The following is a 259383-nucleotide window of genomic DNA, read 5'->3' on the forward strand; positions in this document are numbered from 1 at the left end:
GACAGTGTTGGGATGGATACGGCGCAGTCCAGGAATTTTCTGGGACGTCGTTACTGCCGTTTGGAACCTGTGTCGGAGATGTGTAACTCGAATCCATCTGTCCTGTCTTGGCGTCGTTACTCAGGGACGTCCTGAACATGGGTGGTCGGCAACGTCATTTGTGTTCTGATAACGCCTCACCAATGCCGATATCGTCTTACGATGGCATTGGAAATGTGTTGCCACCTGTTGTTGCCTCATTCCCACTCGGATCATTCAAATGGCTTCATGACGCTGTGCAGCTGTCAATCTTGGCATGATTTGCTTGTGATATGCTTGTGTCTGCGCCTGAGAAGTTTTGAATGACCACAGATCATGCTATCAAAGTGACAGCGAATTTTGAGTTGCACTTGCTGTGTACATTGGTGTACAGCTGCACAGGATGCACGTGCAGTAACACATTGCACGTCTATAGGCCCCCATCAATGACATCATATCGCATGGCACGTGCATGAGCGTTTGAATGTCTCCAATAATTGCTGTGTTCAAACCTATCTTTCATATATGGACGGTGTGCCCTTATATCTATATTTTCTCCGTGCAGTTTCTTTATGTGGCTAGTATAGATCTATGTCATTTTTGTGACAGGCAATTTTTTTTTTCACCAGTCTAAACTTTTTTTTGTCAAAACATTTCCGCTACAATTTATTTTATGATAAAATTCCAGGCCCCGACCCTCCCCAAAATATCAAATTGTCAAGCCCTTACCATATCTGCCATTCTTATTTTGTTTCCTTCAGTAGAAGCCTAAAGGATAATGGTGTCTGACTATTTGTTATAGTCATATGTATCTAGTCAACAGCTCAGTTGTGTTTTAACGTTATGAACACGACATAACTGTTATGTTAACTGGGCTATAAGTGGAAGTCCACAGAATATCGTTATATGGACGTAATATCCCTAACATTACCACAATGTTGCAACAATGTGAAATTGTTAGCTGGGTTATGTGTGATCATGAGTAAGGGATCGTGTGGTGTAAGTTATTGTGTATTCGTATCGGATCTCACAGTTGGTGTATCGTCCCAGCCCTAATTAAGACATCACCATAAATACTCATAGCATAGATGCATCAAACATTGAATTGTTACAATCTCAATGATGTAAGCATGACTAATGCGAAGCATCAATTCAGCAAACATTCTTTTGGTCAAGAATGCTTAGGTTATAACACAACTCATATATCATCTGATGATAGGTTTTTGGATGACATACGTTTTCGGACGACCATGTTTATCGCGATTACTCGCGCTATAACGGGTGATGTCCCATCACACAGACATTGAATATACTCAAATGATGGTTTGTTTTTAAGAGAAAATTGTCTTTTATAAGTGAATGAGATGTTTTACAGTTGTTTAAAGAGAAAACTACGAACGATTCTTAAGCGTCACAAAACCCATAACACGGATATATATATAAGAGGTCAGATCTACAGAAAAAGATATAGATCTATATATCCCATATAACATAAGGAAAACTTATTTGCTGGCAGTATGAGACCATTGTCTTGTGAAATAGGCCTATCTGAAAGTTATGTGAGCACTTCAGTAATCCCCCCTCTCTCCCACCCCCACCCCCCAAAAAAAGAACACCAACGAAACTAATTCAAGACCACAAGCAGTCATTCAACAGATAAACAGACAGACAGGGTCTGAAAATGTTTTGTTGAACCAATTCTGCTTCGTAGTTGCTGGTCAGAAAGATTTAAAATTCTGTTGCTTGGGCATGACTTGTGGACTATGTCGCCTTCGTTTCATAAAAAAAAAAGATTTCTGAAACAAATCTCCTACAAACAAACATAACAATGGTAAATAATCCAAGCAGACTGCATAGCAATAATCATAGCCCTAAATCTCAGAGAACTAACACTGAAAAGGAAAACATTGATGATGGAAAGCGATAACGCAGGTGCCCGTTTGGAGAATCAAATTCTTCCACGTATCTACAGTAATGATGACAATTAATCACATAAAATGAAATACATATAGACATGAATATTCAGCAAATCATATAATTCGTTTACGAATTTTGTAGAATTGAAAAACAGCAAGAAAAAAGTTAGATAGTAAACACTTGCTGTCTCCTCGTCCAATGTCAGAGTGACCTTGACCGCACTGCGGCGCTCAATGGGAGTCACATGACTATAATTTTTCTAATTTAGAAAGCTATTTTAATCTAAGATAAACTAGAGGCTATCTATTACCTAGGAAAGCCAAACCGTGTTGAAATTATAAAATTTATTGTCTTCGATAATAATTTAGTGTCAAAAATGTTGAATGTCCCGGATGTAATATGGCGTCAAATGGGTCGAATGCAGACGCGTAGGGTGCCCCAAAAACTCACGAAAACAGCGAGTTTACGTTTCTTTGCATTGCAAAACATTATTTTTTAAGTAGCATTAATGGTAATGCATGCAAGGAAACAACCAAGACTCAATGATGGGTAATGATCTTTCCCTTCAATGTCCACTTGTCAAAATCCCCAGGAGCAGTCCGCCATCTTTGTTGTCAAATTTTCTCAGGAAACCGTTAAAATTCCTCAGTTATCGGTTTATATGCAATTATTACAAGATAATAATGACGATTTTATTCTTTTGCAGGTTTGCTGACAGAAAGGACACCCATCTGCATCAGGTAAAGGTCGATAGATTCAAAGAAGCAAATAATGAATGGGAGGGGTCAGACAAAGCAATGTGTCAATAAAAATATGCCCATGTTTTGCAAATTATATAAACTTCAAAGTAGTTTTCACATTATAGATGATAATCAACCATTCCCAAAGATATATCAATCGTATTTTGTGCTCCAAGTCGTTTGAAAACTGACGAAAATGAATGACATATTTTGGGTTCAAATAAGTGAAGTGTGAACTCAATTAAGGTGTAAGATCTCCTAATTGACGTCCATATCCAAATAAATATGCAAACATATATTTATAGTGTTGGAGGTGATCACGTATTTGTTATTAAATGACCCAAAAATTGAAGTTTCTAGTATAGATGATAGTGACATGTCTAGATCAGCGCATGGGTAGTATAGTGCTGTTAGACTGCATGTACAGGAATGCACGTTAGAAGTTCTTGTATGACTAGAGCTAAACATCTGATCATTCTTATACTTCAGGTTCAGAAGAGCCATGTAGGTTTTAAGGGTCTACTAAAAAGATGATGGAAACTATTGGTTATGTTACTAGTAGACATGGTTTGAAGGATAATCAATATAACATAATTGTGAACTGCCAAAGAGGTTTGTTTTGAGGCTGTGCTGAGGTATATTCATGACTTTTTTTTAACTGATTTTGAACAACAATAACATCCAAAGTTCAGATCCTGAACTGTACAATGATCATGTTGATCATGCTCGCAGATATGGTAGTGGATCCCTCTTTCTTTACTGAGCCTGAAAGCCTTTGAAAATTGACCTGTTATTGGTGTCCAAAACTGCAACTTAGGCCCAGCTGAAATATGATAAGTGTCCAATATCATGGTTCAAATTCTAGGTCATTGACTGATTGATACATAATGTCCTACAAATGCTTTTCAAAATTTGTGATGAATGTTTTATCATGTTTATGAAAAATGATAAAATCAGGAAAATGTCATGTTGCCATTCTCTTTTCTCTGAGTTATATTCTTTGGCAAGATATCAGTGTTGCTGCTGAGAAAACCTTCTCAATACTATGTATGTAATACAGTCATCTTAAATGTTCCTGCTGTGGGGATTCAAGGGTAGGCTAGACTGCTTGTGTGAAGCCTGTTTATGGTGTCCCCTGACGCGATATTGCTGGAATATTGCTAAAAGCGTCATAAAACTATATTTGCTCACTACAAACTGCAGTAATCAAACTAGTCGTGCTAACTACGGTGTCATAACTGCCTACAGTGTCAAACAACACACCCTTTAGTAACTAAAATCTGAAAACTATACAACAGTTTTAAGTTTGCAAATTACTAAACATTATCTAAAAAGCTGTAACTCACAAATTGTGCGAAGTTTCTGTGGAGGACACTTTGGTTTGAATATTAATAATACTTCAGGAATTAAAGGAATTAATTTTCAAAGCACTCAGACCACTAGGTTCTTTAAAATTGCTCTTTAGTAACATTATGATCGAGTAATGAAAAGTCCTCAGTTGTTTATTTCTAACCAAGTTGGACTCCTGTTCTTTGTTTGAATGATCTATTTGAGTTTTCTTCATGTTCATAGATTTAGCAGTTCCCCTAGCATTAGTCGTTATCATTCTCTTCCATACATGTACCCAGATGTCATCTGGGTAGACTGACGTTTTTGTAGGTTAGCTGAATCACTGTTCCCACACCAGTGGTGATTCCAGACCACAGTATAGGTCCCCTGCAATGATTATGTGTGGATAAATGTGGACCCCTTATGGACCCCTACATCGTGATACATGTTATTGAATTCACGATAGTTGGTAGATCCAATGTTCATATCTTCCTACTCCATGTGCACAAGGGTATGGACACATTTCATTTTCCTTCTGTTTTTGGTTCCTGTAGTTAAACCATAGATAGGTGTATTACTTATTTCTACATTACCACTTAGGGATTCTAGGTCTGGTCTTAACGATATTGTGGCTCAGGTGAACATGATATGTGAACGGGTTGAAAGACGCATATCTCAACCATGTCAACACCTTGAATAGTTGCTCATGCTATCAGCCGCAGGCATCCTTGGCCCAGGCTTGATTTACTGATTGCTGTGAAACAACAGCAATATTATTATTCCTGGCTGCAGCATGAGTCCATTTTCATGGCCATACCATTTCTCATAGAACCAGTTGCAAGTTCACTAGTTTGTCACATGTTTCACCTTTGATAATGAAGTAGTTGTATGATATCAGCATGATCTGAGAAAATATGATCCACTCATCTGAAGCAATCTGTTATTGATGGAGTATATTTTGACAACTGCAGAATTCATACATTCTAATTCTTCGAGTGTGTGTTGTGCAGAGAAATGTATTTGTTGTATTCATAAGTGTCATCAAAAGGACAGCTAAAGTCAAATAGCTTGTTTTAATCTGAATGGTAATGTGTAGTCTATCACAGAGAGCATATTATATGCTAATGTCCTGCAAGTAGGTGTTCCCATTAAGGAATTTTATTTGGGGCTTTCTGTTTTTTGGACAGAATAGCACAAACATTATGCAGGTCTTGCTTTTCAAATGGAAAGGGTTACTGTCGCAATCGCAAAAATTAAAAACGCAAAAATAAGTATAAATAATACATACATACTTTATTCATTGCAACCTGTCATCATATGTTGAAATCATCAACCAGAACCACAAGTTACTCAATAAGTTAAAAACATAAATGAATGCAGAATGGTCACACAATACATCACAAATGACAGTGTAAACAGACCAATTAGTGTCACTGTTACCTCACAGTAATCCTGCCTTCTTCCAACCTCGCTTGATTGCGTCAGTGTCTTTTACGGGACTGAGTTGAGTCAATTATCGTATTTGATAATTCCGGTCAACTTTCCGGCCAACTCAGGTTAACTAGCTTCGGAGAGAAGCTGTCTGTTGTTTGGTAATTGAGGGGTCATCTCAACACGGCAACTCGCAAAAATATCTCGTCGCAGTATTGTCTTTGCTGTGGTATTCGCAATATTTTAACAGCGCAGAAATAAAGCTGTTTACAGTATTCATGTTGACTGTTGTGAAAAGCCTAGCAGACTATCGCTGTTTGTTATAGTAGTTGGGTAATATAGACATGGGACACCTAAATTGAAAATGGCACCCCTAAAAACAGGTCCAGTGCCATTGGGTACTTCTGAGTTGTTTCTATTTTCAAGCACTGGTTTCCATGTTCTTGAAAAATATTTGTCCCATGGCCATCAAAATATTGTGATGGACTTATTGCAATTTATGATGGTACTTGGCCTCTTGGCTTCACTTGTTATAGATCATAGAGATTGATAATAATCACTAACTAAATATTGATCAATAAATGTCGGAGAAGTAACTTTAAGCAAATATGCAAGAAAATCCTGAAATATGTCAACATTTTTCAAAACACTGGTGAGCAGTGATATATTTGTGCATGGATTACTTTGTGAACATTTGGATTATGACAAAAACAGTTGCTTTTCGACTTTGGCAATTGGCATGACTGACAATAACAAGTCTGTTTCAGTAAAATCTAAAATCTATTTCATCACAATAGTTTATGTAAGTTAATATAATGTTAATATTTCTTCTTGTCGCCGTTAATTCCAATTGTCGATCCTTTTAGCCAGCCCTACCTGTTGTCATCCACAATCTTCATAATACACGCTGCTTCGGGCATGTTTAGATGAAGTTCAGAAAAGGTAACAGATGGCGAGTTGACAGGCATTGCAGGGAAGATATGACAGTGATTTTTCAAGATATAAGACCTTCAGACATTCGAGAAAATGTTTGAGTTAAAATTTTTATGGCACATTGCTCTGTATCACTTGCTGTGAAGAGCTGCAAGATTGCTGATGCAGCGTTAGGCAATAACTCCTCCCTCACTCCTTGATTATGACAGCCGATTTTGAAAAGAATCCTTCAGACAAAATTTAGTGTCCTAGAATATGAACTAATCTGAAACCCTGGATTATAAAAACTACTGTGAAATTAATTCAGTGAAAACCCCTGAACATGCAGAATTGGATATGATGTACTGTAAGCGGTTCTAAGCTTGGTAAAGTCTAGGGTTATCATGATACTCCTCCCTCTCATATTGATAAAATAATGAGGTATCTCAGTCATGATACTATATGTACAGCAATAACTACTTTCTGCTGTTTTTATATCCCCGAATAGCTGCAAGATTGCTGATGTGGCGTTGAGCAAAAATTACTCACACATACTGCTGTTTGTGTGACATTCCATGTTTCATGTTACTAATCAAGAGCTTAGTTGTTGCTTTCAACCAGTTTGTGCTGAACTTGCACGACTGTTTACCATTATCAGATATTTGTGATAGTATTATCATGATTATGCTCTTTTTATGGAAAGGTGATAATCCTTAGTCTCAGTAATCAGGCTGGGTAATTACAGAAGTTAGGACACAAGACTTTTTGAAAATCAATACAATAAAATCACAAATTGACACTTGGGCAGTCATTTCCTCACATGCACCATATTGTCATGTTTAAATTCCCAGTGCATTGTGATGGCTGCATCACCTTCCTGTTTCAATGAGTGATAATTTATTTCCAACTTCCCTGTGTCATTATCAGTGTGAGGTATCAGTATAAATTTTCAGCAAATACACTGCTTTACATTATAATGGTACATTAATGTCTTGTCTTCAGCAACCCATGTTTGTCGTAAAAGGCGACTATGCTTGTCGTAAAAGGCGAATAACGGGATCGGGTGGTCAGGCTCGCTGACTTGGTTCATGCATGTCATCGATCCCAATTGCGTGGATCGATGTTCATGTATCAATCACTGGATTGGCTGGTCCAGACTCAATTATTTGCAGACCGCTGTCATATAGCTGGAATATTGCTGAGTGCGGCGTAAAACAACAAACCAACCAACTTGTTGAAATCAGAATGCATTGCAAAATGAGCCTAAATTTAAGAATTTATAAAAGAATTCCCAATTTAAGACAATATGCTAGTTACTCAACAATTCTTACCACAAGCACTTAGTTTGAAAGCGTAGTAGTTCCGTGATATTGATACAGTATGGATGTGGATACAGCAATGCAGATTTTAATTATTAAGCATGTTGATTGCTGCGGAGACACCTTATTCTGGTTAAGTCAGCACTTTTGCTCAACCAAAAGCTTCAATAAGAAAATCAAATAATATTAGTTTGAATATGTTTTTATATGCCCAACTGCAATCTTTCATTGTTGTTTAAAGTTTGTTTAACATGCTAAGCCACTCAAACCAAAGAACATTAGTATGAAATGTAAGCTATTGAGCTACTGTAGATCAGTTTAGTTATTTTGATCTCCCAAAGCTAATTTGTCAGAAAAACAATCTTTCAACCATAAAACAAACATTGTGATCTTATACTTCCTTCATTGTTCATGCTAATGGCCTGGTTACTCTTCCCAGAAGGACAGTATGTTTTGCCTGTTTGTGGCTTTCACCATTTTGGTAAACAACCTGTATCAATTTGGGCTTTCTTCCACATCGGAAGTTCTGTTCCAAATGGAGTTAAGCTAAACTCACCACACTCACTCTTTCCAGAACATGCAGTACCAGTCCAAAGGTCTTGGGGGATTGTTCAGCGACAGGTATGAGCGAAGTGGACGGGACTCTCATGATGACCGAGCCAGAGAAGATGTCCCTGGCAGCCATCCGAGTCCCCGATATCAGAACAAGTCTTCTTATATTGAGAGGAATAAAGAGAAAAGAGGTAGGCCTGCAAGCTATCATGTTTATCAAATGTTATTCTTTTCAACTGTGAATGCCAAAATGTTTGGAGGAACATTCATCTAGCTTGATAATGGTGTTTCATTCTGCTGTTATGTTTGAATGTTTTGTAGTGAGAGCTGTGTGACAGATTGCGATCCAGTACACTTTTGTTGAAATTATTACACCTTTTAGCTTAAAGGTACGTCATTGACATTTTCTTCACGAAAACATTATTTTCATGTGGAAAATATCAGAAGGCAAATTGTTAGTGCAGCCGTGACGTGAAGCATTCTTCACGGGACTAATTGCATGTACACAAATATTTCTTTGGAACTTGTAAACAATCACCACATTGTCTTTCCACATTGTGATAAAAGTTAATAAGGTATTGTTACATGATGAATTTTATGGATGTGTGGAGCTTTCACCACGTTTCGGAAAGAATGCAGTGTTACTGATGCCATTTTTTTTTTTTTATGTTTATGGATTGCTTTGAATCTTTGATATTTAATTTCGAGAAAAAATCACAATAAATCGTTCAAATGCAAGCAGAGTAATTTTTTCTGCTAAATTTGAGCATTATCCCCATTTTTCAAAATAGTGCTGCCCTCGTGTGCACTTACATTACTAGCATCAGTGCATGTGTACCCATGTTTCATGTATGTCTTGGCCTAATGAAAATGTCTAAGGGTAAAAACCTGCATAGCATGATACACTTAACATTACTCTTTTTCACATGAAATTACACTTTTTTACCCCACTGATTACACCAAAGCTTCAATTAGGGTTGGCATCTCTGTTATTATTATATAAGCTGGTCTTAAGTATTAAATCCAACAATCAGGTGATCATACTTGGTCACTTGGTTGATTGCATGTCAACGTACCCCTATGGTGTGGATCATTGCTTATTATGAATCACAGGTTTGTCTTGTCTTGACTATATTATTTACAAGCTGCCAGCACCACAATACAAAACAACACAACACCCATAACATTTCAAAATGACACTGGACTAGGTAGGGTCAGACTGCCGTCACTGGTCAGCTAGTCTCGAGACTAGTTCAAATCAGGACAAATTCTTTTTTATATAAACCTCTCCAAATTAAGCTGGGGACGAGCTGTAATCACCTTGCAGTTACAAGCATCTTGTACCAAACAAAAAAAATTCAATATATTTCAGTGTTGCTTTTGCAATATATGATTCTAAAACACTGGTTACTGAGTTGATGAAGAGATTGATGGTTATTGAGTTGGTGTAGAGATTGGTGGTTATTAAGTTGATGGGAGAGATTGGTTACTGAGTTGATGAAGATATTCATGGTTATTGAGTTGGTGAAGAGATTGATGGTTAATAAGTTGGTGAAGAGATCAATGGTTACTGAGTTGAAGAGATTATTTGAAAAGTTTTCAATTTTTTTATTTGTTCTCCTCAATGTCAGGTGGACCCAGTGGTCAGTGGGAGAAGAGCAACCACCAAATGTCATCGTCCACAAGCACCAGTAGCAGCCGAGGAGGGGGAGGGGGGAATGGACAAGGCTACAGTGGAGCAGGGAGCAGCAGTCAAAACAATCATGACAGACCCTTCAAGAATGTCTCCAAGGATCAGAAGGACACCAAGGACAGAGCGGAGGTCAGTTCATGCCAAACTTTCCCAGCAAAAGCTGAATGGATAATGCTGATTATGAGTTACGGGTGTTATGGGTTAGCTCTTTCATAAGTAGTTTGAAATATTTTGCGGTCAGAAATGCATGATGTCAGAAATGCATGATGTGTTATCTCCTTGTAGGTTCAGAAGTCGGCAGTACGAGTGTTTGGAGACTGGTCTGAACACATCAGTTCCTCCAAGAAACGATACTACTACAACTGTAGAACTGAAGTCTCTCAGTGGGAAAAACCAAAGGAATGGATTGATAGGTAAGATGCCCTCTTATTCGGTGAGAGCAGGGCAGTATTCCACAAGCTAACATGACTTGATTCAATTCCTACTGTTAATCAAACCACAAGAAATATAGGTGTTTGAAACTTAAGAAAAGCCTGAAAGGTTACATGTACAAGAATTGAGTTTTGTGTGTTTCTTGACAGAGGTAAACATGGTGTGATCACTGCCATCAGTTTGATGATGGAGAGATCTTCTTTTCAAGTGGAAATGGTCATGTCTTTATTTCAAGATGGAAAATGAGTTTTTTGCTGATGCATGTCATTGTTCTGGTGCCAGTACATAGCAATTGATTTTGTTACCTGTCGTACTGGAAATGATTCATAAATACTTACTCCTTGTATTTATTGTCTAAAGTACATGACAGACCAAAAACCTGTCCTTCAGTAAAGTTATTATCATCTACTTTTGATATAATATTCCATTGGCATTTTCCCTTTATTTTGTTAACTGATTTGTTGACACAATTAAAAATTGTGCTTCAGATATTTCCTGGTAGCAAAATACAAAGTGATAAGATCTAGTTCCATACAGGAGACAGACTTTTATGACAGTTACAGCTGTTTAATTGTCCCCCGCCGCGCGAAAGCGCGAAGCGGGGGATATAGTATTCACGACCGTCCGTACGTCCGTCCGTACGTCCCACCTGTTTGTTGCCGCGATATATCAAGAACTAAACACTGGATTGTCTTCATATTTGGAACTATGGTGTATATACAGACTCCGCAGACACCAGTCGGTTTTGGTGACCTTGAGCCCATTTTCAAGGTCACAGCAGGTAAATCTGCTTTTGGAGTTGGAAAACGGTGTTGCCGCGATATCTCAAGAACTAATCGCAGGATTGTCTTCATGTTTGGAACTATGGTGTATATACAGACACCGCAGACACCAGTCGGTTTTGGTGACCTTGACCCCATTTTCAAGGTCACAGCAGGCAAATCTGCTTTTGGAGTTGGAAAACGGTGTTGCCGCGATATCTCAAGAAGTAATCGCAGGATTGTCTTAATATTTGGAACTATGGTGTATATACAGACACCGCAGACACCAGTCGGTTTTGGTGACCTTGACCCTATTTTCAAGGTCACAGCAGGCAAATCTGCTTTTGGAGTTGGAAAACGGTGTTGCCGCGATATCTCAAGAACTAATCGCTGGATTGTCTTCATATTTGGTATTTTGGTGTATATACAGGCGGGGGACATTTCGTCACTTCTGTGACAAATACTTGTTAGATCTGTATTCACAGTCATTCTGTTTTCAGCCCTCGAACCCCAGACAACAGCAGATCAAAGGATGGACGGATTCCTGGCAAGCCGTATACATCCTCTTCTACAACCTCCTCAAGTAGAGGTAAGTGTTTGCATTACTCTTTTACATGCAAATATATGAAAAATAAGTGGACAACAAATATGTCATTGTGGGGATGCATTGTTTCATTGGTCACCTTTCAGGATTTCTTACCATTTGGATTTTGTTCTGCAAAAAAATCAATTATACTTACAATTATACTGCTAATAATAATGATAAATTTATTACACCTGATTTTTTTCATATGACTACAGTTAATGTCACATGAAAAAGTGGGATGTTCTTTTACTTATTTTGAGTGGTATATATGGGCTCTTTTGATGTTGGCTGTGATTAGAATGTGGTTTACATTCAATGACTTCATTGATTAAAAGGTGTTAAGACTGGCAGGCAATACAACCTTTCAACACTGACAGTTATCAAAGTTCAGTTCATAGTCAATCTGGAAGTTTTGGGAATCAACCTCCATTATGGTTTTATTGATAATCGATGCAGATCAACTTGTCACGTTTTGACAATGAATGTTGACAAGGTCTCAGAAGTTCATGATCATCTTGTAGATTTTTGTGTTTTCATTTCAGGTGAGCATGAATTGCTTAAGCACACTGTATGTTAAACTTGTGTTTCATCATAACAGCAAATGCTGTTAGTTTACCAGCCAATCATTTATAAACAAACATACTTTTAATCAAAATGTGTGTTAAAACCAAATATTTGTTATATGACTATGATTTGGTTTTTCAAGTCATAATCCACAACATGTGTTAGTAGGGACATTTTCAAAATCTGACTTCCTCTCTCTGACCTGCAAGCGACCTCTTACAACTAAACCTTGAAACCCACTGAACTGGGTTTGTTTCTTGTTTACAGGCTTCACACAGCTAGCCATCAGGGGTTTGCAATCATATGTATATATTATGAGACATATATTCTGTCAAAGTATGTAAGCCAGTATTTAATATAGATTTTTAAGGTTAGGGTGACAAATAATTGAATTTAGTCATCCAAGCGAATCGTAACCAGTGATTATTGTTTCCTGCACCACTAGAATTTGGTTTTCTAACACTGTTGCTTTTCCATTTCAGCCAATGACGGGGCAAAACATTCCTCAAGTGGGGAACGTGAGAGACCAGACAAATACCCCCGAAGTAATTCAGACTCTTCTGTCAAACACTCTGAAAAGTTCTCCCCAACAGACAGACCCAAAATTGTGTACTCTAAAGACGTGTCGAACACAGCTTCCCTTAGGACTAGTAACTTATTACAGAGGGCAAACTCCACCTCTGATAGCTCAGCATACAAGGAGGGCTATACGGATCATAGAAAAAACAATTATCCTTACTCTTCTGTGGACCCTATGCGTCGGCGTCAGAGACATGAGAGTGAGAGTAGTCGGTCCTCAATAGGACACACAACACCACAGAAAAATGATGGTGAGTACAATTTTTTCTTCCTATATCTGCTGGTTGTCCAGTGTATCTATATTTGCCCTAAACATCTCAATTTATGTTTTTGGTACTATCATATGAAATCTTCCTGTATTTCCGAAATTATTGTTCAAACGTTGAGTGAGGAATGTGGATGGTTTTACGACGAATACGAATACGTAACATGAAATCCTAATTAGCATTTTGATGGCCTTTCATTCCCAGGGAGCTTGCCCCTCTTACCATATGATAATCACTTTTGAGTCTGACACATAAATGCTCTCTTAACTTAGTGTTGGTGAATGGGTTATTTGTTGCATTCTGATTAAAGGAGTATCAGTGTTTCTTGTCTTTTTGAGACTTATTTAAGTAGTTTGTACCTCGTTGTTTGTTCCCAAGGCTGATTCCACAAGTTTATTCGACATGTTAAATTTGCTTTGTTCTTGCTTGATGAATTTCAATTGACTTATAATATTTTAAGCCCATCTGTGTGCATTTATGAGTATAAGGTACCACCTTAACTTGATATTTGATAATATTTCATTATCTTACCATACTCTGTCTAAGAAGAGACGGCAGAGCAGTAGCTAAATAGATATGACATTCTATGACTCAAGATACCCTACCAGTTTTACATTTGGTAAATATTAAATGTTGAATTTCAGTCTGTTTCAAAAATTATCCTGAACTGATCCTTTGGTATGATTTTTCAGCATGTTTTAGTGTTATTGCTTCTTGACAAGATATAAAGACATTATACTTGACTCCAGGCTTTGGAATAGTGCCCGAAGTCAAACTGTTATTTACATCAAACAGGAACAAGTCTTGAAACAGTAAATGATATCTGTGACAGCTCTGATTGTTCGATGTGTGAAGTTTTATTCATTCTGTGCCCAAACCTTTTGAGTCTGCTCACCCCAAAATGTATTTTGGCAATTACTTTCAGTGTATTTTAGTCTTTGTTTATGGATTTGTATTGTGTGATCAGACTGGACCAGAAGAATTTTTACTAGACTCTGGCTTTGGATGAGTGGCTGAAGATGCCGACTGTTTCTGTGGAATAACTTCAGTTACGTGAAGCAGCAAACTATGAGCACCTTTACAGGGTGCAAATAGTGATACTTTTTTAACATTGCATTACATATGACGAAGGCACACTTCATGCCACAGATTGTAATAATATTGTTTAACTTGTAATGACAGGTATGATGTATCAAAAGCATCTGTCATTCAGTTACAGCACATGTCAGTTCACGAATGTGTCTGAGATTCCAAACTAAGTGCCATTGGCTGGCATTTTTGGGGAAAATGTTTTTTAATTAGGATTTTGAAAAAGTTCTTAATTTCAGAGATAATTTTACTTTGAATTCATGCCAAAATGTAAGAGACCCTTCCTCTTTATTGATCCTGTTGTCTGTGATACACAAGTCAACTCAGCAAAGCCATCACATTAGTTAATGTATTAACATGAATTAGTAATCTTTTATATTCACATTTAGGACGTTTTACTGACATACTGCACACTTCATGCACTTAGGGACAAATATCGGCCTCTAATAACCATTAAGTTATTGATGTTAACTTGTGGTCTGATGACAAGTGATAATTAGCAGTCTTAACATTAACAGGAAGACAATGGATTAATAAGCCAGTGTTTTTCCTTGTTGCAAGTGAAACTCGGTGTGCACAGGAAGCCTAATACTATATTCATTGTTCAAAATTAATGAAGGTAGGTTTGTTTGTTTGTTGTTCAATGCCGCACCCAGCAATATTCCGGCTATATGACGGCAATTAATGGAGGTGATGAACTGCTGCTGTGGTGTTTGAATCTAGAGACCCCCTAATTCTTTAATAGTGAACTTTTGGGTTATGCCAAGGATCCCTTGAGTGGAACTTGATACTTGATTTCAAACACTGGTGATGTTTATGTTTTTAACAGTGAATTATCTCAAGAAAGATTTTAATGATTCAGGGATAGAAACTAACATATTTAGTCCACTAGTCCTTATAATGATAACATATAGGAAAATCCTTAAAAATGGCAATTTTCTACTAGTCCTTATGATACTTTAACTATTGGGCAGTTTGGCAAGGACTTCAGGACTAGTGCCAAATTCTAACGCTGTGATTGTGTTTTTATTTGGTGGCAAGTAGTTTGTGTGATGTAGTATTGGAAGCTATTTGTCGATCCAAGTGTATATGGTTAAAATGATGCTTACTTAATTTCCAAAGTAGATTATATTGTCAAGGAAGAATGTTGTTTCGAGGGTTTGGGTGTTGAAATGTGTATTAAGTCAACATTATGTATGATCCTGCATTGATTTGGCTCAAGATTAATGGCATTAAGACAATTACACAATTTTTATAAACATTTGATTGGACATTCTTCTATCAGAGTATATCTTCACCATAATATCTTGTTTGAATAAAATCTTTAGGATATTTGGAATGTAATCATTATCCTAGAAAATGAAGTGATCTGAAGCTCTACCCTGCTCTACTGTTGCCAGGTTTTCTGCTGTAAATCTACAGTTAGTCATGTGAACTTCAGAAACACCAAAATCATTTATGACTTTTACGAAAAGTAAAACATGAAATTATTTCAGAGCTTTGATGTTTTGTGGGTTTTTTTCAATTCTGAAGAAAGCATATCAACAGATGAGTCAATGAAACGGTATTATTATCTGGAAGATAATGTAGTCTTATCTGTTAAAGATGGCCTTAATCAGTGACACATTAGGCCTTCTTCACACATTAAGCTGACACTATGTGACATCTAACATACAGTTGAAAGCAGGGTTAGAAACTAACAGTTTTCGTCCACTAGTCCTTATAATGATAACATGTAGCAAAACCTTTAAAAAAGGCAAATTTCTACTAGTCCTTATGATACCGTATATCGCTGTGTATAAGGCGAGTTTTTCGTACCTAAAATGAGGTGGTTAAGAAGGGGGGGTCGTCTTATACACGGAGTCGAAGATCTCACATTTTTTTCCACTGGCGATGTCAACCGGCGTCCGATAGCCAGGCCAGCATTTGACAATAAAACTTCGCATTTCGTCCTAAATAACTGTTCCAATAACTATTTACATACATAAACATGATTTGTATCTCTTTTCCTTGAATAAAGTTTAATAATTTCTGCAAATAAAGTTGAAATGACCCTCGCCTCGATGCAGATTGTCAAACCAGCTGACACAGTAAAACAATCAACATCCGTGAGTTGAGAGCCGGAAGTACCGGTAAGCATTCGCATATTGCACATGTGACCTAACATGTGATAACCGGTGAAGCTGAAATCAATTCCCGCTGTTTTTACAGTTGTATTAACAACTGTTGGAGACGCTGTGTATAAGTGATTGTGGAATAAACACGCTGAATGTGAAGCAAACATGAGCCTAGATAGTTACAACATAGTTAATTGGCGATTAAATTACTCACTATTGTCTCTTATATGTTATTACTTCATAAATGAATTTTATTTTACGGCCACCAATTTGGTGTCATACCGTGTAAACACAAAATGGCAACATGTGCTGGAGTTACACGCGCGACCAATCATCGTTGAAAAAACAACACAAGATAAACATATTTTTATTGCATATATAAGGTTTGTGTGCGCACTTGTGATGTGCTTCATTCCAGGTCGCCTTATATACGGAGTATAGGATTTTGGGTTGATTTTGAAGGCGTGTGCAGGGGGGTCGTCTTATACGTGGGGTTCTTTATACACAGCGATATACGGTACCTTTACCATTGGGCAGTTTGGCAAGGACTATAGGACTAGTGCCAATTTCTTACGCTGGAAAGTGGTGCTGAACATACTTGTTTCACTCTGTGCTATTTGCATCTTCATTTTTGGAAGTGGTAATTTGCCAACTAGCTTAGACTTCATGGACCAGGACCTCCTTTTTTCAAACACTGTATGAACTATCTGATAGTAGCCTGTGCTAAAAACATTTGAGACTGCAAGTCGAACATGGCTCTTAGCATCACTTGCTGTAGAATTTAGTGTTATGTGGACTATTTCTAGCTGAGCTTACTAGCCTGAACAAATTTGTACTGGACTCAGACTGATAACATGTATTGACAACATTTCTCAACATTTTGATTAGTAATAACATACAGTATCAACCCCTCAGATGATGGCCCTTAGATACCTTTAACATTAGTGAAAATGGCATGGGCTAGTGCTAATGATGCTCATGATTTCCAAGAATGTCTAATCATTGCACATTCTCAGAAGCCTGCAGCATGTTTAGCCAATTTTTGATTAGGATTGCAATTATGGAAGAAAATCAACCATTGACACTGTGGAATTTCAGTGTTTTATATAACATGGAATTTTGTTTTGATTAGTTCTATTTAATTCACACTGTTGAACCTTTTTGCATTTCCAAGAGTTCGCAATGTATAGTATTTGTGTCCATTCATAATTTGTATGTGTGGACAAAAAGATTTGCATCCAAAAAACTGTATAATCGTGATAATTACTTATTCAAATTAATTCGATGAGATATTGAAGCATACTTTCTGACATGTATCCACTGTAGATCACTGGTTTATTTTAAACCTAATTCAATGAGGACAAGTATTACCAGTATTTGGATATTGAATATTTGTGATGATTTAGTCTCTTTTCTTTTTATCCCCCGCCCCAACGAAGTTGGCGGGGGATATAGAAATGGGTTCCGTGCGTGCGTGCGTCCGTCCGTCCGTCCGTCCGTCCGTCCGTCCGTCCTGAAATCGTTTCCGGAGCATAACTCAGAAACCGTTAAATATTTCTCTATGAAACTTTGTATGTCTATCAGACTCATGCTGAACTGGTGCCTTTTGCTATTTAGGAATTTTATAAAAAAAAAATATTTTTTACGTTTCCATGGCAACAAGTTGGACTTAGGTTCTATAAGGGTGGTGTTCGTTTCCAGAGCGTAACTCAAAAACCATTAAATACTTTCTTACAAAACTTTCCATGTCTACTAGGCACATACTGAACTGGTGCCTTTTGCTATTTAGGAATTTTATAAATTTTTATTGTTTATGTTTCCATTGCAACAAGTTGGACTTAGGTTCTATAGGGTAGAGTTTGTTTCCGGAGCATAACTCAAAACCCATTCAATACTTTCCAACAAAAACTGTGCATGTTTATCAGACACATACTGGACTGGTGCCTCTTGCTATTTAGGAATTTTAGAATTATTTTTGTTCACGTTTCCATGGCAATAAGTTGGACTTAGGTTCTACAGGGGTGGTGTTCGTTTCCAGAGTGTAACTCAAAAACCGTTGAATACTTTCTTACAAAACTTTGCATGTCTACCAGGCACATACTGAACTGGTGCCTTTTGATAATTAGCACTTTTAGAATTTTTTATTGTTTGTTTCCATGACAACAAGTTGGATTTAAGTTTTAATATAGGATTGGTTTACTTAAGTAGTATAACAAATAAACTGTTAAATATTTCCTTGCCAAACATTGCATGTCTATATATAAACCGCATATTGAACTAGTGCCATTTTATATTAAGGAGTTTTAGAAATGTTTATTTTAGAATTTCCATTGCAGCTATTTTGAAATGGGCTAAGAGAAATGTTGGGTCAGTTACCTGGTTTGGGACCATAACATGTTAAAATGGGCGGGGGATATAGATGACTTTGTCAACTATACGCTTGTTACTGAATTGGCATGATGCATACATTGCAATTAACCCAACTCACTCATTATACATGCAGTTTTCCTTTTGGCTTTGGCTTTTGACAGTGGACTTGCAACTCTAAAAATTACCAGACCTTAAACAAATTTTTGTCAGTCCCATCTTTGAACAAATGAAACAACATATGAAAATTACGTGGCTTTAATTCTTTTAACATCATGTTCAATGCTGTGTATGTTCATGGCTGACAAATTCATTGAAGTTATCTCTCATAGATCTACAAGTCTTTCACATAAAGTTCAGTCACTATTTTCTCTCTTTTTTGGAATATTTCACTTTGGTTCGAGATCAAATAGATATTTAACCTCAAAGCAAAGCAAAATGTTATTTTCTTGCACCAAGAATAAACAATGGGAAACCCTCATGATAAAAGACAAGCTGACTTCGTTCGAAAAATATTCTTTATTTGATTATCACCGATATTTTGTTCAACTACAATGTATTCAGTAATTTGTTTGCTGGTCCACAGGGACGGACAGTCACAAATAATGGTCCAAAGCACAGATTTACCTCCAAACGGGTACACTGACATCATTTCTATATTTTGAAGATGTGTCCCATATTAAATTTCCAATGAAAACATCTGAAACAAATGATAAATTTGAAGCCTGCAAAATTCAAATCCAAAATTCTACTTGTACATTGCAAGCTTGCCTTCATTGAGAGAACTGAAACCTTTCTTGTGTGCATTGAGCTTACATTGTGTATTGTCTATATAAGTGGACTATTATTATCATTATCATCATCATTATCATCATTATTATTATGTTGTTGTTGTTGTTGTTTATGTTTATGTTATGTTCACTCTAAGAATTTTCTGACATGGGCCCTTCATGTTATAATTTCAAATGTTCCAGAAGTACACCCATACAGGACAATGTTAAAATGCCCCATTGTATTTGAAAATGAAGATCCGGGGTAGAATAGGTCTTCAGCAACCCGTGCTTGCCGTAAAAGGCGACTATGCTTGTTGTAAGAGGCGACTAACATGATCGGGTGGTTCGTTGACTTGGTTGACGCATGTCATCAGATCCCAACCGGAAGACCAATGCTCATGATGTCAATAACTGGATTGGCCCGTCCTGACTCGATTATTTACACACTGCCTTCATATACCTGGAATATGATGAGTGCGGCGTTAAACAACAAACTAACAAACAAATTTGAAAATGTGGGCCTTTTTTTCAGATTTAGGGGCTCCCCCTAGAATTATCCCTGATGTTACATTAGGCAATTTGTCATGGTGGCAATGATGATGGTGTATAAGCTGTTATCATGGTTTCTAGGGCTGTTAAGATTCACTCGCGTATTCGATGAATCGAACTGTATCCATTCATGAATTGAATTCGTTATTCGTGGCCACTGGAATCAAATATTTATGAATATGCAATCATGTGCATTAACATAAAAATATCCATAAGAACATATTATATGCATAGATTTTTCAAAAGACAACACTCTTATACTTGACAGTATTGTGGTCACTGGTCATTGTCGCATTTGAGCAGATACTAGTACCTGGATAAGTGCAGTATAGAAATTTATAATATTTTAATAATTAACAAACCATGTCAAATATTTTGTTGTTATTGCTTCACTGAACATACCAAACAATACATCAACTGCTGACTTGTTACTGTATTCGTGAATTAATATTCTTATTTGTTTCCCAATATTCATGATACGAATTGTATTCGCCTCATAGTGTATTCGTTGCAGCCCTAATGGTTTCTACAAAACAGTAAACTAGCCGGTAATTGTTCAGTTTTCCTGGCACTTTACCATTGCCTTGACATAAGCATGTGTCCTGATGAAACTGCCTCATCAAACAAACCCACCAATAACATCAATTAAATGAATATTGTGCATCACCCATGTTCAGATTTGTAACAGATATGCTGTGATTTGATAATTATACTTTTATATTGTGGTGGCCTTTAATCTTGAACCAGTGTGAGGTAATATATGAACTTAAAACTGTGATGTTACAAGTTGTCTGTATCTAATATATTGTGTAGATTCTGTTTTGGGGAAAAGGCAGTATGAAACTAAGATGCTCCTTGTTAGCCTTTTCAGGGCTTAAAAAATACCAATAAATAAGGTTTAGACGCCAAGCGAGTGATATAGTTTTTCTAGCATGCCCATGGACAAGTAGAGCACACAAAATTAACTGGGTTTCATGTGATCATGTTACGGTATTTCATTGGCTAATATTTTGCTAGTGTCCCACACTGGCAATCTTATTTGCATACAGTTACACAAGTCAACCAGTGGGATTAATACACCTCGATGTCAGGCAGGTCAACAATGATAACCAGGCTTGTGTCATTGATAAATCATAGTAACGCTTCCATATATGACGCATGCTTCTTGGAAATTGAATGACGGACAGTTGACTACATTTCTTACAATTTATAACGCGAGGTAGGTCTAGTGCTGACTGTTGAAGCTTCGTTAGGCCTAGTTTTGATGAAATATATTATTTGAATACATCAGTAACACATGCACTCAATCGCAAAAACTTTGTTGACACATAGTCAAACTACAACAAAGATGACTTTTAACGAGTCCGAGTATGACATTTATGATATATGTATCCATTCCCTGTCGACTAAAGTTCGTGGAACATCCACTACAGTGATCCCTCGCTAAAATGCTACCTTTGGGTATCTGATTCTCATTTCTGTAATTGTAACATTTTGCTAATAACATAATAACTGGATTTTGGGCAAATGCATTTTAAGACATGCAAGTAAAAATGTTGGTCATACTTGCCCTTGGTCAAGTAGACCCGTGAAGATTCCGGGGTAGAATAGGTCTTCAGCAACCCATGCTTGCCGTAAAAGGTGACTATGCTTGTCGTAAAAGGCGCCCCGTGAAGATTCTGGGGTAGAACAGGTCTTCAGCAACCCATGCTTGCTGTAAAAGGTGACTCTCCTTGTCGTAAAAGGCGACTAATGGGATCAGGTGGTCAGGCTCGCTGATTTGGTTGATGCATGTCATCGATCCCAATTGCGTGGATCGATGCTCATGATATCAATCACTGGATTGTCTGGTCCAGACTCGATTATTTACAGACCACCGTCATACAGCTGGAATTTACAGACCACCGTCATACAGCTGGAATATTGCTGAGTGCGGTGTTAAACAACGAACCAACCAACCAACGTAAAAGGCGACTAACGGGATCGGGTGGTCAGGCTCGCTGACTTGGTTGATGCATGTCATCGATCCCAATTGTGTGGATCGATGCTCATGATATCAATCACTGGATTGTCTGGTCCGGACTCGATTATTTACAGACCACCGTCATATAGCTGGAATATTGCTGAGTGCGGCGTTAAACAACAAACCAACCAACCAACCTTGGTCAAGTAACATTTTTAATAAATTATCAACCCCTGCTTTTGAGCACGCAGGGTTTCATTTTGCAAACTGCCAGTCAGTTGAAATATTGTGTTCATTTATGTATTCTGATCGCCTACCTGGAGCGTATGTAAATAGTTCCTGGTCCATGTCATGAATATCTCGGTGGAATAGGACTTGTTTTGGTGTTTGTAGCTCACCTGACTGAAAGTCAAAGTCAAAATAGTTATTTTGAATCATTTTATCGAACAATGGTGCATACATTGATGGATGGACTGGAGGCTTTTGCTGCGCAGATTAGAATTCAAGACTGAACCTGATAGGGATCCTTGGTTAGGCAGCCATACCTTTGCTTGTTGATTTCACAAGGTGATATAAACATGTACAACCTGCATACTTTAAGGGCTTCTTCTCATGTTAAGACACTGTGATGTACGTGTGAAGCAGCACCACACTTGTGCTCGTGGGTTTCACCAAAGTGGTAAACATCTAAGACCTGCATCACTTTGGGCTTTCCTCCCACATTAACTGAGCTGACAAGCCATGATATAACTGGAAAACTGTTCAAGGCAGGATTAAGTCCAACTCACTCACTCACTCACTCTGGCCTGGTTCAAATAAAACAAGTTCTATTCTGTGAATGTTTCTTAATGGAACAAATGAATCATATAAGATTCATAGAAGAGACCCGTGAAGATCTGGGTTAGAATTGCCCTTCAGAAACACATGCTTGTCATAAGAGGCGACTATACTTGTCAGAAGAGGCGACTAACAGGATCAGGTGGTCAGGCTCGTTGACTTGATTGATGCGTGTCATCATATCCCAATTTCATAGATCCATGCTGATGATGTCAATCACTGGATTGTCTGGTCCAGACTTATTTACAGACTGCCATCATGTAGCTTCAGTATTGCAGAGTGGGGCAGTAAACAGCAACCAAACAAAATAGAAGAATCAAGTCAAGATGTCATCTCCTATTTGTATGAGATGAAGTTAGAAGAAACTGAAACAAAGTATTCAGTGTTTCACGATGCATTTAAGAGATGATTCTTCTCAGTAGACACATTTGTTGAAGGATTGCATTGCTTCTGCTTCCAGATTCTAATCATGCAGACGACATGGAGATCTCTCCAGGTAGCACTCCCACCAGTACACGTGGAGTCAAGGCATCATCATGTACAGGTAGGACACTCTAACCTTGGTCGGACAGCTTTGAAGAGCTAGGAGGCCTCCTCAGTTTTCTGGTGTACTTTATGCTCATTACATCATGATAAATACGCTGGACCCATTTGCCACCATTGCTTCATTTTGTGTCTGGTTTAAATAACCTGTGCTAAAAACAGCTGGCCAATGAGTTTACACTGTTCTATCACAGTTGAAACAAATGGCGATGTCATCGGAACACTCAACTCGGCTTGTGGAATATCGTCTCAAATACAATGGAGAATGTCTTGTTTGTTAAAAACTTCGCTCCCTGTGTTAATATACTCATAAATATAAAGACAACTTTTTGACAAAAAAATCAGTTATGTTTACCTGGGCTTGTTCCCACGAGACCATGATGTTGAATGTGGATCTGTTCTGAACTTGCATTCATAAGAAGCAATTTTATTGGTTGTTGATTTCAAGCTGATGAGAGAGAAATTCAGTGCTAAGTTAGTAATATGTGAGATATGGATGATGATGTCACTTCCATAATGAAGCTATGTCGAGGAATGGGTCCTAGATATCTCTAACATAGAATGGAGATAAGATACACTGGATAATTGAGGATGAGTAGGGTAGTTCTTGTACCAATTACAGAACAATTTCTATACAGTTGGTGCCAAAAGTCTGGTAGCCTGAAGCTGTCCTTTGACATCACTCTCAGGAGTTTTTGGTGTTATACTGTTAATATATCAACCCTTTTTTTTGGTCAATATCAACGATTGAAGTGAATATTTGTACTCCACTAGTCCTTATGATGACATATAGCAAAACCCTTCAATGTGGCAAATTTCTGCTCATCCTTGGTCCTATTTAATTACCTTTGGTGTCAGTTTGGTCGTCTCTGATGTACAAGATATTAGGCTCAGATGAAATTTTAGCTGTCATGACACGTGAATATGATGCTAAAATTGAATGCATTCATCACAATACTTGTAAAATCAAGCAGTGTTCTAAATTTAACATCGAAGAAAAGGCATTCTTGTCATAACCCTCATGTTAAGAATTAAAGATTTATAAGGTTATTAAACCTGTAGATTCAAATACAAGAGCAACAAATTCAAGGACCAAGGACCCCTGCACCTGAAAATGGAACTTGCTAAGTTTTGGCATGATGTTCCTTATTTTCTTGGGTATGGAATGAACATGGGTGTTATGTGCTATTGCTTCTTCATGTAAAACTACATCGTATTGCTTCTGGTGAGATTACAAAAATTTGAAGTTGTCAATAAAACGTCACTAGACATCATGATTTAAAATTTCAGCTGTATTTCTTGTTATGGTAGGCATTGTTTTATATGCAAAGATTGTGATTACCATATGTAATTTTCTTGTAAACTAAGCGAGATCGGCTGTACACACATTTTGTCTCTGATCAACTGGTGATGCAGTTAAAAAAAATGCCCAATATTATGACTTAATTTGATGCAAAGATCAGAAAAAATGTATCTGTAACTTATTTCACCAGGAATGGAATATTTTGATATTGTTAATTTTGCTGCAGCTTTTACCATACATATTTGAATTGATAATAACCATAAGCATAGCACTTTGTTATAATGCAGAGTATTCTTTTCACATGGATCACTTTGAGGGGTCAATGTTTGAGGCTGTATGCAGTCTTCTTATTTTGATTACAAAAACAATATGTTGACTTATTGACAATAAAAGTCAAACTACAAATCCATTCTCTGAAAGCACCGTCAACATTCCGGGGTAGAATAGGTCTTCAGCAACCTATGCTTGCCGTAAAATGTGACTCTGCTTGTCGTAAAAGATGACTCACGGGATCCGGTGGTCAGGCTCGCTGACTTGGTTGATGCATGTCATCGATCCCAATTGCTTGGATCGATGCTAATAATATTAATCACTGGATTGTCTGGTCCAGACTCGGATTATTTATACAGACCGCCAGCATATAGCTGGAATATTGCTGAGTGCGGTGTTCAACAACAAACCAACCAAACATCCTCTGAAAACTATGGTTTGTTTCAAGGCATCAATAGTGGTAATCTGATAGATTACAAACTTAGGTCCAGTTTTACAATGAACACTTTTTATTCCTAGATAGTGTTTTGACAGGATTAACTTGCATACTTCAGTACGGATATGTTGACATGCTCATGGTAGTGTATTTGATTTGGGAGAAAAAACTCATTGAATGCATGTATTATGAGCAACCCCTGTGTTTGGGGGGTGGGTTGGTGGGTTCTTAAAGTGTGCACCATACTCGATATCACACAAGTGCAAAGTTGTTTTTCAAGTTGTATATGATGGAATATCACATGCGTATAAGATATGTCTCACTGTCCCTATGAGTATGATAATATATGATACATATTTAGTCAACACCAGTGTATAGTGAGACAGATTGTATAGCAACCAACTGCCTGAAAAATGTTAGGTATTCACCATGAACACATAAGTTACAATACACTGACATCAATCTGGGTGCTGTTCCCCATCATATTGTCTGTGCCAAACGCTTCAGAGTTGATTAGCCCAAACTTGGCACCTAAGATCATTTTCAGTAGATCTTACTGTTTATTAGGGGTGAAACGACACAAGGTCACAAAACGATATGTATCAGGGTTCAGATATTTATGTCAAATCGGGTCGAATCTTCATGACTATAAATATTCGAGCAGGTTCTAAAGGAAAAGCTGGCTGTAGACTCCTGTTCGTAGCGGCTATTTTTAGTAGTGATTTTGAACACTAATTGAAACAATTTTCGCAATATTTAACTAACAAATCAACTGGGCTCGTTCAATGAGTAGTATGTTATTTATTTATAAATATATGAATGTAATATGTATCGTCTTGTATCAATGCAGAAAAAAAGTATTCTGTATCTTAACGTCACATGAAAGCTCACAATGCATGGTTGTATCATTTTCCCCCAAGTTTTAATGGACTAATATTTGCATAGCTTTTATATTTGCATAGCTTGCTAGACCGAAAGAAATTTTACTGGACTCTGTGACTTTAGCAATTTGTCCTAAGCTAGACTGTTGATAGTACATGAAAGGACAGTCCATGGTGATGTTTTGGTATCTCAGTGAATTGTTGGTAGTACTGGATGACAGTCCGGAAAATCCGGAACATATAAAATCCCAATCGGACATTTGCATTTAGGCCACGCCCCCTTCAAATAGCGTATTTTAGTACAACCTTTCACACACATTACAAGTTGTTACGTATTCATAATAAAACCAATTATGAATTGTTTTAATTTAAATTGTTAATTCACCGGACAATTAATAACAAAAAATATCATTTTAGATATACATTTTAGATGTACATGGAAAACATACCTTTGTTTCTGTTATAATAACGATCTGTTAACGTAGTGAATGGTCTAATTAATATTCATGAGTCTGCTCAAGTGTACGCGTTGTAACATTTGGATCGAGACTATTATCCCATATTTGGTTATCACGTGACCTCACAGAATAAAAGTTTTTTCAAATAACTAAAGATTATTTAAAAACAAGATAGATAATATAATCACAAATACTAAAATATCTTTGATAGCAATAATTATTTGAATACTTTTTTCATCTGTTCTTAATTATTGACCATAAAAAAATTTGACTATCGATCGTCACAGAAAGCAAAATGGCGGTCAATCAAGATTCAATATACGACTAGCTACTGAAAACAATAAAATCTGCAAATCCTCATTGTATGTCAACCAAGTGAAAGACGTTAGCCACGACTTACAAAATGATCGTCCAGACTTTAAGGGTTTGGCAGATCCGCTCGACTGATCTGCATCGGTCGACTGGCTGTCGTCACGCTTTCGCTTCTTGTCTGAGGTTACGTATCATAGCATTGTGAGGATAATGAGGTACATCGATGATGCAAGGTATTTATGTACAGTTGTAAACACCTTTCACTCAAATTAACAAGATGTTCTCAGTAGTTAATAGTCGATTAATCTGTGTCAACTCAGTTTATTGCCTATTACAGTGATTGACCGATTGGACTAGCATGTAGGTACGATGTATTTTTACAGCAATCAAAACAAAAAAAGCTTGTCAGTGTAGATTAACTTCATTGTGTTACAACTGCAGACAGAAACTGCTCAGTCCTAATTGTTGATCATGTCCTTTCAAAATTTAAGAATGTCCGGACAATACTTTTTAAAATGTCCGGACAAAAAAATTTAAAAGTCTGGTAAGCAATATTTTAAACCGGACATTTGAGATTCCCAATCGGACATGTCCGGCGCATATGACGATTTCCGGACCCCTGCTGTCATCCATTAAAGTCATGCAGCGACTATTCACTGATTCAGCACTTTACTTACCACTGTCAACTGTATTATGATTGCCTCAATACAAAACAACATTGCTGGGTCTTTAAATTTCTGTATGTTCTCTTTAAAGTAATAAATTGTGTATAATATCCCAGCCTTACTATCAAGATTGATATGGTATTTCAAAAATGTGTAAAAATAGACTTTACAGGCTGTCTTGACAACTGTGACATGCAGCGGAATTATTACTCAAAGCAATCTAAAAGAACTGTGTGGTAGTAGAATGCATGTTATGTAGTCAACAGAATATTTTATACCAGGAATTTAACCGGACCTGCTCAGAGGTCAATAGTTGGCAACAAGTCTGCAGCAAATATCAGTTAAATTCCCAAATTGAGAAAAAGTATTCCCAATTCATGTTACTATATTTATAACTAATGTTATGGCTTTGAAGGGGTGACTTATGTTTCACTAATTTCATTGCCATTAAAAGTGAAGGCACTTAATCCTTAGTTTTTTACATTATTCAGTGTTAAAATTTAAAATATTTCAAATGCAAATTTAAATAAAATAGCATTTTTCCCAATTTGTCTGTCAAAGTCACTTTATTTGGAATCCACAATATATCCCTGTCTCCGATGTGAAAGGTTTTAAGTAGTAGGCTAGTTGACAAGGGTGTAAGACAGAGGTTACCCTGTACATCTGTGTCTTCCAGCTGCCCTGCAGACTTTACAGAAGTTACAGGAGGCTCTCAACATGCACATAGCTCGCACCCAACAGAATTGTAAGTTGTCATCTAGTGTAGTGTATACTTCTGTAGTCTAGCTAGTCAAGATCTTATATTTATCCTTCGGTTCTCTTTCTGCCTGAGTTTGTCATAGAAATTGTTTTTTGTTTTTTTGTTTTTTCAGAAAAGTTCATTACTGTGGATCAAAATCTTACTTTTCTTGATATCAAATGTGATAATTATATTCTTTGTTGAGTTTTGCTACTTTTATCTATCAGTGATGATATAAGTGATTACAAATGGATGACATTTTGGTTTTTTATGCTTTTCTGTTCTTAATAACAAAATTTATTTAATTTTGCAAATCTAGTTGATGTTGAGCTTGTCTTTGAATTTTTAGGTAACAGGAAATATTGTTTCCCATTTCTCTAATTTGACTTAATGTTTGCGGAGTAACCATTTCTTTGTATGCAGTCACTACCTGTTTTTGCCTCCTATTGTGGTCATAAAACCTAATCACCCAAATAGAAAAAGGTTTGTTCCTTTTTTTACCCAAGGGGGTAGTCTAATGGTTAAAGCTTTTGCTCATCACGTCCAAACCGGGCTCAATTCCCCAGATGGGAAAGTTTGTGAAGCCCATTTCTGGTGTTCCCCGCCGTTATGTTGCTGGAATATTGCTAAGAGCGGCGTAAAACCATACTCACACATGTACACAAATGAAAAGTTATCAGTTTCGTTTAAGAATTTCTGACACTCTATAGACCTTACTATCTCCAAGAGTTTTGTATTTGGATGCTTGTTTTGTAAGTGTTTGAATAACAAAATGTGTTACATATAATAGGTGGTGTAAAATGTACTTGGACTCATAACATTACACCATTTAACAAATATGTGATAGGAAATTATTATTTTTTCAAAGATATGACTTGATCTTAATTATGAGCAATTTGGAGCAAATATAGGAAAACAAGAGTTATGCATGTACAATGTGTAACAGGACATTTAATTTGATTAATCTTTGGTTCAGTGTTGACACTTGTTCAGTTCCCTGTTCTTTGAAGTATTCTGTTAGATCCATAATATGCAAAGACTTCTTCTTTTTTGTGCTTATGAGTTCTCATGTTCTGCTGCAGGGGCACAAAACAATCTCCCCCAACAACACTCCAGTCCTCAACAACATCCACAACAACAATCACATCAACTGCAGAAACATAACCAAGGTAACCAGCAACATCCGCAACATTCGGCTACATCCTCGTCCTCCCACTACCCCAACCCAGAGAACGGAGGTGGAGGGGGACACGATAGCCCTATTTCGGATGTCAGTCCATGGTATGTAATCTCAGCTCTTCTGTAGTTCTTTTCATGCTTGAAGTGGTCATCTTTGAAAAAGTCTTTTACATTTGTACCCTTTCTACTGAAAGGAAAAAATACTTTCATTGCAAGATTTACAGTATGTTTTGCAAGATTTCTAATGTATTGATATATGGGCGAAGTGGTTTGCATTATAAAATTAGCTCAAAACATGTATCTGAAAATGACAGTATGGCAAAGACAGAGACCGATCTCAACTTTTCAGTCAAACTGTACTCAAACTGAGATGTTCAAGTTAGGAAAGTTGTTTTTGTTTTGTTTGGTTGAATTAAAATGCTTTAGTGTAATTTATCATAAAATTTAAAATTGCAACTGTTTGTGATGATTTCAGTCACAGCCCCACTACAAGTACCACCAGTTCTCAGAACCTCCCTGTTGCCACGAGTGCACTCTCTGGAGCATCCATCAAGAAAGATAACTCTGTTGAGTTGACACCGTCACTCAGCAACTACTACAATGAGAAACTTATTGGTCACGTCCTGGGATGGCAGGCTGATCATGCTGAACGTCAGGTAAGATAAGCTCTACATTAGTTGTGGCCACATTCATTTCACTGCAGTCATTTTTTGGGCAACAAGTGGCACCTGAGCAGTTGTATGATATTGGTTTAAAAAAGTTATAATAATGCCACTTGTAAGCCCTGTAACTCCACGCCTCATGCATACAAACACAGTAAAAAAATGTCAGTCTTCAGTCGGGATGTGAAGGTGGTTAATGAAAGGGCTCATAACACCACAGCACCACAGTACCACAGCACCACAGCAGAGTGCTGAAAAGATGTGGCACCAAAGGTCTTTTACTGATAGGGATGTAGTGTAAGGAGGAGCTTGTCAGGTGAACAAATATTTCTGGAAGGTTGATATTTGTAGTGACAGTTAAATGGGGTTTAACATTACGTCCAAGATTATGTCACTTATGTTGTGATGTGCATGCACATGTGTATGGCTGCTTGTATCAGTCCAGACTTGTGCAGGTTTTATGTTGCTAGCCCACTGAAATACCATGCCACAGTTTACCAACGCCAGAGAAGGCCAGTCCTTGTTTTATAGGGCTGCAACGATACACCTAAGTCACGATACGATACGTATCTCGATACTTACATCACGATTCGATACGTATGTCGATACGCTACGAAACATATTGTGACAAGAGAAGACAAGAGATAAATGAATATAACTTAGTTTATTAAAATGAAAAATTAAATGAAAGTGAATGAATGTTCATGAGTCATAAAATATATACTGTAATGAGTAATTTAACTTAATAAATCATCTGTGATTTCCATGTAATGGCTAGCAAACACAAAAGTAACAGTCCTACATATTTGTGAGTTGTGACTAGATGGTAGGAGTAAATACTAAATGTACCAGTGTCCAGTAACTAATGATTTGCCATTTTCATGTATAAAGGCAAAAGACAATTAAAAACAATTATAGCAACAGCCATGTTATACAACATTTGAAAGGTCTAATCCTGGTGTTTATAAATATGAAAGTTATGTTTATCACATTATTTAAATAATGCATTGACAACTTAATTAAGTTCGTTGTAAATTATAAAAAATGTAAGCTAACACATTCATAACGTCCAAATTAAGGACCAAAGAAGCGAAAATTTGACGATTTGGGGCAAATATAAGATTTCAAAAGATCTACTTATCATTTCTTTTTTATTTTCATTATTTATTTATTTATTTATTTTAAAATATTTTTAAAAGAATTATGAATAGTATCTGTTTTCACCCATTTCCGGATAACAGCGGCTGTCCGCTCAGTAACATGAAGAGATACCTCCGTTTTTGAAAGCTTCGTATGAATAACACGTTCGTCGAAGAAAGCTTGTTTGTTCATCTACACGCTCGTGACATTGCCTGGAGTCTTTTCGTTGCTATAACATCAGATTTCATTGGATAACAAATTGTTTCTAACGACGCTTTCTTGTCGAAATCTGCTACAAGGTTCATGATTGGTCAAATTGAGCACGTGACTTGAGGCAGGCAATCAAATTACAAATCCTCGTGTACGATGAATTTCAGATTTTTACGAAATATTTTGGTTAAATCGTGTTATTCTGAACGTTTTAAGCAGGAAATCGCGATCTATATTAAAAATATGGAGCTTCGTGGATGTATCATTTTAGGTTACAAGCTGTGACAAAGATTTTTCATGCATATATTTTGGCATTGAACATCGTGTCCGAGCCGAGAAATCGAGGCGACGAAAGCCGAGATGTCATTTGACTAACATTACACGCGATCGCATGAAAAGATGGAAATAATAACTTAGCTGTAAGTTTGACCACTTTTAGATATATTTTTATTGCATTTATTTATCACTTTGTATAACATATTTAAAGATTTGCTTGAAACGTCTTTGTTTTGCTCTTTGACATGTTCGATGTGCACCCGTTGTCGAAGTGTGAGTCCGAGAATTATATTTTCAATGACATTGCGGGAAATAGTGAATAACTTTTTAATCTATCGATAAAAAATGATAAATTGAAATAGAATACGTATTTCAGACATTGTGAGATGTGATAGATTTAATAAATGAATGGTATGACAGGTAGGTTCTTAAAACTATATACTATTTTGACGTGACTATGGCTTGGCCGGTTAACCGGCCTACGGACCCTAGGGACTCGATGCTTCTTGGCCGGTTTAGCGGCCTACGGCATTGAAAGAGTTAAAACACATTTAAAACGTATCCGTGATAAAAGTTTATTACAAAATACAAGACGTACATATATACGTCTTTGAAAAAAACGTATCGTGAAAAATCGAGATTCAGCACCTCACAAATCGCACACCGTATCGTATGGAGTGAATCGCGATGCATCGGTGTCCCGGGATATCGTTTCAGCCCTATTGTTTTATCCCCTTTATACAGAGTGGCAGGGTAACAAAAAGTGCAATCTTTAAGAGTCTTTTCGTATGAAGTGGCCAGGGATAGAAACACAGATCTTCCAGGCAGATGCTCTATGCAATACACCATGAAGATTGTGGACTTTTAATGACATTTTAGAAAACAATCAGTTTGTGCTTAAGAATATGAAACCCTTTATATTTCAAGTCATATTGATGTTGTAGCTTTTTTTGTAACTGTATAACCTCTAAGATTTTAAGCCCTTCTTGACATCCATATTTTTCTGTTTCAGGCCAATCGTTACATGGAGGAAGCACTTAATGTGGGAAGTCTTCACTGTAGTCAGGTGTCGGTGGAACTGAAGAAAGCTCGCTCCCTTGTGCGGGTGGCTGAGATACAGTCCACACTACATGAACAAAGGTTGGAATATTTTGCAAATACAGTAAAATTGTCAGAGTCTGGATATATTACATCAGTTGAACACATTTTGGTTGCAACTACAGGAAATGGCCATTTCCATTATTGAAAATCAAATTGTTTGGCAAATGTTCACATCTACATGGCTGCTGATGCAACTTCTTAGAAGATTTAGAAGATTCTGGATCTTTTGACTCTGTGTAGTGTTGCAATTTGGCTTTACAAGAGGTTTTGATCAATACTTTTTATAGAAGTGCATGAATTGTCCTCAAGAGTACATCAAATTCAGATGTTTATGCAAATAAATTTGAGATGACACCTTAGGCCACCAACTTGGTTCTCAACTCAAAGATATTGTTTGTTTATGCCATATTGGTCTTCAGTAAGACCTGAGCTTGATAGGACTTTGTCGTCGACTGATATTGGAAGGGGAGGTAATTCAGGTTACCTCCCTAAGAACTGAGGCGGATGATGGATTGTTGAAACTACTTGAGTTGATGTTTATGATCATTAAAACTTGTTGTATTGTCATGAGTAATTATTTGTTCTGGTCACAATGACATGCTGATTTGGAACAGGCCTCTCTAAGGAAATGTCAGCTTCTGTGTTGTATCAGTTTTATTTGACAAATGATCTTAAGTTAATAAGTTACAGAAAAATTCAGATATGAACATCTTGTGTTTCAGGATACTGTTTTTGGATAAACAAATAAGTGAAATTGACAACTTGAAGCCGGGTACAACATTCTTACCATCCTGACACTGAGCTGAGGACTGAGGGAAGGGGTCAGAGGTCAAGCATGTCCAGCATGTCCAGACGAGCGCTGTTCTGAAGCTCCTGACTGCTTCTATCAACCCTAGAGTTGAGAAAAGTAGCAGTCGTATGTTGTGGGTCGGGAGTCGACAGTCATATGTGTCGAAGTGCAACTGGGAACACTGTTAGACTGGAAGGGCTTCTTGTAGAAGAGGTCTGTGGGTAATAGGTCAGAGGTGAAGGCTGCAGCATAGCGTCCAAGATATATGTTAAGGTTATGCTTTGATTAATGTTTGTTGATTTATTAAGAATTGTTCGTCTTATGTTGTGCACTGAGAAACTTGAACCAAAGATGTTAATAAGCAAGGAGATGTCAGTGTACAATAAGCTCAACATTTGCCTACCAACCAGTTGCTCATGGTGCAAATAGCTGCAAAATTGCTGACCAGGCATTAAGCACTCACTTAGTTGCAATTGAAGCATATTTTGTATGTTTTTTCCTCTTTCCTCGCCTCATTAAGAATGTTTTGCACCAAGTTTCATCCGTTAAAGTCATTGTACTAATCACAAATGTTAAATGCCCAATCTGATATGGGCTGTTTGTGTAGTTGTGCCATCATTGACGCCTTCCAGCAGTAACACGTAGAACAATAAAACTGGATGCAGCCTCACCCACATGACCACCCACCAAACAGGAACCTATATCTACACAGCCCAGTTGTTTTAGATTTTTAATTTAATTCTTGTTGCGTTGTTCTTCAGCAGTGAAACAAACCAGCATCTTTTACATAATTTCTGGACTTGCAGACCAACAGTGGACTCACCAGACTTTGTTATTTGATTACATTTCTTGTGCTAGTGATATGTTTATTTCGATGGCTGCTGCTGCTATTTATGGGTGTGACTCAGCACGGGTCTGTACAAGACACCTAGCTAAGCGTGGCAGAAAGTAACTTTTAACCTTTCTGGTCTGTTTGTGCTATCTGTGCTGGCTAGCGGCTGGAGCATCCCTTCCCCAGTGCTGATCCTGGCTGGCATCGCAACATGTAATTTATTTATACAGGTTAATCTCTAACTGACAAGTTTGAGTGGATTGCCATTTTCCAAAGAGTTCTACCAGTTAACAGTTATATCCATTATACTTGTCCGTGTTTCAAGTTTGGCAGATTTTTGGGATTATTTTTTCACTACCCCCTCCTCCCCATATTTTCAAAGGGAATTGAATTATTTCAATCTTTTTAGAATTTTTTTATTTCAAAATCATTTGATATAACTTTGATTTGTTTGAAAATCCTGTAGAAATGTTCTTAATGTGAGTAATTATATATCCAGATACTTTATGAAGAATATTGTGGATGGGATTTAGACAAGACACCTTTGACTACATTTTGTTAACTCAAGAGAACCTGTTTCACCTGACATTGGTTATGATTCACTTTCAACTCCTTCAACGTTTTGTTCCAACTCTAAGTGATCTGGTTGCATAAGCGGTTATCTTCAAAAATAGATATTGCATCAAGTTTCCTCTTGAAGCAATGTCTTGTACATTAACATGTATTAGTGATTAGTGGTCAAAACTAGAATTAAAGATCTATTTAATTGAATTCTGTTTAGACTTTGTTCTTTTTGGTACACTAGACTCTGAAATAACCAAAGGTGGAAATACAGATGTCTGTTTTCACATTAATTAAGTGTGCTTATTTGTGTGACAGCTGAACAATATCCGATTGTCACATCTTTTTTTCTGCATCCTTTTGTTCATGGGAACAAACAGAAGTAAAATGATTGCTGTGGGAGGATTGTGATGGCTGTATGGTAGGAGAATGTATTTGGATCATTTGTAATCTTTCCATTGTGCCAAATGTGGATTTGAGGGCAATGTCTTAAGCACATGATTCTTCAAAACAAAACTGATACACAACTAAATTTTCTGTAGCATCCAATTGTCGTCAGGACTTCTGTTATCACTCGAGGTCATCTGAATTATTGTTATTATTATTAGTGACATGGTATTGATATACACAGGATGCTTTTCACAATACAGATTATTAGATCAGGTTTATACATCACTGGAACTCATTTCTTCAATATTGAAGCATGTTTGTATTTTAAATGATATGGTAGTTTTGGTGCATCCTCACAGCTTCAAGATGACTTGAAATGGCACTATTGTTCTTCCAGTATTTCATATTTCTATGTAGTGACTTTGTCCATAATTTATTTTCGACAATATTGCCATATAATCCTGCACTATAGAAGCAGAAATGTCTCAAAAGTTAGTGGTTTTTGTAAGGGGTTCAACTTCATGCTAGCCTGGTAGCCCATCAGTTTTTTATTTTGTGGGTAGCCTTTAAGCTAGTTGAAATTCTTTCTGCTTGGTCAACTATGAAGTGAAGTTTGACAGATTATTCTTGATCGTGATGCTTGGTTTGTCAGCATCAGTGTCCATGCTAATGTTATGTAGATGGGTTTCAAGGATGTCCTCCCACATGCTGATCAACTGAAATACTGTTAAAAGAAGCATTGAACTTCAACTCACTTTCCTTCTTACCCCTTTTTGGCACAGTATATCTGGAACATATCTCATGAGTCATGTATGAAAGTTGTTTTCCTTCTTTTTAAATAACCAAGAATGATCAGTTGAAAAGCATAATTTAGCCAACTTAATTTCCAGTAAGAATTTCTGCCAAATGGTGGTCAGTTTGGTCATGTACTTGGTTGCATGCCAGTGTTTGAAATTTAGTATGATAGCCAAGGGGCCCTCATGACCCTGATGTTAAAATTAGGGTCTCCTGGATTCAAATACAAAAGGAGCCTGCTCTCAAGGACCATCCCCCCTTCTGGCTTAATTATGATCAGTCCATGAAACGAGTGGGGTATGAGTAAATTACACAATTGTTCGCTCCTATGGATTGTGATGGGCTTTGACCTTGGTATTATCTGCTGTAACGGGTCCCTGCGTTTGTCGCTGATAATTTTTTTATGTTTCCAATTGTTTAGTAGTTCAACCTTTTGAGACTTTTCTGCTTCCTCACCTCCTTTGGATCACTGAATTGATATATTGAAAATAAAACCACCAAGTTGTTGCTTTTGACTAATATTGACTATTATACATGTGTATTTCATAACCATTTGAAGTAAACTACATAGTGACTAATATACTTTTCCTCTTCAAAATTAATACTGAGTTTGTCAGTTCGGTACTTTCATATCATTTCCATTCCGACTGAGCCACCCATATATTGTAATTCCTAAGCCATCATGTTAAATTACATTTTGTCAATGTTGCCATTTTCAATATCATTGTACACAAAAAACATTAATCGTTGATAAGTGCAAATGTGTAATATAGCCCATGGTATGTTTCCCCAGTGCAAGGTCATTATGTCAGCTCCCAGTATGGAGAAGTCGATGTGACTCAAGCTACTCTGATGTTCAGTGTTGTTTGATTTGGTTGAGATACTGCTCCACAACCAATGCAATGTGCAACCTATGAAGCTACTATTGTACATAGTGTAAATGGAAGCCTTTGTAAGCTCTTGCTGGTTCTAGCAACTTTTGTAAAAAGTAAGATTATAAGATGAAGATCTCTGTACAGTTTGTGTATACTTCTCCTGGCTTACGCTTGTGATTTTAGTGAGGTGGGCGAGAGTGGAAGACTGACTGGTAACAGTTGGGCGATGTATGGATGTAGCTAGGTGTCTGTTTCTAAACTATATGTTAGCAATGGTTGAAATAAAACCAGTAACTAAATAATATGTGTTTTGTGGTGTTTTTTGGTAGGAGTCGGATTATTTTTTTTAGAAGCTGTGTTGATGCTCAACGACAAGATTGGATTTGGGAACTTCATGCATTCGTGACCAAGTCGTGGCCATTTTTGCGACCGGGTTCCGTCTTAGCGCAAACGGGCATACCTAAAACAATTGTCAATTCGTTGCGTAATGGTTCACATATATTTCCCGATATATTATATATATTTCAGATGCAATTTAAAGCACATCGGGACGTGCAGAATTATACAGTATGATTGAACACATTTAACTGTGTCTTGGGTATATTTTTAGATGCATGACATATGTAAAATCAAAAATTATTTCTGAGGGATACTTTGACGAAGCCCTTGAAATCATACGCACATTCTGATTGGTTTGTCATATTTTCGCACATGACATTCATCGATAGGGGGACAAGTCTTCTTGCAGGTTACGGAAAGGGGCGAGTGGTGACGAATGAACTTCATGGTGTGCCTGATAGTGAAGCACACAGAAAACTAACTGATCAGCAAGGTCTCATCACTTGAAACATTTAGACAATAAACACCTGGAATCCTGAACTACACATACGTCTCTATATAGATCTACGTATGACTGTTACCTCATTTTGATAAAGAAATCTCCCATACATTTATTAAAGAACAGTTTAAGAGGTCAGATGTTCAACTTTGTTTTAAGCGTTTCAATAGACGTTTGTAAACCAGAAAAAATGCATTCAGTTGTAAAATTGATACAGGATAGCTACAAAAAGCTGAAAATGTATAGTAAACAGTGTTTAACGTTTGTAATACTATATATTCATAAACAAGAACATTAACACCACACCTGACTTGGATCCCTGCCTTTGCACACATGGTGGAACATAATCTCCAACGATGTGGTCCCAAGTAGGCCATTCAAATTGCAATTAACAATGATGCCAATCCCATACCATTACTCTTCAATCCCCAAATTGAGGAAATGCAAGTTTGATTGAATCCATACCATTTCACTTCAATCAATTGAATCCCCAAATTGATGAACTCCATGGTTTAGTGGTGAATCGTCCACCTGGAGGTCCGGGTTTTGATCCTGGTCCTCGTCATACCAAAAGACGTTAAAAGATGGTTCTTGTAACCCTGACTGGCGCTCAGCATTAAAGGGATAAAACAAGGACTGGTCGGCTCGGAGTCTTAGCGGGCTGTTCATGTTTAACTACATCTTCCCGAGGCAAGGGAGTTAACTGACTTTAAAAGTCCAGTTTCCATCCTTGTCGAACTAGGCTGGAATTCCTGGACTGGATCGTAGCGCCACCAGTGGCTATTACGAGTAATGGCCCTTCTATGCCTCTCCTACGGACCAATCAGATTCCACCTCTCGTATCACTTGCATTTGCTTCAAACAAAATGTCGGCGCCCAGTCAAGACAATCTGATCGATAATCAAGATCTATATTGTGATAAAACGAGTCTTACATCGCGAAGTGCATCAAATCACGTGAGCACCTTGATTCAGAACATGAAAATATTTGGAAAATATTTGGAAAATATCTGTTGACAGCGAGTTGGCGGTGCAAATGATTAGCAAATCCTGCAATCGATCGAAATCTGCATGACAGTTTACAAACCGGATTTCGATTTCGTTGCGCGATTGTGATTGGACTATGCATAGACTCGTTAGTCTAGCCAAAACGTAACTCCATAATACCAACATAGTTCGGCAAGGGTGGAAACTGGACTTTAATAGTCGGTTAACTCACTTGCCTCGGGAAGATGGTTTAACTACGTTATGCTATCTCAGTGGGCTTACACGATAAAATCGACATTAGTCCGGACCAGTACAAGCAGCCACACACACATACACAGTGCATGCACGTCGCCATATAAGTGTAATAATCCTAGACGTGACGTTAAACCCCATTTCACCTCGACAAATTGGCGAGGTTGTGTGACTCTTTCCTCGCCGTTTGTAGAGCCGTGGACGACCACCAGAGCTGTCCAGATGATACCTAGAATCATCTGTGAACAGTGTACTGTTCCAGTCTGGTCTTCTTAACCTCTGATGCTGTCTTCACCAAGCCTGGCATGCCAGACGGTGACGTGGAAGCAAAATTGGTATCGCTGGACGTCGGGGCCGGATGTTGTGCTACTTCAATCGGTAGCATGGTCCGAATCAATCTCCAAATGACAATTTGAGGAAGCCTTGTCTTCCCATTTCGGCTAACGTCCGACCTTTGACGATGGCATTCAAGTCTTCCGATTAATACCCAGGGGTACACTTTGGGGAAAAGGTCAGGACTGGTTGCTGGCCTTTGCATTCTGGCGATGCTTTGTTGCTGAAGGTTGTCAGTTGCGATACATGCACGGTGGGCACGAGCCTTATCGCCTTGAAAGAAAACACCTGGACCAGCATGGTTTGCAATCGTCACAACTATTGGCGTTTGAATGGTGACTCGGTGCTACTGTCCAGTGACCCTTCCATAGACAATTTGCAGTGGCGTTCTGGCAGTCATAGTGATCCCGCCCCATTTCATTCCAAACAGGGGCGGTCGGGTAGCCTAGTGGTTAAAGCGTTCGCTCGTCACGCCGATGACCCGGGTTCGATTTCCGACATGGGTACAATGTGTGAAGCCCATTTGTGGTGTCCCCGCCGTGATATTGCTGGAATATTGCTAAAAGCGGCGTAAAACCATACTCACTCACACTCATTCCAGACACGAACACAAATCTGTCATGTTGCCTGACGTTGATATTTGCGTGACGTTCGCCAGGACGCCTTCGGACACGTCGACACCTGTCCAGAACGTCCAGGGCCCCGTTGCACAAAGCGATCTTAGCACTACGACTATCGTAAGCCTACGTTAAAGTATGTGAGTAACGACCATCTTAGCGCTAAGATAGCGATGTGGAACGGGACTCATGGTTCCATGGACTCATCTGAACACATTCCCCAAGACCATCAGCGATTCTCCGGTTTCTACCCTCTGAACACAATTGGCGCCAGGCTAGAACGTGTCGCTTTGTTAACGGTGGTACAACACGTGGTCGCCGTGCATGCAGATTAGCTGCACGCAGACAATTTCTGATCTAGACGATTTTCTTGAGTATGTGTATGGCGAAATGCGGAAGGAAATTAATCGGCAACGCACAAAACACGCTATGCAGAGATGCTAAGAGAAGCGTTCTTAAAATACCCACTTTTTGCCAAACACTCCACCACCTTCTGATAAATCCACAGCTTTATCTGAAAATTGGGCTCAAGGTTATAGTATGATGGTGTAGGATTTAATGTGGATGTGACGTGTAAATGCCCTTTAGAGCACATTCAACAAATTTATAATAACAATTCAAAAACGTAACGTATAATTATAGATATTGCTAGACAATTAATTATGGTCATATTGCAACGGTACATATTCTGCAGGTGCATGGTGTGCGCTCCCCACCCCTCTTTTTACGGTATTATGTGCATCCCCCCTTTTCTCAAAATTCTGGATCCACCTCTGGAGCTATTATTTGTTTCTGTCCCGGGAAGATTCCGGGTTAGAATAGGTCTTCAGCAACCCATGCTTGTCGTAAAAGGCGACTAACGGGATCGGGTGGTCAGGCTTACTGACTTAGTTGATGCTATCATCGTGTCACAGTTGCGTAGATCGATACTCATGATATCAATAACTGGATTGTCTTGTCCAGACTCGATTAATTACAGACCGCCGTCATACACCTGGAATATTACTGAGTGCGGCGTAAACAACAAACAAACAAAACAAATATTATTTGTATATCGTTTGTATAACTGATATTGTGTTTTCATTGTGCTGCGATATAAGTATACGTTCAGTAGCCATGCCAGATTATAACATCCGGTTTGCTACAATGCTTCAAACTGATATTGAATTAATCAGCTGTATTGCTTTTAAGTTTTAATAAATCCCTATTTCAGATGTTATCCAATCAGTACACATAAGATCGTTTGAAAACTTTGTTCGTGATTATATAAATTACACACAGTATCGGTTGTTTATCTCGGGTCCACTGTTTGTGTATTTTCACTCGGTATATACCAATGACACGCGATGATGGACCCTGTTTCTGTCTAGCTCAACAAGGAAATGTCCCATGACTTGGTTCAATTTCCTGCTAGCGTATGAACGCATCCGCGGTCAAGTGGTAGAGCGTCTGCCCGGTGAGTGGAAGGTCGAGGGTTCGATCCCCGGCCGCGTCTGCCATAGGACGTTTATGGATGTACTTACCCTGCAAGGACTGGTCGGCTCGGTGGCAGGGTATTCATGTTAAAACTTCGTCATGGTATCTCCGTGGTATATAGCTGTATAAAACAGTATATTTCGAACTAGTGCAAACACACACACACACACACACACACACACACACACACTCACACACACACACACACACACACACACGTCGCTGTATAAATGTAATCATATTGAACTCGACGTTGAACCCCATTTCACATCACCCCACCTATTGTGCTATTGTGTTATATAACCAACTATATATATATATATATAGTTGGTTATATAACACAATATATAATTGTGCGCGTAGAAGAAATGACAAGCTGGGCGTTGTGTTTGTAATAACTTGACTTTTTGCAACACTTATAACACTTATATTAAAACAGCAATGTCGACAGATGGACAACTATTATCAACATACACAGCCATGAAATACAGTTCGGGGTGAACGACATTACACAAAAGGGCAGTTTAGGAGAGTAGTCGACCGTGCTGTTACGTAAAACGTTGCTTATTCTCACTTGTTACAGTATAAAGCTCCCTGTAATAACAGCTTGTATAACATGACTAATGTATGTTAATCTGCCCACCTTTACGACATACTAATGGGTTTGTTACACAAGAGGTCACAATGAAATTTACCGGATCCTGTCTATACCAAAAAGCGCTAAGCTTGCCGCGCGAGCCAACAGTGAAAACCGTTTAACTTGGACATTCCAAACGGCTTATGAGTCAATGAGCTCCGAGTGTTGGTAAGTAAGATCCAGAAACGCCTTTCACCACGGCTTCTGGGTCTTTGTTTAAGCCAGTGTAGCAAAAACATTACGTTTCTTCTCGCAGCAGTTGGTAACAATTAGGCTTATTATTAATGGTGACCAACATGTTCCAGATGTCATTGGTATGCTGGGGGCGCGGTTAGCCCAGTCGTCTGAGGCGCCGCGATTCGCTGTGCAGCGTTGCGTCCCTTAGGCACGCCAGAAACCTATGATTGTGGGTTCAAACCCCGGTTCTCCCCGATTATGTTTCTAGGTTTTTCAGCACCATACCCGTGCTCGTGGGTTTCACCGAAGTGGTAAACGTCTGAGACCTGCATCACTTTGGGCTTTGCTCCCACATTAAGCTGACACGCCGTGATATAACCGGAATACTGTTAAAAACGGCGTTAACCCTAACTCACTCACTCATTGTTCTGCTGAGCGTGTGTCGAATCTGGGGAGGAGAAAGCCTCTGGTTCCTCACACCTGTCGCAAGATATGGAGGAGATAACGTGCAAAGTATGGTGGGAGTGTTCAAATGATAATATTGCATTTGCATATTGCTATTCAGTAAACTACGTTTATAACGAACACGCTTATAACGAATTGACCGATATAACGAACTTACATTTTAGTCCAGACAATTTGTTGTATAAATGCTGTATATATGCTTATAACGAACTACGGTTATTACGAACTCAAATTAGTGGTCCCTTCGTGTTCGTTATAACCGTAGTTTACTGTGTAGAGAAAAAACCCGTTGAAAATCCAAGATGGCTGCCAGTAATGACGGTCATTATCATGTGACAGACATTAATGGAATTGTCCCAATTGGGCGATCTGATGTTTTCATTGCCTGTTTGTTGCTAAAGCCGCACTCAGCAATATGCCTCGTACCATAAGTCTGGACCAGAAAATCCAGTGATCGATTACATCCACGCCGTCGGGGTATGAGGACAGGTTATCAGCCCATTTGTCACCACTCGCATCTTTCCCGCTTGTCCCGGAATGACACGAGTTGATCACGAATGGTTATCAACCAAATCAGCGAGCCTGACCACCCATCGCCTCTTATGTCCAGCATAGATGGTTGGGGACCAATATTCTTACCAGGAGGACAGTGCCATCTATCATGCAGTGACTGACTAAAACACCCATGCAGATCCGGGGTAGAATAGGTCTTCAGCAAACCATGCTTGCTGTAAAAGGTGACTATGCTATGCGACTAACGGGATCGGGTGGTCAGGCTTGCTGACTTGGTTTGATGAATGTCATCGTATCCCAATTGCATGGATCGGTGCTCATGATATCAATCACTGGATTGTATTTTCCAGATCGTTCTTTCCATCATTTCAGAAGGCTCACAATAAACCAAACACCGCCAAGGCCTTGTATCAGAGACTCGCAATAATGACTATTGACAGTGATCTTGTAATATTTCCACATTTCTTGGGAAAATGTCGGCCATGGATAGTCGGTTTGTGTCATCATTTGAATAGAAAAACCTGTTATCTGATCCACTAAAGGGACGATTGAAATCAAGAATGTGTGTATAAGAAAGAGATGAGGTGAAATGGGGTTTAACGTCGCCTTCAAGACTATCGCACTTCCGGTGCACGCGCGCGGCTGCTAGTAATAATCCGGACATTACAGTTTTTGAGTGAGTGAGTGAGTTGGGTTTAACGCCGCTTTTAACAGTATTACAGTTATATCACGGCGTGTCAGATAAATGTGGGAGGAAAGCTCGAAGGGATGCAGGTCTCAGACGTTTACCACTTCGGTGAAACCCACGAGCACGGGTATGGTGCTGACAAACATTGATACATAATCGGGGCGAACAGGGATTCGAACCCACAATCATAGGTTTCTGGTGTGCCTAAGGGACGCAGCTCTGCACAGTGAATCACGGCGCCTTAGACGACTGGGCCACCCGTGGCCCCTACAGTTTTTGAGGTGATGTGTCGCGGTCAAGATTATGTCACTCATATAACAGGTGCATGCATATGTGTGTCTGTTTGTAGTCTAGATTTATGCCGGTTGTATAGTGCCCTCCCACTTCGATACCATGCCGCAGTTTAACATGGATACCCCACTCCTGCATAGTATACTGATTCCGAGACAACCAGGCCTTGTTTTAACCCTTTAATGCCGCAGGGTAATAAAGGTTGGTTTGTTTGTTGCTTAACGCTTCACTCAGATATATTCCAGCCTGTAAACCAAGTCTTGATCGGACAATCCAGTGATTGACATCATAAGAATCGATCTATGCAATTGGGATACGATGACATGCATCAACCAAGTCAGCGAGCCTGACCACCCGATCCAGTGAGTCGCCTCTTACGACAAGCATAGTCGCCTTTTATGGTAAGCATGGGTTGCTGAAGACCTATTCTCTACCCGGATCGTCAAGGGTCATGCATTTATTACCCAACATACATGTTAATGATGCGTATTGCTTGACCCTGTTTCTCTCCAGTGTAGCGCAACCGCCTCAGTGGTCTGGTGGATGGTAACTGGTACTTGTTGTTACCCTGCCTTGCGCTTGGCATTCAGGGGTTAGAAACAAGGACTGGCCTTCCCGGCATGGGTATAATGTGTCTGAGTGGTGTATCTATGTGTAACTGTGGACGGTATCTCCGTGGGCTAGAACAACAACGCCGTAATATGTCCGGACAAGTACGCGCGCACGCACGCACGCACGCACGCACACACACACACACACACACACGTACGTAGGTCGGTATGTCAGTGAAAAGAAACTGGGCGCGACGTTAAGCCAGATTAAGTCACTGTTTAAATGTCATGTGGTTCCTCTTCAAGACTCACTTGCACAAAGCGATCTTAGCGTTAAGACTACTGAACTGATATTTTGATATATCATTACAATAGTAACTATATATTATGAACAGGGCTTTGATCTCTTAGTTCAAACGGGCCCCGGAATTATTGCAATTACGATGTATTTCCATATTTGAAGTCTAAATGTCATTCCTTTGGGATAGAAAATGTCAGTGCCACAAAAGCGGTCGCTATTTATATATGTAGTAGCATTGACAGGACGGCAGAAAAAGTTACAACGAATTAACCTACATGTTACGAACTCGCGACTCCGTACACCATTACACGGTCTTGTTCCGCCTAAAGGTCATATTACTAAAATACACTCGGGTATAAAACACATTTTGGCAAGGAAAGATTCCTATTAAATACATTAGCGCTGAAGGTGCAGCAGAACAGCCCTACATCAATAAGATGCGGCTTTGAAGATGAAGATCGACCAGGGCAGGTTTTGTGATGGTGTTGGAACAGATTGATCAGATACATGTTGTTTGTCACCTGGTCACTAGCGAGACCCCTTTATTTGTATGTCTCCAACTTTCATCTGCCCAGAATTCGTCGAGAGCTTGTGAGACGCAGATTACTCATGGCTAATGCTCCGAGGACACGATATATCTATCGTACCGAGGTCGCAGTCTGTCTCTCCGACTTAACTCTGTAAGGCGCATGCACATTCCGAGAATTTCTTGAAATCTATTTTTTAACCCTAACAACTTGTGACCAATGCTCTATGTGTCCACGCCATATCGTATCGGAGGCACACAATATAATTATGTCACACCGAGGACACATTATGTCAATCCATGGACACAGTTTATCACTCCGTGGACACACAACATCACATTATGGACACAGTATATCACACAGAAGGCACAATATATCACACAGTAGTGAGTGAGTGAGTTCGGTTTTACGCCGCTTTTAGCAATATTCCAGCAATATCACGGCGGGGGACACCAGAAATTGGCTTCACACATTGTACCCATGTCGGGAATCGAACCCGGGTCTTCGGCGTGACGAGCTAACGGCCTTAACCACTAGGCTACCCGACGCCCCCTATCACACAGTAGACACATTATATCACACGGAGACACTTTATGACATAGTAGACACAATATATCACACAGTAGACACAATATATCACAATATGGACACAATATATCACACTGTGGACACAATATATCACCCTGTGGACACGCTATATCACACACTAGACACAATATATCACACAGAAGACACAATATATCACACTGTGGACACACTATATCACACACTAGACACACTATATCACACTGTGGACACAATATATCACACAGAAGACACAATATATCACCATGTGGAACCAATATATCACACTGTGGACACTATATATCACACAGTAGACACAATATTTCACATTATAGACACAATATATTACACTGAGAACACAATATATCACACTGTGGACATACTATATCACACACTAGACACAATACATCACACTGTGGACATAATATATCACCATGTGGACACAATATATCACACTGTGGACACAATACATCACGCTGTGGACACAATATATCACGAGGAGACACTATATCACACAGAAGACACAAAAATCACACAGTAGACACAATATATCACACAGTAGACACAATATATCACACTATAGACACAATATATCACACTGTGGACACAATACATCATGCTGTGGACACAATATATCACGAGGAGACACTATATCACACAGAAGACACAAAAATCACACAGTAGACACAATATATCACACAGTAGACACAATATATCACACTATAGACACAATATATTACACTGAGAACACAATATATCACACTGTGGACTTACTATATCACACACTAGACACAATACATCACAATGTGGACACATTAGATGACTCTGTGGACATACTATATCACACCGTGGACATAATATATCACCATGTGGACACAATATATCACACTGTGGACACAATACATCACACTGTAGACACAATATATAACACCGTGGACACAATATATCACGAGGAGACACTATATCACACAGAAGACACAAAAATCCCACAGTAGACACAATATATCACACAGTGGACACTATATATCACACAGTAGAAAAAATATTACACAGTAGACACAATATATCACACTATAGACACAATATATTACACTGAGAACACAATATATCACACTGTGGACATACTATATCACAAACTAGACACAATACATCACACTGTGGACATAATATATCAGCATGTGGACACAATATATCACACTGTGGACACAATACATCATGCTGTGGACACAATATATCACGAGGAGACACTATATCACACAGAAGACACAAAAATCACACAGTAGACACAATATATCACACAGTTGACACAATATATCACACTATAGACACAATATATTACACTGAGAACACAATATATCACACTGTGGACTTACTATATCACACACTAGACACAATACATCACAATGTGGACACATTAGATGACACTGTGGACATACTATATCACACCGTGGACATAATATATCACAATGTGGACATACTATATCACACCGTGGACATAATATATCACCATGTGGACACAATATATCACACTGTGGACACAATACATCACACTGTAGACACAATATATAACACCGTGGACACAATATATCACGAGGAGACACTATATCACACAGAAGACACAAAAATCCCACAGTAGACACAATATATCACACAGTGGACACTCTATATCACACAGTAGAAAATATATCACACAGTAGACACAATATATCACACTATAGACACAATATATTACACTGAGAACACAATATATCACACTGTGGACATAATATATCACACACTAGACACAATACATCACACTGTGGACATAATATATCAGCATGTGGACACAATATATCACACTGTGGACACAATATATCACACAGTAGACACAATTTATCACACTATAGACACAATATGTCACACAGTGGACACACTAGATGACACTGTGGACATACTATATCACACCGAAGACTTAATATATCACACCAAGGACATAATATATCATACCGTGGACACAATATATCACACTGTAGACACATTATATCGCACTGAGGACACAATATATGACAATGTGGACACAATATATGACATTGTGGACACAATATATCACACAGTGGACACAATATATGACACTGTGGATACCATAAATGACACCGTGGACACAATATATCACATGTGGACATAATATATCAGAAAGAAGACACAATATATTACACTGAGAAAACAATATATCACACTCTGGACACAATATATCACACTATGGACATACTATATCACACACAAGACACAATATATCACACTGTGGACACAATATATCACACAGTAGACATAATATATCACACTGTAGACACAATATGTCACACTGTGGACACAATATAACACATAGTAGACACAATATATCACACTCTGGACACACTAGATGACACGGTGGACATACTATATCATACCGTGGACACAATATATCACACTGTGGACACAATCGATCACACAGTAGACATAATATATCGCACTGTAGACACAATATATCACACAGTGGACACAATATATGACATTGTGTACACACTATATCACACAGTGGACACAATATATGACACAGGACACACTAAATGACACCGTGGACACAACATATCACACTGTGGACACACTATATGACACTGTGGACACAATATATCACACAGTGGACACAATGTATCACACTGTGGTCACAATATATCACACTGGACACAATGTATCACACAGTGGACACAATGTATCACACTGTGGTCACAATATATCACACTGGACACAATATATCACACAGTGGACACAATGTATCACACTGTGGTCACAATATATCACACAGTGCACACAACAGATCACACTGTGGACACACTACATTTCAGTAATGTTACACAATACCACACTGAGCTCACAGTATTTCGGGTGAATAACGTTGTGTCAGCTTCAGTTCGGAGGAAAGCTGGAAGTTACACAGGTCTTTTGGGAGCAGTTGAAAAGTTCGACGTTGGATTAAAAAACCCTTAATTCCTGAATCTTGAGTTTTTAAATGTTTACACCAAATTCTTTCAGAAAGCGCAAGACATTTTCACTGAATATACGATCGTAAAATCTTAATATTCTCTCTAAAATGTGCTCACACAATCCTCTTCCAATTTCAAAGATGGTCGCAACGGAAGCCATTTTGAAAAAGGGGCCCTTAACCTGTTATATGGCAGTGTATTTTCTTGTGACTTTACTATTTTGTTGCTGGTGGGATTCGGCAGAAGCTCATTGCATTGTATTTGGTCAGTGATTAGTTGTTAGAAATGTAGAACTGTTTAATGTAAGCAGTTTTGAGGAAGTTACAATATTTAGATGCTAGTGTCATGTGTAAACTTCCGCAATACCGCAGATTACGACAGAGTGTAATAGAATCACGTGGTCTATTCCTTATTGCGAGGGCACTGTGTGGAAATTTCCAGTAGCTAGTTAGAATGTGTATAAAGGGACAAGAACGTGTCCCTCGTATCTCTCTCACACATTTCATTACAAGTCATCAAGACCAACTTTCGCGTGAAGATCACTCATCACCGAGGATTCCCTGCCTATGCCTTTATCGGAAGTTTGACCGCTATCGCCGCTGGGTGAATATCTTATTATCACTGACTTTTGCGATCACCACTGTATTTTGGTATTTGATACTGACCACTGCCATCATGTTTTATTACTTGCCCGTGAAGAGATCACCCGTTTAATAAACATACAGCTTTATTACACATTGTGTAATACCAAAACGCGTGCTTATGTACTCTCGGAACACGTTTCACGAACAAATATTGAAAGCTCTCAACACCCCTTGGCTTATTCAACGACATTGCGTGTAGAGTTGATAGATCACTGAGAGGAGCTTATGCACACTCGATGACCCCAGCAACCTTGTTGCTAGGCTGACGTCACATGGCATTGTTTCGCCGATGGATCTTGCAACAAAATTCCACAAATTACGTCATCGGGTATTGTGACGTTATTGAAAACTTTGAGGCGCAAGGCCCGTTCCACAAGGCGATCGTATTGTAGCCCAACGGCAGTCGTTGGTCTAAGTTAAAGTATGTGAGATGCGAAAGTCTTAGCCCTACGATAATGTTGTGAATTCTAAAGGTAGACCCGTTGTATGGTATGAAATTCATACGTTTCAACTTTTGACGTGTTTGAAGTATTATTCTGTTAAACTCAATTGGACTATATCGTGGATCATGTAGGTGTCAGCCTATTCATACTCAACAGTATAATTCAAAAAACGTTATAAATTGCAAGTAATAAATAAAATACTAAACTCGCTCCCGTGTAAAACCAATTTTATGAAACTCGTGAATAGTTGTGGTATCTGACTCGCTTTCGCTCGTCAGATACCACAACTATTCACTCGTTTCATAAAATTGGTATTACACGGGAGCTCGTTTAGTATTCTATATATATCCTACCACTGAATATTGTACGACCTCTCTATCATGTACTGTCATTGTAACTGCTGAGCAGTAATTTGTGTTAAATGTAAGCCTAGTTAATTTTCTAATGCAGTCGATAATTGCATACCATTTGTTGTTTGTGTAGTTGGATTCATACTAAGTTCTTTTACTTACAGATTCTGGATTAGCATATTGTTTCAATTTGGGAACAGAAGTTAGGGGGTTGTCCGAGAATGAAATCTAATGTATCAAAAATTATTTGTCAAATTATTGAATACACATCTTATTATCTAATATTGTGTTAAGCCAACAATCACTGTGGTGTTTAGTGTAAAGGAATTTGTTAGCCAACCTTCAACGAAACAAATCTCTGTAGTCAGAAAGTCTGAACTGGTCGAACATTACAAAATTGACATCAAATCGGGTATGCTTAAGGCTGATGTCAAAGAAAATATTGATAACTTAAATGGTTGAAGAGGAAATTTGAATGGTGATGCTATGGGTTTGATTGAAGAGAAAAATTATGTTTTGACTTTGAAGAAATGAGAATTTGAAAGAGAAAAAATTACTATGGAAATGGCTTAGAGAAATAGAAGCAGAAAAATTGAGAATTGAAGCTGAACTGAAAAATTGGGAATTGAAGCTGAGAATGAACAATTGATATTGGAAGCTGATAAAGAAATGAAGCTAAAAAATAGAATTACGGAAAGATATCTTTCACCACGCCTCAACAGGTGATGGATCGTTTGATCTTTCAAAGCAGTTAATCTTGTTCCGCCCTTCACTGACATTGATGTGGAGAGGTTTTTCTTACACTTTGGAAAGGTGGCTAACAGTTTGAAATGGCCTCAATCTCAGTGGACCATGTTGTTGCAAAGTGTGTTTATGGGAAAAGTTCAGGAAGTTTATTCTGCCTTACCTAGGAGTTTCCAGGACAGGATTTCTGATTATCAGGTTGTTGAGGCTGAAGTTTTGAAGGCTGATGAATTGGTTCCTGAAGCTTACAAGCAAAAGGTTTTTAGGTCTGATAAGAAAAAGGGATGGTTCTACTTTTGTTTGCAAGGAAGAAGGAAACTGTTTGATAGGTGGTGTACTTCAAAGGAGTTCAATGGTTATGTTGATAGTTTGAGGCAGTTGGTTTTGCTGGAGGAATTTAAGCAGCGTGTGTCAACGGACATTTGGACATATCTTGAAGAGTAGAAAGTGGATCAGTTACATAAGGCTGGTACTTTGGCTGATGATTATTCGCTGACTCACAGAGTTAGTTTAGTTTAGTTAGCAGTCAGGATTTACAGGCGGGAAGTTGAAGAGTTACAACTCAGGATAGTTCATTCCCTCCTAGATCCAGTTTTAACAAGTCTGGTTCTGAAGGTCAAGTTCTGCTGCAGTTGGTTCTTTTAAAAATACTTCTGGATTTTTGTCAGAGCCTACTTGTAGATACTGCCGCTAGCCAGGGCATATAATTTCAGAGTGTAGATAGCTCGCTCTTCCCCGAATGATTTTGAGAATGTCAAGTCACAGCCTTTTTGTTGTTCGGCTGATGAGGAGTCAACTATTGTTGGCCAGTCATCAAAGTCTGTTGTTGTGAGGGAGGAGTACTCACCATTTATAAGTTAAGATTTTGTGACAGTTCCAATGTTAAACCCGTTACCGTTTTGAGGGATACTGGTGCTCTTCAAACTCTGTTTTTGGATGGTATTTTGCCACTTTTTGAGGGTCCAAATTCATATCTAAAGCATGCTTTGAGTTTGACAAATTGATTGGCAAACCTTATCAGAACATCCCAGCCGCACCTTTGAAACCTTTTGAAGAACCCTTCAGCAGGGTCATCATTGACAGCGTTAGTCCTTTGCCTAAAATTAAGTCAGGAAATCAGTACATGCTTACTATCATGTGTGCTTCTTCAAGGTTTCCAGTGGCTATTTACGGAAAAATTACAGCTCAGGTTATTTGGTAAAGTTCTTCACCATGATTAGTTTGCCATGGACTATTCAGACAGATCAGGGCTCTAACTTCATGTCAGGTGTTTTCCAACAGGCTATGCACCAGCCAGGCATAACTCAGATTAAGTCCAGTGCACATCACCCTGAATCTCAAGGAGCTTTAGAGAGGTTTCATCAAACTCTTAAGAATATGATAAGGACTGAGAAGAATTGGGAAGAAGGCATTCATTTGTTATTGTTTGCTGTGAGGGAGTCATATAAGGAATCTCTAGGTTTTACTCGTTTTGGTCTTGTCTTTGGCCATATAAAGCACTTAAGGAGCGTTGGCTTAATGATTGGTCTGAAATGAATTTGTTGGAGTATGTCTTATCATTTCAGGCCAGGCTTTCAAATGCTTGTGAGGTTCCTAGGGATAACAAGGAGTTCTTTCACGTACAGATTTCTGGATTAACATATTTTGTCATCCAAAACTGGCTCCCACAGGAGATATCGCTTGGGTGAGATATAGAGAATACTACACTCATTCTCGTTAGATACCATTTTTACGAAACGAGTCGACTTTCTATGGTATCTGACCGAGTGAAAGCGAGGGATAACATAGAAAGTTCACGAGTTACGTAAAAATGGTATGATCTAACGAGAATGAGTGTGGTATTTTATTTATTACCCACGTTAAATATGTATGTAAGTGTAAATACATACAAACTTTTGTTCGTTGACAGACCAAACTGAAACCGGTTGCAAAATCTGGTTGCGCATGAATATTGATTTATGCCCAAATATGGGCATTGTTTACATTCCTATGCATACGCATTAACAACAAACATGCGTCTGCAGTTGTGTTTGCAAACATAACAGCACCGACGCTCAAGATCCTTTTGGAAGAATTTCTTCAACTTCAAGCGCCATGTTGTTAGTAGGCAGGACACCTATAAGAAAATTTGAAAAGTCACATTAGCGCCGCGCTTTGAATATCAGACCAACAGTCGGTCACTCGCACTGCCGGGGTCTGTGCATTCAAGATGGTTCGGTTTCCTTGATCTATCATTTGAATTTATATCATGTCCGTACCATTTTGGAAGAGGGAAATCAGAGCGTTCCCCAAAGACATTCATGTTTACTGTACCATCCTTTACTGAAGACGTGAAAATCAACACGCTAAGTCTGCTTGCATTCAGTGACAGCTTCGAACGAAGGGCGAGGTCACTGCCGGAATAAGAAAAGACAACCGTGATCTACTCAGCGTTTTAAGCTAGAGATAGGGAATGTTATTGTTCACCTTTGGGATATTTTGGGCCACATAATCAGAAATCAGGCACACTTCTACAGAGCTTTCGAATGATTTGTATCGGAAATGTTCACTTTGAGTGATCTGGTTGTGCAGTCGTGAACAAACACCTCCTGAAACAGTGCCACAAAATACCCTTCGAAGAGGACACTGATGGCACAACCGGATTAACCCAAGTAAGTCTAGATATCTGTCCAGGTAGATTAAACTGACTTCATTTCACCACGCTTATCCCTTTACGTTAAATCAAATTGGAAGTTGCGAAAGTAGTCGGGTGCGTCAAGCTCATGTGGACCCTCGATCTATTGAACGGTAGTCAAACATTGTAAATGGATATAGCTCGATTATATAATGTCCGTGGAAGCTCAATGCATAACTTATATAGGATGCAAACAGAATTTGATGCTTGTGACTATCTTGTTTGGTTTAATAAAGTGTTTGTTAATATCCCTCGCTCACATGAGATTGCTTCAGTTCTGCCTTGTAGTTGCAAAATGAATGACGTCTCGCGATTTTTTTATGAATGAAAAAAGTAGTCCCGGTGTGACAGAGGTCACGGTTATCCAATCAAAACGAATAAAACAAGGTGAACCTTGTACGACACACGTGTGACGTACGGATTTAGTATCTTACCACCTGTATCTTCACCACGTGGGTAATAACAAGCGATATCTAGGGCGCGTTGCAAGCCACGAATCGCTTAGAGAAAGCAAATTCATCGCTCAACCCGGGGTCTGCAACAGTTCGAAGCGCTTGCGCACTCTTCCAAAATGGCGGTACAACTATACCGCTTGGTTGCCTTGACGTTTGTGTGTTTGTTGTTTAACGCCGCACTCAGCAATCTTCCAGCTATATGACGGCGGTTTGTAAATAATCGAGTATGGACCAGACAATCCAGTGGTTGACATCATGAGCATCTATCCACGTAATTGGGATACGATGACATGCATCAACCATGTCAGCGAGCCTGACCATCTGCGTAAAGAAGAACGTAATAGAAGAGGCTCGATGACGAGCTGATGAAATTTATGACTACTTTGAAGATGTGGAGCAGACTGAGGATGATGGGGTGTTAGCTACCTTTGCTCATTTTCTAGTTGATCCAGTCAAGAATTCCTTGTTCCGCTGTCAAAGTAAGCCGCCATTTTGGTTTGAGAACGAAGCGACCTCAGTCAGCGATTGTTTCGCTTGCAAGCGGCTGAAAGTTAGCGCACTGTTGTAAGGCGAATCGCTGTACATCGCTTACAAGCGATTGGCGCTTTGCAACGCGCCCCTACATTTTAGATATCGCTTCAATGAAATTGCATCACAATGCTTTGCAGACCATTGTGACGTCATTGGTTACCATGACGCCACAATCAAATGACATCTCAAATGGCTCTGCTACTGAAGCTGTTAGCCGTACTTTTTACACTGAAGACACTGCTTATTACTGTCTACAAACTGAAAAAGTTGGAAGAATGATGTTGGAAGATAAATAAAATCTCACCCTCTAGTCTTTTGATATCAAATATATCAACACTCCTAGATGTCGTGTTGATATTTTTGATATCAAAAGACACTTGGGTGAGATTCTCTATGGGAATCGACACCAACAAACCGCATCACCAACAAATACTTCTGCATGTAGCATTATGCGTATATTGTGTGCAAGTAGCATATACACATTTTCTGTGAATTTTGAGCTTGGAGTATGTATTATTATAAATATCACATTCCACAGTAAACAGAACCGCTTGAAACTGCTACCGCGGTATTTCATCCTAGGTCAGAATCGGGGACGTCTTTCCGAAACGCTCCAAATTAACAATGTATCTGTGTCATTAATTCTCTCACGTGCTTGCCTTTATAAATGGTTATGTAAGATGTATGGTGTCTACACGCCCCAGTTACGTCCAGTTAAGATGGATAATATACAAAACAACCGGCCATGTATATCTCGTATAGCACAAACGTAGAGTTATACTCGGAGTCCGCTTTTAGCATTGTTCCACGCACGTTAGCCTGCGTGTGGACACCAAGAATCGCTTACAAGTTGTTCCCGTGGAAGAATGGAACCTTGGACATAATGATATCTACGTAAATATTGATACGATGAAAGACAAATAAAAATAAAGTAACAAATCGTTTGAGTAACTTGTTTTATCGTTTCGTTTGACAGAAATAAATGACATTTTTCACCATTATATAACAGCTTATATAAGCAAATATGTCGTGGCAGTCACCCTTTATATCATCAATTTACTTGCACACGTTGGTACGAAGTAAACGCCCCGTGAAGATCCGGGCTAGAATAGGTCTTTATCCCCCCATGCTTGCCGTAAAAGGTAACTGTGCTTGTCGTAAGAGGCGAAATATACAAGGGTTTTGAAATATACACTGGGTATGTAATATGCAATGGTTTCGAATATGCAATGGGTATGAAATATATAAGTGTCTTGAAAAGTGGTTTTCAAATATACACTAGGTATGTAACATACAACTGGTTTGGAATATACAATGGGTGTGAAATATACAAGTGTTTTAAAATGTGCAATGGGTATGAAATATGGTTTGGTATTGTATGTACATTGCGTGGATCTTAAATGTACATGAATGTTCAATATACAATGGTTCTGAAAAATAAAATAGGTTTGAAATATACAAGGGTTTTAAAATATACATTTGATGTGAAATGTATAAACTTTTGTGTGAAATATGCAAGAATTCTAAACTATACAATATATAAGATAAATATACAGTAAACTACGGTTATAACGAACACGCTTATAACGAACTTACGGACATAACGAACTTACTTTTTTGGTCCCGACTATTTGCTGTTATGCTGGATATATGCTTATAACGAACTACGGTTATAACGAACTAAAATTAGCAGTCCCTTTAAGTTCGTTATAACCGTAGTTTACTGTATAAGGGTTCAAGGAAGCTCTGTACGATTCGGGCTGTTTGAGGTCTGGCGTTGTCATGCTGATATAGGACACCACTTGACAGTTGTTGTAGAAATGGTAGAACAATCGGACGAAGAATGTCATCCATGTAACGCTCGGCTGCCCAAGGGCACGTGTTTTCATCTTTCCCCGCATTTTCTACGAAAAAACGTGCCGTTGACGTGTATCTTCTACGAGGAGCATTGTTGTCTTTGGACGATGTGTTTTGCATTGATTTACTTTGAACACGTGTTTTTTAAATTTTTACAATTTCTTTTGTGCAGTGGTGAAGTGTATTTCGGCAGTCAGTTTATAAGAGTTGTGTGTGAAATATTCATCTGATGTGAAATACATACAAGGATTGACAAATATGCAAGGGTTCTGAAATATACAAGGTTCCTGTGAGTGTCGTGATATGGACTGCATGGCGCTGACAGTCATTAATGAAAATAGCCATGGGGAATCATTATTTCTTTCCGATTCGCGAAACCGATTCCTCGTTAGGAAAATAATGAGTACTTTTAAGCAAAAGAATTTCCACATGTCTGCTGAATGAGAAACTGAAACGAGTAAGAAAACGTGTCAAGGTTTGCCTCTTGACCAATATGAACAGTTATTATCACAACTGCATGGCAAATATAATGGCTCCATATTGTATTGGTCCCATCATTATCATAGTTAATGAGGATTTCCTGGCACGAAAGAGACGAAAACATGTCGGGGGTGGAAAAATAACTTTGTTTGTTTTTAACGCCTCACTCCACAAAATTCAAGCTATATGACGACGGTCTGTAAAGAATCGAGTCTGGACCAGGCAACCCAGTGATTATCATCATCAGCATCGATCCACGGGATACGATGACATGCATCAACCAAGTCAGCGAGCCTGACCGCCCGATCCCCTTAGTCGCCTCTTACGACATGCATAGTCGCCTTTTACGGCAAGCATGGGTTGCTAAAGACCTATTCTAACCCGGATCTTCATGAGTTCGATGAATAACTTAATGGCGAATTATAACATTGAAAATGCGAATATATACTATTCAGCGAATTTGATTATCAAACATGTAAAATTTGTATATTAGAACAAAATGATTGGTTTACTGGGTATTCTTGCAAAATATACTCACCGCCAAAAGAAACGCGAATACGATACATGTTGGTTAATGTATGAAGAATTACTCATATTGAAGATTGGTTCGATGCACAAACTAACATACGCATCACATGTGACGTCATAGATCCATGACTCTAGATGAACCATCTGTTTCGTGCAGGATTAACGTGTAAAGTTTGGAAATCACGTGCAGCACATAGTTATTAGAATAAAGACACTTGACAGATTGTTGGCTGTGTCATTAAGTGGTACACATGGGAAACATCTCTTCTTGACGTACATACTTCTCTATATGTTTCTATGGTTCGCGTTTCTTTTGGCGGTGAGTATGTATTATGATACAATTGTACAGGTGAAAGTCGGACTGTAAGCCTCTATGAAAAGGACGAAAGAGCAAGATTTGAATTGATTGAATAACATTACAAATGGCGATGAAATTCAAAACGTCTATTATTATTATTTCATGATTTCGCCTCACGTAAAGATGATTAATCTGGTCGCACAGTCAAATATATTTTATATTAAATGAAACCCTCCACCGATACCAAAAGGCTCGAAGACCTAAAGTAACACGTGATCTAATACGTGACAGTGAAATTCCGTTTTAGCACACAACACCGGCGTTAGAACTACCACTACCAGATCTCGCAATACAAGGACTTATGGGAAGAAAATACCTAGACTTTAAACAGAGTCCATAAAATAAAGCCCTTTGTTTATGGCCTCTACTCTTAAATAAATAATACAATAATTTACGCCCTGTTTTGGCATTAAGCAGCGCTTAAAATGGGCGATTGGTGTCTACCTTTAAGAGCGATCAGTGGTGAAAGCGTGTCATCTAACGAGAATGTACAGCATGGGAAGAGTGGCGGGGTCACATTCAAGGTTATTTCTCTCATATAACGGCGACCATGCAGTGTGTGCGACTGTGTAGTCCAGACAAATGCCGGTTTTATAGTGCCATCCCACTATGCCTCAGTTTTAACATGGATACCCCACTCAGACACAGGATACTGACTCCTAGCCAGTTGACCAGGCCTTGCTTTATCTCCTCAATGCCGAGCGCCATGTAGGCAGGGTAACAACAAGTACCATTTTCTCACGTCATTTGGTGTGACGCGGCCAGGGGATCGAACCACAGACCTTCCGCTCTCCACTATATCCACGGCACGGCACGGCACGGCACGACAATGCACTAAACCACACCACACCACACCACACCACACCAAGGCGGTCAGGTTGAAAAAGAATTGTGACGCAAGTCAAAAAGAACATATCTACAGGCGCAGTTCCAGAAACACATGATTGATTCGATTATGAGGTTTCCACGTTTTTCGCTTTAATTTGATATGATGACCTGATTTCTTTTAAATACGGGAAGAATTTAATTTCTCTTGGCAGCTGTAGTTGACTGGAATTTGACACTTCTGTGTGTTAGGGGCCATCAGGAGACGTTAATTGTTTTACAGATCCGGGCAGTTTTTTCACCCATTTTCCTCGAAGGGATTTTGAAAGTAGCGCTCTCTTGTTAATCTTAACAACCGTGATATCAATTATGTGTGTATAAACGAGAGAGTCGGGGAACCAGCTCCTTAACAGAGGTACCACTGTACACTACCAACCCACAGAACAACACAAGACTCTAGTGAATAAACAGTCAGTTTATAAAAAAAAGTATTAACGCCTTAAATTTATTTGCGTAACTCGATCTGACCAGCACAATGAGAGATGGGCCCACTTGCACAAAGCGATCTTAGCGCTAAGATGATCTTAACTCCCATACTTTAACATAGGCTACAATAGTCTTAGCGCTAAGATCGTTTTGTGCAAGTAGGCCCTGGGTCCACTTGCACAAAGCGATCTTAGCGCTACAATTATTGTAAATCCTTAAGATCGCGATCTTAGGCTTACGCTACAATTGTCATCCACTTGCACAAAGCGATTGTAGGTTAAGATCATTGTAAGCTACAATCGAAACTTACAATTGGTCCAGACCAATCTTAAGTAGCTAAGATCGTTGTAGTCCCTGACAAAATGGCGTGCAAGACAGGGCCAGTTTCACATTAATAATCTGCTTTACGATCAAACACTGCCTATTTATTTTGTTTGATTTTATGATTCGAATCGACACTTCAACAACACGAAGACCGCACCACAGATTTAACGTCAAAAATATCGTTAATTGCGATAGTGAACCACATAACTATCGAGTCGATAGTTAAAAGTACTATTCCCACCCGTGTCAATGCTGAAAGAAGTCTAAAACAACATACCTTATCAAGGGAAGGATAAAACCTAAGTCGTCTGCAAGCGATTTGTAACGTCCGTGACCTTTAAGATAAATCAAGGGCAGCTAATCATAGTTTATATTCTAGATGGGAGTGGTTTCCCTTTGTATAAGTATCGTAGAATCTTCCTTGCCCAGTTAGTGTATTAATGTTGTAGAACCGCCTAGCTCCCCTTGTATATCTTTTGGGTCACATTCGTGTCAGTTATTTTGTCTTTAGTTTATCATTAAATAATCTACAAGAAAACACAAGTTGAAGTGCAAAATCATACGTTTATATCCAAAATCGAGTGGGACAGTCACGAGCGGTTGTAATATCTGAATTTATAAGAAACTAATACAAATATTCATCAAACAAGCAAATACACATGATGAGACATTTGAAATTTGTGTAAAATATCCCATAAATAGCAAAAGTAAAATTCACACTTTTTAAAAAATATAATTAATACCAAATGAATATATATTAAACAACTTCTTTCTTGAAACATTATTCTTATTTCCCGTACATGCATTCTTAAAATCTCCCGTCTTACTGTGTTTTGAAAAGGTTGTCATAACATCCTTTGTAATAGCGGCAAAACTAAAACATGAAGGATATACATGTATTTAGGATTTTACGGAAAGCTCCCCCAAATAGATGACGATCATACATTTACCTGTTATGTTATTTGGACATAGAGATCTATTATTATTTTCTTTTTTTACTTTCATAATAAGAATGTCACTAAATCTATATGCCAACATTCTAATTATAGTTTCCTTCAAATAGTTGAGACCTTTCAACTGTGCAAGGTGCGTGGAGGGAGGTACGTGTTGTATGTCGTAACCGGTTCTACACGTTGTATGCGCAGCAAGATTTGCGCGTTTGCAAACAACCATAGACAGGAGTCTAGTTTAAGATATTTGTACCTCCACCATTGAAGATTTCAATCTTAGTTAAGATCGCGATCTTAAATCCAAGCCGTCTTACAATCGCGTTAAGATCGGTTTGTGCAAGTGGAATAGGACAATTGTAGGGTGATTGTAAAGTTGATTGTAGCCGCCTAAGATCGATTGTAACTAAGATTGTTCTGTGCAAGTGGGCCCAGGGTCCACTTGCACAAAGCGATCTTAGCGCTACAATTATTGTAAATCCTTAAGATCGCGATCTTAGGCTTACGCTACAATTGTCATCCACTTGCACAAAGCGATTGTAGGTTAAGATCATTGTAAGCTACAATCGAAACTTACAATTGGTCCAGACCAATCTTAAGTAGCTAAGATCGTTGTTGTCCCTGACAAAATGGCGTGCAAGACAGGGCCAGTTTCACATTAATAATCTGCTTTACGATCAAACACTGCCTATTTATTTCGTTAGATTTTATGATTCGAATCGACACTTCAACAACACGAAGACCGCACCACAGATTTAACGTCAAAAATATCGTTAATTGCGATAGTGAACCACATAACTATCGAGTCGATAGTTAAAAGTACTATTCCCACCCGTGTCAATGCTGAAAGAAGTCTAAAACAACATACCTTATCAAGGGAAGGATAAAACCTAAGTCGTCTGCAAGCGATTTGTAACGTCCGTGACCTTTAAGATAAATCAAGGGCAGCTAATCATAGTTTACATTCTAGATGGGAGTGGTTTCCCTTTGTATAAGTATCGTAGAATCTTCCTTGCCCAGTTAGTGTATTAATGTTGTAGAACCGCCGAGCTCCCCTTGTATATCTTTTGGGTCACATTCGTGTCAGTTATTTTGTCTTTAGTTTATCATTAAATAATCTACAAGTAAACACAAGTTGAAGTGCAAAATCATACGTTTATATCCAAAATCGAGTGGGACAGTCACGAGCGGTTGTAATATCTGAATTTATAAGAAACTAATACAAATATTCATCAAACAAGCAAATACACATGATGAGACATTTGAAATTTGTGTAAAATATCCCATAAATAGCAAAAGTAAAATTCACACTTTTTAAAAAATATAATTAATACCAAATGAATATATATTAAACAACTTCTTTCTTGAAACATTATTCTTATTTCCCGTACATGCATTCTTGAAATCTCCCGTCTTACTGTGTTTTGAAAAGGTTGTCATAACATCCTTTGTAATAGCGGCAAAACTAAAACATGAAGGATATACATGTATTTAGGATTTTACGGAAAGCTCCCCCAAATAGATGACGATCATACATTTACCTGTTATGTTATTTGGACATAGAGATCTATTATTATTTTCTTTTTTTACTTTCATAATAAGAATGTCACTAAATCTATATGCCAACATTCTAATTATAGTTTCCTTCAAATAGTTGAGACCTTTCAACTGTGCAAGGTGCGTGGAGGGAGGTACGTGTTGTATGTCGTAACCGGTTCTACACGTTGTATGCGCAGCAAGATTTGCGCGTTTGCAGACAACCATAGACAGGAGTCTAGTTTAAGATATTTGTACCTCCACCATTGAAGATTTCAATCTTAGTTAAGATCGCGATCTTAAATCCAAGCCGTCTTACAATCGCGTTAAGATCGGTTTGTGCAAGTGGAATAGGACAATTGTAGGGTGATTATAAAGTTGATTGTAGCCGCCTAAGATCGATTGTAACTAAGATTGTTCTGTGCAAGTGGGCCCTGGTCCTGGGTCCACTTGCACAAAGCGATGTTAGCGCTACAATTATTGTAAATCCTTAAGATCGCGATCTTAAAGGCTTAGGCTACAATCGCCATCCACAAAGCGATTGTAGGCTAGGATCATTGTAAGCTACAATCTTAGCTGAGATCGCGATCTTAAATCCATGCCGCCTTACAATCGCAATTGTATGGTGATTGTAAAGTTGTTTGTAGCCGCCTAAGATCGATTGTAACTAAGATTGTTCTGTGCAAGTGGAATAGGACAATTGTATGGTGATTGTAAAGTTGTTTGTAGCCGCCTAAGATCGATTGTAACTAAGATTGTTCTGTGCAAGTGGAATAGGACAATTGTATGGTGATTGTAAAGTTGTTTGTAGCCGCCTAAGATCGATTGTAACTAAGATTGTTCTGTGCAAGTGGAATAGGACAATTGTATGGTGATTGTAAAGTTGTTTGTAGCCGCCTAAGATCGATTGTAACTAAGATTGTTCTGTGCGTTATCGGTTTTATCCTTGGCATGTTTAAAATACTGGAACATGGTCCGTTTGTTGTAATATTCCCTTTTTTCACAATTTCCAACGTGCATCTAGCATCTAGCGTGATGAAATATTAGCCCATTTTCTATCTGACCATCACTTTGTCCATTTTCCCCATGTTAACATGTGTTATGAATGCTTAGTTCACCTGAGTGAGTCTTCGTGGTGTCACTTTTTTCCGTCCGTCGTAAACATTTTCAGCATCACCTCAAGGCAAGAATTCCCATTCAATTTGGAACATGGGTGCCTTCGCATTCATTTTGTTTGTTTGTTTGTTGTTTACGCCACACTCAGCAATATTCCAGCTATATGACGCCGGTCTGTAATCGAGTCTGGACCAAACAATCCAGTGATTGACATCATGAGCATCGATCCACGCAATTGGGATACGATGACATGCATCAATCAAGTCAGCGAGCCGACTACCCGATCCTGTTGGTCGCCTCTTACGACAAGCATAGTCGCCTTTTACGGCAAGCATGGGTTGCTGAAGACCTATTCTACCCCGGATCTTCATTTTGAAGTACACTTGAAACGTATGTGCAATAAATAAGTTGTTTACCACAATACTCCTTGTCATATTGATATCTAACTTCTAAATACTTATAAAGAACTCAAAAATATTAGGGGTACATTTTTACTCAATCTCATTAAAATCAGATCTTAGTTCTCGCTACCGCTAAACAAAGATCTGAGGACATCCGATTACGGGTCACGTCAGAACGACCTTTCATCCAACCAATCAGAGCGTCGCTTACCAGATCATGAAATATTTAACACGGGGTATTCCGAACGACAGTTACGGGTTTTATGATTATATCCATACAATCTAGGCCATCTATAAGCCATTCCAGAATGTTCTTCTTGTCAGTTTTCATTTTTTTAATCGAGAATACGTCAAAATATGTTTCGAAGCGTAGTTGCCATTTTGAACCTAGTGTCGTAAAGCCCGAGAAAGCTGACTTCTGATTGGCTAATGTCGATTTCTTGTCAGTCATTTCAATCGTCGGTCAAAATTCGCGAAAGGTCGTTCTGACGTGACCCGTAATTGGATGTCCTCAGATCTTTGTTTAGCGGTAGCGAGAACTAAGATCGGATTTTAATGAGATTGATTTTTACTGCCCCGTTCGAGTTATTTGACACACAAAGGTCATCGGTATGTCCTATACTTGGAAGTGGTCAATGAGAATCGTGTGGTCACGGTGGCTGCAGGGGTCCAGTAATACTTGGACGGGTGACCTCTCGTGGAGGTTGTTCATGGGTACCTGAATGGATGTCACTGAATCCCGACGGCATGCATGGATTGTTATTGGCTGTAGGGGTCCACTAATCCTTGGTCGGGTGACCTGTCGGGAACGTTCTTTCTGGGTACCTGAATAGATGTAATTGAATATCGACGGCATGCATGGGTAGCCATTGGTCACTGCATGGGTTGTCTCTCTATCCATACACGGTTAAGTAAGTATATCGCGTAAGTCAGCATGAAACCTTTTTTCATAGGAAATCAACCGTGCAGATCTTGGTTAGAATTGACCTTGGGCAACCAATACTTGTCCTAAGAGGCGACTATGCTTGTCGTAAGAGGCGACTAACGGGATCGGGTGGTCAGGCTTGCTGACGTGGTTAGTATATGTTATCGTATCCAAATTGCGTTGATCGATGCTCATAATATCAATCACTGGATTGTCTGATCCAGACTCGATTATTTACAGTCCGCTGTCACATTGGAATATTGCTGAGTGCAGCGTTAAACAACATACAAACAAACAACGGAACACGTCATAGGAAATCATACAGATAAACCAAGTTAAGATGCCGAGGACAACGTTGTTGCTTTTATAAACTAAACATTTTCTTTTGGAACATAATATTATTTCATGCAGCATAATACATTGCCAGGCAAGGGAAGGTATACACCAATGTTCCATGGTGGTTGAAAAAAAATCCGACAAGAATGGTTATTCGATTGTGATGTATTTGATACGGGTATCATTGTTGTGTTTTGGACCTTTTGTTTGCAGTATTTCGGCGACTGTTTTCTTCTTAGTAACGTTTTATAGCGTTTGTGATTTTATGGTTAAATAAAATTTTCAAATGGATTCTATCTATTGCCCTGTACTTTACTACGACAAGCAATGGGGTGCAAGGACCTATTCTAACCCTGGTGCCCGTGGGGTATTATGATTAGAAATTCATCACACAAATAATAAACTACGGTTATAATGAACTCAAAGGGACCATCAATTTTAGTTCGTTATATGTCTTCAGGCAATATTGTCTTTGCCTCGTGTTACCTTTTAAAATGCTGATCCTTTGCCAACTTTGAGTTGCATAGTTGTTCATAAGGCTTACTTATGTCAACATTCGTAATAATAAATAAAACATAAACACTGTTTGTGAATATTTCGGATGATGATTTGTGATACGATCTGTGGATCGCGTTATAAAAGTACATTTTCAGAAGGGCCCCAGCTGGTAACTGTCTGGTGGCGCAGCGGAGATCAATGACGAGTCAGACCGAAAGACCTCAGTCTGGTCTCTTCAATCGAAACACACTGCTTCAGGCATGGTTAATATATTAAGGATTAATTGAATGCAATGAGTTATGTCGCCTTGGTTCTGTTGCTAATAAATGGCAAAAAAAAGAAGGTTTCCATGATTCTACTTCTTTAGTCAAAACCAACTTTATTTCTTGTTCAACGATTATCTTCGGAAATAAGAAACCAAATCTCCGGACAAGACAGCCTCCGTGGTCTAGTGGTAGAGTGTCCGCCCGACCGCGTCATACCAAAAGACGTTAAAAGATGGTACTTGTTGTTACCCTACCTCGCGCTCGGCATTAAGGGGCCAAATACAAGGACTGTTCGCCTCTGAATCCGTATACCGTGTCTGAATGGGGTGTTCATGTTAAACTGCGACATGGTATCTCTCTCTCACCAGAGAGTGTAGTACTTTACTACGACCAAGCTATGTTTGCAATGATATCCATTAAAATTGTAATCAAACCCAGCTTATTCATATAATTAGAGGCAGACTCACCTGTTCACGAACACAATTATTCTGGCTTTACAATGTTTTGATTTTGTTTCGTAACCCTATTGGATGACTGCTTGGGCGGTAGGGGAGCCAAGGGGTTAAAGCGTACCAGAACATTATGGTTAAAATTTAAAGGTCTGAAAATGCTGTTTCTTGAATCCTTAATACTTACCATTGATAAACCGCTCTATCCCTTATTAAAAAACCCCAACATGACTGGTCTCAAATGTAACCTTCCAAGATGGCCATTATTTACCCCCCCCCCCCCTCCCACCCCCCCATCCCCCCCCCCCCCCCCCCCCCCATCCCCCCCACGACCCGAAATATCTGATGTACAGTAAAGTACGGTTATAACGAACTCAAAGGGACCATTCATTTCAGTTCGTTATAACCGTAGTTCGTTTTAAGCATAAACATATTTACAGCAAATGGTCGGGACAAATAAAATAAGACTGTTACATCCGTCAGTTCGTTATAAGCGTGTTCGTTATAAACGTAGTTTACTGCATTAAAAAACACTAACACACGCACTCGTGCAGTGACGCAAGCAAACCCTCACTCTGGCACGCACTCACTCACAGAGTCTTACCTAATACCGATGCTTTAACACACCTAACCTGAATTAAGCAAACGATTAAACCCAACACCTTGGCCCAAAGTAAACATGTGTTCCTAATCCAAACCGATACCAAGATCAGATTGCGATATTGTAACCATAACCTGTTTCGTCTTAATCAGGATAATCTTTCTTCCGACTACTGGATCGAACACCATCAGTTCGACGAGCCAAAATGCGTAAGTATGCTATTACAGCCCAAGGCTAAGGTGTTCAGATGGGAGTGTACTGTGGACAATGTGTATTTTAAATAGTACGACCAAGATATTTAAACATGCGTTTGTCATTACTGTTGAATCACGCATCGTTGATCAGGGCTCATTATTGTGAAGAGATAGATAACGAGCGTTTCTATATACAATACGTCAACTGTATGTGTTTTGTATAAATGGGTTTGCCTGTACTGAGGGGTAACATGGGGGTGTCGAATGTACGGTTGTTTGAAATTTGTCAAAAAGACATTAAAGTACACGAATATTTATATGCAACCCCAGTTATATGACAGTGGTCTGTAAGTAATCTAATCTGGACCAGGCAAACCACTGATTGATTTTTTAATCGAGCCTGACCACCCGATACATCTAGTCGCCTCTTACGGCAGGCGTGGGGTGATGGGGGCCTATTCTAACCCCGAATATAAGCAGGCCATGTGAGTTCATATGTTTGTTTTGTTTGTTGTTTAACGTCACACTCAGCTGTATGGTGGCGGTCTGTAAATAATCGAGTCTGGACCAGATAATCCAGTGATTGACATCATGAGCATCGATCCACGCCATTGGGATACAATGACATGCATCAACAGTCAGCGAGCCTGACCACTAGATCCCGTTAGTCGCTTCTTACGACAAGCATAGTCGCTTTCATGGCAAGCATGGTTTGCTGAAGACTTAATCTACCCCGGATCATAACTTCCTTTGCATTGACATTGTGGTCAAGTCGGACAAATTTCACGTGTTAATTTCTAGCTCGGTAAGAATTCATTACCTGGCATATATGCCAATGATACGCATTGCTTGACCCAGTTGCTCACTAAAGTTTAGCATAACAACCTCCATAGTGTTGTGGATAGAGCGTCTGCCCGGATATGGGGGAGTGAGTGAGTGAGTTGGGTTTAACGCCGCTTTTAACAATATTCCAGTTATATCGCGGCGTGTCAGCTTAATGTGGGAGGAAAGCCCGAAGTGATGCAGGTCTCAGACGTTTACCACTTCGGTGAAACCCACGAGCACGGGTATGGTGCTGACAAACCTAGAAACATAATTGGGGCGAACCGGGATTCGAACCCACAATCATAGGTTTCTGGCGTGCCCAAGGGACGCAACTCTGCACAGCGAATCGCGGCGCCTTAGACGACTGGGCCACCCGTGCCCCCGCCCGGATATGGAAGGTCTGTGGTTCGATCCCCTGGCAGCGTCATACCAAAACACGTTCAAGATGGTACTTGTTACCTTGTTGGCGCTCGGCATTAAGGGGCTAAAACAAGTACCGGTCGGCTTGGGGTAAGTATACTCAGTCTGTGTCTGAGTGGGGTATAGTATCTCATTAGGCTAGCTCTATAAACCTGCATTATTCCGGACGAGTACAAGCAGCCACACACACATTCATGCACGTCGCTTTTTAGTGCAAAAATCTTCGACGCGACGTTGAACTCCATTTCGCCTCACCTCGGAAATCGAACTCATTATTGAAAACCAAGGTTACCCGCGGTGCCCGTGCTTATCATCTATGTCAGTTCAAATGGCAATCAGATCATAACGAGGAAGAAAACAATTTCTCTGGTCATCTGCTCAAGACCGTGCCAACAGGACGTAAAACGGTGATAAACCTATCGCCTTTTTCGCTTGGTTACTTCCGATTCCAGAATACGTCTCAGGCAATACAGATCGCCTTGACATAATTGAACGGTTGCCGAGCGAGAGCCCAGTCAAAGTCGTGGCGTTCAAACTTACAAGTGCATCCACACTGTGGTGTGAAATTGGAACACTGTATACAGCTTCGTCACGTCGGGGTTATTAATATCTTTTATATTCGATAGACATTTGTCACAGGATAGTGTGATGAGAAACATGATAAGAAATAAGAGAACTATGTTTTGTTAATATCATCAATGAGGATCGTGAAGAAATAGAATAATCATAAACAATTTGAGGAGACTGTCTAGAGCGGACACATACATGATTTAAGAAAGTGAAAATATTTGTCTGAAATCCCTATTTTGAGTGGTCGTGGAAAGGGGAGCAGCATAGTAATTACATTTAGTTGAGCCGGTAAGTTATTCTTGTATCCTGTGGTTTGTTTGTTGTTTAACGCCGCACTCAGCAAAATTCCAGCTATATGCCGGCGGTCTGTAAATAATCGAGCCTGGACCAGACAATCCAGGGATTGACATCGTGAGCATCGATCTACGCAGTTGTATAATATGGATCACACCCAACCAATCTTTTCTTTGACTACTCTAAACGCGCATTTGGTCAAGTCGTCAAGGGCATTGCCTATAATCGTGGGTTCGAATTCTAGATAATCCCTCATTTATTGTCCTTGGGTTTTAAGCACCATACCCGTTTCACAAAACAGATAAACATCTTAGAGTGACGTAAGACCTGCATCCCTGCAGCTTTTCTACTGAAATACTGGTAATTCAAAGCGACCTTAATTAACCCAGCTCCCTCCATGTCGTCCAATAATAGTGCGCACGGGTGGCCAAGTCGTCTAAGGCGCCGCGATTCGCTGTGCAGAGTTGCGTCCCTTGGACACGACAGAAACCTATGATTGTGGGTTCGAATCCCGGTTCTCCCCGATTATGTTTCTACGTTTGTCAGCACCATACCCGTGCTCGTGGGTTTCACCGAAGTGGTAAAAATCTGAGGCCTGTATTACTTCGGGCTTTCCTCCCACATTAAGCTGACGCGCCGTGATATAACTGGAATACTGTTAAAAGCGGCGTTAAACCCAACTCACTCGTCAAATAATACGAGTTGACAACCTCCACACAAAGCACATGTGTAGTCATAATAATACAGGCTCTCAACATCATCAAATAACACTGTTGACGTAATGCAGATAGAACTGTTAACGTCACGGGAAACACGTCAGAATAGTGTGCGTGCGTGTGTGCGTTGATTAACGCCTAACTCCATTAATTCGTCACAACGCCCTTTTCCGTAACCTGCAAGAAGACTCGTCCCCCTATCGATGAATGTTTTGTGCGAAAATACGACAAACCAATCAGAATGCGCTTATGATTTCAAGTTCTTCGTCAAAGAATCCCTCAGAAATAATTTTTGATTTTATATATGTCTTGCATCTTTAAATATACCCAAGACACAGTTAAATGTGTTCAATCATACTGTATAATTCCGCATGTTCCGATGTGTTGCATCTGAAATATATATAATATATGGGGAAATATATGTGAACCATTGTTTTAGGTATGCCGTTTGCGCTAAGACGGAACCCGGTCGCAAAAATGGCCATGAGAAGGGCACGAGTCGCTATTCGGCTTGTCCCGGAATAACACGAGTTGGTCACGAATGGCCTAACTCAGCAATATTCCAGCTGTGTGACGGCGGTTTGTAAATATACGAATCTGGACCAGACAATCCACTGATTGACATCATGGGCATCATTCCACACTATTGGGATACGCTGACATGCATCAACCAAGTCAACGTATGGGCGGCCATTCGGTCAAAAAATACAATGTTGAAAAAAAAGTACGCAATTAAAGTCAAATATTACGAATAAAGAACTAAATGTTACTACTAAAAGTCAAAATACAATATTAATAGTCAAATGTTACGAAAAGACGTCATAAGAAAAGAAAAAACAATGTATACGAAAGAACGTCAGTGAGCACGAAAGGACGTTTTCAATAAAGAACGTCAGTGAGCACGAAAGGACGTTTTTCAATAAAGAACGTCAGTGAGCACGAAAGGACGTTGACAATAAAGAACGTCAGTGAGCACGAAAGGACGTTTTTCAATAAAGAACGTCAGTGAGCACGAAAGGACGTTGACAATAAAGAACGCCAGATGGCGCTGCAATTTGTAAAACATTCCGAGTTTCATCGGCTTGTTCCGCTGTATATGATAACTGCATGCCGAGGTGCACAATGTATTACGTCATTCCTCGTGCACTCACCGTCTGACGTCACACACATATATACATGTATTTATAATATCACCGAGTCTGACCACCCAATCCATAAGGTCGCCTCTTTAAAATACGACCTGCACAGGTTGCCGGGAACCTATTCTAACCCGGACCTCTGACACAAGTTTCGGTAAAACTAGTCACACGCATCAGATAATAATTTCTATGTATCCTATCCTAAACCTCTAAATGTTAAAATCAGTTAATCATCTATACCCAACCCTCCTCAAATATAGACCCTCACACACAATACACTCAAGGACTCGCCCGTTGACATATTTTGCCGGTCACGGGTGACTTATTGAACAGTGAAGCAAGCCTAATTTCACCACACGCATATCATGTGTCACTGGACGACACATTAAGATGTGTATTCGCACTTAAATGAAAAAACTTTGTGATTCCCGCTGTGCCAACAATAATGCTATCCTATCCCAGAAACGTCAAGACAAATTGCCTGGAATTCCATATAAAAGCGATATAACACTTTGCTGAGCCAAGCTCCAACGCATGCGCATGTGGTTGACAGAGCCAAACGTACACAGAAGGCGCTTTGGTGAGTTGACACATCTCGAAGTTAACCCAGCAAGACGCAGGATTTACCAGTGGGTGTGAGGACGAAAGGTAGGTCTGTCAGGAGTTAATATGTTTGTTTTCTTATCAAGCGTTGTTTGCACAGTGCACACACAGATACTGGGATTCTCGAGGCGAGATGCAGCGTGATGAACCAAGTTGAATTGTCAGCTGGATAACGACTGTCGTAGAACTGTCACTCGCAAGCGTGTGGTTTATAGGGTTATATTTGTTGTTTTACAAATTGTTAAAGGATTACACAGAGAGGATTTAAGTGTGTGTGTACGTGCGCCTTTACGTGTGTGTGTGTGAGAGAGAGATGCGTGTGTAGGGGGCGTGGGGGGGGGGGGAGGGAGGGAGGGGACGTGAGAGTTTTTTTTTGGAGGGGTTGCTGAAATTTGCTGTCCAGGAGCTGCATCCCTAAAACATTCTAGAAAATATATAATCTTGGTTTCGAATCCCTGATGGTTTGTCACAACCATACCCATGTTCATTGGGTTCAATAAGGTGGTGGGGGCACAGGTGACCCAGTCATCTAAGGCACTGCAATTTGCTGTGCAGAGTTATGTCCCTTGGGAGCGCCAGAAACTGATGATTGTAGGTTCGAATCCCGGTTTGCCCTGATTGTTTCAAGGTTTGTCAGAACCATACCCGTGCTCGTAGGTTTCACCAAAGTGGTAAATGTCGGACGCCAGAATCACATCGGCCTTTTCTCCCACATTGAGCTGACACACCGTGATATAACTGGAATACTGTTCAAAGCACTAAACAAAACACACTCATTCACTGTCAGTGACTTTACTTTTGGCAGCAGCTGATATCTAATAACTCTCAACATCTCAGCTGGCAGTTGACCTCTGCTGTACAAGGGGGCACGGGTGGCACAGTCGTCTAAGGCGCCATGATTCACTGTTCAGAGTTGAGTCCCTTGGACATGCCAGGAAACCTATGATTGTGGGTTTGAATCCCGGTTCGCCCCATTATGTTTCTAGATTTGTCAGCACTATACCCATGCTCGTGGGTTTCACCGAAGTAGTAGGAGTCTGGGACCTGCATCACTTCAAGCTTTCCTCACACATTTAGTTGACATGCTGTGATATAACTGGAATAATGTTAAAAGCAGCGTTAAACCCACCTCACTCACTCACTCTGCTGTACTTATTAATGTTTTGTGTCAGTCCTTACCAATCACCCACTGTCATATTTGGTACTCACAACATATGTCCTATAAAACAATTACGGCCCTCCCACACACTCAGAAAGGTTGATAAATCAACAGCTGATGCATATATATGTTAATCCATAAATTTGGGTTACAAAATGTTAGACAGGTCTCATGTATTATTGATAATTTTAAAGGTGAAACTTGAAAAGTATCTTCTAGCCTCCCACACGTGTGTTCTATGAAAAGTACTCTGATGTGGTGCTAAAAATTGAAGTTGAATGTCAGTTATGAATATTTATAATTCGACATTTTATCCAGAAGAGAAATATGTATCACTGCCATATTCAACAAAGTGATCTTGGGCATGGGTGGCACAGTCGTCTAAGGGTCACAACCCTCTGTGCAGAGTTGCATCCCTTGGTTATGCCTGAAACCTATGATTGTGGGTTCAAATCCTGGTTCGCCCCAATTATGTTTCTAGGTTTGTCAGCACCATACCCATGCTTGTGGCTTTCACCAGTGTAGTAAACATCTGTGACCTTCATCACTTCGGCCTTTCCTCCCACATTAAGCTGACAAATGTAGGTCTTGAGTACTGTTAAAAGAGATGTTAAACCCTACTCACTCACTCTCAAAGTGATCTCTGTGCAATGTGTTGCATATGTAAGATTTTATGTAATCTCAACACAAATGATCGCTTCAAGGAATGGTGACCAGAGTTTATTGTACATATTTATTTGATACACATAAGTATTTCCCTGAAAAGTTTCTTTTACTCAGAGACTGACCATTTCATATTGTGGGGGACTTTTATTTGATCGAAAAAAATAAATTGCCCCCGAAAATAAATAATTATGCTTGAGGCTGTTGAAAAAACAAAATTGCCTGCCACAAAAATGATGTTGATGCAAGGTGTTTTTCTTAAAAATGATTCAGGCTGTATCGGTGTCAGGATGGGGTTGAGATTTCAATAACGATCTCTTGTTATAAACAATTTGTTACAACTATTTCCTCATTTATAATTATCAGGGTCTTCATTGTGTATCTTTGGAAGAAACTTACAGGATTTAACATGAAAAAACATGCCTCTTAAAAGGTATGTAAGCATTCAATGTATGTTTGTTTTATTAACTCCGGTTTTTATAGAGGTTGATAGTCGACCTAAGAATAATTTATATTGAATATGTTTTTACAAACAATCACAAATAAATTTTTATGATCTGTTACTCCAATATTACACTGTGGACCCTCATTACTCCGGATATCACTGTCCTGGAAACCACACAATACAGATCAGAGACAATCAGAGACAATCAAGCACAATCAATATCATTCTTGTAGTTAAAATACCTCTGACGTGTAGAGAGTAAATCCTAATTTAGAACAACATGATGTTTTTCCTCCATTTGCCTGCTAAGGGTGTTTAGAATCCAAGGTAAATCCTTGGAAACTGGCTTGAGAAGTGGCTTTCCATGACAGATGCTGGTTCATGGTAAGTACCTTGAGAAGTGGGTTTCCACTGACAGATGCTGGTTCATGGTAAGTACCTTGAGAAGTGGGTTTCCATGACAGATGCTGGTTCATGGTAAGTACCTAGAGAAGTGGCTTTCCACTGACAGATGCTGGTTCATGGTAAGTACCTTGAGAAGTGGGTTTCCATGACAGATGATGGTTCATGGTAAGTACCTAGAGAAGTGGCTTTCCATTGACAGATGCTGGTTCATGGTAAGTACCTAGAGAAGTAGCTTTCCATTGACAGATGCTGGTTCATGGTAAGTACCTAGAGAAGTGGCTTTCCATTGACAGATGCTGGTTCATGGTAAGTACCTAGAGAAGTGGCTTTCCACTGACAGATGCTGGTTCATGGTAAGTACCTAGAGAAGTGGCTTTCCATTGACAGATGCTGGTTCATGGTAAGTACCTAGAGAAGTGGCTTTCCACTGACAGATGCTGGTTCATTATAAGTACCTTGAGAAGTGGCTTTCCATTGACAGATGCTGGTTCATGGTAAGTACCTAGAGAAGTAGCTTTCCACTGACAGATGCTGGTTCATGGTAAGTACCTAGAGAAGTGGCTTTCCATTGACAGATGCTGGTTCATGGTAAGTACCTTGAGAAGAAGCTTTCCATTGACAGATGCTGGTTCATGGTAAGTACCTAGAGAAGTGGCTTTCCATTGACAGATGCTGGTTCATGGTAAGTACCTTGAGAAGTAGCTTTCCATTGACAGATGCTGGTTCATGGTAAGTACCTTGAAGTGACTTCCCATTGACAGATGCTGGTTCATGGTAAGTCTTTTGCACATCTGAAATATATTTGATGTGTTTATTTCACATAAACATATATTTGAAGTGTTTACTGCAAACGTGAAGTATACAAGTTACTGAGGTGCTACTTGATCTGCCCACAGCTGTCGCCACCCAGGTGTGTAGTCCCTGTGTTATAGCATACGCAACACCTGTCACTCATGTAGATATCAGGCAATATGCTGTGTGTCACTAGATCAACATGTTACATAGTTCATATGAGATTACAACAGTTGGAATGGGATACAATACACAAACTAAAATCAGTTTGTTCGGATCATTGTTTAGTGACTAAATAGAATACATCTCTGAACCTGCGTGATGTGAGTTGTTAAGATCTGCTTTGATTTTCGACCGAGATTAAACACAAGAGTTTGTAGTTGTATCTGATACTTGAACGATAAGAATTACAAATGGACTTCTGTATGTAAACTTTGTAAGACTAAGTGTACTACATCCCAAATTGTTCAGGATAATGTGTGGCCATTTCTTTGTGTACTTGATTCAGCAATATCAGCCACTAGGACTATGACAGGTACTGGAGTACCAGATAAAGGTCGGGTTCAGGTGGACCAAAGTCTGTTTTCAAGGACTTGACAGCCTGGGGAATGGAGATAACTCTAAATGAAACTTGTTGACAAGGACAGATAACTCTTCTCTCTTTCGTAGTACACATGGCTGTGGTAGGCTGACCAAATGGAAGAAACACATTGTAGCACTGCACACGTTTGCCTTGATAAAGCTGAATGGACACTGCTAGAAACACAAGAAGTTCATCCAACTCAATGCATAAACAGCTTAGTATGAAATACAAATCAATCTCAAGTTCTTCCAATCAATGTTAGGTGTACAGTGTTTGGTGTTTGGAGCTCTGTAGGAAAAGGTGCCACAATCTGTGTGCACGGTCATGCAGTGTGCCAGGACCTTAAAAATCCTTTAAGAATGGTTCAAATCCCCAAATCAACAGGGCATGGAGAGCAACTGTTCCCCACATTGGTACACTGTGTGAAGCCCTGTTATTTTGCTGGAACTTTGCTGGAATTTTGCTAAAAGTGGGGTAATACTGTACTCACTCTCTCATTACTCACTCATTTGTAGAGCTAATAGCAACTCATTAAACACCAAGACATTCTACAAAACTGTTCTAAACAGCAAGTAAATTCATTAAGCATCAAGATTGCATCTCAGAAGTTCCTTGCAGAACAAGTAACATCGGCTGTCTGGCAGAACTTGGACTATATCCCCTTAACATTTCAATATTCATATCAATGTACAACTATTACTTTGAGCTATTAGATGTTAAGAATGATGGATTACTCACTGCCACCTTCTATGAAGATAAAACATTGAACTCATGGCCCTCTTCAATAAATACTCTACTCAACTACCTTTTCCCTGATCTGGCTCACAATAACATCTCTTCTGGAAAATTTATGGAAACTGTGCATGAAAAGTTCATGTACATATACCTCAGTGAAACTGACAAAGCCCCATCCACTAAACCACAAAAGCTCAGACACCTCGGGAAAATAGGAGACAAATTTGGAATTAAACCAAACTGAAAGTAACCACTGCATTAGAACACCGCAAAGCAGTTGAGCGAGGAAGATAATTTAACACTCCAACAGAAGAAAGAATATGTACCTTCTGTGATATTGATGATATAGAATAAGAGGAAAACTTCCTGTTGCAATTCCCTCTCTACAAAGATCTGAGACTGGAACTAAATTCATCACCCGCCTTAGCTATATGCACCCAATGTCACTGAAAATACTACTACATCCACCAGAGCCTTTTGCAAAAATTATCTCCCATATCATTTACAAAATATTCATGCAAAGAAAATTGGCATCTCCCCTCTGGACCTTAATCATAGCAATACTTGTATTCCATTGTGTATGTCAATGTTTATAACTTTTCATTATAACTAGTCATGTTCATGTTCTGTACTCTGCCCCCTGTGGTTGTTTATGTATAATAAATCTTCTTCTTCTTCTTCCCCTCAAATTGTCTGCAAAGTTGTGATAACATAATGAACCTGTTCACTTAGTACAGATACACAAAATATATCCTTGCATCAGGCAAACATGGAGATTCTGATAGCCAGTTGTTCACTGCTGTGGGGTAGCCAAGTGGTTAAAACAAGGACTGGTCGGCTTGGAGTCAGTATACTGTGTCTGAGTGAGGTATTCATGTTAAACTGCGACATTATGTCTCAGTGGGCTAGCACTATAAATCTGGCTTAAGTATGGACTAGCACAAGCTGCATTCACACATGCACTAACACATGCACACATGCATGCACATGTCTATACATACATGTGCAATAATCTTGAATGCGATATCAAATTCCATTTCACCTTTTTCATTTGGAAAATAAAATATTATCAGAGTGTTTTGAGAGAACCAATAATTTATTCTATTGCCTGTATTTAATGTTATGAATAACTACAAATTAATGCAAGTGGTCATCCAATCACAGCAGCAAAGACACCTTATGTTGGTACATAGTTTTGCATGTCTGGCTCACAGATGAAGTGAAATGTTAATAGTTGCCCTTTCGGCAACTGTACCGATACCATGCTTGAAGCTGCTGAGGGAGACACCTAATGAAGACCTGCCAGCCCATGCTCTAATTAATTGCCTATTTGACCTCACCCTGCAAAAGTCACTTCCTGGGCAGTATGACATTGGTGGCAGAAGAATCATTGTCAGAGATAATGTACAAATGGTCAGGAAGGGAATGTATGTTATGCTGATTATTTTTAAATTACAAATAGGATACATAGATAACATACATTTGTCAATGTTATATTCTTTTTCTGTTTCTGCTGCTCAGTGGCAGTTTGATGATTTTTAAAATCGAAATATGATATAATAGAAACAGTTTTTTTCAAAATGGACCTGTTTGTCTTGGGTTAGTGTGCATGTGAGTTTGCATCATGGTTTTATTTTGTTGGTCCATGTGGTTTCTGACTGACACACTAGAGGTGATATTTCCCCACCTGTATCCAGTGTAGGGAACCAAGTCCTATCTATTTAGCTTATACCCGTGAAGATCCGGGGTAGAATAGGTCTTCAGCAACCCATGCTTGACGCAAAAGGCGGCTTTGATTGTCGTAAGAGGCGACTCACGGGATCGGGTGGTCAGGCTTGCTGACCTGGTTGATGCATGTCATCATATCAAAATTGGGTGGATTGATGCTCATGATGTCAATCACTGGATTGTCTGGTCAAGACTCGATACATAGCTGGAAAATTGCTGAGTGCAGCGTTAAACAACAAACAAACAAACAAATACAATCTTTTCAGAACAGTTGCATTTTTTATATTACAAGCCAAATATAATTTGAATTGTTGAAATACAAAATGGCTGTCTGTGGCCATATTTGAATTGGGATATTGGAAAATAGAAAATAAAGCATTTTCAATTCCAATTAGAATGTGACTGTAGCGTTCTTATATCAAAATAAAAAAACAAAAAACAATGCATGATGTTATTTTGTTTATGGATTATGTACTGCAATTTACAAGAACAATTTACTGTTGTTCAAAACAAGTTTTGGGTGTTCAGATATTATCCCAAACTTTTACTGTTATTCACTGAGGAGCACTCTCTCTCACATTCCCTGATATAACAGTACATCTCAGATGTCCTTGGTGGCACACAGAAGTATTTATTAGTATAATGTATGTATTTTCTGCTTGGCTGGCCAGCTGGAAGTGTGGGTTGGTGAAAGTGATTGAATAACGTTGAGTATTAACAAGACATGAAAATAAATAGGGTCCACTTTAAGAAATCCTATGTCAACATGCGCAATGAATGGCATTATTGACATGTATGACAGAAATGTAGGCTGTCGTCAGAGACATGACCACATGGGGATTCTTTGTGTTGTCTCGCATGTTATTCATAATGGCTGTTTGATGGCTGCTGGGGCTGGGGTTCACAAAGTGATGTCAGCACAAGGACTAACATACATATACTACTCAAAATAAGTCAAGCACCACCTGATTCGTTTTGATATTACTTTTTTCATCTTTCATGCCATGACAGATTAACTTTAGTAATGTGAAAGAATTTGGTAGTTCTTAACTTTTTTGCTAGTAGTATATCTATGATTGTTGATGTAAAAAAGACATCTTAGTATTTCAACAATTAATAAATATCATACATTACTACAAAATATTTTTTTCTCTCTCTTCAAAGTAATGAGGAAATATGTGATGAAAAATGGTCTAAAGTATTTGACAACTGAATTCACTTATGTATGTAACTATCTGAAGCCATTCCATGTAATATTAATGCTGACAGCAAGGTATTGAAGTGGCAGTTACTGTTGACATTTGAAACTGTTGACTAAATATCCAGGTGAGCTACAGTGCAATATGATGATGATGATGATGATGATGATGATGATGATGATAGTCCTCTTGTAAAGTCTGTATGCAATGTATGCTCGAAGCGCTAAATGATTATTAGCCTATTCAGTGGATCAGTGTGCACTCAGTATTTTCATTTCCATCTCCCTGGGGAGTATACAACTCAAACCTGTATGGCGCCAGAAGGTTAACAGTCACATGTTCCCGGATCCCCATTTCCTGCTGGGTGAACAGAGGCATGTTTCGAAACAAAGTTACTTGCCCAAGGAGATATCCCATGTGCTTCAGTGTGAGGCAAGAACGAAGGACTAAAAACTCTCAGGAGTCACGTTGCCGAACACGGTCACCAATCCAAGCACACTCCACGACCATGTTGCTAAATTTTAATTTGTGACCTGTGCGCTGTACACAGGACCACATTGCACTGTATGAGTATTTTCACGATAGTTACGGTAGCTGATTCCTAAGTGAAATCACTTACTCCCTCTGTGAAGGTCGACCCAGGGCTCAGACAAATGTCAGGAAACTGAAATGGACGTTTATTGAACAAGGCTGTGAGCCTTCCCCTCGACTTACGTTTCTTAGATGTTGATATTAAAATTTCATGCAGAATCTTTCCAAAAGGAAATAAGAAAGACAGCCTTCAACCAAGTAGCATATTGATTGCAAAGAGCCGCAGAAGTCTATGCTCCTGGGTTCACATTCGGGTTGGTTCAATTTTCCATCACCTTCTCAGACTGTTTCCCAGAGGACAGAAGCAGGAACATCGGTCATAGAGATCTCCCTTTGGATTCTTTCATTTTCCAAAGGATTTCTGCAAAAGCAATTTCAGTTAAGAAGAAAAAATTTGCATCAATGCATGCATAAAAATAGAAATAACAGGTATTTTTAATATTAGCATCAAGTGAAATCTACCAAATTATCCAAGTCACGACATTACTGAAATTTATAAATATGTAATTGTTTGTAATATTTCATATGCACTCTTTGGCTGCAAATGATCGGCTTACTGTGCATGACAATCCCATGTCTACAAAATGTAATAATTATTTATGCATCATGATCATGTTCATTGGCGTGTGTCATTGTCATATAATAACAAGGATTGTTTCTATTTCACATTTTGGATGTGTAATGATGTGATCATATGACATGTTTGGGAGGGGAAGGATGGAGTCACTTGAGTTCGAGAAGTGAATTTCAGATCAAGTAGAAACCTATGCCTCAGTCATCTTGGCTGCTACTTACCATCAGTCAACCCTCTTTGTAATGATTATTAACTTCTGGGAATAAGCTGTTTAGAGACTACAGTAAACTATGGTTATAATGAACACGCTTATAATGAACTGACGGATATAACGAACTTACGTTTTGGTCCCGACTAGTTGCTGTAGTTATGCTGTATATATACTTATAATGAACTATGGTTAAAACGTACTAAAATTAGTAGTCCCTTTGAGTTCGTTAAAACCGTAGTTTACTGTAGTTAAAATAATCGGGAACCAAATGCAGTATATATAGGTTGGAGCAAGAGGCCCCGTTCCACAAAGCGATCGTTGCGCTAAGGTGATTGTAACTCCCATACTTTAACATTAGCTTACGACAGTCGTAGTGCTACGTTTGCTTTGTGGAAAGGGACCCTGGAGTCTAATAGGTTGAAATGGTTTGTTTCAATTGCTTGAGTGCTCTAACCTATTTAAACCATGGCCAACATTCAAAGAAGTAGTACCTAACATCTTTAAGCGACAGTGTTTTGATAACCGAATTTTAAAAGATTTTCAGAACTCTATTCTTAACTGTGAGAACACTGATCGAGTTGCCCTTGCGTGGAATGTGTTCTCTGAATCTGTCAAGCGTGAATCTTCTCTGTTTGACAATTCAGGTTATGAAATGCTTGTTCCGCAAGTATACAATTCATAAAAGTCCTACTCGAGCACATTTGTCAAGCACCTTACTTGCACCTGTGAAGTTCTGGATTAGAATAGGTCTTCAGCCACCCATTATTGCAGTAACAGGCAACTATGCTTGTCGTAAGAGGCGACTAACAGTCAGGTGGTCAGGCTCGCTGTCTTGGTAGATATGTGTCATCGTATACCAATTGCGTAGATCAATACTCGTGATATTAATCACTGGATTGTATTGTCCAGACTCGATTATTTACAGACCGTCATAAAGCAGGAATATTGCTGAGTGTGGCATTCAACAACAAACAAACAAATAATATTACAATCCTATGTTGATGGGCCTATAATAAGCAAACTTAGCACTGATCAAGATAATTTGATTTCAATCTGTTAATTTCTTTGAACGAAAAACTAATCAAATCTATTGTACATACAATGCATAGAATAACACACCAAAAATGCTTAAAACATATTTCATTGTTCATTAACAGATAAACTATAAGTAACTTATTCTTAGTTGTTAATTTCTTAAATAATATCATCGTGGCTGAAGACTACATTCATTAGTCTTCGATGTGGCCGCTGCAGGTTTGAATCCTGCTGGTGACACAAATTTTTCTTGAAATTGTTCTATTATGAAGGGAAATGATAAGAAAAAAAAAGAAGTTTGTCGTTGCCAACAGGGTGTTAAACACTTCAGTTAGTTTTAGTAAGATCAAAGACAAAGAACCAATGGTGAAGGTAACATGGGTAAGTATGTATTTGCTTCCATAATTGTTCTGGAACCCAAGGGATGTTGAAGGAGTGTAACTGAAAGATTCCTCCAGCAATAAGCAAGTCACTGGCTCCATGCCATGATTAGGCCAAAAACTAAAGGTATGGATCCAATTAGTGGTTGTTTTCTGTGTGCCTGTCACTGACGGCTTCTAGAAAGCTGAGTCAGCACTATACTTTCAGGAAAAATGATGGCTTGAAGCCAACAGAATGATTTGGTGCTTCTGCCAGATTGAAAAAATGGGCAAAACATTCACTTTACCAGCAGTTGCGCTATGCAACCGTCCTAGACAGTCCAGAGAAAGAACGATGTGTAAAATGGTTGTTGTGTTGATTAGGTTAACTGACTTCCCCCTGGTTTAAATTTAGGCCACGTTTCATTAGTTAACCACAAGGCTAACAACCCCTGTTGTTACGTGTAAATGTTCGGTTGAACTATATTATAGCTAAAATGGATAGAATTATCATTAAACCGCCCGCACATTATCAGAAATGAGCGGGCCACTGTAACTTGATAATGCCCTCATATTGCTTGACGACGGGCCATTATCAAGCCCGTTGTTAGGTGACGTCATAGGGTAGAAAAAGTGACGTCACGTATTAACGTTTCCATGTTTGTAAAATGGGGTCAGTGACATTCGTGTTGATTGCAGTAAATGTTTCAAAACTGATGTTGTTGTTTCTTTTTATTTGATAACAAATTCCATCCATTTTAGCTATAATAACGGTAACGCTCTTTTTCAGGGCATTATCATATGCAGAAGCCCTCGGTCTTTTCAACTGCCCTCCTTCGTCGGGCAGTTAATGGAAAACCTCAGGCTTCTGCAAATGATAATGCCCTGAAAAATAGCGTTATCCTTATATGAACAGTGTATTTCTTCAAAGAAAGAAAGAAGGTAACACAAGCAGCCTGTTTGTCTGTAAATAACTTAGGGATATGAAATGATGTGAGGGGTGTGTGATCGGTGAAAACCTAACAATTAATTTATTACTGCCTCAAGAGGATGCAGATAAGTCACAATTCAAAAAGCATCTGAGTTAGGTTCTCTCCATGTTTAAATTTTGCAGAAATTCTGTCAAATTAAAGTATTAAACTATCTTTCATCCATATAAATGTGTCAGTGAGTGGTATGAAGCTTATCTGAACATACATTTAACTATGTTTGTAACAAACACTCTTTTAACAAACTGACAGATATGGTTGTTTGGCTCCGGCCATTTGCTGTATATATGCCTATAACAAACTATGGTTGTAATGAACTAAAATTAGTGATCCCTTTGAGTTTGTATTTGAGTTGAGTATTGGTGCTGACAGATCAAGGATAATAATTGGGGGACTTTGAGGTTTAAACCCTCGATCAGCGATCCTGGAACAGCAAGGGAAACAACACTTCATAGCAAATTGCAGAGCCTTGAACCACTGAGGAACATGCTGTGAATTTACTGGTGTACAATCTCCTGAAAGATATAATTTTCAGGTCTTTTATCAGTACCGGCTTTGGGAGGTAGCAGAAATAACAATCACCTTTATGCTCATTAGGAGTAATGAGGTTATTCCATACAAACCTGCAGAGTGAAACAGTGTGTCCTTAGTACACTGCTTGTCAGGAAACAGCATAGGAACATAGTCTGTATCCTTGGCAACGGAAATCTTTGTTGGCATGGCCATACAACCTGCAGAGTGAAACAGTGTGTCCTCAGTACACTGCTTGTCAGGAAACAGCATAGGAACATAGTCTATATACTTGGCAACAGAAACCTGCATCTCATTCTGAGTTAGAATAGGTCCAGCAACATAAGCTGGTTGTAACTGGCAACTATATGGATCAGGTGGTCAAAATTGGTGACTCGGCTGATAGTGTGTCACTGTACCCCGACTGAGTTGATCGTTGATCACAATACCAATCACTGTATCATCTGGTCCAGACAATATTATTACAAGCCAATGTCATATTGCTGAGTGTTCAAACAAACAAACAAACAAACAAACAAATGAGCATCATGTCCATAATAGGTATTTACATTTACTTTACTTTGGTCATGGATCAGCCAGTCCTAAAAATCAGGAATGCGGCAAAAAATAAGGTTTCAGTTAATGTTGAAATTTATTTATATTTTGTTTCGACTACCGACTTAATATAACCGGGAGAATAAACTATAAACAGCCAACTACTACAAAAAGTCCTTAGATGGATTTGTTTTGTGTTGGTTGACCGATATTTGCAAATTAAATTTCGTCAGCCTAAATAGAATGTGCTAAAGAGAAAATATCCAGTGCAACTCTGACCTTTAAAGGGATGCTTTAGTTTCTGTTGAGATTCATATATTCAGTGCATTGCATTCCACATAATATCGCACATTCATGCATATTGCCTTTGATGGTGATAATTGTTGCAAATGTACCTGATTATGCAAGATTAGCCCCGGAAATATGTGACATACATTTCCAGCAGCTGATTTGTGTAAATTCCTACATTATGTAGATTTCAATATAGACATCCTGAGTAATCTGTCAATTGCATTCATCCCTTGTCCCACTTCATGTCCTGGTTGATATCACTGTTATTACATGGTAATTGGCCTTGTGATTGACAGGTAGTGATATTGACCATGATCAGAAGGGGATTCTGCTCCCTGTACTTCTATGTGTTAGGGAGAGGTAATTGACAGGTATTGTGTGGTCAATGACACGGTGGTTGAAGATGGGTCTCTTAAGCTTTGTCATTTTATGTTAACCTATATAGTTATGACTAAAGATGCAGCAATCATGAATAGGAGACTTTACACATAAATAATATGTCATGTTTTACATTTCTACACTATACTCAGGAAAGTAGGGGGCACTGGTGGCCCAGTCGTCCCTTGGGAATGCCAGAAACCTATGATTGTGGGTTCGAATCCCGGTTCGCCTCAATTATGTTTCTAGGTTTGTCAGCACCATACCCGTGCTCGTGGGTTTCACCGAAGTGGTAAACATCTGTGACCTTCATCACTTCGGGCTTTCCTCCCACATTAAGCTGACACGCCGCGATATAACTGAAATACTGTTAAAAGCGGCGTTAATATTTGTCAATTATTTGGATGATTGCACTTTTTAGGGAGATACTTGATAATTTTTTGGGAGCCAAAGTGGTACCCTGTGCTGTATCCAAGGAGAGTTGTGTCGAGGGTTCACTGAAGGTATAAGTTTTTTCCCTGAGTGTGATACTGTCCCTCCGGCTAAGAAGAACTGTTCATATTGTCTGCAGCAGAAAATAAGCGAAAATTATTTTTAGCTCACCTTACCAGAAAGTTCAAGAGAGCTAATGTTGTTACATGTTCCTGTTCTTACGTGCCTTGTAAACGTTTATGTTTTCAACATTTCCCTTGAAACCAAAGAGCCTATGAACCTGAAATGAATGTGACCTGCATCGATGATCCTGAAATATAGATGATATATATATACAAGGAAAACGATAGCCGAAAGTTTCAAGTCTATGGTTGTCAGGTCGTGTTCTGAAATATAAATGATACTTACAAGGAAATGCAAGAGCAGAAAGTGACAAGCCTCTGGTTGTCAGTTGTGTTCTGAAATATACATGATACATACGAGGAAATGCAAGAGCAGAAAGTGCCAAGTCTCTGGTTGTCAGGTTGTGTTCTGAAATATACATGATACATACGAGGAAATGCAAGAGCAGAAAGTGACAAGTCTCTGGTTGTCAGATGTGTTCTGAAATCAATAAAGGATATTGTGATGGGATGTGACTGTTGTTGCTGGGGAATACAGCACAGGGATTAACAGCTGGACCGAGCATCTCTGATAGTGACACAAGGGTGATAAACATTTCACAATACCTATTTATATATATTTGTTTGTTGATTTTGTTCGGAGAACATATTTATTCGATCAAAGTATTTATCACCTGTGCATATATTGATATTGAATTTCTAAATTGTGTGCAGGTAAATTAAAAGAAATCTACTCAGTTTATTATTGGATGACATATGAGTATACTAGTATTGACAAAATGGCATAGATCCATATAATAAAATGTACTGCGAGGTGGTCGGTTGTATTGATAAGGAAATAATGAACAGATTCAGTTCTCAAAGCTAGTAAAGTCATTCGCTTTTGTTTGTCATGTTATTATTATGTTACCCGACCCGTGAAGATCTGGGGTAGAAGAGGTCTTCAGCAACCCATGCTTGCAGTAAAAAGCAACTTTGCTTGTCATAAGAGGCGACTAATGGGATCAGGTGGTCAAGCTCGCTGACTTTGTTGATGCATATCATTGTATCCCAATTGTGTGGTTCGATGCTCATGATGTCAATCACTTGATTGTCTGGTCCAGACCGCCATCATATAGCTGGAATATTGCTGAGTGCAGCATTAAACAACAAACAATCAAACAATATTATTATATTACTCAGTTTTATGAAGTGGAGAAAAGTAATATTTTTATTGCGGTGTACATAACACTTGATATTTAACTGCAGTGAATATAACACTTTTGACGAAATTTTTGTCATACAAGAGTTACCTCCCCACAATTGTCTCACTTTTTTGTAAGTGTCTGGCCCGTACACAAACTGTTAACTTCCTTTTCGGATTAGTCCCACATTGACAAGGCAAAACAATGACAGATGGTCATTTATGGACTTAATATTGCTTCTTGCCGTTTGTTATTCTCTTAAAAATGTGTTGTTATAAACTGTAAATTTCTCATTTAACTTGTCAGTCGAAAAAGTCAGTGATAAAGAATTTCACCATGATCCTTATTATCTTTTCACTTTTGTTTATTATTTACTTTTCGAAAGTTAACTTCATCAGATGAATGTTTGAGTTTGAATGTTAGACTACTCTATTTCTTGGAGTGTTTATTCTCCAGCTTCGTTGGGTGAAAAGTGGAAGACCAGTAATGGAAAACCCACTTGAAACTGTTGATTCTGGAGGCCGAATAGAGAAGGGTCCTTCTACTTCTGGGAGGGGGCACGGGTGGCCCAGTCGTCTAAGGCGCCGCGATTCGCTCTGCAGAGTTGCACGCCAGAAACCTATGATTGTGGGTTCGAATCCCGGTTCGCCCCAATTATGTTTCTAGGTTTGTCAGCACCATACCCGTGCTTGTGGGTTTCACCGAAGTGGTAAATGTCTGAGACCAGCATCACTTCGGGCTTTCCTCCCACATTAAGCTGACACGCCACGATATAACTGGAATAATGTTAAAAGCGGCGTTAAACCCAACTCACTCGCTCACTCACTCTACTTCTGGGATCAACTGATCAAGTGATTTCTCCCACTTAAACCATGTTATGGTTGATGTATAATTTCTCTATAATTTGGGATAATGATCTATAAGTTGTGTCAGTTTTACTTTTTTGAAAAGCATGGTCAGAAGGGCAGTGAATTGCTGGCCCAGAAGCAACTGCAACAACAGCGTGTAATGATTAAAATGAATTTGTGATTGCTGAAACCGATTTTGCTCTGGATTCGATCAATCCATCTCCAATTTTTATGACTTTGCGTATAAAGTTTTATGGCTTGATAATGGAATTTATGATTTTGTGCAGAATTTGGGTTTCATTAACCGTTATAGAATGATCAATTTACTGAAAACAAAATTTTTACGACATAGTTGAATTTTATTACATAGAAAATCAAATCCACAGGTTCTGAAACCACATCATGAATAAGTTTCATTATTTGACTTGCCACAGGCCCAGCCGAGGTCAAGCAGTTTCAGAAAGTGAAAACTCAAATCAATTCTACAGTTATACATCCGTCACATTATCTCAAGGTGGAACTTTAATGAACACAACTGTTATCTCCTATCCAACAATTGGAGGTTGTGTTGTTAGTTGGAAAAAATATTAAATGGGATTGGATCTGGGAATTTTTTTTAATTTAGTCAATCCCATGTTGGAAAAAATCCTGCTGTTTTGCTTGTGGTAATAGATACCATATTAATTAAATATTAAAACTTTGATTTTATTTGGACATTCTACTCACTTGGCTTGTTTTATTATCACAGAAGTTTATGTATCATATAATTTCATAGAATTCTAGAGAGACTTCATATCTTTTTAAAACTGTAGGCGTTCATGTAGAGAGAGTGCAATGGAAAATTTCTGATAACACTTGTATTTTTTAATGTCAGTCAACATAATGTGTTTTCTGATTTGTGGGTGGCTTTGATTGTTCCATGCCAATGATAACATTTGAAATGTGAAACTAATGTTATTTTCGAGCATTGAATACTTAATGACAACAAAATCCTAACTACAGTAAACTAGGTTTATAACGAACACGCTTATAACGAACTGTCGGATATAGCACACTGTTTTTTTTATGCCCGGCCATTTGCTGTATATATATATGCTTATGCAGGGTTCACTCCCTAGAATCACTGCTAATAACGAATTACTGTTATAATGAACTAAAATTTGTGGTCCCTTTGAGTTTGTTTGTTTGTTGTTTAACATTGCACTCAGCAATATTCCAGTTATATGATGGCGATCTGTAAATAATCGAGTCTGGACCAGACATTACAGTGATTGACATCATGAGCATCGATCCATGTAATTGGGACACGATGACTGCATAAACCAAATCAGAGAGCCTGACCAGCCGATCCTGTAAGTCGCTTCTTACGACAAGCATAGCCGCCTTTTACGGCAAGCATGGGTTGCTGAAGAGCTATTCTAATGCAGATCTTCACGGTTCGAGACCATATGAACTTGTGGTCAAGTCGGACAAATTACACGTGTTAATTTCAAGTTCGGTACAAATTCATTACCCGACATATATGCCAATGATACCCATTGCTTGACCCAGTTTCTCACAAAAGCGTAGCAAAGTATGGGTTGCTGAAGACGTATTCTACCCCAGATCTTCACGGGTCTCCCTTTCAGTTTGTTACTGTGTGCTGTAGTTTACTGTATATCAGTGAAGCTGGGGGATGCTTGTTTGCAACCATGGCCTGCTACATGACTGTTCGTGGCACGACAACAGAGGGAATTATGTATGCAGTGTTGCTGCATGAATTATCACGCTGTATGCTTGACTAAAGCTAATTATTTCTGAATGTCAGGATGTTCATGAAACAATCAGTCAGTCAGGTATACCTGATAAAATGAAAAGTTATCTGACAATAGTGGAGACGAATCAATATATGGATGTAACATCTGTGGAAGGTGTGGCGAGACAGGTACCTGACATATAGGTGAATTAGAGGCAGTCTGAGGGTTGCAGGTGTGTGTGACTGTGTGTGTGAGTGGATTGTGTGGTGGGCGTGGGCGTGGGCATGGGCGTGGTAGAAGTGTGGTGTGGTAGGTCTGTACGGAAAGCAGAAGGTCAGGGGTTTTATCTCGACCACGTCATACCAAAAGACGTTAAAAGATGGTACTTGTTGTTATCCTGCCTGGCGCTCTGCATTTAGGGGATGAAAGATAGTCAGTATGGGCCTGGGCCAGACAAACCAGTGATTGATATTATGTCTCACACCATGATGGAATGATGACATGCAATCAACCAATGTCGAGTCTGACCACCCGATCCTATTGGCCCTGCTCATGACCAGGGCCCCGTTCCACAAAGCGATCTTAGCGCTACGATTGTCGTAAGTCAGTGTTAAAGAATGGGAGTTACGATCGACTTAGCGCTAAGATCACTTTGTGGAAAGGGGCCCAGTACAGGTTGCTGGGGGACCCATTTTAACCCAGAATCCCCACGGCACTACTTCAAATAAGATTATTTATGAATAAAACTTGATATCATTTGATACTGCAATTTAACCCGGCAAGTCATCATTTGTGGAATTCCCTGTAAACAGTGGAGTAGTATACTTAAGGTGGAATGTACTCACAACTGATTTTTTTTTGCTTGTTATAATCTTGACCTTGGAGGGCAGGGGTATAACCTTATACCAAGGAATTCCGTCCGTCCTTCTGAGTACATTTATTTGTGCAAACTATAACTTGAAAATTTCTGATGTAGAGGAGAGGTGCAGTGCGAAAGTGATTTCAGTGTTTGGATATTTGAAAACATACAGCTATTTTTCTTCTTTTACTTAGAATTGTTTCACTTAAATATTTGTGCAACCTATAACTTGAAAACTACTGCATGGATTCTCTTCCAATTGGGGTTAGAGTATCCACACCAATAGTTGAGGTGCAGTGCAAAGTTTGATTGTGATAAGTGGATTTTCTGAAAAAATAATTCATTTTTCATGTCAAGTGTACCAAATCCTGCAAAGCTTGCCAAAGAAATACCGGTTCAAATGTTAAGGCATCAGTATATCTCCTATATCACAATTGTTCTTCAGCTGATGTAGGAGTCGTGGTCGGTGTATTAGTGAGCCCTGCTCACCTGCTTTTTGCCTTGTTTTGCCTTGTTTCCCCAAATCCAATATGGGGCAACATTCACTAAGTATCCTACAGTTGATAATCAAACACTTGTCAAATGAGATTATAACATTAATGAATGTGTCATGAAATTTGAATGCAATGCTTAATGGAAAACTGTAATAAACACCTCAATCACTTGTCATTATTTCGATACCTCTATACTGTTCCTCACTTGTCGTACATCTCGTGTGTCGTACATCTCACTTGTCGTACATCACGAGAGTGTTCGTGTCAATACAGTCAAAAGGGATCAAACTCATAAATGATGGACTACCATTGTCCGTCTCCGTCCCTGATATTGCAGTGACATGGCACTGGCAAGTCTCAGGTGGCACTCATTTCACAGTTGTAGATTTCGCCTTGATGAAATGTCACTGGTTGTGACTTGAGTAATCAATAGCAAAGATAGGATGTACATGTCCTGGTGTTGTGTTAGAGGCAGGAGACACCCTGGGGATGGACTTATGTCTATGGCTCTTTCGTCTTGTTTGTCGGGCGTATATTTCACATGACCTTGTGACAAGGGGAACCCATGGAGGATGAGTAAGTCAAATTTACTTTCATATATTTCATTTTAGGATGTCCGCTGTTCTTTATTGGCAGCACTTACCGTATACGACGTAATAAGCGCCCCGCTCTAATAAGCGCCCGCGGCGATATTTTCTAATACTGACTGACTGACTGAGTATGGTTTTATGGTATTTGCAAGTGAACAATCCCAAAAGCGTCCCCATCCAATTGATAAAATATAAATGTACACAAGACTATTTACTCGTGCATAATACGTTTGTTATATGTCACCCTTAATTATGAGCAATTAAATTCTGGAAAAATATATCTGTCGTATATAAACATTTCAGGCTGTCAGCATAAACCACGAAATTTACGATCTTTCATCTTTGTTGTTTTTCACCAAAATAATATTCTAATAAGAGCCCCCTATTTCTAATTTTGAGAGCGCCCTGAGCGCTTATTATGTCGAATACGGTAACTATTTTTTAAAGATATGTATTTCCAATACCTTGTTATTCAATCATACTGGCTTATAATTGCTCATGATATCAATCACTGGATTGTCTGGATCAGACTCCATTATTTACAGACTGCTGTCATATAGCTGAAATATTGCTGAGTGCTGCATTAAACAACAAACGAATAAACAAACAAACATAATAAAGAAAGAATGTTTTTAGTGTATGTTTTATTGCACAAGGTGCACTTGTAAACAACCGTGCCAAATTCACACTTTACAACAGATGCATATATGGCAAACACTTGCTGTGCTAACGGTTGTGCACTATATTAATATTAGTAGTATTTAACATTTTATGACTTTTTAATAACATTTGGATAAAATGTCCAGCTATAGGAAAAAATCATATTTTCTGTATGTGAGTGAACACAATTTTTAGCAAGTTGCTAAGAACATGGACATTTATATATTTTCCCCAAATGACATTCCATTGATGATGTCATACATAGAGATTATTATACAAGTATATGGGTCCTACTGGGTTTACGAAACAAGTGTCAGAACTCTTGTATTTTCCGAATCAGAGCAAGGGTAAGACATAAATTCTTACACACGTTTCGGGAGATCAGTTTAACACACATGTGAGTGTAATACTTTCTTTATTTTTCATTATTACCCCCCCCTTTAGAAAAATGCACTGATCACCACTGCCATATTAGAAAATCACTATTGTCGAATGATGTCAGCAATCTTTAGCTATGACATTGTTTCTAGTGTGACGTCATTTCGACTTTACGGCACAATAAGATTCCAATGCCATCAACAATGGCGCCTGATGACGTAAATAATACACTGGTGCAGGTGAAGTGATATTTGCACTAGTGCACATACAATTTTTACGAACTTGGTTAGTTCTAATGCAAGACCTGTCGTAAAATGGGACCTCACTTTGTGAATGGTATATTATGCTGTTTATTTGACGATCTGACATTTAGCCTGTGACTCTTGACTTTTTCACTTCATGTTGATGACAGACTGACTTAACACCTCATAACAGACTCCAGATACACGACAGTTCAAATTGCTCAATGACCACAAAACCATACAAGCAGGCATTCTTAAGTCTAATGCTTTTTAAAAATAATGATTTGTTATGGCTACGTGCATTGAAGTAATAAAAAACCCATTTGATTCTGATATATGTTCGATGAAATTGGTCACAAGTTGAATCAATCTTTGTGCAGTTCTTTAAAGTTCTGCAGCACAATGACAGCTAGGAACCAGTCAGAATGAAAAAGACTTTATGTACCTTCAGATTACCCACTCTCTTGGCCAGGACTCCCATGGATCATCTGTGTACTACACAATGGGTGTGGACAAAAACAAAATCTTATCAGAAAGGGAAAAAGTGTATATGAAAAAATAGTTCCTTCCCTGTGTACATCTGATATTTCTCCTTTACGAAGACTCTCATTGGACATGTATGATCTATGGACGAAGAACTGACAGTAAAGTGACATTGTACACCTTGTTCAGATGTCCACAACTTGTCATGCCACTTGTACATTGCTCAGGCTGTCGATGAAATGTATGTCAATATTTGCAAAAATGCCCTTGTACATTTTAACAGGTAAAAAATTGAACTTTACATTATTGAGAAACTAGGGCACAAATAGTGTTTTTTATTCATCAAAGACCCCTCACTGAGACTCACTATACATGTATATGTAGGTGCATTAGATCAATGTCAGCTAAATTTGTTTTTTCGTATTTATTTAATTAGCATTGTATGTTATTTAAAAAGATGTTGGCAATGCTTTATGACAACCGAAGTGAATCATGTTAAAATGTTGAAATTAGTTTCTGCGCCATGAAGCATTTTTTTTCGATGTAAAAGGATCCAAAATTAGTTTTGTAACAGCTGTATGGTATGGTATTTAGATTGTCAATATATTTGTATAAGACGACCATTAACTCCCTAATAAGTTGTAAGCAACATGGCCCTTGACTCAAGCATTTGTCAAGTGTATTTTTTGGCATTCCTATTCCTTTTAATGACAATGAAATGTATCTAAAACACAGCAGCATTTTTATACTTTAATGTCAGATGTTTTTTTTTTTTATAGAAAGCTTTTGAGCTTGTTCTAATGTCAGAGTTTAATGTGGAGCCCTCTTGATCCTTGTTTCAGCAGCACGATACCAGCACTTGTAGGTTTCACCAAAGTGGCGAATGTAGACAAGCACCAGTTGTTTAGTGCTGGTAACCTCAAATCTAACATCCCTGGCTGCATGGTTATTAGGTTGCAAAAGAAACTCTTTAAGTATTTGCAGTGATGCCGAAGCGACTTAAACGTTAAAGAATAAGGTCAAAATGAGACTTTCCAGATATTGTATTCTCAAGAGCCTTATTTTCAGTGACATCTTCTAGAACAAAGCGTCTTCTTAATGTAATTTTGGAGCATATGTAAAACTGCCAATTTAAGAAACTGTGGTGGTAGTTCGTTTTCAGGAAATGACATTTTAAAATTGTTCCTAAAAGGATGAAAAGCAATGCCTCAGTTGAAGCTATGTATTTTTCTAGCTGCTACAGTAGGAGTCCTGATACAATCAACATAATTTATGCATTTACTTTTGAAAGTGACAATATATTAATCATTATATTTATTTTTCAAATTCGTTAAAAATGTTAGGAGGGAGGCAGTACATTTTTAATATTTTTTATTCTATATCTTCCTTTCTTTTCAACGTTTTCAAGACACCTATATATATTGACTGTTGATGGCTGTGATTAAAACAGGAATGTTTGTAACAATTATGAGTGAGTGAGTGAGTATAGTTTTACGCTGCTTTTAGCAATATTCCAGCAATATCACAGCGGGGAACACCAGAAATGGGCTTCACATATTGTACCCATGTCAGGAATCGAACCCGGGTCTTAGTCGCCACGAGCGAACGCTTTAACCACAAAGCTACCCAACTGCCCGTAACAATTATGGATATGATGCATTTCATTGAGTAAAGAAAGAAAGGAACAGACATAGAGATTATCATCACCTGTAGGTGCTTGAGGACAGTACATGATGTAAGGCACTGAGGGTGGGCAGGGATGCAAATTAAATTATTAATATATCATCTCTTACTAAGGTTTGTCATGAATTAGAAACAACAGAATTAATTGGAAATAAACAGTAACACACTGTCAGTATAAAGCCAGTATTTTCCTTGTCAATTTTCCTGACTCAATTTAAAAAGGAATCTAAAAAGTGTTAAAGAGGATATGACGACCTCCAACTCCAAGCTAAGCTGTTTTCAAAACAATGACCATTATTAGGTCAAGTGCTTTGTACCATATGGCGAATCAGCTTTATATGACCTTTATTATGGGGTAATTGTTGTATTTATGGCAATGTCTGGTTGCCGTGGATATTGGTAATTCAAGTCTCTCCCTCGAGATAAGCCAAGACCTGAGTTTAGTGATCAGATATCTGTGGTGAATATGCCATATGGACAGCAATGAAAGTGATTGCCAACATGCAAATATTTGTGATACATTGTGCTCTGTTTTATGACTGAAGCCCCCACTCCAGGGGAGGTTTAAGTAATGGTGTTGTATTACATTGTTAATAAATCTATATGTGGAGAAGAAACAGAATTCATTGATTACTTGCCTGGAGTGTCAAAATGATTACACATGGCCATATTATACAGCTATGATCGGATAGAATGGAGATGTTTATTGTGTAATATATCAGATTAGTTTTAATGAAACATTTGGAGCTCTGTGTGAGTTTGAGTCTGAGCAGATGGAATGTGAGTTGAGGTGAAATGGGGTTTAATGTCGCGCCAAAGAATATTGCACTTATATAGTGACGCGCTCACGCGCATGTGTGTGTGTGTGTGTGTGTGTGTGTGTGTGTGTGTGTGTCTCTGTGTGTGTATTTGTGTCTGTGTCTGTGTCTGTGTCTGTGTCTGTGTCTGCTAATACTAGCCGGACTGATGCCGATTTTATAGTGCTAGCCCACTGAGATACCATGCCACAGTTTAACATGAATACCCCAATCAGACAGTATACTGACCATGAGCTGATTAGTCTTGTTTTAGCCGAGCCCCAGGCATGGTAACAACAGGTACCAGCTTTTAACATCTTTTGTTATGAGATGGTGCGGGATCGAACCCCAAACCTTCCTCTCTACTGGCAGATGGTCTACCACTAGACCACAGAGGCGGTCAGCAGAGGACACATAATGGTTTCATTGCATCATTTTGGGGCGGTCGGGTAGCCTAGTGGTTAAAGCGTTCGCTCGTCACGCTGAAGACCCGGGTTCGATTCCCGACGGGTACAATGTGTGAAGCCCATTTCTGGTGTCCCCCCGCCGTGATATTGCTGGAATATTGCTAAAAGCGGCGTAAAACCATACTCACTCACTCACTCACTCATTGCATCATTTGTTTCATAAATAAGAGTGAGTCCACTGACGATATGTGGTTACTTGAGAATCGTTTCCCTTGGTTTCAGAGTTATCTCCCTTGGTAATAACTGCCTGGTAGACTACCTTGTAATAAGTCGGGGATCAGGTGTCAACAATGGCTGAATTTGTTGTACAAGATTAACTTCCCACCTGTTAATCAGGTGGCCATAAGGTGTGCCAGAAACCTGTGATGCCAACCCTATTTTGGTATGGGGATTTGGAGTCTTTTTAGGTGTTTTTCAGGACTTAGCAGTGTGGTATGCAGGACACAAATATAATCAAATTTGGTATGCAGAATCAACATTTAAAAAAAAGTAATGGTGTACATAAAAAAAATGGTCATATATTACATTTTTTCAGAAATTTAATTTCAAATCAAAACTTTTTTCAATGCTTTTGATATTTGTTGTAAGTAGTTTTGGAGATTCAAGGGTGAACATTGAGACTCAAAGTGAAATTTAGATGGTATTTGGGATTCAGGGGATGGCGGGGTTGGCACTCTCACATGAAGCTGTCATGTCATGATACTCGTACTCACTCACTCACACTCACTCACTCACTCACTCACTCACTCACTCACTCACTCATGATTATGCTGCTGATATACCTTTGTTAAGATTATTGCGCTTATATAGCAATATGTGTGTATTTCTATGTGTCTGTTGATATGTCTGTGTGTCTGTCACTAATGTCGGTTTCATAGTGCCACCTGTCTGCGGTACAGTGTCACAATTTTAACAATGTCCTTAGTTTATCCGCTTAATGTTGAGGCAGGGAAACAACAAATACCATCTTTTAATGTTTTTAGGGGAGGGTGGGGGTGCAGGGGAACAAAGCTGGCCAGTGGATTGAAACATCAACATTTTGCTCTCCTGGCAGACACTGTCTACAAGACCATGATGGAGGCAGTCACTTGCATTTGAACTCAAATCCATTATGAGTGGAAAGTATTTATATTCCAAATTCCACCAGAATTTCTGGCATTAAGAAAAAAAAACACAGTCAAGTTTTATGTTGTAAAGTGACAATGTTATGATTTAATTTTGTAGTTAAAAACTAATTATTTTTTCACCATGTCTCAGATTCAAACTTCAAGAGCCTCTTTTGTTGAGTTAATCTTTAAAGCAGTGGGTAGGCAATTTGAAAGTGCTGAGTAAATTGGAATTAGCTGTAGGGTTACCCTAATCGCTGCTTCACAGACATGGTTATTTAATCTTTTATCATGTGTTTCCATGTTTTTTCTGGACAGATACTTTTACTGGAACAGAGAATAAAATTGGTCTGATCAATTATGTCTGCTCTTGGTGACATTGCCTCGTGTATCTTCCTGTCTGTTGGAGGTCATACCGACCTTCCAAATGCCATGGAAACAGTATCAATCAATTGCATTTCAATATCGAGCGATGTACAGACTATTGAATGGGTTTTTAAGTTATTTAAAGGAATAAGTGACATTATGATGATTATTAATACTGTAGTCCTTGTGTGAGTGTAAGTGAATTTGTGTATCTATGATGGTCAGGGTAAATGATCATTTTTTTGTTGGTTTCATTTTCTTGATGATGATAGTATGAATAAGACTTCGATTTTCCAGTTTCAAGTCCTTGATTAAGTTTAGAAATTAAAGCTAGCCCCAATTTACAATCTGATGAGAAAGTAACAGACAGCTATGTTTCCTGTTCTCAGTGGCAAGAATTACCTGGTTTCATTTTCTTCAAAATGTTACATTTTGTTATGTGATGGGCAGAAAGTTCAGCACTAGTTTGACTAGTTGTCAGGCCTGGTTTTTGCAAAATGAGTAATTACTACTTTTGGAAAACTGATACAGAATTCAAGCATGAATCAATACATAGGTAGGTGTTACCTGTCAGGAGAAACTCTGCAATGCATCAGTGAATTGTGATACCCCTAATACACATCTAAAGGCAGTTCATCACTTTGCCAATCCCACCAGGCAAGTCCCGGGTTAGAATAGGTCTTTAGCAACCCATGCTTGCTATATATGGCGATAATGCTTGTCATAAGAGGCGACTAACAGGTTTGGTTGATACATGTCATCATATCCCAATTGCGTAGGTCTATGCTCATGTTGTCAATCAGTGGATTGTCTGGTCCTGACTTAATATTTACAGACAACTGTCATATGGCTGGAATATTACTGACTCCGGCGTAATCAACAAACAAACAAAACAAATATTATTTGTATATCGTTTGTAACTGATATTGTGTTTTCATTGTGCTGCGATATAATAAGTATACATCCGGTTTGCTACAATGCTTCAAACTCGATCAGATGTATTGCTTTTAATAAATCCCTATTTCAGATGTTATCCAATAAGTACACATAAAATCGTTTGAAAAGTTTGTTTGTGATTTTATAAATTACACATTTTAATGTTTCGGTTGTTTATCTCGGGTCCAGTGTTATTGTATTTTCATATAGCTGGAATATTGCTAAGTGCAGCTTTAAACAACAAACAAACAAACAAACAAACAAACAAAGTCATTCCACATTCTAATGGTCTTGTGCACAAATCCTGTATTCACCATGAGGATGATCCTTGGTCTGTCCGCACCATATTCAAGCTCAAGGCTCACAAAAGTTGTAAATGTTTACGACCCGCCTCATTTTGTGGTTTCCTCAAACATTAAACCGACATGATATCACTGAAATGATGTTCAAAGAGACACTTTCAGCACAACTTACTTGCTCGCTCTGAGCTCCAATTAACAAAACTTTAACAAATGTTGAAGGAATGTGGTTTATGGACAGTGTATGCAAGACCTGTGTATTGATGATGGGGGTTATGGGGTCAGACGTTACTGAGGGCACCATGGTAGACATAAGAGCTAACTGAACTGTGAATCAAGTATGGTTACAATTAATTGCTGCTGTCGACATGCCAATATGTTCTGAATGTACAAAAGATGCGTTTGTTGTCCGATACCTCTTTAAGCGATGCTCCAGCAAAATGTTTTGTGTACATGTGCATGCATGGACACACAGAGACAGACAGACAGACAGACACAGAGACATGAAATGATTTAAAAACCCAACAAGACAGTCAGACAGGTGACCCATAAGTGTTGCCTGCCCATCTTCAAAGTTAGCTGCCCACATTCAGACATTATAAATCTTGAAAAATCGCAAAAACTATGAAACAAATCATGTCTTGATTCAGTTGAAAAAATGCAAACAATTACTTGAGAATCTACTAGGCGTTATGATAAAACTGAGTATGTAAGCAGTCTTAAAATTATTTGCCAGACAATTGGGCAGGTGGAGGAAAATTTCATGCAGCCAGACAGAAAAGTTACCAGCCACGGACAGGCAGGCAGGCAGGCAGTTTTTCGGACACTGCAGACAGACAGACAGACAGACAGACAGACAGACAGACAGATTCCTATAGAAGTGTTATAATGTTAAATGTGAAGTTAAACCTCATTTCACCTCACGTCAAATACAAGAACATATGGCACTGAATTATGCCTTAATCTTGTTAATTTTGAATAAAGAAAATAAAGAATATCAGCAGTACAGTCATGAGTGAATGAGTTTGTTGTTGTTTAATGCTGCTTTTAACAGTATTTTAGTGGTGTTGTGATTTGATAGCGTCATGTGGGAGGAAAGCTGAAGCGACCTTGATCACAGGTTTCTGGCTTACCTTTTGGCATACCTGGTCAACAGGGGGTAGATATTCTTGAACAACACATTCATCCATTGTTGATACCCAATCCCAAATTCCAAATTATTATAAGGTCTACCTGCAGTTATTACTAAGGGACATAACTCTGAAGCCAAGGGAAACAACTCTCAAATAACCACATTTAGTCACAGACAGACAGACAGCTTGCTCTTCTCAGATGACTCCCTGATTGCCATGGCAAATGCTTCATCTTCTTTTCACAGTTGCTCACTTGCAGCATCCAGTGATTTTGTAATATCAAAGCAACGTTACAATCACCTGTGTCTACTTTATACTTCATGAGGGGGGAACCAGTTAATAAAAAGGAATTCCTGAATCACAGGAGTGCATTGTAATCTCTGTGGATGTTTAGAATAGGACATAAAAATGGTTATCGGTTTGAATGACAAAATACAAGAAATCGATGTTACTGTATGACGTTTTTTCTTGTACTCCATTACAGAGAATGCAAATTAAGGCTCCCTTGTTCTGAAGATACATGTTGGCTGGTCATGCCATGGAAATGGTTTTAGAGTTATTCGCCCTTGATTATGTTCATCCTGAATAGGCCACACGAAAAGCTAAAAAACATGTTCTTTTTTGACTCGGTGAGCATTGTTATACTCATCAGGGAGCTGGCTTCTTCCAATGCAGTGTTGTTCATGCATGCCATCTTGTTCTGGGTCAAAAGGACCTTCATCTTGATGTAACTGTCATTTGCATGAGTTTGAGTTACAAGCGTTATCGTGCCGCTGATTACTATTCTCATCAACTGGCACCGGAACTGTAATGTGTTCCTCTTTGAAATACAGGTAATGAATATTCATGGATTTTTTTATCTCGAGACAATTTGCATCCTTTTCAATCTGGCATTGCCAAGCCTTTGTGTTTGAGATCTGATTACAATTAAAAGTAATCCTTGGTTGGTGCGCATGAAATATGACCAGGATAACATGCTTTGAAGCATATTTCATGATTACAAAAGTTAGGTCTGTTCTGAAGTCTTTATTAAGATTTAAAGGAGGTAGTCATGAATTTGATGCTTTCAATTCGCTTGACTCTTTCCTTTTCTTTTTCCGACAGAGGTACAAATAGATTACCTCTAAGGACTTGAGACTTTAATTTTTCACATCTGTAAATGATATTGTACATCGTAAGGGTGTCTCCTGGTCTGTAATTTAACTTTTTCTAAAATTGGTGTTTTTAAAATCTAGATTGAAAAGAGAAGGAATTAATGTGCATTCTGTTGGACTGGGCGCCATTGTTAACATGAAACATCCACTGCAGAGAATAGCCAGTCTTGATTATGTGCCGAGACAGATTCCATTGGGCGTTAAACATGTTAAAGGCAAAACAGGAGAGAAAAATTATATAGATGGATGGATCACTGAAAATCGATGGAAATTATTCAAAATTTTGCATTAAAGTATTATTAATTGTGTTTAACTTTTTAGGTATTTTCACCATATGTTGGTATATTGAAAAAATGCCATTTATAAGAAAACATGAACATTTCTACATTTTGCGGGGGGATATAGTGATCAGCCAGTCTGTCTGTCTGTCCGTCTGTAATCATTTCCTTTTCCGGGGCAGAATTCCAAAACCATTCAGTGTATTTGATCGAAACTTGGCAAAGCTATCAGGCACAAACTGAAGTGGTGCCTTTTGATATTTTGGGATTTTTCTAATTTTTATTTTTTTAAATTTTTATGGAATGAAGTTGGACATAGACTCAATTAGGGATGGGGTTCGTTTCCAGGGCAGAATTCGAAAAACATTCAGTGTATTTGATCAAAACTTGGCAAATCTATCAGGCACATACTAAAGTGGTGCCTTTTGATATTTTGGGATTTTTCTAATTTTTATTTTTTTAAATTTTTATGGAATGAAGTTGGACCTAGACTCAATTGGTGATTGGGTTCGTTTCCGGGGCAGAATTCAAAAACCATTCAGTGTATTTGATCGAAACTTGGCAAATCTATCAGTCTCATACTGAAGTGGTGCCTTTTGCTATTTATTTTACAATTTTTTATTTTGTGTCAGGTTTGTAGTTGCAAATTTGTGTTGGTCCTTATGGTCTGTAGTAAATTAGCATCTCGACTTATTGTCTCAATAAAATGCAGTTGGTTTTTTTAAATGGGGGCCTGAAGAGTTTAGACAGGGCCTGCAGCTTCTAAAGTATGTGGGTCCTGATGGCAGCCTGGAAACTTTTTTCATTTCGAACACTGGTTGCACCACTTCATATAAGAGATAGATTGACTTAGATGCTTTGTTCAAACACCCAGATACACCACACAGTAAGGGTTACACAGTAAACACAACACTATGCTGTCAGATAGATGATGTTAAACAACTTACCCAGAGAAATGATTTAAATACTCTCCAAGTCACTCCACATGCAACCCCCCTCCTCCATTGTACCTACAAAAATGTTTAAACCACTAGATTAAATGAAAATCTCATTTTACAACTCCATTATCAACTTAAACCAGAGTTGGTTTGATCGGAGTAAGATAAACATGGTTATTGTCGTCGTTTTTTCAAGTAAATGGCTTTGATAGACAAAAGCCTTAAAACCCCATATCCTTCCACATGTTTCACCATTAAAGCTGGCTTCTGAATTATTGAGCAATTTCCATGATAGGCTTCCTTTTACATGACAAATGGAAGAGAAAGCTATTAGTTGATTTGGATTTGAAGTCAGAATACTTTCAGTTTCGCCTAGATTTATTCATGACAGGTTTGGTGATTGTTCTTCAAAGGCAAAACTGTTTGGCTTTATTCTGATGATGGTCTTGTAATGATGCTGTGATTTCACTGACATTTGATTATACAGCTGAATTCCCGACAACATCCTAAATCTGTTTGTTTTTCTTGTGATTGTGGACAAGAAAGTGCTGTTCTGTGATAATCCAAGTGTTTGATTTAATTGTGTTTTGTGTTAATCATGCTGTTCCGTCTGTTTCATCTTTGTGGTGTTTTGGGAGCTTCTATGAATTTTCTCTATCTGTTTTTCACTGCCGACCCTTTTGTGCTTGTTCCTGAGGCTTTCTCCGTATCAAGTTGTTTTTGTTTGTTGTTTAATGCCGCACTCATCAATATTCCACCTGTATGAGGGCAGTCTGTGAATAATCTAGCCTGGACCAGACAATCCAGTGATTGATATCATGGGCATTGATCCACACAACTGATGACATGCATAAACCAAGTCGGTAAGCCTGACCACCCGATCCTGTTAGTTGCCTCTTTCAACAAGCATGGGTTGCTGAAGACCAATTTGCGATTTTTTTCATCTGACTATTTTTAATCTTTTTGTACTGTTTGTAGATGTCCTGATGTTGTGATTGTTGCCACAGGTGAAACAGTGACATTGTATCTGTTTAGTTATAGCAATCATTAACTGTAAAATTGATATTTTGTTTTACAAAGAAAGTTGTGTTTGAACAACTTTAAAAAAAAATCTTGTTATTCAGTTCATTTGAACAACTTTATTTTAACTTGTTGGACTGTCAATTAGCCTGATCTTAATGTCCCTTTAACAATAAATGATATTTAATTAACCTCAAAAGAAAGGTCCATATGTATTAAGTAATTTTAAATTTTGTTAAACCAATGGTTGTAAAAGAATACTGACTGAGTTTTAAAGATAGAATAGAATGTAGGATTAAGTCTACTCCAGAACACTGCCAACACGTCAAAGTTAATTTAAGAAAGAGATGACACATCAAGTTGCCTCGACTGGGATTCCATACAGCTTAATTCAACTGCAGTTCACTTGAGTGTTTGATGCCAGTCAGGAAGTGGTCGGAAAGTGCCATTTACCATTCCATGTCACAGCAGATCACATAGATAACTACTGGATATTGACAGCCAAATAGCTGGCGGCAGATTGGTTTGTTTGCTCTGCAATTGGTGAGCCTGAGTATTGGCTAATGCAGGGGTGAGATTGAACAAGTTCAGCAAGAACGGTCTGCCATTTTGTTATTGGGTAATCTTTGAAATGTCATGGTGACAATTGCAGATGGTTTGGGGATTTATTGATAATTTGGAGATTGAAATGGTGAGATTGTTAAAAGTTTGCATGTTTTGTGATAAGGGTTGGTTGTTTCGGTGGATATATTTTGTTATGAATACCGTATTCGACGTAATAAGCGCCCAGGGCGCTCTCAAAATTAGAAATAGGGGGCTCTTCTTAGAATATTTTTTTGGTGAAAAAGACAGAGCTGAAAGATAAATTTGGTGGTTTATGCTGACAGCCTGAAATGTTTATATACGTGAGAAACATTTTTCCAGAATTTAAATGCCCATAATTAAGGGTGCATATAACACACAAGTACGTAATATACGCGAATAAATAAGTGTTGTGTACATTGATCAATCGGAAGGGGTAGCAGTCATATGGCTGGAATATTGCTGAGTGTGGCGTTAAACAACAAACAAACAAACAAAGTATGTGTCCAAAAAATCGGCAATCTTATTTCCATACAATAGTGCTAGCCAACCAATGAGATAAGTACACATCGAGGTAAGAAAGGTCAACAATGACGAGGCGTATTTTGTTCTTGAATCATAGTTAATAGCACTTCCACATATGGCATACATTTCTTGGAAATGGAATAACTCGAACAATTCTAGGAAGTTTTATGAAGCAAGTAGTTTACGGACAAACACAGAATGAAAAAACACTATATTTTAATGAAATTAGGGGCGATCATGTTGCATCAGGATAAACACACTTGATATTTCTGTGACGTTTTTTGTAATCAAAATCACCTCAAATACAAACCATCTGACGATACAGACTGGGGTTGAATGACCTGTTTAGAGAGCATTTAATTGGTAGACAGAACTTGAATTAGAAATTTTGAATTTGTTCATATATTGATTAAAAAATATTTATCAGAAACTCCAAATCCCAGTCTTCAGTGCAATAAAACACCAGAACATCTTGAAACAGGACAGTGGTAATATTTGGGGCCTTAGGTCACTATCAATATTTTTTATGATGTGAATATTGGACAAGCTGTCGATGAACTTAAATCTAAAAAGCAAAAACCGTCTGTTTGTGAATGCGAAGTGTCTGTCTGCATGGAAGTTTGGGGACCGCTAGTTCTGCTGACGTTTCATTGCTGCAATTCGACTTTCGCAAATACCAAATTTATTTTGTTGTGACATTACATCTACCGGTAGCTATATAAGACATTTACAGGATTTTAGCATGATTATGATGTACAGTAAAGTTTTAATTTATTCTGAGCAGACTTTTGTGGACATTTTATGTTAATCTTTCACAAAAAATGTTTTTACCCCTCTTATGTTTATGCTATTTTTTTCGTTATTTTCGCCAAACATACCCCATCAGGACTCTCATGTCAATGTTTATACTTCTGTGAAAACTTTCTCTCTTTTTAAGATGATTGCAGAGGCCAGAGAATTCATTAAATGCATTTGATCAAATATTATTCAGACAGTTAGTAGTTACTTTAGTTTTGTAGATTTTTTGTAGTGGTATTGTAGTATTTTCACTGAACCTTCAAAGGTGAAGCAGTTGGGCAAATAAAATTAAATTTGAACTATTTTAGTTTTATTTTATGATTGGAACATGCAGCCCAAGACAATTGAATAGTCCATAAACAGATAAAATAGGGGAATTTGTTGCCCTAGTATTACTTTGAATACCGTATTCGACATAATAAGCGTCCCGCTCTAATAAGCGCCCAGGGCGATATTTGCTCATATAATGGCTAGTGAACAATCCCAATTAGCACCCTTTCCGATTCATCAATGTACACAAGACTTTTTTATTCGTGTATAATACACACTTGTGTGTTATATGCACCCTAAATTATGGGCAATTAAATTCTCGAAAATATATCCGTTGTGTATAAAACGCACAGATTCTTCTTTTGTATCATTTAAGGCTGTCAGCATAAACCACCAAATTTACAATCTTTCAACTCTGTTTTTTATCTCACCAAAATTATATTCTAATAAGAGCCCCCTATTTCTAATTTTGAGAGCGCCCTGGGCGCTTATTACTTCGAATACAGTATATATACTACGAAGAAGAAAAAGATGTTAACATGGTTAAGGACAGCTGATTTTTTCATATTACTTTTGACAGATTAACTATAGTAATATGAAAGAATTGGGTGGTCCTCTACTTTTTTTGAGCAGTATTTATGTACATTGGAAGCGAGGGATACAACTATATATTCTGCCACTGTTGGGATATCGTATCCTGCAAGTTATCAATCAAATTTTCTACATCATCACTTGAAACTTGAAAATTGAATGCAATACTAAAAATGCGATTATATTCTATTGTATAACGATACATATATCAGAGCTATTAACAACATAAGTATGAACACGACATAGCATGCCATTTCCGCCAAGCTGGGTCCCCACGCCAGTCACGTGTGACCATCTAAATAAAGTCAGTCGTCACACTGTCAATGGCTTTATGAAGGCGGCATGAGGTTATAACAATATAGTTCAGTTTATTACCTTATTTCATATTGATTATTGTGAACACTGGGCAAATTGATGCTGCATGCAGACATATTGAATGTCGGTGTCGCCATTTGAGTATATGATATGCATGCAGTTGACAGTTTGTTTGGTAAGTAATGAGTTTGTTAATAGTTTTACAATAATGGCGTAATTATTGAAGCTGTTTGTTAGTGGACCTGGATAATTTTGTTGATTAGATTTGATTAATTTGGTTTTGTTATCATTGTATATGGAGCACAGACTTGTTTGTTTGAGGATGAGAGCTGTTTCAATGGAATCTGTTTGGGTGGATAATTAGGACTGGTTTTTCTGTGTTGAAAGAGGACCATGTGTGCGAGATATTTGAATTGGGATCAGTTGAATGTGCAGATGGTTTCACTGACCCATGCTTATTGAACGTTTTTTTGACCTTGTGGAATTGATGAGTTTTATGGTAGGTTATAAAATGTCAGTATGTTTAATGTGTAAAATTGATGTGCATGTTTAATGCTAATGTGGATGTCACCAAATAATTTGTTTTTAATTGAATTGGAATTGGAAATGACAGTTGATTGTGGCCGTTTTATTTTGCTACGATTTCTTCAATGTCACCATAAAATAATCAGTAGGTTTCATGAAAATATTGAAATAATTGTTTGCTAGGGTCATTTATGTTTTTATTTTTTGTTGAAACAAACTATACTTTCTTTCAAATTATGTGATTCCCAAGAAGCATGTTTTAAATTGTGTTACATATTAAATTTTTATGTTACTTAATTTACATCTTCAGACATTAAGGGGCACCTCTGGCCCTTTTATCGAAGGCACCGCCAGGGAGTTGCGTCCCTTGGGTGCGCCAGAAACCTATGATCCTGGGTTTGAATCCTGGTTTGCCCTGATCATGTTTTAAGTTTGTCAACACCATACATGTGCTCGTGGGTTTCACCAAAGTAGTAAACATCTAAGACCTGCATCACTTCGGGCTTTCCTCCCACATGAAGCTGACACACTGTGATATAACTGGAATACTGTTAAAAGCAGCGTTATAAACCCAACTCACTCACTCACTCTTAAGACATTAAACATCAGCATTGAAAATGTTATTTTGTAGGGTATTATGCCCAAGAAATACGGTGACATGATTCATATTTAAAGATAATAACATTACATGTTGGTTGGTATGTATTGGGGTGAAATGATGGAGCAAGGTCACGATACGATATGCATCACGACACGATACCTAGCACGACACATTGGTTACGATATGATATGTATCGCGATACACATATTTATGTCAAATCGTGAAAACTTCTCGACTTTAAATATTTGAGAACAGGTTCAAAAGGAAAAGCTAGCTAAAGACACAGTGTTCGTAGCGGCTAATGTGAGGTGAGCTCATTACAACACTTTTTGCGATATTCGACCGACGAACAGATGGGGGGTAATTAAGTGAGTACAGTGAACTAGGGTTATAACGAACTCAAAGGGACCATTAATTTGAGTTCGTAATAACTGTAGTTCGTTAAATGCATATGTACAGCATATATACAACAAATGGCTAGGACTAAAATATAAGTTTGTTATATCGGTCAGTTTGTTATAAGTGTGTTCGTTATAAAGGTAGTTTACTGAAGTTATTTATTTTAGCAAGTGTACCATCTTAGTAGTGATACAGAAAAAAGTTTATCGTATCGTTGCATGGAAACTCACAATGCACCAGTGCACAGATGTATTGTTTCAACCCCAGTATATATATAATATACAGTTAGAGGATCTATTTTCTACTTCCCATGGTACTTTTTCGACATAATTATTGCCCTACCTATTGAACTCCTTGTATCACAGTTCTGAAGTATGAACAATCCCTACCCTAATACTCTTATTCTTTCTGTCTTGGCATGAAACCTTGAACAAAATTTGGGGCAATCGGGTAGCCTAGTGGTGAAAGCATTCGCTCGTCACGCTGAAGACCCGGGTTCGATTCCCGACGGGTACAATGTGTGAAGCCCATTTCTGGTGTCCTCCGCCAAGATATTGCTGGAATATTGCTAAAAGTGGTGTAAAACCAAACTCACTCACTCATTTAACAAAATTAATATATACAAAATATACTCATGGCAAAAAGTGAACACGTACCCGGTAATAATTTTGTAGAAGGAAGTTTACGCTTCAGGAAAGATGAATTCCTTGTTTTATAAAAAATAAGGGAGTGATTTGTCAGTTTCTTGATGGGATTAAATTGTCAAACATTCTCAGCGTATTTTCAAAGTACATCATTGATCTTAAACAAATTCTTCAATTTATATTTCCTTATTTACTACCATCAGTATAGCAGTTCTATGCAATATCGGAATTACTATAAATATCACTGATGTTTTAATGGTTGGTAAGTAGGAAGTAATCTTTATAAGAATTAGGTTAAATGCCCCGCTAATCTGGCATGACCGAAAGGTGTAACAAGAACTGTAAAGTGTATCCTCCTAGACTCTATCCTGTTAAGCATCACTTTGGTTCCTGTCTCTGGTAAATGCCCCAAGTGTAACTGTAATTACTGTTCTGTCACTTCCTTTGACCCATAATGAAAAAACTCAGAGATTTTACAAGTTTGTCAACATCAGCAAGGAAAGTCCTCTAAAAGCGTTTGATGGGAGGCAACTTTCGGCATGTAAATCATAGTTGGCAACACGCTGATGAAAAGCGAAGTGTTTTCTCCGGTTCTATCAGCATGAGAACCAGTTAACAGGAAAGGTTACTCTAACTGTATGCAAGTAATGAATGGTTTTTGATTACGGTGGAAGCAGTTATTGATGACCAACATCACACTAACATTTTGACTCTGTAATTATGTGACGCCAATGGGTTTTGCTCTGACAGCATGAAAATGTTGTTTTGTTATTATCATGATTTTCACAAGCAGTCTGTGGTTCACGCCGACACCTGCTGAGAAATTGTTCCTGATGGAAATTCACATGAGCTGTGTGTTGTCATCATTCATTTTAGAGTTTTACATTTTGACATGTATTTATTGCTTGGTCAAGAAAGTTGAGACATTGAATGGATGAAGCTGCAATGCATGGTGACATTAATAATGCTCATTGAATTTCATTTTCGGTTTGGATATGGTAGCCATGACACCTCCATTTCCCATGTTTTGAGCTTTCATTGTTCATTTGTCAGTCAGATCCGATTTTAAAACATGGCTGTCATGGCTGCCATATTGAAAATGTCAATTTACGACAGTGCCATTTCTATATTTGTAAATATGAAATATTAATGCTATTTTGTTGTATTAAAACTTATAAAATGACAATTCACAAAAGCGTTGGTGTTCCCATCCCATTCTGAGCCATAACTTGAAAACTGTTCAGTGTTTTTCAAGGACACTTGGCGTATGCCTTGCTCATCAGGTTAACTGGTGCCTTTTGATATTTGGAAATATTTCTAAATTATATTTTGTTTCGTGGGAACAGATTGGACTTGTCATCTCGAAAATTCATCTCTGCACCATAACTCTCAACTTGTGAATATTTTTGCATGAAACTCAAATTTTTCAATTATTTTTTTTAATTTCTGTTTTTTCCAAGGAATGAATTTGGAAATTTGGAAGTCTTTCAACTTAGCATAACACTAGTTCTTGTTCATTATGGGTAGATCTACTAGCACAATACACATCCAAACTGCTGGTACAGTTCAATAGTCTTCTCTGCCATTAAAGTCAAAATGGCATCAACTGTAATGCTGCTTCATTGAATTAATGAGCATCTGTACTTGTATTTTTTTGCTTTTATTGTTTTTTGGATTTGCAAACAAGTTTGTAGTAACAGCTTGAACTAATGTATCAAAAGATGTGGGGAGGCTTGTTTTTATGAATAAAAAACACATTCTAGTATGTACTATGAAATAACCTTCATGATTGGATGCAAATATTCCAGAATAATTCAGGGGAGCTACAGGCTTGGGTTGTCAGGCTCTCTGACTTGGTTGATGCATGTCATCGTATCCCAATTGTGTGGATTGATGCTCATTATGTCAATCACTGGATTGTCTGGTCCAGACTCGATCATTTACATACCACCGTCATATAGCTGGAATATTGCTGAGTGCGGCGTTAAACAACAAACAAACTATTTGTAACCAGTACTATGATATTTGTTTTTGACTTGCTTTTGCTGAAACAGACGAAGGTCTTGTTAAAATGTTTCATCCAGCATGAAGGACCACAGACACCTACACCCATACATGGGACAATTCAATTATCAGCAAATAAGAGTTCTTATAGCAATTTAAAAAGATGCTATTCTGTTTTTGTAAGGTGTTCAGTTAAAGGAATTGGCAAGGCAATTATTCCACAAGACCTGTGTTGCAATTACATTGTTGCAGCATGCCTGGATGGAATCCAGTGATATCTGGCATCAGGGTTGTCCATGGAGATGTAATATGTTGGAAGGTGTCTGGCGCCAACAATGTTTGGCAGAGAAGTTAATGCATGAGGGGGCAGACTGATTGCTGAAATGAGAACATATTGCTTTCTTCAGGAAGCAAGTCTATGGAGCTGTTACTATTTCATTATGATACTCTGGCAATTGGTACATGGAAGGATGATTCAGATATTATAGTTGGTTGGTTGGTTTGTTGTGTAACGCCGCACTCAGCAATACTCCAGCTATATGAAGGCGGTCTGTAAATAATCGAGTCTGGACCAGACAATTCAGTGATTAATATCATGAGCATCGATCCATGCAATGCACCCGATGCTGTAAGTTGCCTCTTACAGCAAGCATGGGTTGCTGAAGACCTATTTCAACCTGGATCTTCACGAGTCCACTTTGTTGTGCAGAGGTAGTGGTTTTGAATCCTAGATTTGCCCTGATTATGATCGCTGCTTTATCAGCACCATATTGGTGTTTGTCCTGGGCCTTCACCATAATAGTTACCATCACTGTGGGTTTTCCCACCACATCAAGATGACTTGCAGTGACAACTGAAATACTGTTCCAGTGGACGTTCAACTAAATTCACTCACTCACTCATGATAAAGTTGTCATCCATGTACAAACACTGTGATAAGATTCTGGGTTGGAATTCACAGCAACCTCTGTTTGTTGGGCGAGGTTACTTCATGAATTGGGTGGTCTGTTTCAGTGACATGGTTGATGGCATTTCATCGTACACTGGTGTGATGTTGTTCAAATTAGCAATCACTGGTTTATCTTGCCTTGTCTTCAATGTTTAAAGGTTGCTGTCATATAGTTAAATATTGCAGGCTTCAACAAACAAACAAACAAACAAACAGACAGACTGTTTGGACAAATAAATGGTGATATACTTTGTCTTCTTTTAGAAACATAATAACTGGAGGCATTGCAACCGGCTCCCATAACCAACCAGAAATCCCTAATTAGTGCTTGATCTGATAATGGACTCTGGTTTGTCAACATCATGCCCCTGGGTTTTACCAAAGTAGTTAAATGCCTACAAACTACAACACTCAGTGCTTCCTCCCGACACCATGATATGACCGAATACTGTTCGAAACAGGCGTTGATCCCAACTCATTCGTACACTCATGGAAGTGCTGATTTCAACACGTGTTAACTTGAGTCAGTCACGACATAATGTGTTCACATGGTATTATATGAGACTAGGCACCATGTTACATGAACTTGCAAAAGCTCAAAGAAGTTGTAACGACACCATGAAGCCTCCAGCCATTCTTGTAGACATGTACATTACAGAAGTTAGGGGAGTTAGATACAAGCCGTGGGACTGAAGGAGCGATTTCCTTCAGAGAATGCATTATGTAAGAGATGCAAGAGGCCCATACCCATTTCACTGTATGTATTCAGTCACTGACCATAATTGCTCACTAATCCCTTTTTGTTTTTGTCTTCAGGGCTCGTTCATTGCACAGTGTCTTCAGGCAATTGACACCAGCTGACTTGCTGAGCGAGTGAAACATACAAGCTTCACATACAGCTGAGAGAGTGGCAATCTTGCTATTGTGTTGGACAACGATTATTGTAACCACAGCGTTCAGCTTGAGAGCAGAGCTAGACCGTGTCCATCCTCTCGTGAGCCAAATGTATATGATGTGTGGGAGAGGAGATAACATTTACCCTCGTCGATTTCATGTGTGGAGTCCTTGGGGACTATCACCCCTCTAGGAGCGTCGATTTCGGTGGAATTTTAATGGAGGAGTGAGATGTGGAGTATCTTATTCGAATATTTACTCATCTCATCCATGATCTGTTGAATATGTGTCAATTTCGACTTTCGATTGAAATGTACGTAAATGGATTGCACTTCTCTATTTACACGGCATGAGGAGATATTGATGTCCGTTGCAAGTGTATGGAATACTGGTCTTTTTATTGATGGTTTTCATTTTGAGTCTGCTGAAGTAAAAGAAGAAGCGTGTATTGAAGTAAACACAGATAGCCAGTGACAGTTGGAGTGGCATGTCTTGACAGCAGTGAAATTGACAAGCTGTGACGTCGTGACTTGTTAGATCATAGTATTTACAAGGCCTGTGTCAGACACTTGACGTCTACAAAATGTACGTTGAATTAACTATTTCTCCATACTCGCTTATTGGAGCATATTTCAACAGTGTTTCTACTGGAGCATAACTTTAACAGTGTTTCCACAGAACATATTTCAACTTTGTTTCCACAGAACATATTTCAATAGTGTTTTTGCCAGAACATATTTCAACAGCATTCAGACTGTTGTTTTGTTTCATTGATGTTAGAAAAAAAATTAACTGGATAAACATTTTTTATTTGGATAAATTCAGCGGGCTGAAATCCATGACCTGATGTCAGTATTGCATTTCACTGTGGATGAAATATAAGTCGTCAATCACATCATCCAGTCTCAAGGACCACCCCACAAATTGAATTTACAGTCTTAAGATCTGAGGATCTAAAGAATAATTGCTTCTTTCGTTTGTGTCATTGCAGTGTAGCAACACACAATGGGACGGAAAGTGAATTTAACACATCTTTCCCAGGAAGAATGTGAACAAGTGTTGCAAGTGATCCAGAAGGATTTTGAATTACGACAAAAGGAGAAGGAAAGATTAAGGTAAGGGGCCGTATTGTCAGGGGTGTAATCAACAGTTGGGGGAAACATTTAATGTTTAACTTACAAGGAACATTGTTTCACTTGATAATGACAGGATTCTATGTGGTTGTACGTGGTTGTAACATGTATGTGGGTGTATGTGGTTGAATGTGGTTGCACATGGATGTATGTGGGTGTACATTGATGTATGTGGGTGTATGTGGTTGAATGTGATTGTACATGGTTGAATGTGGTTGTACATTGATGTATGTGGGTGTATGTGTTGAATGTGATTGTATGTGGGTGTATGGGGTTGAATATGATTGTACATGGTTGAATGTGGTTGTACATGGATGTATGTGGGTGTATGTGTTGAATGTGATTGTATGTGGGTGTATGTGGTTGAATGTGGTTGCACATTGATGTATGTGGGTGTATGTGTTGAATGTGATTGTATGTGGGTATATGTGGTTGAATGTGGTTGTACATGGATGTATGTGGTTGTATGTGATCGATTGTAGTTGTACGAGGATTTATATATTGTTGTACCTTGGAGATACAACTCTCTGATGGGCGTCTTTGAGACATTTTCCTTGTCTTGAGGGCAGTGTTGTCAGCAGATGCAAGATGCTTTTGTCAGGGTCATTAAAAGCAAAATGATTACAGTATCCAGCCAGGCGTCACCGTATACAGTCTGTAGAGCGTGATCTGTATACAATCTCAGAGCATATCTACAAAAGATCTGTTGATGGCCTGTCACCTGTCTCAAAGTACATGTATGTTATATCTTTGGCCATCAACTCTTTATACAATCTTCAGTGTCTGTTTCCTGTCTTGTGTTTGGTCCCTAGATTGCATAAATTCTATCAGGCTTCCTTCCACCTCACCATGACCGAATGACCAGGTGAGGTTATCACGTGGTGCTTTGCCCATTGTGTTCATCATCTGACTATGAACAGACCACTTCCGTGGTCTAATGGTAGAACATCCTCCTGGAGAGCAGGAAGTCCGGGGTTCGATCCCCGACCATGTCATACCAAAAGACGTTAAAAGATGGCATTTGTTGTTACCCTGTCTGGTGCTATTTGTTGTTACCCTGTCTGGTGCTTTGGCATAAAGGGGCTAAAACAAGGACTGGTAGGCTTGTGGTCAGTACAATGTGTCTGAGTGGGGTATCCATGTTAAACTGTGGCATGGTACCTCAGGGGGCTAGCACAGTAAAATCGGCATTAGTTCTCGACCCCTGACTGATTACATTTAACGTCTTCTCTGAATTGACTAAAGGGATGAACCTGATATCTTGTCTAGAGCATGACAGGACTGATTTATTCTTACTATCAAAAAAAGAATGAGTGAGTGGATGAGTTTAGGTTAACACCGCTTTGTGGAGTATTTCATTTCAACACTGTATGTCAACCTGAAGTGATTGCAGTCTTAGATATTTACCATTAGCATGAAAAAAGTAATTCAGATTGTGGAAAATCGTTAAGAATCTTCTTGGAAACCTTCAGGAAACCCTGCTTGGTGTGATGCGAAGCAACACATTCGGACTGAGACTGGTTGATGTCAGTAATAGTCTTTTTCTTTCTGTAAATAGGTAAAATATAAATTACTTAAAGAAACGAAAATGTTTGGTTTATGTTTGGTAGTATATTTATAGCACAGAAATGGAATAAAGACTTGATCATGTCATTAAGATAAGAATTTGACAGTTTTTTTTAAGACCCCAAAATGACAAAATATGGTCACGATATTGCACTTATTGAGTTGAAACTTGGTTTCATTGATAATGATTAAAAGATCACATGATGAGAGTATCCTGGTGCATCATAATATGCCTTCAACTTTAATCATTGCTGATCATGTGAAGATAAGGTATGTTACAATACAATGTTATGAAACCAATGTGTTAAAACATTAACTGATGTTTGTTAACAAAACAGTTTTCTTAAAAGTTTGGAGAACATTAAATTGATGTCTCACACAGAGCTCCAGATAAGCTGCGTATCTGCGTAAAATATACATCAGAAATGCAGAAATTAGTGACGCAGTAAAATAAAATCCAAGTGTATCAAATACGCAACAAACATTACAGATACGCTACAAAAATATAACTTGTGCGTATGATCAAAATATTGTGAAGTCACCCTGCGTATTCGATTAGCAAATCAGCAACTTATTTTGAAATTATAAACGGGCATTCCGTCAACCTTGCCAAACTCCACGATGACAGTTACATCATGATCATTTGCCATCACACTTTCTTGTGGAAGTATCGTGATATTTTTTAGTCCTATAAAACTCTCGAACCCACACGACACCAGTTTGAAGGGACTAAATGAATAGTGTTTTTAAATATTTAACTTAAAGACCCACATGTGTAAAAACTAGTGGGTAACAGAAATTTGAATACCCAGATAGAATTACTGATACCCAATGATTTTAAAATGCATGGGTAAAATACCCACAACACCAAAAGCTTATCTGGAGCTCTGCTCACATCAACCAGACCACATTACAACATGATACATTTAAAACCCTGATAACTGCCAACCTTTTACTACTTCAAAAAATAGATACATTGATAAGCAGTACAAACTATGATACACTGCAGAATATGCTCATCCCTATTTATTATGCAATGTTACATTGAAACATATTACACTTCAATAAATGTATAACTTTTATTATTATATTTGTAATCTACTATCGGCCTGTAGCCTCTTGAGTACTGAAATAAAAGAATGCATAAAAAACATGCCTCACTTACTGTAATATGCCTGGGCTCTGTTTTACAAAGCGATAGTAGCACTACGGCTGTCGTAAGTCTGCGTTAAACTGTGGGAGTTACGATCACTTTAGCGCAACAATCGCTTTGCGGAACGGGGCCATGTTGAGCTACAGTACCAGGTCATTAGATTAGAGTAACTTCCCTTGTTTTACATTCGTAAGACAGTAAAGTATGTACAGTAAAGTTGTGTTAATCCAACACAGTTGGTTGCATATGATTATGTCAGATTATTGAGTATGATAAATGAAATCATATGTATGAACGTTCATGGACGAAAATCGGAAACTACATGAAAATATAAAGAAAAATTAAATATTTATATTGTTATGTTATATTGTTAATGGAATATGTTTTCTAATCATGCAACCTCTAAAGCTTAACACAGGGCATTCCGAACTACTGTTACGTGCTGTATGACTGATTCAGCTTTTAAAAGCGTTGTCTGGAATGAAAGTTGCAAGTTTGAAACTTGTGCCGCACAGCTCAAGAAACCTGCTTTCTGAATATCAGGATTTTTCACAAATATAGTATGTAAACACCAAGAAATGACATCTGGTCCAAGTTGATATTTTAAGTTTGATCTTTGGTCAACATGAATCGAGACGAAAGTGTTGTCCCAACAAGGTCTGTCTCCTGAACTTCCACTAAACATTCAATCCAGTTCATGCTGAACTTACCATTCAGCTTATCCTTCAAAGCCCCGAAGACATAAACTAAATGTTAGCGTAATATCTTGTATCCAACTGGGAACAATAAATTAAGGATTGTATGCGCTGATGTGGAACAGCTATTGGTGTTAAGCAGGTATTGTGGTCAGGAGAGGTGTCGCATGATGGCTTGTCCATTGAATCGTCACTGGTTTCCACAGATTTGGGGACTTCTTTGTGTGGTCAGTGGTCAGCCTCTGTCATGGTCATAGAGACACTGGATGCTTGAGGCTTTGGTGACAGCCACAGTAAGGGAACTACTTAATGTTCAAATCTTTTGATCTGTTTTCTTTTGTCTTCAAAGGAAGTGGTTACATCAATTTTGAATTTGAAGAAATTGTTTTTGACAATATAGATCAGCTGTTAATTCTTGCATTGTATTTTGTTTGAATGACACTATTGGTGTATGATGGATAGGATATGAAATAAAACATGAAGATTTATTTTTTTGGCAGCTTGTATTGTAATACATTGTTTCCTTTACATTAACCTTCAGGCCAGATGAAATGTTTTCTTGTTTTACACATGTTTCTGATATAAATATTGTAGAAGTGAAACAAATTATTATTCATTGCTATGTTTGATTGAAAGCATGCCTTTTTTAGATATCCTCTTTGCTTGAATTCATTGTAGTGTTGTTTTTTCCCAAAATATTATTGGCACCCTGATCAACCCTGACGGTTAGATTGCCTTATAAAATGTAACGTAATCATGATGTTAGCTGTTATAAGTTAACTGATGTCTGTTGATAACATTAAGAATATACAGGCTGGAAAATATGTGTGTAACGATATTTTGAACTATTGTTATTTCAATTATTTGCCCTACAATAGAATATCAATTGGAATATAACAATGCCAATAGTTTTGTCGATGGTATGCCTTACAGTTATTAGTTTCAGTAGTTGCAATTAGTTATAAAATAATAAAACATCAATTATATGTATTTCAAACCTGCCTGTGTTGGGATTTCGATAATTTCAGATTAAGTCCTTATCCTTACTTAGTACTCCAACTCCAATAAACACCTCTTCCAAACAATGTCATGGTCACATTCATTATGTAGCCATAACAACATTGCATATCTAAAAATATATAACAACTACTATTGAAACTAAATTGCTTTAATTTAAAAACTCATTTTATGTGTTCTCTACAAAGCAGGTATTATTATTTTTTTCTTCTCTGCATCTGTGTCCTGGGAAAATAGGTGAGCATCATTGTCAGGAGTTGGCACAGATAGTACATAGCGTGTTAATGTCACATTGCATTGTACAGTAGTGTCCTCGCTTGACAAACAGATTGGTGTCATTATCATGTATATGTCATGAGTAATAGGTGCTCAATGATAAACGTGTGCTCTTTCTATTTTATGTTTGAAGTTCGTTGATCTTTAATCCTTACAATTGCTTGACACCCAATCTTAGAAAGCAAAGGAAAGGAGACTGATGATGTGATGAGGTTAAGAAAGAGGAGGGTGATGTTGTTGATGATGATCATCATCATGAGGATCACAGGTGCTGCTGCTGATGATGATGATGAGGAGGAGGGTGGTGATGATGATGGCAAGGATGATGATGTTATGATGATGGGGATAATGACTATGTTGGAGATAATGATGTGATGATGGTGAAGTGGTGATGATGATGAAGACGAAGGTGGTGATAATGGTGATGATGATGATGATGTCAATGATGATGATGATGTAGGTGGTGATGATGATGGCAATGATGATGTTATGATGATGGGGATAATGACTATGATGGAGATGATGATGGTGAAGTGATGATGATGATGATGAAGGTGGTGATAATGGTGATGATGATGATGATGTAGGTGGTGATAATGGTGATGATGTAGGTGGTGATGTAGGTGGTGATTGGTGATGATGATGATGATGATGATGATGATGAAGGTGGTGATAATGGTGGTGATGTAGGTGGTGATGTAGGTAGTGATGTAGGTGGTGATTGGTGATAATGGGTGATGATGGTGATGGTGTCGATGATGATGATGATGATTATGATGATGACGGTGGTGATAATGGTGATGATGTAGGTAGTGATGTAGGTGGTGATTGGTGATGATGATGGTGATGATGTAGATGATGATGTCGATGATGATGATGATTATGATTATGATGAAGGTGGTGATAATGGTGATGATGTAGATGGTGATTGGTGATGATGTAGGTGGTGATTGGTGATGATTGGTGATGATGATGATGATGATGATGATGATTATGATGTAGGTGGTGATTGGTGATGATGTAGGTGGTGATTGGTGATGATGATGATGATGATGATGATGATTATGATGTAGGTGGTGATTGGTGATGATGTAGGTGGTGATTGGTGATGATGTAGGTGGTGATGATAGAACTATTAGATAAATAAATGTTAACAAATATTCCACATCCTTCAATATTCTACTCAATTAATATTAAATACACATTCTTGTCAATGGATATCACAAAACATATGTCATCTAGCAAAAGGTAAAATAGTACTAATATATTGCCTGACCTACATGACCTTCAGCCAGGAAGTTAAAATGAATGTGAGTCAACCATATGTTGGTTCAAACTATCACAATATTATGCATGAATACTGTTCACTGAGGTGTGAAATTCCAAAGTGATGAGCTGCAAGTCAATACAATATACATGATATATAGACCTTTCTGCGGGACATGACTATATAATCAAATAACAGGTGTTGGGATTTACATTGTTACCCAATTGGATATTGTCCATGGTTTGGGATGAAACATATATTCCACAAGCCCTTATGTAGGATATTTACATGGATATGCATGTGTCCTTTATACACGCTGTATGGACTTAATGTCATGATATGAAAGTCACTTTTGTACATGTTCGGGGCCTCCCCTGATAATATGCATGCCCTAAATAAGGCATATAAAGAAGCTGATATGGAACAATTGAAATGAAAATATATTGACAAAACTTGTATCCCAGTAACTGGAATTCTGTGAATAAATAAAAAGAAAAAAACATTAAAACTTTGAAACTGTAACTACTTGTACAATTTTAAAAACATGACAGAATCCTTATTGGCCCTCTGGTCTACTATTGGCAGATCTCATATTGGCACCAAGGTCTAATATTGGCAGATCTCATACTTGCACCAAGGTCTAATATTGGCACTGTGATCTCATATTGGCACAATGGCCTGCTATTGGCACTATAATCCCATACTGGCACCAAGGTCTAATATTGGCACTATGATCTCATACTGGCACCAAGGTCTAATATTGGCACTATGATCTCATACTGGCACCAAGGTCTAATATTGGCACTATGATCTAATACTGGCACCAAGGTCTAATATTGGCACTATGATCTCATATTGGCACCATGGCCTGCTACTGGCACTATGATCTCATACTGGCCCAAAGGTCTAATATTGGCACTTTGATCTCATACTGGCACTATGATATCATATTGGCACCATGGCCTGCTATTGGCACTATGATCTCATACTGGCACCATGGCCTACTATTGGCACTATGATCTCATTCTGTGATCTAATATTCAGGTGCCATGGTCTAACATTGGCACCATTATCTATTATTGGTCTAATATTAGCACTAAATAATGGTCTAATATTGGCACTATGTTTTTTGTCAATTTGTTTTTGCCTCCAATAAATGAAACAGGATATGTATGTTTTCGAGAATAATCACTGCCAATCATTCCACTGGCAATGTTACACAACTTTTCCTTATCAGACCTGTGAGATGTTAATAAATGATGTCTGTCATTCCTGAGTGTAAATCATGGGTTAATGGCATGTTCGTGCAGGGCCTGAGAGACAAGGATGCAGTTGTATTGATATTGGTTGAGGTATGACCATCAATAAAGGAATGTTTGTGGAAGATAACATTGTTATTTGTTTCCATGGTGATCACATTGGCAAACTCGCAGAATAAACAAACAAAAGCATGCAGTATGGCATTGTTTGGAAAGAAATTTTTGGAAAGTTTATGCCTTATTGAATAACTTTTATATGACACAGCTTCTGATTGATTTCTGCTTGATGTTTAAAGATTTTTGGTAAAAAGTTTCTTGTGTCTTCCCTGGCTCAATAATAAAATGCTTTTTGTGAGTTTTGGATGGATGCCTGTATTTTCAGACTATTATGATGTTGAGTTTCTCTTAATTGGTGACATTCCACAAAGGTGTTAAACATTTCTGAGATTGATGCTGTAAAATCAGTGAATCAGTGATGTAAACATAAAAAAACATAACAGCAATCCCTTTCTAGATAACCAGTGCGTGATGTATAGATGGGTATTGATGGTTAAATCAATTTCATGTAGCGTAACCACCAAGGCTAGCTTTACATTTTACTCAAAACAGATGGATATGCTCAAACCAGTGGTATGACTCCTCCATACATTGATATATGCACGAGCAGGCAGTGGGGTGGCCTTGTGGTTAAAGTGTTCGCTTGTTACACCGAAAGCCTCAGGTTTGATTCCCCACATGTGTACATTGTATAAGCTGATTTCTGGTGTCTCCGTGTTATTGCTGGAATATTGCTAAAAGTCATCTTCCTGAGGCAAGGGAGTAAACTGACTATTAAAGTCCAGTTTCAACCCTTGCTGAACTAGGAAGGAATTTCCAGGCTCGACCGTAGCACCACCAGTGGCTGTTACGAGTTATGTCCCTTCTATATCGCTCCAGGTTGACCTTTCATATATATCACTTGCAGTGGCTTCAAACAAAATGGTGATGCCCAGTCAAGATGTCGTAATTGATATTCAAGATCTATGTTGTAATACAACAGGTCTTACCCCCACAAAGTGCATCAAATCACTTAAACAACTTGATTACAAACATTAAAAAATTTGCAAGGTATATGTTGATGCCCAGTTGATGGTGCACATGCGTTCCAAAGCTCCAGTCGACCGAAATCTGCACGTTGAAATCCAAGTAGTGATCCATGTTTGTGTCTTTCACCGAGGTGGTCAATGATGTCCATCACCTTGGCCTTTTTCCAATGGAACGGTACAAATGTGGATCCAATGGCCATAATATCTGAAACGTTTGATGAACCGTACTTGTTAGGGCTGCAACGATACAGGAAGGTCACGATATGATACGTATCTCGATATTCTGGTCACGATACGATACGTATCGCTATACGCAATGATAAAAAAACAACAAGACTTTAAGCATGTCAAGATTGATTTCATGATTTTGGAACAGTCAAAATTATTTTATAATAACAAGACTACTGATGTTGTTCAGCTTCAAAGTGGAACTTTCTCTAACTTTTCTTCAAAACAATTCAAAGTTCAAACACCAGAAAATAATTAATGTACTCCAACAGTGATACAACTTCAAAGAATTTTGATGCAATGGCTGAAGAAATTGTATCTTAAATAATTGTTTTATCAGGAATAATATATTCCAATATCGTGTTACCTTAATTGCAGCTTTTACTATATATATATTTCAAATTATAAGAACCACAAGTGTAGCATTTTGGTACTGGTGATTGCTGTTGCAGGATATTTTTACGTATGGAACAATTTGACCAACTTTCTGCTGTCACCTGGCTGATTCTGCTTCCTCATTTTTTGACCGTTTGAATGTTACTGACCACAACTGTCCATTTGTTGGTCTGGTGCAGGGCCTGTTCTTGCCGGCCATTGTTGCACCAAGCCTGTGCAATTGTTTCAATTACAATAAAAACAAAATAGTTAGATATACTTAAAACTGAATCATGGATCGAGATGACATAAATTGAAAAAACAACAACAACATATTAGATTGTTAATTTACCTGGGAATCTGGTTTCAGGATCTCTATCATATTTGTTACCAAAATAGTTAAATATATTAAAACACTGTATCATTACCAGATGATTGTAATAACAAAAGATACTACCGGTATATAATTTACTATTTTATCCAGGAATCTGGTTTACGGATCTTGATCATATGTTGTGATCAAAATAGTCCAATAGACATAAAACTGGATCGTTTGTTGATGCCAGCGCACAATGATCTGCTGGCATGAATGAAATTTGAAGACCCAAGATTATTACCCTGATTGCTTTCATTCCAATATATTTTTACGTTAAAGTAATCACGTTGAATGTCAGTCTCATATGAGATATTGTGTTTTCTTAATAAATATGCTGAAACAACCAATGAATCACCAATTGTGTACAATACATGGAAACAGTGTCCCTTGTTTTTGTACACGTGAGATGAATCTAGTCCGATTCAGACTTCCGGAGACCCGTCCGTGAAGATTCCGGGGTAGAATAGGTCTTCAGCAACCCATGCTTGCCGTAAAAGGTGACTATGCTTGTCGCAAAAGGCGATTAACGGGCTCTGGTTGTCAGATTGCATGGATCGATGCTCATGATATTGATCACTGGTTGTCTGGTCCAGACTCGATTATTTACAGACCGCCGTCATATAGCTGCAATATTGCTGAGTGCGGTGGTAAACAACAAACCAACCAACCAAAAGACTTCTGGATGTTCAGTTTTTTTAATAATTGAGGTGTGTAGGAAAGTGATGTTCCACCATGCTTCATAGTGTAGTTCAAGAAGTATGTTAATAACATGTTTAATATGGAAAGAATAAAAGCTTTGACATTCAACACATTAGAAACTAAACACTTTTCAACAATAATGGTTATGCAGATATGTTGTACATTGTAGAAGGTTAAAAGAAATGTCATATGTCTTAATTTCTATTCTTCTCCAATGGCCAGAAGCATAATAATTCCCCCCCTCCTCCCGAATATTTGTTTAGAATGGTTAGTTACAAAATCTTAGGAAAATAATTTTTGTATGTCTATGGCTATGAACATGAACATGAACACTTGTGGAGGACCCCCTTATTATGAAGGACCACTCCCCACACAAGAATTCTGTAGCATGACCCCATTTGAGAGAAGGGGCTGAAAGACCCTTTGATTTCTGGACCTTCTTGCTACCTGCCTTTTTCATGACAATGGTGATTTCCACAAATGGGTACAATGAATCTGCTAAACTATCACAAATAAGATAAATCTTCCAATAAACCAGAGGCCATATGCCGACACGGTCTCTGAATACCAAGCGAAATTAAACATTTACAAATAGACACTAATCAACCAAGACCTTTTGAGCTCCCTGACCTCTTCAGTTCAGATGGTCAAGTCTGAAAACTTCACACCTGACTGTTTCAAAAGCACAGGTATTCAGACATTAACCATAACAGTTCCTCGATAAACTGGTTCTACCAGCTTTCCATAGCTGTGAGGCCAAGAACCTTCTTGAAAGTTAATCCTAGCCATTCACCTGTGAATCCCACTCAGGGCACACAAATCTCTTCTCAATGAGTTTTCAATAACCTAGATTACTCAATACCTGTTGACGACAATTACTCGTCAGGGTACTCGTGCCACAGTTCACTGACCACAACTGTGCATTAGCCGTGGTACAAGGCTTGATGTAAATAGCATGCCAGTTACACAATGCTTAAGTCAATCTTTGTTAAAACCTGTTGTGTGACAGGGTGCAGTTTTGGGTCTATTACATTTGGCAAGGCTATGTCCATGTGTGGTTATCTGCAAGACTCAGTTACATATACTTCTGAGAATGTTTATTATGCCCCACCCAAAATTTATATTTTGGGAGCAATGGTAAGATATAGAAATAATAATGGGATAAGTTGTAAAAATATTACTAATCTGACAAAGTTATCATTTTAGAAATGAAAAGTTATGAGATGAATTTTTCTATCAGAGGACTGTGTCTTTTTCAAGGAATTGATTTGTGCTTAGTGCATTAACTTCTATCAAAAGCCCTTGACAAAACTTGACTTTTTTTTATGTTGCAAAGGTTGATAATGTATTTTATATTTGTATGTGTTTTAAGACCATTTATTCTGTTGAAACCTTTCTTGTTAAGGATAATTTCTTTGTTTGCAGTTTCTAGGCTCAGTTGGTGCCCTCAGTTTTAACACTTTATTCAAAAGTCACAAATTTAACTTAGATATGTAAAAATGATCAGTGCCATTGATAGATATTAGTACATCTTTCCTGAAGTTTGCAAAATTCAGTCCTGACTTAAAATCAATACCAGTGATATTTCACTCATTAGATGTATAGATCACCTAGCATTAAATACATTGTTTCTTTCATGTCCATTTGAAGTAAATTAAACTTATGTTCTATTGGCCTCAATGTGTGCTGAGTTATAAATGTGGTATTCCTCTAGGCTTTACATGAGAGAAGTGTTGTATTAACTCAGAACAAATATATCTTTTTTTCAGCAAAATCGAAGAAGTTGTTCGTAAGGAGGAAGACAAGACATCCATTCTCACTCAGCAAGATGAATTCAACAAAAACTGCTGCATTCGCTGTTGTCGTACTTTCGGATACATCTTCAACCGAAAACAGGAGTGCAAAATGTGCGGGTATTTCGTGTGCAAGTCCTGCAGCCTGTATGAGGACAAGCTTAAAGGATACTCATGTGAACAGTGCATCAAGGAGAGGTCTGTGGAGTTATCTCTCTTTGGTCATATTCAATTAGAGTAGTGTCCCTTGTGGAAATTAGTTGGGTAACATTTTTGCAAAGGATTTTTGAAGATACCCCTAAGTGAGGTAGGGATGCTTGTATACCTCCTTATAGAACTCAGACAAGGATGTTGGAGTCTTGAGTTTGTCTTTGGTTAGATTCCCTGTGTGTTGATCTTAATATCAAAGCAGGCATTTCAGAAAAAAATGGCTCCAAATGCCTCATGCTTATCTTAAAGAGGGTAGTCAAGGTTAGGCTTGGGCATATTTCCAGTGACTCAGGCAGACATTGGTTATAAATAATGAAATAATAAAGTATAAATTCTTTCCTTAGCTCTGACCCATTATAACTGATGAACGGATCTGCATCAGGACTGAAGGTTGAATGCTTTCACTTGTTCAATGTACTCATCAACAAAAAACCCCGACTTTTGCTCATCTGAAAAGAGATATTATGATTTTGGGTAATTGAGAAATAAAGAGTTCTCCTGACTGACATTGAATGAAAGACAACATATCCTTCACTTCATTGGATGAGGGAATGAAAAGAGGTCGAGATGCAGCCCCTGGGCACTTGAACACATTAATGGGCAGGGTCAAAATGTTTCTTCTGAAACTGGTTTTTCTGGTTCAGGTTTTCTCCACTTTGGGTTTGCAAGACAGAAAAAGTTTCTTGCACCTATTGTCTTGAGATGGATTAGAAACAGGCAGGCAGTATTGACATGAGTTTAAGGTTCTTTTTTTCCAATCCCTTCTCTTTAGTGATAAGAGAGGACAATGTAGACACATTTTATGGATAACAATTTTTTAAATTATTTTACTGTAAAAGAAATTATCAAAAATGAAAAATATGAAGTTGTTATCCGCAACCGACAATAAATTGAAATGTCAGTCTAAGGTTGTGCCAGTTGTGCAAGTGGCATGACACAAACATTCATGTATTGATTCCATTCATAGTTTACAGTCTGTGACCTTTGGGTATCTGGATAGGAAATGTTCTCTTGGGATTGCAGAATATGTATTCATCAGGTGACCTGAGAAATGAGAAAAACAAACACACACACACACACACACACACACACGCACATGCACACGCACACACACACAGACAGCAATGCACAGAGCCACACACACACACAATGTAATTAAAATCATCTCTTAGTTCTTGCTATGGCTAAACAAAGATCTGGAGACATCCCATTCTGGATCACGTCAGACTGACCTTTCGTGAACTTTGACCAACCAGTGGAATGACTGACAAGAAGTCAACATTAGCCAATCAAAAGGCAGCTTTCTTGTGCTTTATGGCACTAGTTTCAAACTGGCGACTACATTTCGAACCATATTTTGACAAATTCTCAATTCAAAATTTGAAAACTGAACAAAAGAAATTATGGAAAAGCCAAAAGATGGGCTAGATTGTATGGATTCAGTCCTAAAGCCCATAACTGTCATTTGGAATACACTGCGCTAGAACTTATGAGGTGGCACGATTAGAAAACACATTCAGATTGTCACTTTCCTGATCTTGAAAGCTACACTCTGATTGGTCGGATTAAAGGTCGTTCAGACGTGACCTGTAATGGGATGTCCTCAGATCTTTGTTTAGTAGTAGCGAGAATTAAGCTCTGATTTTACTGAAATTGAAATTGTGACAGAGCCTCGTGGACATCTGTTCTACACAATGTTTCAATATAAAGCAACGGTATGGTTCACACAAAAATCAAGCACAGTGTATGGTTCATTTGATTTCCATGCCTCATTTCATTACTTGTCCAAGACACGCTCCCTATGTATTGGCCGCGTGACTCCATAGGTGGTTAAAGAATGTAGTGTACATGCATCCCCATGAAGTATTGACAATGGAAGGTCTGGTGATTCAGTTTTTGAAATATCAGGTTGTTCCCCTCATGGGGGTTCACCCATCATATTTGGTTTCAAAATAATCAATTTGAAAAGTTTGGTAAAGTTCATCATCAAGTGTCAGCCCTCTTGGGAGAATCACATTGTAAAGTGTGTGTGGTTAATATTGCAGTCAAATCAAGCATGGTATTGAGCCACAATAGTGCACTACTATAAGGATGGCCTTGTGGTCTAAGGTTACAAAACTCACTGTGCATCCCTTTGTGGTGCCAGGATCTTCTGATTAGGGGTTAAAAGTGCCCCAGTTAAGATCCTTGGTCATGTTCAAGGGTTAATTTCACTGAAGGGACAATCATCAACGACTTCCATCATTCTTTGTTAAAATGTTGTTTAAACTGTGAAAAACCCCAAATCATTCACTCAATACCTCTAATTTTGTTTTTGTTTTGTTTATCAGTTTTCCAGCTCTATGACTGCAGGCAGTAAATAATCACGTCTAAACGAGACAAACCAGTGATTAATATTATGAGCAACATACCTCTCCATGGGGTACAATGATTCACAATCCACCAAGTAACAAAGCCTGACCACCCAATCCATAAACCACCTCATACAACAAGCATAGACTACTTGGGACCAATTCTAACCCCGAATCCTCACTGGGGTCAAGATTGCTGACATATGTTTCATTATTTGCAGGGAACTGAAGCTACAGTCATGTGAATGGTTCTACTGCCATGTGAGCCAGCGCTTCAAGCGTTTCGGCAGCGCCAAGGTGGTGAGGTCCCTGTACAAGAGGAAGGGAGGAAGCCAGTGTAAGTCGATGCTGCAGCCAACAGAGTTAGAAACAATCCCAGCTAGTGGATGTAAGTTTGGCCAACATTTTATTCCCTCCTGCATCCTCTGGTTCTATGCATGATGCAAACTGCATGGGGCATCTTTTTAGTTGGAGACATTTTTTTCTTCTTCTGATTTTAGTTTTCAGGTGAGTCTCTTTTGTTTCCTTATTTTGTTGCTGTCTGTTTTGTTGCATTTGTTTCAAATGTCAAGGTTCCAAATCTTGTGTGTTAGAGTGGCATTGGGATAGATAAATTCATAAAGGTACCGGTATTGTCACAATATGTTCGTGGACCCCGTTTTCACAAAATGATCTTAGCACTAAGGTGATCGTAACTCCCATGGTTTAATACAGACCTACAACAAGTGTAGCGCAAAAGTGACATACTGTGACATAGATTTACGACGATCGTAGTGCTAAGGTGATTGTAACTATCACTTTGTGGAACCAGACTCTAGTGCCTAAAGTGCACATTTACAAATAATAATTTATTTGTAAACCACACAAAGTGAATGATTAATTTTCTTTCACAAAAGTAATCTAGACAGATATGTAAACTGAACGTAGGTAATTCACAGTATGGTTCCTTAAACAAAGGGAGGGATTCAGAATTTAAATTGGATGTAATCGAGTTCAAAGATAAAGATGGAGGCACTTTCTTGATTACATATGTTTATGGCATTTGACTTTGTTGTTGGTTTACTTTTAGAAAAATCAATCAAACTGAGCCCCACCCATGTTGATGTCAATTTCGAAACATTAAAGAAATATTTTTTTAAAAAGGCTCTGTACAACCCACACATCCTGAACCAAACTCTTTCTCCTTTTATTAGTGTGATATCTACGTAGGAGTTGCAATACACAAACATGTCAAAGCAATCGACATGGATAATAGTCGTTCTTTTCCCACTGACCTTGTTAGACATTTGTCATTATTCTGAAATGTGTCTGTCTTTCAAGGAATATTGACTTAAATAAAAGTCATTGTGACCACATTGGATCAGGAGGATCAATATCTTTATTGGCCGATCAGCTGTGTGTATCTATCAGTGGAATTATTTATGTCAGTGTTAAGACACTTCAGATGACAGCTGCAGTATTGTACATTTCAGAAACCCAGTCGTACATTTCATAAGCGGCGTTGTACATTTCATAAGCGTAGTTGTACATTTCACTGAGCTATTGAAGCAGGCTTTCTTCAGTCACTAAATCATACCAGTATCGAGTCTTAGCGTGAGTCACTCCCGGACCAGTAGGTGATATGGAGAAATGTTTAATCAAGATTTATTGATGACCACCTTATTAATAAAATGGTATTGATGGTAGGTTTAGGAGTTGCATCTTTATTGAGTTGAAGTGTATCACTTTATGTTTGCGTTCTGGTAAAATGAGTTGACATTCAAGGAGAATCCTGCCTGATGTTCTGTCAGATAAACTTAAGTTAGCTGTAGTTGAATGTGTATTCTTTGCATGATGTAATAATTGTGTGGGTGTTGAATGTAATCTTTGCATGGTGTAATCGTTGGGTGGGTGGGTGTTGGATGTACTCTTTGCATGGTGTAATAGTAGGGTAGGTGTTGAATGTACTATTTGCATGATGCAATAGTAGTGTAGGTGTTGAATGTACTATTTGCATGGTGTAATAGTAGGGTAGGTGTTGTATGTACTTGATACATTGTGTAATAGTAGGGTAGGTGTTGTATGTACTTGATACATTGTGTAATAGTAGGGTAGGTGTTGTATGTACTTGATACATTGTGTAATAGTAGGGTAGTGTTGTATGTACTTGATACATTGTGTAATAGTAGGGTAGGTGTTGTATGTACTCGATACATTGTGTAATAGTAGGGTAGGTGTTGTATGTACTTGATACATTGTGTAATAGTAGGGTAGTGTTGTATGTACTTGATACATTGTGTAATAGTAGGGTAGTGTTGTATGTACTTGATACATTGTGTAATAGTAGGGTAGGTCTTGTATGTACTTGATACATTGTGTAATAGTAGGGTAGTGTTGTATGTACTTGATACATTGTGTAATAGTAGGGTAGGTGTTGTATGTACTCGATACATTGTGTAATAGTAGGGTAGGTGTTGTATGTACTTGATACATTGTGTAATAGTAGGGTAGGTCTTGTATGTACTTGATACATTGTGTAATAGTAGGGTAGGTGTTGTATGTACTTGATACATTGTGTAATAGTAGGGTAGTGTTGTATGTACTTGATACATTGTGTAATAGTAGGGTAGGTGTTGAATGTACTTGATACATTGTGTAATAGTAGGGTAGGTCTTGTATGGACTTGATACATTGTGTAATAGTAGGGTAGGTGTTGTATGTACTCGATACATTGTGTAATAGTAGGGTAGGTGTTGTATGTACTTGATACATTGTGTAATAGTAGGGTAGTGTTGTATGTACTCGATACATTGTGTAATAGTAGGGTAGGTGTTGAATGTACTTGATACATTGTGTAATAGTAGGGTAGGTGTTGTATGTACTTGATACATTGTGTAATAGTAGGGTAGTGTTGTATGTACTCGATACATTGTGTAATAGTAGGGTAGGTGTTGAATGTACTTGATACATGGTGTAATAGTAGGGTAGGTCTTGTACGTACTCGATACATTGTGTAATAGTAGGGTAGGTGTTGTATGTACTCGATACATTGTGTAATAGTAGGGTAGGTCTTGTACGTACTCGATACATTGTGTAATAGTAGGGTAGGTCTTGTACGTACTCGATACATTGTGTAATAGTTATAATACAGTTTTGCTTGATGCATCACAAGAGCATGAACATAATCCAGAGTTTTATTTTACCTAACTGAGTTATCAGAAAGATTACAGGGTCATTTAATACCTTGTTATTTTATTATTGATAGTCATTGACAGCAACTCTTCCGGAAGCCTTTCTGTTTTTGTTTTTTTACAAATCAATATCGTTGCATGCTTAGCAACATGAAATATGCATTGTAAACGAGGCTTGGAAAGTGGCAAAAATTCACCTTTGTGCATTAACTTGTGTGGGATCTGTGTGGTAATTGTATGAAATATTCACTACAAACACATAATACTGCACACGCTCAACGTATGTGTGTGGGCAAAATCAGAGTGAAAGTAATGAATTTATATTTTTCACTGCGGGATACAATTGTATCCATGTTTTTGTCTTGGACTTATGATATCTAACACAGAAAATATCGGTATGGTTAGAGATAGTGATTCTGTTCAGATTCATGTGCTGCTTATTGTGTACAGGGTGGGGTGGGGTGGGTTTGGGGTGGGGAGGTCTGTCAGGTAGACCCGGGGTCGATTCCCGAAATGGATACAATGTGTGAAGCCCATTTAAAGTGTCCCCCACCGTGATATTGCTGGTATATTGCTAAAACCTCGCTCACTATAGTGTATGGTTGATAGGGGATCTACCAACAAACATAATGAGCTCTGTATATGTGTGTGTGTTACCTCCCTTGATTTGTTGATTTGGGTTGGGGGGGGGTGTACTTTTAGAATACATGTACTGTCCACATTTTTTCTTGACTTATTTTTCTAAAACATGTTAAAATGTTTCTTCTTTTCTATTCTTTACGGCTTTGATTTCTGACCACTCCAATAAAGGAATATAGATATATTTCAGTCATGTAGTTTCTTCTGATTTTAAGATTAATTGAGTCATTTTTAGTAATGTTTACAGTAAGCTAAGAATTTATTTTCTTTTTAGTCCCTCTTAGGTTGTATTTTAGGAAAACATTCTGTCTTTGTAGGAAGGGTATGTGGGTGTGTTCTACAAAATACTTGAACAGCCACATCAATGATTGTTTTAAGCCAACAATGAAAAGGAGCAAATTGCCATCAGGCTATCACAAAAAAGAATATTCTGTCTTTAATTAAAAACAAATTCTTGAAACTACCAAAACATGTTATTTCAAATCTTTTCAGTGTCAATATATTGTGAGTGATAGTATTTTTTTAATAATCACAGTTATCCAGATATTGTAAATAAATACATTTTTAGATTTATTGCAAAATAATAATTCGAAAGTATTCATTAAAATTTTTGTCAAGTACAGTGGTCCCTCGCTACAGTGCTACCAATGGGGTCCAAATAATTGGTGGGCGTTATAGACAATGAGCCGTTTAACTGAGGCCGAGGCGGGGGAGCGCACTCGGCCAATCTCACGATCTTCGCCTTGTCTCGCACATTGCAATGATACAAGTTGTTAACCGTTCATAGTGTAAAAATATATATCCATTATGTTTTCGCTGTTTGTTATTATTTACAAGCCTTAACTGTCACATTCAATGTGAATGTAGTCTACTTACATGAAAATATCGATCGATAATGGTAGTAACAGACGCTATGAGTGAAGAGCCAATCACAATTCATGACACAAGTACAGAGTGATTCAGTGGCATTGATTGGTCATGTTGCTTAAAATACGGAAAACGAGAGTTTTGACTAGCACTACGCACATTCATACACATTCATGCAAATATAGATACACATTCAAGCCAGATTAATTGGTTTGATACAGTTACTTGATCCGAATCAAAAGGAATGACCGCCGTGTTGTGACAGCAACTACATGTGAGTTGACAGTGTCGCCTCAAATTGGATTGCCCACTAATTAAGAAAATAAACTTCGCTTGTGGTTCTCTTTTATTGCATGAATGCGCTTCTAAGATCAAAGGATGTATAGTGTGAAAAGTTAACTAGTAGAACAATCATATTTCCGGGACTTGCCGCAGATGTTTTCAAAAAGATTATTAGAACTCCATTCAGCGATAAACGGTTGATTATGCAATGAGAAGCGTAATGTGCAAATGAACAACGAACAACAATACAATCATGTCTGTGTAAAACTCTCAGTATTAAAAGTGTACATAAATTTTGGGAGTCATGCGATACCGCGCGTAGTAACCGAGGTAGCGCTTTATCGAAGAGCCAAATAGCGAGGGATCACTGTACTTATATGTATGGTATGCATACCAAATCAACCATAGTATTCATATTATCTAGCAAACTTAATTTTCACTTACAATTTGCAAAGTTACATTTTTGTAATAATTTTCATGAAGGTTTACAAATGTATTGGGTATTGTCACAATTGACCCATTTCAACTTTTATTACAGCCGACAGTGAGCTGGACAGTGGTTATGACCCCTCCCAGTTCAACTCACTCCAACAGTCCCCTGTCAGGAAGCGCCCCCCTCTCAAGGGTGTCTTCGATGCATTTGATGATGAAGGTATGTGTGCTCCATCTTACAGTGATTAGTTTCCCTTCAGTCCTTTACCTTGTTCACTTAAAACTTGTGGGTGATGGGTGAGTCTTGTGGTTAAAGCGTTTGCTCGTCACACTGAAGGCCTGGGTTTGATTCCCCAAATGGGTACAGTGTGTGAGGCCTATTTCTGGTGTGCCTCCTGTGATATTGCTGGAATATTGCAAAAAGGGGGATAAAACCAACACACTCACTCACTCAAATCTTGTGGAATTGTCTGCTGCTGAGACGCCTGGTGAAGACCTCAGAGATGCAGGTAAGAATTGTTGGTAGATGTAGAATGAGTGCCAAGAAGTCCAAATCCTGCATCCTTGTAAGGATTCCTGGTTAGAACGTGTCCTCAGCAAGCAATGCTGGTTGGATGAGGCTGCTTAATGAGGCCATTTAATGAGGCTATTTAATGAGGCTATTTAATGGATCGGCTGGTCACACTCGATGAGTTGAATCGTGATAAGGTGACGCCAACTTCAAGTCACGCATGAGCTGAACGATGTAACATTTGAGGAGACAAAATGTTACAGTTGACTCACCCTGTAGGGATTCCGGGTTAGAATCGATGCCCAGCAACCTATGCTTGTCATTTGAGGACACAAAATGTTACAGTTGACTCACCCTGTAGGGATTCCGGGTTAGAATCGATGCCCAGCAACCTATGCTTGTCATTTGAGGACACAAAATGTTACAGTTGACTCACCCTGTAGGGATTCCGGGTTAGAATCGATGCCCAGCAACCTGTGCTTGTCATTTGAGGACACAAAATGTTACAGTTGACTCACCCTGTAGGGATTCCGGGTTAGAATCGATGCCCAGCAACCTATGCTTGTCATTTGAGGAGACAAAATGTTACAGTTGACAGGCCTGGTGACTGTGTGACATACATGCTCATAATATTAACTGGTTTGTCTGGTCCAGATTGGATTATTTTCAGGCTGGAATATTGCTATCTGTGGAGTTAAACACAAGACAAGACAAACCATTATTATACATTTTAGGCAATATTTGGTGGAAAGGATTGTTTAATCCAAAAACATGTTTCTCCACCTGAACACATTTGGAATCTCATAATGCTAAAACAATTGAATCCTTTTATCTAGCAATCAGAACCATTAACTAACTTTCCATGCATTATTAAGCCCAGTGAACATCTATTTCATTATTGTCAATCAGCGTATCCTGGTAAGGCATTTCTATTTGATTTGTTGACACTGTAAGTTGATAATTATCATCTGTCTACTGTCATCACACTTCAGTTTGATGAAGAAACAAGAACTCAACTCTCTTCCAATTGGGGCGGTCGGGTAGCCTAGTGGTTAAAGCGTTTGCTCGTTACACCAAAGACCCGGGTTCGATTCCCAACATGGGTACAATGTGTGAAGCCCATTTCTGGTGTACCCCGCCGTGATATTGCTGGAATATTGCTAAAAGCGACGTAAAACCATACTCACTCACTCACTCACTCACTCTCCTAATATATGTGACCTGTCAAGATCCAGGTAGAGAATAGGTCTTCAGCAACCCATTCTTGCCGTAACAGGCGACTATGCTTGTTGTAAGGGATGACTAACAGGATCGGGTGGTCAGGCTGCATGTCATCGTATCCAAATTGCATAGATCGATGATCATGATACTATTATCAGTGACCACATAGCTGTGACAAAAAAAATCAAAACGCAAAATGAAATTTTAAGTGTCATAACCTATCTAACTTATAATCAGAGACTATGCTTGTCGTATGAGGCGACTAACGGGATTGGGTGGTCAGGCTCGCTGACTTGGTTGATGCATGTCATTGTTTCCCAATTGCGTGGATCGATGCTCATGATATCAATCACTGGCTTGTCTGGTCCAGACCTGATTATTTACAGACCGCCATCATATAGCTGGAATATTGCTGAGTGCAGCATTAAACAACAAACAACCTAATGTACGTCGCTATATAAGTGCAATAATCTTGAATGCGGTGTTTAACCCCATTTCACCTCACCTTTCCTCTTCTAATGTATTGATTACTAGTCTTGAAATGTCCTAAATGTGAATGATTGGCCCAGAATGGAGGTGTCTTGATTTACAAGGTTTTATTGTTTGAAAACCTAAACTGAGTGACCTGATGATTCCAACAGAAATTGATCCAGAACATTTCTTATGATATTGTTACTGTTTACATTATTATGACTATCATGATCATGAACTGTTAATACTGGATTTGAAACTGATTTTGAAATAGAGACAAAGACTACAACCTTTTTGAAATCTGGTTACATTTATTTCCTTGTCTCATAAGGAAAATATTTCTCCTCTGAATCATAACATACTGTAATGCAATATAATCAGAAACATGCACTAGTTGAGTATATTAGAATTGGTGAGATACGACAAGGACCTATTTTAGCCTGCTAGATACGCTAGAAATGAACAAAACTTTTGACAGTTTACAGATGTTTCATTTGAATGAGTATGAGACTCTATTTTTTCACATTGGGTTAAAATTTGTCAAAACTGCTGAGTTTGGACGTTTTCAAATATTCAAATATTCAAACATTTTGGGCAATCTGATTGGAAATGAAGACTATAAACACATGGGCGGATACAAAGGGGGGGGGGGGGGGGGGGTGCACACACACCCTTTTTATTTCGAAAAAAATCTTTATTTCTGTATAAATTACCACCAAAGACAATAAATAGATCTTAATTGTGCACCCCCCCTTTTCAAAAAAACTTAATCTGCCCATGAAACATATTGTGAACATTCATCTGGCCTCATGGATGTACTGGTAGCCAGAGTTACATTTTGTTCTGAACTCCAACCATTTTCATAACTTCAGCACATTGGTCTGTGTTTTCTGACAACTGTCTTTGCTGTTGAACAGGAGTGCTACAAGAGTTATTTCCCTTGATCTGTTTTGTTGTCATGAGTTAATTGGTGGAGGCAGTGTAAAATGTTTGACTTATGACTGTTGTGTTTGACAAGATAGTGTCATAAATGGTTTCTATGTTTTGGGGAAATATTATTCAGTGTTAATAGCTGACAGCAAACAGTATATGCTCCAAAAGAGATTTAATGGGAATTTTTGTTTCAACTGTCTAATAATGATTGGTGTTGCATGCTTGTGTAAGGGAGATAACTCTTCCTGTCTTCAGAAAGAAAAATCAATTCCCATAAGCTTGAAAAATAACTTTATTCTTCTGTGCTTATGTGAATATCAAACTAACTGGAAAAGCTGTGTTAATTAACCAAATTCTAATTCTATTTTAAACCAGTGGACAGATATAATTTTGTATGTTATCATGGATTTGCGTCAGGCACTTTTTGTGTTTTTTACTATTTTTTTTACAGATAAAGTCACATTTTTTATGTTTAAGGTGTGAAAGCAGAATTCTTAGGCAAATGTGCCCATGGATTCTGAAAATCTTTGAAAGTTGAACCAATTTAGTTCAACCTCTCCCGGTGAACAAATATTTATTTGTTATGTTTTCCCTCTCATTTGTTTTGTTAAATCTAAAAGTCGGGAAATTATCAACACTGTTTGAATATAATCGAGTTTGTTTTACCAGTCTCCTAAACCAACTTTACAGATTTTTTATGCTGTCTCACCGCCATAAGCACAAATGTATAAAAAAAAATACCGAAAAAGTTTAAGAATTATTAAAAACATTTGAAACAAAACATCCTAGACTGCAGTTTTTGAAGCAGAGACAAAATATTGACCCTTGATTGTGATGTGTGCAATCAAAGCCTGATGTACAATGGCTGTAAAGTTGCAGACACTAGTTCCCTAATATCAACATTTACAAGTACCCAGAACTGAATTTAAATCTCTGACATCATTTACTCCATGTAGTTTACACTCATAGTGACAAAACTGTATTTAAAATAGAAATTGTGGCATTTAGGCTTGAAATGTTCAACATTGTTAATACCGCAGCTTGAGGTGGAAACAATTTGCATTTAAATTCAAGATCTATTCTTGTGCGTGAAGGAATTTCTGTTCTCTAGTTCATTTAAAATGTCAATGACAAGGCTATTTTTTTGCCGAGAGACTTGCATTTTTTTACCGTTTTTGCTGCCTTCGACGAGTGTCATTTGGAAATTCTATTTAAACGCCTCTGCACGAAGTGTGGGGATTGTTAATTGTTTGTATAATGTTGTTTTGACGAGTTTTTTCGGGCTGAACGCATAGTGTAGATGTAATTTGTTAATCTGGTGCAGACTACGTGACAGGCTCGGTAAACTGACAACATTCTGAGGGAAACGAACCCTGCTGCTGCTGATTGACTTTTTGTACGATTCTGGCTTCCTGATGTTGATGTATATTGTGTGAAAAAACATGGTTGTCTTATGTCACCTGGTATCAAAATTATTATATGTCATGAGTAGGAACAGGATTTGATCTCAGTTGGCTTACGCACTTCATTGACTCAATTAGCTACTAGATTGAATCAATTGGTTGATTTACTTAATAAATTGACTTAATTAATTCATTGAATTGACCAGTTGATTGACATAATTGATCAGCTTAACCAGTAGATTGACTCATTTAGTTGATGAACTGAACAAGTAGATTGACTGAATTAGTTGATTGGCGGAACAAGTAGATTGACTGAATTAGTTGATTGGCGGAACAAGTAGATTGACTGAATTAGTTGATTGGCGGAACAAGTAGATTCACTGAATTAGTTGATTGGCGGAACAAGTAGATTCACTCATTTAGTTGATTGACAACTAGTTTTAACTGGCTTAATTAGTTGATTTGTGTAACTAGTTGATTGTCACTTTGTAATCCCTCTGAAACCTCTTTGTTTGTCAGCTTGCTCAACTTTAACATATGTCAAAATATTATCATGTAATGGATGCTTCCCATCTTCATGTTTGGAAGAGACTGTCTTGCATCAAGCAGGAAACACACGACCCAGCCCAGTGGAAGGCGGTACATGACCCAGAGTCGTGTAACATTATGTATAGGGTCTGTACCAACACCAGGGTGTTCCTCCCCCCTGTTTGCCAACAGTGTTTGACGAGACCGGGACAAGGGGCTATCTCCTCTTGACAAGGGTGGATGACCACTTGTTGGTGTGACTGGTCCGAACACTTGAAGAAAGAGGGTGCTAGAGATTTATTCTGAAGGGAGATTTATTCTGAAGGGGGATTTTCGAGGGGAAGAGGATAATTACAGGTGTGAAAATAAAGGTGTGAAGTCTTTTTGGTTAAGAGGGTAGGGTGTAATGTACATGTAATATGGAAAACTTCCCTTTGAAGTTATCTCCCTTGGTCTGTCTGGTTTGCTGAAGATTCAAGTCACTGTTCTTTTTGCAGTCTATTTTATCTGTGACATTGATGTTTTCACAAAAAGAAAAGAAAACCTTTCAGTTATAATTGCCATGGATTTTTGCATGGATCACCAGACTAATATCAAGGATTAACAACGACTACATCAGATATCCCAGAATGCTTTCATTGTTTCTAGGTTTGTCAGCACCAGACCCGTGCTCATGGTATCCACCTAAGTAGGTGTAACTGAAATACTGTTTAAATCATCACTAAAACCAAACTTACTCATGACATCAGCTCTGGGCTGCACTTACACTTGATGATGTTGGAGATTTTATGACTGCTTCCAGTTGAGCTGATTTCACCAGGCGCACATGCACTGCGTTTTGCTGTTATATGCGCTCAGATTACTTGATGAAAGATGCTTTGGATGTTATCACTGTTAAAAACCCCAAAGAGTAGCAAATTACATCTTTTATAATTGGGATGACTGTTTTTTACCTCAAACCTTTTATGTTAAAAAAATAAACTATTATCGCAAACTTGTTTTTATTAAATAATTTTGTTATTGTATTTTTTGTTGCATATTTCCATTTATTCTTTTCAGGAACTACAATTGTAAATTGCTCTTTTTTATTTTTTATTATATTGTTCTCCAAATGTTGTGAAGAAAAATATAGAAATCAGGAAATCACCAATCCATTCAAACAACCCAGAATCTTTAACATAATACCCAACTTCAGTGCAAAAATATCAACTAGGGGATATGGGGAAATCTATCTGACCTATCCATCAGTATGAGTGAGTCTGGCCACAATCATTGATTTACATACCTCACAAAGAAGTTGTATCTAGGACGAGGGGAAATTGTTTCCTCTTTGAAAAGAATAGCCACACTTAATACTATAAAAATAGTTGAGACCAAATAGGTTTCAAATTTATCAAACATACAAGCTAAAGGTTAAAACTAATCCTCACATCTTGAACCTCCTCCCTGGTCATAGTGTGGGTCGTTCTCTCAGCTTCCATTCAAGCATAGTCAGGGATGCTGACGAATTCGACACAGGTTACCTGAAGCTTGTGTGTTTGCTAAGAGGGAAGTGACGAAAAGAAGGCAAACACAGAAAGTAACTACGAAAAAATAAGAATATTTTCGCAGGGAGGTGTGTGTATTGATTTTTATCACTCGGTCCGCAAAGTTCACAGGTCCAGGTAGAGCTAACATTAACGAGGGCAAAGCCAGAATTAGTAAAACAGGATTTGCTAGTTTTCATGTTCACTTTGTAGTAGGATAGGAAAGTTTCGCCATGCATGATGCTCCAGCCTTACAGCTGTTTACAGCATTTAGGTTACAGAATGGAAAGGCCAGGGGTCAGTCCTGCTTCAGACTTGTTTGATCTTGAGCTGGTCAGCAACAAAGAATGATGGTGTCGTGTCAATTTCAGAAACTTGGTTGAAATGTAGGACTCGTTAGTATTTGTTCGAACGTGTGTGAGGCCGGGAGATAGTCTTAGACCTTTGCTGTTAATGTCTGGCTTGCATAATAATGAAACAACCAGGATGGCAGTAATTTAAGCCATTAAGGGTAGTTTCATTTGTTTTCTTGTTTGTGAAATTTTGTATTGATAGTTATTACAATTAGTGGGGCGTTCGGGTAGCCTAGTGGTTAAAGCGTTCGCTTGTCACGCCGAAGACCCGGGTTCAAATCCCAACATGGGTACAATGTGTGAAGCCCATTTCTGGTGTCCCCCGCCGTGATATTGCTGGAATATTGCTAAAAGCGGCATAAAACCAAACTCACTCACTCACTATTACAATTAGTTACTTTTGTATTGAGTGGACAGTTTTGTTGGGTGCAAATAGTTTATGACAGGCCACTGTGAGGATTAACAAGGCAGCATTGATTCAAAGATTGGTATTATCTTGAAAAGTTGAAGGAGCTATTTGCATTTGTATGTCATCTGACCCATAGTATTGAACAGTTTTTCTTATGTCAAATACTTGTTAATCTGTTAATTTAAGTCTAAATTATTTTTGAAAGTGACATTGCTACATATTTGTATGAGCATTCTATGTACAAAAAAAGAAGTGGATGGCCACACAACATAATTGACTCTGAAGTATTTCAAGTCTGTTTACCCAAGTAAGCCCTGTAAGTGTGTGTGTGGGAAGTCTACCTCGTCAGTGAGTCATAGGTATCCAGGAGCTGGGCCGATGTTGGGTACAGCGGTATACTGTGACCAGATGCACTGTTTACTGTATGACATCAGAGTAAATGTAAACATGGGTATCAGTTGTGGATAATGTTCGTTGAGTGACTTTTCAGCTGCTCCAGTGACAAAGATTGACATTGTAAAAAATATTTTAAGATTTTATATTTTTTGAAAATTTGTAGTAAATTGACTTTAATTCACTGATAATATGTTGTTCTTTTTTTATACCACACTATATTCCAGCTTATGACAGTAGACTGGAATAATTGTCTGGATCAGACAACCAATGATTGATATTATGAGCGATGTCCCATGCCTTTGAAGTCTGATGACATGCAACCAAGTCATGGAGTCTGACTATGCGACAAGCATATGTTGTTTGGAAATTTACTCTAATGTGGATTCCCCGCAGGGTTCTCTGATTATATTGTTTGTATTGTTTGTTGTTTAATGCTGCACTTAGCAATATTCCAGCTATATGACAGACTGTAAATAATCAAGTCTGGACCTGACAATCCAGCAATTGATATGAGCATCGATCTACGCAAATGGGAAACAATGACATGCATCAACCAAGTCAGCGAGCCTGACCACCCGATCCCGTTAGTCGCCTCATACGACAAGCATAGTCTCTGATTATAAGTTAGATAGGTTATAACACTTGAAATTTCATTTTGAGTTTTGAGTTTTTTTTGTCACAGCTATGTGGTCACTGATGATATCATTCTTTCAATGTGTTTGTTTGTTTAACGCTTCTGTCAGCAATATTCAAACTATATGACGGCGATCTGTAAATAATCAAGTCCAGATAATCCAGTGATTGACATTATTAACATCGATCTACGCAATAGGGATACAATGACATACATCAATCAAGAAGGCGAGCCTGACCACCCAATCCCTTTGGTCGCCTCTTATAACAAGCATAGTTGCCTCTTTCAGCAAGCATGGGTTGCTGAAGACCTATTCTAATCTGGATCTTCACAAGTTTCTTTTTATCTATGTTCATGGTCATGACAAGGTCCAATTAGTGTTGTGATTATACAATGGTAAATAGGTACTCGGATGAGATGGCAATGTGAGCACAAACCTTCTAGAGCTCTAATCAGATATGGTAGTATACTCCCCAGGGAGCTGAGATTGCAATTTGAATGCACTCTGATTGTTGACAGGGGTATATGTCATGGTAACAAGCATTGTGTGGAACTGTTTGACTATGACTTTTATACCCATCGGGATTGCGGGTTAGAAGCCATCCCCAGCAACCATGCAATGCTGATCGTAAGAGGTGAATTAATGAATCAGGTGGTCAGGCTCAGTTGTTTGTGTGTCATTGTACCCTGTTGATGTGGATTGTTGCTCTCAATATCCATCACTGGATTGTCTGGTTTAGACTTGTTTATGTGCCCGACACTGTCATACAGCTGAAATATTACTAACCGCTGCGTTAAGCTACAGTCAATCAATATTATTGTTATTTGTACCAGAATTTGATTTATAAGCCATCCAAAGTGATTTTAATATGAGGGAATTGTATACAAATATTTCATAACATTAAGTCACAATAATAATAACTCAAAACCATATTATTCCAAATACTTATTACACTCAGAATGTGATAAAATCAGATTGGAATACATCTGATTGAAGTAATATGAGCTGTATTATTGAATACAGTCTGTCACAATATAAACATGCCTGAGTACACTGCCCATCACCCAGGCAGTAGTTGGAGGTTATGGGAGGGTCATGTCACCTAAGCCTCGCCAGTTGACCATTTCCTTGTGTGGGCGGATCAGGTGACATTAAGATGACCACGCATTGTCTGTAGTGTCCCAAAATGCAGATGAGGACACATGAGATGGGTTTGGCAACTGTTTGACACTCAGGGAAATCTTGATAGAAATGTCACACCTTTTCCATGTCTACTTCCAAGGCCTTACCTGTGTTTGTGGTATGCGTCAGGAATAGTGATTAAGGTGTAGCAGGGAGGTCAAGGAAACTGAAGTGGGTTCTTGGCGTCAAGCAGTTAATTAATTTAGTTCATTAACAAGTTTTAAAATAGTTTTGAAGCCTGATTTAGTTTGATTTGGACTTAAGATCTGGAAATCATGTTGATGTTTGAAGAAACTGAAACTGTTCTAGCACATTGGGATGTTTGTGACAAGTTTTGGATTTTTAAAAAAAAGATTTAGGTGTAGAAATTCTCAAAGGATTGTTGGATAGTGATTGACAGAATTTCTGCTAGGATGTATCTTTGATCAGAATAAAAGAGCTTGCATTATTATCATGGAAATACACGCGATTATTCATTTATGAATATTTGAGTCAGCTAGAAGTAGGTGTAAGGTATTTATTTCTGACCTGTACTGTACCTGTGGGCGGGTGTTCAGCTGTCAAATTACTGCTTGTAAAGGGCCTCCACTGTATCATAAGGAACACATGTCCAGTGGCGAAGCTGACCACTTATTTCTGACCTGTACTGTACCTGTGGGCAGGTATTCAGCTGTCAGAAATACTGCTTGTAAAGGGCCTCCACTGTATCATAAGGAGTACATGTCCAGTGGTGAAGCTCACCACTTATTACTGACCTCACCTGTGTGGGCAGCGGTCAAATCTACACTGAATCATTGAGGAATGTTTCCATGTCCATCCCAGCTGGGTCAGTGAAGGCATGGTGAGATCACACAAGTGGTCATGTCCGCTGGTCTACATTACACCTCTTGACTGTTGATCAAGTATGTATCCTGTGTCATGGGATGCCCCACCACTGAGCTGAGAGGCCTTGCTTCAACAGTGGTCATCTATCACTGGGCCTTGCTTCAACAGCGACCATCTGTCACTGGGCCTTGCTTCAACAGTGATCATCTGTCACTGGGCCATGCTTCAACAGCGACCATCTGTCACTGGGCCAGGCTTCAACAGTAATCATATGTCACTGGGCCTTGCTCCAATAGCGATCATATGTCACTGGGCCTTGCTTCAACAGTGATCATCTGTCACTGGGCCTTGCTTCAACAGCGATCATCTGTCATTGGGCCTTGCTTCAACAGTGATCATCTGTCACTGGGCCTTGCTTCAACAGTGATCATCTGTCACTGGGCCTTCTTCAATAGCGATCATCTGTCACTGGGCCTTGCTTCAACAGTGATCATCTGTCACTGGGCCTTGCTTCAACAGTGATCATCTCTCACTGGGCCTTGCTTCAACAGAGATCATCTGTCACTGGGCCTTGCTTCAACAGTGATCATCTGTCACTGGGCCAAAGGACCTTGCTTCAACAGTGATCATCTGTCACTGGGCCTTGCTTTAACAGTGATCATCTGTCACTGGGCCTTGCTCCAACAGCGATCATCTGTCACTGGGCCAAAGGGCCTTGCTTCAAAAGGTGATAATCTGTCACTGGGCCTTGCTTCAACAGTGATCATCTGTCACTGGGCCTTGCTTCAACAGCGATCATCTGTCACTGGGCCTTGCTTCAATAGCGATCAACTGTCACTGGGCCATGCTTCAACAGTGATCATCTGTCACTGGGCCTTGCTTCAAAAGTGATCATCTGTCACTGGGCCTTGCTTCAATAGCGATCATATGTCACGGGGCCTTGCTTCAACGGTGATCATCTGTCACTGGGCCTTGCTTCAACAGTGATCATCTGTCACTTGGCCATGCTTCAACAGCGATCATCTGTCACTGGGCCTTGCTTCAACAGTGATCATCTGTCACTGGGCCTTGCTTCAACAGTGATCATTTGTCACTGGGCCAAAGGGCCTTGCTTCAACAGTGATCATCTGTCACTGGGCTTTGCTTCAACAGTGATCATCTGTCACTGGGCCTTGCTTCAACAGCGATCATCTGTCACTGGCCCTTGCTTCAACAGTGATCATCTGTCACTGGGCCTTGCTTCAACAGTGATCATCTGTCACTGGGCCTTCTTCAATAGCGATCATCTGTCACTGGGCCTTGCTTCAACTGTGATCATCTGTCACTGGGCCTTGCTTCAACGGTGATCATCTCTCACTGGGCCTTGCTTCAACAGTGATCATCTGTCACTGGGCCATGCTTCAACAGTGATCATCTGTCACTGGGCCAAAGGACCTTGCTTCAACAGTGATCATCTGTCACTGGGCCTTGCTTCAACAGTGATCATCTGTCACTGGGCCAAAGGGCCTTGCTTCAACAGTGATCATCTGTCATTGGGCCTTGCTTCAACAGTGATCATCTGTCACTAGGCCTTGCTTCAGCAGTGATCATCTATCACTGGGCCTTGCTTCAACAGTGATCATCTGTCACTAGGCCTTGCTTCAACAGTGATCATCTGTCACTGGGCTAAGGGGCCTTGCTTCAACAGTGATCATCTGTCACTGGGCTAAGGGGCCTTGCTTCAACAGTGATCATCTGTCACTGGGCCAAAGGGCCTTGCTTCAATAACTATCATTTGTCACTGGGCCAAGAGACATTGTTTTAATAGCCATCATTTGTCACTGGGCCAAGGGACCATGCATCAATAGCTATCATTTGTCACTTGGCCAAGAGACATGGCTTCAATAGCTATCATTTGTCACTGGCCCATGGGGCCTTGCTTCAAGAACTATCTTCTGTCACTGGGTCAAGATGCCATCTGCTCAGAGTGCTACATGAAACAGGGGGAAACTCCATAGTTACACGACAAATAGATGTGGCAGTTGGTATTGATTTTAGATTTGATGAAAGAGTCTGAACAGGAATGTCTTGAGATGTTGTAAAGTTGACATGCAGAACTTTTAACAATTGAAAAGGGTGATTAAAACATTTTGTGAGCTTTATATGAAGAAAATAGTTCATTTAATTCTCCTGGGCTGGATATATTTGTTTGGGTTGAATGCATGTTGAATTTTGGTTTTATCTGTATCTAATCATAAGTTTGACAAATTACAGATATTTCCAGTTAAGGTTATCTTAAATTAGGCCAGTGTAGGAGTGTAACAATTTGAGGATATAGCAACTGGGGTGACCTGGCTGATTGTGTCTCATCATACTCCCCCTCCCCCTCCCCCTCAACCAATGGCCAGCATCCTTCTTCAGATACACAGAGGGTTTTGCTAACTCTGACTAAACCACAGCCAGGTGGAATATAGCATGGATATTGCTAATTGGCCATTCTGAAAGTGCATTGTGTGTAAGTAAAAGTTATGCAGCTACAGGTCATTGTGCAAAGTGAGAGAGAAATCATGTATCAACCATAACTTTTGTCGGAGAAATCACTCAAATTTCTTGATTCCGGAATCAACAGATTCTTGTGATTTCTTCACCACATAACCGATAGCATCTCCGCCAGATCAACACAGGCAATATGTTGATGATAAAGCAACTTCTTCAGTGGATAGATAGCATCTCCACTGACAAGTACATCAACAAACCCAGTAGGTATACACAGTTACATCTCCACTGATATGGACATCAGAGAACCTCCTACCTACTAAAGTATACACTGTTACATCTTTTACCTACGTGAGAGCGTGTTTGATGGTGTCTGGTGACATTCCTCCGATGTTGAAATACCTGTCTTGTCCATCATTTGTAAATGGAAGCTGCTTGTGTTGTAAGTGGAGTAGGCATGCAATGTAAGGCAGGGAAATAAAAATTGCACCCAATTGCCTCATTGTGGCACAGGATACTGGATGCTTTTGATGAGACAGTTAAACTGCCAAGTCGTGTGCCACTGAGTCGAGGAATTTTGATTTTCTTTGCATGTACTGTTTTCAACATAAATAACACTAGGTGCAGCATCTGTTACTTATGATGGATGCTTATGGAGTATCTATTCCTCTTTGTTTGGACTTTGTAAGCTTCTTTTTGACAAGAGTGAGTGAGTGAGTGAGTGGTTTTATGCTGCTGGGGGGGGGGGGGGGGGGGGGGCACCAGAAATGGGTTTCACACAATCTAACCCGGGTCTTCAGAGTGTAGAGCACCCTTTATGACATACATATGATAATACCGCAGCCAGGAAGGAAATCTGTAAGGATTATCTTTGTAACATATACATGGAAGTGTATATATACAAATGTGGGTCTTTTTGTTTAAACAGGGTGCTATAATTTTTTGATACAGTCTCTACTGAATTTTAATTCAGGAATGTGTATAATCTGGTCAACAATTAAAGAGAATAGGACAACAATATTTAATTTCTTTAAATTCAATAATCATCATCAAATTATGATCATTTTAATTTTTAAATTGAATTAACATTCCATGTTAAAGATTTGCACCTGATACATCGTACTTGATGTGATTATGTTTTGGTTTTAGAAATAAACTGTTAGATCTATTACATCTATCTTATCAATACAATTCTTTGAACAAAGAAAATTAGAAATGGGCCTGTGGGTTTTACAGCTTGAAATGTGTTTAGCCTTGGCACTGAGACCATGACAACAGTCTCATCAGGTCGCTAGGTGAGGAGGGACATTGTTCACTGATAATGTATTTAACTTCCCAGAAGTATTGGGCAATGTATCAAGCCTAGTATCTCTTACTGTTGTAGGTCAATGACTGCTCTCCAGTATCTGATACTGCCTGCAAGGGTTACTAAAATGTGGATTAGATGGTTAGAATGGCTACTGAACATGAATTGTCTGTACATGGTTTATGTGTTTGAAGAATGTTCATATGTTACCTGCCTTCATCAGTGTGTGTATATATACTCATATACTTTCTACATTTGTCAGCCATTTTAACCACCCAATCCTCAATTTCAGCCTCCAGAATTTGGTATTAGAACCCTAATCTGCCTCGGAATCCAACACTTATTAGAGTACAACAAGCCATGTATTAAGTGCAATTCTTGATATTCCTGTTTTATTTTGTTCTTCAAGTAACTCTACATATAAAGTGTTTCTCAAGGGATTTGATTTACAAGAGTGACAGTGTATTTGTTGCAGTTCTCTCACAGAAAACTAACTTCAATCAAAGTTTATTTCTCACATGACAACTTTGGGCATGTGAAGTTTGTGAGCATCCCAGTCAATCCTGTCAATCCGTCATTTCTCTGTGGTTCATTTACAGGGGAAATACGCAGGGTCATATTTGTGAACAATACCATCTTGCTTGAACATGTCCTTGTAACTGAAGATCCATCAGCAAGGAGGGATGTTTGAATGCAAAATTCTTCTTGACCAAACAGGTTTATTCATGAGCTGTTTTCAGAAACTTTTGAAATATGTTGCTGCAAAAAATTGAGATGCGGAAACGTTTCTGTTTGTCCTCCGCAGCAAACTGGTCTGACTTGTTTCTCAATGTACAAGATATGTACACCTTTGTATGTTGAAAAATTACATTTTACTTGAATATGTAATTTGAAGAAGAAGTTAATTCTCTATGCAATTGTAATTTAATTTTGAGGTATGACATGACAAGGTTAAAACATGTTCTCTCATTTTCCTGTTTTGGAATTCCATGCTGAACTCATTGAGAACAACAAACTGTAAATTCCTATTGCAGGATATTTTGTGACCAGATTATCATCTGAATTACCTTCTTTCCCTTCTCCATCCTCTCCTTCCTTTTCATTTACTCTCATATCAACATAGACCCTTTTAGAGCCTCAAACTTAACACAAGAGCATCCTTCAAATTCACAAAATGGTTGTCATCATCTTGCAACATTTGTTTTTGATTGGAAAAGATTTTGAATAATTAAATATCATTGAGGGATATCTTAAAACCTGCATTTTTTATAATTTCTAAAACAAATTGGAATAATTTTGAAAGTTCATAGTTAGAAGATAATTTTTTAAAAGCAGAGATATCAGGTTAAACTGTTTGGTAAACCTTTTAGCAAAAAAACATTTAAAAAATGAATGTACTAGATTGTTAGTCATCAACAGAAATAGCGATGTGATTACTCATTTTGATGATCTAATCAAAAAGTAATCAGGATGCGCTGATAATTACACCACATCAACAAACATGACCAAAAACGATATGCGATATGCTGTCTGTATCAGGATAAGGACCATGTCAATTTGAAAATAATTAGCACCTCAAATTGTATAAGCATCATGGCACTTCATCTGTATTTGAATCAAATAAATTAGGAATGGTTTTCAAAGTACCTGGTAATAATATACTAAAACAAAATTGAATAGTAAAACCTTAAAACAATAAGACTTTGTTAATTTTGAAAAAGATTTGTCAATTTCGAAGTCATGTATATTTCGGTGGATATACTCAGCACTGTTAGTCAGCAATAGAAATATCTAACTAACACACATTTCAGCGAATGGTCCGAGTGTAGATAATCAATAGCCTGTATAGAGAGAGAGAGAGATAAACCCTGCCTCCCGCTGCTTGTGATAGACTGAACATTAAACCATGTCAACTAAACTTGTTCAAATCTGCCACTCTGGAGACGTAATTAACCTCGTTTGATCTCGAAATGTACATCCCTTGGCTGGATCTTGTTTCGCAAGCCTTCTGATTCACCCACCTGAAGTCAAGCCTGGCCGAGATGTAGGAATCTGACCTTTGACCTTTGTGATGTCATCGCACGTCTCAGCGAGCAGTGAATGTTTCCAGCCTTGCCTCAGGTGTGGGTTGGGATTTACCTGTGTAGGTTATTACCTATACCTAAGCCAGACTGATAGACAGCTATAAACAAGCCAGAAGTGAAATCGAGTGTGTCTCGGCCTGAGAATCTGGATATTCCAAGATGGGACTTTTACCGTGTGTTATTGTTCGTTCGGAGTACCTGATCATGATATAGCCTTCAACACAACATGTGAGAGCCACAACATTCATAACACAATGATCCGTGGTCAGAAAGATGGGAAGACGTTCGCGACTTGGTTTATTGGCTTTGATCATGGTAAGTTGGATATTTTGAGGCTATTGAACAAGTTGCATCACAAAGGCTATTGATTCAGAGCGAACGGAAATTCATGTCACAGGTGTTTATATGAAGGGCTGCCTTTGTCAATAGTGAGATGACAAATTTTGTATGCCGCGCTAACTACAGTGGATGGAATTCAGGGTTGAGGGTATAGGATGGTTTGAAATACCTCGTGTAGTTTATTCAATACCCCAATAATGCACACCTGGATGGGTTGTGATTGTATTGCGGGTGTGTTGACAATAGTTGGTATGTTGCTACAAGGTCAGCGAGGGGAGACCCTGACTGGTGTCAATATCAGGACAATTCACATTGACATGTGTATGTCATTTTCAATTTCAGAACAAATTACAAACACATATTGATTTCATTTTCTTTGATATTAATCAAGTTAGTCTGAATATTAATTTCTAAATAATTTTTCAAGATTTGACATCATGATAAAAATATTGTTATAATTTATTTGTGTATGATTTATTTAAGTAAGTCTGAATATTGCTTTCTGAATAAATTTTCAAGAATTGACATCGTGAAAATAGTTTTACTTCAGGACTTTTAGATCTTGCATGAATGACTGGAATGAGTGTGTATTGCAGTGTTGTAAATTACACGGGGAAAGAAATATGACACTGACAAGACACAGTAAAGAATGTTCTGAAACTGACGACCATCCAGGTGATATAACACAGAATCTTGTTCTGCTCCATTGGTTCCCAGTAATGTCACATGTGTCACTGATCTGTAATTGACGCTTGTCAATAGACAAGGTAATCAATGACTCTGCAGAAATCTTACAATGTGGTAGCACAGACAATTGGCTGACCTGATTCGGTATGAAAAAAACAGATTTAAGGAGGTCAAATGAAATTGATAACTTGGCAGATTTTCTTGATTCTGAAATGACAGGTTTGTAATTCAGCAAGCCGATATAATTAGTTTTACTGGAGTGTGTCCAAAATGTTGTCTATTTCGGTGCATGTTTCCAAGGTGAATAAGTCACACTGAGAGATGTACATTTCATGTGACACATGTCTGTCACAGAAGTCAGTGTGACGGAAACGAAATGGACATGATAGTAACAGGCAGGTGAATAAGTGGAATATATTCCAGACTGAACCGAGCTCACATCATTTGTCAATTCAGTTTGGGAATTAAAATGCTGGATAGAGAAGCGTGTGTATAAAAGATTATGGTGTTGGTATACATAGATATTATTAATAAACTGCTTAGCCTTATCTGGTACAGGTTATGACACATATATGTCAACATTACGATACGTCACATTTCATTTTGTAGTTCATGACGAAGTATTGACCTAAATTGACTCAAAATCTTTCTCAGGCTTCCCGGGAATGACTTTTATTATTCAATAATTCAATTTCAATATTTGTGTGAGAAAGTGCATAAATTCTTATAAATAATTATCATGATAATGATTGTCCCATAAATTATGAAAGGGATTCCCTTGATATTGTCTGTCTCAGAATTTGTCTTCCTAAATTTTAATATGAATTGTCAGATGATTGGTACGTCAGATTTGACAGTTTGATTAAAATAGACATGTATTTCTAAAGTAAATAAGACATGGATATATAGGTGGTGAGCGGGATAATATGTATTAAAGTACTTTAAGTATATAATGTGAATGTCTGAGAATAACTAGTCTTGACTGTCCAACAAAACAGATTCATAGGGTGTAAGTGCCAAATAGTAGTGAAAATTATTTGAATGGATCACTGAAAATTTGTGATGACACCAGGTGTTCATGAAAAGGGTAAGCATGTCCTGCCCAATCAGCACCCAAAGGAGGAGTTACTGTTACCATGATTTACATTCAAACACACCACATCAGCAACGACACACATTTATTTACATTCTTTAATTTTAGTCTCTGAACTATTTCAGGACAGTGGGGTAGCCTAGTGGTTAAAGCATTCACTCATTATGTCAAAGGCTTGGGTTCAATTCCCCACATGGGTACAATGAGTCAAGGCAATCCTTGTGATTGCTAAAAGTGGCGTAAAGCTGTTTCAGCCTGAACTGTTTAAGTTGTTCTGAAAACAAAATCCTTTGATCACTTTACATCATTCTTGTCTATGTTAGCTATAAAATGATTTTAAACCTGCACAAATAATTGTTTGGTAATTTGTGTTTGTAGGGTGAACTTCATCTCTTTGCCTTGTTATAGTCTGTCATCCAGACCCTGAAACATATATACCAAATACAGCCCATGCAGGTCTGTAATAGTGGCCAAGTCTAGACTACTGCGGTATCTGAAACTGATAAGAGTTGCCGGGCTCCTTTTTATTATACTTCATAACTATTATTTCACAACTTTTATTTCTGCAAAATATGTTCATTTCAGAGACTAGATGTTAGTCTACTCTTTGCCTGTCTTTTCACCTTAGAATCAGTTACTGAAACATCAGATTAAATACTTGTTAATAAAATCATGTCTCATCAAGCCAGCATCTTTAACTGAATAAGTTGATGAGGTGACTCAATATCACATTGGCTTCTAATGTATCAGTTATGGCCTCCCTGCCTGGCCCATTTAAGGATGGGCATTACAGTTAACGAGGCTAGCACAGCCTAGTTGATATTGTGAGAAATCATCACTACTTTATCATGGTGAATTCCTTATCATTATAATATGATCTCATTAAGATATTGGTACATCTAAATGGAACGCCTTCATGGTGTAGTGGATAGAGTGTCAGTTTGGAGAGGGGAAGGTGGTTTGAACCCCAGGCCACTTCATTCCAAAAGATGTTAAAAGATGGCACTTGTTTTTACCCTGCCTCTCTCAGAAACAGTTTGCTTTGTCTGAGTGTGTATCCATGTGTTATATTGTGATATCTCAGTGGGCTGGCACTATGAAATCAAAATTAGACTGGACTAGCAGGAGTAGCCACACAAATATGTGCACACATCAATGTATATGTGAAATAATCTTGAACGAGGTGTCAAACACAATGTCACCTCACTCCTCACAACTGAAATAGACAGGATTCTGATGCAATTATAATCTGTATGAGTTTTATACAGTCCAGAGTTGATTTTCAGCTTATTTTAATCATAAATTAATGAATTATAACTGATCTATTGTCACACCAAATTGATTACAGAATACCAATCTGATAAGTGTTGCTATTTGTTGAATCCTCCATTCTTGAAACATTATGTTTCACTGTTCATGTTAGTGTACACTGGATCAGAGTCCATGAATCCTGTTAGGTGTATGCAACTGTAGACTAACATCTAGTCTCTGAAATGAACATATTTTACAAATACCAGTTTTAAAATTATTTTAAAAAAATAAATAAAAGGAAGCCAAAAAGACTTTCTTCATATTCCTGAAACTACAGTAATCTAGACTTGCCAAATATTATAGACTTGCATGGGCTGTATTAGATATATTTGTTTCAGGGTCTGTGTGACACCTGAAGAAAAGTTAAGCACCTCCCCATCTATAATTCCATATGTCTCAAACCCCGATGCAACCTTTGGAACTATCTACACGAAACACTGATATCCTTGTGATACATGCATACAACCGATTCTGACTGAAAGGTTCTGGAATGCTGTTTCTCCAAATGGTCCCAAGCACGTGGTCATGTTTGATGCAAAGAAGCAGAGGAAAGATCCGGGATAGAATAGGTCTTCAGCAACCCATGCTTGCCGTAAAGGGTGACTCTGCTTGTCGTAAGAGGCGACTAACGGGATCAGGAGGTCAGGCTCACTGACTTGGTTGATGCATGTCATCGATTCCCAATTGCATGGATCGATGCTCATGATGTCAATCACTGGATTGTCTGGTCCAGACTCGATTATTTACAGACCGCTATCATATAGCTGGAATACTGCTGAGTGCGGCATTAAACAAACAAAACAACCAAAAACAGAAGTAGAGGAACAAATTATAAGGATGGACAAATAACTGTTGAAGCAGTTATAACCATGTTATCAGGGCAGTGGGGTGGCCCAGTGGTTAAAGCATTCACTCATCACGCCAAAGGCCCGGGTTCGATTCCCCACATTGTTACAATGTGTGAAGCCCATTTCTTGTGTTCCCCGCCATGATTTTGCTGGAATATTGCTAAAAGCAGTTAAACCATACTCGCTGACAAAACATTTGATCAGATGGTTAATTATTTTGGTTCTGTATTTCAATATTAGTTTTCACTCGTGTTCAAAACAAACTTGTCTCATCAGACACTTAACTTAGGACTTGATTTTCTAAAAAGGTGTTTTGTATAAAAGCTTTCATATGGAAACGTATGGTTATAAAAGCGACAAAGCTCTTTCCATATTCTTAAATAATCTTTGCTAAAGCAGAGTTGAATGTACGTTTATAAGCTTTGTAAGCAAGCTTTACATTTTACCAGATGGGTCTGAGTTTAGTTTTCAAGTTCATGTGATATGCCCCTACATGTCAGCTACTTTATGCTCTTGTAGAATCTTGCAACAACTTGCTCTACTCATTACAAAAAGAAACAACATGCCTGTTTCATAAAGGGCACTGATCCATACTTGACATTGGCATCAGGCCACTGACATGTCGGTTAATTTCATTGAAATAAGATACGAAATAACATTCAAATCTCGGATATTGTGGCATTAAGCTGATTTGTAATATTTTGGAATGTAGAGAACACAAGACACAAAACCTGAAGTCTCCAGCGCAGGACCTATTTGCTGTGCACACTGACTGAATCAGCTGACAGGTTATGCAACACGTGCCGTCAATCACTCGTCAATAGATCCTGTGTTTTCACAATGAACCTATTGTGGCTGAGCCTTCAGGGAATTCCTGGGTGTATTTTTCAGGATCTGTGTGTCATTAAACTTCCATCAGGGTCACAGACTGTTGGCTGTGTTCTGTGATTGATTTCACAGGCTGTAATACATTGCTATTGAGTGGGTGGCTACAGCTGATTCATGTACATTTCGCTACAGTATGAAATGTCAAAGGATTGGAAGGTCATGGTGACAGGGAGGATTATGGCTGTGAAGTGTTTCTTGTCATGGAAAATCTTAACTATGATTTCATGTAGCGAATATTAAATGCCTTGTGAATACCATATTGTAGCATTTCTTTTCACGGTTCATAGTGTTTGATCTATTTAGCTACATAGAGAAATAACATGAACACAAAGACTCACCTGGATGCCTTAGGATGTACTTAACAATCTTGCCCTGATAATTCAGTTGTAAAAGTACACAGAAGGTTTGGGTTGAACACCAATCTGGGGAGGGGCACACTGCATAAAAAGACTATTTGCACAAGTACTCAATAACAGGCGAAAATAGCTTCTACATATTGCCTTGTGGATATACAGGAATGAATGTATGTTATGTTAGAGGATGAAATAAGTATTGTAGAATCGTCAAAATCATCATCATAAATCACAACCATCTTAAATTATAAATGATCAACCATCATCATCATCATCATGTTCATCATGAATAGCCGTCATCAATAACCTTCATGAACAACCATTAGAAAGCATCAATAGTTGCTATCATCATCTGAGTGGGTTAGTGACTTTGTGTGTCGGTGATAAAGTGCCTCACTCTAAGAGTGTGGGTTCAAATCCTGAATGGGGCTCAACCACCCCCACAAAAAAAGTAAGTGTTATTGACCCAAATATAACATTTGTTACATTTGACCCCTTTCTAAAAGGCATTATGTATTCATGATCATCATGGGGGCACGGGTGGCCCAGTCGTCTAAGGTGCAGTGATTTGCTGTGCAGATTTGTGTCCCTTGGGATGTTTCTAGGTTTGTCAGCACCATACCCGTGCTCGTGGGTTTCACCGAAGTGATAAATGTCTGAGACCTGCATCACTTCGGGTTTTCCTCCCACGTTAAGCTGACACGCCGCGATATAACTGGAATAGTGTTAATAGCGGCATTAAACCCAACTCACTCACTCACTCTCGCATGATCATCATGAATAACAGTTATAAAGTATCAATGATTAATATCATTACCATCACTGCCATTTGGTTTGATCACTTCCAGCATAGTTTGGAAAAAACAAAATTAATATTGCAACTCATAGTCCATGGAATAGGCAGCCAGCAAGGGTATTCCTGCCGAAATCTACATTTGTTCATTGGTGGTCAATATCAGTGGTGTCTCAGTCCCCCAGGCATGGTCTCTGCACAATGGCTTACCCTTGATTAATCCTGGGGTTATGTCTAAAGATGTTTATTACTCAACTAGTTTTGATAGGCAGAGATTAAACATGGGCCTAATCCATTTGCTTTGTAATGTTATTACACCTGTGTCAACTCCTTGTATATTTCACCTTCCTGACTCACCTATATAGCTTCAGGGTATCTCTACCTGAGTAAACTGCTGTACATGATTTGTAAATTGCTGTCATTAACACCTTGTACATTTCAGTTATTGTTGCAGGTATTCCTGTCATCTAACACTCATCTAAGTACTTACATTGATCCCTTTTAGGAAACCTTTTAAAACCTTTACTTATATATAATAAATATGTATGTTTGTGAGTCATTTTTTTTATATTTTTATGAATCATTTTTTAAATCTCTACCCTCAAAATATTATGAGACATATTTGTCATATTTTAAAGTGATTCATATATTTGTGCATATATACTCAAAACAAGAAGTTGAAGAACCCCTGATGGCCAGAGAGATTAACTGTTTTGGGTGTTCCTGAATTTCTTTTGAGTAGTATATTTCACTCCATATGTATTTGTCAGTTTCTGCAAATGTTTCTCTGGAGGGGAGAAAGAAAATAATAACATAAGGAAATAGCTTTAAGTAACTGACAGAAAGTAACTGACATAGCCCTGGTTTCGCTCTTGTCATGTTGAACAACATATATGCTTAAACTAGTTTTTCAACACTACCAGCAAATTTCATGCAGTATGTCATTTATTTAAGTGTTAAACTTCAAAACAACTTGAACAAGCTGCATGTTTGTAATATTGGCTAATCTAAATATCACAAACACATTGTCAACACATTGGCCCAAGACTGAAGTGAGACTCCTGGCTCCCATGGTGTAGATTTTTCACCACAGGTGCAAACATGTTTTCACAAAAATACCGTTTCTTTCATTGTTAAAGTATGCACCTGATATTTAACACAACAATTTTTTAAACTGAGAATATGACATTTGTTCAACAAGATCATGATATTTAAACAAGGAAGAAAAACACATGATGATGCAAGTTTGAAAGGATCCGTGTATGTTTTTGCAAGACATGGTTGCTTTGTGTATGTATTCGCTGATTCAAAAGATATGTAATTAATACAGATTAATATTGGTCCATTAATTGTTTTTGTCAGAAATTAGTTACTACCCTTAGGCAGATATTTTCCTTCCTTATTTAAACCCCTATTTCAGACTTGTCAATTTCACGAGAGTGTTATGTAACCTGTCAATCTGTTGTCACTGAATGGACCACACCTTCTGAGATCAGGTAATTGTGCATGTCATTGCTGCTATTAATGGTCACTATCTTGGCAGGGGTGTTAAGTGGCTTCATAATGAGAGGACATACATTGTGTGTGGTCAGCTAGGATGAAATGGTTACAAAATGACCATTGAAAACAGGTGATTGATCAGCGGTGACTGAAAGACATCAATAGCTAGATTTAATGATACAGATGAGATTTATGTCACAGTCTTGGCAATGACTTATATTTGAAATTGTGTTTCAGTTTCTATTTGTCTATTCCCTAAAAGCTTTAAAACGTTTCATGACAATAATGGTATGAGGCTTTGTATGTAGGAAAGAAGGGTTTGGGCGAATTTGAATTTTACGATTATTTGAGCAATATTCATAAACATTGAGGAATTATGCATGTGGAAATATGTCTTTGTTTAATGTCACAAGTTAAATTTTGTTTGTTTGATGGGGTTCAAATAGAATCTCAAAACATTATCCGATAACTAAAACTTGAAATAAAAGTGATAAAACTTACATTATCATAACAAATCTCTGCTAAAGGCAGATTCCATTGCACAATTCCGAATATCAAAAGCGTCTTGTTTATGAATCACAGTCAAATAGTGATGATACCAAGTGTTTGCGAAAAGTCTAGCATATCCTGCCCCACCGGTGGCACCATCACAAACACATGCAAAGGCAAGTCAATTATTCACCTGAAAAAACTACAGGAACATATGATACAATTCAAAATAGGGAATTGTATTGAAAATCATTTTTGTCACTGATGCATCAAATTTGGAAATGTCCTCCACATGTCTTCAGTAAAACGTTTTAAAAGCTTTGCTGAGGACTGGAATGTGGTAATCTTGATCAAACAACTTTTGATCAAGAGTCCTATGGCCCTCTTTGAAATCATTGTAGAAAGAGTATGCTTGATTGTACCTCACAAGTTGTGAAATGTAGACTCCAGAGCATGGCGCTACAAATCTTGTTGTGTATTATCATACAGTTTCGATGGCAAGTAATTTCTTTCAATAAATCCTCAAAAGTTGATTAGAAAAGTCAACTCTAATAGAGGAACCAGATCATTTGTTTGCCATTTCTTGTGAATGATTATTGCGAAACGCTGAATCAGCACATTTTGGAAAATGACATCAAATGTTTTATCACAGTTCCAATATTCCTAAATAATGACAACCAGTTTTGAAAAGGGTGAACAATGTTTGTAAAGCAGTCAAGTCACAAGAAATATCCCAAGTATTGGTCAGAAGATCCAAATCCACTTTAAGCACATTGTAAAAAATACCAGACATAGTATGTGTGACAAATACCCCAGAACGAATCATCCTGTTCGATCAGAAAACAGCCATCATTGTCACCCACAACCATTATCATGAGCGAAAAATTGCAAGTGAATGCCTTCTCACTGTGGATCTGTATTTATAGCTCCGTATCAAAGACCATAAGTAGTTGTGTGAAAAACATGATGAATGTGATAAAATTCATTTCCTTCAACCAATAGCATTCATTAAAGGTAAAGAGCAAACATGGGCCATTTTTTCGACGGGTTGAAATTTTGAGTATTTGGTTCTTGTTTCGACAGCTGTCAATCGCAGCATTGTCTCGTACATTTCACTCACACCTGTTTCGGGTTAAGATAATATATCACCTCTTCTTTTGAATGGGTGAGCCATTGTGTAAATCACTGCCATGTGTGAAACCCTGTATTGAAGTGGATGAACACACATCGATCATGTCATCAGTGTCTTAGAGTTTCTTTAACCTCATTTCTACATAATTTGTAAACTTTCAACAAAATATTTTTCAAAGTAATACATGTGTGTATTTGTTTGAATCGGGAGAAAAAATCCTTTTATTTGCATATACACTCAAAAGTATTTTTTCAAGTTGTTTTTCAAATAGTATCATTGATTTTTTAATCATTGTAATCTGTTAAATCCTTCCTTGAGTGATGCACACACAATTGGTATCACCTTACCCTTAATTTCTACAGCCCTGAACCCAAATTTGGACATTTCAAAGTTTGAACAAAATTGTAAATACCTGAAGCAGTACTCATAGGAAACAAATGACCTTTTCCACGTGTCAGGAATGTTAATAAAACTGTCCACAAATTCATCAGTATGGATGTAGGTCAGCTGACATCAGTTAATTCCGAACTGTCACAAAATCAATGAAATGGAATACAAATTAGTTGGAGAACTGGTGAAAATTAATATACACAGAATGTATCATAATAAATGCATGGTTGATGGTTTTATATTCGGAAGCCATTATTCTTTGTTGTGTTTGGGATTCTGCCAGTGTTATATTGATGCTTTGTTGTATATTTCATTCCCGAGGTTGATTGGCACTTGTAGATTGCATGATACATGTCAGTATGGTTTGAGTATATTGCTATATTTGGCTTCATGGAGTACTGACATATCATTTAACCAGTGCAATACTTTTCTGTTTTAGAGACCACATTGTTTGAGATTCATGCATAAATCCTTTTTGTTTTTGACCATCTGTATTTATTTTGTTACTCTATCCTTTAATGGCATCAATCAGTTTCTGGTTTGATCATTTTAATGTCTTTTTCACTCGATAACCTGGAGGTTTTGTTCCCCATACTCAAACAACACAATGTAATATGTCCCAAAAATCCTAAAATTTAACATTTTTGTTTTGTTAATTACCGTAATAAGCGCCCACGGTGATATTTGCTAATATATTGGCTAGTGAACAATCCCAATTAGCACCCCTTCTGATTGATCAATGTACTCAAGACTTATTTATTCTCGTATAATACACACTCGTGTGATATATGCACCCTTAGTTATGGGCAATTAAATTCTGGAAAATATATCTGTCGAGAATAATACGCACATACTTTTCTTTTGTATCATTTCGGGCTGTCAGCATAAACCAAGAAGAGCCCCCTATTTCTATTTTTGAGAGCGCCCTGGGTGCTTATTATATCGAATACGGTTATAGAGATATAGCCTTACTCATCAGTGCACCTGTTTATAGTCAGGTATTGTATGCGAGCTATGGGCAGACTGACATGAAATACACATCTGTCATTGTTTTCAGACAACTGATGTATATTTCATCATGCTAATTTTTTCCCCCAGATCTTCCAGTTTAGTATTTATTTGAAACACCATTTACCATATGTAGTCAAATCTTTATTCTCGACTTCATTTGGAGATGCATATTTCAAAACAATTCTTCGACAACATTCAGTGCCTTCCCTCCTGATAAAATACATATTTCATTTCATGAAGCCAGCTGATGACATGTCGCTGTTATGAAGTAGCTGTACATTTCAAAGAGCGATGCATGCACGATTTGGACGTCGATATCGATTAGTGCAGCAGATGTTAACTGTGTGGGTTGTTTAGCAACAACTGGTATTGCATGCATCTATTTTTTTTTACTTTCTCATCACAATATATTGATTTTTCCTCAACGTGTCAATGCATAATTTTACTGTTGTAATATTCATGGTTTGCAATGGAAATGAGATATAAGGAATACAATACTTTTATCCTGACCTGTAACACAAATTTGGTGGGATGGCCTAGTGGTTAAAGCATTTGCCCATCAGGCCACAGCTATGGGTTTGAATCCCAACATGGGTACATGTGTGAAACTCATTGTGTATTCCGATTGTGTGGATCGATGCTCATGATATTAATCACTGGATTGTCTGGTCCCGACTCGATTATTTACAGACCGCCGTCATATAGCTGGAATATTGCTGAGTGCGGCGTTAAACAACAAACCAACCAACTCATTCTGTATGGCTGATATAGTGCTAAAAGCGGAGTATTTTAACATACTGGTACTCACAAATTTGTGGAGTCGAAGGACTTGTCCCACATGGGTACTGTGTGTGAAGTTCATTCCTGGGGTCCCCCTCACAATCATGATGTTGCTGACATATTGCAAAAAATAGTGTAGTATCATTCACTTACAAACTTGGCAGTGGGGTTGTCCTGAAAGTGAAGGCAGAAGTTTATAAGAAAACGTACAACTTTATGGATAACAACTTCTTGTTTATTGCATCTAGCATCTTACTTACTCATCAACTTCTAGAATGCCAATCAACAAGTTAGGCTGATTTTCTTCTTGTTTGTTTGTTTGTCTGTTTTGTTTGTTTGTTTGTTTATGGCACAGTCAGCAATACTCTATACTATATTTTGGGTTGTAAATAATCAAGTCTGGACCAGACATACAAACAGCCAAGTCATAGTCACACTTGGTCCAGTTAAGTCGTCTCCTCTGATCAGCAGTAAGATGCTGGGGACCTCTTCTATACTAGGTCTTCTCAGTGCACATTGGTCCAGGGGCTGCTTCCCATCACAGGTGCAACATTTGAAGTCAATCCTTCATACCCCAGGGATGGTGATTAAAATGATTGAAATGTTCATTGATCAGAAAAAAGGTCTGGGTTTCATTGCCATATAGGTGAAACCATTTCCTAGTGACCTCTGCCATATTGCTGGAACAGTGGTGGAACAGTGGTCTGACATCATAGTCACACTCTCGGTCACTCACTCGGTCACTCACTCGGTCACTCACTCGGTCACTCACTCTGTCACTCACTCACTCCCTCACTCCCTCACTCACTCACCCACCAACCCACCCACCCACCCACCAACACACTCACTCACTCACTCACTCACTCACTCACTCACTCACTCACCCCACTCGCTCGCTCACTCACTCACTCACTCACTCACTCACTCACTCACTCACTCACTCACTCAACCCCTCAGGAACAAACTAAAGGGTGACAATAGTTCCATTTGAAAGTAGACTTTTGTCTATTGTTCATGTTCCAGTGGTCAAGTGGAAAACTATTCCCACTTTGAGCACTTCACATCTGAACACTGTGCCAGCCATTGCATGACAGACTGATGAGGAATTGGTTTTATATTAGTTCCTGACTTTCTGCTCCAGTGGCACCAAGCCCTTGCCTTTATACCATATTAAGGATATAAATAGTTTATCTCAGCATGGTTCGCAGGATGATTGCAAACAACATGCAATCATCAACATGCAATATTTATATATGTCCAAAGCTTATATTGCAATGGATTCATCAAAGTGTATTTGGTTCATCATGCTTTAGATTGATTTGGGTTTAAACATATGTCAACAACTTAAATTTCAGATGGCCACTGGGAAATATTTTGTTGACTACATGTGACTGCAATATAATAACCTTTTTGCTGTTTGAATTAATATTAATAATGATGATGATATTTTTATTATTCAAATTAATAATTTTAACGATGATGTGTGATGATGATGTTGATGATGATGACAACAACAATATCAAGCAGCCACAACATTTTTAAGGGAAATATGTCGAGTTGGGCACCTTTGCACTACTTATGCTGTATATTAACAATACATGCTGATTTTTGTTTGTGCTAAGCTTTTCAAACATATTTAAGTAGACGTGGTTGCTGCTGCGGCCTGTGCTCCCTACACTGATGTCGGTGTGTGGAGCTGCTGGCATCACGTGTCTGCATGCAAGTGACATGAGCAACCTGTTGTTGACACAAGCACCGGAGTGTATGATTAATGCAGCACTCGGTGAAATATAGTAGAGATGTGTTATGGACACATTTGATCCAATATGTGGCAGCTGTTGCACAAATATCAACTTCTGTTTATTGTCATCACATTCAAATAGAATTTTTTGGTTGTTGATCGTGACAATATTTGAACAAATAAATCCGTAAATGTTCTTGTTGAATTTCCCAAATTAATGCTGTTACTTTGATAATCTTGTACCAGCCTGACATTAACACCTATCCGATCTGAAACTGATCTGACAGCTGATTGTCTGCCAGCTGTCATGTCAATTTCATGAATCTAGTGTTCAGTGTTTCTATCATATGTGAAAAGAACTAAAACAATAACATTGACGTAACAGATGACATTTTTTGTGTCATTCTGTTGATCGATGTCTGATATTTCTGATAATATGGTTATATTATCAATGAGGGGGCACGGGTGTCCCAGTCGTCTAAGGCGCCGTGATTCGCTGTGCAGAGTTGCGTCCCTTTGGCACGCCAGAAACCTATGATTGTGGGTTCGAATCCCCGTTCGCCCCGATTATGTTTCTAGGTTTTTCAGTACCATACCCGTGCCCGTGGGTTTCATCGAAGTGGTAAACGTCTGAGACCTGCATCACTTCGGGCTTTCCTCCCACATTAAGCTGACACGCCTCGATATAACTGGAATACTGTTAAAAGTGGCGTTAAACCCAACTCACTCACTTACTATATTATCAGTGAATGAGTGGCCTTTTGGTTAACACCTTGGTTTGTCGCATCTAAGACCAAGTTCGATTTCAGAAATGGTGTGAAGTTAATTCTTGGAGGCGGGATCATCAACACACTCACTCATAAGATGAATACTTGTTGGAGTTTACTCTTCCTGTGGAGACTCTGAATTACAATAGGTTCCCAGCTTCCTATACACAATGGATCAGTGGTCAGGCTTGGTTACCGATAGCATGATGCTCATAATATCAATCGCTGGTTCAGACTTATTAGTTAAAGGCCACACTCAGATAGCTGGAAAATTGCTGAGAGCAGCTTTAAACAAACACAAACGAACCAAGATGACAACAAACAAATCAGACAACAAAACATTCCAACAAGCAAACAATGTTCTCCTGACCCAATCATTTAACATCCATCCTCCATATTTCAGTTTGAAAAGTATGACATAAATACCATTTATCGAAATGATTTGGATTACTTGAAGTATGATGCTATCTCGGCGTACCTCCTGTCGCGAAACAATCTGATAGACCGGTACCTCTTGTACAGTCCTGTATTACCTGTTGGGGGAGAGTCGTTATCTCCACGCTTCACTGATCAGGTGAGCTTTATCAGGTCTCTGAACAAGTTCATTTTCTCGGGTCATCTCAGGTAACGCAGCCCTGTGGAATTTGATATACACTCCGTAAACTATCGTAAACATTCAACTTGTATGAACAAACAATGATACACAGACAGTGCACATGAAATTAATTTAGCTCATTTTGAAATATTTTGAAGTGATTTCTGTTATCTTTGAGAATGATGGTTGTCAAAGTTTGAAAAAGATCCTGTTTAAATTAATGAATTATTTTATTGGGTTGTTTTTAATTAAATGCCCTTTAATCTATTAGGATGTAAGGATCATAATCATGAAATTTATTATTTTCCTTGATGCACTTTGAAATCCGAATGTAGGATGATGTAATTATATATACATACAATATTTATCACTTCTAGATGAAATAGGGGCACAGTCACTGTGCAGAGTTATGTCCCTTGGGCACGCAGTAACCCATGATTGTGGGTTTGAATCCCGGTTTGCCTAAATTACGTTCTAGGTCTGTCAGCAGCATTCCTGTGCCTGGGGGTTTCAACAAAGTGGTAAACATCCGAGACCGTATCACTTTGGGTTTTCCTCACACATTAAACTGCGAGATAACTGGAATATTATTCAAAGTGTTTGAAAACCAACTCACTCACTCCCGATGAAACTTTAAACCTGAAAGTCTTGCACAAATAACAATAACATGACACGATAATCTTACCCAGAACATCCACTGTGATTCCGGGGACTACCAGTTCCCTGTCCCATGCTGTGGTAATGTAGGACAGTGTCACCCAAATGTAGGGATCTCCATAACTATCAACTGCTGGTATGTGTCAAGATTTCATTGTGTGTGTGTGTGTGTGTGTGTGTGTGTGTGTGCGTGTGCGTGCGTGTGTGTTGTGTGTGTGTGTGTTGTGTGTGTGTGTTGTGTGTGTGTGTGTGTGTGTGTGTGTGTGTGTGTGTGTGTGTGCGTGCGTGTGCGTGTGCGTGCGTGTGTGTTGTGTGTGTGTTGTGTGTGTGTGTGTGTGTGTGTGTGTGTGTGTGTGTGTGTGTGTGTGTGTGTGTGTGTGTGTGTGTGTGTGTGTGTTGACCATCCTTCATCTGTCAGAAACACTTATCATGTGGCTAATTCTACTTGTTGTATGTTAGGAGAGTTTACGACATAGCTTTCCTTATGACTGCACATAGGGACAAAACTCATTTTCTCCTTCTGTAGGATAATATAGTCTCTGACAATGATTTAACACCCTCTACCTCCGTAGCCATTATGTATGTGCAAGAAGCTATTTTTTGTACAATTATACTCATATTTCATGGTTTCAAATTTCTCAAACTTAACAAAGATATGTATTTTAATGACCATCTTTACATTCCTTTGTAGCTCATGTATTTGCAGAGTTGCAAAAGTGATTTTGTTGAAGAGCTCGTTGAGGTTACTATTTAAGTAATGATGACATAAATTTAAATTTAAAAATGAAGCAGGAACCACGATTTGTTTGTTTTAATTGGACATCTGTTTCAATTACATGTGACTTCAATAAAGAAGTTGATATTTGTTAAGCGACGAGGCATTCATATAGACATAATCTGTTTGGCAGTCCACTATTCATGTTAATTAATAAAGTCGTATCTTATCAACCTCTTCATTATGATCAAGGGGCGGTCGGCTAGCCTAGTGGTTAAAGCGTTCGTTTGTCATGCCGAAGACCCGGGTTCGATTCCCAACATGGGTACAATGTGTGAAGCCCATTTCTGGTGTCGCCCGCTGTGATATTGCTGGAATATTGCTAAAAGAATAAGAATAACATATTAATATTTCAACTCAGTGAAATCCATCAATCAGTTTGTTGTTGTCACTATGAGGGAATAACACACGTCAATATCATTTGGAAAGGACAAATCTGTTTTCGCCTTTGTTACTTGTCGTCAACAATATACAATAATTCTATGACCCAAGGCAATGTAAACAACGTGTGACATATGGTCACGAGGGCCATGTATAGACTGTCGTCTGTAATTGACAAGTATAAAGAAAGTGTGTTTACATGTCATCATTGTCCACCGAGATTCATTAAACAGGTCTTTTATTCTGTGTCCTGTGTCAACATATGTCCACTTGGTGGCCGAGCTTGACCCCTTTGAGGTCAGTTGCGTTTCTCACGCCATGTTTTGATATAAACAACATTATTTGTAGGTCATATAGCTCTAGGCTATTTGATATAGACGATACCACTGCCAAAAAAGACACGCTTTGTCAAACTGGTGACTGATTTTACAAGCTGTTATCGTTTCACCGATTTCAGTTTGTGAACATTGTTTAAATCCTTGTTTCCACTGTTCAGTCACAAGGTATGGGTCTGAATACAATATTCCTAAAAACGTCCCTAAATAATAATATAATAAATATGAAAAATCCATTTAAATACAACGTAACAACGCCAGAGAAAAAACAATCTCGATCATCCGCCTGAAAACCTCCATTGGGCATAACATGCAAAATAGTGGCAAAATAATTATGAATGGATCACTGAAATTACCAAATCACCAAACAATGTTTGTATTTTAAAGTAGAAAATTACAAAAAGAAAATGAATTACATAAAAATGTTTGAACTGAAACTGATCAACTGATCAAGATCTCAAACATAATGGAGGATTTTGCCAAAGGGACAAATGTTTATGCAAAATTGTTTACATGTTGTTTACTGTTAAGGAGGTTGAACATACAGGGGGATTAGATAGAGTGTGATACACAATATATCTTTCTGGACACAACACGGACACAGCATGGGCACAACACAGGCACATATGTCATGCCAGTGGGCAGATCTAGTTTCAGACAGGGTGCCAGAATATCAATTACCGAGCTGGACAGTTATGAGCGTCCATGTTTGGCTGCCTAGATCAAAGGTTTCATCATGAGAATAAGTATCTCTTAATGTTGGGATGAGACATGCCATCATGAACTGTTATTCATCATCAGGATTCCACATGGGAGGCTGCCAGTAGTGTTGCTGTAATGGATGCTGATTGCTTGATATCAATACAGTAGCTGTATCATTTTGTGTAAATATGTTTACCATCTTTCCTTGGTCTGTTTAGCTGTTTGTTTTTTGTTTTGTTTGTTGTTTAACGCCGCAATATTCCAGCTCTATGTCGAGTCTGGACAATCCAGTGATAGACATCATCAGCATCGATCCACGCCATTGGGATACAATGACATGCATCTTCATGGGTCGTCTGTTTGACTGAATTAAGATGGTTGCAAGTATTATTCAGTTTCAAACTAAGGACAGTTGAAACTTATACTGCTCAACTGTTGATAGGGATATTCCGAGTGTTCAGGTGGGGGGAGAAATCAGGTTGTTTGAGGGTACGATTTAGGTTTCACCTGACACAGGTTAAGCTTCATTCATAATGAACAAAAGTAGACATTTATATATGTTGTTGTCTCCCAATTTTTGTTAGTATGTGAGCTTTCATGGTGTCCTTATCAGGAATTGAGTAGGATATTATTGCTCATTTTGACTTTTTCCAAAACTGACTTATATCAGAAACAGAAATATATCAGTGTTGGGTAAACTTTAGGTAACAACAAACCAGGAATTACCTTTTACAAGCCATAACTGCAGACATTGCTCAAGATAAGCACCTGTCCGTAGGTCCGTGGCACGTAGATCTCATCTTAGGCCCGTAGTTTCAAAGTTGTATGGGTACTTATGGCCTGCAGTAAAGTTAGGTGTTGGTTTATTTGTTACAATAAGATGCACTGTTTTTATTTAGGGCCTGAAGAGTTTAGTCAGGGCCTGCAGCTTCTAAAGTCTGTGGGTCCTGAAGCCAGAGTGGCAATTGTTTTATTTCAAACATTGACTGCAGCTACTCATTTTCATTCTAAACAGCCTGTACACTGTTAATCGATAGTGTCTATGTTAAAGTCCTTGGTTATACACATTAAGTTTGTCATTCAATTCATACTTACCAATATTTGCTGCTCAATTTCATGTGCATGAACATTTTGTATGTTACTCAATTTCATGTTATTGTGTTATCAATTTCATTCTGTGCAACATGTGTCATGAGTGGTGTGCCTGCCTATTGGACAGTAGCTCAGGCACCACCCTTTGTTGCAGAGTTGCATCCCTTAGGTGTGCCAGAAACCTATGAAATGGTAAATGTCCGAGACTGGCATCAATTGGGGCTTTCTTCTAACATCAAGTTGACACGGTGTGACATAATGGACACACTGTTCAAAGCCATGTTAAACAACCTCACTCACTCACTCACTCACTCACTCACTCACTCACTCACTCCAAATTGGTAGTTTTTTAAAACCCATTGTACAAAAGCCATGATATTGCTTGAATATTTCTGAAAGTGTTTTATAAATTAACACCCTAAATATTTGTGCCATGGTGCAATGTTTCATTCTGTAATAACCCACACACACATGAGTCTTAACAAACGACATGTCTGACACTTCAGTCTTCCACCTCTCCCAACTTAGCTTCTGTGTTGTCGATTCCATATCGTGAAGTATGTCAGTAGAGACATAGGTTTACGTGATATGCGTAAGTACCATAAATATGATATGAGTCTCACGTACATGGCGGTAATCCCCCACGTCAGTCCTCAGGGAGATCTTGGGCGGAATACGGGAAACCCGATACCAGGCTGATTGGGAGGGGTAGGGTCGGGGGGGACTCCTATGGCGTAGTGTAGATACTGTGTCTTATGATAGTGGATAGAGGTGTGCGTGCATGAGTGATGGGGATAGATAGATTAAACAGACATTTTTCTGGACTTGTCCCTTCCAGTACCTCTCATCTGTAGCCTGGTTCTGTCTTTATCAACTGAATCCTTTAATGTGAAACAGGATATCAGACTCTTATGTTACTTACATAGAAAATATTTACCTGTCATCAATCATATGGGGACAATGGACTAGCATGGTGTTAGGAGCAGTCACTCATCATTTGAATACCCTGGTTTGACTTCATAGGGTATAATATGTGAAACCATTTCTGGTGTCCTGGGGGCAGTTGGGTAGCCTAGTGGTTAAAGCATTCGCTCGTCACGCCGAAGACCCGGCTTCGATTCCCGACATGGGTACAATGTGTGAAGCCTGTTTCTGGTGTCCCCCGCTGTGATATTGCTGGAATATTGTGGCATAAAACCATGCTCACTACCTCACTCTGTGTCCCAATTATTGCTATTGCTGAATATGGTGACACACAATGTCCATCATCACCCATGCCAGTGCTCTCATCTGTATGCTTAACCAGCCTTCATGCAACTCTCTGGTGCATTCAAAGGTTGTTTGGGCAATTGTTCTGGCTTGAATATTGCCTCGTACCGTGCAATCAATGTTACATGACTGACGGCAGTATTAATCCCATTATGTCACTCTCCTCATCTCCAGGACATTTTGGCATAATAAAAACCAGATTCGTCCCTACCTACTGTCCATCAGTACTTATTGCTTGATGTACAGCTCAACACAATTGGTACCCAAACACACTAACTAAAACAATACAACCTCTATGACAAAGAAAAGCATCAATAGTTGCATGTTGAAGTATGACTTCAAGGAAATCTTTTAGTCCTCAATCTGCCAACTTATCTCTTCATCATTTTTGGGGGTACTGGTGGCCAAGTCACCTAAGGCGCCGCGATTCGCTGTGCAGAGTTGCGTTCCTTGGGCACGCCAGAAACCTATTATAATGGGGGTTGGAATCCCGGTTAGCCTGATTATGTTTCTAGGTTTGTCAGCACCATACCCGAGCTCGTGGGTAAATGTCTGAGACCTGCATCACTTCTGACTTTCCTCCCACATTAAGCTGACGAGCCATGATATAACTGGAATACTGTTAAAAGTGGCGTTACACCTAACTCACTCACTTCATTTTTAAACAGATGTGATGATATTCTGTCTCACTGTTTATAAATATGTTTATGTCTCTATGCTACAGGGAAGCATTTGTCCCAGCTGGAGGTGTTTGTATAAAGACATAATTGTCAAAGGCACAATGCATCAGTTGTGCCACAAGGGTGCGTCATATCTATTGTTTCGGCGGGTCATTACCCTTTCTATCGACCTCCGCATTTGCAACTCAGAGGTCAGGGGGGCACAGGTAGCCCGATTGTCGCTGCTTTGCTGTGCAGAGTTGTGTCCCTTGGGCATGCCAGAAACCTATGATTGTGGGTTTGAATCCCAGTTCGCCCAAATTTGTTTAGGATTCACCGAAGTGGTAAATTTCTGAAACCTGCATCACTTCGGGCTTTCCTCCCACATCAAGCTGACACACCGTGATATAACTGGAAAACAGTTCAAAGCGGGGTTAAACCCAACTCACTCACTCACAGAGGTTGGACGATGAGATTCAGATGAGAGAGGAGCGAGCCTCTGTTCTAGGTCTTGCATCATCGGGTAAAGCACAGCATGTTTGTGGCTCATGTGGAATAAGTCAGTCAGACCCTCCTTTGCATGCAACATGGACACACGAGGTGTGAGTCTATAACACCCTAGAGAGCGCTAACCTGTTCGTAATCTGGGCTCTTTGATTAGCATTCTTGGAGCTGAGTGAGTTTGGTTTTACGCCACTTTTACCAATATTCCAGCAATCTCACGGTGGGGGAAACAAGAAATGGGCTTCACAGATTGTACCCATGTCGGGATTCGAACCCAGGTCTTCGGCATGACGAACGAACGCTTTAACCATTAGGCCACCCGACCGCTCCTCTAGGAGCTGAAGTAGATAGTCACATGTTGTGGAGGACACCATCTTGATGCTTTCCTGTGTCTTTGCAGACTCTAGCATCTTAGTTACATGCTTTGCTCTGTATGATAAAGGTGCTGATGTCGCAAAAGCATCACAAAAGTGTGAATGGGGATGTCAATACTGTGTTAAACTAAGGGGAAAATCAAAGGTCAAATGAAATGAAAATGATCACCATAAACTGAGATAATCCAAGACAGTCATCTCAACCATTCTTTGCATAAAGCACACCTCATTGGAACTAAACCTGATGACAGTTTTTTCTATTTCAAACTGTATAAGTGGCTTATATGAGGCACGGGTGTCCCAGTCGTCTAATGCGCCATGATTCACTGTGCAGAGTTGCGTCCCTTGGGCAAACCAGAAACCTATGATTGTGGCTTCGAATCCCGGTTCGCCCCGATTATGCTCTAGGTTTGTCAGCACCATACCCGTGTTCATGGGTTTCACCGAAGTGGTAAACGTCTGAGACCTGCATCACTTTGGGCTTTTCTCCCACATTAAGCTGATATGCGATGATATAACTGGAATACTGTTAAAAGCGGCGTTAAAAACGTGCAAGGCTTGTATCACTTTGGTCTGCCATGATGTGTGAGTTTCATCAAAGTGCTAAACGTCTAAACCTTGGATCACTTTATTCTGCCATGGCAAACCTGGATAAAAACCCAACTCACTCACAGCATAATTCCCTTTGGTTTTCTTCTTACATGATGGAGACATGCTTTGGTATAAACTAACACTGTTACAAGTGGTGTTTAATCACTCACTCACTTTCACAGTATTAACATGCCAGGCACAGATCGCTGAGACAAGTACGTCTTAGATAAGGAAACACAGCTATGCCAACCTTTTCAATTAAAAAAAATCAGCTACAACAGAAATTTCATAAATACCTAATGTCTCGTACACCTAGGCAGTAATTTACAGCTGGCAGTGTCGTCACACAACTAGGGCAGTGTGTAAAGTGTGACAGAGGTGCTTCAGTGTAGAGCTCTGGCACATGGGAGATACATTATTTACTGTTTACAGCGTTGTATACCGAGTGTATGCATACGTCTGGGACCACGTGTGTGTCCCTGGTGATACCCTTGGGTTAGGTAAAGTCTGTTTTAGGGACCAGGGAGGTTTGTGTCGTGGACTTTATACTGGTTGGACAATTTTTGTGTGTGTCAGTTTGTATATTTTAAAAGATTGTTGTCATGGATATTTGTGCAAGGTCATTTGGATTGAGATATTTATGTTAAAATTATATTTTTGATATTCTGATGTTTTTGGCTCTATGTGAAGTTAAATGATAAATCCACTTTATTTCGCTGCTTGTCTTTGTTACAAATCAGTTTGTTCAACTGTTAGATCTCGAAACAGCATTATGCTTGACAGATTGAATGGTGGCTTGAGTCAAGAAAATAATGTTATATCTTAAACCCTGACAATGAATTGGGTAGGGTTGTTTAGCTTTGTTGCTAGTGGAGGTTATTCCTCAATGAATGCCCCCCTAGACAGTCAAAGACACTTGCTATTTTATTGCCATCAGTTGACATCAGTGTTATCAGTCTCGGTGGGAGGCATATCTCAGTGTGGGGAGTTGGAAGGATTTAATCATCATCATATACAAGTCTACAGGGATTATGTAATGCGAACCTCTCAAGTCAAGTCATTAAGTAATTACTTTGTGATGTCGAGGAGAGTTAGAAGCAGATAGCTCAGTGAGGTTGACATGAGAGAATGGGCAGACAGGTTGTTATGTAATCCCCACTTTGTCAATATTGATGTTGTTAAGGAAGGTCAGAGATAGCTTTGACAGATGGCACTAGTGATTGTGTGTTGCCACTTTCTGATGGGTGTCGGTTCCTTTGATCTAAGGAACTACGTGTATTAATATCGATTTGTGTAGCGACCTTGAACATTGGAAAAATTGGACCATGTTCTAACTTATGAAAGGTAAGCTGATACCACTAATTGTACAACTTGTGTGTTCAGGGGACCTTAAGGGTAGTGAGGTAGCTTAGTGGTTAGAGTGATTGTTGGTCATGCTGAAACCTCAGGTTCAAATCCCTACATAAGTAGAATGCGTGAAGTCCATTCTTGTTGTCCCATATTTTGGTGTTGCTGGAACATTAATAAAGAAGTGAAAATTATCACTCACCAATGTCAGTGCCCAATCTCCATATAGCAACATCTTTCCTGCAACTCTAAAGTACATTTAAAAGATTCTTTTGTGCAAAACAACAAAGAGCCTCTGGTTTTACCTACGGCCATAACTAACCATCTAATCTCATGGTACTGAGTGCTTGTTGTCCATCTTGAGGCCTCAGGTAACGCTGTTAGCTCTTCAACTTGGCCCCATTAATGTTCCTTGGTCTGTTGACACCATATCCTGGTTCTGTGGTTTTACCAAAGTGGACTAACATTTAGTCCCAGAAATGAAGTCTTATTTTTTTTTATCAAATCCAAAGGGAGCCAAGAACAATGATTAATTTCAGGCCTAGAGAATCTAGACTTGCCAAGTCATTCTAGACTTGAGTTGGATTCTTTTATTACAAAGTGGTAAGCCTCCACAACCTGGGGTATAAAATGTTCTGAACCACCCATTCTTTAAAGCTGAATAAAACTAGGCGAGGTGATGTTAAATGGGGTTTAACATCACGTCCAAGATTATTGCACTTATATAGCGATGTGCATGCATGTGTATATGTGAGTCGCTGCTTGTACTAGTCTGGACTGATGCTGATTTATAGTGCCAGGCCACTGAGATACCATGCCGCAGTTTAACAGGAATACCCCACTCAGACACAGTATACTGACTCTGAGCTGACCAGTCCTTGTTTTAGCCCCTTAATGATGAGCGCCAGTCAGGGTAACAACAAGTATATTTTTTTTACGTCTTTTGGTATGAAATGGCCGGGGATTGAACCCATGACCTTCCGATCTCTGGGTGGACGCTCTACCACTAGACCACATAGGCATTTGACAAAAACTGGGGTCTAATGGCTACAATGTATGACTTCATCACTTATACAAGTGTCTGCATGCACTGTTGTTCATGCTATCAACCACTGGTTCAGACAGGCTACCTGGATTACAGCCTTTGGTTTACAGGCTGCCCTGATATAGCAGTGACATTGTTTGATATACTTTGCCATGAAAGAGTTTTCACTCACACCATGGCTTTAAGCGTTCAATCTCTTTCAACCTCCTCTGATCTCCTCCGACCTCCTTCTGCCTGACAGGTTGTATAATGTTTAAGTGGTCACTCTCCTCCCTCTCTGTGACATAAGGCTTGTCTGATTAGCTCTACATGGGTGGCTAGCTTGGTGTGAGATAGAGATAGATCTGGCAGAGATAGCACACAGTATTTCTTTAGTCCGGATTTCACAGCCATTAGACCGTCATTAATCCAGAATGCGTTGAGCCAGGAGCTGAGTGATGGATATACGGACAGACATTGTGTTTGGGTAATTGGCCTCCACAGGAATGTCTTACAGATGTCTTATTCGTCTGTCTGAAGTCAGTTTTCTAAAGAATTTTGAAAATGTTTGAAAGTAAGAATTCTTTAGTTAGCTATTTTCCTGAAATATGTTGTAAATATATTGCAATGATATTACAAAGCAGTTTTACTTTTCTAACATATAATTAGCGGAAAGTGCATTGTCACATTGCAGTATCTTATGAGGTGAAAGGCATCTTGCATTTGAACACATCAACTGTTATATTAGAAGAGCTCTCTTTCTTATTCACATTGCCAAATGAATCATGTACATAAAAATGTATAGTATGTTTCATCGCTATTTTGTGTTTTACACCCAGTGGAATCAGTTTCGGCATATAATCTTCGGTGGTTATTCTCTGGCATTGACATTTATTATTCAAGGACTGGTGAAAAAACCGAAAGGGGTGTCTAAGTCATAACTATATGAATATAGATATATTTAATGTATAACTCATTGACCAATTCCGTTGCCCCTTCTTGATTCACCAATGAATTTAATCATGTTTCATACACTTGGTTGAAAGTCCCAGTAACGAAAACACCTGTGTGTGGCCATTGATCTCACAAGACTACCTCTGTTATGGTTTCCCCAAACATCAGCATAATTGAACCAATCCAATTTACAAGGCTGTGCTTCATCCTTGCATGTGATACTATTGACATTGGCCCAGTCTAGTCTATTACCAGCTGATATATGTACACCATGCACACTACGATCTGACAGTGAGTGATCAGTTTCACTCCAGGTGTTGCACATTTCCTACCCGATCCATCACATGACTTGTACATTACTCCAGGCAGAGTGATGACAAGGCTACTGTTGGATGATGCCATATGAGGAGACTGTCATGTTTTATGTTTTTTACATAATTTGATTGTTTTGTTTTGATCTGGAAATTGTTTCTTCTTGGCCTGGAGGGATTATGGCTTGTAGAAAGAAATTGATATGAATGTTTGTCGTTATTTTGAATTTTGGAAAATAGCATCAATCAGAAAGCTGTGTTGGTGCAAATGAAGAAGAAAGTATTTGTCAAAATATTCATATTAATATTATATTTGAGGCTAGAATTTATTATTCATACTGTTTAATATTCCTCTCAAAAGGTGTAGTGAATTATGACACCTTCTTTTCAAGTAAAGCAACTTTTTAGGATAATGACATGAGTTTTTGACCTAATTTTTAGAGATTTTATGTCATCAAAGCTTCTAAGCTAAGGAGGGGCGGTCGGGTAGCCTAGTGGGAAAAGCGTTCGCTGGTCACGCCAAAGACCCTGGTTTGATTCCCGACATGGGTACAATGTATGAAGCCCTTTTGTGTGTGCCTCATCATTGTGTTTGTAAATGTATTTTGCTTCCAAACTGCTCCAAATTATATTGCTTACATGTTACTGGGACAACACAAGAGTTCCTGAGTTGGACAGAGCAAAAATGGTCAAGTGTCCTTTTTTTAGTTAACCAACCATTTACCAACTATTTGTTCGACCATAGTGACGTAGCCATTTCCTTATTAGATTGCCATTTGATCCCAGGTTGAAAGTGGAGCAATTAATATCACCTGCCATCGTTTTTATCAAGGGAGGGGTGAGTGTTGTCAATATCGCTATCGACATCAGCTCATTACAGAGACATTACTACGTGGTATAGTAGCAGCTGGACATTGACAAGGTTTCTCTGTTATCTGACCTTGTCAGTAGTTCTTCAGTGAGGTGAGACATGGAGGATGAGAAGACCTTTATAGCTTTACCTGAGAACTCTAGGGTTACTACAGTCGAACCTTGTGTTGAACTTAGATGTGTCAAATTCCCTGTTGTCTCAAACTTATTTGGGAGTCCCATGTATCCTAATTAATTATACACAAGGCTATTTAGAAAGTGGTCAAATGTAACAAATGTTATATTTGAAATTACACTTTCTTAGTAAAGTACAGATTCACATACTTTTTCGGGGTTGAGTCCTGTCAAGGATTCGAACCCACACTTGCCAGTGTGAGGCACCTAATCGCTTACGATCATTGTAGCGCTAACATTGCTGTGGAACGGGGCCCTGGTTCTTAATGTATAGCTTGTCGTCATGTTAAAAGTGAATTAGTTTAGGTGCTGTTAGACACATACACGTAGGGCAAAGTTAATAAAAAGAAATCTAACAAAATTGGTCCTTTAAATCTATCCAAATGGTTATACTAGTAACCAGATGCAAGCTTTCCAAAAGTATGTATTCTTTACAAAAAACATGGAGCTTTGGGGTAGCCTGGTAGTTTTAGCGTTCCATTCAATTCCCAATATAGGTGTCCATTGCTGGTGTTCCCTGCCATGATATTTTTGAAATATTGCCCAAAGTGGCGTAAAACCATACTCACTCACCACTAAACCATAATATTTATCACAGATTATAAAAGATTTTGTTTCAATACCGGACATCACTGCAGTGATGATGACATGGTTTATTACATCCTGATTCATTCATGGTGCAATACAAACACAACAACCATATGTGCACTCCTCGAGTGTCATTGTGTGATCACCAAGGCCTTGATATTGACGAGACTGATAACATGAACAGACACACATGACACTTGCTGTCACAGATGATGGGTTTGCTATAGACAACACCCTGGCACTGAGATGGAGGTGTACAGACAAGCACTCATACAGTATGAGACGAAAACTGTACATATTATGATGACAACTAATGAGCATGACAGTGAGTGGGCATTAACAGAATTTCCGTTTTATCAAGGTGTCAGCTTGCTTTTATACAATCAGGATGACCATCCTTCTGTGAAATCCAGGGACATAACATATTTTTGGCCGTGCCAAAAATGTTTAATCCTGCTAGTCGGAACTTCACTCATGGTACAATTTTTATTTATAATTTAGTGTTAGTACAAGACCAAACAGAATTTTACTTGACTCAGGCTTGGAAAAGTGGTTGAAGTCTCAGATTGATGTTTTGTAAGTTGTGACATGAAGTCTTAGCATGTCTTCCTTTGCACAGATCTATATGATGGTATCCTACAGAGCGTTTCACAAAAACATGGTCCATGTTTATTTTTTTTCAATTCACTCGTTTTTTTTATGTGAACATGTCTTTGATTTCATTTGTCTATAAAGGTTATAGTGTGACGCAACAAAATTACATTTTTACCTTGGGTTTGTTTTCTGCTTTTGGCTGAGATTTTTTAATTATCGAAATAGTTTGGTCGCTTTTATTTCTTTATACGTAGCGTGTGTAACGATTTACGGCTTCACGTTTTGATTTATATTAGTCAGATGAAGGAAACACTTGATGATAACCTTTGAATTTTTAAAGCCACATGAATAGTTTGAAAAGAACAAAACAGTTTTTCTTGTTGTTGATAGTGTTATAAATCTCTGTGTAAATATTTTATGACATATATCTTTATATTAATCTCGTCTTAGTATTCTGTTGGATTTTGAGGGATTTGTGGTTCTGACAGAATAATCTATCTTGGCATTATGCTGCAGAAAATCTGCTGATTATGTGCATAGAAACTAGCTTCAAGAACAACCATGTGTTGAATATGTATGAATGGTTGCTTGCTCCTTATGCAGTGTTTATGAATATCATCACAGTCATTAGTTGATGTAGAATCTGCAGGTAATCAACTCAGTTGATTACTGGTAAGTGTTAAAAAGAAATAGTCATAATTTGCAAAAAATGTTTATTTCGACAATTATGTTTATGATGATTTATTTTGTATAATTCACAGATCCATTTAATGGCATTAGTGTTAAAAATATAATATTCATAATTTCTGAAAAAATGCATTTGTAAAGACAATTATGTTTATAATGATTTTATTTTGTATAATTCACAGATCCAATTAATGGTAAGTAATGTGTGTAGTGATAATGATTAGTATTTGTATATTCACCTTCTGACAGATAAATAACTCATATTGACCTATGAAACAAACTCCTCACTGTATATGTTAAATATCTTGTTTGTTGTGTGTGGCATGATTATATGTAAAACTCACAATTGTTATATATATACACACATATATTAACCAATATTTCATCTATTTCTCAATATCTAACCACTTTGTAGAACTCCCAGTGAAATTACTTTAGTTATTACTAAAAAAGCATTTATTAATATAGATATCTACCAGTATACCATGTTGTCAAATAATTCACGGATCACGATATTAATCATGTTTTAAGTAGTACAAACATATATTATATGATTAATCACTTAGAAACAATTTATGCCATGTGGGCAGCGGAATTGCCAATTGTATCCTTTCTTACAACCTAAAGATAACATTAACCAGGCGCAGACTGTTCATTCTCATATAAAAGTGGCGGTGGGGTAGCCAAGTGGTTAAAGTGTTCACTCGTCAAGCTGAAGATCAGGGTTCGAGTCCCCACATGGGCATAATGTGTGAAGCCTATTTCTGGTATCCCCTGCCACGATATTGCTGGATTATTGCTAAAAGTAGCGTAAAACATTCTCATTTACTCATTTATAAACATCGAAACAAATAAAAATTTATAATACTAGAACCCGGAATGTACTCAGCAAGTACCTGTCATTTGTATCAAGTTCCAATATGACAGTACATGTCAGGTTTTGATAGTTTCATTCTGAATACAGTGATTACTTCCCTGAAAGTAAAATGACATTTGAGAAACTTAATATCTATATATATGGACAAATGTTAATGCTCACAAATTCATCCTCTTGCATGGAAGTGATGGGGTAGAAAGGATCCCCTTGCTGCAGTCTACAAGACTGAAATGTCATGAATCCATCATGGAAGTGATGGGGTAGAAAGGATCCCCTTGCTGCAGTCTACAAGACTGAAATATCATGAATCCATCATGGAAGTGATGGGGTAGAAAGGATCCCCTTGCTGCAGTCTACAAGACTGAAATGTCATGAATCTATCATGGAAGTGATGGGGTAGAAAGGATCCCCTTGCTGCAGTCTACAAGACTGAAATGTCATGAATCTATCATGGAAGTGATGGGGTAGAAAGAATCCCCTTGCTGCAGTCTACAAGACTGAAATGTCATGAATCCATCATGGAAGTGATGGGGTAGAAAGAATCCCCTTGCTGCAGTCTACAAGACTGAAATGTCATGAATCCATCATGGAAGTGATGGGGTAGAAAGGATCCCCTTGCTGCAGTCTACAAGACTGAAATGTCATGAATCCATCATGGAAGTGATGGGGTAGAAAGGATCCCCTTGCTGCAGTCTACAAGACTGAAATATCATGAATCCATCATGGAAGTGATGGGGTAGAAAGGATCCCCTTGCTGCAGTCTACAAGACTGAAATGTCATGAATCTATCATGGAAGTGATGGGGTAGAAAGGATCCCCTTGCTGCAGTCTACAAGACTGAAATGTCATGAATCTATCATGGAAGTGATGGGGTAGAAAGAATCCCCTTGCTGCAGTCTACAAGACTGAAATGTCATGAATCCATCATGGAAGTGATGGGGTAGAAAGGATCCCCTTGCTGCAGTCTACAAGACTGAAATGTCATGAATCTATCATGGAAGTGATGGGGTAGAAAGGATCCCCTTGCTGCAGTCTACAAGACTGAAATGTCATGAATCCATCATGGAAGTGATGGGGTAGAAAGGATCCCCTTGCTGCAGTCTACAAGACTGAAATGTCATGAATCCATCATGGAAGTGATGGGGTAGAAAGGATCCCCTTGCTGCAGTCTACAAGACTGAAATGTCATGAATCCATCATGGAAGTGATGGGGTAGAAAGGATCCCCTTGCTGCAGTCTACAAGACTGAAATGTCATGAATCTATCATGGAAGTGGGGGCACGGGTGGCCCAGTCGTCTAAGGCACCGCGATTCGCTGTGCAGAGTTGCGTCCCTTGGGCACTCCAGAAACCTATGATTGTGGGTTCGAATCCAGGTTCGCCCCGATTATGTTTCTAGGTTTGTCAGCACAATACCCGTGCTCGTGGGTTTCACCGAAGTGGTAAACGTCCGAGACCTGCATCACTTCGGGCTTTCCTCCCACATTAAGCTGACACGCCGCGATATATAACTGGAATACTGTTAAAAGCAGCATTAAACCAAACTCACTCACTCACTCACTATCATGGAAGTGATTGGGTAGAAAGGATCCCATAGCTGCAGTCTACAAGAGTGAAATGTCATGAAACTGTGACCACATTTTCAAACTTTATGCACTCACTCACTTTCTTGGCCCCTCTACTATGTATACTTCAGGTTCCATGTTCTTCAGCAGGTCTTCAACTGTGGCAGACATGCAGTGTCTATGTAGATTGTTACACTTTGAATTTTAAAACATGCTAAAAATGCTTTGAGAGGTTTTGCAATTGATGTATATTTGTGAAAAGGGGAGACTTTTTGCAAGTTTCAAAACCTTTGAATATTTGACAGGGATTTACATCTACTTTGTTGCATTCCTGACACTTAGAGGGATCAGGGCAGGATCTTAGGCATTCTTCTAACAACAGCTCACAAAATGTATTGTACTTGGTGATCTCCTGAGGAGGACAGTTTGGCTTACAAGTACAAAGCCAAAGAGATGTCAGAATTTGTCTCCTCAGTTGGTGTTACTCTGACCATGGACATGTCTATCGGGCCAATCCATTCATACTGAAATTAGATATTATGGAAATGGGATTTCATCCAATAGCATTTACTATATAGGGCAAAAGGAAAGGCCTTATTGCAGTCCAGATATTTGAATATAAAGTTTCTTAAATGTTGTTTTACTTATTAGGAAGTACTTGCTGCTTTCAGAAAGAAACTATGTAAACTTGATTTATGAAGTGTAATATTGAAATTAGATATCTATGTAGATATGCAAATTCATCATCTTACATTAACATATCAGGGCAAAAGGAAGCACCTTGTTGCAGTCCAGCTATTTAAATATTAAGTTTCTTTGATGCAATTTTACTTTCAGGGAAGTCATCACTGTATTCAGAATGAAACTATCAAAACTTGATGTATGGAGTGTGATAGAATAACAGGATATGGATGTTGATATGCAAATTCATCATCTTGCATGGAAATGAAGGGGTAGAAAGGATCACCTTGCTGCAGTCCAGAGGACTGAAATGTCATGAAACTTTTAAGGAAGTACTGGTTGCTTTTAGAATGAAACAATCAAAGCTTGACGTATATGATATGTTAAAATTCAGTCTGGAAGAGGAAATGTCACAAAAGGTTTTAATCTTGATTTCATTCATTCTTTTGTGAATATAAATTAGATGTGAAAAAGAGGGTGAACCAAAATACATGATTGAGAACTTAATGCATGCACTCTTTTCCTGTTGAACTAAATCATAAGTGGTTTCAAACAGATCTTGCTATATAACCGTATGTAGTTATGTTGAATGTTTTGGTTTCAGTCAGTATGACTGAGATATCATCTATGTTTTGTCTGTTTCATTGTCAGATTTATTGTTTGTCACAGTTGCCAATTGCTTGCTGATCTGATGCAGCTTATGATAAATTGTGTGCAAATATTTTGCTGAATTTTGACATTGCTGTGGATTGTCAGCGTCTGAGCATTTTCTTAAAAAACATTTTCGATCTTTGTTGTAATGTAACATGTCAGAATTTAAGCAGTGCAATATTTTTAGATTTCCAGACAGGCGAATGGTAGTTTGAATAAGGATTTGTAACATTCCTCACATAAAAGAGCAGTGAAAGTTAGGTGTCTATTTGCTGGATCCTGTCAATCATCTACTGTGTGTGGAACAGAGTGTTTCTTGTGCTTTCAACAGTTTTGAAAAGAGCAGCGAAAGTTAGGTGTCTATTTGATGGATCCCCTCAATCATCTACTGTGTGTGGAGTGTTTCTAGTGCTTTCAACAGTTTCAAAGTCATGTAACTTTACACTTGTAATCTAAGACGTTTGACTTAAAAAAATATTCTCGACAGTTTAGATGCTCAAATATCCTAATTTTCATCTGCAATATTTTTGTTTATATTTTTCAAACTTGAAAAGATTAATTGAATTATTTCTATCCATTTAAAATGATTTTCTAGTTTAGAAAAACCAAATGAGTTTAGATATTAATTTTCATTTCCTTCAAGTGAATCATATGCCCTGGAAAAATTAGGAGAGGACTAGTAATCTTGATATATTGAGACATATGACAAAAGAACATATACAAATGTGATCCAGTATCTTTAATGCAGCTAAAATCACTTCCATTGGAAATGCAAATTTAATAGCCAGATATCAAAATGTATATCAATGTTACTGTTTATACTTTTAAAACTTGGTTACCTAAATCGGAAGAATGAAAGAATGTTTTCTTTTTAGTCAATAATGAGAGAAAATAAAGCCACTGTTCAGTCTTCTCAAACAGAGATCAGTAAATACTTGACTTGACTTGTACACAGTATATTTGTTGTCACGGATCTGCCCGCCGACGTTATAAATAATATGAAATTGACGACAGGAGAGGATGTCCGGTGTTTAGTGTCCACATTGACCACTGATAAAATGACACAATTTCTCATCCCAGAGTGTTTAGAGACAAATCATGTACACTTTATCCTCATAGATCAAGAGTTAGAAGATAAGAGTGTGTAAGAGTTGTAAATCCTGTTTGATCCTTGTGATTGGCTTGGATTAATGACTTTACTGTACTGTTTAGCATGTTCCCAGCTTATCTTTGTAAACCCGCTCATTGGATGATCGTAAGGTAGCATATTTCATGGGATTTTCCCCCCAAATCTATCCGAACAATTTCTGTTGTGGAACCGTGGAAAATTTAGTTCCTGATTTGGCTGGTACTTTTTACCACCCAGTACTGTTTGTGCCCGTACTGTACACCTCAGATGATCCTAAGTGATGGGAATTATGATGATGATGATGATGATGATGATCATCATCATTTATGTCCATTTATGTCCATTTATGTAACAACCTGAAAGGCAAACTGTTCCAAGTACTCCCAGGCACACAGGACATTTTGTAATAAATCTCAATATGAAAGCTGCACACAAAGGATATTAAAGATTACAAAACCACATCAAGAGGCAGTTATTGGCTATTAATACAAATATAGATTCTTTTGCTTAAGTACCGCTACCAACTTCCAATAGATCAAACTGATTAATATTACAATAGTCTGTTGATTAGCATTTATGTGCCTTTTCATTGCTCTACAGCTTAGTTTTGGATGAGGGATATATTCAATAAATCATTACCGGTACATATGGAGCAGCAAGATAAGAAATCAGATAATTGTTTCTTTATGATCAATCATCGTTTTTCACTGCCCATAAAGATATTGTGTCTTTAGTGTCATTTTTGATCATATTGAATTCTATATGATATTGTCTTTGATCAGTGGAACCACTCTGTTCTGAAAGATTATTATAAATCCTCATGCACTGACAAGTAATTAATTTCATGCATTAAACTGATAAAATGAAAAATAAATTCCAATTTATTTTTTTATTTTTTGTGAAAAATGTATCATGTGGCAATTTGTTTGAAAGGTAATTGATCAATTTACTCAAATTTTCTTTCATTTTTATTTATTAAAGAAAACAAACTTTATTGAGTTATGAGTTGACAGACTGAGTCAGATGTTTGGCATCTAAGTATTGATATACTTACAATCTTTACAACAGAATATCTTGCGAACAGTGATTCATCAGTTGCCATATTTTCTTTAAACATCAGTCAGTCGAAACAGATCTACAATGTATATAGTCTATTTCCAAAACACCATTGTGCATTTCACGCTCCCTGAACATTACTAAATTCCTTTTCTGAATAGACAAAGTACTGCTTGTGTATAGTAGAGTTCAGTGAAGGAGGCTTATGTCTGTTGCTTGTTGTGTAGAATAATTGAATGACATTGTAGATAGCAATTTATGTATGTTCAGATGATTCTCATCCATTTCTTGCCAATCATTCAACCGATCAAAAGTGCGTAAAGTGACTTTTCTCTTGATGTTTTCTCTCCATTTCTAAAGGCTTTTTACAACGAAGTATTTCAGTCATGTGACAATTTTGTAGCTATGGTTTGAGTGAGTGAGTGAGTGAATGAATGAATGAATGAATGAATGAATGAATAATAAAAATAATAAAAATAAATAAATAAATAAATAAATAAATAAACATAATGCAACACCATTAAAAACACCTACAATAAACTTTAAAGATTTCAATATTAAAATTTATATTTTGCAAATTAAATAATGTATTTGCACAAAGCCTTGGCTGATAATACATTGTTGACATGGGCCCTGTTTCATAAAGGAATCTCAGTGTGAAGGTGATCATAACAACCATGCTTTCATTGTGTGACGACAGTCCCGCTTTGTGGAATGGGATATGCTATATAGTCTAATAGAACAGCAAATAATGATAGTTCTACAAATAATCATTGTTGATTATAAAGATGCCAGACTTGACAGATTTGCTGAAATAACTGAACTTCTTCAACAGGTAGTGTGAACTAATTTGATTTCTTGCCAAAATATTTGTCAGTTAATAACTCAACAATTTTTGTTTGTCAATACACAATCTCTCAAGATGTGACGGGAATTACAAAATTAACAAAAACATCCGAAAGTTTCCCAACCATCTCAGGAATTCAGGAACTCCTGAAAATTCTGTGAATCAATCCACTTCCCGTGACAGCTTCTTCAGGCCCTGTTTCCGCCATTCTGTTTACCCTTTATTGATTTAAACAGTCCCACATTTTACACTTTGGTTATAGGATTAAAGAGATTAAACACAGGGTTGTTAATCCTGTTTCGGATGTCTGAAAACAAGTTGAAATCTTTCATTTCAGTTTTTAAGCCATAGACCCAACTTCATTCTGTGAAGTTTGTACTTTACATATCTCTTACCCTTAAATGAAATTTACTCTGCTTTTTAAATATTTAACCATGGCTTTAGTCACATCTTTTTTTTTATTCAAGATATATTTTTTTTTATTCAGCCGACTGATTTTGGTTGTAAAATGAATACGTGACATGAGATATATTTTTTATATTTCCCCAACTGATCTTGGTTGAAGAATGGATACGTGAAGGAATTCTTTTATTATGTGAATTATTTTTTGTAATGATGGTCAGTTTGATAGTTAAGAATTTGATGAATATATTAAATATATTTTGTGCTTGGATAGATAAGATGTCTAACATGCCGGAATTGGCTGTTCAGAGTTGCCTCCCTTAGCTGTGCGCATATTCAATTAGCATGTGATCGAATTCAACATTTTTACTTATCATGACCCCATGGGGAATCTGGGGTTGAATTGGTCCACAGCAACCTATGCTGGTCGTAAGAGATGACCAGTGGATTGAGTGTTCAGGCACAGTGACTTGGTTGATGACGTGTCATCATGTCCTGATAGGGGGATCGTTGTTCACATTATCAGTCACTGGATTGTCTGGTCTAAATTCAATTATTTACAGGATGCTGTCATTTTGCTTGAATACTGCTGAGTATGGTGTTAAACAACAAACAAATAAACATACAAACAAACAAACCTGATCATGATCCTTATGACAGACTACCAACCAGGTCACATATACTCATTTTAGTGCCTATGACAAGTTTCTGATGGCACACAATCAACCAGGTTCGTCTGTTCCAATGTTCCTGGGTTTCACCGAAGTGGTAAACATTTAAGACATGCATCACCTTGTTCTTTCATCCCAAATTAATCAATATCATTTAGCTCATACAACTGAAATACTATTCAAAGTGACATTAAACCCAAATCACTCACTTAATGTGAGGGTCAGGTAGCTCAGTGGTTAATGTGTCAGCCACGTCCTTGGTTCAACCAAGGTCAGAATAGGTCCTCAGCAACCCATGCTTGCAGTAAAAGGCGACTATGCTTGTCGTAAGAGGCAAATAAAAGGATTGGGTGGTCGGGCTTGCTGACTTGGTTGATGCATGTCATCGTATCCCAATTGTGTGAATCAATGCTCCTGATTTTAATCACTGGATTGTCTGGTCCAAACTGACCGCCGTCATATAGCTGGAATACTGACGAGTGCAGTGTTAAACATCAAACCAAAAAAAACAAAAAAAGATCCTTGTTTCAATCTTTCACAGTACAAATCAGCATTCCCTGATGTAAAAAAACTACACTACTTTATTATGATATGACCTTCTGGTCGTCATATCTTTTTTGAATAATCATACTGTATTGACAAATTTGCCTATGCTACATGTATTTTATATGTATAACAATAAATTTACTTCATATATTCTCATTGATCAACAAAATGTAATACAGTATTGAAATAACATGCCCTATTTGTACCCAAGAAAAGAGAAATAAAGTGATAAAAAATATTGGCATAGAGCCCTATTACTATCTCCATAGAAACCTCACAGCTGTAACCGGTAAAGTATTTCTTACGGAAAGATTTGAATAAATGACATGATAACCCCCTCGTTTGACTGACAGTATATTTTCATTACTATTCAACCTCTTCTCAAGCTATGATATAGAAAAAGTGACCTTCATGAGACTTTGAGCCCTGTTCATGTTGTCTATATGGCAATAGACAAGCTGACTGGACGGCTTTGTGTCTGTCAACATGACGTATGGTATCTCCATTGTATAGTAATGTGTAGAGGTTGCTGTAACATTAACCCAATGACCGAAATAGACAACATTTCTTGACACCCCATGTGTGCTATGGTGAACTCTAGGGGGGACACATTTATTTAAGGACTTTTAATATCATGTTATGTCCAAAGAGATTTATATCCACAGCATTAAAACTAAGGTTGAAATTACGGGATATTTTCAGATTTTTATAAGAATTTGAGAATTTATTTTTACAGGAATTGCATAGGTTGTGTTTGTATGAAGGCAAATACTTATTGGGCAGATAAACCCTTGAATTAGACACAGATGAAGTTTGTAGCATCTGTTTTAAGAATGATGTGAAAAAAGAGCAAGAATATTGAAATCCATGAATTTCATATTTAAAAAAACCAAACTAATTAATTTATGTCATATATTGCATATATAAATTGTTTCTCAGAAATGACCTCCTATTCTTTCAAGGGTAACACATTTCCAGTGATATATAATGTATGTTGACAGACATCTCAAGGAAGATATCGATGTACATATCACATGAAACTAACATGCAGTCTTCCACAACACACTCAATATGTTGTGTTGGGCACAGAACTGACAGTTGGAACATATTGATGGACATGTCACATGAAACTAACATGCAATCTACCTCCCCACACTCAACATGATGTGTGATACACGACTGACAGGTGGAACATATTGATGTACATTGCACATGAAATGAACATGCAATCAACATCACTCACAATACTGCACAATACTGCACATGGGACATTTTATCCTGCTGATATGACAATCATTGTAGAAATAACATAGTTTGCTCAAAGGCTTTATTTAAGTATTATTGTTGTTGTTGATAATTTCAATTACTTGTATTTATCATACTTTAACAAAGCCAAATTTTCCAAATTGTATCACAAAAATATGTCTGTGGTTTTAATTGATGTAATTTTGTTAAGCAGGAAAAAAACCCATTCATTAATCTGAAAGATACTCAAGACATGTTGCATGTGATGTCTTTAATTGAAAATTTTAAAAGCTCTTAAGACCATATGTAAATAAATTGAAAATAACCATTGTCATGTTGATTTCAATATCTTGAATCAACAGCGGAAATGAGTTAACATGAAATATTCTCTCTCCGTGAGAGTTAGCCTGTTAACCGGGGCGTTACATGTTTACCCAACAACTGAATGTATCACAAGTAGTGGTGTACAACAGACCCCACATCAGAACTACCTTATACCCAATGTGGAGGGATTAGAAATTGACACCGAAATGAACAACCATGTACATGACTTGTCAATTCATCCCTGATTTAATGCTTGTATTTAGCAGAGATTTGTGGTGCATCCAAGCCCAATGTGGTCTGATTTAATACAGAAAGGAAACATCCCTGTCACAACTGTCTTGTTAGATTCAGCATGTAAATGAGATTATTGCCAACCTCATGCAGCTGAGAAGAGGGTCATGTCATTGCACTTCCCCCAAAGTTCTACAGTAACAAAGCTGTTTGTAAATATGGGTTAATGTTACACTTACTGTTGCCCAGAAAGTCTATTCCTAGAGTTTTAAAATTGAATTTTCTTCTCTCGTTGAATATTAAGTTTTGCTTCATTCATTTACACAAAGAAATTGGATTTTATTGATTAGACAAGGAGATATTATAAAAATGAATTTTGAGCATGCTCTTTCTACCAAGATTTCAAAGAGCGTCATATGACGCCTGTTCAGAAGTTGTTCGATCAAGGTTCTAGTATTCAAGGCCTCACTAAATCTTTCAAAAAGTTATATGGTAGACCTGTGGAGGACATTTCCATAAAAGACACATCATTGACAAAATTGATGTCCGATTCAATTCCCTATTTTGACATGAACCATATGTTCATGTGCTTTTTCAGGCTAACAGTTGACTTGCCTTTGCATGAGTTTCTGATGGGTGCACGTGCAACTGGTGGGGCAGGATACACTCACCTTTCGCAATCACCTGATATCATCACAATTTGATTGTGATACTCATGATACAGTCAGTATCGTTCAATCGATCCTGCTTTTGGCAGACATTCCTTATGAATATGGAAAGGGTTTTCTCACTTTATTTCCTATTTTAAAAATACCTTCTTGGCGATTTTGTCAGAATATGTTCCTTGTATCCCCTACCATAAAAATGAGGATTGGATGGTCCCAATGTGTGACATGGCTGATTGTGTTGCACTGTACAGAAATGTTGTGGATAATTGTTCATGTTCGTTCCTATAATGCTGCGATACTGCTGACTTCGACATGTGTCTACAACTTGATTCGGCTGGGAATATCAAAAGAAAATGTATTTATTAAAACATATATGACTACTGTCTGTAAAATTGATAACTGTTGAATATTTGTTTAAACGCCTGATCCTTAAAGGATAGAGTTTGTTCCTTATAGAGCTGAGTAGAACTGCTAATCACACTAACATCTCTGTCACATGAATATAATATGTCCACAAAAGCAGGTTCACCAAAGAACTGCTCTCACAAATCATAATGATTATGTGAAGGTTTATTGAGAGAGTGTTGAGAATATTTCCACTTCTGTATTTGTTAAGTTTTATGTAAAAAATATCATCATGCTATTAATAACAAACCTTATCTATGTTCAAATAGGAGTGTTCTCAAGCATTCTATGGTCGTATAACTCAAAATATTCTGAATAACTTGCCAAGTATGTGATAAGGACGCCCACTTGCATTTTAACATCTTTCATTGACTGAAAGAATCTTCATTTAACGACGAAATGTAACACAGCCAAAAAAAAAAATTAAAAACATTATCTCATTTTTTTTATTGCATTAAGAACACACCATTGGGTTTTCAATTTTTTTTTTTGAAACAGAGACTCCACAGTCTTCATCTCGCGTAGGTACATTTTTCTCCATCATATTTTTGTATCAAGGTAATCCAATGATGTGGACGTAAGTAAACACACATTGAAACCAAGATGGTGTATCTTTTGAATAAGATTCTCGCAAAAATATTGACAGTGGAGCCATTTGGTGGCAAATCTGTTTGCCGCTGCTTTGAAATCTCATGATAAGTGTGGCGAAGAATGTGATTTGAGGGGATTTGGGGGTAGCCATTTGTACATGAAATTCCAAGATTGTTTACCGTAGGATCAAAGCAGGAAAGGTGTAGGAGACTTGTTATGGTTATGTTGACATTCATGGGACATGGGCGACAGGTATGTACGAAATATGGGTAATGGGGTCAGGGATTACAGGGGATTTAGGTAGGATTAACTGATTAGGAAGTATGTCTCTAAGTAATGGTGTATTAGAATTATGTGTGTAACTGAAGAATTAGGATTTCAGATGTTTGGAGTGATGTCATGTTGATTAATTATTGGAGGAGACTTTGTCTGATTTTGTCCTTATTACCTTGTAAATGTCTGTTGTTTATGTATTGTTATCTTGAGGTGAAGGGGCGGTCGGGTAGCCTAGTGGTTAAAGTATTCGCTCGTCACGCCGAAGACCCGGGTTCGATTCCCGACATGGGTACAATGTGTGAAGCCCATTTCTGGTGTCTCCCGCCGTGATATTGCTGGAATAATGCTAAAAGCGGCGTAAAACCATACTCACTCACTCACTCTTGAGGTTAATTTCATATATTTACAAGTCAGTGAGGTATTTTCTGTATTTATTCATTAGTTTTTAGGAATATGTCATCAGGATCTTTATGTGTTTTTTCTTCAACACTGTGGCAAAATTTTACTCCAACTGAAGGATTCTTAGCAGTTCATCTTTTTAATAATTGTTTTATTGTAATAATAGATCATTTTAGTGGAATTAAAGTTTTGGATGATCGTATTGTTGAAATGTGCAATGTGCCTCATTGCCAGTTGATGATGGTGTGATGTTGTCAAATACAATATAGTGCACCAGAATAAGACCTTGCCATAACAGTGATTGTTAACCCTCATTGCCATTGTGCCATTATAGTAACTATAGTAACAATGTCTTCTCCTCATTGCCCTCTCTTGTCCATGGTTGTCAAGATGCTGTATACGGGTAATATTTTGCTGATCAGCATCTCAGTTGTTACCCTTTGATCTGACTTTGTACTCCACTCAAGCAGAATTGATAGATGCTGACTCTATCAACCACCAGTTTGCCTGTCCTTGGTCAGAGTACAGCACTAGTAGAAGTTCGCCCATTTGACAACCAGTTGGCTGTCCTAGGTCAGAGTACAACATTGGTAGATGTATGCCCATTGGGCCACTAGTTTGCTGTCCTAGGCCTGAGTACAGCACTGGTAGATGTTCACCCTATCAATCACCAGTTTGCCTGTCCTAGGCCTGAGTACAGCACTGGTAGATGTTTACCCTATCAATCACCAGTTTGCCTGTCCTAGGCCTGAGTACAGCACTGGTAGATGTTTACCCTATCAATCACCAGTTTGCCTGTCCTAGGCCTGAGTACAGCACTGGTAGATGTTCACCCTATCAATCACCAGTTTGCCTGTCCTAGGCCTGAGTACAGCACTGGTAGATGTTCACCCTATCAATCGCCAGTTTGCCTGTCCTAGGTGAGAGTTCAACACTGGTAGATGTTCACCCTATCAATCACCAGTTTGCCTGTCCTAGGTGAGAGTTCAACACTGGTAGATGTTCACCCTATCAATCACCAGTTTGCCTGACCTAGGCGAGAGTACAGCACTGGTAGATGTTCACCCTATCAATCACCAGTTTGCCTGTCCTAGGCCTGAGTACAGCATTGGTAGATGTTCACCCTATTAATCACCAGTTTGCCTGTCCTAGGCCTGAGTACAGCACTGGTAGATGTTCACCCTATCAATCACCAGTTTGCCTGTCCTAGGCCTGAGTACAGCATTGGTAGATGTTCACCCTATCAATCACCAGTTGGCCTGTTCTAGGCCTGAGTGCAGCACTGGTAGATGTTCATCCTATCACCCACCAGTTTGCCTGTCCTAGGCGAGAGTTCAACACTGGTAGATGTTCACCCTATCAATCACCAGTTGGCCTGTCCTAGGTGAGAGTACAGCACTGGTAGATGTTCACCCTATCAATCACCAGTTTGCCTGTCCTAGGCCTGAGTACAGCATTGGTAGATGTTCACCCTATCAATCGCCAGTTTGCCTGTCCTAGGTGAGAGTTCAACACTGGTAGATGTTCATCCTATCAATCACCAGTTTGCCTGTCCTAGGCGAGAGTTCAACACTGGTAGATGTTCACCCTATCAATCACCAGTTTGCCTGTCCTAGTCGAGAGTTCAACACTGGTAGATGTTCACCCTATCAATCACCAGTTTGCCTGTCCTAGGCAAGAGTACAGCACTGGTAGATGTTCACCCTATCAATCACCAGTTTGCCTGTCCTAGGCCTGAGTACAGCACTGGTAGATGTTCACCCTATCAATCACCAGTTTGCCTGTCCTAGGCCTGAGTACAGCACTGGTAGATGTTCACCCTATCAATCACCAGTTTGCCTGTCCTAGGCCTGAGTACAGCACTGGTAGATGTTTACCTCTTTGGCCACTAGTTTGCTGTCCAAGGTCAGTACAGTCATCTCCTCAGGATAAATATCATGTATTGAGTGCATGGCGGTGGGCCATGTTTTCAGTTTCTGACCATAAGGAAAGGGATTACACTAGATTTAATGCTTGGCTATGTCTCATGACAGCTGGCAAGCATAAGGCATATTTTTGTTTTCAAATAAATTTTTAAAGAGGTGGGTTTTAGCATGCAACCAACAAGTATTATGTGGAAAGTTTTCTTTGTTTGCTTGGATAAGATTGTGTGAAGTGTTGAATAAACAATTATCTGAGTTTCAGCAAGGGGATGAATAATGTTCTTCATCACTATAAGTTGTAGTCAAATCATTATATATTCAGGAAATAGAAATATTAACCATAGTCAAGTATGTGATACCCTTACTAACTATTCTTACATATAATGAAAGATACCTTACACCTCTGGACTTTTTGTGCCTTGTAAACGAAATTCCTTAATTTGAAACAAGAATGTCTAGGCAAAAATGTCTTTGCAGGTAAAAATGTTTTTCTGGGGTACATGTCTCCTAAGTCATGTACCCTTGTCTTGATGGTTAGGGGGCAGGTGCGATTAAAACCAGAGCAAGCTTTAAACCTCTTCTTGCTTGAGGTGCATGGTATTTGTTTACAGTCACCTGTTGTTACCATGATGATGTGAATTGAGTCGTGTGCAAGGACCTCCCCCTACTTGTTGATTAACAACAAGATGGTCTCCAGTTGCCACCTTTACACAAAACGTTAACATCCGTGTTCCACTGGTGTTTGCCAGGGATGTCTTCTTTCCCCTTTGGTTTCCATTGCGAACAAATTTAAAGTTTTAACGTCTCTCAATCGGAATAAATATCAATGTATTTGTGAGGCACAATGCGTCCACTTGCACTCAGTGATCGACTGAGGTTTACTGGTCTGGTTTGAATTGCCTGGGGATGCAAGTTATACAGTATGCTTATCAGTGTCTTGCAGGGCCACATGTTTGATGCTCTTGCATTGCATTCATTAATCTTTGTGTCTGGATTCAAGTGAACCATAATGCTGGATTAGATGATTGTGTTGGTGAATGATTTATTTGTGTTTGTAAGTGATTTATATGTGTCTGTAAATGATTTATTTGTTTGAATGCTTATTTTGAATTATCAGATCTGTTTATACCACCATATTCCTAAACATGAATTTATGATTTTGGTTCCCAGGTGAACACCTTTTGTTTTAAAAAAATGTGGCAAATGAGTTTTACTTCTGACAAGAAAAAATCATAAATCTGATAAATAATTTTTACACTGAAGTTTTTATTCATGCTTTTAACATTGAGATTTGTTGCAAAAACATTATTTGTGAGCTGAATCTATTTTATTTCAGTAATCAAAATGTCTAAAATGTCAGCAATAAGTTAACAAGACGATGAATGCTAAAAAGTCAAGGCGAGTATTCTAATTTTCTGAGGATACTCTGCAACATTTGCAAAAAGTCCTCTGATTGATTCAAGGATTCACCATTTCCGGTGTCGCTCTGCTTCAACCGAGCCCGGCATTCTCAGTTCATGTTTGGTTGCAGTCCGCGAACCTGTCACAAATAAATATTGATAGTTTGGATGATCACCCAATCCTAGACTTGAAACCAACACAAGATTTCACTATTTTCTTTCTTGTGTCTTTCCTAACAGAATTGCCAGTCTCATCATCGCGCTCTCCAGTTTCTGATAAGCCGGTCTCGCGAGCAGCATCCTTGGAGACATTACTTACCTCGACAACAAGGGATCAACGGCTGCTTCATTTTGATACCAAGAGATCGAGGGAAACGGAGTCAGTCAGAGGGAAACCACGCAAAGATACAAGAGGTAAAATATTCATAAACTTGTTTCCAAAGGGTCTGATTATAATAACCAGAAAACATACTTTGATATATTAGTTATTCTTTGTGGGTTTTCCATTGAATGAATTATTCTTACTGTTTATTCAGACAACTGAAATGTTCTTTAATTATTAACCTCATTTGCAGTCATATTAGAAACTTCCTTAAATATTTTATTGATCATACAAGGATACCTCCTTCTTCCCTGCCTCTTGTCAGACTTACTTGCAGATAAATTATTTCCAGTTTCCCTGAAATTCTTATTTGCAGAGATATTTACGCTTTCCCTCAGACTTCTCTATCACTCAAGTTTATAGTGTATTCAGCCCTTATCCATAATTTATCAACACACGTCTACCTGTATTTTCTCACAGTATGTAGCTTCTGATTTCTGATGCAGCATTTAGCAATAATCTCTCCATCACTAATTTTATGGATTATTTCTTCTGTGTACTGTATAGAAAGGTCACATGTCTTTGTTTATGTAATTTAAGCATTTTAACTGAATGAAATAAAATCCCCTCTTTTAATTATGTAGATTCTAGATCATTTGTAGGGATTTAATTTTTCTTTCTAAAATGCCATGACATGTACCCATTACCATGATGCTCAAGGATTCAGGTTTCACACAAGTTAATTTGTATTGTTTAGGTTGCTTTGACACTGAAGGAAAATGTGGGCAATGTGACAGGTGGGAAACTAGACAAATGTCAGTTAATTGGATTCAATTTTAGAAAATACAGAATGAAAAATAATGTAGATGATTGTGTTAAGTCAACATTCATTGTCAAAGAATTATTTGACACCCTAATAACACCAATGATTTGAACTTGCCATAAAATCTCTATGTACAGGCATGATATTGTGATGATGACAAAGCACGAATAAACGGAGGTTATAATTTTATTTGAAATATTGTATCAAACTTATGTTATTATGTCAGAAATATTGAAAGATGGAAAATATCCTGTGAAGTTAATGATATGCACAATGACAAATGAAGCTGCAAAGACTTGTTTCAGAAAAGTATGTACATTGTCAAACATTGTCAAACATTTTACTCACATTAGCACTGACATACCAGAATTGGTACACAATTAGCATTATGTTATTAATTAGTGTGATGTATATTCATGTTATGAAGGTGACAAGCTAAAAAAAACATTATTTGATGGGTTGTCTGAACAAATAATCTGTAATTACAGTTGACTATGGTTAAAACGAACACACTTATAACGAACTGACGGATGTAACGATCTTACTTTTTGGTCCCGACTATTTGCTGTAGTTATGCTGTATATATGCTTTTAACGCACTATGGTTATAACAAACCAAAATTAGTAGTCCCTTTGAGTTCATTATAACCGTAGTTTACTGTATATAGTTCAACAACTTTGGGGGCTTTTTTTGACATATAGATTCAAGGGTAACAAAATAGTTCCATGTCAATTTTTCATCTTGTGTGTCACCATCTGCAGCCTGTTTCTTCTTTATAAAAATAATATTCTGTCGTTGGTGGAAAATATCAGTTTGTTTTGGTCAGGATCAGGTTAGAAGTATGAATTTTTTGGCCTTTATCAACCATGTGAGATATGATCAACTTTTTCTGACATTCTGCTGTCAGAGTCCAGTCTATCGATCTACTCACTGTCTACTGATTTATACATGCTATACGAACTGCAGGTGTCAGTCCTCGACGTTTAAACTTGGTCAGTTCCCACCATGGTAATGAGGTGAATCATAATGTACGCTGACTGAATATGAAATGATATGACACGCTGACCCCCAGCAGTATGGAATATGTCACCACGGTTTATATCAGAATTGTCTTTGATGTTGAAATTGACGATCATTGTCATTGTTTTATCACCTTACTCACAGCTGTATTCTCTCCTGATTTATCTGTGTGAATCAGGGCATAGAGTATGGCAGGGAATAACTGCCACTTGATGAGAGATTGTCTCAGGAATGTATAACACGTTTATTGCATCAGGTTGAATGGATGTGAGATGTGTTTTGATCTGTTGATAAGAATATGTATCTGGTCTTTTGAAGTACCGTATTCAACGTAATAAGCGCCCGGGGCGCACTCAAAATTTGAAATAGGGGGCTCTTATTAGAATGTTATTTTGTTGAAAAATACAGAGTTGAAAGATAAATTTCGTGGTTTATGCTGACAGCCTGAAATGTTTATGTACGACAGATATATTTTTCCAGAATTAAATGCCCATAATTTAGGGTGCATATAACACACAAGTGCGTATTATACGCGAATAAATAAGTCTTGTGTAAATTGATCAATCGGAAGGGGTGCTAATTGGGATTGTTCACTAACCAATATCTTAGAAAATGGCGCCGTGGGTGCTTATTAGAGCGGGGCGCTTATTACGTCAAATACGGTATATTGCTAATGTATTCAGTTGAATTTTTCATAAATTTTGCTTTAGGAAATTAAATGTTTCTTGGTAGTATCTTCTAGTAAAAGTAGTAGTAGTCATGGTCGTAGTGGTAGTAGTAGTCATGGTAGTAGTAGTAGTGAGTGAGTGAGTGAGTATGGTTTAACGCCGCTTTTAGCAATATTCCAGCAATATCACGGCGGGGGACACCAGAAATGGGCTTCACACATTGTACCCATGTCGAGAATCGAACCCGGGTCTTCGGCGTGACGAGCGAACGCTTTAACCACTAGGCTACCCGACCGCCCCAGTAGTAGTAGTAGTCATCATAGTAGTAGTAGTAGTAGTAGTAGTAGTAGTAGTAGTATGTTCAGTTGTAGAAGTAGGTGTATGTGTAGCACATGAGACAGTCTGGTAGTAAGATACGATATTTTCATCTTTCCATGATACACAAAACTGATTCTTCTATGTCCAGTGTGTATTTAAATACAAGATAGCCATGCAATAAATCACAAAGAAGAATGAAGCATGGTTTTTTTTCACTTTAAAGCATTGTTCTATCATGACATTTTGGGAAATTCTAACATGCACGCACAAGTTGATGACGTCGTAAATTGGATGCCGTTATTTGTGAGAGAGAAGTGTCTTGTTAGTTGTTCCCCATGGGTGTAGCTAGGAAACGCAGATAAATGCTTATAATTTTATCTGAAAGTCGGAGAGATATGACAATCAGTATTGGAAGAAAAGGTACAGATAATCCACATGCAACTTTTGAGAATATTCAGGAAATACCAAACTTAACCCCCCTGTTCATAAGAAGGACTTGTCTGACATTGCTAAAGTCAGATTGTATTTAGGGAGTCATCATTATTTAAATATAGGTAAATATTTTACTTTTGTTTATCGTACAATAAAACACTGCAGGGAGAATAAACCACTCGGGGCTGCACCGCTCATGTTTTTTTCTCCCTGCAGTGTTTTACTGTATGATTAACAACGACCACAAGTCGTTTATTTTTTTCACATAATGACATACAGGAAACTATGTTTATAACAAACACGCTTATAACGAATTGGCAGATATGACAAACTTATTTTTTTGTCCGTACCATTTTCTGTATTTATGCTGTATATATGCTTATAACAAATTACGGTTATAATGAAATATAATTAGTGGTCCCTTTGAGTTTTGTTATGACCGTAGTTTACTGTATCTGATTATTCCTATCAAATGTTTAGTATAATATTAGTTGTATGAGTAAAACAAATTGAAAAAAGTTAATGATGTTAATGCTTGATATATGTTTAAACTGTTGGATTGTTTTCTTGTTCAGCAGAATTTCGTCAATAGATCAAGATGTAAGAAGATAAATAGAATCAGGATTACCGTATTTGACATAATAAGTGCCCAGGGTGCTCTTAAAATTAGAAATAGGGGGCTCTTATTAGAATATTATTTTGGTGAAAAACAACAGAGTTGAAAGATCGTAAATTTCGTGGTTTATGCTGACAGCCTGAATGTTTATATGGGACAGATATATTTTTCCAGAATTTAATTTCTATTATCAAGGATGCATATAGCACACGTATTATACGCGAATAAATAAGTCTTGTGTACATTGAACAATCGGAAGGGGTGCAAATATTAGCAAATATCGCCGTGGGCGCTTATTAGAGCGGGGCGCTTATTACGTCGAATACGGTAATTTGAAGTTGGTTTTGAAAAATCATTTAAATTTTACTTATATGTAATACATATATTATGATACAATCAGGAAAAGCTGAAAATGTATTTGTATTGAATGCATCATTATATTTTTGATATTTTTATAAGAGGGTAAATTAGCCTCTCATCAGCAGGGTAGGTAGCCTAGTGGTTAAAGCGTTAGTTTGTCACACCAAAGTACTGGGTTTGATTCCCCACGCTGGTGCAACATGTGAAGTCCCTCTGTGATGGCTGGAATATTGCTAGAACCATCGTAAACTTCTACTCACTCATGAACTGGCATCTTAAGACAACCATACAAATGATCAAAATCCAGACAAAAGGTTATGACAATTTCCTTAAAAGAATTTGAGACAAAAGATGTGCAGATGTGCCAATCTTTAGAATTGTTTCATAGTTTTTTCCTTTTTGTCCACGTTTATTCACAATAATGTCAAGACTTCTGAGAATGTACGTGAATACTGGCTGTATATAATTGGATTATTATCAGTGTTCTGTGGACATTAATATATGTTTTATGATAATGGTGTCATGGCTGTCAGGGTGGGTCATGTTTCTCTGATATATGGACATTTGAAATATTCACATGTTGACCTATTCTTGAAGTGGGTCATGAATGTAGGGGCAGATTTGAGATACGAGGAATTTTCTGTTGAATTTGAGTTACATGATGTGATGTGGAGTCAAATGTTATATGTAAATTTTGTTTATGAAACATTTACGAATGATGTTTTCAAAGAATATGATTAACACATGTTGCATTTTCTCATGTGTTACAAATAGAACTTATGAACTTATCACTAAATGATTTCGCTAACAGTAATTTTGTAGAAAAACAGTTTAGACTTCAAGGACTGAAGTCATTTAAGGCACTAAATGATGAATATTAGAAATATTAATTATAAGGATATGTTTTGAAATGATTTTTTAAAGTTCTTATACTCTTCAAAAAATAACTTAATGTATCAGGGTGGATTGTAGCCAAGTGGTTTTAGTGTGAACTTGTCATGCCATAGGCACCATGTCTGGTGTCCCCTGACAGATATTGCTGGTATATGTTCTGCAGAGCAAATCTTAACTCATTACTTACTAGATCAGAAGGATATTATGTCCTCATGCTATTCTGTGAGTAAGTAAGAACTCCATATTGACATCAGTTATCATTTAAATATTCTGTATCTATATATTCAACTGTTTGTGACTGAGATGCAAGTATTTATACTTTGACTTCTTGTTTTGATAGGATAATTTAATTGATAATTTATGGAGCCGAAGAAAAACAGGGATTTACCTGGTTCAGTCTGTGTTTAAGACCAGGGGACTATAGGTGATAACTTTTGGGGTCAAAAGGATGAACATGGAGAAACATGGCAGTATCTTGTTGCATGCTGTACTTGATTTCCGGGGTGGTGGGGTAGCCTAGTGGTTAAAGCATTGGGTCATCATGTCGAAGACCCAGGTTTGATTCCCCACATGGGTCCAATGTTTGAAGCCCGTTTCTGGTGTCCCCTGCCGTTATATTGCCGGAATATTGCTAAAAGCGGTGTAAAACCATGCTCACTCACTCTCTCTCACACTAACTCCTGTATTTTGGCTGTCATCACATTTTTAGATTTTTAACAAAGTCTTCTTTATTGTCAACTATCCATAATCAGTTGTGCGACAATATTGTTCTGCTGCTCAATGCTCCTGCGCATGTGCAGGGTGAGAGACCTCACTTCTTTCCAACAATCGGCTCTCAGATGCAGATAATTGGGGAAGTGGGCGGGATTACTCCAAATGTAATAGAGGTAGTATTCTTAAAATTATAAACAGACACTCTGAACTTTGAATTACAGTTTATACCAGCATAAAAAATATCAGTCTTTTGTAACATGGAATCTACAATTTTGATTACGTTGAACTGTTTACACAGCCATACTGTTCAGCATCCCCCAGAACCTGCTATGTAAATTATTTGCATCTATTCACAATTTGTAGTCTTATAGAAGACCAAATATTTCAGTAAAATCCTGTGTAAACGAATGTAAGCTGCATAAACAGACCTAAAACCTCCTTCCAAAAAATCACGTTACACTGCAAAAATATCTAAATATACGCTTACCTCAAAGTCTCTGTGAGCATACATGTTAAACAAAGATTTCTTTTAGAATTAGTGGAGTAAAAAATACCTCATATGTGTTATACATCAACTTTTTGTTGTGTAATATGTTTGTCCCTAAAGAATAACCTGGTATTTATGGCTTTGTTTGTCTTACTCTGTCAAACCCAGCACGACTCATAAACTTGTTTGCTCACTAAACAAAATGGCTAACTCTGTATGCTTGGAAATGTTTGTTGCCAAAAATAAGGAACATTTTTCACCAACTTGACAATGGATGCCATTATATGTAGTTAAGTTTGTCCACTGACATACCTCTCTGTTCAGCAAAGACAAAATGGGTTTTATGTTGTCATAAACCGTGGGTCAGATGGCAACGTTAGCGCTTTAGGATGGTAAGATTTGCTGAAAGTGAAAGCTATGCGATGATAATTTGATAAAGTAAGAAAGTTTAAGATGTCAGTGGTCACACACATATTGTTGATCGTTTCGGGGAGATTTAATATTTTGGAGCTGATCACAGCATTCTAAGGTAAAACATCCTGATGTCATTAATAGTCAAACATATTTTAGTTTTTGGTAATATTCAGTTCTTAATTTACAGTTTTAGTTTATATTTCACTTAAAGCATGATATTGTTTTTATGATATTTAGCCTTTAATTTACAATTTTAGTATTTTTGCTTTTAGCAAGTATATTTTTATGCCATGTGAGTTTTTATTTTTGTTTGTTTATCAATATGTTAATTATCATGAACAGATGAAACAGAGCATTTCAGTATAAAAGGTTGATGAATGATTTGTTTTAAAAAAGATCATAGTTCTTTTGGGTGGTTTAATGCAACTGATAATAAGTCTATTTTTGTCTGTACAAGAGTCAATGTATCTCGTTTATAAATAATATCAGTCCTTGCAATAATCACTAGATATTTATGATGTGTCACATATATATATATATATATATATATATATATATATATATATATATATATATCATAAGACTCTAGGATATATCACATGTCAATCAATGTATATGTTAGGTGTTACTTTTTGTATAAATCCCAAGTCACTTAAGGTATATATATCACATGTCACTCATTGTGTATATCACATGTCAATCATTGTATATATCATGTTCAGATCATTAGCACATACTTCCGTCACATTTCTTCAGACCTGTCACTTGTTACATACAACGCTGGGCTTTAAGAGACTTGTTTTTCTGGGTTTTATAGCAGTTTGACATTTGGCGAGATGTCCAACATTCCCAAGCCTATTTGCACACCCTTGTCACTTGTAGAGTCCCTAAACTTGATCAGCTCATCAAATACAAGGTTGCCATTACGTGGTGGCAGGTCCAAGTTCAATCTGGCAATTACATTCACTTCAAAGACCAGGGCTGTATGTTAATCATATGGACGTATGTCAAGACAGTCCTGTTCTTAAGAAAGATCCACCCAATCTATGAGGGTATCTTGGAAAAGCCTCTTTCTCATCTGGCATATATATAAATAGATTGGGTACAGTTTGCTATCCATATCTTAATGTTGAAAATATTCCTAGGCTTTCGAAATGGGTTATATATATATCCTGAGAATTTGGCCAAATATTGACTGATGTGTTTTCATGTTGTCATTTTGTTAGGTAAAACATTTCTAAAAGTATCCAGTGTTTGAAATTGCTTGTATTTGAGTGCCAATGGCAGGGTTTAATGTGGAATGGTTCACATACGTTTCCAGCAAAGAGTTGTCTCCCTTGGGAAACTGGAATAGTCTGATGAAGGCAGCGTTAAATCAGACTCACTTACGAGTGTCCAGTGCCTGCAGTCTGAAGATGCTGTATACTTTACATGATTGCAGACTGGTGAAGATCCGAGTTACAATAGGTCTTCAGCAACCCATGCTTACCATAAACGGAGACTGAGCTTGTCGTAAGAGGCGAATAAAGAGATCGGGTGGTCAGGCTCGCTGACTTGGTTGATGCATGTCATCGTATCCCAATTGTGTAGATTGATACTCATGATGTCAATCCCTGGATTGTCTGGTGCTGACTTGATCATTTACAGACTGCCGTCATATAGTTAGAATATTGCTGAGAGAGGCATTAAACTACAAACAAACAAACAAACAAACAAACATGATTGCACATTATGCACATATATTAAAAAAATAAACCTCGGGATTAAGAACTTAACAATGGTATTATCAATCTTAATGAAAAGGAAAAATGTAAAATATTCCATTTCAACGGCTTATTGTCTAAGTGAAATGGCGGTCATGCGGTTTGAGTGAGTGAGTCGGGTTTAACGCAGCTTTGAACAGTATTCCAGTTATATCTCAGAGTATTAGCTTGATGTGGGAGGAAAGCCCAAAGTGATGCAGGTCTCAGATGTTTACCACTTTGGTGGGTATGGTGCTGACAAACCTAAAAACCAATCAGAGCGAACTGGGATTTGAACCCACGATCACAGGTTTCTGGTGTGTCTATAGGATGCAACACTCATTGGACTTGAAGATGGGCCGTAACACCCCATAGCTATCTATCTGCTTACACTTAGTCAACAAACTGTATTCACTGTTGTTGTGAATGATCAAATGAACTTTATTCACTGTTGTTGTGAATGATCAAATGAACTTTATTCACTGTTGTTGTGAATGATCAAATGAACTGTATTCCCAGTTGTTGCAGAAGATATGAATGATCAAATGAACTGTGGTCTCAGTTGTTGCAGAGGATCTGAATGATCAAATGAACTGTGGTCTCAGTTGTTGCAGAGTATCTGAATGATCAAATGAACTCTATTCTCTGTTGTTGCAGACATCTACCAGGAGGCATACGAGAGCGCCCGGAGAGCTGAGGAGAGCAAGTTCAAGACCAAGTTTGATCAGCTCTTAGCGGAGCTAACCAGAGCCCTGGACGAACAATCTCCCTCCGGAATCTCCTCCACCTTCGGGAGTACATCTTGTGAGTCATCCAACATTAAACACCAGGTCCATCACGACTTGGGCATTGCGAGAATATCTATGGTAGTGAGAATGTGAAGTTGAAATGAAAAATGAGAGTGTCTGTGACCAATCTGAGAATGTTGGTGAATAGTGACAATGTCAGTCTTCAGCAAGGTGATTTTTTTAAACATATCGTGAATAGTGAACATGCTGGTGAATAGTGTTATTTTCATTTTACATTAGTAAATAGTGAATACACTATAGTGCATAAAGCATCATTGGGGTTTTGATTGGACTACCAGCAAAATGACCAAGTTGTGTTAACATAATTTTGTAAATGTGTACCGTATTCGATGTAATAAGTGCCCAGGGTGCTCTCAAAATTAGAAATAGGGTCTCTTATTAGAATATTATTTTGGTGGCAAAAACAGAGTTGAAAGATAAATTTTGTGTTGTATGCTGAGAGCCTGAAGTATTTATATAAGACAGATATATTTGTCCATAATTTAATTGCCTATTATAAGGGTGCATATGACACATGAGTGCGTATTATACTCGAAAAAAAAAAGTCTTGTGTACATTGATCAAGCGGAAGGGGTGCTAATTGGGATTGTTCACTAGCCAATATCTTAGCTATTATCGCCGTGGACGCTTATTACGTCGAATACAGTAATATTTAATGCAAAAATTGTCAAATCTGAATGTGAACATAATATATACAATTTCACAATTGCTCGCAGCTTGGTAAAGTCCCTGATGCGAGTGATGTTTCAGTGGACAGGTTTAATCCCATGACATTAGTTTGTTAAAGCCAGATACAGCAGATACAGAAATATACTACGCAAAAGAACTTAAGGACCACTGGATTCTTTCATATTACTGTAGTTAATCTACTTTTGAGTAGTTTATGTCATATGAATATGAATATAGACATTCAGCCAGAAACATGACACAATGTTCTTTATTATAGATGGCGAGGCGATGTTAACATTTCGCAGTCGGATGAAAGAACTCCTCACAGGGTTCTCACAGAGACTGCAGCTTGCCTATGAAAGTGAGTAGGAAGCCCACAAACACTGTATGTTAATAGTTAACCAAGAGATGGATCAAAGCCTATGAATAGTTATGTGGGGAAAGAATAAGTGAAGTATGACAGAAAAGATGACGAACTGGAAGAATTAAACAAGTGTTTTTGAAATGAAGAATCAAAACCAGTTACATTGTCAATATATACTGAACAAAAAAAGTAAGGGATCATGAATATTTTGGGGAAGTTTGTGTAGTGAAGACTGAGCACAAAATTTCATAAAATATTCCTGGACCGCCTCTGTGGTCTTGTGGTAAAGCATCCGCCCAGAGAGCGGAAGATACGGGGTTCGATCCCTGGATCATACCAAAAAATGTTAAAGGGTGGTACTTGTTGTTACCCTGCCTGGCTCAGCATTAAGGGGCTAAAACAAGGACTGGTTGACTTGGAGTCAGTTTACTGTGTCTGAGTGGGGTATTCATGTTAAACTATGACATGGTATATCAGTGAGCTAGCACTATAAAATTGACATTAGCCGCACACAGACACACACACACGTGCATACACATCACTATATATGTGCAATAATCTTGGATGGGATGTGAAACCCCATTTCACATCACATCGCAAAAAATATCCCAAAAATTGTAATACAGTAAATAGTAATACAGAGAATTACAGATACAGTATAAGGCGGAAATAAATTCCTGACCAGTTGGCGAAAGTGCTGTCCTGAAAGGATAACAAACATGAAAAGCTGCAGAAAGTTATACAAGTAGGTGGTTTAGGCATGGAACACCTCACAACACTCCACAACTACAAGTAACAACCAGATCATCTTCTGTATCAAGCCACAACTAGGCTGTAGAATAGACAGGAGCATCGTTTCTGATGGAGTTTGTTAAATGGCTATCATCACCTTCGTGGTTTCATCCAGATTTATCCTGTTTTATCAGCCTTTGAATAATTGAAATATTTTATCATGAATTTAAGTTTGAACATTTTCAAGTTTCTTTTTCCCCCAAAATGGTTAGGATGTAAAGCAATTAAAAATGTGGGATACTTACTGTTTTTTTTACTGCTCTATCACAGATATTAAAAAATCATAGATCAATACAGACCGCCTCCGTGGCCTAGTGGTAGAGCATCCGCCCGGAGAGTGGAAGGTCCAGGGTTCGATCCCCGGCCGCATCATACCAAAAGATGTTACAAGATGCTACTTGTTGTTACGCTGTCTGGCGCTCGGCATTAAGGGGCTAAAACAAGGACTGGTCTGCTTGGAGTCAGTATACTGTGTCTGAGTGGGGTATTCATGTTTAACTGCAACATGTCATCTCATTTAGCTAGCACTATAAATCGGCATCAGTCCAGACTAGTACAAGCAGCCACACACACACACATGCATGCATGTCACTATATAAGTGCAATTATCGTGGATGCAATGTTAAACCAAATATCACCTCACCTCACCATAGATCGATACTTGCAGCAGCAAACAATGACAAGACATGTCACAGAGGTTTGCCCTCAACAAGGCAGGGAAGTGAGATTTTACGAATGCTTCCTCTACTTTTGGAAAACTTTGTATCTTGATGTGGATCATGTAACCCACATTTTGAACCAACCTGTGTAATCATGAATCACTGAAGCCTGTTCTATGATGGCTGGAAACTTTATATTCAGTTTTACGTATGTATTATGTTGTTTTATTTTAGGTTTTGATATCCCCCACGAAGGAGAATCAACTAGCCTGCAGGTTCGGCAAAATGTCTCCAAGATGGTGGAAGGTCTCATTGGTGAATCTCTTGATTTGGTGAGTAAAAAGATGTCATTGGGATTTCATCCTCTGATATTTTTGCATTGTTATTTTGCATTGTCGTTTTGCATGGTCTTAGCCTGATGGACAAAGTGAGTGAGTGAGTGAGTTGGGTTTTACGCCGCTTTTAACAGTATTCCAGTTATATCACGGCGTGTCAGCTTAATGTGGGAGGAAAGGCCGAAGTGATGCAGGTCTCAGGCATTTACCACTACGTTGAAACCCACGAGCATAGGTATGGTGCTGACAAACCTAGAAACATAATCGGGGCGAACCGGGATTCGAACCCATAATCATCGGTTTCTGGCGTGCCCAGAGGATGCAACTCTGCACAGCGCTTTAGACGACTGGGCCACCTGTGCCCCCTGATGGACAAAGTTTCATGACTACACATGTAGGCTGGCCTCTGTAGGTTTCAGCCAGGTATTTATTTTAAGCGACTGAGGCTTATCACTGATCTTAACGATACATTTTTAAGGATAAATTGTTAAATTATGTCAAATATTTTAAATAACAAATGCAAATATTAATCAGTTGTTTGTTAGAATCATACTAAAATAAAAATGGGAATGAACTATTTTGGTTAAAAAATTGAAATGTATGCAAAAGTGCAATTGGTAAATATATATTAGGGCCTTTTGGGGGCTATGGCACGATAGATTTTTTAATAAACAAGCTTTGTTTGAAATGGAGCAGCTCTAACGGATTGAGTCTGTGTTGATTCACACCAACATCAGGTTACAAATTATTTGCTTGTGGAATAATTTGTCTGATTGTGTAAATCATGCAATTTGGAAAGAATCAGCAGATATAGTTCCCAACTTCAGGGCTTTAGATCAGTCAATATAATGGGCTAGAATATATTTTTATCAAAAATGTTCCAACGAATTAGAAACATTTTGTAAGTGATGGAGAAGTATGCTTGATTGAAAATTACAAACATAATTAAAATGTTCTCATGTAGTTTGGATATAGAAAAATCTCTTTTAAAAAAGATCACCCAGAATAATTTTAAGAAAATAACCCTCAAGTAAATCTATTTTCTGAAACAAAACCCAAAAGGGAACAAAATATTATTTTGAGCAAAGATACCATAAATAACAAATACAAAGGTAGAAAATATCCACGTTGCCATAGAAATAGATATGTAGCTGTTCTGTGAACCACCTTCTCAGCACAGCCTCTGCCAAAGGACATGGAGTGTTTTAAAGGTAAACCCCAAAGATCTAATTTCCTCATTTGTGAGGCTTTGTATGTACACACTGTTTAAAGACTTACGGAACCCCACCCGTGCCAGTAAGTCCCAACATGCAGAGCAGGATTACGCTGGCATCTGCAGCTGTCGTATGTCTACCTACAGTGCAAAGTGTTAACCCTCGCTGAGCGAAACTGAAGCCAAACTGAGTGCGTTTGATGTTCCTGAGTAAAACCAAACACAGCTCTGATGACATTTTCGCCGATGTTTGACTTGTTGTTTTTGTGTTATCTTAGCGACGGAGCCTAAACTTGGCCATTTCATTCCTTTGACCTATCTGAATTTGTCTACCTTGCAAACAAATATCTTTGCTGCTTTTCGAAACCATGGAATAATCGCGGAGTTCAGGTTTGTAGATTTCCTTTTGTCGTTGATTGCTTGTCGATTTCATGTTGTTAAAGGTGATTGAAGGTTCGAGAGGCACTCCTGCTGGTGTTTGTTTCACTCAGCTGACATTGCAGCTTGGCTTGTAATATTGGCGACCTTTTCACTCCACATCAGCAGAATTTGACACTTTCCATTAAGGAAGCATCATTACAAACTTAGACCTCTGAAATATGCTGTTAGGATTTTAGGAACCTGAATTTGATCATGGTGGAATTTGTATTTGCTTGTTTGAAAAACTCTTTTATCACCTGCTGTACAAATGCTGACATAACAATGGAGAATGAAACTACTGTACCCCCATCCTTGCTGATGTGTTGTCAAACTGCTCGTAAATATTTTAAATTTTGAGATATATTTACCTGTATTTACATTCCGTACGCATGTATACATTCTTGCAAATATTCTAAAGTCATATTTCAAATACAAGCTCATCGAGTTCAATAATGCCTCTGAAACCTGGCAATCTAAATTTAACTTTTAACAAAGTTTAAGACTTGAAACTAGATTATCCCCAAGTTTAGAAAATTGTTTAATTTAACACTCACAGTAGCACAGCAATTCTCCAGGCCCTGAACAAACAGTGTGTGTGTCACTGTCCCTAATACAACATTCCTTGATGTACATTGCACCTTCCTTCCCCCACTCTCCTTGTGAAACACTGGCAGGCCAAATGTAAATTTCACTTCTGAAATTGACGTTCACTTTGAGAAAAATATGCAATTGACATTTTCCAATGGGATGAGTGAGGAGTTTACTGTTATTTACCTGGTTGTTTAATTCGCTCTTATGTTTAGTTAAGACAGTGTGTGAAGGATCTAAGTAAGAGATTAGTAACAGAATTCACTTGACTAAAGCTTGGTTAATATTCCTGGCAGGTCAGTGAGAGAAAGAAATATTTGTGTCAGATTTAAAAAAATGAAAGCTTATTATCAAGTTCTAATCTTGTCAAGAGCCAGTGAATTTGTTGTTGCTTTTGTGTAGTTAATACAGCCTGTTTCTGAATTTGAAGTCTACAGTTGACAGATGGGTGTCTTATTTGACAAGAATATGTAGGTCCTTACCTTCAAATGTAAATTAGGCCTCCGGGACTAACAGGCAAGATAGACACGGTTATTACATGTGAACAATGTTGGCTGGATAGATGGTTACTCTTGATGTTTCCACTTGCCTGAACGCCTTTGATGAACCCAGGCAGAGATGAACATGTAGATATTGTGATGCAGATCTGTGTCATAGTTTAACCCTATCTGTGCTCAAGGCAAAATGTTTAGCTCGTACCAGTGCTTTAATGTTTTTGAGAACACAGGTTAAAATTCCAATTTCAAAATACTACATTTAATATCACGTCAAAACTAAATAACATTAACAATAAAAAGGAAATTTTGATATTTTTAAAAGTAAAAATTTAAATGTTAAGAGTGCTTGTGGTTGTATAAGGGTAGCTTAGTGGTTTAGGTGTTTTGCTTGTCACAAAAGATCCAGGTTTGATTCCAATGTGGGTACAATTTGGTCATGGTTGGTGTCCCCTTGATTTGGCTAGAATAAAGCTATGAAAAATGGTGTTAAACCACACTCACACGTTTACTACAATATCTGAAAAACTATTGGACCTACTCCAGTCAAAGTTGGTATGAGATTATTAAACAATCATACATAACTGGATATTACATTTAAAGACAATCGGTGCACGAATAAAAAAATCTGTCTATTTAGCTATCACTATATTTCATCAACAACCAGACCTGTTCGTCACGGGTGGAACGAGAATTCATTGTAACAGCCATCTGCATAATGCTACCCCTGCGTCACAGGGCCATATGACACAGTTGAACCAATCAACTCAACTCGAAAGGTTGCACGGGAATCATATCCCAATTGCGTAGATCGATGCTCATGTCATGAACTGGATTGTCTAGTCCAGACTCTATTATTTACTGACCGCTGTAATATAGCTGGAATATTGCTGAGAGCAGCGTTAAACAGCAAACAAACAAATCATGTATAAACTTGAACCAAAACACACTCAAATTTATTTTAATTATAGATTTAAATGTTAGATGCAAAATTGTTATCATAATATTCAGATCATACATGCAATGTACAACCTTGGAAATATTTGTGATTAATGTTTTATTGACTTAGGTCATGCATATTATCATCCCAGGGGTTAAAGCATTCAAACAAACCTCAACACAGCTGATAAGGGAGGCATTTCCTTGAGTCAAGATACGACAGATAGCTGTGCATGTTGTTGATTTCACCTTTGACTGACAGGGTGGTGACAGTGATGTAATGAATAGCAGGTGACATGGACACCACAGGCAGATATTTCACTCACACAGCGGGTATATGATCGGTCTATTTCAGGCAACGTTTGTATTAGTTTATAGAATAGGCAGAGTCCCATGTGTGGAATTAATTGATGTAAAACCTCTGTATTTTGAACCTGCTTTAGATCAAAAGTTATTTGGTCTTTGATTTCAGTGTGAACATAACAACTGCAATTTGAACAAACTTATTTTGTTTGGAAGGATATTTCCAAAATGTTTGCATCTAGCATTAATAGTGTAAAATAAATACTGTAATACAAAGATATATAGTTCTAATCCCTGTTTTGCTGTATACACTAAACTACAGTTATAACGAACACGCTTATAACGAACTGACGGATATAACCAACTTACTTTTTGGTCCCGACTATTTGCTGTAGTTATGCTGTTTATATGCTGATAACGAACTATGGTTATAACAAACTAAAATTAGTAGTCCCTTTGAGTTTGTTATAACTGTAGTTTACTGTATTTTTTAAGACCCATTCTTGATAGTGACTCCATGGAAATGTTAGAGCAGGCTACTGACACGTTCCCTGTATGTTCAGCTTCTATGTTTCTCGTAAGAAAACAAAAAAATGCAGATTGCTTGTTCACAATGGCTGCTGGGAATGCATAATACGAAGATAAGTGCATGGCAAATAGGTACCAACTTCGGTTCCGACCTAGCTGACCCATGGAGATCCAGGTTGAATTCGTCTGCAGCAACCCATGTTTGTCGCAAGAGGTGACAAACGGGATCAGCTGTCAGGCTTGCTGACTTGGTTGATGCATGTCATCGTATTCCAATTGTGTAGATCGATGCTCATGTTGTCAATCACTGGATTGTCTGGTCCATACTCAAATATTCACAGACCACCTTCATATAGCTGGAATATTACTGAGTGCAGTCTTAAACAACAAACAAACAAATCAGACCTACCTCCTTATGTACAATCATACAGTCAGGATGGATAGGTGCTCACACTCTCGACCACTTGTTTGACTGGTCCAGGATTGAGTGCTGTGATCCTAAATAATAATGTAAAACACATTCACTGTAAAATTTAAAACTTGTTCCTCACAATGCTGAGTAGGGAATAATAACAGAGTGAGTCTTTTTTTTTGACATTTTTATGCAATTACTCATGGTAAACCCAGAGCGAGGAGACTGCAAATTTATTTCCATAATGATGAAGTTAATCACAGATAATAAGCAGCCTGGCTAACCCACCTACACACTCATCAAAGGGGTGCGGGTCTACACTCAGTAGTAAAAACATCATCAACAATAAGAGCAGTCACCCGAAACATACCAGAATGTATTTATCAGCTGACAGCTATGGATTTCACCCACTTAAACATCAGGTTATTTACGACACATGTGATTGTGGTACACTTGTGTACAGGTATGTATTTCCTTGTTGAAGGTCTGTAGGTGTAACCTGTTCATCATGACAGGCTGAATTTGCTCCCGTAATTGTGTTGTGTATTTCACATTGATAGCTTCATCTTGGTGGGATGTAGGTAAGTTTTTGGTGTGTATTTCAAGCTGGTTTCTTCATCTGGGTTTGTTTTGGTTCATGTCAGATTGTTTATTTCAGTCGGATGCTATTGACGTCATCCATGTGAAAGTAACATGTGTTGGACTGTATAGAAGCATTTTCTCATGTCTGGTGCATTGTAGTCACCTGTGGAGGAATGTTGTTGAAGTCTGTTTTGAAAAGATTTTTGAAGAAGATGCACACAACTTTGATACTGTTTTTCTACAGTTTGTGTACAGATATTCGGACTTGATTGTTCCAGTAGTTTACTTCTGCAGTTGCGGATCCAGAGGGGGGTTGTTCTAAGGGTGGCCATCCCCTTCTTTTACATCTGGAGACATTTTGTATGCGTATTGTCTACCATGATAACATGGTTGTTTGATTGATAAAGTATATTCATTAATGACAGTTTACATTTGGTGTTTGTGATTTTTTAGGCTTAGGCTCCACCCCTCCCCTCGCCCCACCAACCGCCTCCGTGGTCTAGAGGTAGAGCGTCCGCCCGGAGAGCGGAAGGTCCGGGGTTCGATCCCCAGCTGTGTCATACGTCATAAGACGTTAAAAGATTGTACTTGTTGTTACCCTGTCTGGCGCTCGGCATTAAGGGGCTAAAACAAGGACTGGTCGGCTCAGAGTCAGTATACTGTGTCTGAGTGAGGTATTCATGTTAAACTGCGGCATGGTATCACAGTGAGCTAGCACTATAAATCAGTCCAGACTAGTACAAGCAGCCACACACACACATGCATGCACGTCGCTATATAAGTGCAATAATCTTGGACACGACGTTAAACCCAATTTCACCTCACCTCCCCCCACCACACACAGAGACACCACAGTTACAAATGACCCAAGTGGAACCCACCCTTATGTGTTTTCCTGGATCTGCCCTAGTTCCGTGTTCATCATGTATTGATTAATTTGAATTTACTTTGTTGTTGATAACCGAAATATTGCTTAAAACTTGATGACAATGTCAATGTCCCATAATAACTATGACTTGTACAATCAAGGAAATGTTTCGAGGACGAGATCAATGATATTCAACATATAAATTTCAACAAGATAACAGTTATGAAGACTTCTGTTCACATATTTGTCACTGAAGGAAAATGATGAACTGTTGTGTATTTGAAGAAAATACTTGATCACATGTTGTTGATATTGATCAGTTCAGAGATTACTTCCACAGAATAGGTGCAACTAAGAAGATTTAACTTCAGGCTGTATCATCACTTTCTGACATCAAATTGAAATAAATGCCTTTGAGGCGTCTTTTTTCAATAGTTTCTATTTAAAACTGGGTCTCAGTGATTTGAGGTATCACAATGTGCTGTGCAGAGCTGCTCCACTTGATGCCTCTGAGTTCAAAACCCAGATTAATCCTGATTATGATCCCTGGCTTGGCTGCTCCATATATTCCACTCAAAACAACTTAAGGATCACCTAATTCTTTCAGATTACTACATGGCATGACATAATTATAGCAATATTAAAGAATAAGGTGGTCCCAAAGCATTAATTTGAGTAGTATATATCTTGCTGGTTACAATGAAGTGGTGAGCATTTACGACCTGCGTCTGGGCTCGCCTCTGACATTAAGATTTGAATGCATTTATGTCTATGTTCAAAGCAACACTCTGTCTTTTGCAGACTTTTTACTTTTAGGATAATCTTAAGCATATCAATAAATCGTTTTCAAAATACCTGCTGCCCTCCATTTTCTTTTAATGGTCATGGGTAGCCAAGTCGTCAAAGGCAACAATTTGCTGATCAGAGTTGCTTCCTGTGATGTGACGGAAATCTATGATCACCGGTTCGAATCCTGAATTGCCCTGATTACATTTCTAGGTTTGTCATCACCGTAATTTGATTGTGGGTTTCACCAAAGTGGTAAAGGTCTCAGACCTGCATTACTTCAGGCTTTCCTCACTCATCAAGTTGACACGCCATGATATAACTGAAATACTGTTCAAAGTGGAATTAAGCCAGACATACTCACCCATACTGACTCCCTTTACAGTAAGGTGGTGGAGAAGTGAGGCAGCCGAGGGAGTCACTCATCACACTGGAAATCTGGGTTTGTTTCCCAAAATGAGTACACTGTGTGGTGCATTCACGCTGTAATATTTCTAGGAGTTTAGCTGACAAGGGTTTGATACCATACTCTCTTGCTGTAATGTAGATATATTTTGTCAGTGATTTTAACAATACCACTATGTCTTATGTCTGCTTGTATGTTTCAGACATCGGACGAGGCTGTGTCAGATCTGTCGTCCTTGTCAGATGATTCAGGAGGGGACCAGAACTCATTTGAGGATCAGATTGCTCAAGCCATTGTTTCCAAGGTAACCACATCATTTAGTTGATGAAGAATGATCGAAGTCTACAATAACAATCAATTTCACATCTTTGAGAAAAATGATGAATGCCATATATATATATATGATTGACAAGCAAAGGGGGGGGAAATATGTTTATGTGACATATTTCCCCTCTCAAAAACATCAGTAGAAATGTCCTAAAAATAAAATATTAAATGACATTCCACATTCTGTTGCAGAACCATTCTTGTTTGATATGATGTAAAATGAATGTTGAAAATGTTGAAGACCTTTCAAATACTTGATCTTGAATGAAAATCGAAATATCCTAAAGATGAAATGGCCTGTTTCTTATTCAACAAAGTTCAACAATGGGTCTCTAATTTAACAGTTTCCTAATGGAGATCCTCCCATAATGCACTCAACCGACAAGACTCCAGAGTGTAAAATAGTTCAAATGAAGACATGTTTAATGCTGTCTGTGACAATGTGTCTATGGTGGACCAACTTGAACCCTTTGATGTGCAGGATTGATAAAGCAATTTCACTGATAGCTGATGTGGAGAGAATGAATGTGACAAATATTTCGTGCTGTAAAGGGTCATAAGAAAAGGTCATATAGTCTGTTGAAATAGTTTTTATTAAGTTACACAGCATGAAAACAATCATTTGTCTTCTATGCTCCAATTACCCAGTGCACTGCAGTGAACTGGAAAAGTTGACATCTGTATACTCAGTCTGGAGTATTGCAGGGTCTGTATTCCGTTCATACAAGGTGGTGGATTGAAGTCAGTTGACAAAGTTAATTGTCTTTTGACTTATGTCTCATGACTCACAATATTGTAGTATTCTTGTATTCTTTTATCATTTTATGCTTTAAGAACCAACATGAGTTGTCTCCCTTTTATCGGTTTGTGTCGTGTGTGAATTTGTCTTGCTTTGTCAGAACCCCACTTGTGATCATGGGGTTCAGCAAAGTGATAAATGCCTAACACCTAAGCTGACATGCTGTGGTATAACTGAAATATTTTGTTCAAAGCAGCTCACTCAGTATCTGGATCAAGACTCCTCTGTATATAAACCTTACCTCCCACATTAAGCTGACACGCCGTGATATAACTGGAAAACTGTTAAAAGCGGCATTAAACCCCACTCACTCACTCACTCACTCACTGTATATAAACTCCATTTAAGTTAATAAGTCATTAAAGGTGATACAACTTTGAGGTCTGCAGAATCCTTATCAGACTTATGGTTTAAACCCGTGAAGATTCCGGGGTAGAATAGGTCTTCAGCAACCCATGCTTGCCGTAAAAGGTGACTATGCTTGTCGTAAAAGGCGACTAACAGGATCGGGTGCTCAGGCTCGCTGACTTGGTTGATGCATGTCATCGATCCCAATTGCGTGGATCGATGCTCATGATATTAATCACTGGATTGTCAGGTCCAGAATCGATCATTTACAGACCGCCGTCATATAGCTTGAATATTGCTGAGTGCGGCGTTAAGCAACAAACCAACCAACCAACCAACTTATGGTTTATGTGGACACTCTGTTTGTCTCAAAGTACTAGCTGTATAGATGTTATGATGTTATGATACTTGCAGTTGGGACTTATCCACGCGGGGATTCCAGGTTAGAATTGGTCCCCAGCAACCTATGCTGCTTGACCAAATCAAAGACGTATATACAACTCTATACGTCTTTGACCAAATGGATCGGGTTGTCAGGCTCGGGGGCTTGGTTAGTGGTGTGTCCGTTTATCCAGACAGCCTGGATCGTTCTTTTCTCAGTCACTGGACTGTCTGGTCCAGACTTGATTATTTACAGGCTGCTGTCATATAGCTTGAATACTGCTGAGTATGGCGTTAAATAACAAAACAAACAAACCTTGGATTTAATGATGTTTTACTATTATTTATATCTTACAGACTATATTATTTTATGGAAGTGCAAATACATTATTTGCCTTATTGAGTGTGAAGTTTAGATACTCTGTTTATGTGATTTTCATTATTAGTTATGTTTGAAATATTTCTCATGAAATATTTTTATCTTCAGATACTAGAGAATCATAGAAGGGAGGTAAGCGAAAATCTTGATCAGCCTGATGGAAGGTATTCCTATGGTGGATTCAGTGATGATGTTGAAGAACATCAGCCTAGTGATATTGTAAAAGACTTCGAAGAATTGCGAAGCTTTGTGAAAAAGACACAAGCCCGTCCTTCGCCAGTGTCACGTGATATAGAAGAGCAGTTGAGCCCAATTGATGAAAAGCCAATTGAAAAAGTAACATTGAACAAAGACGAAGCAGCTGAGGACTTCCACATTAGATGCTCGAGTGCAGAGAGGGTCCATAATGCTGAACCACCTCTACCTGATTTCTCAGAATTTGAACATATAAACTTTGATACTGACGAAATCGACCCCGACTTGTTGTCAATGAATCTGGCAATCATTCCGGAGGAAACAGAGGAGGAGTTGGAGGATGAAGCAAACGACACTGATAAGCCGGGACGGGAGAACTGGATTTTCAAGGGAATGGTCTCTCCTTATGACAACCTGGGTAATCGACGGGTTGGCAATGATGAAGGGAAGCCACTGTACATGATGGTTCCTCAGCCAGAGGATGACTTTGTCCCGAAGGTTGGAAACAGGTGTGTTGGCAGCTTTCTGTAACACAGGTTACAGAATTAGTCTGGTTGGAATTAGTCTTTTATTGTAACATGACTGAATTAGTTAGCTAGATTTCCCGGGTGGAACTGGTCCTGATTAACCTATGCATGTCTTAATAGTCGACTGTAATAGATCAGGTAGTCTGTGGTTAATCTGTGAAGATTGGCTGGCATTTAGGTCCCTCCTGGTCATATGAGACAAGGGGATCAGTGGTCACTATGGCTGATACAGAGTTGGATGGTACTTGAATGGTGGCCACCAGTTCTGCAGGGTTGGATAGTACTTGAATGGTGGCCACGAGTACTGCAGGGTTGGATAGTACTTGAATGGTGGCCATCAGTTCTGCAGGGTTGGATAGTACTTGGATGGTGGCCACCAGTACTGCAGGGTTGGATAGTACTTGGATGGTGGCCACCAGTTCTGCAGGGTTGGATAGTACTTGGATGGTTATAGCCACCAGTACTGCAGAGTTGGATAGTACTTGGATGGTAGCCACCAGTTCTGCACAGTCGGATAGTAATTGGATAGTAGCCACCAGTACTGCAGGGTTGGATAGTACTTGGATGATTTGCACTTGCACTTTAGCTATCAAACTTCCCTTGCTATAGCTTATGTTTTCAGCAGTTATAGCAGTTATAGGATTAATGTGATCACTTTCAACCTCAATACAATGCTAGTTTAATATGCACTTTTGATTCAGATTATACCATAGAAACCCACCCCATTAGAAACCAAAAGACAGTCTCCAACTTGTTGAGTGACTATGTGGTTACAATTTAAATTACCTGCATAAGTATTTAAATAACGGAAAAATTTAGGTACATAACAGGGATGTGTGTTTTTCACAGTTGTAAAAGAGTCTGTTCTTTTGTCTACAGCGTCTGTGACACTGGGATATGGTAGGCACATTGTTTAGCCACTGGAGCTGATGCTTGGGATGTCGTTGTTATAGCCGATGCTTTGGAAATGCTTTTTGGGGGTGTGGGAAAAAAGGCTTAAATAATGCAAATGTTGATATGCTTTACTACTCAACTGTTGTGATCTACAGAATTGGTTTTCACAGTGTCAGTTAGTGACAGAAACAAGAAGGCACAGGTGACATGTCGTCCAAGGCGATGCAACTTGCTGTTCACACGTGTGCCCTAAGGCATGCCAGAAATATGATCGTGGGTTTGCATCACCCTGATTATGTTTCTATTTTGGTCAGCATAATACCTGTGCCCTTCTGTTTCAAATGTCTGAAACCTGCAGCCATTCAGGCTTTAATCCCGGATCAAGCTGACATGCCCTGATAAAACTGAAATACTTTTTAAAGCGACATCAAACCAAACTCAGGGGGAAAAAAAGAAAAAAGTTATTGCAAATTATATTCTGAAAGTCAAATTCTTTAATCCCGAGCAAGAGTTGAGTACCAAAGTCATTGTGTTCCAGGGTAAGGGCTCTGTTCATTTGATAGTATGCTGGAGTTACATAATGCCTTGGCTGGTTGTGTGAAGATTAGGATTAAAATCTAAATTATTTTTAGTTAGCATTTGGGGGGTATAGTATCAGTAGCTGTAGTTGATATTGTGGTGGGTAGGTACTACTATGTTTGCATCCTGTGAGATGACCATTTGAATGGCTTCATCACAGCTGTTTTTTGACCAACAGAAACAAAATAAGCTTTGCCGTGGTGCTAGGAGCCTGAATATTGTTATGTGTCAATGGAATGAGGATTGGGTGGTCATAATGGCTGCTGAAAAAGGTTATATGTGGATGGGTGTCCGCCTGGTGAGACCATCTGTCAGCTGTGACATGGTTGGTTGGGTATCATTAAACTTTCACAGCATGGATCCATGCTCACTCTTTCAACCACTAGTTTGCCTGCTCCAGGCCAGCTGTTTTATGCAGACTGTAGCAGTAAATAATTATTTCATCGTCATAAAAGCCTTGTTAAATAAATAAATACTATTTTCATAACTATTTCTTTAAAGAAACTATAAAACATTGTTGATAATCACATCCTTGAAATATGAGCATGGGTGGCTTAGTCATCACCATCAGCTTGAATGAGTTGCTTCCCTTAGTCATGCCAGGATCCACTGATTGTTGGTTGGAATCCCAGACTTGCCCTGATTATCACCTTGGTTTGTCAGCACCCACATGGGTACAATATGTGAAGCCCATTTCTGGTGTCTGCTGTTGTGATAGTGCTGGAATATATTGTTCAAAGCGGTGTAAAACCATACCCACTCATCCGCTTCAATGAAAAGCACATTCTATCAGTAGCAATCAGACGCTTTATGCATCAATAAATTATTTCTTCCTGTCACCAGGGATGCTGACCAGCTCTCTGACCTCTCGGACACTGACGCTCAGGGACAAAGTGCAGAAGACTTGAGTGATGATGAAAACACATTTTACGCAAAAACCTCTGAGGAACTTGCAAGGATATCTCGGAAACACTCAACAACTTCTGCGCAGACGGACTCTGATGCTGACTCGGGTGTTAACTCTAAAATCTTAACTGGTGCTCTCCGAACTGAGTCAGGTCCAATTCTGGGACGCAATAATGCAGGGGTGGGGACAACACCACAAGGCACCACCTCTAAAGCTGATCCGGAACCGCTGAAGCTAACAGAGGAATTTGTTCCTGCTGAGGGAGACGATCCCACGTTTATTCTGCCTCCAGAGAGTGTTAGCATTGCAGAAGGCGAGCCACTGAAAATATCATGTAGAGTCGGTGGGACTTCGGCTATTGGTGAGTGATCCATTCATTGTAAATGTTTTGCAATATTCATGCATAGGCTTACTTAAGGAGATTATTAAGAATACTTATACTAACAAAATAAAATTATTGACAATTGGATCATGACTGTCAAAGCAGTTTCTTCATGTTATTATGTGTTCAAAAATCAGGAGATCTGTCCATGAAACTTCATTAATACATTCAATAATACAGCCAACTTGATTTCGACAACCATACTTCTTTGTCAATTTTTGTAACATGAAGAAATAAAAAATAGAATGTTTTCCTGAATATTTAACTACACAATAAATTGTGAACAGAAAGGTTGTTTTTAAAAATTATCCCAAAATTATTTTGATGAACCCGCTTCTGATAAAGATTTGAATTCCGACATGATGACTTTTTGAGTAAATCCATTGCTGAAATCAGATGATGGGTTGGAAGTGTAGGACAAAATACCATTAGCTGCTGGCATTGTCATCTGTTTATATCTCTATGAATAATAATTGTTTTCAGATCCACCAAAACTTGGTAAGAGAGGTGGATGAAGGGTTATATGCACAGCTGTTGATATCCATATGTTCATCCTTAGCACACAGGGCAAATATTATTCAAGTGAACTAATATGGCAGTAACCCATGCTATTAAGAGTCAACCTTTCATATTCCAAGGGATCATTTTGTAGCCTTGATCCCTTGAACTTTCATCAGATTCTTTACCGGCTACTGTCAAGGACTGGGTCATATATCACTATGAGTTTATTATTCTCCAGCCCATTCTTGATGTTGACATCACTGCAAAAGGGATGGGGTTTAAGTCAAATCGCAATGCTATAGCTGCAGGAATTGGTACATCAACCCTATATCATAGCCGTAAATCCTGTATTTTGGATGTCGTCACACTATGAAATCTTCTCATTTTAACAGAAGTCCTCCTCACTGTCAACAATCCATAATCAGTTGTGCAAGTAATAGTATCTTACAACCCACATGTCATATCTGTATCTATTGAAATCATTCCCCTGTGTGCCGAGGATGTCTATTATGCTACAAAATATTGACATATTGCCCACATTTACAGACAGTATTGTATACATGGACATTAGACCAAAGCTTGTTTGAAATATATCTCTATATAATACATCATTATAGTTTGAACATGGTTCAGGCAGCTGTATCATCTTGTATTGGCCATAATATGTTTTTTCCTATTTATTTTTCCATTCAACCATGAAGATTCCAGGAAGTATCGTTCTAGTACTTTGTTTTGTCTTCCACATGCTGTAGAGTATCTAGATGTCTTTACTTCACTTCATTAGTCTTTAGTCTTTTTACTTTCATATTTTTTATCCTTTTTTTCTATTTTGATTTTCTGAAGATATTTTTCTCAATGAAGTAGAAAGAAGGGATAACGGCTGTGGCCCATGCTATGCAGAGTTGAAAATGCTGTGAAAATGATTGTGGATACAAATATATCGATTGTTTATCAGCATCAAATCATTGCATGCTTAATTCACAATAGTGGTAAATAATCTAATGGGTTTTCTAAGAAAAGGCTGGCTTGAATACTGTGGACAGCTGTGTAAATTCTCAGCATAAATCAGGAGGTGGTGGTTTAGCCTAGTGGTTACAGCATTCAGCCCTCACCCTTGAGACACTGGATTCGGTACAATGTGTGTGGCCGGTTCTTGGTTTCCCCAATGTAAATTGGCTTGAATAACGCTGAAAAGGGCTGTAAACCCAGTAGGGCTGGGACAGGTAACTTGGGTACTCTGGCCGGGTGGGTCCTGGGTAGGACCCAGGTTTCCACAGGACTACCCGGACCCGTGGTTAGTCACGCGATATATTGTTTAATGACAAAACTCGCTAATGTTGTCATTCACTATATGCATGCATTCCTTCTTAATAATATATGTTTGAATAAAGATAAAGCTTCAGTCAACTTCAGTGTATACGTGACCAGATCATTTTAAGTGTATGTGTAGTTAAATACTTTTTTGCCTGAGCTCCGTTCAAACAATTCTCATTCGGACATTTTGTTTCGGTCTCTTGAGACCTACAGTGGGTTCATGGGCAGGGGAGGGAAATAGGGGCTTGGGTACCCGGGAAGTAAATTTGGACTCATCCCTGCCTTAAAATCCAGATTTCCTAACCGATCGCTAAAACGATGATATGATCGACCAGTAGTTACAGTGTTTGCTCATCACACGGAAGCATCAGGTTTTATTCCCACCATGGGTATAAGTACAAGACCATTTCTTGGCCCCCTGCCATGGTAGGAATGCAAAATTATTTATGAAGATGTTTAAAATAGGCCTGCTGCCTGGTCATTATTTTTGTGTCTGGTTTCTTTATGGTGGCTACAGATATTATTTACTTAGTTTGTGCATGAGTGTAGTTTTAGCAGACAACTGTCTCCCATTTTGGTGTCATGTTTTATGTAATACTTCATCTTTCCTCAACACTATCTTCATCTTTCCTATATTTCATATGGACTTGAAAGGCTTGTGTCACTTCTTTGACAGATGAACACAATGCTTTGTGTTTGAAAGTGCATGCATGTTTGTGTCTCTGGATCTTTTCTGTTTTTACATGAACATGTTGCTGACAAGGGCATAGAACACCTTGAGCTTGTTTTTTATCTGGAATTGAGATCATCGCCATTTCTAGGAGCATTCTTTCATGTGTACAAATGTTAGCGGTACAAGTAGTAGCAAGAATTATGTGGGAAGGAGGGCCTCGGCTCATGTACAAAACAATGTCTTCACTCATTTACTCCCTCTGCCATTTACACATCCATCTCATATCACACATCTTAGTCTTGGATCTCAGACACTGCCCGCATCATCATAAAGTCTGCCGCAAGTTTTGTTTTTGTTTCCATTTTCAATTTTTTGTGTGCATTGTGTTCAAGTATTAGGATTTATATATTTTTTTGAAAATGGAAATAAACAAAACGTGCGGCAGACTTTATGATGATACGGGTGGTGCCTGAGAACCAAGACTATAATTTTTTTAGCCTTATTCGTTCCAGGATTGCTCAAATTATTTAGTGTCATCATAACTGAAAGTTGAATGCGTTATTGAATCATAATGCTTTGTGAATCTGGCCATTGTGCAGCCTATTATCAGTAAGATATCTCATCGAATTATTGCCCCAAACATATGTTGTTGAGTTACCTCCCCTTACGGATGTGTTATAGAGTTATCTCCCCTCACATGTACTTGATTTATCCCCCTTACAGTTACATATGATATTAAGTTATCTCCCCTTACAGATGTGTTATTGAGTTACCCCCTTTACTGATGTGTTACTGAGTTACCTCCCCTTACGGATGTGTTATTGAGTTATTTCCCCCTACAGATGTGTTCTGGTACCGAGAGGACAAGGAGGTGGAGGAACTGGAGGACTCTGAGGACATAGAGGTCACCAATGATGGGGACAAGCACACCATCACACTGTTCAACCTGACCAAGGAGAAGGCTGGCCAGTACATGTGTATAGCCCTGAGTGACCAGGGCAAGTGCACACAGTACTTCATAGTGACCATCACAGGTATGTTGAATACACGTATCACCCATACTGTCGCTGTGTGAATGATGAACATCTATGATAGTATGTGGCTATTCTGCTTTGAATAACCAGTCTTGATGGTTCCCATGTAGATATTTCTAGCCAGTTTAGAAAGCTGTTGCTACATTTTTGTTTTGAGAGTCTTCAGGATGTGGGACAGTGGAAACAGCTTCTGTTAATGGATAGTGCATGCAACACTCTCAAGTGTGGAGACAAAGTTGACTTATTGATTTCAGCTTTTTCGTTGTTTTGTTTCAGTACATGTGATAGTACTTCGTCAAGCTCTTGCTTAAGTTCATAAGTCATCCCCGTCTTAATTCATACCACCGGTTCTAAAATGCCACATCATACAAATATATAATGGCTGATTTACTGAATGGTAAGGCTTTAAGGAGGGACTAGGCTACGCTAATTTGTAGTCCTAGCAAGTCGTTCAAAACCCAAATTTTAGTACTTGTATGAAAGTAGCAGTAAAGGATGACCATGATGACACAGAGACATACTCTCAGTTGGAGCCACTAAGTCCAAGACCTAGACTGAAAATTGGCGCCAGACTGTGATGTATATTCCCACTTTAACAGTGTTTTGCTGACTTACCTGCTCTTTGCACAAGCATGCTCTTTGAGGTGTCAGCTACAGAGAAAATGAAAATCCAACACACTGCTTCATTTTCTCCTATTTAGTTTACAAAGAGTCTTTAACTTTTGAAAGTGTTTTGTTTCATTATTATTTGCATCAATTTACACCCAATACTTAAGACTTTTCCTGAAATATTAACACATTGGAAAGTACTACACACAGCTAGTGGTATGGTCAAAGTGTATGTGTGTGACAACTGAATGAACTTTCTTTTGCATTGTGTATATCATATTTAAGAAAAACAATTAATTTCACTTGATTAATTTTGCTAATTCCCCAAAGCAAAAGAAAACACAAGGTTTGTGAGCTAGTTCGGTGTGAAGAGGGACATGATGAACGTCTGAATCAGCACAGCTAGGAGGGGAACATCTTCCTCAGTTTCCTCATCCCGTCATGTAACAGACACTCGGACCACATTCCCTTCCTCTTTCAGACAACAAACAAGAACTCAAGAAGCCAGAGTTCATCAAGGATATCAAAGATGTTGAGGTCAAGGAGGGTCAGAGTGTAAAGTTCAGGTGCAAGGTCAAAGGTTACCCTCAACCAAGGGTCATCTGGTACAAGGATGGGAAATTGCTGAAGAACAGCAAATTTTGCAGACTGGGTAAGAATGTAATAAGTCTTCAGATTGTTTCAAAAGTAAAAGGAATTATTCTTGAAATATGCTTGCTGACCGAAAGAGATTCTATGGTTTTGTTGTTTTGTTTTCAGAAAAATTCGGGAACCGTGACTACATTTTGACAATCGACAACGCAACCCTTGATGATGATGCAGAGTACACAGTTGTTGCCAAAAACATTGCAGGAAACACAAAGTCTACAGCCGAAGTTATTGTGGAGTCAGATCAGTTGGGTGAGTTGGAGTTCTTTGACATGAAGGTTTATTTACACCAGCTAAAATTAAGCGCTATTCCTTCTTTGTTTTCATTTATCCCGAACTTCCATGGATCTTTTGGCCATGTATCTCACTTTAAAAAGTGTCCAGGTTACCACTGATACATTGTGGGCAGATGATACAAAACCACTGTGTACATGTGTTCCTCCTGATAGTTGCAAGTCATTTCATATGATACAGGGAAGTAGAGTAAACAGACGAAAGGATAGTCAAATAACTATTGCAGTGAAGCAGAAACAAAACTTGTCAATGATTAGTTGTTTTCGGTTTCTGTATTTCAATTTGAGTATGTCACATTGTAAAAATTTTTTATCCTGAATATTAAAAGGGCAGAATTTCAAAACATATGGACTACATACTAAGCTGTGCTTGACATTTTTCCATGTGTACATATGTTCTTTTGTAAGGCATAGGCTTCATGCCCCTCTCCTACCCAGAGTTCCATACAATCAGCATAGTACGTTCCTCTGCGACAGGCCAGTGACGATTCGTCACATCTTTCACAGTCCATTCAAGATATTGCATGGTTTTTTTCATATGTTTCACCTTTGATGAGTCTACTCATTGAGATAAATATATGTCATAGTATGGTTAACATTCATTGGGAAAATATACTAAAATGTGAAAAACTATTTCCACAGTTGTCCCTTGTTTACATGGTTGTACGGCTCCATGTGCTGTCATTGACGCCGTATGGAGAGATAACGATTCCGCCACTTGGATGTATGAAGCTATATTGTCTTACACCTCACTGCCGCAGTTATAGCATATCTATATAATTATGCAAAACAGTATGTAATGCACACCGAAAGGCTTGCATTAAGCCAGTATGTATTGATTTCAGAAAAAGCATGTTTGTTTACAAACGAGAGAAATGTCTGGTTCCATGATATGCAAATTAGCCTGTGTCACCAACTCACCACTGTGCTGGAGTGTGGCTTCATGCATGAGGTGTGGCAGGCAGCTTTTGCTTCTAAGGCACTGCAATTCTCTTTCAAGAGTTGCATCCCTTAGCCCTGTTTGGATCCTCAGAACAGGTCAGAGTAGCTCCAAGAATTATGGATAGGGTGGTCAGAGTCAGTCACTCAGTCACTCAAAAGATTTATAATATTCTATCGTGAGGGGGTTATACTGATAACCTAACTTTATGTATAATTTTATAACATCCATCCAATTGTATTCCATGCAACATTCAATGTAATCCTTATTTTATGGACAGATTCCATCCGACCGACAGAGAAGCAGACTGTTTCATCAACACCCTCCTTCCAACAGAGGAGGAACGACCAGAATCTGACCAACCTGAGTGACAAGGTGTTGACTGCTCGTAGTGACATCACTTCCACTGCAGAGAGGATGCTGGGTACTGCCGAGGAGGTCAGTTCAGTTGGATAATTTTATCATGACGCATTTGTGCTGACTCTGCAAAATATATCTTCCTCCCCATCCCTGTTGGCCAACTTTTCGGTTCCTGAAATTTGAAAATTACTTATTTTTTTATTTTATACAAGAAGCATTCACTGTGTATTACTGCACTCTCATTGTCGTTTGGGGTCTGTCTCTATATTTATTAGAATATTTGCTTCATTCTTTAAACAAAATCTTATTTCGTATGATGATCTTACAAGCAAATTACTTCTTGCTACACAATTTCTGTCCCTGGCCATAAAAGCCTCCAAAATGTTCAAAAGAATATAAGATTTGTGAAGATCCGGGGTAGAATTGGTCTTCAGCAACTCCTGCTTGACGTAAGAGATGTCGTAAGAAGCGACTTACAGGATCGGGTGGTCAGGCTCGCTGACAGGGTTGATGCATGTCATCGTATCCCACTTGCGTGGATTGGTGCTCATGATATCAATCACTGGATTGTCATACTGTCATACAGCTGGATTATTGCTGAGTGCAGCGTTAAACGAAAAAACAAAAAACAACAACAAAGAAATCAAATGAATATAAAACTAGAAAAGAAATGTTTCAGGAAGACACAAAATTGTCACATCTAACAAAAGGGGATGAATTTCTAGTTGCCTAAGGAAGTTTTTCTTTCATTAATGTGGAACAGATATTTTTGCATCTGGATCATTAAAAGTATTACCTCTTCAGCAGATATAAGTATCATATGTTAACATATTTTAGTAGAGTAACCCTCAGCCCCTGAAAATATATAATTTTGATAGAAACTAGCAACAGCATTTAAATTGAAAAGAAGCCCAGTGATGTGGGAAATTCAGAACATGTGGAAAATCTAGACTTGCTTCATTCAGAACTAATGCATTACAGAAAGGACTGGGTTGAAGGGAAAATAATTCGGTTCAGGGACTGTGAGACAGGCTAATATTTTAGTTGCATTTAGCTTTACTAATCGTTAATAATCATGTAGATTCATCATAGTTGAGAGCTGAAAATATTTCCGATTTGCTAACAAAAATACTAATTGCTTCATGCAGCTGTCGTTCCTTAATGAGAATCTGGATATCATGGACCAGGAGCTCACCACCCTGGAGGGGAAGATTGATGAAGAAAATAACAACCTTAGTCTTGACGACCGACTTGGTGACACATCAGGTCTTGAAGCTATAGAGGAATATAGGGCAAGGGTAAGATGTCGCTTAATCTTCTGAGGGCAAGAATTTGGGTGTGGTGTCAGTTGAAATGGGGTTCAAGATTATTGGCTTATATATAGTGATGTGTGTGTGTGTGTGTGCGTGTGTGTGCATGTGTTCGTGTGCACGTGGGTGTGCGCACGCCAGTCAGGGTAACAACAAGTACCCATCTTTTAATGTTTTGGGGTACCAACCCACATTCCGCTCTCCATGCAGACACTCTACCCACGGAGGCAGAATTATGTGTAACTGTGAGTCATTGGTGTGTCAGCTAATTGTGTAGATTGATGTTCATGCTATCAACCACTGGTTGTCATAGCTTCAATATTTAGAAGAAATAGCTGCTGATTTGAAGCATCAATATACATTCAGTGACTCGACTCGTGAAGATCTAGAGTAGAATAAGTCTTCAGCAACCCATGCTTGATGTAAATGGCAACAATGCTTGTTGTAAGAGGCGACTAACAGGATCGGCTGGTCAGGCTTGCTGACTTGAATGATGCATGTCATCGTATCCCCATCCCAATGTCAATCATTGGATTGAACTCGATTATTTACAGACTGCCGAAATATAGCTGGAATATTACTGAGTGCGGCCTTAAACAACAAACAAACAAATCAGACCTACCTCCTTATGTACAATCATACAGTCAGGATGGATAGGTGCTCACACTCTCGACCACTGGTTTGACTGGTCCAGGATTGAGTGCTGTGATCCTAAATAAAAATGTAAAACACATACACTGTTACAAATTTTCAAACTTGTTCCTCACAATGCTGAGTAGGGAGAGTGAGTCTTTTTTTAACACTTTTATGCAATTACTCCTGGTAAACCCAGGGATGTGGAATCCAATGTGTGTTTGAACATTGCGCATGGACCAAGTTTAAAGCAATTGGAAGGCGTCTCCCTTCATGTAACTGCACTGTTTTCTTGAAATCCTTCATCTTTCATTGTTTTACCAAACAGCTACTAATGATTCATGTCAAATTGGCATGAATGAAAAAATCATCAAACTCATATGTTTATTTAAGTAGCCACCACTAACTATATATTTGTCGTAAGAAGCGACCACTAACAGTGCACAGCTTTCAGTCACAAGACTGGCCTACACCCAATTAATTATGTTTTAAAATATATGTACTCAGATATTTATTAAACTGAGGATCAAGGGCAATTTTAAGCTGTAACAACATTATTTTTTGAAGATTTGGTTAATTAATTTTGTTAACATCTCATAAACTTATGGAGTATCAGTGATCAGATACTTGATTTTTAGGGGGCACCGGTGGCCCAGTCATCTAAGGTGCCCAATTCCCTGTGCAGAGTTGCGTCCCTTGGGCACGCCAGAAACCTATGATTGTGGGTTCGAATCCCGGTTCGCCCTGATTATGTTTTTAGGTTTGTCAGCACCATACCCGTGCTCGTGGGTTACACCGAAGTGGTAAACGTTTGAGACCTGCATCACTTCGGGCTTTCCTCCCACATTAAGCTGACAAGCTGCTATATAACTGGAATACTGTTAAAAGCGGCGTTAAACACAACTCACTCACTCACTTGATTTTTATTGAAGCTGTTTTATTCTTTGACTGATCCTTTGGTTTGCCATAAAAGTGTATATGCAATCCATTCAAGGGCAAAGTAGGTAGTTAAATAGCTAGGTGTAGTAATCTGTGCATGGTCACAAGATCACTACAAATGATACAATTTTCATTTAATTGAAGAGGCAGTGTAAATTGTGATGAACAAGTGATCAATTTGTTGTGGCCTTGTGGATATGATTGACATCAACCTGCTTCTAACAGACTTAATGACCGAAACCTTTGTGAAATTCACATCGTTAATTTCATGCCTGGGTGACATTGCCTTCATTAGAATCATTTCTTTTGACAGGAGAAAGCAGCCAAAAATGTTCGCATGTTGACGTCATCCGCTTTGAATGTTTTACGCACAGCGGAGGAAATTATTCAGAATGAGAGAGAGACACCGAGTGACGATTTCATGACAAGTACTCCCCGTGATGGGGATATGCTAAAGACAGACACGAGAAATAACAATACCAATGACGACATGTCAACGGCGTCCACTGACTCCTTTCTGTTTTTGAACAGCTATGATGATTCGGGGAAAAATAATGGTGCTACCTCAAATGACACTCAGGATGTTAGTGATCAGCGAAATCAATTCAAGAATGTGAAGGAGTTCTCGTTTGGTGAGACTGAATCGGACATGTCAGATTTTCTAGGTAGAAAGTATGATTTGTCGAGTGGACGTCGACAAAGAGCCCTCTCGCCAACGAGTGTGAGGTTCAACTTGCCGGATGAACCACATGATCGATCTAATGAAGATGCTAAGGAAGAAAAAGTCAACTGTGGGCCTAAAGATGTGGATGATAGTCGTTATGGCAGAGATTACGAGTTGAAGTCAGGAGGGAAGAAAAAGTGGGAGGTGAAAACAGATTTCTACTCCCCTCAGGCCGAAATTGTTAACAGAAAAGAAACAGTTGAAAATGCAGAAGAGCAGGTGAGAATTTGTAAAAGAATTCTTATTTTGAATAAGGATTCATCTGGTATCAAATCTAATATCTGAATAATAATATCTCAGGACTTTTATGAAATCTAATTGATTTTCATATAGATTTGAGAAATGCTTGCTGACTTTGTACAGAGGGAATAGGTATCCCAAGGCAGATATTTGATTATTTGTTTCTTTTGTTTCTTGGCTTGTGTTGTTTTTTGTATTTGTCTTCTTTCACGTTTCAAGGACAGTTCAGACACTCCACTTCTTTTGACAAGTGTGTTTTCACCAAAATGAACAAGTTATGTCAAATCCCATCTCATGGTTCAGTGATACGATACAGTCATTTCCTTATTGAATGATTTTGGAAAGTTGATATGTTGAAAACTTGTTTTACTGTTTATTCATAAGGACAAAGAGAACAACCCTGTTGAACACTTCATATTTTTCTTAGATCTACATGGCTGCTGGAAAAGTTTACAGCCTTGAGGATCGGGTACGTGACCTTGAGTCTAGAGTGACCTCTGGCAAAGGTCAAATGTCAGAACTGGAAGATGAAGTGGCAAAGGCAGTTGCACAAGTTGCTCAGAGTGAACGACAGGTTGTGATAAACACTAGAGCATGGCCTATAGAACTGATCATCTCATAGCCTTAAACTGTTTTGTTTATGGTTACATTGAAATTGTGAAAGTCAAACATGTTTTGTAGAAACATTGTTTCTATAGATTATGTATTTGGTTAGACATATCTAATTTGCATGCAATAACAATGATATTTTAGTAATGATTGAGGGTTGCCTATAAAAGTAATATTATAAAACCCATATGCATGTCCTTTCTGAATTCAGAATATTATATTATTAATTCAGATATTATTTTAGTCCTGGATTGGAATAGCTCTTTAAAAATGTGAATACTGGTATGATCAGAAAAGAACACTGATAGCCAGCTGTGTTGTCCTGATGGTTGAAAACAGGTATTCCGCATAATACCAAAAGATGTTAAAAGATGGTACTTGTTATTTCCCAGCCTGATGCTTGGCATCAATGGGTTAAAACAAGGTCTGGTTGGTTTGGAGTCAGTATACTGTGTCTGAATGGGGTATTCATGTTCAGCTGTGTAGCATGGTATCTCAGTGGGCTAGCTCTATGAGATCGGCATTAGTCCGGACTAGTACAAGCAGCCACCCACACATGTGCATGCACGTTGATGTATAAGTGCAATAATCTTGGATGCAACGTTAAACCCATTTCACCTCACCTCATTAGGGTATTATTTACATCGATATACATTTACATTCAACTTCTCAGAAATGATTCATTCCAAATAAAGATGATAATGTTTGGTATTATTACACAGGCTACAATGATATACGTAGCAATAAACAGTTTCTTTAGATTATCCAGTTCAAACATCTATTTGAAATTTTACCATAAAAGATTATGGCTTGCAAAAATATATTACAAGAAGCCGCCACACTATCATAAATATTAGCAGAGAGTCAACTTTTAACTGAATTCATTACTTATTTCCAGGTTGGCACCATTGAGCAGACAGTGAACCGTCTTCATGAATCATCAGAGTCATCGCTCTCTCCAAGAGCAGACAGTCAGCTGTCCTCTCCAAGACTGTCCATCGACTCGGGCGTGTCCTCCATCCGAGAGCGTCCTCCCCCAACAGTCCTAGTGGGACACACCTGTGAGGATGAGGTTCCAGAGAGCCGAGGGGAATTTGATGCCGATTCTGGAATCGAGCTTCCGTCAGTTCATCGCCTACGGGCCATGTTCTCCAAACCAAAAGAAGAGGACTTTGGTGATGGAACCTTCCAACGGGTTAGCAGTTGTTGACTTCTCTGTGTTGTGTTTGCTTCCGGTGCTGCATGGCTGCCTATAACCCCACCATGTAGAGTAGGTTTCTGTGCACTGTGTAATCTAACTGTCTCACTGGGTGCTGTTGACCAGCACTTAACCAGTTAACATTGCACATGGACATATGCTTAAGTCAGATCGTGCTTGGGACTGAAAACTGATCATAATATTGTGGTTTTCGTTGCAGAGCTGGTATCGCCAGACCAATGTTGTACATATGCTTATGCTTTGTTGTTTTGTTTAACAAGGTGGCCCCTAGTGCTATGACTATGGACACTTACTTTTTCATGTGGAGGGCAGGACCTGCTTACCCTTTTCGTGAACACCTGGTGTCATCACTGATTTTCAGTGATCCATTCATATAATATTCACAGATATTTTGCCCTTTATGCTAAATCTTAATCTGTTTCGGTGGATAGAAGACTGGTTTTTCTTTTGCATTGACAGTTTATATTTATGATGGTCAAAGGACAATAATAACATGCACGTCAGAGGACTGAAAATTCAAAATGAAAATCAACAAAATGTTGATTATAGCACTCCTACAGCTATGGAAACTCTAGGTCCTCTTCTTCTACCATGACGTAGCTTTAGGATGTCCTAGCACTGAGGCTGCCTTTTGGAAAAGACTCTCATCTTTCCATGTTTATGTGTGCTGTATTTAGTTTGTTATATGACTAGTAGAGATGAATCTTGCTAAAAATTGTAAGTTACCCCAAATCACTACAAATTTGCTCTCATTGTATTTTGGACATTTTTAAAGGGTTCTTGCAGCAAAGTGTCATCACTGCTATGTCCATGCATGCATATTGGCTGTTTAGGGGCTGTTTTATGTGAACTGTGTCTTGACAAGAAATGCTTACTTGGTTTTAAGTGATGTGTAGTTTGCTTTTTAATGTCATAATACTTTGAGTTTGAGTAATGGGTTTTGGACATGCCAAATTGGGTGTTTATGAAAAATATTGACAATGCCAAATTTGAAAAATATCTATGTTTAAGATATAAAAAGATCAGTTTGCATTTTGGGTAAGATGAATGTATGTAAACCAAGCTGGATGTAAAATATTATCCTTTCATTATAAATAGGTTATGCAGAATAGAGATATCACAGCATTTCTTGCATGTACTAACAATCACTGCTTATGGAGTTGCATGATGGGATAGGCCCGTTACCCGTAACTAACAAAGTGGGATGCTTGGAGCTTTAACTGTGTAAATGAGGAGCCACAGTTTCTTCTATTGAATATTCAAACAGTATACAATTTTGTTATTTGTGTGCATACTTCGTACTTCAATGAAATTCAGATAAAGTAAATGTGAAATGATACATACATGTGAAACAGTAAATGGGAAACAATAAATGGGAAACAATAAATGGGAAAGAGTAAATGGGAAACAATATGTGTGAAACAGTAAATGGGAAACAATAAATGGGAAACAGTAAATGAGAAACAATAAATAGGAAACAGTATATGGGAAACAGTGGCACCTCTGAGTACTATGGCTTGGTTTCTGTTGATTGTTTAGCCGGTGTTTTGTCATGCTGTGTACATAGTGTATTACTACTAATGTTTGTCTGTGATGTACTGTGATGTCATGTGACGACTAACAACTATTCCTGTACATAAATTTCCTCTTGTAGCTAACATGGGATCAGTTTGATGAGTGTTGAATCATAAAATATGATAATGCAAATAGAATTTTGTTTCTGTGAAGTCTTTTGACAGATATTAAACATGCTTCTGAGCCTTGTCACCTTGGAATACCATGGCTGATTCCAATAACTGTTGCCATTCTTCAGTTGAGATTTTGAACAAAGAAAGTTATTGTTTCATCACAATTATCCTTCTCTTTGCCAATCTGGTTGTCAAGGCAGACACAAGGAAGCCTATCAATTCTTGCTGAAACACTTTATGAAACGTCATGTGGTTGTATAATAAGAATATACACACATGTACAATGTTACAGTTGGATTAGTAAATTTTTTTTCAATAATAATGTATTATTTTCATTTAAAAAAATGTAATGACTGTTCTAGTCTGAAAAGAGACCATTGTTATACTGCAAACCATGAATATGCATTGAATATGTATTGAAAATATGAACTCTCTCATCAAACTGAATCTTTCTGGTGAACAACAATGAGGAGATTGAAGTATAATGTTCTTTGTATAGTATAATAATGTCATGTTTGTCCACCTATCATCCTCGTTTGTCCAGAGTATTAAGTCTCCATCTATCTTTGTAAATACCCAGGACCCACTTGGCACCATAGCTTTCTTTTGGAAGTAAAATTACCATCTCCATTGCTCCAATCACAATCACAAAATGTCTTGCAGTCTTTTCATTGGCCAGCTATTTTTAGTGTTGTCATTCAAATCAGGCTCAAAACAAAACTAAGGTGTTGAATCGCTCAAGGCTGTTTAACAAAATGGAATGAAGAAAAATACACTGGATTATAGAGGATGTCCCCCAATCCACCAATATATATTGGCATTAACTGCTTCTAATTGGTATTGCACATTTGTTGATGTCCAAATTATTAGATATAGCGTAAAACAATAATCACTCACTCCACATTGCTGTACTTGTTGTGGGTTGTTTACGTTGTCTTATTTGTTTATCATAGTTTACTGTCTCATGTTTATTGCAATACTTTATATTTCAGATCTAGTAAAGGTTTCGTATTAGTTTTACTGTCTTTTAGAAATACAAGAACAATATCCCATTAACTAAAATATGTAAATGATTAATCATGATTCATATGTATATATTATCATAATGGCATGTTTTGTTAATTTACAGTCATACACATTTTTTAGAGAGAAGTTTTGTTTTTTTAAACAATGGATCGAAGGTTTAATGATTTTTTTTACTGAGATTTTTAATTATAGATGACCTCTTTGAAATAAACTGATAAACAGAAGAAATAGTTTTGTTATTGAAGGTTTCTATTGAAGGATAGTTTGAGCTAATTTAAGGGGTAACAGTAGTTAAACACTCTTTCCCTCCCATACGCTTAATTACCAGTGGATGGAAAGCCTGTATATATTCAGGAAGTTACAAATGATGTCTATTATGAGTCCTTTGTTCATTTGGAGGACCAAAGCACCATAATGATGTTGACAACCAAGACCATAAGGTTTCACCCCTAATTACAGGAAGCTAAATGGTGGGATTATTTGTGTAATATGTTTTTCAAGGTATTAGGGATGTTTCTTCTTTTGAGGCTTTTTCACATTTGATTTACATTATTTAGGTGGCCATCTTTTTAGTATTTTGTTCTGCAGTTGAGTATCCAGAAGATGTTGTGTTCAGTCTTACTGAAATTGCGGTTATATATCAGTTTATTGCATTAAGAATCTTTAAGATAATTTTAAACAAGTCCTGACATTTGAGCTGTAACATTTCGGAAATATCAGATTCTGTTGCAATGTGTGATCATGACAACAGACAATATCCTGTTTCAGATAAAAAACACATTACAAAAATTATTTTTGGGACAGGGATTGTAGAATAATTAAAAAGTTATGGTTGCAACTAAACTAAATATGTTTTGTTTATAATAATGTCTTATTCTTTGAAACATACATGTTCAAAATCTATTTCATTTCTTGATAACATTTTTTAAGTATGAAGGTGAAGGTCAGAAACACCAGTTGAGCACAGCCTCGCTGGAGCATCATGTAATCAGATATATGTCTGAATAATGCAGTACATGAACTCACTGTGTCTAGTTTTAGTGGCTTATGAAGATATAGTAGATTAAAGTGTAATTAAAACTTGCAGCCTGAATCTGCTGACGTGGTAAGTAGTGTTATTAACATGAGATGACGTGTAATGTCTCTGTAGATTTCAGAACTATGCTCAGCTGTCTAATATGATTAACATAGCCTCTCCTGCATAGAAAAAGCAACAGATAAAATCTATCTACTGGCTATTATTATTTAACTTGTTTGTCAGAATCAATATGAAATACATTTTTGGTGTCATTTGCAAAAGGGTCTAATACTATTTGAAGATATCTGGCAGAAATGTCCGTCAAAGTAAGATTAACAATAAAAAAAGATTAAAAACTCAAGTCTGTGACCCTGTAAAGTCTGTTCAGTGTTTTGTAAAACAATATTTGGAGCATTAACAGATAATTTATGCATTAATGTGGCAATATTGTTTTCTAGCAAAAAAAAAGCAGCAAAACCATTTCCATAATCATAAGAAATCTCTGCTAAAAGCAGAATCCATTGAATGATTCCGAATATTTTCGTAAGCTTGAATGAGCAAATGTTGTTATTTAGTGAAAGGAAAACTGAAAACAAATTGTCATCACTATTTACCAGAATGTTTGACAAACAAGTATATAATTTGTGCTTGACTTCAGATATATATTTGTCATCAGAATATGTAGAATTTAGAATTGGTAAGAAACGATATACAAGTGCATATTCTTGAAAAAAAAAGTAGAAATTCCAGGTTTTCAATGGAATTATCATAATTTGATTGATCTGTGTACAAACATATCAAAGGTAAATGTTTTTCGCACTCTTGAATATTTTATTCATTAGACATTATACACAAAGAGGACTCTATGCAGGAAAGGAGCATACTGGGACCAACATTCACAGAACTTTTGTTCAATCTTTTTAGATCTCCATCTTAAGGAGATAGTAACACAAATGTGTGATCTACAGCCTAACAGCTTTACTCACAGCTTATATTGCTTTACTCTGTGAAGAAAATGATGATTCAGTTATTTGTTGTAAACACATGTCCATAAGGCAGTCGCTGTACATACGTATGTGTATCTCATATACAGAAATGCTGAATGATTTGACAAAGGTAAATCCAATCATTCTTGTTTTTCTATCATTTTTTATATTTTTCTTACAACAGTTTAAAGATTGAGGTAGTTAGTATTTTTGGAAGGAATTAGAAAGAATTCAAATTTCTTAATATTTTACTGTGTTGGAAGTTTATTTTGTATTTTTTCAAATATATATTCGCTCAGTAAGACTATATCTCGTAAATTTATCTTATAGTTTTTCTTATAGAAATGCATGTGAAAGAAGTTTACAAAATTGAAAATTCTCTGACTCAAAGTACTTTTAAGGATATTTTAGTTTACATTTCTCATTTTTAAAACTTGTATCTGCCTTTCATATACGCATTGCATTAACACTTCACGGCAACAAACAATCTCAGCGATTGTGAAAATATACCATTCCCTGTTTCCATCCCTTTTGGGAGTCAAAGACAGAATCAAACTCCAGTCTCATGTGCTGCTTGCAACAGTCGGTGGGGTAGCCTGGTGGTTAAAGCGTTGGCTCATCACACCGAAGACATGGGTTTGATTCCTGACATGGGTACAATGTGAGAAGCCCGTTTCTGGTGTCCCTTGCCATGATGTTGCTGGAATATTATGAAAGTGATGTAAAACTCTACTCACTCATTTACTGAAGCTAAGGGGGCACGGGTGGCCCAGTCGTCTAAGGCGCTGCGATTCACTGTGCAGAGTTGTGTCCCTTGGTCATGCCAGAAAACTATGATTGTGGGTTCGAATCCCGGTTCACCCCGATTATGTTTCTAGGTTTGTCAGCACTATACCCGTGCTTGTAGGTTTCACCAAAGTGAGACCTGCATCACTTCGGGCATTCCTCCCACATTAAGCTGACACGCCACGACATAACTAGAATACTGTTAAAAGCGGCATTAAACCCAACACACTCACTCACTCACTCACTGAAGCTGACTTCAATCTTGAAGAGGGAGGATCAGTCTGAGTAGCATTGCACAACTGTGTTACTTAAGCTTAGGTTCACCTGCTGCAGCTTGATATTGCTAGTTTGACTACAGCCCATGTTGACCTATTGCTGAAAATCCAACAAAATCCATTCCTACAGAACATCAGCAACTTTTGTAAATTTGAAGCTTAAATGAAGCTTTTATAACTGTAACATGCAATTATTGAAAGAAATTATTTCAGTCCTTATAAATGGTTCACAATAGAACCCTTTCACTGATTAATTAGGTGTAATACTTTGATTAATTCAATAACCCATTTGAAAAATGAATGTTAATGTTTTTCATTTTTTGTGTCTGGTAATTAAGATTTTAGTTTAGAGTTTGAAATCTTTGGTAAAGGTTTTCAAGTTTTCAGGTTTTGTACCAATTTTCTATACTTTTAGTAAAGATGCACCTTTGTATATGTTCATATACCTTTGATAGTGATATATCTACAGGATTTCATGTTTCATGGTCACTCGTTTACAAAGTTAGAAAATAGGAGGTATTATCACTGTAATAGAGGAAGAAAATTAATGGATGTAACTTCTTTATTATGAGGAACATAACGTTTTGGAGTATATGCTTACTCCTTTATTCACCTGATGAAGGAGTTAGCATATACTCCGAAATGTTGTGATCCTCATAATAAAGAAGTTGACATACATGAATTCTCTTCTTTATGTGTATCACTTCTACATGCCTTTCAAAAACTTGTAACTGAATGATCTTTTAGTTTCTTCTTCAACAAGTATCAGTTGTGTGGTACTTTTATACCAGTATTTCAAGTACATGTAAGGACTCATATTTTAGAACGTGTTTGCTGTAATTCAATAAATGATGTAAATTGTAACCAAAAACTTCTTTGTTTCCCTAGATTCACAGCATCACTGCTCGACATGTTCCCAAAGAACAGTTGGAGAGACTAAGAAGGACAGAGCTTGGATCTTCAGTGCCAGCTCAGTTGGATGATTGCAACTACTCCCCTGACCAATCTCTTTTTGAAACTAGCTCCTCCTCAATGAACTTCACATTTGAAGCTCCAAAGCGTGAAACACATAAAGCCAATAAAATAGTCAGCCCTCCTTCAACTTCCCATTCAGCCAGATCTCCAGATCTTTCTCTACCAGCCACCTACAAAGATTTGGAACCAGGAAAGGAACCGGTTCTGATCTTCCCAGAACCATCCCCCTCCTCCCAAAACATATCCCATTCCACCATCTCCATGACTACACAGTCACAGCTTCCTGTGTCAGCCTCTTCCTTCACATCTGACTCTGCCAGTCCTCGTGCCTCAGCATCACCTAGAACTGGAGCCAGAAGTGCAACGCCAGTGCCCCAAAGAGCAGATCATGAACAGGAGCTTGTGGTCTTGAGAGCCACTTCGCCAGGACCTGATACCTCTGCCACTGAAAGACCAAAGACACCCAAAATCCGCAGTGGTGCCATATCAGCCAGAGCAGCATTCTGGGAAAAGAGAATCCTTTTTGGGAGCACCTCTGATGAAACTGTTTCTGAGGACTTTCCTGAGATGGTGCAGGAGGCTGACTGTTGACATGACAGGCGGTGCTTGTAGTCATTTTTCTACTCATGGATCAGAAGAATCTTGTGTTGGGAAGATCAATGCCTCATCCTTAGATTTCAATTTTATTTGGAAAAATTAAAACGATGGGTTCATGAAATCAGCAGACATTGACTTTGCCTCTGTGAAGATCACCTCAAAGGTCATGAATAGAAATGGTCTTTCTGTTCTTTAGTGTGGTTATCTTATCAGGGTATCTGACTGTGTTTCACATAAGAACATCATGATTGTATCATTTGTTCATGAAATATTTGTCATACACAATTCCAGTTGATCTGGTGGTAGATGTATGAGAGATTTTCATTACAAACAACCACACTATGGATTTTGTGAAGTGCGACAAACATTTGTGAATCATTATCACTCATGACATGCAGTTGTTACACTTAGTTTTAAGTGGATGTAAGTACTGTCTGAAAAGTTCTTGTGCAATGGAGAACAAAAGAGATCTGAGGTTTTACATTTTTGTCTTGCTGCAATGTGTTCGTGCGTATACAGAAAATGTTTCTGTTCAATCATATCTCAGCTTTCAAATTACTTTGTTTATAATTATTATATCAATTACATTCCATGTGTGAATTTGTAACTACATTAATTTGAATATTTCAAAGTTGCAATATAAGTGGCTTTTGTAATATCTGTGTATGTATATATGCTTTTGCATTTTAAGTGTATATACTCAAACTCATCAAAAATCAAAATATTTTTATACAATAACAATTTTGTGATTGTTCCCACATGAAGAAAGAATGAATACCTAGTGTTCTGCTGGAATTCATTTTTGATTATGTGATGATGGCAAAACAGATTTAAATATGCTAAGACATTTTGGGTTCTCACATTAAAAAAACATTTGCATTAAGCATCTTATTTCAGCTAAGGGAAAACTTCGCACTGGACAATCATCACAGTAAAATAAACTCACTCACCACTTGTCACTCCCACAGCATTTATACAAAGGCTATTGTCTTAGGACATTGTCCATTTTTCAGCCTAAGGCCCAATTTAGTTACTTGTATTACATATTCCCCGGTCACATTTTGGCATAATTGATAAGAAGATTCAACAGTAAGTCATTGTGGATGGTCACTTGTCTCAAAATTTGCAGTTACATTTGGACAATGTTTGTTGTCCCCAACTTGCTCCAGCAAAAACTTTACTCCACCCCCCACCCCCCACCCCCCGTCCCCCAAATGTGGGTTTATACTATACATAAAAATAATACCGACATGAGTGCAGTGTAGTAAAAAATTAATTTAATTGAAATTATGATTTGTTTCTTTATTTCCAAAAGTGAATACAAATTCCCCCTCCAGCCTTTGGTTGTTATTTTTTTCAGGTATTGTAAAACAATTAATTGCATTGTTCTTGCATTTTAATCAATTATTAATCATATGTGATGCCAATTTTTTTAATCTGTGATGATGTTGCCTTGGAAAAACTGATTGATCACGTAAGGTGACAAGTCATTTGTTCAGCATTAAGCTTGAGATATTACTGAATACTGTAGTTAGTATCAAGTACTGTAATTTGAATACAGTTTCCTTGCTCATCAGCAAATGTATGTTTTTATATTAAGTGCTACTGTCTGAAAGAAACCCTGAGAAAGATTGCAGTACATTACCAATGGAGTCAAATGTTGACTTACAACGGGATTATAATTTTCTGTTAATGCAAGATAATTTCAAAACTTTTTAAGCAATATAAATGCTTTTCCCATAAAAAAGGTTAATTTCTAGATGTTATTTATAGTGTATTTGTCTGCATGTTAATGTATGTGTATACATTTTCTGAAAGACTATTTTTGACACACAGTTAAAGAGAATAAATAAATCAGAATTTTATTTCATTAAAATGTCCAAAGTTTGAAATATATTGAACAGTCAGTTATAGCATTGGTCTGTGAAGATGTTACCAATCACAATTTGGTACTGTTACATTTGGCTGAAATATTTCCGATGTGATGTAGACTTTTAACTCACAGATAGGAACATATTCATCCAGATATACAGGACAAAATATTAATTCTATTTGTATTGAAAAACCTATAACTGTAATAGGCTGAGCAGATGTTCATATCTCAGCTTGTTCTGTATTTCCATACCTAATTAAAAGTGACTTTAAATATCAGTTTTTAATGGTAAATATTTTACTACTTATGTACATGTACAGATCCTCTTGGTTGATGTTCATAAGTACAATACATTCCACAACCTACCCATAACATATTAAAAAAAAGGAAAACATCATCTTTAAGAATCCAAGAGTACAGTCGATAAAATTAATGTAACTTAAAGGCATAACAGTTTAGTTGGTCTATACAGCATTACCCAGTATGTATTGAAACTCTTGTAAATATATCTAACATCCCAACAATGAAAACTGCCATATATTCATGCTTGGTCAGATGGGAAGGTATACCTGCTTGTGCAATATATGTACGTCATTCCAGTACATATGGCCCAGCTTGTTTTTATTTTGAACAAATATCTCCTGATGGACAAAATCTCAGAAACTGTTCCTGAAGCTGTCATTGTGAAAAGATAGTTTCATGTTTCAGTTTTATGTTCATGTAGAACTCATTAAATGTTTCATTTAGGGGCCTGGGATTTTGTAATTTTTTAAATATCTTGCAACGATGTATTTTTTATGCCAGGTATATTTTTTTCAACACTCTGAAGTGTAATTATTTTTTCAAGAATTGTTATTTTGGCTTTAAATCAGACATACAAAGATGGAAATATTTCTTTGAAATATCAGAAATATAATATCCGGATCATTGCTTGTAATTGCATTTTCATATTGTTTCAGATTAAATTAGTGAAAAGTCAAGGGAATGTTATACATTTAACTCGTTTTAGTGTTTAATTCATTTTCATATTAATGATATATTATTTATATTTTGATTGCATGTGTTTAAACATATTTACTTTTAAAAGTAAAAAAATAATTGCTTAGAATCAAATTTTGTTAATCTGCTGATTGTAGTATTTGATTTATCAATGATTTCTATGCCTACCTATCTCCCCACATGTATATGATACTGTTCTCATTGTTGATAATGTAATATCTCAAATTAATCTGTCTCATAGATATTATTTATGAATCATATTTATAAGATCTAGTAGGCAAGTTTATTCCATTTCATCATTCATTGAAATATCAGTCAAGTAAAGGATGAAATGTATCATTTTGTGAAAATGGTTTTGGTGAAAGTATATCATATATGTTATCTTTCATCATCATTCTGAGATATGGGAATCTGTATTAAGAACCTATTTATTTTGAATATACAGCAGAGCTAAGTCGTAAACTACAGGAAGGATACTCACCTCTCAATGCCAGAAGGATATTAATGTGTTTGTAAATAGAAACATTGTTTTATACATTGTATATATACACTGATCATGTATTGCCTAATAGTCTACGTATTTCTATGTTATTGATGCAGAGCTATAAAGTTCAACAGAAATAAAAAAGACGTTACCTACAAAATATTTTGTGTTTTTGTGTTCATCTTGTGAGGGCATGGTGATCAAGGCATGTAAGGTGAGCAATTTGCTATGTAGAGTTATGTCCCTTGGACGAAACCTGTGAAAATGGGTTTCAAATCCAGATTTGCCCTGTTGTTGGCTTGGCTTGTTGTTTTACGCCGCACTCAGCAATATTCAAGCCATATGATGGTGGTCTGTAAATAATCGAGTCTGGGCCAGACAATCCAGTGATTGATATCATGAGCATCGATCCACACAATTGGGATCGATGACATGCATGAACCAAGGCAGCGAGCCTGACCACCCGATTCCATTAGTCACCTCTTACGAAAGCATAGTTGCCTTTTATGGCAAGCATGGCTTGCTGAAGACCTATTCTACCCCATATCTTATTAAGTCAGTTGACCGCCTCCGTGGTCTAGTGGTAGAGCGTCTGCGGGGCGCCTGGACAGCAGAGGGTCCGGGGTTCAATCCCCGCCCGCGTCATACCTAAAGACGTTAAAAGATGGTACTTGTTGTTACCCTGTCTGGCGCTCGGCATTAAGGGGCTAAAACAAGGACTGGTCGGCTCGGAGTCAGTATACTGTCTGAGTGGGGTATTCATGTTAAACTGCAGCATGCTATCTCAGTGTGCTAGCACTATAAATCAGCATTAGCCTGGACTAGAACAAGCAGCCACACACACACTATATAAGTGCAACAATCTTGGATGCGACGCTAAACCCAATTTCACCTCACCTCACCACGGGTCAGTTGGCACAGTCATCTTAGGGACTGCTGTACTCTTGTGTGGAGTTATATACATTAGATGAAGGAGCTAAAACAAGGGCTGGTCGGCTTGGAGTCAGTATACTGTGTCTGAGTGGGGTATTCATGTTAAACGGCAGCATGGTATCTTAGTGTGCTAGCACTACAAAATCGGCATTAGTTCAGACTAGTACAAGCAGCCACACACACACATGTGCATGCACCTGGTTTTAAGTGCTATAATCTTGGACTACACTTAAACCCTATTCAGTTGTTCAAAGAAAACAAAAGACACATTCGTTCATAAAAGCTTTCCAGAGTGACATTTGTATGTGGCGCTTTGAGCAAGAACTCTACATGGAGGCTAGCACATTATAAGTGCACATTATTATTATTATTATTATTATTATTATTATTATTATTATTATTTCTACTCTCATTCAAAAGAAAGATCAACACATCAACACGATTGTCACAAAAGCTGATGAATCAGGAAATCCCAATTAAGTTTGACATTGGATGCTGACTGAATAATGCTGTGGATTGATGGCTAATCCTTCTTCCTTCAACCAATAGTTTCTTGAATGCAGGATATAGTTGGGATTGCTGACTCACAGGAGCAACGTGCATACAGGTTGGTGTGTTCTAGCGAAACTGCATTTGAAAGAGGCGGCCTACAATCACCAAGAAATGATCGTGACGTATGAACGACCCTTTCTTGAATGTTGTTTGTTTGTTGTTGAACGCGCACTCAGCAATATTCCAGCTATATGACGGCCTGTAAATAATCGATTCTGGACCAGACAATCTAGTGTTTAACATCATGAGTATCGATCTACGCAATTTGGATCGATGACATGTATCAACCATTTCAACGAGCCTGACCACCCGACCCCGTTAGTCGCCTTTTACCCAAGCATGGATTGCTGCTTCTTAAATGCCAGGCAAAAGAAAGTGTGTGCTTGAAAATACCTGCACCACTCTGCTCATAACTGTGTACTGTGAAGTTACGACCCCATATTCCTTTTGATATACTCGTTAATAGTTTAATTGTAATATCACCTACGATACCCATATCAAATACATCACCATCGAGTATCCATTTCGTGTTTGTTTCATTTTAGCAACGATCACACATGTGAGTATACTTTCATTCGTCCGGCAGTTGATTATATCCAGTCAAAATATTTTAAAGTTTTATTTGTTCTAAGAATTGCCCATATTCAAACTGTTAAAAAGTGATGTCCAACCAATAGGACTACTGTACGCTTACATACTACATGTAGTACCTATTCACAATAAATGTCGGCAATAAATTTTCAGAAATGTTAATTGCACCCTTTCTTCCACAGTGTGGGGCGATGGGGCAGTGGAAGACCCGGGTTCGATTCCTGACATGGGTACAGTGCATGAATCACATTTCTGGTGTACATTGCGATCGCGGCTCAAAACTATATTCACCACCCCCCACCCCTGACACACACATTATAGTTAATGACGCGTATGTAAAATACTCAGGAAGTTGTATATCTACCAGAATGACTGGATGAAATACTTTTCATTTTGAAATAGTGTAGTTGTATTTTTTATTATGACAAAAAGAGTTATGTGCACGTGTTTCTTTTATTGTACAATGTATCGTAAATGTGAAGGGCGAGAGTCAAATAAAGACCCTGCGCACATTTGTCATCTTCAACACACCGTAAGAGTTCAGCTTCCACTGGATTTTTATAGTCAGTTAACACCGTTGCCTCGGGAATATGGCATTTGTCAGCCATTAAGGTAAAACAAATTGTAATTTTCATGTTGTGTCTTCAGAATATGGAATGAGAACATGATTGAACTATATCAAATATAAAACAATGGAAAACAAACATATCACGGAAAAAAAGTAGTCTGTTTTCACAAGAATTACTTTCGAAAATGTTTGAATACTAAGAATTGTGAATGCCTATTTTTTTGTTTACCAATTAACCGTTATACTTAGCTGGGCGCTGCGTTTGCAATCGTGATACGTTAATGCTTCCCGCTGCGTAAAATAGCTCATACATCGCTCCACGGCACTGGTTTAACGTTCCCATGTCGCAAGGCGATCTGATGTGTGGGAAAATATTTTAGGAAACGTATTTACTACAATATTAAACAATATAATTTCTAAATGGGCGACCATGCGTGATAAGATTCCTGAATTTCAAGCTGGCTTCAGAAAAAGTTATTCCACCGTAGATCATGTATTTACACTTTATGCACTTATTCAAAAAACCTTGTCATGGCGTAAGCATAAACTGTATGTAGCATTTGTAGATTTTTAAAGGGTTTTGATTCTGTTAATCGCTTTAAGCTATGGACATGTCTACGAAAAGCTGGTTTACGTGGGAAAATGTTTACTATTCTGAAATCAATGTATTCTAATGTGAGATCATGTGTTCGTTGTGGGGATAGTTTAACAGATTTCTTTGATTGTCCTTTAGGCCTAAGACAAAGCTGTATTTTGAGTCCGATCTTATTTTCATTTTTCATTAATGATTTATATTACGAAATAGCTGCCAGTGGTAAACATGGTATCCAAATGTTTTGATAGAAATATTAATGTTACTTTTCGCAGATGATGTCATTCTAGTGTCAGATACTGTTGTTGGTCTACAAAGGCAATTAATTATTTTAAGTACATACACGAAAGAATAGAAATTATCAGTAAATTTGGAAAAAACTAAAATTGTGATCTTCAGAAAAGGTGGTCCAATAGCGTCGAAAGAGAGATGGTCATTCGATGGTCAGTTAGTCAATATAGTAGATCACTACTCATATTTAGGAATCTGGTTCTCACACACTATGAATTGGAAAAAAATGTGCCCTTGACTTGTCCTTGCGTGCAAAGAAAGCTTTAAAAAGTGTAATGTCTACTGCCATAAAGTTGGATCGATATCACCTAATATCTTCTTTAAGCTTTTTGATACCCAGATACAACCAATTTTATTGTATGGTTCTGAAGTATGGGGATCTCAACGTTATGACTGTTTAGAGAAGATTCACTTGCATGTAAAACGTTTCTTTGTGTCGGTTCTTCTACACCAAATTGCATGGTTTATGGTGAATGTGGTAGATACCCATTATATATTAACTCTCAGATCAGATGTTTAAAATACTGGTTTAAAATCTTTCATATGCATGAACAACGTCTCCCCAAATTAGCTTATAACATGCTTCTAGCTTTAGATAACATGGGAAAGAATACTTGGACATCGCATAGAAGAAATCTTTTATTTTCGAATGGTTTTGGTTTTATATGGCTATGCCACTCAGTTGGAAATGTAAATATGTTTCTTAATGAATTTCGGAATCGGTCTATAAATATGTTTTACCAAGATTGGCGCTCCACTTTAGAGGATAGTTCACGTTATGAATATTACAAAACTTTCAAGACTTTACTTCAACCAGAAATATATTTATCAGTACTCACTACGGAAAACTTAAGAAAACAGTTAATTAAATGTAAATTTATTATTTTTGTTTGTGCAGAAATGACAGCCCCGGACATACATCCATTTACTACATTCCCGGCGGTTTCTTTCATCAATCGTTACGCTATAAATGTTGCTCTAATTCTCTTCTGGCCCACCCCCGTGTTCTTTGTTGTGTTGGTTGATTCATCTACGCATAATTACTTCCCGTTACCATTTTTTATTCACGCCCACGTGTACCTACATGCTTTCGTTCTTTAACTTGTTTGCGTCCATTGTCCATCTCAGCTACATGATGTACCCTCACAATTATAGGTTTCTCCTAAAAAACATACTTACATGTTTCACCTATGCATATCGTCATTGTTTATTCTTAGCATCTGCGTACATTTTAATTGTTCGATTTCGGGTGCCAAATTTCATATGTGTTAAGGGTGCATCACGTACTTCTAAACTTCCGGCAGGCCGCGCATGCGCCTCCAATGTTTATTCGCTTTTTCATCCGCCATGTTGTCGCATTCTTCTCGGGCTCTGCGCTCTCAACTTTGACCTCATCACACCCTACCTGTTCCGTACCTGACCCGATTCATACGGATACACCACGAATGAACTTTGATCTCACCAGATCCATTCGGCTTCGTACTCGCACAGCTTTGTTACGTACAATCATGACGAGTCGACGGACGAGCGCGTTCTCGGCCGAGTGCTTGGGCAGAAACGGACGAAACCTCGACATCAACAAGTGTCCCACCTTCCCGCCAGTCCAGAAGACAGACCCCTTATCTAACGACAGAGGTCTTGCGTCAACGATTAGGTATCATGGGGTTTAAGCTTCCCAAAACGTGGGGACGTAAGATGCTGCTTCAACTGTACACCGAGAATTCATCACAGACTGCACCCAGCGAAGCTCCACCGCAGGTACCTACTCGGAGGTCACGTTCCATGGCAGCTGCCACTGTCAGTGCTCCCCCCGACCTACCAGTACCAGCAGACCCAGACCGAGTTGCCTCCCAGGCTCATCTGGAGGTCGCAAATTCGGCCAATAACGGACCCACGATCACCTCTCTCCAGAATCAGTTGAAGGAATTGAGTGACCTAGTTTTCTAATGTCGGACCTTACCCCTGTGCACAAGATACCACGTTCCAAGCACCACTTCTAGCGCCACAGGTCGGACACACTACAGCTGTTCCTTCAGTTTCCCCCCCCCCCCCCCCCAATCGACCTGGTTCCAGAGCAACTGGTCACAAAGATCAGGACAGGTAAATATGTTAACCTGGCGTTATTATTGACCTCTATCCACGACTTTGGGGACGGTAAAGGAGAAACAGTGAATGCAACATCCAAGCCGACCAGAACTCTATCTCCGCGGGAATTCTCTAAAGCCTTCCGAACTTACCGCAACATTTACTGTGGCCAAGACACCCACAAGAAGGCTCAAATGGAAGCACATGAAGAGTATGTATTAGACTTAGCGGCCCTGTACGAATCGGATGGGTACTACGAGTATCACAAACGATTTGCTATGAGAGTCGCAGCATACGCAGCTATCGGGAAAATCATAGATTGGTCCAAACCCGACACTAACATCTTCAACGTGTGCTGCGCTCATCTTAAGAGGAAGGTGTGCAGTTCATGCGATAGTACAGATCACATCAGAGCAGAGTGTCCTAGTGCGAACCTAGCATTCAAACCTGTTCGGTCCCCTGGCGATCGCTTCATCAACCAATCCCGGACCAGCAGGGAGCAAGATGCCAAGGGCCGCACACGTGTGTTCCTAGCTAACCGGGAAGTATGTAACAACTTCAACGAAAATGGGTGCTCCAGGGAGAGATGTAATTTCTCCCACGTATGTTTAACCTGCCACGCTACTTCTCATGGCAAATCCTCATGTCGCCAGACTAAACACAAATCAGACAAATGACCGGATATAGTAGACAGTTCTCCAGTTAATGTTCGTGTCTTAACGGAGGAGCTCCAGGCACACCCAGATCTTGACTTTGCTAGCTACGTCCTCCAAGGATTTACCGTGGGCTTTGATCCCATGATTTCCAAAGTGCCCACTGATACGTTGGAATGTGAGAACCCAGAAAGCCAGAAGCAGTGGATAAAGCAGTTCAACTGGAGGTCAGTAACAAGTATGTGTGTGGACCTTTTCACCTACCTCCTTTCCAAGTTTGTCGCATTAACCCCCTCGGTCTCGCAGTGGGGAAGTATTCAGGCAAACAACGCCTGATTCTCGATCTGTCTGCCCCGCACGACGACTTCATCCCTAGCATTAATGAATTAATCGACAAGGACTCATGTTCTTTGTCTTACGTGACCATAGACAATGCTGTCCGCATTATCATGCAATTAGGACCAAATGCACGCATGTGCAAGGCCGATATTAAAGACGCATTCAAACAGGTACCTATTCAGAGTGACTTTTGGCCTTACTTTGGTTTTAAATGGTGTGGTAGATACTACTTCTACAAGCGTTTGGCATTCGGATGCCGATCAAGCCCCAAAATTTTCGATCACCTGTCACAAGCCCTCTGCTGGATCATACAACACAATTATAATGTGCAGAATATTCTCCACCTCCTGGATGATTTTTTAACCATTGATCCCGCGGGTTACCCAGCAGAGGAAACTATGACAAATATTCGTCGGGTGTTCCAGCGGCTCAACATTCCTTTATCAACCAAGAAGACGGTGGGTCCCACCACACGTTTAGAGTATCTAGGCATCATATTGGACTCTACTTCTATGTCTGCTCACCTCCCCCAAGACAAAGTTCAGCGGATTATCAGCGCCCTTGAATCATTCATGCACAAGAAGAAATGTACAAAACGAGAACTGCTATCCCTGCTCGGTCATCTCAATTATGCCTGCAGAGTGATACCCCCAGGGAGATCGTTTGTTTCCTACCTCATCAGCTTATCTACGACAGTCAGCAAACTACATTACCACGTTTCTTTGTCTAAGGAATGTTGCACAGACTTGTGCATGTGGAGAGAGTTTCTACTTCAGTGGAACGGAGTGTCTTTTTTCATGATCCACGCATTACAGAGTCCCATGACATCGAATTATTCACCGATGCAGCAACTTCTACAGGCTTTGGTGTTTTTTTCAATGGAGAGTGGTTTGCCGAGAGTTGGCCCCCAGAGATCAGATCCAATTCTACCTTGATTAAGAGTACTGCCTTCTTGGAACTCTATGCCATTGTGGTAGCAGCTTGGGTGTCGGGGAAACAATGGTGTAAACGAAAGATCATGTTTCGGTGTGACAATCTTGCAGTCGTTCAGATCATTAAGAAAGGCAGAGCACGTTGTAAACATGTCATGGCATTAATGCGTAAACTAACTTGGTTGTCTGCTACTCATAACTATGTCATTTTAGCCAAACATGTACCAGGAGTGCACAACGAACTTGCTGACGCCCTCTCACGTTTCCAGTTTCACAGGTTCCGCCAGCTAGCCCCCCATGCAGCCCCCAGAGCCATGCCGTACCAAGACGGCTCAGTTGTGACAGGGTACTGAACCAGCAGCTAGTTAACATGTGGACCGCTTCCCTCGCTCCTCGAACTGTGACTACCTACTCTACTGGTTATCAGTGCTACCTTAACTTCCTCATCAGATATCAACTGTGCCATCCTCTCCGCTATCAACACCAGCTGCCAGTCGTAAGTGGGTCTTTGCTGCAGTATTTCATTGCTTACTGCTTCAGTGTCCTGCATCTCCAGTGTACTACAGTCAAGAATTATTTAGCAGGAATCCGTTTTGTCTACCTGCGCGCAGGCATCGATAGCTGCCTCGATCACCCCAATTCACCATGCATGAGTAGACTACAGACCTTACTACGAGGATACAAGAAGCTGCACGTTTCAAGTACTAAGAAACGCCTACCTATCACTCACAACGTCCTGTAACTCATCGTATCTGCATTGAGAAATGGTGTGTTCGGGGCCAATGATGACCTCGTCATGGAAGCTATGTGTTCCATGTAGAGCGAGGATGTAGCCTTCTTCGGCTTTCTGCGGTGCGGGGAGTTCACATGTGCAAAGACCTTCGACCCGGAGGTCAATGTGTGTGTTGAGGATGTAGTTATTCATCCTAATCAAGCAAAGTGTTCAGTTACCCTAAAAACATAAAAAAAACCCAACCCTTTTCGCCAAGGAATGACCGTGAATGTATTCGCTACCTCAGGATCATGTTGCCCCTTCTCAAGTATGAGGTTACTCATGTATGTGCGGCTTCAGTGTGGAGCTAAGCCTTGTGATGCTATGTTTACGGATAGAGCAGGTCTTCCCGTGTCTAGATCTGTTTTCCTTTCCTGGTTAAACATAGTGTTGTGCAGGATTGGTCTGAACCCCTCTTTGTACTCAGGTCATTCGTTTCGGATCGGAGCTGCTACCACAGCAGCCCACGTCAATATTCAAGACCACATGATTAAGACCCTGGGCCGTTGGTCTTCCGACTGCTTCACCAGGTATATCCGGACTCCCGAAGATGACATCCGTCGAGCCCACTCATCCATGGCTCGACCTTCATCTTAGTTTTCTTCCCATGGGCATAGTGTCCTACAATGACTCGGTTTTTCTACAGCACTCTCTGCCATTATTATCGCAGCAACCACGTCTGTATTTTTCTCCAGCGTATCCTGGCATTTGGTAATCATTACACCTACCTGACATATCATGTATATATTCTATGTAGCATCTAGTGCATCCTCGCTCTTTGTATTCATTACCCTTATCTACCATCTTCTAACATATCACGTATTATGTATTTCCATCTACGTATATATATATATATTCAATGGGGGCTCTCGGTTGTTACCTCGCTGTGGGCTTTTTATTTCATAATCCCCCCAATTCATATTCAAATTCAAACATATTTTCAAATCCCTCTTCGCAGGCCGGCTACTGCCCCTGCTCACACAGCTCTTGTCAGGCCGGCTTGCCCCTACAATCAGCTGCTTCCCCACGGTTGTCCAGGCCGGCTTGCCCCTGCAACCCACGGTTGTCTAGGCCGGCTTGCCCCTGAAACCAAGCTCATAAAACATTAACCATTCTTAAGCAACAACCGAGCCTATTCTTGTGCCAATTATAATAAATAATTTTAGTCTACCTGTTGTTTTGTTATTTCTGCACAAAATATCGACTTGGTTTGCTAGACCTGTTTGTAAATAAGGAAGAAAACTGTCCATTGAAAAAATGAAAAAGAATTTGTCCATTGTGTAATCTAGAGATAGAAAATGAAATTCATTTTGTGTTTGTCTGTCCATTTTACAATGATCTCCGAAAGAAATATATAAAAGATTATTTAATAGCAATGTCACCGATAAACGCCTTTGTAGTTATGCTGACGACAAAGAACGAATAAAATATATTAAATCTTTCTCTTTATATTAAGCATGCATTAGCCAAAAGAAATGAATTAATCAAACAACGTGTATATCCCAATGTGTAACATTTATGATTGTATCTATATGCCTAACTCTTTCTTGTATATGGGCCGGAGGCCTTTTGTACAATAAACTTCTTTTGACTTTGACTATTGTGTTTTTAGTCCAATAACCACAATATTTCCCTTCCACCCAGCGCTTAGCGCCATGCAATAGCCCTAAATGAAGCAGGGTGGTGTTGGAGTATTTTCTACGGCGGCCCATAAGGGTCATGGAGTCTGTTTTTCAATATTTTGATATTTCACCTACTTTTATCTAAACCTTTCGCAAATTAACACAATTTGTCATCTAAATGTGTGATAAATCATGTATAAAAACAATCGAAAACATGGAAAATGTACTTTCATGTTGCTATTGAATAGCTAAAATGTGAAGCGAAAATGTCATGTATAAAGAAGATATTGAATCGCTGAAAAGTGAAGCGAAAATGTCAAAAACTAAAATGAAAATGTCATTAATAAAAACGAAAATGTCAAAAACTAAAGCGAAAATGTCAAAAACTAAAATGAAAATACAGAAAACTATTTCCACCATGGTGTAAATAGTTTTCACCGCGGTGGAAATATTTTTCTGTATTTTCATTTTAGTTTTTGACATTTTTGCTTCACTTTTCAGCGATTCAATATCTTCTTTATACATGATTTATCACACATTTGTATGACAAATCGTGTTGATTTGCAAAAGGTTACGATAACACTGAAATATCAAAATATCGAAAAACAGACACCATGTCACTTATGGGCCACCGTAATTTTTTGATATCGTGACTCCTTATTGTTCATACTGTATAATAACTGCAACTGTCATGATGCATAATGTATTATTTGTATTTGTGGGTGTATTTGTACATTCAAATTTATCCGTATCCTTTCACCCTGGTAACTTTCTCAAAATATACACAAAAGCGAACTAGCAATAGCATCTCTTCGATTTTGATCGTCACAATTATATTTGTGTCAGCATTAAATATTGACATTTAAACCACGTAATATCACCATACGCGTTCGGATGTTCCAGAGATGTTCGTGGGCGACATTTGACGAAGTCTCTGTCGCGACATTATGGGTATCGCACGTGCGCCGCACGAGAAGCACGTTTTCAACGAGAGCAGCGCTATACAAGTGCAAGGCTGCGAATACTGTATCTTTTGTTCGTGGGTTTTACGGTTAAACATTTTGTGTCGTGAATGTCTCCGCTGCATGGGGATTTCAGAACGGTTGCTAATCTTCACTTTACAGGTAGACTGGTTTTGTGACATGCTTGTGACGACTGTATATTAGGGTACGCACTAAGTGCAGGGTATCAGAATGTGCGCCTTGTCGATGTCGTCTGCCTTGCACCACAGCACTCTCACGAACACATGCCCAGGGAGATCAGGTGGAAGATTTTCTTTGGACGTGAAATAAGGTTTATGTATGAAAGCGAGGCAAGAGACCCAAGAGTTGTGTCCACACACCAGAAACTTGGAGAGTCTGCAGCACTACATTTTGCATTTATGCGAGACAGCTGTTCCAATACAGTCCGGACTCCGCTTCACAAATGTCTTATATTAGTATGGTTACAGTTAGAATTTATGTCTCCGAAGCTTGTGGGTGTGAGTGGTCCAGTGGTCTAAGGTGAAGCAATTTGTTCTTGAGAGTTGCCTCCCTTTGATATATGTGCGTGTGTTTTGTCTTTGTTTGTTTCACCCCGAACTCAGCAATATTCCAGCTATATGTTAATATAGTCCAAACAATCCAGTGATACTATGAGTATCGTTCTTCACGATTTGGATACGATGACATGCATCAACCAAGTCAGCGATCCTTACCACCCGAGGACCGCCTCCGTGGTCTAGTGGTAGAGCGTCCGCCCGGAGAGCGGAAGGTCCTGGGTTCGATCCCCGACCGCGTCATACCAAAAGACGTTAAAAGATGGTACTTGTTGTTACCCTGTCTGGCGCTCGGCATTAAGGGGCTAAAGCAAGGACTGGTTGGCTCGGAGTCAGTATACTGTGTCTGAGTGGGGTATTCATGTTAAACTGCGGCATGGTATCTCAGTGAACTAGCACTTTAAATCGGCATCAGTCCGGACTAGTACAAGCAGCCACACAAACACACACACGTACATGCACGTCGCTATATAAGTGCAATAATCTTGGACGCGACGTTAAACCCCATTTCACCTCACCTCACCTCACCTTACCACCCGATGCCGTTAGTTGCCTTTTACGATAAGGATGGGTTGCTGAAGACCAATTCCAACCCGGATCTTCACAGGGCGTGTGTTTTAATACATCAAGGATTGTTTGACTTTGAATGACATCAGTGATGGTGTGTGTCTGTGTGACATTAATTACATATAATGTAAAACACACAATGTGTAACATTTGACCACTTTCTAAATGGCATTGTGTGTTCATAGCTTTCGACCATGGGAGCGGTGCCAATTTACACAGAGGGGAACACAAAGAACGTGATCTAGACTACCAGTTGTCGGACTTTCACACAGAGTGTGTTGACGGGTTGAACAAAATAAGACAGTTAATATAATCTGGAACTTTATTAGAAGCTGATAGTGCTATTGGTTCAGAGAACCAGAGAATACAGCAGAGGAACAAGCTAATCAAGATTGCAGATTCATCAGAAGATGGTTGGGAAACAGTCCGAAACTACGTGACAAACTATTTAGCAGATGATTCTGACGATGATAAGAAGATTTAAAAGCAGTAAGACAAATCATGCAAAAACAAAATCGGAATGCGCCGTATTCGACGAGGTAAAGAGCCAGGTCCACGACTTTCACTCTGCAGCTGGTGTGCAGTCGATTCAACCAATCAACAACCAGCTTTTTCGAGGTAAAGGTCAGTTTTCACTGCGGAGAATTCACGCACTTCAGAAGAGATTGTCCCTTTCTCAACACAAATGTCCAGACTGCAACAACCGCCACGCTGTAGAGAGGACACAGGCCAAGATATATCAGATAAGTGTTCATCTACTCAATGTTTTGATGCATATGATCTTAAATTGATTGATAATTACTTTAATTATGAGCAGGGTGCTGCAGAAATTGTCGTTTAAGGTCGTTTGAAATGGAATAAAAACTTTTGGCAACAGATAGGTGCAAACGGCTTTGATTTAGATACCATCGAAAATGGATACATTCCATTTTTGTGTATGCCACCCAAAATGTACTCGCACAATAACAATTGTTCCTTGAATACCGCTGATTTTGTGTGTGAAGCTGTCTCAGAGCTTGTCAAGAAACAGCTAGTTGTTGAGTGTGATCCTCCGCCGGATGATGTTACTCCTCTATCTGTCGTTACACAGTCATTGGGTGAGAAACGCTTGATTTAAGACTTGAGTATTGTAAACAGGTTTCTGCTCAAACAGACTTGATTGAAATTGAAGATTGGAAAACTGCTTTAGAATATATCGGTGTAAATTATCGGCTAATCAAGTTTGACATCCATTCAGCATATCACCATATATACACATGCACAAAAGTTAAGCGCCACCATATTCATAGTCTCTTGATTTCACGTGTGGGAATCAGAAATACGAAATATGATGATGTATTACTGAATTCGGCTTCCATAGTTTCATGAACGCAAATTTGTCCAGATACCACAAGGAAAGCGTGCTTTACGTGTTGCTGCAGTTCCCCTACCCTATAAATAGTGAAATTCAAGTTTCAGACACGTGGTTACATTTTTCTCCTGTGTGCGATTCCCCTTCCAATAGAGGTTGAAAATCAGCCATGGTGAGGAGAAAGTTAACGAACGCTGAAGGATGGCAAGTAATAGGCATGAAAAATGCTGGCATGTCATGCAGGGCCATTGCAAGACAAATGGGTCGTCATCACAGTGTTATCACTCGTTTGATTGTCAAACATGGTCAAACCAATGATGTCAATGACAGGCATAGGTCTGGTAGGCCAAGAAAGACCTCTAACAGAGAGGATAGACGTCTTTTCAGGATAGTCAGACGAAATCCATTTGCCACTTCAACAGATTTAAGGCTGCAGTAAAACGTCCTCAACTGACTGAGAGGCACATGCGGAATCGTCTGATATGGTGTCGTGCCCGTAGTCGATGAAACTTGGCCAACTGGAGAAGGATCCATTGGTCTGACAAGTATCGAATGCTGCTACGAACTGTTGATGGTCGAATACGTGTTTGGAGGCAACGTAACACCCTTTTTGCACCAAGGAACATCCAGAAGACCTTAGCATGTGGCGGGGGTCTGTCATGATATGGGGTTGTGTTTCCTTCGGCTGCAAACTTCCGATGGTGACAATTCGTGGAAACCTGAATGGCCAACAATACCAAGATGCCGTTCTTCGTCCAGTGGTAGTCCCTGATTTTGACAACCATCCTCTTCAGACAAGACCCTGTTTACATGGACGACAATGCTAGACCACACAGATCTTGGGCAGTTTTGGCTTATTTGCGTCAAGAAGCTATTGCCACTCTTTCTTGGCCGGCCTGTAGTCCGGATCTTAATCCGATTGAGCATCTCTGGGGCATTCTTGGCCGGAAAATCAGACATCGTGATCCCCCAGTTCAAAATCTCGCTGGACTTGAAGCCGCACTTCATGAAAAATGGATCCGTTTGCCTCAGAGAAGCATTCAACGACTTGTAATGAGTATGAGGCGTAGGGTTGAAGCTGTTGTCAATGTCCGTGGATCATACACACTTTACTGACGTTTCTGTCTTGCAATAGACTCTGCACTCCCTAGGGTGTCTTTGTGACACCTTATATGGTCTGCTGACAGTTACATGACAAAAAAAGTTTTTCAATGTTTTCTAATCCTTCAATTTCTGGTCTTCGGTAAAATTCCTTTCTGCTCATATTCTTTTGGAACACAAGATAAACTTGCTTTGGGACAACTTTTACATCACATGAGGTTTACATATACGGCTTATAACAATCGTACATCTCGTTATAATAGTCATCAGTAAGTGCCAAAAGTAACAGCTCACAAATATGGTGGGTGGCGCTTAACTTTTGTGCATGTGTATATATAGGGCATACTGAAGGGCACACTGACGTTTTAGGCTTTGCATGGCATGCCAGTGATGGAAAAACACATTTTTATAAGTTTGTAGTACTTCCCTTTGGACTGACAACAATTCCATACGTTTTTCCATAAGTCACTCGCCAACTTGCCAAGAAGTGGTTGAGAAAGTTCATCATCGCAGTAAATGGAATGGCTCGGTGTTCATATTCAGACTACACACATGACTATATCTGTGCCTCAGAGGATGATAGTCAAGATGAAGCGTTCACTTACTGACCTATTAAAATCCAAGTCAAAGAATGTCAAAGTGCGTGATGTCCATGGAACTGGTACTGGGGCCGTTATCACAGCTTATGACAAGATAATTAAACATAGACATACTTATTGTTTCTTCTTGGCATAGTTCATTAAAACTTTCATGTGACAGTATTCATCAATTGAAATTTTGGCTGGGTAATATTGACAAGCATTCTCCAAGAGCACTTGTTGTTAAGTCTCTTACCCGTGCTCGTGGGTTTCACCGAAGTGGTAAATGTCTGAGACCTGCATCACTTCGGTCTTTCCTCCCACATTAAGCTGACACGCCGCGATAGGACTGGAATACTGCTAAAAGCGGCGTTAAACCCAACTCACTCACTCACCACAGGACTTGTTTATTCTGATGCCAGTGATAATGGTTTTGGTGGATACTGACAAGTCCCATGGTCAGTGGTCTGGGGAAGAAGCTCGTCAGTGTTCAACATGGAGGGAGTTAAAGGCTGTTCATTTGCCATTACTGAGCTTTATTCCCAAACTGAAGAACAACCGTGTTATGTGGTGTACAGACAATACAAACGTTGTGTCAATCATTGAGAAAGGCAGTATGAAAATACATTTGCAAAATTTGCTTTACATATATTTGAAATATGTACAAAACAGTCAATACAGTTGTAAATGCAGTGGATTCCACGATGTGATAATCAGAGAGCTGACTTTCTTAGCAGAATGATTGATTAATATGATGATTGGGGTATTTCCAAGACCATATTTCAGCAAATTGAACGGAAATGGGGTCCACATCAAACAGTCAGATTTGCCTCATATTATAACGCTAAACTTCAGTGTTTTAATTCCAGTACAGCAACCCTGGAAGTGACGTTGTGGACTGTTTCACTGTCAACTGCGTAGGCGTTATGAATTGGGTGGTTCCTCCTGTATGTTGGATTCCTAGGGCAATCAAACACATGTCAGAATGTAAGGCTAAGGGTACCCTGGTGATAACAGAGTGGCACTCTGCTTATTTCTGGCCATTGATTTGTCCCAACTGAGTATTCATTCCACAGGTGAGTGATCGGATGTATTTGCCCCGATCGAAGGAGACTTACGTTGCCAGAATAATAAAGGGTGGCATGTTTGGGGAGAGAGATCTTTCATTTACCATGTTAGCTCTTAAAATTGATTAAGATTGTCTTTTGTGTGTTTCAGATGTATTCCGGTCAGCCTATAGTGATGAGATTGCTACACTTCCGAGAGATGTCCGCGAATTAGCAGGGAGTCTGCCAGGCCTCTTACCAGAGTGTAGAGCTGAGTCTACAACAAGAAGTATACCTATGTCTTTGGAGCTTGGAAAAGATGGGCGGTCGTCAATTCTATGTCTGTAAAAGTGTCATTATCGCCGTTGCACTGTATCTGTTACCTGTATTTCAGCAGAGTGATTCTATCCTGTTCAGACATCGTTCTATAGCATCCGTCATTGTCATACTTGTATTGGTTTAGCAAGTCTAACTGATAATTCACTGGTGCGTAATGTTTTGGAGGCAGCAAGGCGTAAATTGGCTAAAGAAGGAGCCAAATTACGATTAGATTGCTAGAAAAGTTGTTTGATGGTAGAATGGAAGATCCACCACTGTATGAGAATTATGTCAATGTGCTTATTAGCCTTAGCTGGGTTTTTAATGTCAGCAGAATTGTTGCAGATCACAAGATCAGACATTGTATTTTATGATGGTATTCATTAAGCAGTCGAGGACTGATGTCTACAGAGACGGGGC

At 38.4% G+C, this 259383-nt stretch overlaps 2 protein-coding genes and 1 long non-coding RNA gene across 14 annotated transcripts; 2 read left to right on the forward strand and 1 right to left on the reverse strand.

The window, feature by feature from the left end:
* The first annotated feature begins 2328 nt into the window (after nt 1-2328).
* On the forward strand, nt 2329-37514 carry LOC124134708 (WW domain-containing adapter protein with coiled-coil-like). The gene is made up of 13 exons (XM_046499743.2): nt 2329-2484; nt 2642-2675; nt 8241-8409; nt 9850-10040; nt 10197-10324; nt 11605-11693; nt 12737-13084; nt 23255-23338; nt 28339-28407; nt 29484-29682; nt 30056-30236; nt 32881-33008; nt 33692-37514. Exons 1-13 carry the CDS (start codon nt 2444-2446, stop codon nt 33762-33764), a joined length of 1734 nt encoding a protein of 577 aa, XP_046355699.2. The 5' UTR covers nt 2329-2443; the 3' UTR covers nt 33765-37514.
* Nucleotides 37515-71421: 33907 nt separating this feature from the next.
* On the forward strand, nt 71422-242695 carry LOC124134705 (titin homolog). Of its 12 annotated transcripts, XM_048381979.1 has the most exons (26): nt 71422-72007; nt 112389-113051; nt 113458-113581; nt 125365-125586; nt 128171-128337; nt 133446-133559; nt 178385-178396; nt 194328-194501; nt 203555-203701; nt 204653-204736; nt 206425-206522; nt 214267-214368; nt 216407-217002; nt 217900-217920; nt 219337-219761; nt 220985-220990; nt 223113-223304; nt 224395-224565; nt 224673-224813; nt 226075-226232; nt 227303-227452; nt 229350-229979; nt 230428-230574; nt 231508-231804; nt 235630-235647; nt 238496-242695. In XM_048381979.1, the coding sequence occupies exons 3-26, from the start codon at nt 113472-113474 to the stop codon at nt 239171-239173; spliced, it is 4860 nt and encodes a 1619-aa protein (XP_048237936.1). In that variant the 5' UTR covers nt 71422-72007; nt 112389-113051; nt 113458-113471; the 3' UTR covers nt 239174-242695. The 12 variants fall into 12 exon arrangements, with proteins under 12 accessions (XP_048237936.1, XP_048237944.1, XP_048237942.1 ...); XM_048381987.1 differs by having other exon boundaries at nt 112389-113581; nt 230428-230469; XM_048381985.1 differs by having other exon boundaries at nt 112389-113581; nt 128171-128286.
* On the reverse strand, nt 161254-209541 carry LOC124134707. The gene is made up of 3 exons (XR_006861136.2): nt 209229-209541; nt 164253-164354; nt 161254-161385 (listed from the first exon to the last, which is right to left on the reverse strand). It is a non-coding gene; the product is annotated as an uncharacterized LOC124134707 (long non-coding RNA).
* Nucleotides 242696-259383: the final 16688 nt, after the last annotated feature.

Source organism: Haliotis rufescens, unplaced genomic scaffold (assembly GCF_023055435.1).
Source record: "Haliotis rufescens isolate VD_foot unplaced genomic scaffold, xgHalRufe1.0.p SCAF_4, whole genome shotgun sequence".
Classification (NCBI taxonomy): Eukaryota; Metazoa; Mollusca; class Gastropoda; order Lepetellida; family Haliotidae; genus Haliotis; species Haliotis rufescens.

Excerpts from the sequence above, each read along its gene's own strand:
- LOC124134708 (XM_046499743.2), top strand. The coding sequence starts at position 2,444 with ATGGTAATGCATGCAAGGAAACAACCAAGACTCAATGATGG. Across the intron at positions 11,694-12,736 it reads TACAACCTCCTCAAGTAGAG|CCAATGACGGGGCAAAACAT; the intron begins GTAAGTGTTTGC and ends TTTCCATTTCAG. Across the intron at positions 33,009-33,691 it reads TCCACACTACATGAACAAAG|GATACTGTTTTTGGATAAAC; the intron begins GTTGGAATATTT and ends CTTGTGTTTCAG.
- LOC124134705 (XM_048381979.1), top strand. The coding sequence starts at position 113,472 with ATGGGACGGAAAGTGAATTTAACACATCTTTCCCAGGAAGAATGTGAA. Across the intron at positions 223,305-224,394 it reads CTTCATAGTGACCATCACAG|ACAACAAACAAGAACTCAAG; the intron begins GTATGTTGAATA and ends TTCCTCTTTCAG. Across the intron at positions 229,980-230,427 it reads TTGAAAATGCAGAAGAGCAG|ATCTACATGGCTGCTGGAAA; the intron begins GTGAGAATTTGT and ends TATTTTTCTTAG.